The 212,744-nt window shown below is 48.7% G+C and overlaps 79 protein-coding genes across 79 annotated transcripts; 38 read left to right on the forward strand and 41 right to left on the reverse strand.

Moving 5' to 3' along the window:
- Positions 1–3,347: 3,347 nt before the first annotated feature.
- NECHADRAFT_86156 (uncharacterized protein) lies at positions 3,348–5,070 on the forward strand (the record flags this gene model as incomplete). Its single annotated transcript, XM_003041072.1, has 2 exons — positions 3,348–4,836; positions 4,901–5,070. 2 exons carry the CDS (start codon positions 3,348–3,350, stop codon positions 5,068–5,070), a joined length of 1,659 nt encoding a protein of 552 aa, XP_003041118.1.
- Positions 5,071–6,192: 1,122 nt separating this feature from the next.
- Positions 6,193–7,008, reverse strand: NECHADRAFT_16940 (uncharacterized protein; the record flags this gene model as incomplete). Its single annotated transcript, XM_003041110.1, has 1 exon — positions 6,193–7,008. A coding segment is annotated over one exon (816 nt), but the record flags the coding sequence as incomplete, so codon positions are not given.
- A 2,890-nt stretch (positions 7,009–9,898) lies between these two features.
- On the forward strand, positions 9,899–11,763 carry NECHADRAFT_64360 (uncharacterized protein). Its single transcript, XM_003041073.1, has 3 exons — positions 9,899–10,191; positions 10,248–10,348; positions 10,455–11,763. The coding sequence occupies exons 1-3, from the start codon at positions 9,987–9,989 to the stop codon at positions 11,667–11,669; spliced, it is 1,521 nt and encodes a 506-aa protein (XP_003041119.1). The 5' UTR covers positions 9,899–9,986; the 3' UTR covers positions 11,670–11,763.
- A 1,067-nt stretch (positions 11,764–12,830) lies between these two features.
- Positions 12,831–13,725, reverse strand: NECHADRAFT_86159 (uncharacterized protein; the record flags this gene model as incomplete). Its single annotated transcript, XM_003041111.1, has 4 exons — positions 12,831–12,856; positions 13,117–13,380; positions 13,448–13,612; positions 13,662–13,725. The coding sequence occupies 4 exons, from the start codon at positions 13,723–13,725 to the stop codon at positions 12,831–12,833; spliced, it is 519 nt and encodes a 172-aa protein (XP_003041157.1).
- An 848-nt stretch (positions 13,726–14,573) lies between these two features.
- On the forward strand, positions 14,574–15,271 carry NECHADRAFT_51182 (uncharacterized protein; the record flags this gene model as incomplete). The annotated part of the gene is made up of 2 exons (XM_003041074.1): positions 14,574–14,952; positions 15,009–15,271. The coding sequence occupies 2 exons, from the start codon at positions 14,574–14,576 to the stop codon at positions 15,269–15,271; spliced, it is 642 nt and encodes a 213-aa protein (XP_003041120.1).
- Positions 15,272–15,504: 233 nt separating this feature from the next.
- On the reverse strand, positions 15,505–16,137 carry NECHADRAFT_51141 (uncharacterized protein; the record flags this gene model as incomplete). Its single annotated transcript, XM_003041112.1, has 1 exon — positions 15,505–16,137. One exon carries the CDS (start codon positions 16,135–16,137, stop codon positions 15,505–15,507), a length of 633 nt encoding a protein of 210 aa, XP_003041158.1.
- Positions 16,138–16,600: 463 nt separating this feature from the next.
- NECHADRAFT_97028 (uncharacterized protein) lies at positions 16,601–18,643 on the reverse strand (the record flags this gene model as incomplete). Its single annotated transcript, XM_003041113.1, has 1 exon — positions 16,601–18,643. One exon carries the CDS (start codon positions 18,641–18,643, stop codon positions 16,601–16,603), a length of 2,043 nt encoding a protein of 680 aa, XP_003041159.1.
- Positions 18,644–20,416: 1,773 nt separating this feature from the next.
- On the forward strand, positions 20,417–20,991 carry NECHADRAFT_86163 (uncharacterized protein; the record flags this gene model as incomplete). The annotated part of the gene is made up of 3 exons (XM_003041075.1): positions 20,417–20,555; positions 20,612–20,703; positions 20,758–20,991. The coding sequence occupies 3 exons, from the start codon at positions 20,417–20,419 to the stop codon at positions 20,989–20,991; spliced, it is 465 nt and encodes a 154-aa protein (XP_003041121.1).
- Positions 20,992–22,496: 1,505 nt separating this feature from the next.
- On the forward strand, positions 22,497–23,369 carry NECHADRAFT_86164 (uncharacterized protein; the record flags this gene model as incomplete). The annotated part of the gene is made up of 2 exons (XM_003041076.1): positions 22,497–23,181; positions 23,272–23,369. The coding sequence occupies 2 exons, from the start codon at positions 22,497–22,499 to the stop codon at positions 23,367–23,369; spliced, it is 783 nt and encodes a 260-aa protein (XP_003041122.1).
- A 796-nt stretch (positions 23,370–24,165) lies between these two features.
- NECHADRAFT_86165 (uncharacterized protein) lies at positions 24,166–26,581 on the forward strand (the record flags this gene model as incomplete). The annotated part of the gene is made up of 3 exons (XM_003041077.1): positions 24,166–24,340; positions 24,386–26,271; positions 26,507–26,581. The coding sequence occupies 3 exons, from the start codon at positions 24,166–24,168 to the stop codon at positions 26,579–26,581; spliced, it is 2,136 nt and encodes a 711-aa protein (XP_003041123.1).
- A 1,533-nt stretch (positions 26,582–28,114) lies between these two features.
- Positions 28,115–29,995, forward strand: NECHADRAFT_51205 (uncharacterized protein; the record flags this gene model as incomplete). Its single annotated transcript, XM_003041078.1, has 1 exon — positions 28,115–29,995. A coding segment is annotated over one exon (1,881 nt), but the record flags the coding sequence as incomplete, so codon positions are not given.
- A 349-nt stretch (positions 29,996–30,344) lies between these two features.
- Positions 30,345–31,580, forward strand: NECHADRAFT_72635 (uncharacterized protein). The gene is made up of 4 exons (XM_003041079.1): positions 30,345–30,526; positions 30,599–30,704; positions 30,870–31,159; positions 31,205–31,580. The coding sequence occupies exons 1-4, from the start codon at positions 30,401–30,403 to the stop codon at positions 31,442–31,444; spliced, it is 762 nt and encodes a 253-aa protein (XP_003041125.1). The 5' UTR covers positions 30,345–30,400; the 3' UTR covers positions 31,445–31,580.
- A 1,219-nt stretch (positions 31,581–32,799) lies between these two features.
- NECHADRAFT_86168 (uncharacterized protein) lies at positions 32,800–33,800 on the forward strand (the record flags this gene model as incomplete). The annotated part of the gene is made up of 2 exons (XM_003041080.1): positions 32,800–32,887; positions 33,109–33,800. The coding sequence occupies 2 exons, from the start codon at positions 32,800–32,802 to the stop codon at positions 33,798–33,800; spliced, it is 780 nt and encodes a 259-aa protein (XP_003041126.1).
- Positions 33,801–33,957: 157 nt separating this feature from the next.
- Positions 33,958–36,283, forward strand: NECHADRAFT_86169 (uncharacterized protein; the record flags this gene model as incomplete). Its single annotated transcript, XM_003041081.1, has 2 exons — positions 33,958–34,456; positions 34,509–36,283. 2 exons carry the CDS (start codon positions 33,958–33,960, stop codon positions 36,281–36,283), a joined length of 2,274 nt encoding a protein of 757 aa, XP_003041127.1.
- A 397-nt stretch (positions 36,284–36,680) lies between these two features.
- NECHADRAFT_86170 (uncharacterized protein) lies at positions 36,681–38,599 on the reverse strand (the record flags this gene model as incomplete). Its single annotated transcript, XM_003041114.1, has 6 exons — positions 36,681–36,698; positions 36,745–36,870; positions 36,936–37,290; positions 37,341–37,515; positions 37,565–38,139; positions 38,190–38,599. 6 exons carry the CDS (start codon positions 38,597–38,599, stop codon positions 36,681–36,683), a joined length of 1,659 nt encoding a protein of 552 aa, XP_003041160.1.
- Positions 38,600–40,529: 1,930 nt separating this feature from the next.
- NECHADRAFT_51230 (uncharacterized protein) lies at positions 40,530–42,527 on the forward strand (the record flags this gene model as incomplete). The annotated part of the gene is made up of 5 exons (XM_003041082.1): positions 40,530–40,578; positions 40,648–40,716; positions 40,814–40,920; positions 40,986–41,578; positions 41,675–42,527. 5 exons carry the CDS (start codon positions 40,530–40,532, stop codon positions 42,525–42,527), a joined length of 1,671 nt encoding a protein of 556 aa, XP_003041128.1.
- Positions 42,528–43,012: 485 nt separating this feature from the next.
- NECHADRAFT_86172 (uncharacterized protein) lies at positions 43,013–45,327 on the reverse strand (the record flags this gene model as incomplete). The annotated part of the gene is made up of 2 exons (XM_003041115.1): positions 43,013–43,730; positions 43,784–45,327. The coding sequence occupies 2 exons, from the start codon at positions 45,325–45,327 to the stop codon at positions 43,013–43,015; spliced, it is 2,262 nt and encodes a 753-aa protein (XP_003041161.1).
- Positions 45,328–45,941: 614 nt separating this feature from the next.
- NECHADRAFT_51180 (uncharacterized protein) lies at positions 45,942–46,733 on the reverse strand (the record flags this gene model as incomplete). Its single annotated transcript, XM_003041116.1, has 1 exon — positions 45,942–46,733. One exon carries the CDS (start codon positions 46,731–46,733, stop codon positions 45,942–45,944), a length of 792 nt encoding a protein of 263 aa, XP_003041162.1.
- Positions 46,734–48,186: 1,453 nt separating this feature from the next.
- Positions 48,187–49,732, reverse strand: NECHADRAFT_51188 (uncharacterized protein; the record flags this gene model as incomplete). The annotated part of the gene is made up of 3 exons (XM_003041117.1): positions 48,187–49,350; positions 49,413–49,563; positions 49,617–49,732. The coding sequence occupies 3 exons, from the start codon at positions 49,730–49,732 to the stop codon at positions 48,187–48,189; spliced, it is 1,431 nt and encodes a 476-aa protein (XP_003041163.1).
- Positions 49,733–50,375: 643 nt separating this feature from the next.
- On the forward strand, positions 50,376–53,759 carry NECHADRAFT_97034 (uncharacterized protein; the record flags this gene model as incomplete). The annotated part of the gene is made up of 2 exons (XM_003041083.1): positions 50,376–50,870; positions 51,042–53,759. The coding sequence occupies 2 exons, from the start codon at positions 50,376–50,378 to the stop codon at positions 53,757–53,759; spliced, it is 3,213 nt and encodes a 1,070-aa protein (XP_003041129.1).
- A 274-nt stretch (positions 53,760–54,033) lies between these two features.
- Positions 54,034–55,208, reverse strand: NECHADRAFT_51213 (uncharacterized protein; the record flags this gene model as incomplete). The annotated part of the gene is made up of 3 exons (XM_003041118.1): positions 54,034–54,723; positions 54,783–54,876; positions 54,943–55,208. The coding sequence occupies 3 exons, from the start codon at positions 55,206–55,208 to the stop codon at positions 54,034–54,036; spliced, it is 1,050 nt and encodes a 349-aa protein (XP_003041164.1).
- A 1,949-nt stretch (positions 55,209–57,157) lies between these two features.
- On the forward strand, positions 57,158–58,634 carry NECHADRAFT_97036 (uncharacterized protein; the record flags this gene model as incomplete). The annotated part of the gene is made up of 7 exons (XM_003041084.1): positions 57,158–57,474; positions 57,527–57,656; positions 57,710–57,784; positions 57,835–57,977; positions 58,028–58,052; positions 58,115–58,543; positions 58,602–58,634. The coding sequence occupies 7 exons, from the start codon at positions 57,158–57,160 to the stop codon at positions 58,632–58,634; spliced, it is 1,152 nt and encodes a 383-aa protein (XP_003041130.1).
- A 2,061-nt stretch (positions 58,635–60,695) lies between these two features.
- NECHADRAFT_86178 (uncharacterized protein) lies at positions 60,696–61,435 on the reverse strand (the record flags this gene model as incomplete). Its single annotated transcript, XM_003041119.1, has 3 exons — positions 60,696–60,858; positions 60,917–61,188; positions 61,283–61,435. 3 exons carry the CDS (start codon positions 61,433–61,435, stop codon positions 60,696–60,698), a joined length of 588 nt encoding a protein of 195 aa, XP_003041165.1.
- A 1,672-nt stretch (positions 61,436–63,107) lies between these two features.
- On the forward strand, positions 63,108–67,008 carry NECHADRAFT_97037 (uncharacterized protein; the record flags this gene model as incomplete). The annotated part of the gene is made up of 6 exons (XM_003041085.1): positions 63,108–63,197; positions 63,240–63,448; positions 63,503–63,542; positions 63,594–63,918; positions 63,969–64,596; positions 66,870–67,008. 6 exons carry the CDS (start codon positions 63,108–63,110, stop codon positions 67,006–67,008), a joined length of 1,431 nt encoding a protein of 476 aa, XP_003041131.1.
- Positions 67,009–67,758: 750 nt separating this feature from the next.
- NECHADRAFT_51204 (uncharacterized protein) lies at positions 67,759–68,367 on the forward strand (the record flags this gene model as incomplete). The annotated part of the gene is made up of 1 exon (XM_003041086.1): positions 67,759–68,367. The coding sequence occupies one exon, from the start codon at positions 67,759–67,761 to the stop codon at positions 68,365–68,367; it is 609 nt and encodes a 202-aa protein (XP_003041132.1).
- A 591-nt stretch (positions 68,368–68,958) lies between these two features.
- Positions 68,959–70,420, reverse strand: NECHADRAFT_51284 (uncharacterized protein; the record flags this gene model as incomplete). Its single annotated transcript, XM_003041120.1, has 5 exons — positions 68,959–69,221; positions 69,278–69,478; positions 69,535–69,670; positions 69,723–70,061; positions 70,112–70,420. 5 exons carry the CDS (start codon positions 70,418–70,420, stop codon positions 68,959–68,961), a joined length of 1,248 nt encoding a protein of 415 aa, XP_003041166.1.
- A 2,289-nt stretch (positions 70,421–72,709) lies between these two features.
- On the reverse strand, positions 72,710–73,867 carry NECHADRAFT_97040 (uncharacterized protein; the record flags this gene model as incomplete). The annotated part of the gene is made up of 3 exons (XM_003041121.1): positions 72,710–72,993; positions 73,054–73,320; positions 73,372–73,867. The coding sequence occupies 3 exons, from the start codon at positions 73,865–73,867 to the stop codon at positions 72,710–72,712; spliced, it is 1,047 nt and encodes a 348-aa protein (XP_003041167.1).
- A 507-nt stretch (positions 73,868–74,374) lies between these two features.
- On the forward strand, positions 74,375–76,085 carry NECHADRAFT_97041 (uncharacterized protein; the record flags this gene model as incomplete). Its single annotated transcript, XM_003041087.1, has 5 exons — positions 74,375–74,497; positions 74,549–74,781; positions 74,845–75,113; positions 75,167–75,809; positions 75,890–76,085. 5 exons carry the CDS (start codon positions 74,375–74,377, stop codon positions 76,083–76,085), a joined length of 1,464 nt encoding a protein of 487 aa, XP_003041133.1.
- A 1,227-nt stretch (positions 76,086–77,312) lies between these two features.
- NECHADRAFT_51186 (uncharacterized protein) lies at positions 77,313–79,325 on the forward strand (the record flags this gene model as incomplete). Its single annotated transcript, XM_003041088.1, is given in 3 exon segments — positions 77,313–77,605; positions 77,623–78,566; positions 78,619–79,325. Coding segments are annotated over 3 exon segments (1,944 nt in total), but the record flags the coding sequence as incomplete, so codon positions are not given.
- Positions 79,326–80,265: 940 nt separating this feature from the next.
- NECHADRAFT_97043 (uncharacterized protein) lies at positions 80,266–81,765 on the forward strand (the record flags this gene model as incomplete). Its single annotated transcript, XM_003041089.1, has 5 exons — positions 80,266–80,584; positions 80,639–80,910; positions 80,966–81,077; positions 81,125–81,698; positions 81,747–81,765. 5 exons carry the CDS (start codon positions 80,266–80,268, stop codon positions 81,763–81,765), a joined length of 1,296 nt encoding a protein of 431 aa, XP_003041135.1.
- Positions 81,766–82,548: 783 nt separating this feature from the next.
- NECHADRAFT_51256 (uncharacterized protein) lies at positions 82,549–84,166 on the forward strand (the record flags this gene model as incomplete). The annotated part of the gene is made up of 2 exons (XM_003041090.1): positions 82,549–83,697; positions 83,750–84,166. The coding sequence occupies 2 exons, from the start codon at positions 82,549–82,551 to the stop codon at positions 84,164–84,166; spliced, it is 1,566 nt and encodes a 521-aa protein (XP_003041136.1).
- A 36-nt stretch (positions 84,167–84,202) lies between these two features.
- On the forward strand, positions 84,203–87,628 carry NECHADRAFT_101973 (uncharacterized protein; the record flags this gene model as incomplete). Its single annotated transcript, XM_003041091.1, has 1 exon — positions 84,203–87,628. The coding sequence occupies exon 1, from the start codon at positions 84,749–84,751 to the stop codon at positions 87,626–87,628; it is 2,880 nt and encodes a 959-aa protein (XP_003041137.1). The 5' UTR covers positions 84,203–84,748.
- Positions 87,629–88,516: 888 nt separating this feature from the next.
- NECHADRAFT_86188 (uncharacterized protein) lies at positions 88,517–89,776 on the forward strand (the record flags this gene model as incomplete). The annotated part of the gene is made up of 3 exons (XM_003041092.1): positions 88,517–88,524; positions 88,847–88,916; positions 88,970–89,776. The coding sequence occupies 3 exons, from the start codon at positions 88,517–88,519 to the stop codon at positions 89,774–89,776; spliced, it is 885 nt and encodes a 294-aa protein (XP_003041138.1).
- A 121-nt stretch (positions 89,777–89,897) lies between these two features.
- NECHADRAFT_51294 (uncharacterized protein) lies at positions 89,898–91,433 on the reverse strand (the record flags this gene model as incomplete). Its single annotated transcript, XM_003041122.1, has 2 exons — positions 89,898–90,166; positions 90,212–91,433. 2 exons carry the CDS (start codon positions 91,431–91,433, stop codon positions 89,898–89,900), a joined length of 1,491 nt encoding a protein of 496 aa, XP_003041168.1.
- Positions 91,434–92,740: 1,307 nt separating this feature from the next.
- NECHADRAFT_51181 (uncharacterized protein) lies at positions 92,741–93,787 on the reverse strand (the record flags this gene model as incomplete). The annotated part of the gene is made up of 2 exons (XM_003041123.1): positions 92,741–93,020; positions 93,069–93,787. The coding sequence occupies 2 exons, from the start codon at positions 93,785–93,787 to the stop codon at positions 92,741–92,743; spliced, it is 999 nt and encodes a 332-aa protein (XP_003041169.1).
- A 457-nt stretch (positions 93,788–94,244) lies between these two features.
- NECHADRAFT_51238 (uncharacterized protein) lies at positions 94,245–95,315 on the forward strand (the record flags this gene model as incomplete). Its single annotated transcript, XM_003041093.1, has 1 exon — positions 94,245–95,315. The coding sequence occupies one exon, from the start codon at positions 94,245–94,247 to the stop codon at positions 95,313–95,315; it is 1,071 nt and encodes a 356-aa protein (XP_003041139.1).
- Positions 95,316–95,660: 345 nt separating this feature from the next.
- Positions 95,661–96,569, forward strand: NECHADRAFT_51161 (uncharacterized protein; the record flags this gene model as incomplete). Its single annotated transcript, XM_003041094.1, has 1 exon — positions 95,661–96,569. The coding sequence occupies one exon, from the start codon at positions 95,661–95,663 to the stop codon at positions 96,567–96,569; it is 909 nt and encodes a 302-aa protein (XP_003041140.1).
- Positions 96,570–96,687: 118 nt separating this feature from the next.
- On the reverse strand, positions 96,688–97,710 carry NECHADRAFT_51252 (uncharacterized protein; the record flags this gene model as incomplete). Its single annotated transcript, XM_003041124.1, has 1 exon — positions 96,688–97,710. One exon carries the CDS (start codon positions 97,708–97,710, stop codon positions 96,688–96,690), a length of 1,023 nt encoding a protein of 340 aa, XP_003041170.1.
- Positions 97,711–98,117: 407 nt separating this feature from the next.
- NECHADRAFT_86194 (uncharacterized protein) lies at positions 98,118–100,547 on the reverse strand (the record flags this gene model as incomplete). Its single annotated transcript, XM_003041125.1, has 2 exons — positions 98,118–98,208; positions 98,257–100,547. 2 exons carry the CDS (start codon positions 100,545–100,547, stop codon positions 98,118–98,120), a joined length of 2,382 nt encoding a protein of 793 aa, XP_003041171.1.
- A 318-nt stretch (positions 100,548–100,865) lies between these two features.
- Positions 100,866–103,489, forward strand: NECHADRAFT_51162 (uncharacterized protein; the record flags this gene model as incomplete). Its single annotated transcript, XM_003041095.1, has 2 exons — positions 100,866–103,211; positions 103,268–103,489. The coding sequence occupies 2 exons, from the start codon at positions 100,866–100,868 to the stop codon at positions 103,487–103,489; spliced, it is 2,568 nt and encodes an 855-aa protein (XP_003041141.1).
- Positions 103,490–103,917: 428 nt separating this feature from the next.
- Positions 103,918–104,742, forward strand: NECHADRAFT_18557 (uncharacterized protein; the record flags this gene model as incomplete). The annotated part of the gene is made up of 1 exon (XM_003041096.1): positions 103,918–104,742. A coding segment is annotated over one exon (825 nt), but the record flags the coding sequence as incomplete, so codon positions are not given.
- A 278-nt stretch (positions 104,743–105,020) lies between these two features.
- Positions 105,021–105,774, reverse strand: NECHADRAFT_97050 (uncharacterized protein; the record flags this gene model as incomplete). The annotated part of the gene is made up of 2 exons (XM_003041126.1): positions 105,021–105,506; positions 105,607–105,774. 2 exons carry the CDS (start codon positions 105,772–105,774, stop codon positions 105,021–105,023), a joined length of 654 nt encoding a protein of 217 aa, XP_003041172.1.
- A 467-nt stretch (positions 105,775–106,241) lies between these two features.
- On the forward strand, positions 106,242–106,676 carry NECHADRAFT_51144 (uncharacterized protein; the record flags this gene model as incomplete). Its single annotated transcript, XM_003041097.1, has 1 exon — positions 106,242–106,676. One exon carries the CDS (start codon positions 106,242–106,244, stop codon positions 106,674–106,676), a length of 435 nt encoding a protein of 144 aa, XP_003041143.1.
- Positions 106,677–107,182: 506 nt separating this feature from the next.
- Positions 107,183–108,790, reverse strand: NECHADRAFT_86198 (uncharacterized protein; the record flags this gene model as incomplete). Its single annotated transcript, XM_003041127.1, has 1 exon — positions 107,183–108,790. One exon carries the CDS (start codon positions 108,788–108,790, stop codon positions 107,183–107,185), a length of 1,608 nt encoding a protein of 535 aa, XP_003041173.1.
- Positions 108,791–109,353: 563 nt separating this feature from the next.
- Positions 109,354–111,579, reverse strand: NECHADRAFT_51169 (uncharacterized protein; the record flags this gene model as incomplete). Its single annotated transcript, XM_003041128.1, has 4 exons — positions 109,354–109,432; positions 109,487–110,396; positions 110,444–110,799; positions 111,185–111,579. Coding segments are annotated over 4 exons (1,740 nt in total), but the record flags the coding sequence as incomplete, so codon positions are not given.
- A 2,249-nt stretch (positions 111,580–113,828) lies between these two features.
- NECHADRAFT_86200 (uncharacterized protein) lies at positions 113,829–114,641 on the reverse strand (the record flags this gene model as incomplete). Its single annotated transcript, XM_003041129.1, has 1 exon — positions 113,829–114,641. The coding sequence occupies one exon, from the start codon at positions 114,639–114,641 to the stop codon at positions 113,829–113,831; it is 813 nt and encodes a 270-aa protein (XP_003041175.1).
- A 739-nt stretch (positions 114,642–115,380) lies between these two features.
- Positions 115,381–117,057, reverse strand: NECHADRAFT_51160 (uncharacterized protein; the record flags this gene model as incomplete). The annotated part of the gene is made up of 2 exons (XM_003041130.1): positions 115,381–116,835; positions 116,920–117,057. 2 exons carry the CDS (start codon positions 117,055–117,057, stop codon positions 115,381–115,383), a joined length of 1,593 nt encoding a protein of 530 aa, XP_003041176.1.
- A 967-nt stretch (positions 117,058–118,024) lies between these two features.
- On the forward strand, positions 118,025–120,296 carry NECHADRAFT_51266 (uncharacterized protein; the record flags this gene model as incomplete). The annotated part of the gene is made up of 3 exons (XM_003041098.1): positions 118,025–118,087; positions 118,137–118,875; positions 118,945–120,296. The coding sequence occupies 3 exons, from the start codon at positions 118,025–118,027 to the stop codon at positions 120,294–120,296; spliced, it is 2,154 nt and encodes a 717-aa protein (XP_003041144.1).
- Positions 120,297–120,652: 356 nt separating this feature from the next.
- NECHADRAFT_97054 (uncharacterized protein) lies at positions 120,653–121,538 on the forward strand (the record flags this gene model as incomplete). Its single annotated transcript, XM_003041099.1, has 4 exons — positions 120,653–120,676; positions 120,734–121,114; positions 121,163–121,301; positions 121,351–121,538. 4 exons carry the CDS (start codon positions 120,653–120,655, stop codon positions 121,536–121,538), a joined length of 732 nt encoding a protein of 243 aa, XP_003041145.1.
- A 2,215-nt stretch (positions 121,539–123,753) lies between these two features.
- Positions 123,754–124,085, forward strand: NECHADRAFT_9913 (uncharacterized protein; the record flags this gene model as incomplete). The annotated part of the gene is made up of 2 exons (XM_003041100.1): positions 123,754–123,991; positions 124,039–124,085. Coding segments are annotated over 2 exons (285 nt in total), but the record flags the coding sequence as incomplete, so codon positions are not given.
- A 1,519-nt stretch (positions 124,086–125,604) lies between these two features.
- NECHADRAFT_64367 (uncharacterized protein) lies at positions 125,605–126,787 on the forward strand. The gene has a single exon (XM_003041101.1). The coding sequence runs from the start codon at positions 125,730–125,732 to the stop codon at positions 126,672–126,674; it is 945 nt and encodes a 314-aa protein (XP_003041147.1). The 5' UTR covers positions 125,605–125,729; the 3' UTR covers positions 126,675–126,787.
- A 122-nt stretch (positions 126,788–126,909) lies between these two features.
- Positions 126,910–127,785, reverse strand: NECHADRAFT_51142 (uncharacterized protein; the record flags this gene model as incomplete). The annotated part of the gene is made up of 3 exons (XM_003041131.1): positions 126,910–127,007; positions 127,072–127,509; positions 127,560–127,785. 3 exons carry the CDS (start codon positions 127,783–127,785, stop codon positions 126,910–126,912), a joined length of 762 nt encoding a protein of 253 aa, XP_003041177.1.
- A 465-nt stretch (positions 127,786–128,250) lies between these two features.
- Positions 128,251–129,425, reverse strand: NECHADRAFT_86206 (uncharacterized protein; the record flags this gene model as incomplete). Its single annotated transcript, XM_003041132.1, has 2 exons — positions 128,251–129,314; positions 129,380–129,425. 2 exons carry the CDS (start codon positions 129,423–129,425, stop codon positions 128,251–128,253), a joined length of 1,110 nt encoding a protein of 369 aa, XP_003041178.1.
- A 3,026-nt stretch (positions 129,426–132,451) lies between these two features.
- Positions 132,452–133,703, forward strand: NECHADRAFT_97055 (uncharacterized protein; the record flags this gene model as incomplete). Its single annotated transcript, XM_003041102.1, has 3 exons — positions 132,452–132,466; positions 132,512–133,283; positions 133,330–133,703. 3 exons carry the CDS (start codon positions 132,452–132,454, stop codon positions 133,701–133,703), a joined length of 1,161 nt encoding a protein of 386 aa, XP_003041148.1.
- Positions 133,704–133,827: 124 nt separating this feature from the next.
- NECHADRAFT_101975 (uncharacterized protein) lies at positions 133,828–135,016 on the reverse strand. The gene has a single exon (XM_003041133.1). The coding sequence runs from the start codon at positions 134,987–134,989 to the stop codon at positions 134,012–134,014; it is 978 nt and encodes a 325-aa protein (XP_003041179.1). The 5' UTR covers positions 134,990–135,016; the 3' UTR covers positions 133,828–134,011.
- Positions 135,017–137,274: 2,258 nt separating this feature from the next.
- On the forward strand, positions 137,275–138,000 carry NECHADRAFT_51151 (uncharacterized protein; the record flags this gene model as incomplete). The annotated part of the gene is made up of 1 exon (XM_003041103.1): positions 137,275–138,000. The coding sequence occupies one exon, from the start codon at positions 137,275–137,277 to the stop codon at positions 137,998–138,000; it is 726 nt and encodes a 241-aa protein (XP_003041149.1).
- Positions 138,001–138,080: 80 nt separating this feature from the next.
- Positions 138,081–139,940, reverse strand: NECHADRAFT_51202 (uncharacterized protein; the record flags this gene model as incomplete). The annotated part of the gene is made up of 5 exons (XM_003041134.1): positions 138,081–138,302; positions 138,346–138,436; positions 138,482–139,518; positions 139,565–139,656; positions 139,703–139,940. The coding sequence occupies 5 exons, from the start codon at positions 139,938–139,940 to the stop codon at positions 138,081–138,083; spliced, it is 1,680 nt and encodes a 559-aa protein (XP_003041180.1).
- Positions 139,941–140,908: 968 nt separating this feature from the next.
- NECHADRAFT_97057 (uncharacterized protein) lies at positions 140,909–142,458 on the reverse strand (the record flags this gene model as incomplete). The annotated part of the gene is made up of 5 exons (XM_003041135.1): positions 140,909–140,947; positions 140,989–141,331; positions 141,374–141,477; positions 141,522–142,046; positions 142,090–142,458. The coding sequence occupies 5 exons, from the start codon at positions 142,456–142,458 to the stop codon at positions 140,909–140,911; spliced, it is 1,380 nt and encodes a 459-aa protein (XP_003041181.1).
- Positions 142,459–143,654: 1,196 nt separating this feature from the next.
- On the reverse strand, positions 143,655–144,034 carry NECHADRAFT_51212 (uncharacterized protein; the record flags this gene model as incomplete). Its single annotated transcript, XM_003041136.1, has 3 exons — positions 143,655–143,702; positions 143,737–143,834; positions 143,878–144,034. 3 exons carry the CDS (start codon positions 144,032–144,034, stop codon positions 143,655–143,657), a joined length of 303 nt encoding a protein of 100 aa, XP_003041182.1.
- An 897-nt stretch (positions 144,035–144,931) lies between these two features.
- Positions 144,932–147,206, reverse strand: NECHADRAFT_86213 (uncharacterized protein; the record flags this gene model as incomplete). Its single annotated transcript, XM_003041137.1, has 3 exons — positions 144,932–146,623; positions 146,680–146,998; positions 147,058–147,206. The coding sequence occupies 3 exons, from the start codon at positions 147,204–147,206 to the stop codon at positions 144,932–144,934; spliced, it is 2,160 nt and encodes a 719-aa protein (XP_003041183.1).
- Positions 147,207–147,939: 733 nt separating this feature from the next.
- NECHADRAFT_51190 (uncharacterized protein) lies at positions 147,940–149,042 on the reverse strand (the record flags this gene model as incomplete). The annotated part of the gene is made up of 2 exons (XM_003041138.1): positions 147,940–148,872; positions 148,929–149,042. The coding sequence occupies 2 exons, from the start codon at positions 149,040–149,042 to the stop codon at positions 147,940–147,942; spliced, it is 1,047 nt and encodes a 348-aa protein (XP_003041184.1).
- Positions 149,043–151,783: 2,741 nt separating this feature from the next.
- On the reverse strand, positions 151,784–153,871 carry NECHADRAFT_86215 (uncharacterized protein; the record flags this gene model as incomplete). The annotated part of the gene is made up of 5 exons (XM_003041139.1): positions 151,784–151,789; positions 152,042–152,168; positions 152,273–152,294; positions 152,431–153,575; positions 153,726–153,871. The coding sequence occupies 5 exons, from the start codon at positions 153,869–153,871 to the stop codon at positions 151,784–151,786; spliced, it is 1,446 nt and encodes a 481-aa protein (XP_003041185.1).
- An 805-nt stretch (positions 153,872–154,676) lies between these two features.
- Positions 154,677–155,540, reverse strand: NECHADRAFT_86216 (uncharacterized protein; the record flags this gene model as incomplete). The annotated part of the gene is made up of 2 exons (XM_003041140.1): positions 154,677–155,456; positions 155,496–155,540. 2 exons carry the CDS (start codon positions 155,538–155,540, stop codon positions 154,677–154,679), a joined length of 825 nt encoding a protein of 274 aa, XP_003041186.1.
- A 485-nt stretch (positions 155,541–156,025) lies between these two features.
- NECHADRAFT_86217 (uncharacterized protein) lies at positions 156,026–157,956 on the reverse strand (the record flags this gene model as incomplete). Its single annotated transcript, XM_003041141.1, has 2 exons — positions 156,026–156,457; positions 156,526–157,956. 2 exons carry the CDS (start codon positions 157,954–157,956, stop codon positions 156,026–156,028), a joined length of 1,863 nt encoding a protein of 620 aa, XP_003041187.1.
- A 648-nt stretch (positions 157,957–158,604) lies between these two features.
- NECHADRAFT_86218 (uncharacterized protein) lies at positions 158,605–159,270 on the reverse strand (the record flags this gene model as incomplete). The annotated part of the gene is made up of 1 exon (XM_003041142.1): positions 158,605–159,270. The coding sequence occupies one exon, from the start codon at positions 159,268–159,270 to the stop codon at positions 158,605–158,607; it is 666 nt and encodes a 221-aa protein (XP_003041188.1).
- Positions 159,271–159,767: 497 nt separating this feature from the next.
- On the reverse strand, positions 159,768–161,832 carry NECHADRAFT_86219 (uncharacterized protein; the record flags this gene model as incomplete). Its single annotated transcript, XM_003041143.1, has 2 exons — positions 159,768–161,143; positions 161,211–161,832. The coding sequence occupies 2 exons, from the start codon at positions 161,830–161,832 to the stop codon at positions 159,768–159,770; spliced, it is 1,998 nt and encodes a 665-aa protein (XP_003041189.1).
- Positions 161,833–162,948: 1,116 nt separating this feature from the next.
- On the reverse strand, positions 162,949–164,433 carry NECHADRAFT_86220 (uncharacterized protein; the record flags this gene model as incomplete). The annotated part of the gene is made up of 1 exon (XM_003041144.1): positions 162,949–164,433. One exon carries the CDS (start codon positions 164,431–164,433, stop codon positions 162,949–162,951), a length of 1,485 nt encoding a protein of 494 aa, XP_003041190.1.
- Positions 164,434–165,579: 1,146 nt separating this feature from the next.
- NECHADRAFT_86221 (uncharacterized protein) lies at positions 165,580–167,202 on the reverse strand (the record flags this gene model as incomplete). Its single annotated transcript, XM_003041145.1, has 5 exons — positions 165,580–165,775; positions 165,909–165,987; positions 166,087–166,165; positions 166,330–166,843; positions 167,159–167,202. The coding sequence occupies 5 exons, from the start codon at positions 167,200–167,202 to the stop codon at positions 165,580–165,582; spliced, it is 912 nt and encodes a 303-aa protein (XP_003041191.1).
- A 1,001-nt stretch (positions 167,203–168,203) lies between these two features.
- Positions 168,204–169,463, forward strand: NECHADRAFT_51179 (uncharacterized protein; the record flags this gene model as incomplete). Its single annotated transcript, XM_003041104.1, has 1 exon — positions 168,204–169,463. One exon carries the CDS (start codon positions 168,204–168,206, stop codon positions 169,461–169,463), a length of 1,260 nt encoding a protein of 419 aa, XP_003041150.1.
- A 187-nt stretch (positions 169,464–169,650) lies between these two features.
- Positions 169,651–171,279, reverse strand: NECHADRAFT_97061 (uncharacterized protein; the record flags this gene model as incomplete). Its single annotated transcript, XM_003041146.1, has 3 exons — positions 169,651–170,790; positions 170,833–171,204; positions 171,235–171,279. 3 exons carry the CDS (start codon positions 171,277–171,279, stop codon positions 169,651–169,653), a joined length of 1,557 nt encoding a protein of 518 aa, XP_003041192.1.
- Positions 171,280–172,052: 773 nt separating this feature from the next.
- On the forward strand, positions 172,053–173,163 carry NECHADRAFT_51276 (uncharacterized protein; the record flags this gene model as incomplete). The annotated part of the gene is made up of 2 exons (XM_003041105.1): positions 172,053–172,379; positions 172,423–173,163. The coding sequence occupies 2 exons, from the start codon at positions 172,053–172,055 to the stop codon at positions 173,161–173,163; spliced, it is 1,068 nt and encodes a 355-aa protein (XP_003041151.1).
- A 30-nt stretch (positions 173,164–173,193) lies between these two features.
- On the reverse strand, positions 173,194–174,064 carry NECHADRAFT_72641 (uncharacterized protein; the record flags this gene model as incomplete). Its single annotated transcript, XM_003041147.1, has 4 exons — positions 173,194–173,348; positions 173,395–173,494; positions 173,540–173,646; positions 173,689–174,064. The coding sequence occupies 4 exons, from the start codon at positions 174,062–174,064 to the stop codon at positions 173,209–173,211; spliced, it is 723 nt and encodes a 240-aa protein (XP_003041193.1). The 3' UTR covers positions 173,194–173,208.
- A 1,777-nt stretch (positions 174,065–175,841) lies between these two features.
- NECHADRAFT_51245 (uncharacterized protein) lies at positions 175,842–177,339 on the reverse strand (the record flags this gene model as incomplete). The annotated part of the gene is made up of 4 exons (XM_003041148.1): positions 175,842–176,063; positions 176,135–176,207; positions 176,250–177,035; positions 177,080–177,339. The coding sequence occupies 4 exons, from the start codon at positions 177,337–177,339 to the stop codon at positions 175,842–175,844; spliced, it is 1,341 nt and encodes a 446-aa protein (XP_003041194.1).
- A 1,851-nt stretch (positions 177,340–179,190) lies between these two features.
- On the forward strand, positions 179,191–180,953 carry NECHADRAFT_51164 (uncharacterized protein; the record flags this gene model as incomplete). The annotated part of the gene is made up of 4 exons (XM_003041106.1): positions 179,191–179,409; positions 179,462–179,934; positions 179,985–180,714; positions 180,765–180,953. The coding sequence occupies 4 exons, from the start codon at positions 179,191–179,193 to the stop codon at positions 180,951–180,953; spliced, it is 1,611 nt and encodes a 536-aa protein (XP_003041152.1).
- A 724-nt stretch (positions 180,954–181,677) lies between these two features.
- Positions 181,678–182,218, reverse strand: NECHADRAFT_51206 (uncharacterized protein; the record flags this gene model as incomplete). The annotated part of the gene is made up of 3 exons (XM_003041149.1): positions 181,678–181,764; positions 181,843–181,995; positions 182,066–182,218. 3 exons carry the CDS (start codon positions 182,216–182,218, stop codon positions 181,678–181,680), a joined length of 393 nt encoding a protein of 130 aa, XP_003041195.1.
- A 681-nt stretch (positions 182,219–182,899) lies between these two features.
- NECHADRAFT_51178 (uncharacterized protein) lies at positions 182,900–183,820 on the forward strand (the record flags this gene model as incomplete). The annotated part of the gene is made up of 1 exon (XM_003041107.1): positions 182,900–183,820. One exon carries the CDS (start codon positions 182,900–182,902, stop codon positions 183,818–183,820), a length of 921 nt encoding a protein of 306 aa, XP_003041153.1.
- Positions 183,821–184,156: 336 nt separating this feature from the next.
- Positions 184,157–185,151, forward strand: NECHADRAFT_51224 (uncharacterized protein; the record flags this gene model as incomplete). Its single annotated transcript, XM_003041108.1, has 2 exons — positions 184,157–184,188; positions 184,260–185,151. Coding segments are annotated over 2 exons (924 nt in total), but the record flags the coding sequence as incomplete, so codon positions are not given.
- A 431-nt stretch (positions 185,152–185,582) lies between these two features.
- On the forward strand, positions 185,583–186,589 carry NECHADRAFT_86231 (uncharacterized protein; the record flags this gene model as incomplete). The annotated part of the gene is made up of 4 exons (XM_003041109.1): positions 185,583–185,619; positions 185,681–185,694; positions 185,747–185,771; positions 185,817–186,589. 4 exons carry the CDS (start codon positions 185,583–185,585, stop codon positions 186,587–186,589), a joined length of 849 nt encoding a protein of 282 aa, XP_003041155.1.
- Positions 186,590–188,522: 1,933 nt separating this feature from the next.
- Positions 188,523–189,698, reverse strand: NECHADRAFT_51153 (uncharacterized protein; the record flags this gene model as incomplete). The annotated part of the gene is made up of 3 exons (XM_003041150.1): positions 188,523–189,197; positions 189,245–189,562; positions 189,612–189,698. The coding sequence occupies 3 exons, from the start codon at positions 189,696–189,698 to the stop codon at positions 188,523–188,525; spliced, it is 1,080 nt and encodes a 359-aa protein (XP_003041196.1).
- Between the last annotated feature and the right edge of the window lie 23,046 nt (positions 189,699–212,744).

The raw sequence follows: 212,744 nt of genomic DNA on the forward strand, positions 1-212,744 counted from the left end.
ATTTAATACCTTAAGTATATTACTAGATATAACTTATATTACCCTTTAAGGCTATATAATATTCTCCTCTATTAATATAAACCTAATATAACTAGTTTATCTCTTAGGAACCCTACGATTATTATATATATTAATTATATTAAATAACCCTTATTAAAGCTCTTATATATATATTATACTAGTAATATATATTTTATACCTAGCTTATAAATCTATTAGCTTATTATTTAAATTATTATTCTTATTATTATATAATATAGCCTCTTTAAATATTTTAATTAAAAATTACTAATCTATAATAATAATAATCTAATATTATAAGTTAATAATATATAAGCTAAGTATTAATAATAAGGGTTATTTACTAGATAAATATTTAAGTTATAAAAATATTTTTAAATATATTATACTTAGTTTTATTAAAGGTTTTAAAACTAATATTATCTTATATACTTATATATATAATCTTTTTTTTCTTAAGCTAAGAATATATAAGGAGCTATTATTTATAATACTATAAGAAGAATAAGTTCCTTAGCTTATTATAAACCTTATTATTATTATTAGTCTTTATTTTTTTTTATTAATTTATCTATTTATTTATTTATTTTAATATAAATTATAATTATTTACTTCTTATTAATTAATATAGAGAGCTAGCCTTAGGGGACTTATAGGCTTTATATATAAAATCTTACTAAATAATAAATTATATTTATAGGCTAAGTATTTCTAAAAGAAAGAGATATTTAATTAAAGATTTATCTTTTTTTATTCTAAGAAAATAAAAGTCCTTTATAAGGACTATACTAAGGAATGTAAAAGGGAATCCCTAGGCCTTTCCCTAGGATTATTTTTTTCCCTAATCCTTGCCCTCTAGTGGAATTTTAATAGATTTCCCCTAGAAGCCTCTAGGGAAAATCCCTAGGAAATCCTCGGGAAATCCCTATCTTATCTAATAAGGGAAATCCCAGGGAGGTCACATAACCTTAGCCTTATAGCTTTCCGTAATACTAACCTTTTTACCTTTTATTTTTTTTTAATATAATTAATTTATATAATAATTAATAATAATTAGGGTTTATTTCCTTAGTAAGAGAAAGAATAAGTAATAATAATTATAGAATTAAAAATATAAATAAATATTAAATTAATTATTTTTAAAAATTTTAATATAATTCTCTTAGAATAGCTTTAATTAATAAAGGCCTAGAAAAAGATAAATATAAAATAATAAGATAATATTATAATTATTTAAGTAATAATAATATTATTATACTACTTTATAGCTATAAAAGATTTACTTAGAAATATTATATATAATTAAAAATATTATTTTTTATTATAACTTAGATATTAATAAATTAATTTATAAGTAAGATATTAAAATAAATATAAGGATAATAAATTATTATATCTTTTTATTTAAGATTTAACTTAATAATAATATTAGGAGATATATAATAATATACCTTAATAGAGATATTATAATACCTAAGACTTTATTATATTAATTTATAAAAATTAATAAGGATATTATAATACCTAAGATATAATTTTATTAAATAGTCTCTTTTTTAGGAATAAATACTCTCTAGGACGCTTAGGCTAACCTATTATTATTATTAACCTTAGATTTTATATCTTTAATTAATAATTAAAATATATTTTAATACTAAGTAAATAAAGGAGATACTATAATATAAAAGTCTAAGTATATTTATTAAATAATTAAATAAAAGAGTTAATTTTTATAGTAGTATATTTAACCCTAATTATTTAGAAATAACTTTATTCTTAACCCTAGACTTTATAATTATACTTATTTTATCTTTAGGGTTAATTATTAAGAGTAAAGTATTATTTATATTTAGATATAATTATATTAGTTATTATTAAAAGCTATTAATAAGGGTATAATAATATTTTATAAGTAATATTTAATTAGGTTTAGCCTTTAATTAGAATTAATTATTAAATATATAATAAAAATAATAAAAAGAGGCCTAAATAGAGATAATTATATTCTTTTTATTAATAATCTAACTAATATTATTTTCTTTTATTCTTTAATTTAATTTTTACTTATTTATTAATAGTAATAAAACTTTTAAGAGTTTTAATTATATTCTTTAGCTAATACTTAAATTTTTACTAAGACTTTTATAATAGTCTTAGCCCTAGCTTTATAACTAATATTAATATTTTAATAATTAAGGAATTTTAATATAATATTAATTATTTTTATTACCTTATTAAAGTTTTTTTTTAGTTTTTTTTTAAAATTTAATTATTAATTTTTAAAAAAAAATAATATAAAAAGAAAGGTATAAATTTTAAAATTCTTATAGCTTAAAGCTATATATATCTCTTTTATAAAGTCTTAGCCTTAATAAAATCTTATATTTTAAAAACTATTAATTAATTAAAAAAAAAACTATTAATTACTTTATAGTTTATTAATATAAAAAAATTCTTTTATAAAAAAAAAACTATTAATAGCTTAATTAATAGTTTTTATAAGTAATAAAGAATTTATAAAAAATAAGAAAATATATAATAAAAGATATATTAGGCTATAATAAGTAAAGTCTCTTATAATTAATACTTTTAAAAAGAAATTTATAAGAAATAAAATAATATATAATAAGAAATATATTAAGCTATAATCTAAAGGGAGTTTATATAACTTATTTATTTATATTTAGTATTTAATAAGCTTGCTATTATACTTTCTAAAATAAACAAAACCTTAAGATTAAAGTATACTAGCTATAAATAACTATAGGTATATTATTCTTAGTATATAATTAATAAAGGTAGTCTATAGCTTAATCGCTGCTATGTTTCTAAGAGATTCTTTTATACTAGGCTTATATTAGAATACGCAGATAACTTTAAGATCATAAGGGCAAATCAGCATGTTATTTCAAGACAGCAACATTGGGACACTTTTGGGGTTAGCCTCTGTCGTCACCCTCGTACTATAAATGGGGCTGCCATCATGCCATCAGCGAACGCCACATCGACCCTCAACTCCTACATCGTCGTACGAGACAACGCCATATTACGCAGCTTGGCAACATGTGATAAAGGGTACCTCTGCCACAGAGAGCTTAACTGTTAGTCGGTAGGTAGTCTCTTCTGCACTGAGCCACTAGCGTACTTGCGGTACTTATCAGGCTTCTATATGATCCGTTGCCCTTCTTACCATTCCAGACGATGCTGTCTCGTCTTCTTTTGATGATCGGAATATCATGCTGAATAATAATACACCTTTGATCTTTCCTTATCTACTATCGCACCTAAGCTAAACCTGCCTCCACTAGGCTATCATCATCTCACAAATGGCCAATCACCCTTCCACCAACGATCATCTCGATAGCCAGACGTCTAACCCAGTTGCCAAAACACATTCAGGCTACATCCAGGGTAAGACTGCTAACGGCATCCACATCTTCAAAGGCGTGCCATTCGCAGCGCCGCCTTTTGCGTCTAATCACCTTCGTCCTCCACAGCCACCACACCCATGGCAAGGTGTACGTGATGCGCTAGTCTTCGGGCCAAAATCACCTCAGACTGCCTATCCTCCCGGTATCGCTGAAGCTCTAGCAGAGTTGGTCGATTCAGGCAAGGACTGTCTGACGCTCAACGTCTGGACGCCTAATCTGGAGGCGGCTAGGCTACCAGTCATGGTTTGGATCCCAGGTGGCATGTTCGAGTTCCATGCCACAGGCGGTGCAGCGCCTTACGATGGTAGTAGGTTCGCTCGAGATGGTGTTGTGTGCGTCACTATCAGTTACCGAGTTGGCGTCGAAGGTTTCCTCTACCTGCCTAGTGATGGGGTCTCCAACCTCGGTCTCCTCGACCAGATTGCCGCTCTCGACTGGGTACAGAAAAACATAGCCAGCTTTGGCGGCGACCCAGACAAAGTCACCATCTTTGGGCAGTCGGCAGGCGGAATGAGCGTCGCTACTCTGTTGGCAGTCCCGCGGGCAAAAGGCCTTTTCCGCCGTGCCATAATCCAAAGTGGCAACAGTCCAAAGGTCAACTCAGCCGCCGTAGCAGAGCGCATCGGGCGTCGATTTGCGGAGATCCTGGGAATCGAGGCCACAAGGGAGGCTATCGCTGCAACATCGTCTGATAATATTCTGGAGGCGCAGGCGAAGCTGCGAGAGGAACTCCAGGCACAGCCCAATCCTGCCTTTTGGGGCGAGGTTGCCCTCAGCTATCTTCCGTGGGCGCCTGTGGTGGATGGGGATATTCTTCCGAAGCACCCGCTAGATGCTGTGACTGCGGGAGTTGCGGCTGGCGTTGATCTCATGGTTGGGTCTAATACCGATGAGACTCGGATTTTCTTTGTGTCTGACGGTTCTATCGACCGCATCACTGAAGAAGTATTGCCGATGATGACTGGCGTGTATGGTGTGTCACCTGAAGGTCTCAACACATATCGTTCATGGTATCCAGGAGCCAGTGCTGGCGAGTTGTTCTCAGCAGTCCAGACAGACTGGTACTGGAGGATTCCAGCCGTTCGTTTCGCTGATGCTCATTCAAAAGTCTCCCAGGCCTCTACTTATATGTACGAGTTCGCATGGCCTTCGCCACAGATGGAAGGTCGTCTTGGCGCTGCGCATGCTGTTGAGATGGCTTTTGTCTTCGACACGCTCGGGCTGGGAACAGAGGTTCTTCTTGGACCGAGTCCGCCTCAAGCACTCGCCAATGAGATGCATAGAGCTTGGGTAGCGTTTGCGTCGACGGGAGACCCCAACTGGCCTAAATATGACGCCACGCGGAGGGCCACGATGCATTTCGACTCCGAGTCGCGAGTGATTGGTGACCCTCTCAAGAGGGAACTTGAGCTTTGGGAGGGTGTGATCTAGCCACCATATGTATACAGAACCGAAACATCTCTCTACTCTGATAGACGCCCTAAAACCCTTTATCCACAGGTTAAAGGACGGCATTTCAAATGCTATTCGGGAGGCTCAGAATGGGGCTAAGAGAACAAAGGGGATAAAGCCGGCTTTTGGTAGGGCTGTATATGTTAATAAGGATGGTTGGGATTAGGTCCCAGACCCGGGAGCGATGGGTGTCGTCGCGATTGTAGAAGGTCTAGGCAAGGTATTAATAAGTAAGGGTATTAGCTAAAGGAATATAAATTTACTATATATATTTCAAATAAGTTACTCTTAGCTCGCCAAAAAGCTTAATATGCCCTTTATATGACGACTTTCCCTATTATAGTAGTGTTAACTAAACAAGAGATAAGCCCATATCCACTAATCGACGAAGAACGAGCCCTCTAAGGGCTATATTAGTCTTAGATACCTTGATCCTTGACAAAATGTACCACTGATATCAAGAACTAACCCGAACTGTGATCTGAAATGACGCTCCTCGGAGCCAGGTTTGAGCCAAGTGAGTTGATACCACATAGTTAAGCCGCTGATCTTTGTGTTTAATAATTGCGCTGCTCTTTTCCTGATTACCAGGACTCATTAATGAGAGGGTAAAGGAATCCCCTAGACGACCATAGCGCCTGATATCCTTGAGCGGGTCAATGAATTCCTCTTCCTTCGCGATGCCGCTGATGTTTAGCAGGCCGGTCTCTGTGTAGAGGCTCATGCGCAGCCGAGTCTCTCCGGCTAAGTTGCAGACTAGAATGAGCTTCGTACTCGCCCCATTGGCGGTGCTATATCCTGCAGTTCGGAGCGCTGCTTCCGGAGTGATACAGAAACGCAACGAGCAGGAGAATCGATTAAGGCCTAAGACGGAGAAATACTGTTCGTCGGCTTGCCAATACCTTTCGGGAATGGCTCTAAAGTCGCTGACCCGATATCTTTGCAAGCCCTTGGAGATATCGATATAAATTCGGTAACCCGAGTTTTCAGCGTCAATGGCAGCCATCAGCTGTTGGTCTGTGGTCAGAGCCAAATATATGGGCCTGGGAAAGCGCCCAGGCACGACGGGAGCCGATGCTCTTATATGCGGCAGACATCGGGAGTAAGTATCGAGTGCTCGTTGCAGGTAAATTCCCACTCCCACCAACGGCCCGTCTACCTCCTCATAGCAGTGCAAATCGAACACATAAAGTCCGCCGAGCACGTGCTGAAGCGCCGCATTGATCTTGATACCTTTGTTAGTTGGGACAATTTTATCCCTGAAGCGGAATTGGTCATCGCTCAACGTGATGTTTCCACATTCAGGAAACTCGCAAGGGGATTCGGCTAGAATGCCTCGGTATTCCGTGGTAGGTGTGTTGGTTGTCACCCAGGCGAAGAGCGAGAGGTCCGTGGTCTTTCTGAGAATTTCCTCCTGCAGTCGAACAAAAGCTTTGGAACCTTCACCGTAGATCATGGATATGTTGACGTCAAAGATTCCAAGCAGACAGTATGCCAAGTCTTCGGCGCGAGTCGTCTGTCGTCCAGCCGCCCAGGACATGCGCCTGGCAAGAGGGATTGTCGAAAGCGGAACTTGGTTGCCCAAAACCGTTTCGCTAATTCCGGTAATCTTAGAAACCTCCGAGCAGAGTGTCTTCTTTGTCCCCCTAGGAGACCATGCTTGATCGAAGAACCGGACGTCCGCAGGGGCGATGAGTTCCTGTAAGGTCCAGCCTCTCGTGAACCACCGACACTTTCCAAAACTATCAGACCCCCGAATTTCGCCGCTCACCGGTAGGTCGGAGAGAAAAGCGTAGCATACGGCAGCCTGCCTATACCACTGAATCATGGAGTTCATGGCCTCTGAGAGCTCAGCGCTAGAAGACTTATCGATGCAGCAGGTGTCAACCCAGGCATATCTTAGGCCATGGCTGATTGCCATCCTACAAGGCTCCTCAGTTTTTGAAAAGCCTTTCTTTGATCTCGCTACCGCTAGGTCCCGCATGTCATTGAAGTCGACTTCGTCAGCCCTCCATGTATGCGATAGAATGGCGTACGGAATCCTCGAGAGTGCCAGATCGGGGAACAGCTCCAGCTCGAGAGTGTAGACGTTAATTAGCCTCATATTCCTGACATAGAATGAGAGGACACATAGATGTGTATTGGCGCTGGTCGCAGATTGAGCAAAAGCTCCAAGTCTTAGGATGTGGTAGGTTTTGAGGCCTCTGCTGACCAAGGGTCGGTACAGCCACAGGTGGCGGCCATGACATGTGTTTTGGATGCCTAAATGAAACCGCCCACTGTCTAACGCTAGGTGCCCAATCGTGTCGTGGTTTCTCGCCCTGATTGGCTTGACCGAGGTGCCAGACCAACACTGGACCGAGACGACCTGCGCTCGACATGGCAAAGCCACTAGAACTGGCAGCATCGGGGAGGCTGCTTTTTCCATCACGCCCCGCCCTCTTAGCTAATATTGTTATGAAATGGCTTGGGTCCTTGACAGACGGGATTTGAACAGTCGAGATGGGCAAGCAAACCTCGTCCTAGTGGGGAAGAAACGCCTCGAATTTAGCAAGGCCGCGTCACCGCGCACAGATTGTTCAGGGCCCAACAGCGCGCAGTAGCGTGCTCTCATTGCCCTTGATCGTCCTCTTGTACATCAACATAGAGACCTCTTTCCTATCTCCTCTGTTCCCTGACCTCAGTTCCACCACGCCAATGTCTAAAAGCTTGCATAAATTCTTCTGTACACACACGCGCCTGGCATCAGCTAACTTAGGGCTTGCGTCTGCTCTTCCAGCGCGAGCAAAATGTGCAGTTATCACAGCAATTATTGGCCATAGCGGAGTTATGCCTTTCCATTCTCCAAACATGCAGCAAGAACGAGCCAGCATTTGAATCCCCGGAGCTTGAACCCCACGACACGATTGACCAGAGCTACGTCACATCGGCGAGATTGGGGCTGTGGTTCAGGCATGAATAGCACGAGCTGTGCCGGAAGAAATGGTTGTCGGGGCTCGTGTTTCAATTACTCGATAACATCAGACATATTTGCACAATATGCCTGCACGGTACCTCCGATACTGGGTGTCAGTCCGCGTGATTCTGAACATGAAAAACCCTCCGAGGTTGGTCCAACGATTGCACCGTCGCCGGCTGCCTACGACTTTCACAGCGACAAAGTCATTGCTACCGTTGGATGTGAGCTGTTCATTCCATTGACAGAAGCCTGGCAGAAAACAGATGCGGCCCTCGACTTCGATGACAGCGGGTATGTCAATCCAACTACCATTGAAATCTTTTCGTGGGGTTAAGTTAGAAAGATGGGCGACCTGTCCGACACACTAGATCTTTTTGGCCATTGCTTCCGCAACAGGGGGCGACGCACGCGAACTTAAATCGCTCAGACAGGACCTTAGTAGACCCTTTGCCACATTTTTACTCCCCATTCCCCCCAAACGCAACAGCATGGTTCGACCGCGTCAGCAATCAAGGTCGTTTTGATTGACGGTGGGGGTAAGGTCAGCTCCACGTGGCGCAACAGCTCATTTGCAATGCTGGCATGTATGCTTAATTCAACGTCGCTCCCCAACCCTAAGAATAGACCTCACTTTCGCAAGGAAGCTCTCGTAATATCATTTGCTTAAAACCGACATCACACTGAAACACGCACGCAAAGGACCTCACCATGGGAAAAGTTGCCCCCTATCCCAATCCCAAGTGAAAGATATCTAAGGAGCATATCCCTTCCAAGCGCCGTTACAACTTCAAGAGACATCGAGAGATCCGTCGATTCCACAAGAGGAGCGGGGATCTACACCATCAACCTCAACGTCGGCGTTGGCGTCACTTGGCGAAGTACATTGTCCGGCAGCACTTGCAGTGGAGGCGGCCGAACGGAAGAAGAGATTGTAAAAACCGAGGTTAGCAGTTGATGACAGCAAGCCAAGTAATGAGGCGCTTGTGAGGGGTATGATAAAGATGTATAAGAGGATTCCTAAAGGGGTTAAGGATCAAGGGAGGCGAATGTCTACACACAATCTTTAGTTCGATAAGAGAGAGCTGCTAGCAGTGACAACCCAGGTGCTGCAAAACAAAAAGAAAAGCCACCCATGGTTGACTATCAAGATCGAATAATTCATGTTTATTGATCCGTTGTTGAATATCTGTAGTCTCGGGCAACGTGGCAGCGATACCGTCGCCCTGACAGGGCGCGTTGACAGCAAGGCAACAACGAGCGTGAGGGGAAGTGAAAGTGCCACGTGGTGCATACTGTGCAATCTCTCCTCTCCAACAGTTTAAGGTTGCAACCCTTACTAGTTTTCTCCACGATAAGAGGCACAGTTGTGAGACAATTAACTAGGGGGGGAACATATATTGTACTTCGCCGCAGAGCAAATGGACTGTCTAACCCATACAGGAAAACATTCCATTTGTCCGGGTTGTGATCCAAGGAAAATGTCATCATTCGGCTCTCAACTACCAGTGATATCTCTTGTGTGTTAGTTGCCAAGATTGCGATCGCTGATTACGAGTTTCGCATGTAAGCTGCCAAGTGTTGCCAAGCCGGGGATCTTGCTCTCCTAGGCCTTTGATGGAAGCCAAGAAATAGGACAATGAACATGTTGACAACTCATTGGGGGTAATCCCCACCCACCGGGTGAGGGAGATTGGCTTGGCGAATTCTTGGTGTTCCCGTTGAGACGCACGCACATGGCTTTTCTCCGCAAAGCACAAACCCCAAACCCCAGAGATTTCTCGTCAAGGGGCCTGACCTTGTTTCCCCAGCTCTCCCCCAAAGCACGCTCCCTCTTGGCGTCTGGGGCATGACTCTTTCCCACTCGCCACCCAATGGGACTTCGTGACACCTTGACGATAATGTCTGGGCATTAGTACCCCGCGCGTCCTTAATTGTAACCCTGACGAAAACGAGTGAGGGATCGGCTTCGAGTATAAAGAAGGAGGTTTCTGACCCCCGACCTTGTCTCACCCAGGCTCTGCTCTCTTCCATTCAACACCCTTCTTTTCTATCTCTCTCCATTTTGGGCCACTCTTTGTGCCTACACCTGTCGATTTGTCTTACAAGTCATCCATATCTTCACCATGGCTCTCGGCTCTGAGATCAGAGACGACCAGGCTTCAGTCAGCAAGGAGGAGGAAGCCATTGCTACTAGCGATGGCCCCACCGCCACCACCGAGTCTGCCCCCTTCGTCGATGACGCGACTGAGAAGAGGATCTTGACGAAGCTCGATCGTCGCATTATTCCTTGTGTCTGTTGGATTTACCTGATGAACTTCATGGACCGAGGTAAGTCTGCCCGCGCGAAAGCCAACATGAGAACGATATTGACCTTTTGGTGATAGTTGGCATTGGCAATGCGCGTCTTTACGGACTTGAGAAGGAGCTTGGCCTGACTGGCGACCAATATCAACTCGCCGTGTCCATTCTCTTTGTCACCTATTGTGTAAGTAGGAGATTACTCTTCCCTGGACTTGAAGCCTCACCCAGCACATGATCTCTGCAACGTATACAACGACGTATAGATACAGGACTAACTCCAATCGTCCTAGTTGTTCGAAACACCCTCCAACCTGATCATCAAGAAGATGCAACCTGCCAGATACATTGCTGGCCTCCTCTTCTTTTGGGGTATCGTCGCCTGCTTCACTGGCTTCGTCAACAACTTTGCTGCCCTCGTCGCTTGCCGTCTCCTCTTGGGCTTCTTTGAAGCTGGACTGTTTCCTGGTATTATGTTGTATCTCACAATGTTCTACTCGAAGCGTCACATCTCTCTGCGCAACGCCTACTTTTACTCCATCTCGGCCATCTCAGGAGCCATCGGCGGTCTTGTCGCCCTTGGTATTGGTGAGCTGGATAACTGGGACGGACCGGAGCAGGGTGCTGGTGGATGGCGGGCTTGGCGATGGATCATCACCATCAATGGAATCCCCACGGTGTTGACTGCCTTCGTCGTTCCTTTCATCCTGCCCAACTCTCCCGAGACGGCAAAGTTCTTGTCCGACGACGAGCGCAATGCTCTTACGGCCCTCCGAGCAGCTGAGATTGGGCAAACGAAGTCCGGTCAAGAGCTACACAAGGAAGATGTCATGGCTGGAGTCAAGGATTGGACTATCTGGGCCCTGTCCATCGCCCAGTACTGCAGTCACTCGGTCCTCTACAGCTTCAGCGTCTTCTTGCCAACCATCATCAAGCAGATGGGTACCTGGAGCGCCAAGCAAGTACAAGGTCTCACGGTGCCCGTGTACGTTCTTGGTTTCGCCGTCTACCTGATCTGCGCAAATATCAGTGATCGCACGCAGCAAAGAGGCCTTTTCTGCATGGGAGGTGGAGTTGTAATGATCATAGGCTACTGCCTCTTGATTGCAAATTACAGCGTCGCCATGAGTTTTGCAGGTTGCTTTTTTGTTGCCATGGGATTATGGACGGGCTCGGGTTCTGGAATGGCCTGGATCACTGTCAACCAGCCGCGCTATGGTAAGCGTGCGTTTGCTAGTGGTATCTTTATTACCATTGGCAACTCGGCTGGTGTTGCGGCGCCATTCCTCTTCAGTAACGATTATGAGCCTCACTACCGCCCTGGCTATGCCGCGACAATTGGTATGCTCGTCCTCGCCATTGTCATTCACGGCTGTGTCTACCTGCACTTTAGGCGTCTTAACAACAGAAAGCTGTCTGGAAAGGAAGATTGGAGAATGGAGGGCAAGACGGAAGAGGAGATCAATGAGTTGGGAGAGCACAACCCCCGATACCTGTACACCCTGTAGAGCTCTACAGCTCTGCGCACTTTGGACAACGTCAGCAGTTGCATGTCATTATTAGCTAGTAGTTTGATATTCCAAATGGCATGTGATTTGTTTTATCTTCATGTACTTTCTACGAAAGGAGTCGTGGCATGTCCTAGCGCATTAGACCTCGCACCTCGGACAACTACAGGCTGCGAAACTTGGCTCAAAAAACAGGGATGGATGTGCGTAATAAAGCTTAATTATCGGGTCTTGCATGTCACAGACATGGATTCGTGGACTCGGCAGGTTTGCAGGTTGTGGGGAGAGGGTTCGCGCTTGGGCTTTCCGGGTCGGAGTCCGTGATCTCCGGGACCCGGAGCTTCAGGGTGGGTTCCTCAGCTCAACAGCCGTTCCTATGTCACGATCACCAACAGTTTCTATCCGGAATGTTGAGCGAAATATGGTGATATGAAGAAGCTAGGAGCATAGGAATTCAGACTAGAATAAGCTCAAAACGCACCGCCAATGAATGACAAAACAGCCTGATCTAGACCAAGGTGCTTGTATCTGTGTGGCTGGTACGGAGTAGTGCTGACACATGTCCCGATTAACTAGTTTTTAAGGTTTGTACCCCTGACGCCCTAGACCAGGCATGAAAACAGGACGCGAGAGCTTAAACTATCCGAGACAGCTTTGGCACAGGGCGTCAAAGATTCTGGGCGACGAGCACTTGACATCCTCACTCCCCAACAAGGGTGCCGTTTGCTAGCCCCCCGATCATCAACACGGATGTACAATTCTTCATGGCCAGGGTGTATGGATCTAAATTGCGATAGCTGGGCCTGCCACCACTGAACTTTGCAGCGCCCACAAAATGCCGGGCTTCGTAAGGAATGGATGTTTGCCGAGTCTAGAACCAGCCCCTATTCCAAAACTCCGAGCCGAGACGATCTCCGGGGAACTTGCGACGCCGCTTTTTAATATCGTCGAGGGATTGTGATTCGACCTCATCAATTTGCCATCACTCGACTTGTTGGGAGCCGTACAAGTTATAGCTCAAGAGCTACTTAGAGACTTATTAATGGCCGTTAGGTTATCAGTTAGGTCACTCAGTATTGTTACTCTGGTTATCTCGGCGATGAAGAATTTAGTGGTGAAGAACTTGGCGCAGGAAGACTCCAGCGCGTTCAAAATCCTCACTTATGCAACGTAGAAAGATGGCGAGCCTGTGTTCAGGCAGTACAGCGGTTGTTGTTATGAACGGGTTCATTCTTGCTTGACTACGTAGGTAGTTGGGAAGGATGGTAAATTGTCTCAGTCACTTCATCCCACCCGGACACTATGACTTGATAATATTTCTCTAAATGATAAAGGTCCGACTCCGAGCAAGGAAATCTTGTGGTTGCCACTCAGGATGTCCTACAACTCCAGCTCCTCATCCCACAATCACCAATCCATTTTCAGCTTCTGACATTTCACTGCTTACACGCAGCAATCAGACCTGCCAAGGCCGCCAATGTCGATAGAAAAGTTCGTTTGAGGTCAGCAACCTTCCATGCAGCGGCTAGTCTCCGAATTTCGTCCGTAGTCTGATGATCATCATCGGATCTTTTAGAGCTGATCAACTTTGCATGGGCATCTAGCAATTTGTCGTTGATAGGGAACACAACCAAAACGGTGTAAACGACAACGAAACCCATAGAGAGTGAAGCGACAATGTTAGGGCCGAAAGTAGGGCTGTTCATGCCGTCTGGGAAATATTATTATTGTTTTCAATGAAGCCGGAAGATTCTTGATGCACAAGTTACGTTACCTACCTAGTAAAGCAGCCCCGAGGAAGCCCATGCCGGAGCCGGTCACCACAAAAGGCCCGTACTTCCGCCCAAAATCCCAGGCGCGGAACCACTGCCGAGTTATTGTGTCGTGGTCTAACAAGAGCAAGGCATTGTGTACAGCCACTCTATCGGAGCAAAGTCCGTACCCTATGAGTTCTAAGTTTTGATGAAACCAAGCAGTCAAGGAAACCCCTACCAGAAGAGTGTGTAGCTGCAACCAAGCTTGCGAGCTGGACAACCTGAGCCCAGTTAATGGCCATTGGGGAAATGTGGACCAAGGTGCGATGGATGACTCGAAGGCTTTGCGTTGGAAGGATGACCCCCGCCAGGTTTTATGATGTTCATCACTTGGATGAAACGCGCGGGCTGCGGGGCATAGGATTGTTTATCAAGCCATCGCAAAGCTCGGAATTCTAAGATGTCCGAGTTGTGTGTTAAAGCTGGTAAAGCTGGAATAGGTTTCGGCCTTCGCACCGGCTCGGAGTCCGGAGGTGGGCGGAGTTGTCTCCTAGCCAGGTAACTACGCCTTCAGCCAATGGCCTGGTAAAGGCAAAGAAAATATTTGACAAGGTATATATACCGAGTATTTTGCGGTCTGTGGTACTCATATTCAATCACCTCCTGGCCATTCAATCTTCATCCAACCTCATCAGATATAATGGTCAACGCTGCCGTCTTGGGTGGCTCAGGCCATGTGGGCAAAACCATCGTAGACGCTCTCAAAGAGCATCCCAACCACACGGTGATTATTCTAGGTCGACAGGTTCGAGACCCCCACCACTTCATCCTTGGATCTTCATCTGCTGACGAGACGCATGTTTCAGGCGCCATCCACGGTTGACCCAGACGCACCCACCGTTCTAGTCCAGTATGACGATGATGAATCATTGAAATCAGCCTTGGAGACGCACGAGATCGATACCGTTATTTCTTGCCTCGGTGTTCACAATGACAAGTTGGCTGAAGTGGAAGCCGCCGTAGTTCGTGCGTCAGATCGATCCAAGCACACCAAGCGTTTCATTCCTAGTAACCGGAGCCTTCCCAATGCCGACTCGTAAGTTCGCTTCTTATCGAAATCCACATAAATACCCTTTGCTTGTTCTGTTCAATGACACTAATTTACAATCAATTTATTAGGTCCAAGGAACCTCTCAATCCATGGGCTGTGTTTCAACGAAAGACGTTGGACCTTCTCCGAACCACTGACTTGCAATGGACTGAGATTGCGCCGGGTTATTTCCTCGACTACTGGGGAATGCCTTACATGAAAACACACCTGACTACAACGGTCCCGGTCATCGACATTGGCAACGCTGTTGCTGCCATTCCGGGTACTGGCGATGAGCCTGTTGCTTTCTCTTATTCGCTGGACGTCGCAAAGGTCGTTGCGAGGTTACTCGAAATTCCCGAGTGGCAAGAAACAACGTATATTATGGGCGACAAACTTTCTTGGAACCAACTTCTGGAACTCGCCCAAGAGGCGCGAGGTCAGTGTGAAAGCCCGGTAGTCAAAGTCGTAAACTAACCGAGTTCGATAAACTAGGCACTGAGTTCAAAGTCTATCATGATGATCTGGAAAAGCTCAAAAACGGGCAGATCACCGAACTGCCCTGCCACGTTCCTGCATACCCCTTCTTTCCTAAGGAGCACCTCCAGGGACTGTATGCAATCTTGGAGATGCTGATGGTCTTGGGAGAGTTCAATTTGCCATCTGATAAGGCCATCAACAGTCAGCTATCGGATATTAAAATGCTGACTGCTAAAGAGATGCTGGATCAGACCTGGAAAGCGCACAATGGACAGTAGAATCCAATCTTTAACTGACAGCTTCTTGTTTGATATATATTAGATTAAATACCTATTGTATCAGACATGGGCTGAATAACCAGCATTCATGCCCCATGCTCACTATGCTTGGTATCACCGAGTTTACTATTCCATAGGAATTATTGGTAGTCAAGGGTATGTGCTATCTCCTCTCGGCTCATTCAACTTTCTCTATCCCACACACAGTACAGCACTATAGCTCATCCCCCCCTTTACGCCCAGTGACCCGCTAGCCATGATGCACTGACAGCTGCTTGAACGCCGGACCTCTTAGCACCCCTCAACATTTTCTTATAATCCTCGATCTGAGAAATCCCAACGACCACAAGCTCCTCCACCGTCTCCGGATCAAGGCCATCCTTCCAGAGGCCAATAATCCCATTTACCTGGTGGTCGTCGATCGTTACCGACATCACCAATTCCGACTCGTCCCTCAGTTCCCATGAAGCCCTGCCGTAGGCAACCATGCCTGTTCCTTTCCAATGCAAACGACCGAGCCCGCCACTAGACTCGTAGAACCCCTCGGTTGCCTTAATGATGACTTCATGGTTTCGGGGCGGAAATTGGATTTCGGTCTTTGGCGGAAATGCGTGGAAGTCGATCATGGCCACCTCCCTGTCTCCATCGGCTGGTGAGGTGACGTAGCACTTGTCCCCCCAGGCAGCGAGGATAGCTTTTCGCTTTACTTCGTAGCGTGGTATCGTATCGCCTTCGACGCCCAAGATCCGGCGATGGCCCATAAGGGCGGTGTAGTGTATTTCCAAAGCCGGCTGTTCCTTGGCGCGTCGCGGATCCGGGGTCGGGTCTGCACGCACAATGTATTTTTCAAGCCAAGCAGGGGCCATGTTGATGTTTGTAGAATGGGCGAAATGTTGATGAGTGTGGAAGCTATTCGCATTCTTCGGAGAGAAGAATCAAGAAACGCCGTGGAGTTCTCAATAATAGAGGAGAGGATGGGAGCGAGGATATAGTTGTCACAGTTGTCATTTACAATACACCTTTGACAGAAATCTATCTCTTTATATCGAACTATGCCAAGAACAAGAGTGGGCGCAAAAGGGGGATCAGAGCTATCACGGGCAGAGTTAATTGCCAGGGGTAGCATCTATGCTGCAGGCTGCCTCGCCTATAGGGGGCGGGGGAGCGGGTTAGGAACAAGCGAACAAATACCATAATATCGGGCTCCACTAGCACCGTCGGGCTTCATTAAAACTCTCGGGCTTCATTAAAATCGGGTTTCATCAGAATCGGGCTTCATTATATCGGGCTCCACCCGCACTGTCTAACTGCTATTTATAGATGCCTATTCTAAACAGTGATCCAGCGAGCCATCCATGTATCAACAACCTGCTTGGCCTCGTCGACAAGGCCAAGGTCCAGTAGGAGCTGTGTGGTTCCACGCACGGCAGACTCAAGGGCAGAGAAAATCCAGGCGTGGGTGATGCTTGTGTGCTCACCAACAAAGATGGTGTTGAGCTCTGTCTTGTGGTACGCGGGGATGAAGACCTCTTGCTGGCCAACAGTGGGAGATGCCCAAGCACCGGCCTGATGCTCATCAACCTCCCAGCATTGACGGTCATAGTTTCCAGTCCACTGCTCGTTGGCAATCTCACCGTGGACCTCCACCATGGCCCGCTGGATGAGAGCGACGTGGTCTTCCTCGCTCAACGCGGCGACGGATCTTGCCGGAACTCCGGAAGTGTAGGATCCCAGGATGACACCAGGACCCGTCGAGTTGATCTTGTAAGCGGGATAGCAAACAGAGCCGACACCGGGGATGTCAACTGATCCGCAACCTCCGAAGATGGGGTTCTCCTGATGCTCCCAGAAACGGGTCTTGTAGTGGAGAGCAACCTTGCAGGACTGAGCGTAGTTCAGTGTGGAGATAGCCCTTGATAGGAGGCTAGAATAGGCGGGAGTCCTCCAAAGCCTGACCTTGGAGAAGGGGACGGCTACAACAGCATAGTCATACTCTTCAGACTTCGCAGTCATGTCCAAGGGGTCATCCCTCCAGATCAGAGACACCTTCGAGGTTTCATTGTTGTGCTCAAGACCAGTAATCTTTCTACCGTAAGTAATCTTGTCCTTGATGTGAGGCGCAAAGGCACGAGGCAGAGAGTCGAGGCCCTTGTCGATAGTACGCCAGTTCATGGCCGAGAAGTAGACGTTGTCATACCATTCACCCCACAGGGGAGAGCTACCGGAGCCGGCGAGAAAGTCCACAGTGTCTGCATCCAGGCCTAGCTGGTACTTGAGGTAGCCGGCTTCGGACCAGTGGAACAGGCCGCGGTCGATGGCCTCGCGGTGAGCCGCGAAGATGTTGGTGGAGATGTTGCGCATGCGCTCAGGTGTCAGGTCAACGAGGCGGTCCACGAAACCCTCACCGAGCTCGGCGCCCTCGGGGTCAGAGGCGTTTGCAGAGGGTGGCAGCATGCTGGAATCGGCGGCGATCTGAGAACTGCTGGGAATTCGCCCGTTGGGCAGACGATAACCTCGCGAGTTGGCCGGAGTGTTGGGGCTGCTCTGAATCCAAGGGATGAAGTTGACCGCCAGCTCAGAGGTGTTGCCACCATTCATCTCGTTGAGAACGTCTGCAAGTTGGAAGACCATCTTATGATCCTGGATGTCCAAAGTCTCGTTCGTGTCTGGGTATTTGACCGAAACGGGGAATCGCATGGGACCCATCTCTTGATACTGGTATTCGTCTGGGCTAGTGCCGTTGAGGTACTTGGTGCGAACGCGGCCACCGACGCGTTGGGTCGACTCGACAATGTGCCAGTTGGTCATTCCGACAGATGTCAACAGCAAGCTGGTCATAAGTCCAGACATTCCGCCGCCGATAATGGCGATCTTCTTGCTCTTGGCCTCTTTGACCGAGACAGTAGATGTCTTGTTCTTCGCCTGCAGGTACTTCACACCATTGAACCAGAGACCATTCGAGTCGCTAATCTCGTAGAGAGACTGGCGCTTGCGAAGGGGCTTCGAGAAGCTAACGGGCTCAGATCGACCGACAAGAATCCCATCTGAGTATGCGTGGAGACAGCCACGTTGGATGACATCCTCTGGCACAATCCAAACCAGGCGGTCTGGAGTAGACTCAGGCTCCGTGAATAGGTAGGCGACTTCATGGTGATGCTGGCCAGGGCTCTTGAGGGCACAGTCCCCAAAGACAACGCGGACGCTGCCATGAGGGAAGCCATCACCGTAGGTAAGGTGAACATTGTGGGCCGATTCGGAAGAAACGCTGTCCAGGCCATGAAAGAAGATGGAGTCTTGAGCGGGAGTCGGGCTGGACAGAGTGCCGCGGCCGAGAACGAGGAGAGAAAACCAAGCTGCCTTGGAAGTGAACATCTTGAGAATTGTATGAAGGTTCACTGACGTCCAAAGTTGAGGATCTTGTCGATCTGCTTGGATATCCTTGAAAGAGCAGCTGCATGATTGTCTTATAAGCTTGCTCTTGGCTCCAGTGTCTCGATGTAACTCTGCGCCTTTTCGTCAAAAGATAGGACATCCCGCGCATTCTCTTCCGATTCTTTACGCTTGTATCTAGAAGATCGATGCTACGTAACAGAAAAGATGATAACGGTCAGCGCAGGAAAGCGACGTCGGAAGGGCAGCCCGGCCGCGTGTCGGTAACGCTTAACATACCTGTATGCACTACCCAAAACGGGTCGTAAGTGATACTCTGACATCACCAGATCTGCGTTGCAATGTCTTTACAAATGACGTTTACCACGAGGTTGGTTACTGTTGTTTCCGTACTTTGTTAGCTTCGGTTGAGCTTATCGCTGCACAAACCCTTGACCTTGATCGGCGAACTCGAAGGATTTTCTTCCCACGATAACAACACGGGGTAGTTCCGCCGATAAAGATTTACCAACATCCACCGCTCTGGATCTGTCACTAGACTCTTGGCACGCGGGGTAACAGATTTCCAACGAACTTGTCGTAGAATTTTCCCAGATTAGGAAAAAGACGAGAAGAGTTGAGAACTTAGCTTTCCATCTGTTTGGGATGTGAAGCTTCGGCTTCTCACTTGTCTGCATCTACTCCCAGCGGCTGCTACTGGGCCAATGCTTGAATATTATGTGCTATGTGTAGCTGCTTTGGTAATTGTCAATTAACCTTATTTGTAAGCGCCATTGACATACGGCAACTTAAACCTTAACCATTATGGTCATGGTCCGGCAACACCGGACTTGAGTCACCCACAGCAGAAGCATCAACCAACAGTTCGGAGAACCCGTGGAACGCGTGGCACTATTTATCAAGAGTATCTTTTAGTCATTGATATTCAGGAACATTATCCTCGTAAAACAGATAAACAGAAACAGGAACGATAGTGACAGAGCTGGGGAAGCTCGAAACGAGGCGGGGATAGCACGCTAAACTTATTACCGGTTTAATTTCTAACTCCGATTCCCGCGTGGAGTCATAACCAGGGCCTGTCATTAGGGAAAAGTCTCCGGAAGTCGGGCTTCAATTCAATTGACCGAAGAGATAAGGGACCTGAGGTGTCTGTCCGACATAACGTTTCTCACCGACGGAACAAGGTCGGTTGCAAAAGTCCCCAGGCTTGCAAGTTAAGTTAGCCGAGAAAAGATACTGAAGGCGATAAGGGCCAACCGTTATGTCATGAAGAGGCACCAACATGTTCAGTCCCTTGCAGTGCCTCGTAATCAACCATATCGGGTCCATTGAGCCATTAATGCACAGAAGTGGGAACCTTGGCCTTGGCCTTGACCACAGGGCGTGGTGACATTCCGCTGATGCGGTCAAGTGTGGAGTGCACCCTAGGCTACAGCGAGGGCCCGAAGTGGTAGGGCGAAGAACGACAAGCATAGTCTTGGCAGCACTGATAAGGGTGAACCACCAACACAGCCTAACCTAATTTACCACTGCAACTACTCCAGCCAACCGGGCCGCTGAATAACGTTTCCGACCGGAGGGTTGGGACATTGAGAGTCGTCTTGGCAGAACGTGCTTGAGATGGTATTTAAGTCATCATCTGGCGGATTGTATGAATAGATTCAGCCCATTCTTGAAGTCTCAGCTCCTCACCAATTAGCCAATTGCACTCTACGTCCTTCGATCTCTCAATTTTTCTCCTTCAATTGAATCAAAATGATTGGAATGACTCTCCTCAAGACCACCACTCTGGTGCTTGCTGCCGTTGGAGCCGTGTTTGCTGCTCCCTCTCCTGCCCTTCAAGCACGGTCCAAGTCGCCAATCACCCATCTCGGCAACAAAGGCCCGATTCTATGTAAGTCTTAAGAACATGTCTCTTATATAGAAGACTCCAATGCTAATACTACCCAGCCGGTGGCGTGGCTACCAAGGATCTGGTTTATACAAGCGGCACTGTTCCTTCCGTCAACGGAACCATCCCTGAAGGAATCGAGGCTCAGGTGGTGAGTTATGATTGAAATCTGACCCTGTAATAACCTCGCTAAACAAAGCCGCAGGCCGCTGTTATTGATAACATTTCTCTTATCCTTGAAGAGGCTGGTACATCGTGGGAGTATGCAATCAAGACCACGGTGTTCCTCGCCAACATGGATGACTTTGCTGCCATGAATGCCGTGTACGGTCGTATGCTGCCCGACCCTAAGCCGGCCCGGACCACGATTCAGGCTGGGAAGCTGCCTGGTGATTTCTTGGTCGAGATTGAAGCTATCGTTGCTCAGCCACACTGCTGAGGTGGAGTTTAAACATCAACGGGTGAAGCTGGGTATGAATGCGTAAGATAAGATTCTTTTGGTAGCATCCAAGGCTCTGCGGAGACTAGAGATATTTCCTGAAATGTCCCGTAAGAGACTGGGAGAACGTATGGTACTATCAGACATTAGTCAAGGTTAGAATACGGACGTTTGCTTCAATCAATTGACATCATAAAATGCGTGCACGCAGGGCAAGCCATGTGTCGTATATGATGTTATATGAATGTACCTATATGCTTATGATGACAATATATTCAGCAGTATAAATGGCCCAACTGCCTCTATGCCTGTTAGAAGGTTTCTCACTTTTGCCTTTAGCAATGGTGGTAAATTGTGTTCCACACAATAGCTCCTCAAGACAATGAACCCCATCGCTCATACTTTCCCTAAAGATCTTTGATATGCAAGAACACTTACTACATCTAAGGTAACATGTAGTCAGGGTCACGACGGAAAAGCATGCCCGTAAGGTTTCTATTTAAGAGCTCACAGAACCCTACAATGCATGTATTTTCGCCAAAGGAAAAAAGTATCTACTTGCCATAGAACAATAATTCACTTTATAGACGCCTGGGCAAGGTTCTTGCAAGTATTTGCAACTCAATCACTCCCAATCTTCTTTCTATAGGAACTCGCTGGCAATACCTCCCAGGTTCTCAACCCTCGAGGCAATGGCAAGACAGGTAACGACAGAGTTCCAAAATATCTCGGTTTTGAGTCTCCACACCCATTTGACAACGCCCGGAGCGCGCGGGTAGGGTAATAAGACTCGGTCTTGGGAGAGATCTGCATGCGGTGCTGGTATCTCCCACAGTCTTGATGGAGCTGGGCGCCCTGCTGTGGTCAGCTTTAAGCACTTTAAAGATAAAGAATATTTTACTCAAAAAATGCCAAGCTTAAAGGGAGCGAATAATTTACTTTAATGCTAGGTAATAGCCCTACTTTTAGGCTGCTTTCCCCACTCAGAGTCAAGCCACTATAAGGGGAGGGAAACAATATTGGATGGTATCGCGGGCAAACCTGCAATATCGTCCAATGGTGACGTGTGACAACCTCCGAGTGGTGGCAGACAGTCCCTGGATTTTACTTTATCTCCTTAGCTGCAGCTTTAAAAGGAAATTTGCTTACAGGATGTCTCTCTGTCTGTCGTTCTAGATTCACCTTTCTCGCAAATTGGTTACTAAATTAGCTGCATGCTAACCATCAATTTCCAGCTAAACCCGCATAGAGGCCCTAGCTTCACGCCGCTCGCAACTCGACTACCACATTAAGACCATGCTGAACTTACTGGCTAGTTTCAGCACCACCTGCCAGTAAAGAGTTGAGAAATGCATAAGGTCTATCAATGTGATATCAATAAACTCTAATATACAAGCATAGTAACTCCCGCGGAGACTCTGAAACTTTAGATCTCAATATCACCACTCGCTCAATCCTTTTACCCCTCCCACCAACATCCAGTCACCCTTGTCCTATCATTAAGGATGCGCGTTACCTTTTTTGCCCTCTCCATAGTGGCTCTCACTCTCGGAGCCCCATCCCCCGAAATTTATGGCGAAGCGGAGTTTGAGTCAGGCTTCGTGATCCCAGCAAACAATGCGCTCGAGGATTATGACAAATCTACTCAGTTCATGACCCCTGTCGGTGAGCTTGACTGGGACAACAACTACGATCTTGAGACCATCCGCGCCGATGGACAGTCTGCAGACCATTATGGGAATTCAGCAGTTGTTTCTCGGGCGGCCAAGAAGCAGACCAAGGTCTTTCTGGGAAAGACCCAAGTCGACTACGGTTGCGAGGCCTCTATTCGCAAGACTCTGGGGGAGGCCATCCACTCTCTTTGCAGAGGAGGCTTTTGCGATGGAGGTTCCAAGTACACGCGCAAGGTTGACCACATGGACAACAGCAGACGCAGGAAGGCTTGGGTTCAGGTCGAGATCACCGGAACTTACAGAGGAAAACACACCAGAGGACACATCGCCGAGAGCGTCAAGCTCACCGTCACTCCCGAGACGGCCAAGCCAGCTGTCAGAACCTATTACGGCCAATCTTTCAATCCCATTCTCCAGAAATGCAAGATGTCCAAGTTTACCAACTACATCCATGTATACAAGAACTTCGGCGACGACGTGAATGTTCAAATCCGAGTCTCGCTCAAAACGACAAATTGTAAGCACTATTGCTGTCCCCCTCACGTGTTTTGTGCACTTTTTATTGTCCTGAACACTATACATACAGTGCTAACTTATATGCGTTTAGCGTTTTGCCCTGCCATCAAGGTCTTGGAGAGCGTATCTGGAGCAATCAATGGTGCTCCTGGAGGCTTCTGGGGTTTGGTTCCCCTCTCGTGTACTTAGTGACTCGTGAAAGAGTACAGATGCATCGCTGTTGCAGCTAGCTACCTGGTCTCTTCATCACCACAACACATCACCTTCTTGTCCTTGAGTATCTTTCCCGCACTATGCGACTAAGCAGTTGGGATATGCTTGGATTTCTTTCTTCATGGCCTCCAGAGTTGGTGCACCCTTGGTTATGGTATCAAGTCAAGGAGTCACTACCACTGTTAACTAGAGTACATCGATCTTTCCACGTAGTCATTCTCATATACTCTACGCTTCTTTCGCTTAGGTAGTTGAGCTTGCTTAGGGTTCTCTTATACAATAGTGCCGACCATCATCTGCGCCCTCTAGATCTCGGCTTCTCCATAAAGTCAAGCTTTCTTTTGAAATCACAAAATGGTCCCCATGTCATGGCACATGGCTCTTGGTCTTCAAAAAGAAATGAGTCAAGCATTTCAGCTGTGCAACCCTCCCCCGCCCCCAATGGGGTTACATTTCGAAAGAGTCGCACCCCTCCCATTGGGGCGCAGTCCATCGGTGCAGGCTCCAGTTCCGAGACGACTCCCAAGGTGCCAAGAAAGCCCTCTGAAAAGTGCAAAAGACATGTAGACCAGGCTGTGAGTCCTGGAATCAAGATTGGACAATATTGCACCGCAACCGCCGTGGCGTTTACTCCGTCAGCACCACGGCATAACATTAGAGCTACCCAACACCAGCCCAACCTTTCCTTCCGCCTCCCTTTCGTCAAGTATTTATATAGAAGCTGCAAGGCTCTGTATTCTTTTCTGACTTGCCCAGACAAAATTTCCACAGAATGGACGGCTTCCCACTTCGCAGTATGACTGGCAGGGATCATGGTGGCTATCATCATTTTGAGCGTCACGCCAACGCCAGCCAAGTCCCCGAGGACGCTAATGAGCGCTTGATCAATGCCCAAGACAATGCAACTCTATCTTCTGAACAGCCTTGTGGCTTATCAGCAGACTGTGGTAAGCCCTAACTGCCAAATCTTTGAATGAGGACTAACAATCCAGGTACCTCGACACCTTTCATCCCCATCACCGAGGAAGAGGCCCGACGAACCACCAGCCTCCCCGAGCTAAACTTCCGTCCTACAGTGCTGAATACATGGTACTTATCTACACTCATGCTGTGGCAATTTCTGTGCATGGGCGGCGTTATAGCTCTCATGGTCTTGGGCGAAATACAACCTCCTTGGTTCCGCTTTGGGACCCGCTCCAGCTTTTGGATGTGGCTCTACATGCCTGGATTGGTCGGCTTTCTCACTACTGTATCCTGGAGAGGTACAGCGCAGTGGTATAACCGTATCATTCCTTACGTGCGCTTGGCAAATATTCCTATATCCTCCTCGTGGCAAGATGGTGACCACCCGCCGAAGAATTTGCTGAATATGTCACTAAACGGAGTGCCTAGCGGAAATTTGAATCCTGAGCAGATCATCTCACTCTTCAAAAGTGGTGACTATCTGAGCGCAGTGGTTAACCTTACCATCCTGGGCACATGGCTTCTGACACCTCTGAAGTCCAGTTTGTTTCAGCTTGTTGAGGACGGTCGAGGCTGGCAGATCCATGTCTCTAAATTATTTGGGTTCGTGGGCCTGACCATCAACCTCTGGCTTCTTTCAACCACTTTCTGGATTTTCTTTCATCTACGCAGCCGACAGACCGGTCTGAAGTGGAATCCTGCTCCCCTTGCCTCGCAGCTTTGCCTTCTTCAGGGCCCCAACGTATTCGATAGCTTTGAGGGGATAGACTACTCCGATCTCAGACCACTCAAGAATGCTGTGAGAACATGGTCAAGAAATGGCCTTGTTCTTCGTCTTGGGTACTGGAAGCAAGAAGATACCAACATTATCACTCACGGCGTGAGATTCCTCCCCAGAAACGGCCCATTCAGATCTGAGGAGCAACTCACTCGACGGGAAGCTCACTATTCCTCTGATTTCGAACTGGAGTCTTACGGAACGGATATTGATCGAATCTGGAATTTGTACTTATTCGACTGGTATCTCATCTTCACCACAGCCATGGGCCTTATTCTTCTAGCTGTCGCGGCCTATGCTTGGGCCAAGGGCCTGATATTCCGACCATTCAGTCTCACCTCAATACTCTCGGGCACTTTACAGCGCGCCATTGTCTTTTCACTTCTTCCCGCGTTGGCGTACGGATTGTTCCATCAGACATTTCTATCTTCAGACGTTTACATGCGCACGGTGATGCCAATCCAGAACATGGCAAGTCCTCTACCTAATGAGGATCTTCATCGGATATTCGGGCCAGGACACGAGATTTTGAAGGGTGCCACCGCGGCGAATAGCATGCTCCTGGATTACCTCTCTCCCAGCGTTTTTGGGTGCATAGCTCAGGCCATCGAACTTGGCCACTACAAGATCATTCTTGGTGTTGTCTTGGCCACACTTAGCAACTCTGTTTACCTTGTAGTGGCCCGGATCTTCGACTTTAGCGAGGCCAAAAATGGCAATTACAACGTTCACATTCACGCCAGAAGCTTTTACGCATCATTCGGCATCATGATTATATACTGCCTCAGCAATTGGATATTGAGACCTCGTGGGCCTGTCAGGACTTGCAGACCTGTATATGGCCTTGTGGACTTTGCGTCTCTTGTTTATCGGAGCGATGTCTTGCTATGCCCTGAATTTTGGCTGCAAGATTCTGCAGATACAGAAGAGCATATGAAGGCGCAGGTGACGCTGGCTAATAGGCTCTATCAGTATGGCATCTACCACGGAATAGATGGACATGGGCACGTCGGTATCGGCGTCGAATATGCACCACCAACGCGGTTGCTAGACGATGACAATATCGTGTGTCTTGAGCGATCTGTGAATTTAGCGAGAGCGGCGATCGCGTCCGGTATATATAGCGAGGCTTCCCTTGTGAGTGCTGAGAGTTTCATCACCAATGAACCTCAAAGGCGATCCTCCCTTCGGAGGGTTCGGACGAATCAATACCGGAGCTGGCGCAGGAGAGCAAAGAAAATAGCGAGTCTTAGATCTTAAGGTAGTAAAGAGATCAGCCTATTTGGGAGTCGACTTCATTTCAACTCTTAATCTCGAAGAGAGAGCAGCGATGCATGTTAGCATAACAATTCAGTTGTTAATATGCTGGCAGTGTGTTGGCGTCTCGGAGCAACATCGCCGTACCCGATCCAATCAACTTAGATCTATGTCCGACGAGCAGGAGTAAGGATGAGATTGCCTGCAAGCCAAGTGAATCTGCAGGCTCTCTTCCCCGCTCTCGAAATTACAGCCACCAGCCACTCGCAAGAAATCTACCTGATGAGGGGGCCTGCAGGGGGGGCGACCAACACAAATCCCGAAGCTGTGTCTCAGCGGGCCTCCGAGAACTACGATTACAATTCTTATGTCAGATACAACAGTCTGGACAACAAATATGGAATAATGGTTGCGAAAGACGGATATACGATTTGTATCACGACCCAACGTATCTCTTTAGACCAAGAAAAAGGGCAACCGTCAGGTCTAGCTTTAAGGTGTTATCCAGATCAGGCTGTGCTAGCACACACCGCTACTACCAGGGTTATCTGCAGTCTGACAGCCAAGCCTCCGCCCCCTTTCATCCCGTTGTCTCGACTGCGCGAATGAGGCTCTGTTGCTATCCACCAAAAGCTGTGTACTGGTTGCTTTCCGTCTCTTTCTCGCCAGCCGCAGTTTCACCAACACCATCATTTCCCGTCTTGCATGGGCCCAGAGCCAGTTTTCTCGCCTCCCATAGCCTTGTTTTGCTTGGCAACTGACAATGCACAGGGTCTCGACCAAGCCATGGCCCAGCCATCACATCTCGTATCCGCGACCAAGTCATCCCGATCTCGAGAAGCAAGTCTTATGGGTAGAATCTGGTGGACTTGGTCAGTGACACTTCTATTACTAGGATGCACCATTATCTAGCCTCGAGGCCAAAGGCAGGCTGTCTCTTAGCTGCATAAGCTGAATATTGGAGGCGTTTTTGATGCCACATGCGAGCAGGTAGAACTGTCACTTTCTGCTCCATATCATCACCTAGGTTCGTTTCAAGTCAGTCAGCTTGGGGGCTCTTTTGAAGTTTTCGTTGGATCTTCCACTTGCCTCAAACAACATCGATCGGGACATCATACTGGCCGCGTCTCGATATCGACTCAAGATGGGACCCGAGAATCACCAACAGTTGGCGGGCGGACCGCCAGGCGACCGGCAGGAGCAGGCCTTCTCACACCAGGCCTACCCCCTTCAGGCTTTCCCTCAACAAACCTACACGACCCAAGACTACCCTCCGCAAAGCTTCTCACAGCAAGACCACTCACAGCAAGACTTCTCGCACCATCCGGCTTCTCAGCAAGCCTACCAACCTCAACTTTATCCCACACAGTCATTCTCTCATCAATCCATCTCCCCGCCACCTGGGCAAGCCGTCTCCCCGCAAACTTACCCAGCTCAACCGTACCCGGGCCAGGCCCATCCGCCGCATCCCGTCTCGCCGCATGCCGTTTCACCGCAGTCGCCGACTAGTCCTCCCCAACCTTTCGAAGCAATCTCGCAACAACATGGTCCTTGGGTTGACCCATTAAGCCCCGATCTGCGAGACTCTCCTGACTTCGATCGCAATAATGACAATCAAAGGGGCCTCATTGGCAACACTCCCGTCCATGTCGTCGATCCCAAGTCCCCCAACGTGGGTGTATTCCGTCGCTCAACCACCACTGCCCTCCCCGAGTCAACATCATGGTGGCTCAGAGTTCTCAAGAGCAAATGGTCCATGATTGCCTGCCTCATAATCGGAGTTGTGGGTGCCCTTGGTCATCATTTCCTATACTATCATCTCCACGGCCGTTTGGCCACCAATCAACAGTGGTGGCTCCGTCTAGGTCAACTCATCTCGTTCATTGCCAAGGCCAACTTCGTCGTTGCTGCCATCATGGCCCACCAACAGATCGCTTGGAGAGCAGTCGGGCAAAAAGGCTTTTCAGTTGAGGCTGTGGACTCTCTGTTTGGATCCGCTCACAATGTCATGGAACTCTTCAACAGAGAGGCATGGATCAAGTCCTGGTTCGTCATGTTTCTTGCTCTTTATATGTGGGCCAGTCCTTTCGTCGTCATCTTCACGTCAGCAACCCTCGACGTTGTGCTGAAACAAAAAGAAGAGTCTCTCCTTTGCCCCTCAGTCCGGACTCTGAACTTTGAGGGGGAAGTTAAAACGAGCTATCAGGAACCAAAAAAAGCCGCCGGCGAGATCCTGAATGGTCGTTCCCTTTCTTCCTACAATTGGACTTATGAAAAGGGGAACTGGGCAACACAGGACAAGGAGGAGTTCGACATCTTCGAGTATTTCATTGGCCCCGCGCCTTCCTTTGAGCGTATCGTGTCTGGCGTCTTCTCCAGCGGGCAACCAATTCAGAGAAAGAGTGTGGCACAGGAAATTTGCGGCAAAGGCTGGGATTGTTCAACCCAGATCCAATTCATCGGGCCGGGATACAGATGCGAGGAGCTGGCCAAGGGAGTCGAATCCGAACCGAAGAAATTCGGCAACTCTATCCGTCCTGAGAACTTCACCACGGATCTTTTTGTTCCTCGAGGGAACTATACCTACTTCGCAGACGTATTCCGCGGAGAGTACGTTAACCCCCAAATGGAAAATTTGACGGACAAAGGTGTCCCTTCGGCTGAGCCTCCATTCCCTCAGAATCTCGGCGCCATCAGAACTGAACCAATCATCTGGATTGGATACTCTGCTGTGAAGGACTTGAGCGTTCCGCATGCTCGTAACAAGAGTGCAAAGGGGTGGACTAGCGAATATGAGCCGACCATATTTGCTTGCGAGCATTGGGAGGTCAACTACACAGTCAAGTTAGACTATACGGACGGGGTTCAGACATACAAGGTGCTCAACCGAGATTACAAGAACAAGATTATCGACACGGTTTTCGAAAAGGAGGAGAAAGAGCCTACCGACGGAACCTTGGATAAAAACGTCATCACACCGAATGCCAGCTATGTCAGACCGCGAAGAGACTATCCCAGGTATCGTGAGATTGCCGCATATCACAGCATCGGGAATATGTTTCGCAAGCAGCTAGAAGGCAACGTCATGTTGCCGGACACAGGGCCCACCGCAAACGGCGGCATCACAAAGACAACGCTCCTCGGCAAATTTGAAAGCCTCCTCCTCCCAAACTTCCACGACGAGGTACGTCGAGCCTATGAGGATCTTCTCATATCTCTTCTTTCAGATGGTCAACTCCTTGCGGTGGCGTGGGCAGCCGACCCCTCCAAGCTTTCAGGCACCAACGTCGGCGGCGAGGACACAGGATACGAGTGTGTACGTCGTCATGTAGCAAACTACTTTGACTACGAATGGAGGATTCTCGTAGCTGTCTACGCCGTCTCATTCGTTATCGCTAGCATCGGAGTGTACCATGGCATTTCGGCGATGCAGAGCGACGGCACCAGTACACAGCGCGAGATGACTTTCTCCTCTATTGCAGGGGCGACCAAGAGAGTCAGCGTGGATGAGAATGAGAAGAGAGAGACCAAAATCAGATGCTTCCCAGTCGACGAGCGCTCGGGAGGTCGGCTTTACGAGTTCAGGGCAGAGTTGCAGGGTTGACAGAATGGGCTCAATTGAGGGGCAGCGTTGCGGGAGGGCTTGTCTGAGGTTGCAATGAGAGTCATGGATTTTCAGGCTAGTATTTGTTTTCTAATTCCCTTCTCAGTACATAATGACATACAGCTTTTGCCCATAATTCATCTTCATCTATGTTTGAGTTATGCTATCGGTATAGCACTCTTTTGCGCTGTGACTGGCGCCACAATTGGTAGCGCGACTGGTGCATCGATGAGGCTATCACGTGCGCCTTCGGGTACTACTATAATCCGCTCCGGCCAGTCAGATCAATCGTCACTCAGGAGCGCGACTAAGCAACATAGCTCAACATCCAAGCTCTTTCTAGATGGTCTAAGTCGTTAATCATCCTACTATAAGCCAAGGCCCTGACGGCCATCATTGACCAACATGCCGCGAATGAATCTTGGCCTTCCCTTCCAGACCTGCAATGTCTACCCAAACCCTTGCAAGTCCACTGTGCAGGGGGCCAAGCTCTTCCGTTGCAGCGCTTGCCACGTCGTGAACTACTGTGGCGTTGAACATCAAAGAGCTGATCGACCCAGGCATAAGGTCCAATGCGTTCCGATCAAGCAGACCAAGACCAAGCTCGAAAGGGAAGAGGCCGCTCTACGGGCCAACCCTGGCGATGCCAACACCCCACCAGACGCATTCGAAAACGCCATGGGCAATTTCTGGACTTTTCAAGGAACTCGTCCATATATGAGAGCTCGGCACGAATATGTAACAGCTCTTCTCAACGTCCGCACGGGCGAGGCCGTCCAAGCAGCACTCGACCATTCTCTTGCTCTGCTTCAACTCTCTCGGGGCGACAACATGGGCGTCCGATCCTCGATTCCAGGGCTGTTTCTCCGTCTAGGAAGGGATCAAGACGCGTACGACTTCATCAAATGGTATGCTGTCAAGGCGACCTCGACTTACGAATGGGGAAACATGGAACTGCCTTTTCTCGATTTGAAGGGGGAGAACGCGCTCGAGCCTGTGGATGAGAAGCCCCTGCACATTGATCTCTCCTTCTTTGTAGCCTTGACACTTATCAAGGTTCGCTTGATGAAGGACTTGATGGGACTGCAGGCATTCGTGAAGAAGAAGCCCAACGCGACAATCGCCGCTCGGATGGAATATTTGAAGGAGGAAGCTATGAGTGATGTGCTTCTGTCGCGCGAGGACATCGTTGGAGGTGACCTTGGGGAGGCAGTTGCCGAAATGCGGCGTCAGGCGATGCAACTGTACGAGAAGGTCAAGACGATGAACCCACACTTCTGGCCAGGTGTGCTTAACCCAGAGATTTACGCCTATAGTGTGCCGGGGATGTACACTATGGGCTCGCCAGAGGAGGCGGTACTCGTTTTTAGGCAGTCCTGGTACTCGTGGTCGGAAACTGAAGCAGCAATCCAGTGGATCAGAGGAATCATAAGGAACGACACGTCATAGGAACTGCAATGCCAAGGGTCGAGGGAAGCGGTGTTGGGAGATGAGCGTCAGTGACAGAAATCGGATCGGAGTTGGCACCTGTATTTACGAAGAATGCAAGATTCTTGCGACACGTTGTATTAAAATTCGTTTTCTGAAATCTGCCATTGAAGCCCAAATATAGCGATGTGTTATTCCTAGAATACACAGCATCACCTCTTTCTACCCCAAGGCAGAGGGCGTAATGATTGGCTCCTTCGCCCGAACCGCCCACGCAGTACGCAGTCTTTCCCCGATGTAGGTGTCGGTCGTTTAGTTTGTCTCGCTACATGAAACTCAACTCGCGTTATGTAAGACGTAGAACTCGACCTATAACACTCTGTCAGAAGCTACGAGAAATGGAAAGATACGACTAGAGTTTATCTGTGTATCTTTCCTCTCTTGGCATCGCAGCAGCCGGATATACGTTGACTACTGATACTTCTTGACCTCTTCAACAAACCTCCGAGTAGGCACACGGTTCCTAAAGAGGTGATCCAGAGTCTCGGGAGTCATTCCCTTTGTCTCAGGAAGTCGGAAGAACGCCTATATCCACATGCATGCCGTCAGTGCTCCCGGCAGGAACGCAGCATTACCCTTCAAATTGGCATTGGCCGGGTTGAGCATGTACGGAGCTACAACAGTGTTGACGATGTTGAGCAGATAGTCAGTGTTCCAGCCAAGGGCGATTGTCCTTGTGCGTAGGCGAGATGCCCCGACTTCGGTGCCAATGGCGAACGATACAGGGCCGATGGAGGCTGTAGACAAAGAACCAGATGAGCAGCATTGACGCCTGTGCCCATCGAACGCGAGATGCATCCGGCGCGAGATCGAGGAACCCGATGGTGAACATGATGGGGAGGATAGCTGTGAGACCGGCGATGTAGATAGTTCGGCGGCCGTATCGTGATATCATCAGCCATGAGAGGACGGTGCCGACGAATGCAATAGAGTAGTTGCCTGTTGAACAAATGGATGTAAGCGGCTGGAGGTTGGTTTGAAGGAAAGAAAACATCAACTTACCAACAGACATCTTGAAGGCGTTCCCAGCAGGCAACCCAGCAAGAGTAAAGAAATACGTGCTGTAGTTCTGAATGACGAAGCCAGGAAGAATTTGGCACCCCCAACTAACCATGGCGATTTCCGTCCTGCGGAGGTTAGTTCCCTTGAAGCAATCAAGGTAACCCCCTGGATTCTCAAAGTCTCCTTCTCCAGTCTCAGCGTCGCATTGATCATGGCTAGCATCTGACGCGGGTCAATAACATCCTCGGGCGCGGAACAAAGTCTTCACAGTGACGCCTCAGCCTCAACCGGTCGGTCCTTTCGAGCCAGCCACCATGGAGACTCTGGGGCAAATATGCACGCCACTGCGAGGGGGAGCGGCCATATCCACTGGATGGCGAACGGGATGCGATAGGACCATTGGTTGTTCATGTTGACCATGCCTGCAAGGACACCGGCGGCGACCAAGTGACCGATGACCCAGCAGAGGTTGATGTAGGTTGTGAAGTAAGGCTTCAGGGCTGTGGGGGAGACTTCAGAGACGTAGCTTGAGGCTGAGGTGATGAAGAAGCTACAGGGGATGGAGCTGAGCAAAAATTAGCAACCTGATGGCAGACTTTAGTGAAATAACGAACAAGTTACAGCAGTAGAATTCCCACTAGCAGCACCTCGACACTGGTTGCGAATGCACAGCATTGATGAAAACGTTGGCCGTATGCCAGACTGGCTAGACGAGCAGGGCCTCGCAGAAAACACCATCGTGGTCTACACTTCGGACCAAGGATTCTTCCTCGGTGAACACGGCTGGTGCGACAAGAGGTTCATGTACGAGGAGAGCTTTCAAATGCCTTTCTTAATCCGCCACCCAAAGGAGATCCAGCCTGGGTTTATGTGCGATGATATTATCTGCAATGTCGATTTTGCCCCAACCTTTTGCGATCTCGCTGGCTTGCAGGTCCCGAGCTACATGCAGGGTGTTTCATTCCGAGAGCTTTTGAACGGTCGGCGGCCGGGGGATTGGCAGCAGGTTGCCTTTCATAGGTACTGGATGCATAATGATGCGGTGCACCATGCCTGTGCGCATTATGGCGTGCGTGATCATTGGTACAAGCTTATTTATTGGTATAATGAGGACCTTGGCATTGAGGGGTCGAGACCAGGCAGAAAGTCAGAGAAAGAGTGGGAGTTATTTGATTGTGAGGAGGACCCGCTCGAACTACTCAATGTCTATAATGATTTGCGGTATAAGGAGACGGTGAAGCAGATGACGCTCCTGCTAGAGAAGAAGATGGAGCAGATTGGGGATATTCCCCTACATCCAAGGCTCGGCGCTTAAGCTCCCATTGACGGATCGAAGGTGGTCGTTCCAGGGGCCACTGCGTCAAATGCCCGTAGCTCTTCCAATCACACACATACAAGCTTACACCCAACAAGGCTGAAGCATTTCAACAATTTAAACCCCGCATTTTCATCAACACATCTTCCATGGCAAAATGAAACTCATACCTATTACACTTGACGAGGTCGCAGCTCTCACGCCTGTTACTCAGGATGAGGCAGAGCATATCTACATCTTTGATCAATTCGGTACACAAGACTGTCTTCTCGATTGTGAAGCATGGAAAACCAGACAAGATGTGACTGGGCGGCGTACGACAACCCCAGCCGAGAAACGACAGAAGAGAAAAGACATCAAAAAACTCGGCAAGTCATCGATATTGAAGCAGCGCCAGACTATAAAGAACGACACGAGAATTGCCAATAGCTCCCTCAAGTTCAAACGAGAAGCTTTCACGTTGAAAGACGTAGAGAATTCTGGCGAGAACGGCTGTGGCTGTTGTCAATTCTTCCACGCCTTGCTGAAGACTCTCCTGCCAAGTCGTGAAAACACGGATGTCGATCATCTAGTATTCGAATGGATTCGTTATGGCTTTCTCCTTAAAGTTCAGGACAAACAAAAAACATTCTCTTTTCAGCTCTTCTCGCCGTCAGGTATGTAAAATGCTCGACGTGATGATCAAGGGCTCACCCAGTGATGATCTAGGAGCCAAATCTGTCATCCATGGTTTGAAGTCGGCAAGAGTTCTCACAGGAGATACATCCACCCCCACTTCATTGAATCTCGCACAAAGCTGGATACAAGATTGTGAGACAACACATGGACAGTGTGGTTCCGGTCGAGACGTTTCCCTTCCGAAGCGATGCCTGGACCTCAAGCCGACGAGCATCTCCGATGATTCTGCCATCCAACTTGTTGAAACACGCGGTAGCACTGGTACCTATGCATGCCTTTCTCATTGCTGGGGCAAGGATAAACTCATAACAACCACATCGCAAACAATCGCCAGTCATCTCAACAGCATCCCCTTTGCGGTCCTTCCTAAGACGTTCGGAGACGCTGTGACATTGACAAGGAGTCTTGGAATTCGATATCTCTGGATTGATTCCCTATGCATCATCCAAGACTCACCCGAAGACTGGCAAATCGAGTCTAGCAAGATGGCAGACATTTATCACAACAGTTTCCTCACCATAGCTGCAATATCATCGCCCGACTCCCGCGGTGGTTGCTTCTGTCCAGAAAAGCTAAGCGACACGTGCTTTCGTGTCCAATCAGATGGACTGGATACCCTAATTGCTGCACGTTATTGTAATGGCGAGGGTGCAGTGGCGGATACCCAAACGTTCATGGAAGCCTTTCCCGCCCTGACTCGAGCCTGGATTTACCAAGAGCGGATGTTGTCTCGGAGAATTCTCTACTGTACATATCGAGAGTTCCAATTTGAATGTCGTCAGAACGAGACTTGCGAGTGCGGCAGCCGCTTTATGCCTCCACACCCAGAACCAGGGACTCCCGCAAGCAAGGCGATGATGCAAGGAAAGAACCAATATGGTGAACTTGAGAAGCTCTACAGTATCAAAGGACAGTACTCGGCAAAGCAGTTGTGTCAGCATTGGCAGAAGACGGTCATGCAGTATACCAAGCTTCGGATCACCCATTTGAGTGACAAATTACCCGCTCTATCGGGATGTGCCAAGGACATTGGCCGCATCACAGGAGATGACTTTCTTGCTGGGCTTTGGAGAGCAAATTTCGCGGAGGGGCTACTCTGGGTCGTCAATGTACCTGTGGATCAGCCTCGGGCGTCTGTTTGGAGAGCACCCAGCTGGTCGTGGGCAAGTATCGACAGTACCATGGGGATAGATTACATCTACACAATGAGGACACGCCACAGACAAGACTTTGAAGACAAGATACAGGAGGTTGAGTGCGAGCCCGCCGGGGTTGATAGAACCGGAGCTGTCAAGTCCGCACACGTATGGATACGAGCATCTCTCTGCCCAGTATACCTCCGCCGGATCTGTCGACGCTGTACGACCTCGAGAAGTCGAATCCCGTACAGTATCGAAAATGACCAGTGGATGAGTACACGAAGCCCGAAGATAACACCCTGCCCTGTGACACCGGGCAGCGACATCAAAGGCCTTGTGCTCAAGGGCGCCGAACCGAGCTTCTTTCCTGATTACAAGTATGATGACCGAGTCGACTTTGAATTTCTTGACAGGAATGACGGATTTGCTTGTCGACATGCACGCGTATTTCTTCTTCATCTCTACGATAACCAATCTTTCGCAACGGATGTGATTACTGACTATTTCCTTGTTCTGAGAAAGGTGACTGAGGCAAGTAGTGGCAGTTCGTTCGAGAGAGTTGCTCTTATTACTCTTGCCTTTAAGGACTGGGCAGCGAGAGATGATTGGTTCCGGACTGAGTTTGACTTGGTAGTTGAACAGGAGACTGCACTGAAGATAGTCTAGGTAATGGGAAGGGCGCGAGGATAGACAGAAGGCCGAGTGTTTAGCTGCCAAGATGAGTTTCAAGGGGAAGCAAGCCTTGTTTATATCGGAGATGTTTGGAAAACGTTTCACACCGTGATCATCCATTAGGTACTCAAACAGTAACTAAATGAGACATCTCTGAACTAATACAGTCTCCCAACCTCGGGCGGCTCTACGGGCCAGCTCGTCACGCAAAGCTTGTTCGTTCCTCCCACTGCCCCCCATCGTACCAACTTCAGAGCAGCATCCTCGTCCCCTTCAGGTGCATGGCATGCAGCGCTAATGACGGCAGAGCATGGTCCACCTACAGGTATGGCCGTCGTCATCGGTCTGAGGCTCATCCCGACAGTAATTAGCAGAATCAGCGCGCCGAGAATTATCGTAAACACGATGGCTATAGGGGAGTATCCGCAGGTGGTCTCCCTAAAGTCATAACTGACCAGTGCTTGCCCCTGGACATCCGTTTTTGTTCCGTCCTCGTAGATGACCAGTCTCACAAAGAAGATAGATTGAGAGATGAGCCAGTGCAATGCTGCAGACCCGGCAAGAAGAGGCAGTCCGTATCTCTATTGGCCCAAGCCATGCAGTGATCAGCCCTCAGTACAAACTCTGGCAAAAAGGAAGGACTTACCAAAGGAAGCGACAGCCAGTAAGTCCTACGCTGATTTCCGGCCGGGGAGCTCGTACGAAGACCTTTGTGTTCTTGACCATAGGTATTCCATTCTACTCCAACGAGCATGGCAGTCCACATTCCATTCAGTGCAGTGTAAAGCAGGGAAAGAATCAGCTGCGGAAGATTGGCAACGAGCACCATCACCACAGGTCCCTCCAAAGTCATGATTTCTGTAAAATCGATGAGAGTGTCAACGCTGACCTGCCCAAAGCCTCGGTTCCACAGGGCGGCCAAACTGGGCGTTTCGTATACAGACACGTGCTCAACCCCCAGATATAAGAGGTAAGAGGTCAAAGAGAGAGCGCCAGCACAACTGTTGTTTGTTAGCTTGCCATCAGGACATGGGCCGAAACGGGTCTCTACAGGACTACAGTTACCCCATATCGAAGGACTGAGACGGATGCAGCCCAACGGTGTTTCCCCGGGAGCCATTCCCGTAACTCGGGCCCCCAGTACAGTCGGTGACCAGAAGACTTTGACATGAGGCTGCGGCTTTTAGTGCCTGGGTCTGGGTCTTGGAGAAACGAGGCCATGACATCTGCTGAAAAGTAAGCACATGGTGAACAAATTGGGCTGTTTGAACGAACCTCCAAGAGTCAGGAGCGGCTGCTGCTTCAAGCACAACCAAGTCAAGCCCAGCCCGATAAGCTTGACCACGTTGCATCCCACAACAATAGCAAGAAGGTATATGTTGAGGGCCAGTTTGCAGTACTCAGGAGTTTGTTTGCTGAGGCAATATTCCACCCGTGGGGAGGTCTTATTCACCCATTTGTCGTCGGAATAAAGCGGCCAGTTGTCTACGTCTAGAGAAGACACATCGCACTGCTCATCCGCCCAGGCTTTTCTGCCGCACATCCAGTCATACGGCTCTGACCCACGTCTGTTAGGGTCTCCGGACCACCGTACCGTGTACCTGAACTTAGTGTCGACTGTTGAGGGATCGAGGATGAGGATGACATCAGATCGACCGGATACGAGCTTTTGGCCATATGCAGCCATGCACTCGCTATTAGTGAGCCTTTCAAACTCGTTTAGTGACGTCTTGAGGGCATCAAATTCTTCGTTTCTATACGGGTAACTTGAGTTGACGAGATTTCTGTGCGTGGTAGGGTATACCCAGTACTTGTTGGCGCTGGTTTCGAAATACACAACCGAGTTGTAGCTATCAAACGTCAGCATCCGTTTACTCATATTTCACTAGAATTATCCTACAGCAAGTGGATAGGAAGCGAGCTAATGGCTAATACCGTCCATGCCGCCACTCTTTTGAAAGAGATTTTGCCAAGGTTCCGGATTGAGGAAACACCGACGTCTAGCCACGTCTGTTTGGCATGAGCTCTGTCAAGCTCGGGTCTCGTAGGTCCAGTCAAAACCTGTTGAGTGTAGTTTCCAGCGCCGAGCAGCAGGGTGGCCAAGATGTTGATGGCAAGATGAATCCATATGCTGAATTGCTTGGCAGTTTTGCAGTTCCCTGTGTAAAGATAGCCCTCGCCGTTGCTGGACATGTCAACAATCGGAAGGGCGACGAGGAGACAAACCAGGTTGGTGAGTGTAACCAGGCCTGCCACTGAAGTGGCGAAGGCAAGGCCAGACCGCCACCCACCGATATTTTGCTTGGGCATGGCTATAAAATGCCTAAATGCCTTCCGCGTTGGTCTGTAAACTTGAACACGAAACGCTCTCTTAATCAAGAAGACTTGTTAGGTCGACGAGACGCCTCTTCTTGTATTCAGCCTGCTGCTGCCAACACTGAGCATCCGCCATCTCCAGCTGGCGCCAAGACAGCCACAGAGCTCTAGAACGCCTCGTCACGCTCGCCATTGTGACAAGGCACAGAACCAGTTTTGCCCGACACACGAGTGGGAATCTGTAAAATCCATGCTGTTATCGGTTGGATATGGGTGGTTACTGCAAGAGACCGGCTGATGCGGTGTTCATAATGCCCCTAGTTTTTAAAGAAATGGCGATGCTGCTCTATCGCTGCAAATGGCATCATCCCTTCCTCACGATGCGTGCGCGTGGAAGCGACCGTGGTGGCCTACCGAGACGTCTTGGCTAGGCGTTTTTCATCAGCCACACCTCACCCTAATGCGGGATAACTCGAAGTTTTCAGCCTCCACGGCACAACGGGGATGTAGCGGAAAGGGAAGAAATTGGGGGAGAAGAAGTCCCGACAAAGGCAATCAATCTTATTAATGCCATACGCTCTGTCTTCGTACTTCTTCCAGGCTAGTAACAGTAGCAAGAAGCACAACCTTATCCCCATAAAGGTGAGATCTGGTTTTGACTAACGTCTAAGCATAACCGGAGGGGTGTCGATCCGCTGATTGATGAAACAGGCAGACAGGCTAACAGGCTGAGAGCCCTGGCGGTGCTGGGCTGAAAAAAAGGGGCAGTGGCTGCTAACCCTTGCGAGACACATGAGCAGGCGTACCACTAGCTTATAGAATGTCTCGCACTAATCAACAGCCACCTCACCCTTCGGCGCATTTTTCAGAAGTAAGGGGTTAGCTTCTGCGCCCTTATCGTCCACCACGAATGGCGGACACATTCCATACTGTTCAAACCTTTCAGCCCGGAGCCGTTATCGCCATATTGCCCCCATAGCCACCGAGTATTTCTGTCAGCAACTCTCTTTCTGCAGCAGCAGTTTTCTTTTCTTTCTAAAGCAGACTTGCCGGCTTGGACCTTGGACCTGTCGAAACTTGTACACCCGGCCAAGCGGATACTTCTGGAGGCGTATACGCCATCTTACCCTATGTTTTGCGTCCACATATCAATGGACAAGGGCGATGTCGTGTGTGTGTGGCTATGATATCACCATTCATTGTTCAGTAAAGGTTGCGACGACTTATTAAAAGATTGATGTAATTCCTCCCTTTCGGGTTCTATTATTGGGATCGCCAACCCAATTTCATCTTAGATCTGGCGGGAGATAAGCAACATGGGGGCGAAGGTAACCTTAACCGCACGTCCCTCGGTGGTTATGTTGATCCATGTCTCGCGTGAACGCTCATTCGTCACGACTCTGACCAACCTGACGACGGACTCTTGGCAGTCTCGTTAGGAAAGCTCACCTGTTTCTCCTAGTTAACTATCTGCTTCGTATTGCTTTGAACCCATGTCCAAAGGACCATGATTTCCAGGGGAAACGTACTAAACTAGGTAGTAAAAGACACTGGGAACCGGGTGCGTCCCCTGTTTTCTGGGCGAAAGAGTATATCTCTCTCGAGAATTGTCGAGTCAGGACGCGATTCAGCAGGAGAAAATCTTCGTCTTGTTAAGGAAAGCTGCTGCGGGTCACATCCGACGTCCCGACATGGCTCATGTCTATCCCTCATGTCAATCATCCTGAAGCGCCCTTAAGACACGCGGCCAGTCTTACCTGGGTGTTTATTAAGCAACGCCAATACCTCTCTTCCTTGTCCCCCATACTCCTACCCCAGCTACTCTCTTCATAGTCTTATTCTTATTATCCATTCCACCTTCTTATTACCATAGACCACGTCTTGACTTGTTGACGCATGGTATCCTTTTGTTAATTAATTCAGGATGCCTGTTCTTAATGTTAGCGAACTCAACATCGTCCTTGGCGTCCTTGGTCCGTACTTGACTTCCTCTCTAGTTCCTCTTGGCTCTCATCGTTGATCGTTTGCTCACGTCTTCCTAGGCGCCTTCACTGTTCTCTATGGCATCATATCCGTTAAGATAAAGCAAGCTTGGTACTTGGGCGAAGCTCGTCAGTTCCCACCACCCGTTTCTTGGCCTCTTTGCCCCTTCAGCACCACATGATCGCACATGGCCATAGTGCTCCAGCTCACCTTCTTAATTTCTAGTACCTGCTGTCATCTTCGGAATCGCTCTTGGACCCTTATCTGCAAAATTCATCGAGAGTGAGAAATGGGGGTTTGCCACCCCAGGTCAGACAAATGCTATCACACTGGTTTGTCCCTACAGTCCCATCTTGACGTCGACGGCGCTCCTGCAGTGCTAACATGTGAAATTCAGGGCACCATGCGTGTCATGATCGGTGTTCAACTGGTCATCGCAGGATACCAGCTTCCGGCCAAATACAATTACACGCGATGGAAAGAAATGGCCCTGTGCCTTCTACCGGTCATGACTATAATGTGGCTATGCACAACGGCTTGCATCATGGTCACTATACCCAAAGTCACCTTCTTGGCGGCTCTCGTTATCGGTTCTTGCGTAACATGCACCGACCCTATCCTCTCGCAAGCCATCGCCAAGGGGCCATTTGCCGATAAATACGTCCCACGACCGCTACGTGACCTCATTTCCTCCGAGGCTGGCGCCAACGACGGCTTTGGCTTTCCCTTTTTGATGCTCGCCACTTATCTGATCCGACATGCAGACATCCAAGGAGCCAATAAACATGGTAGAGACAGCCTGGAGACTGGTGAGTTTACAAATGCCATGATGGTACGATCTGAGGATGTCGGTCGTCTGGGAGGGGGTGTTGGGGAGGCCATGAAAAACTGGGTCGTCGAGACATGGCTCTATATGATCCTCCTGTCGGTTGCGTATGGGGCTCTGATAGGGTATGGATCATGCAAAGGAATACGCTTTGCACTCAGGAGGTGAGTTATTGTGCAACTATCGCATCCTGCAGCTCCTCACTTGGCTACTCTGTACTTTGCTATCAAGTGTTCTCTCAAGTCTAACTGATCTTTTAGGAAAAGGGTTGACAACGAATCTTATCTGCTGTTTCCGACTGCCCTGGCGTTATTCATCATTGGCACTTGCGGTGCTATAGGCACTGATGACCTGTTGGCCTGCTTCGTTGCGGGTAGTGCGCTGAACTGGGATGGCCATTACCTGCGGGAGACTGAGGTCCGCCACGATGAAGTCAACTCCTGCGTTGATGTCTTACTCAACTTTGGCGGTTTCATGTACATTGGGACTATCTTGCCATGGTCTGACTTTAACGACCCTACCGGTACCGGCATCACCTGGAGCCGCCTATTCGCGTTGGGCTTTCTCGTTCTCATCTTCCGACGGCTGCCTGCGATCTTTGCCTTCTACAAACTGATGCCGGCAGCTTGTTCCAACTGGAAAGACGCACTTTTCATGGGTTATTTCGGTCCCATTGGTGCCGGAGCTGTCTTTTATGTTGAGCATGCCCGCCATCTCTTTCCCAGCGATGGAGATGGTGATGAAGAAGAAACGGACCTTGTTAGAGCGATGGCACCGACCGTCTACTGGCTTGTCTTCTTCTCCATTGTCGCCCACGGACTGTCAATCCCTGCCCTCAATATCTTCTATCACTATATCCGAAAGGCGCCTGTAAAGAGAGACGATGTCGAGCTTCGGTGCATATCTCTTGATGCACTACCAACTAGCTCCGTGGTAGTCAACCAGGATGCCTTATCGACGGACTGTCTTCATCAGCCAGTCAGCCTTGGCACCAGCCGGCCGGTTTCGGGAGGCCCATCCTCTCTCGTTTCTATGGAATTCTCTGACGACAACGACAGCCTTAACAAGTGTCGACAAATCAAGACAAATAATGGAAATTCGGCGTGGGTATGAGACCTGCCTTTCAAGTTTCAAATAACTATTTTAATCTTGTTCCCATTCAAATCTCTGCCATGCACGTAGTGAACCCCACAAAGCCCATATTTCATGTTCATTTGGTCTATGCCGTTGCGTCATAGAACCGAATCTCCGGTCTGAGAGTCCTGCTCTGCTGTTTCACCAGTGACATAATTTTGTAAAGTTAGGAGATCACCACTGTTGCCCCAGACTGCATGCGATTTTCCAAGACAATTCACATCGTGATAGGTAGAATCTCCAGGAACACACACCACATGATCAGCATTTCCTGCTTCCTTTGCTCATTCCTCAGTGTTAACGGACTCGCTGACGCGATCCAATTCGTTCTCGCTATACCAAGCCCTTTTTCTTTCAACACATTTGCCCCCTTTCCTTCCATGAGTCCGATTTCATCGCGGCCCTATTTTTGTGACGCTCATTCCTAGTGAGTTGGTTGTCCATGGAAGAAATTCCTCAGGCCATTATCCTAAAGACCCATAAGCATTCCAGCCTTGATCAGACGGTGGTAAAACATTCAGGGTTTGTGGCAACACATTTGCCATTCCCCATGAGAAGGAGTCGGGGTGAAATCCAGCACCAGTGTCGAGCCCTGTGTATCCTGTTTGGTCCCACCATGAACAGTCTTGACCTATGACGAAACTCGAAATGTCCTCCGAGGTGTTGGAAGTATCGCCAGCAGAGGGTTGGGGGGCGTCTGGTCCCGAATGTGCTCTTGTTCGGGAGAGTCCATCAGACTCGCCATCCGCTGCAGTATGTAGCTGTCTGTGAACAGCACTGCTAGATCTACTGGCCCTATCGCCACTGCAGAGAGGTTGCGCTAAACCAGCATTGAGCATTCGTCGAATTGTATCCAGACTCCTGCCACTGCCTGGTGTATGGGCTGCTTCATTTTGAAGTACTCGGATGGCACACGCCAGCCTCTCTGCTGCATCCCCCCGCTCTGCCTGGCTTGTTGCCGTTTTTAGTATCTGTGCTTCGACTGTAGCAGCCGAGAAGATGCAATAGCTTATTTGATAGGTCATGAGCCGATGAGGAAAGGTACGGGCATATAGACTGTACATGGCATGTATCTTTTTCGAATGTGAAACGCATACGGCTGTGCTCGAAGCTCTGAGCGAAGAGTCACGAGAGCTCAAGAACGGCCGGCGCAGAAGGATATGTAATGCGTGATACAGGAGACTATGATTGTCAGGTGGATAGAACATGAACAAGAGGTGCATCAAAAACCTTACTTGAGTGATATGATGTGGGGCGGAGGGCTTTGCTGAAGATTCTCGACATCGCTGATCTTAAGAGATGGTGGCATCTCATCGTGCCAAGCCCGAAATCTGGCGTCAAGATCGTTGATGTTTGTTGCAAAGTCTTCAGTGCTTGGGGTATTCGAGAACAGCAACATCATTTCTGTTGTGAGTCCGTGAAGTTGACAAAAGGTGCAAAATGTTGTACTATTCCATGATGGTGTTGGCGTGTACATATTGCTAACCTCTACAGCGTGGATAGGTTCCCAATCCCGAGTGTCGTCGAATTTGTCCAGAATGTCGGTGCTGGGGTATGGGCGTCGGATCAACGAGGGAGGGCGCCCAAGAGCAAGGCTCAAGGTCTTATCCCATATGTATGCCGAGTTGTACAACCGCTTCCGGGTCTCTGTTTCTGCAGGCGTCCAGCGCTGCAGCTCGGCGAGTTTAGGGGTATCGAGATGAAGCCCAATGTCGATCATCATCCGAATTGCCATGCCCGTGTAGAGCCAACCTTCGGAACTCTTTCCTACGGCGCATTGACGTCCTCCGAGGATAAGGAGGCCTTGGATTGTCGGTATGGTAGGCTTTTCTGCTGCCATTTCCTGTAAAAGAAGTTCCTTGGCTCGTTTAACAAAGTCTTCTCCCTTCCCGATATCCGGACAGGACAAGTCCTGTTCGGGGAGATGTCTCGCTGCCAGCGCAAAGATGCACATGAGAAGAAAGTTGGAACAGTATTGCCCACCTAGAGCAAGATCCATGACGAGACACGGGCGGTAAACACAGTTGTGGAGGGGATGTAGCCACGTCCAGTATATGTCTAGGAGGGCCATGCCAACCTTGGTCTCGACGCCTGTCCCATTCATCAAGGGCTTTGCTTGAATTAAAGGAACCCAGGCAGAGTCCATCAAAGACCACTGAGATCGCAAAGTCTCAACTTGTGCGGCTCTCTTTGGTTCCGAAACGGAGAGGGTTGAGACATTACTAGTTTCAGAGGTAGGCACAATGCTGCTCTCCTCCAATGCACCAGCATGGAACCGGCTAGTTGGGCCGTTATAGACAACGCCTCCATCTTCTCCAATACCAACTTGGAACCAAATCTCGGTCGCGGAAGATGGATACGCGACGTCAGCTGCTGTGGAGGACGTAGTGGTGCTCACCGCTGGACTCGTGTCTGTATTGGCCACCGTGCAAGTCGATTGCCGGGGAGATGCTCTGGTAGGCTGAGCATCGCCCGGCAAGTCAATCTGGGGGGAGCGTGACCTCCTGAGGAGAGAAGCTTCCAGCCATCGGATACGAGCATTGGCGTGTCTAAGTCGTAACTCGTTCGAGTCTTGAGATGGCCAAACGCAATCCTCGCCATTCTTCTGACAGGCCTTGCACACCGGCTGGTCCCCACTGCACTTGATTTTGCGGGACTTGCACCTTGCACAGGCAAAGCCGTACCTCCTGGCTCCACGACTGGTTTGTCTCGGGCCAGAAGCCGAAGAAGCGGACATCTCGACATCGGGGGTGGGACCTGAGCTCGGACTTGACGGCATTGCGGTTTGCCAAGCCGGATATAGGGGTAGGAGTTCGGCTTCCAAGATTGAGAGGATATCGAAGAGCAGCCGGGGAAATATTTGATCATTTGCGAAGGAGGAAGTCAGTTCGAGCCCTCGGCATCTTTCCGTCGGTGTTGAAGGATGGGTACGGCACGTGATGCCCCAACCAAAGTGCGGGGGAATTTGCGGGGAACCACCGATTGGAAAGTAGACTTGGGGAAACGGTTCTCATGATGGAGACATCGTCTGCGAAATCCTGCCGTATTCCTACAGCAACCCACTGAGATTTATCAAGTGTGAGTTCTGAAAAACCAAGTGGCTTAATACATGGTGGTAAATAGCTTAGTTCCTTAGCCTTTTATAAAAGCAATACGAAGTACATCTAACGATTTACATCCTAGAACTTTGCAGTGTATGGATGGATATGAGAACCAAGTCCAATTAAACAAGCTGAAGGATTAAGACGAAATTCTTTTCGTGATTAGGCTCAAATCAGTGCACTACCTAGTCAGCTATGACTTCAGACCTGCACATCTGCGCTGCTTACAAGTCGAAGAGATGGCACCCCCCCGATGATCGTTGCCGTGCCAAATGGCTTTCTGGCACGTAGTTTAATACATCTGAGAGCCTGTAGTGTTGAGGTTCACTCTGTACAGGTGCCCTCTTCCCACGATATAAAGTGTATCCTCCACCCATTGCATATTGACAGCAACGTCTCCCGTCTTTACCCGGATGATACCCAGGAAAGTGCCATCCGCATCAAATACATGGACGCCACCTGTGACTGCTCCGTAGATCCTTCCTTCACTGTCGGCCTTGATGCCATCGGGAAAGCCAGCATCCACGTAGGTAAAAACACGATCGTCCGAAAGTCCCGTATCCGTAGGAGAAATGCTATACTGGTAGATGGTCCGCCCTCCGGCTGGGTTGTCTGAAGTGTTGCCACGATTAGTGATGAAGAGCTTGTCTTCATCCAGGTTCAGAGCCACCCCGTTGGGGTTCGTGAATGGTCCACCACCTGCCCCGAGCACCACCCGGAGGCTACCAGTATGCATGTCCCACCGCCATACGCCGTTTGCTAGCTCTGGTTTGAGCGTATCGTTGAAGTTATCATAGCCATAGTATCCATCGGTGAAGAATGCAACACCATTGCGCTTGATGATGATATCATTTGGGCTGTTGAAACGGTGACCAAAGAAGTTGTTCAGAACTACCTCAGTCTCGAGGGTTAGGGGATTCATGCGGACGATGCCTCCGGGCACAGTCCAGTTCCCTTCCTGTGCCCAATAGACGCTACCATTATGGTAATACGCCCCGTTGGCCATCGTCAAGGGTGGGGAAGGGTAGACCTTTTCTGTGACCGGGGGCGTGTGATTCAGATTCGTCCGCCACACCCAAGGCATTGCATCTGCCGAGTAGCCCTCCTTGGGAGGATGTAGCTCTGCAAAAAAGATGCAGTTGCACTCGGGTGAGTAGACTGTTCCATCATGCACGATTCGCTTGGCGAAAAATGGTCCCTCTGGGAAGTTGAAGATGACCTCAACGTTTTTCTGCGACTGATAGTCTTTTACACCGAGCAACTGATAAAAACGTCAGCATTAATGTTGAAACTAGTCACTTGTTTTTGTTTCGTGTAAGCTTTACCTTGTAAAATCTCTCATCAAGCGTAATGAAGTTCGCCTGTTCGAGACTGCTCAAGAGTTTTAATGCCGAGGAATTTGGTGGGCCATCAACAACATCGGTGTCCCACCAGCTTGTAGTGACATTGCGATTAAAATTCTCGGCCGGAAATATGTTCTGGAGAGCTGGGTCGATTTGGACGATAGAGGGTCCGACCAGCAAACCAGAGATGTGGGATGGCAACACCGCAGCGCTGCATGGTCCACCAAAGGCAGAAACCAAGGTCAAGATGTTTGTAATTCTGGCTGACATGATGGATAAGGTAAGAAGAAATAGTGTATCAAACGAGATGGTGATGACACAAGTGGTGTCTCATTCATGATGTTTTTCTTGGGCATTTATGAGAAATCCGACAAGAGTTTGCTCTCCAGCTGCTTGACAAGAATGGAGGAATTTCCCCGGAAACACCTCCGCCCTACGCGAGTCGTAACCCCAGATGGATGACCCCAGATTTTCCTCAAGATGGAGAAAGAGCACTCGGAATCTGATGCCGAAAAACCGAAGCGTTCGCCAACAAGCCCTCGTCAAGTTCGGCCCCGAATGCGCCAAGCAAAGGTATTGGCGATGCGAATAGAATGCAACACAACTTGTGTTCATCAAATCACTGCTATTCTAACTTGGAGTGGGGAAAGCGACAGGCTTTAGGGATTGCTGATATTCTAGAGTGTTTTGCTACTACTCTTCCTACCTCCATGAGTCAGGGAGGATAATATGTCAAGCAAAATTCTGTCCTGAGGCGACTGATTGTGCTCATTCACGATGGCGGGCTTCTGAGATAAGCATGGTAAACGAGCTACCCTCCTCAATATCCTATACATCGAATTCGGCCACTGTTAGGCCTTCATATAGCCAATTCTTCGTACCGTATCTCCTTGCTGCGCCATAGAACTTTGAAATCCAAAATTACTTTACATGGATTTGTCTGCAGTCACAGGTCTTTCAACATCAGCGGTGCTAGATTCCTTCTGACATCATAGGTAACAGCAGAATCAGGGAGAATGAGCCAAGAGGAAAAGATTCGATGAATGAAAGTACCTTGATATTTGTTTTCTAGCTTAGCTATCATAGGGATACAAGACATCCAACCATTCCACGTCTAGGTGGTTACTGGCACAACGCAGACGCTCCACTACAGCTCAGTCACACTATGTGAAGCTGCCGCGTTACTCCGTTCCCTTAAAGAACGTAGCGATACATAGGATGGGCATCACCAATATCCGCAATGTCCTCGGGGATGTGGTCAATATCGCTCTTGCCATGCTTTTCGTCTCGCTGGCGATTCTGCCAGCGCAGGCTCAGGCTCAGAGTGATGGCAACGAAAGAGGCAAAAAGCAAAACACCACAGCAGATCCACATGCCCTTCTCATAATATGGACCCTGTGACTTGGGAAAGATCCTTGCTCCAAGGATAGGTCCGCACTGGCCGACCATTCCAAAGATGGTCAAGCCAGCTCCTCGCTTGGATGAAGATCCTTGGTTGTCAGTAACCCAGGTGAAGGTCAGGGCGACAGCTGGAAATACACCAGCGCAAACAAGGAACGTTGCAAAGTAGCGAATCCCAGTAGTGTGAATCGTGGCGAGAAGGATGTAACCAACGGCGCCAATCGTAGAGAAAATGATGACAAAGATACCGCGTGTTCGCACACGGTCAGAGAAGAAGCTAGCCAAGACGCAGACAAAGTAGGCAGAGAGATATGGGCAAGCCGAGAGTCCCTGGGCGCGAAGGGAGGTGTACCCCATGGACGTCAGGATGGTGGGTAGGTAGGCCGGTAGCGAGCCAAAGGCTGTGTTTAGGCAGAAGATTATGGCGGCTTGCAAGTAGTTCTTGTAGTCGTAAAATGCTGCAAAGACTTGTCGGAGGTTGAGTTTTCCCTGTTGGTCCTGACCACGACCTTTGATAGCTCGAGCACCGATGATCTGGTTCTGTCGAGCATCGAGGAATCTGCAGGTGCTTGGAGAAGCCGGAAGATAAAAGTAGGCTAGGATAGCGAGAAAGAGAGTAGGGATGCCTTCGACGATAAAGAGCAACTGCCAATTCTCAATGGCGCTTCTAGCGTGAACAATACCGTATGCCAGGGCTGAGGCGAAGCAGTTCGCTAGGGGCGAGAATGAAATGAACAAGCCATATCGGAGGCCCATTTCGGATCGGTGGTAGAAAAAGGTCATGTAAAGCGCCACGGCGGGTACAAATCCAGCCTCGAATGCTCCAATGAGGAAACGAAGAGCCATCATGCCGGCAAAGGTGCTGGTGCCGGCCTGGATCATGCTCATGCTTCCCCATCCAAAGGCCATCATGGCAGTCCACAGACGGAGAGGGACAAACTTCCAGAGAAGGATGAGCTGCGGCGATGAATCAGCAACTGAATCGCTTGAAGCCCAAGGTGATGAGAATGGATACATACCCAGTGAAAGAGAATGTAGCCGATATAGTAACTTGTCACGATCCACGAGTATTCGCCGGAAGTGATTCCCCAAGCCTCTCCCATTCCGGCCGTATACGCATTACCGATGTTGCCGCGATCGATGTAGGAGACGAGGTAGAGGAATCCGAGCCTGTCGTATTGTCAATGAGTGAGCCGCGGTGATGGGAGGTATGAGATACTCACAGTGGGATCAAGCACCAGTCCAACTTGCGGACAGCTGTACGCTCCTCCTCTCGGGTCCATGATAGCTCCTCATTCTCACCCTTCTCAAGCCCGTCTTCAAGATGGTTGGCTCCCATGTCAGACTTGGTGGGATCAACTTCTGCGTGCGGAGCTGGGTTTGGCTGATGCATACTGAGTCTGGATGAGTATATAGAGGATGTTGGTTTCAAGCTAGAGCCGAGAAAAACTCTGAGGATCCGTGAAGATGTTTGAACTCTTGAAGTTGCTTGATGGGCCTTTTAACATGAACCACCCCGCGCCCCAGACTTCCCAGAGATGAGTTGATATTGAACGAACATGGGGAACATGGGGAAATGTGGAAAGGAGCAGATTGGTCGAGGCAGGTACTGACCAACAGCCGAAAAAACTAAACTACCGGCTCCTTCGTTGGCGGAGAAGGCCGATCAGCAGGGCTCGGCATGATGCCGTACGCGATCCTTGGCAATGTCACTTGACTCTGGTTGGTCGGTCGGGGTTCGCGCCACCCGGAGCAGATACCGAGATGCCGCACATCCTACGGCATGAATTGCGAAGAGTGATGACGGAATTTGCCAAGTCCTCCGCTTTCTATTTGTACCAAGGTAATTCACGCGTCCAGTCCGCTGTCAACATACATAGCGTCTTTGCCCACCACTTTGGGCTATCTTATGCTGCTACACGCTTGCCCTTTGTCATTAGTTGTTCGCAGGCCACTCCGTTAGTTGGCACTCACCATCCACCATGTGCCCGTCAAGACTAGAGCCAGATGGCCTTCCAGCCAATGAGTTCTCCATCTTGACGCCCAATGCTATGCTTGGCTACGGGTACAACTCAGATCATTTTTGGTATGGTATCAAAAAGTATAGGCCCGCAGCTATCATCGTGGATAGTGGCTCTACCGACGGCGGACCATACAAGCTTGGAATGGGCAAGATGACTTGTGGTCGAGGATCGTACATCCGCGACCTGGAGCCCATTCTGGCCGCATGTTTCCACCACAAGATCAAGGTGCTCATAGGCTCTGTGGGCGGCGATGGCAGCAACAAGCATGTCGCTGAAATGCTTGCCATCGTTTCCGAGATCGCCGATCGAGAGGGTTACTCATTTAAGATTGCAACTATCGAGGCGGGGATAGACCGAGAACTCATCAAAGGACGTCTAGCCGATGGTCGTGTTGGCCCGTGTGGTCCTGTAGATCCCTTGACTCAAGAAGATGTGGAATCGGCCGTCGACGTCGTCGCCCAGATGGGGGCGGAGCCGTGAGTTCAACGACAAACCCTTTGTTACACGAGCACTATACTGACTATAAGTGACAGGTTTATCGAGGCTCTTCGCAGTGATCCAGACATTATTCTTGGAGGCCGATGTTACGATCCAGCTCCATTTGCCGCCTTCTCCATCTCCAAGCGCGTTCTGCCCGATATTGCATGGCATATGGGCAAGATCATGGAGTGCGGCGGCATCTGTGCCGTTCCCAAAGGGCGGTCTATGATTGCCACCATGCGCAAGGACTCGTTTGATCTCACGCCTCTGTCGCCAGCAGAACGATGTACTCCCCTGTCAGTTGCTGCACATACGCTATACGAAAAGACAAGACCCGACCGCCTCCCTGGTCCTGGGGGTGTGCTTGATCTCGACAATGCATCGTACGAACAGGTCACAGAAAAGACCTGTCGAGTTTCTGGGGCAAAGTTCATCACGACTCCGTACCAGGTGAAGCTCGAGGGCGTTACTCACTTGGGTTACCGGACCATCTTCATTGGCGGCATCAGAGACCCAATTCTGATCGGCCAGATCAACGACTTTTTGGAGAGGGTCCGTCAGTACTCACAGAATCTCTTCCCTGAACTCGACCAGTCTGAGAAGTGCCGGCTCATCTACCATGTTTACGGACAGAACGGCGTCATGGGTCCACTAGAGTCTGAGAAGTCCACACCTCATGAGATAGCCGTCATGGGTGAGGTCGTTGCGCCAACATCGGAGCTGTCCCACACCATTGCGAACAACGTCAGGGCATCCATCTTGCACTTCCCATATCCAGGTCAAGTGGCTACCACAGGCAACTTCGCGAGCCCTCTTTCACCGCACGAGCAGGATGCTGGCGGTGTCTTCAAGTTCAGCCTATACCATCTGGTAGACCTCAACGAGGGAGAGGAGACGTCGTTGTTTCCTATCACAAGCCATCAAGTCGGTTCTACGCAAGCTTCCCCTACACCTCTACCGATCTTGGCAGATAAGACATTCAAAGAACTTGACAATGGCGAACTCGCACCCCTCACTACCAAAGATGTCCCCAACCACAACACCGAGCTCAAGAATCTGGCACGCATCATCCGTTCAAAGAACTCTGGGCCGTTTGAGATGACTTTCGACGTCATGTTTGACCAGAAGCACGTTTACGATCGTGTCAAAGCCTCCAATGTCTTGACTAACAAAACCATCAAGAAGCTCTACCAAGTCAAGGACGATGATATCCTTACCAACATGTACTTTGAGCCTGCACTGGCCTGGAAGTGTACCATCAAGCGACCATGGGCCCAGGGAAGTGTAGGCGAGTTGGATACTCTTGGCACGCAGCAGCATGGTCCACTTCTGAACATTATGGTGCCTGCCTTCAAGCCCGAGAGCAATGGTGCGGTGGACGGCATTACCAGGACCAACGGCATCTCCAAGGCCAACGGATACGGGCGAAGCTCATTCACAGCCAAGCACGTAGTCGAGGAAATTTGGCAGGGTCTGGGCCTCCCTACCGAAGCGCTCAGCTCACTCGATCTCCCCGGGGACGATGGAAAGCCTCAACTTCCTTCCTCGTACAAGATCGGTATCCTGGCCCAGAGCTCAATTGCTTTGTCTGCGCTGGCAGCGGCTCAGATTGAAGCCTTACGCGCCGACTCATCGGTTCCTCATGTTCAAGTGCCTGCTGAGCATGCAACCGTCGAGTTCAAGTCCGAGAGGCTTTACATCCTCGATGGAAAGTCTACTCCTTCTCCCTGGGGCCCGATTGGCGGACTTCACAAGACCTCGGATGGTCACGTTCGCGTCCACGACTCATTTCCCAACCACCGACATGGCATACTCGAACTGATGGGGTTGCCATTGAATGCAACTCGTGATCAGCTTTCTCAGAAGATTTCCTCTTGGGCTGCCGTTGATCTTGAGAATGTTGCCATCGACAGCAAGCTTGCTACATACGCACTGAGATCCTATCAGCAGTGGGACTCGTTACCACAGTCTAAAGCCCTCATCGATTTCCCCATCTCCCTCAAACAGCTCACCAAGGGAGACAACACGGGTCTCCCGAATCGACTGTTGACCGCTCAAGGCTCAGGATGCCTTCGTGGTCTCCGGGTATTGGACATGAGTCGTGTCATTGCTGCTCCTCTGTGTGGCAAGACGCTCGCTGCTCATGGCGCAGATGTTATCTGGGTTACATCACCCAACCTGCCTGACCTTCCCACCATGGACAGAGACCTTGGCCGGGGCAAGCGCACTGTTCAATTGGACATTAAAAGGCCCGAGGACAAGGAACATCTTCTGCAACTGATCAAAGATTGCGATGTATTCCTGCAGGGTTTCCGACCCGGCAGTCTGGCCTCCTATGGACTATCCCCAGAGCAGCTCCTCAAGGTCAACCCAAATCTGATCTTTGCCAACATGTCTGCATTTGGACCCGAGGGCCCATGGTCTGGCAGGCGTGGATATGACTCACTTGTTCAGACTTGCTCAGGTATGAATATTTCAGAGGCTGAACACGCGGGCGAGGGCGAAGCAGCGCGCCCAACTCCGTGCCAGGCTCTCGATCACGCTGGCGGCTACTTTCTTGCCACAGGCGTTATTGCAGCTCTTTATCGACAGGCCATAGAAGGAGGCTCTTGGAAGGTAGACGCCTCTCTCGCTGGAACGATGAAGTATCTACGCAGCTTGGGGCAATACCCTGGGGCCACTGGATTCGAGGCCAAGGATTTTCAGAAGCCCGATGATGTACCACAACACTACTACGAGACCAAGGATACTGGTTTTGGGGCCATGCAGGCCATTAGGCACAGTGCTACCGTCAAGGGTCATCAAGTTGGATGGGATGTAATGCCAAAGCCATTGGGCTCGGACAAGGCAGAGTGGCTGTAGATTAGATTAGATGCGTCATGTATTTGATAGAACGTTTTCTCTGATAGTTTTTATGCAAGAGGATATCGTGCAATGACGCCTCTGCCGTTTTCGATCCGTCTATTGCTGAAATTCCAATGACGGCCGTGTGCTTAGCGCCAGCTATGGGAGGTTTTCTATTTCCCTGACATAAGTCACTACCGCGAATAGGTCAAAATATGGAAGATAGTTGGAAAGATGGTGTGCATTGTTCAAAAAAAGCTCATGTTCACTCCCAAGTCCATTCAAGCCACATCTAGAAAATAGCCACCGCGGAAGGGGGTGATGCTACTCCTCCAGGAATGTCCAATGGCACACTAACAAACATAAAAGTCCATCTCTTCTCCTTGTTGCACTTTTCTGCCAGCGCTTCTAAATCGAAACTCTCGCCGATAGGCATCCCCCATCCACTCAAAAACACCTCATGCATTGCCACGCCACATGGTCGAGGGCTAGGCCAAGCCTCGTAGGCCACAGTGTCACTTGCAACAGCTGCAAACGCATTCTCCCAATGCCATCGAATAGCTTCTTCACTCGCCTCGAGGCCACAAGAAGCTCGTACTTGACGATGAGGTAGACGCTCTTGCTCGTTGACAGGAAGGGTTCGGTAAGCGGAGAGCCAGCCTGTGCGGATGAGAAGAATGTCGCCAGGGACAAATGTGACGCTTTGAGACTGCGCTACAGCCTGAAGCTGAGAAAGGGGGATTTCCTCGGCAGCAAATGGGTTGATGCGGATGTCATGTTGCTGAGACCAGCCAAACCAGTCGAGTAATACACCTCGCCCTGTGATAGTAGACCGGGCCAGGTTATGCACTCCTATCTTCAGGTTTGTCGCTTCTCCAGATATGTCTGCTTGCGTGACACCATTATAGTACTCCAAAGTTGACTGATAAGGGAAGTGCCGTAGCCCATCCCAATGACTTGAACCTTGGGTGTTGATGTCCAGCTTAGGGAGTGAGGATGTCAGTGATACCTTATGACATAGAAGACAAGATAAACACAAACCTCGTCGTCGTTGGCGTGGCCTTTGGCGATGATTCTGTGGGAACAAGGATTGCGCACTGGGTTCATGGGCTGCACAAAGGCATCTAATGGGAGGCTGTTATGTGTCAGGCAATTCTGATGCAAGAAATCTCATGGAAGTTAGGAGGCAAGATGTACGAACCTGAGGGGGATTGTGTCGCCCGTTTGGATCTCCTGCGCGGCGTTCTTTCTCACTTCAGGCGTCAGCAAATTCAATGTGCCGAGCTCATCGTCTTTGCCCCAGAGGCCCCAAGCAGAAAACTGAGGGTGGCCCTGTTGTAGAGGGAGGTCTTCAAAGGCCGGACGAGGCATGGCGGATCTAGCAAATTCGATGTTATCGGTGCTTGGTTTCAGAGCCAGAAGCCGGTTCCTCCAATAAACACCAGATAAATGCTCTTTTGAGCTCATATTTGCAACAAGACTTGACCGTGAGGTGGAGTGGAGCTCGGTATCTTGCCGGCGAAGGCGGTATCATGCCGAAGTCAAAAGTGGGCATGACGGGGATAGAAATCTGCTCCGTGCGGAGTCCTTCGATGATCATCTAAGATATCGAGGCCGGTCCTACTTCAATTGAGATTGGTGTTTACTCTAATAGCGTTACTTTGACAATCCCTGGAACATTTGGCGCGTGACAAGTTAGAGGTCATTCCATCCTTCTCGCACACATGGAGGGAGTTTAGAGAGCCGGCGTAAGATTTGACTTACTTTGCCAAAACCCTGAGTAAGAAACGGGATGCACAATCGCAGATAGAGACACTACTCCATTGTTGACGAGGTACAATAAGCCCCTGCACAGCGTCCTTGGCGGATTATTTGGTGCTGACCTTGCCCTAGATCATTCTTGCGCGGCTTGGGTTGTTGCAACGTATCCTAAGATACCTTGTCCACTAAGAAAACTCACGGGCATTCCTTCTAAGGGAAGCGGGTGCGGAGTTCCTCATTTTTGGTCTGAATGACGTCTCTGGAAGTGGCAATCAACCACAACAACAACAACAACAACAGACACAAAACCCAACACTGGGAGGCATAACAACCTGATAGAAATGTCTTATTAACGCCAAATACGACTATTCGGCTACTGTGATAAGGTTCTCATCGAAATGAGTTATGGCATTGCTGGGAAGGAGAGAAAAATGCTTTGGCCTCGATATAAGTCAGGTCGACTACACTAGAGACGCACGATCATCACAGGGATAAGGTCTGGCGTTTCATTACTTCTGGAGATCCGGAACCCTCGGGTACCATCACCACGTGTGGCCCGCACTCTCTTTACCGAGCTCCGAGTTTCCTGCGAGAAGCTCCTCCTCTCCACTTGGAAGGGCGAGCGTACCATCAATGCCACCTCTCGTCGCCACCGTCAGCTCCATAGCTTTGGCTAACAACAACACGGGGTAGCCATTGCTGAGGTCTGTCGACACAAGGAGGACCCCCAAGCTCTTCGTGACACAATAGATTGTGGTCAACAAAGTTTGAGCATAAAACGCATGTTAAAACTGCTGATTCTCTGGTGAGGAAGGCAATTTGTAATGTGGACAATGTACACAAGGCAATGGGAGGTAAAGATCGAGATGGCGACATGGACCAAGACTTACCTGACGAATTGCGCGATTAAGGGGCCGTATATGGGATGAAAGCAGCTAGTATTATGAGGTTTAAGGGCCCTTTGTTCCCCAGGTTGCTAAACGAGGTAACACTCTACCCTTTGTTTAATGGTGGAAACAGTAGGCTCCGCCTCGTGATGGAAGACTGCAACCATAAGTGGTAGCATATAAGCCCAGGGCAGCAAGAAAGGATACAAGTAGTAAAAACCTGCAGCAAAGATTATCTCTGTAGATCAGATAAATGCCTCCACTTCTGCAGTGGCCTCGTGCCCCCCTTGTCCCTGCACAGTTACAAAGCTACCATGGATTATTTGTCATGGCTTGGCATCGTCTGATTGATAAGGCGCAGCTCCATCGGGCATAACGGTTGCATGAGAAAGCATACAGATGAAGCTTAAATAGTGGATTCCTTCATCCGTTCTAATGAACGGGTTCATCTACTCGACACCCCAGTCACATCCCTCGTAGCAAACAGAGTGGGCGGAGCGCGGGTAAGACGTCATGTAACGTAAAGGATCCAGATGATCAATAATGATTAGGGTTCGGTTCCGCGGCCAAGTCAGATTAATTACTCAGTCATGCTGGTTCGGAACCGCATCGGCCTTGGGGAGCGCATCGTCACAAGATCCCGAAACCACGGATCGATATATTAAGGTACCCGAACACCCAAACCAACAAGATCTTTCTGCAGCCAACACACCATTTCCGGTACCGGCCTCTGCAACTGTCACTCCTTTCTCGAATCACGGCTTCAATATGCGTTCCTTCTTGATCACTTCCACTCTCGCCGCGGGTGCTCTGGCAGCCCGTCCATTCCTCAATGAGCCCGATACCGGCCTCGAAGAGGTCATTGGAGACACTGCTCAGGGCACCCTACCCAAGTTGACCTCTATGGTCGGCCTGCCTGATTTTGACTGGGCGGCGAGGAACTATCTTCCGCTGCAGAACTACACCTACTACCGGAATGGTGCTGCCGGTGAATGGTCCTACCGAAACAACATGGAAGTGTTTAATCGGTACACCTTCAACCCTAGTGTCATGAATGATGTGACCAACATCGAGGAGTCCCTTCCGTAAGCCTCCCATTAGCTCGTCAAGGCCACGTAAGCTCATACTCTTGTCCAGTACCACAATCCTCGGCCACAACTTCTCGGCTCCCTTCTACATTAGCCCCTGTGCTAGTGGTATCTACGGCCACCCCAACGCAGAGCTTAACTTTGTCAAGGGAGCTGCTGAGGGAAACATTCTTTACATTGTAACGGAAAGGACACTCCAGCAAACTTCGAATTATGTGCTCACATGAAACAGCCCTCCGGTTATGCCACCCTTTCGATCGAACAGATCCACGCCGCCAAGGCCAAGGGCCAGGTTGTCTTCCAGCAGGTAAGCATTCCCGATGGCTGACCTTGGTGGCTCATTCGCTTATCCTACAGCTTTACCTGACTTCAAACGACACCGAGACCCAAGATCTCTTTGACCGAAGCAAGAAGGCTGGAGCTGATGCTCTCGTTTTCACTGTCGATGCTCCTACCTTCGGAACTCGACAGCGTGCTGCTCGCCTTGACGTGAGCTTGTCGTGAGTAGACCTCTCCTCATTGATAAACCCTGCTAACTTGGTATCCCTAGGTCCTCTACCTACCGTTACATCACCGTGAGTTCGCTCCCAATCAAGAAGCTTTGCCATTCTAGTTTCCGCTACTGACTTCCTTCTAGTGGGACTACTACAAGAAGCTCCAGACCATGACTGATCTTCCCATCATTGTCAAGGGCATTATGAGTGTTAGGGATGCCAAGCTCGCCGTGAAGCACAAGGTGCCTGCTATCGTCCTCTCCAACCACGGCGGCCGTCAGCTCGACGGTGCTCCCTCTGCCCTTGAGGTCGCCCTGGACATCTATAAGAAGGCACCCGAGGTCTTTGAAAAGACCGAGGTTTTCGCTGATGGCGGTGTCCGCTATGGCACTCACGTGCTTAAGCTGCTGGCGCTCGGAGTGAAGGCTGTCGGTGTTGGCCGCCCCTTCATGTACTCGAACATTTTCGGCCAAGAGGGTGTCGAGCGAACTATTGAGCTTTTGAAGAGGGAAATCGCTGTTGACGGAGCCAATCTCGGATTGGGCAGCCTGAAGGAGATTGATGCCGACTATGTGAGCGCCCTCCTCGATTGTGACTGTTATTATTCCTGTCAGCTAACTTGGTAAATAGGTTCACTGGTCGGTTAACAACTGGTCTGGATAAGGCCAAGTTGGCTTCTTAGGATAGGACTTCGTCTCTTGTATGTTAAGCGTCACATAAGATGAAACTCCGCAGAGGGATGCAATGATCATCACCTTCGACCAAAATTAATTTGCTCTATCTTGTCTTGTGTTTAGTTTTTACACGTGATGGCTGTCTTGACAAGTAATTGGCTTCCGTTTGGCAACCTTGACTTTGGTTTCTATGACTACTACCACGAGTCATTGAACTTTCAGGCCTAAGTATTCTTCTTCTCGATGACAGAATCTCAGCACCTCTAACTTGACTTTTCAAGAAGCGCTTCAGCAATGCTTGGACTTGACGTGGCGATACGCAGGAATTTCATCGTCATCATCGACGGATCTATCGTCGATACCAACAAAGCCAAGATATCTAACACTGCTTGCTTAGAGGAATACGACAGGCGTGGCTTCCGAAGGTTCTATTTCTGTCCCAACGTTGAGAATTACTTTTTTGCCACCATACCCAGTTGTTCTTCTCTCCTCCGTCAGAGCATTAAACAAGGCAGCTATCACTAACCATCACGGCAAATGATAGGGAACAACTATCCCAAGCCCCAGCAGTAATATTACTGCCTACATGTATAAAAGACTATGAAACAAACATTGAGTAGGGGCAAATCACTTCAAGTTCGAGCCCAGATGGATTACAAAAAATAGCGAGAGTTGGGTATCTTTCATTAACTAGCAAGCCTATAGTTTCGGGTCCAACCGTTTAACAGCACCTTGCAGTAGGCCGGATGGTCCTATGAACATATCAGTTAGACTAAGCTCTCATGATGGGAAAAAGGCCTTACCAGAGCGCCCCTTCATTTGCAAGGAAGACACGCCATCCTGGACGGAACATACGCAGCCTTCCAGTCCCAAACGTTATGCCCCATTGTTCCAGGAAGCGATGAGCAGACTCAATAGCCTATAAGACGAGTACTAAACAGGGAAAGAAAGGCAAGGGCATTCGTGAGATAGCGATAGGAAGTATGCTCGTCATGCTCTCGAGTCCACTCAAGAATGTTGGAGATAAAGAAGAGGAGTGGGATAAAGTATCCACTTGCCGCCATGATCCTTTGCGCCCAATTCTTTTCGACTGGGCGCTGTCGAGTCTTCTCCATGTCGAATTCTTGCATTGTGGGCTTGTGAATCAGTTGTTGGTGTCAAGTAAAGGGTCTCTGGTGCGAATGATAGCTGAAAGACAGAAGCAGTGCCGAGAGAAGAAGCATGCCTCTATTTGTACATTGAATGGTATCGAGCAGTGGCTGTGTCGAGCCGTGTTACCCGGGGCCGAGTATCCGGAATGGCGCAACACTTTCTCATCTGGGTTAGAAGGAGACGCTTGACCACTCATATCGCGCAACCTTGCGGGGATAGGCAGGTCTAGATCCTGAGGGCAGACTGCATTCACAACCAACAACCAATTTTTGACTGCCAAAGTATGCCTGCTGCGCCTTGTTGGTTGCTGCCTACGACTTCGAGGAATGTTTGGCCCATCAAATTGCCATGAGCAACGATGCACGTTGCGTCATCCCAATGCAGGTTTTATTGATCAGGTTGGACTTTCTGCATGACACTCCTGGTAGCCTAGCAGGCTGTACTTGACACAAGGAAGACGGTTTCTTTTTTTCTTGGGACAGTTTTCAACATCAATTGGAAATCCTCTCGATGTAGCATTGGCGTTTCAAGACCAGTGCAGCCCAAGCTTTGAGGATCAGGAAGAATGCCCAACATAATTGGCCAACCGCACCTGCGAGTTGATATCGACTTCCATAAGAATAATACTATTCAACTGCCTAACTAATGAACTTGAAGTACAGTCATGGGCCAAGAGTTTGCACGTGCCATGAGTTGAATCAGGGATCAGATCATACACAAAAGAAGTGCGATGTCGATAGCATTACTAACACGGCACCACTTGAGATGACGGGCAAAAAGAATGTAATATTCATAATTCGTTAGATAATTTATAATCCTAAGTCCCCTCTATTCAAGGCTCCTATATGATAAATAACGCCTCCTTACTGATCAAGTCTGGTAATCGCCATGCCCACAATTATGTTCTCTCTGGTACCAAATGATGGTATTCAGTTGGCTCCTGGGGGTGCTTAGGATAAGTCTCAACGGGCCCGGACTCAATGTTAATGCCAATACGATTATATCGGCGCTGGCGGAAAGTCATAATACCATGGAAGATGAGGAAAACGCAGGAAAATATGCTGCAGTCGGTTAGTATCAGTGCAATCCATGACGACCCAAGTTGTCAGAAAGACTCACAATTCGATGCCTCCCAGTCCAACAGTGGCAGCAAAAATATATCCAGAGAATTGTGTAGCGTCTTTGAATGCGTCCGGGCAGTCTTGTTCCCGACAGATGTCATTGCTTGCCCCCCACAGAAAGGCCGTCTGGCTTGCAAGTACCGCCACTGAGATGATCCAAAACACCAGAAGGAAAATGTCGAGCGACAGGCCAGCCCAGTAGTTGTATAGATGGGCTAATGAAATATGGGCCATGATCATCCAGAGGGAGATGGCCAGGGTGGCAGAACTCTATGTCACAAATTAGCATGTCTCGCGCTCAATATTGTGGAAGTCCAAATTCTTGTTGGAGTTCTCCTGGTAGGACGTTGCAGCGAATACGTACGGTAAAAAGCATGAGGCCATTTCCTGCAAAGATACCAGCGCTAACAGTGAAGGATACAACAATGATGATGATGACACTCAAGATGGCCTGGAAGATGCGGAGCACTGTTGTCCCAGTGGGGTATTCAAGGACATCGGGACGACGATTGGCCATTTTGAACGGTGTCAGCCCTATAAATATGCTCGGCCTGGTTGTAGTGGATGTTTCGTCTTTAAGGACGCGTCCTTCCGAGCTCAGGAGCTGCTTTGAAGACGTGAAATGAACTGAGCCAACGCGAGGAAGATGGGCATCAAGATACAGGAAAGAAAACGGAGCACATGAGTGCTTAAATCCTACGAAATCCTACAGTTGTCGCTTACAATAATTAATTCAAGATGACAATAAGCGCAGAGCATGCCTCGTTCGGGTAGCGAAGGACCACATTTGTCTCACGCGATGCTACCAGGGGGCTATGCTGTTCGGCTGCGCAGTGATGGCTGCGGATGAGGCTGGGCAGCTATGGTGGGCCTTTTGTTCGCCAGCCGCATCCAGCAAGATAAGAGTGATGTGAAGCTATGAAGGGCGAGTACAAATATTTAGAGCTCTGACAGAAACATCACAGCAACTATGTAAGGTTTCTCTACAACAAACAGTATGGATTGATCGTTTTTGCAGCCTCGTCCAACTGTCGCGACCAACTTGAGAACACTAAAGGCATGGGACCCTTGTCCAAGGTCAGCTCTCGACGGTGCGGCGGAGTCCAACGGCGCAGAATCTTTGCCTAGGCAAATATAGCTGGCGAATCAGACGCGAAATCATTGTCGCCGGATCATTGCACCAATGGCGTGAGGGTGAGCTGGCAAGGGTCTTGCTGATTGGATTTGCCCTGAAACGCATGGCTGGCACTTCATCTCAACCGATCCCCAGCTCAGCCCTACTAGAACCTCCAGCTCCACCTTGGCAAGGTAAAGATGTTGCCTAAGACGGCATCTTTGTGTTTTCGTGTCCAGGATTGTTCATTGTGGTAGTCCCTAATCAGTTAAGCGATTTACGACCTACATACCGAAGAATGAGGCGGTAAGCAATGAGTGTGGCATATGATCTGGGGTTGGATTGCGGTGTGTTCCTCTCAGAAACACCCCAACACGGGTTGAACTTGGATCAATACGATTAGATAACTGTTTAGTAAGATCTATAGTCCATAGAGGTCATATCCAACAACATCAGGCTGTCGGGTTGAGTATTTGTTGACAAATTTACGCGTCACTCTACTACCCTGCACCTAAACCGCGACTATTCTTGTGACACCATATTCAACGCGTTTCGACTGCTTATGGCGTTAAAAGCTGCAGTTACATATCTTTTTAATCTGACTGACTGTTAAAGATGCATGTGGAAACTCTTTTTTTGGTTCTACGTGAGAGTTATGCCCCTTCTCCCCCAGTCTGCTAATCCAGCATGATGGATGTGATGGATGAGCAACCCACGCACAGTCATCGCTTGATATTATGAATTGTTCATGCTAGCATAAGAGCAGAAACGAGAAATGCATAAGATAGCCGACTTTTAACCAAGGTGAGCCACGAATCACGTTCGACACGGTTGAATCCTCCTTCACTCTGTCCCCGGAGGATTTACCCGCGGCGTTGCTTTCGCACTGGGGCGGTATTTTCTCGTACAATTTTTGACCAAGTGCTCCCATTCGCCATCTTAGATCGGCATTGCGTGCTGCATTAGCCCAGGGGCGAGGACATGAGTGAAAAGCAACAAGACTGCACAAATCTGCCAAGAATGACTGCCATTCTTCAAATAGCCTTTGCCAAGCTGTCAGGGCAAGCCACAAAACATGGCCACCATGCCGATTGAGAAAGCGCCGCACCATGCACTCACAACTGGCGAATCGGAGAAAACAGCAGCTCATACCGCTGCGCAGCCTGTGCCCCTCCAAGAACTTGCGCCCACCGTCACGCCACGGCAGAAGTGGTACCAATGGTTTGCCCCAAGCGACACTCCTGAGGAGCGGCGACTGATCATGAAACTCGATGGCCTCATCATGGTATTCGTTTTTCTTGCGTATTGGGCCAAGGTTCTTGATTCCTCTGCGACGAGTGCGGCATATGTGAGTGGGATGAAGGAGGATCTGAAGCTTTATGGCAACGAGTTGAACTACTTGAACACCACCTACATGTAAGATAGTGGCCAACGTTCCTTGGCTCCAGCGTGCTTACCGATATCTTCCAGGGTTGGCTTTATCACGCTTCAAATTCCCCTCACAGTTTTGGTATGGCTGGCCACACATATGTCTAAATGATCATTCTAACACACTCTGTAGATGACGCGCTTTTCAGCTACCTACTTTATCCCTGGCGCAGATCTCATCTGGGGTGTTCTCACACTCGTGCAATACAAAGTCACCAACGTGCAACAACTCTACGTGATCAGATTCTTTGTGGGCGCTGCTGGCAGTCTCTTTTTCCCTGCCGTTCAGTGGTACCTAGGATGCTGGTACAAGAGATCAGAGCTGAGCCGTCGAGGTGCTCTATTCTTTATTGCTAGCCAAGTGGGAAGCATGAGCTCGGGGTACATTCAGAGCGGCGCTTATTCAAGCTTGAATGGACGGCACGGCATCGAAGGCTGGCGATGGCTCTACATCATCTGTGAGTTGGCCGTTGAGGGTTGGTTTGCGCCTGAAGCTAATGTCCAGTAGGTTTCGCGTGCACAGTCCCTGTCGCCGTCCTTGGCTTTGTCGCACTTCCCAGCCATCCGAACAAGTGTAAGCCAGGACTCTTGACAGAACGTGAAATTCAGTTGGCTCGTGAGCGCATGGCCTCGGAGCACAGAGAACCCCCGAAACCTCTCACTATCCCTGTTATCCGTAATGTCTTGTCTGGGTGGCACTTTTGGGTGCTTGTGTCCTTTGCATTCTTCTTCTCCCAAGCTGACGGCGTCTCAAGCCAGAGTGGACTGGCACTATGGCTCAAAGCCGAAGGCTACGGCGTCGAGTCAATCAACACTATCACGACGGTTTCGCCGGCCGTTACCATCATCTCATCCATTATCTGTGGCATTCTTTCTGATGCCTATGATGCAAAAGTTTCACTTATTGCTGGTACTGCGTTTCTCAATATCTTTGCGAGCATCGTCCTTGCGATTTGGCATGTGCCCACAGGGCTGAAGTTCTTTGCCTTCTTCCTTGCAGGGTCCGCAGACGGCATTGCTGCTGTGATATATGCATGGGCGAATGAAATTTGCGCTGGAAATGCCGAGGAACGTGCCATCGTCATTAGCAGCATGAATACTATTGGAAACACGTTTGGAGCCTGGCTGCCACTATTGTAAGTCGCCATCCCCATCTCTGTTCGTCTCTAGGATGCTACTACCATGCACAACCACTCTTTCGCCAACCCCACTCTTTCGCCACGCAAAAAAAAAAAAGCACCACCAAAAATCAACAACTTTACTTACACAGAACTTGACCAAAATGATAGATATGCGCAAAAATTTTCGTTTTATAAATAATAAATGCACATATCTATTGAATCCTGGGTCTTTTGATAACCCGCCCTGATCGCGTGGTTGGTTGATGGGGTATGGTTTCCTCTCTGACTTCAATGACCGAGCCAGCCTCCGATTCTGACTCCGGCTCGCTTGAGCTGCCACATTCCACCACAACAGGCATAATTTAAGTCTCCTCTTCGGCTATGGCCTCTCCAGCAGCTAGAGTCTCGCCAAGAGTCATAAAACGCTTGTTAGGATTCGGCACCGCCTTCCTCTTCTTCCCTCTCTTTAGGCGAGCCAATTCCTCCTCTAGGCTAGCAATCCTCGCAGTATGCGCCGCTACTGTCTGCTGTTGAGCCTCAAACCCCTTGGCTATTACGTTGTACCGTCTTTGTGTCTTTGGCGTTTTATTTAGCCCAAGATCGCGAATTTGGCGGCTCGTCTGTGGTGTATCGTCCGAGTCAAAATACGGCCTGGGTTCGGGAGTCGCTCTTGGGCTGCCATTTGGCCTATCCTGTTGGATTTCTGGATGCCGCAGCGCTTTGGCACGTGAGATCGGCCAATTCCCAGTAACCCTCCAGCCGGAGAGTATATTCTTCTTAGTCATTCCAACTCGACGCGCCTTGGCGTAGGCCCTGATGAAATTAACCTTATCCATTGGAGTGGAATCAGTCAATGAAGCGAACTTTTCCAACTCTCGTCGATATGCGGCTTTAGAGGCATTGAATACTCCATTGTCCAACGGCTAGAGCCCATGAGAGCAGTGTGCTGGCAGATAGCAATAGTAAACGTTGTTTAGAAAGCACGTGGCCATCCATTCATCCTTCCGTCGCTTAGTAGTGATCTTGGGCTGAAGAGAATAAAGAATATACCGTTATATGACTCCCATGACCATCTAAAATGATCAGTCTCGCGTCGGAGTCGTCGGCAGGCGTGGTCTGGGGCAGATAGACTCTTTCAAGCCATTCAACGCCAATATAATCGTCAGTCCACCCGTTAGGCGAAGTTATATAATACTAGTCTGCTATCGTCTTGAATTCCTCAAGAAACCACTATTTCTAGAGTTCCTTCCCCTTGAAGATTATGCCAGGGATTAAAGCGCGGCCGTCAGCAGTAATAGCCTCGATAAATGAAGTCCAATTCCGAGTCTATGGTCCCTTGAGAAATGCCTTCCGCTTTGGGTCCGCGCTTCTAACAACCAGGCCATCTAAGCCTAAATAAAAAGGATTAGTCGGTCAGATTTCAAGCACTAACAAGGTATATAGATAGATACTTGCCGAAACCAGTTATAATACCCCCTTCATCAACGTTGACGGTGTTTTCAGGCTTAATCCAGCCATACTAGCCCTCCCTGATATCAAAGTACCAGTGAACTGCCTTGGGCGTGAAAGCGTCGAACCTTTTAGCTTCCTGGCGTCTACCCATCTTGGTCTTGAGGTCTGTGCGGCGATTGATAAATCTGGCCACCCAATTGCGTCCTAACTCGGGATGTTCGCCCTGCCGTCTCAACAAGCCCATGACGCAAGCGCGGATCTGATCGTGGGACGGAGCATAGCCCAAGGATTCCTGACGGAGTATCCAGAAAGCCAATCTGTCCTCTTGATCCTTGGATAAACGTCGGCGAGGGTGAATCTGCTCTTTCATGGCTCCCCGGCCGTTAAGTCTATCGATTAGAGTCCTTCGGGGCACTCCCCGTCTCTCAGCCGCTTGAGAGGGTAAAAAGCCATTATCAGTAATATCCAATATAGCCTCAGCCATATCGTCCTCTGTATATTCCCATCGAAGTCGCGAGATAGGCATTTTTTTGTCGCTGTCAAAGATAAAGACTAAAAAACACGAGAAGGAGCGGTGAGCGGCTTGGTGATCGGACTAACAATATTTCAATAGCACGGCCTGCATATATCGCGTACCCCACACAATATTACGGAGTCAAAACAATCACCTCCAATCATTTCTATAATTAATAGAGGTAACTTCTTTTACGTAGCTATTTATTTTGGCCAACTTTCGTGTAAGTGAAGTTGACGAGTTTTGGTGGTGCTTTTTTTTTTTTGCCTGGCGAAAGAGTGGGGTTGGCGAAAGAGTGGTTGTGCATGGTAATCTTCACTAGTGTTTGGAAGACAGTCGATGCACCGCGATATCTCATCGGATATAATTGGACTATTGCCCTCGACGTGTGTATGGTGGCCATGTTGTTTGTTTTGAGGTCCTTCTGGAACCGCGAGCGCAAGGCTCTGCCCACAGCCTAAGTCAAACAGGAAATGCCAAAGTACCAGGCAGAAGCATGGAATCAACGATTGGGGGACTTACAGAAACACTTCAGCTGCCTGAAAGGGCCGGGTTGATCCGGAACCGTTGTCTGTTATATGTGTTTGAGGAGCGAATTTGAGTTTGTTGAGATTATGAGAGAGTCTGAATGAGTTCGTTTATCGCCATTTGAGTAGATTGCTCCATGTTTGACATGAACTAGTCTGTCCTACTTCATCTCGAGATGACAGAATACTATGAAATGATCTTCTTTATGTAGAGCGGAAATACCTCCTCGTGACGACTAAGATAGTGGCTAACAAGTCGCTCAACAATACAAGCAGTTCTGGAGTAGTTGACGTCGAATCAGGCCACACAACTTTGATTACTCATTTAACTTATGATCGTTAATAAGAAAATACCTCATATGAGCGTTTGAGGCTTGTCGTCATCACAATCCCACTATAGTATAGTCACTCGACCTTATTTCCTTTCCTAGCCTCACCTAGGGCCACTCTCTGTCTGTATGGGAGAAGAGATCTTATCCCACTGTTTTGAAGAAAGGCGTGATTCAGTCCCACATTCCTCGGCTTATTTTGTTCTTATCGCTTGCAGCGACTGACAGGTTTGAGTCACTCTGTCACGTGCTATGCGTAAGACGAGAGGGGAAGACATTACTCACGCATTACCCTCACTTCTGGAACAACCATACCTCTTTCACGTTCCGCCTGAAGCTCACAACTTGCGAAACCATGGAAGCCAGTCTGTTACCAATCAATGAACAGATTTCGCGATTCCGCGAAGCCTTGGAACGCAACAAGACACTCATGACTGTCCTTGAACGCGCTGCTTCGATGAAACTTCCTGGATGGTACCTCGCCGCTGGTGCCCTCACACAGACCGTGTGGAATGTCATGACGAATCGTGACCCTGAAAACGGCATTGACGACTATGACTTGATCTATTTTGACGCATCTGATCTGTCATGGGAGGCCGAGAACACCATCATCAAGGCCGGCGAGAAACTTTTTGCCGACATTCCGGTCGAGGTTGAAATCCGCAATCAAGCTCGAGTGCATCTCTGGTACGAAAAGAAGTTTGGTGCCCCATGTCCACAGCACAAATCCTCAGAGGCCTCAATCAGCACATGGGGCACCAACTCAGCCCTCATTGCCGTTCGGTTGAGGGATGACGGAGAGTGGGACATTTTCGCGCCGTGGGGATTCTCAGACATGTTCAACCTCACTGTCCGACCGAACCAGCAGATAATGACGGGGGCAGTATACGAAAAGAAGGTGGCACGCTGGAAAGGGTTCTGGCCTGAGTTGACCGTCGTTCCATGGAATGATCGCAAGACTTGACTTGAAAAACGATCTTAATATCCCGTGAAGTATAGAAAGGGAGTTGTTATCAGTGCACGTACATGAGAGTAGTTCAATATTTGGAATACTTGGGGGATTATGTTTGGTTTTGCAATGTGATTGACCTAGCCCTCCACTCTCGCGGGATTGAGAAACACATCCTGTATAGGATCTTTGGGCGCAAAAGATAGATTGGCTGGATGGTAGAGAACATAAGCGAACTAGGAGGGCATGATCTGGACTATAAAAAGAGCGAACAGAACCAAGGCTTTATTAACCCTCTTTACTCCCTCGCGACTGTTATCCGAACACGGACGGGGGCAATGAGTTTTAGATTTCCTCCTAGGTCTAGTAACCAATAAAAATGGCTCATTACGCCGAGGAAAACTTGCACAGACTTATAAGAGATAGATATAAGGAGAGCGGATCTATTTTCTGGCTAACTATGTACTAATTGTGTCAAGCCAGTTGCCTTTGTCTGACCCAATATTCATCATCTGGAGACTGGCAATTTTCCCAAGATAGAGCAAGCTATCAGAACCCAGCTTGCATCTCGAAACACACCAAGCATCCAACGGCTCTGTCTCAAATTTAAGCACCGTTGCCGTTGTAGGCAACAAGGTTGGGGCTGCCATTGAGAGTGCCGGTGATACGGCCGGAAGTGCCGAGAGCCTTGATTCGGTTGGTAACGGCCGCAGGAGTGCTGAGGCCCTCGAGAACCTGGAGGTAAAGAGCGAGACCCGCAACGTGGGGGCAAGCCATGGAAGTACCACTCAGGCTGCGGGTGGCAGTGTTGGAGCCAATGTAGGAGGACAGGACACTGACACCAGGGGCATGGATATCCACACCGGCACCTGTTGACACAAGTAAGCACATAGTCAAGTGATGAAGGCTGAAAAGGAGGACAAACCGTAGTTGGTGAAGGAGGCGGGGCGCCAGCTGGAGTCAATAGCACCAACAGTCAGGGCGTTAGGGGCGTTGGCGGGAGACTGGCTGGAAACTGGGAGAGGGTTGCCGTTTATATCACCATTACCAGCAGCAACAACGGAGAGAACACCGGAGTTGTAGGCAGCGTTGATGGCAGAGATCCAGGTCTGAGAGGACTCGCCTCCTATTTGGGTATTAGCGTTGATGCCAATTGCTGTCAAGGGAGAGATAGACACGTACCGAGAGACAGGTTAATGACGGAGCGACCCTGGCGGCCCTTAGAGGTGATGTCGTTCACAGCCCAGTTGAAGCCAGATAGAATAGTGGAGGTAGATCCCTGGTTGCCCTGGAAGACCTTGACAGAGATAATGTTGGCCTAAGGAGAGTGTCAGTTATGCAACTGTATATGGGATGTAGGATTAACTGACCTGCTTGGCAACACCATAGGTGGAACCGGCGATAGTACCAGCGACGTGGGTGCCGTGGCCAAGGGTATCGGTGTGGGCACCGGAGAAGGCGTTGAAACCAAGAGAGGCGCGGGTGCCGAACTGGGAGTGTCCAACCTGGACACCACTGTCGACAACATAGGCATAAGAGCCAGAACCAGCAGAAGTGTCATAGATGTAGCTGGTAGAGCCGGAGGTGCGGTGAGAGATCGTACCAAGACCCCAGGTGGCACCAGTCTGAGTGGTAAGAGCACGGTCAGACAGCTCACTGGACTCTTCGACCCAGAGATAGGCTTCAAAGTCGGGTTCAACAAAGGCAACCTGATTTTGTTAGCTTGAGATGATGATGTCATGGGTAGTTATGAGATTACCTCAGGGCTGCTCTTGATCTCTTCAATGGTGGCTTCGTCAAACTCGCCAGCATAGGCGTTCCAGTTGCTGATGTTGTAGGTCTCCTCAACACCAGCAGTGTCACGCTTGGACAGGCTGCGGCGGTGGACATCTCCAACCCAGTCAAGATGAGCAGAGATCTTGCTGTCGGAAGCCTCAGGCTTGAGAGTAATGATGTACTTGTTGGGGATGGCGGTTTCCTGGCGTCTAACTGGACCGTCAACAGGTGCAGCTAGGGCAGCGGGGAGCAGAGCTCCGAGGAAAAGCGCGAGACGACGAATGCTAGCCATGATGAAGATTGAAGAGCAGAGAGGATGATGATGCGATGGACTGAGAGCCTGGAGAGGATTGAATCAAAGAAACTGGGTGTTTACCACCATATTTATACTTGATAAATCCAACCTTCTTGGCAGCTTGAGAACGTCGTAAGACTAAATTCATCCGTATCTTGAGCAATATCTTGCGTGATGCTGCAATAGCATTGCAGCTTGTTATCCTGCTTCACTCAGCTTCCTAAACGGTGTATGGCCGGCATATCCAAGTAGGGAAGGTAATAGTGCAGCATAGAATCATCACAGTAGTAAATGCCAAGAGATGATGAAATCGTGCCCGGCGTTCCATCCTGTTACATAGGTCTAATCCATGAAGAATGCCGGGGCCTTTTCCGAGTCACATTTTCTCGGCTGAATGTCCCTTTCCACCAGTCACGGCTTATCAAATCGCAGGTCACGGGGAACGTATAATAAATCAAGAAACGAAAGTCAAAGGAAAAGGTTCCTTTGTCGGCGGACTCCTCCGCCACTACAGGGGAAATGCCCTTAATGCCTATGCTAATACTAAAGCCCCGCGAGTGAAAGTCAAAAGCCAAGCGATATGGTTCCTTTCCCTCCATACTAAGCTCCTTCTCGTTTTGACTAGCGAACACGGGAAGCCCCGCCCCTGGGCCCTTTTGTTCACGCCTAGAACGGAGGATTACTCGCAAGGGGAAAAGCCGCCGATCACCTCAACGGGAGGGTCCCATTCTGGGAAAAGCCATTGTCGATCTGGCAAGTGGGTGATCAGTCGCATGATTGCCGAAAGATTTCACCTACCGTACCTACCGATTAGTTGATCTAATAAAGAACACCTCTCTCGAGCGTTATCGCGTGCTTCGGGCGCATTGTCCATATCGGGGCTACACACTATTCTTGAGTATCCTTGCTGGAGCAAATTCACATGCAAGGCGCTTTAAACTTCCACTGGGTTTCGGTTTCTAGTGGGCATACGAATTGGCCTGCCGTCTTGGGTCACGTCGACGTCGGTTATTGCAAGCAGCTATCCCTTGACCCGTACATCCTGGTGCCGAGCCGGATACTGCCAAGGGATGCCATGACGCCGGCGCTTAAGCTATTGGGTAGCTCTGGCGCTAAGCTTACAAATGCTACATAGAACCTTGATGTCTGCCACCTTGTCTTGGTTGATGAGACCCCCGCGCCATTGCTTGGGAGAAAGGGGGCTGCGGAGGTCCCCTCACTCGCCACCTGTTGTTCGTCTTCCAAACACGCCTGCTAATACCGGTCTAGTAAAGAAAGAAAAACAGCCATTGATCAAATGTGGATTGCAATTGGGTTGGTTGAAATGGCGAGCAAGAATTAAGAGGGTATGGGTTAGAGAAAAGACTAATAACCGTGGGTATGGTGCTCGAAGTGCATCCTGGCATTATTTATTCTGCCAACTCTGTTTAACCCTGTTGCTGAGTTATTGCTTCTGTAAATTCTCTTATAGGTTGGTTTAACGTTGGTAGTGAAGTTCTTCGGAAGATTAAACGTACTGCCACAACGGCACAGTCGTGCCTTCCGGATTCGCAGACTGCATGACGTGCTCTTACCCTACCCAGAACCTACATACTAACCTTAAATTTAAAGTGAAAACGGCGGGCGTCATCAGCCCGTGCGTAGTCCAGAACAGGAAAAGACTCTAAAAAGGTAAAACTATAACTTAACCTAGATGAAAGAATACACGTCTTGTTGATGCGCAGCTCCCTAACGGTCGGTCCAATTCTATATCATGTTTCAATTTGATAATTGAGATTGTAGATTGGGCTGACTCTGCAGTAGATGAAATTGATCTTTTCGGCTGATATAACTCTATTTCTTGGTGTTGCATCCCGTAATTCCCATCACCCGAAAAACGTGAATGTTTCTCTTATTCCAAGTCCACCACCATTTTTGAAGCTTGAGTTTGCGTGATCGTTTTCTCTTAGCAATTAAACGTATACTATTTATTACCTGCCAGTCAATAACATCAGTTGCATGCTCGCCTGGTCCCAAGACGCAAAGGCGAGCTTCATATTTGTCGCTATGCATTATGCAGCCAAGTGTTCATCTGACCTTGATGATCCGCTCAATCTTCAAGCCAGGAATATGTTTCGAAAAAGAGTAGCAAGCTGTCGAGTGACACTAATGGTAACCGTAAAGAGCATATCTCAACCTGTCAGTTTAGCAGTTGAAGTGATTTGTGTATTTCTTTACTTTATCGCCTCCGCCCGAAAGATCATATGTCTTCTAAGTGTCCAACTAGATATCTAGAATTCTGCGCAATCAAACACTGCCGTTCGTAGGGTCGTTGACCAAGCCATCTTCCTTGAACTTGTATCTGTCCTCCAAATCCCAGTACTTGTTGAAACCGACACCCTCACAAACCTCGCTGTAGGATAGAATCATTGGCGGCTTTCCGACAGTCATACTCTTCTTCAGGTCCTCCAGTGTTTCGCGAATACTCTTGAGCTTGGCAGCAACGAGCGTCCAGGGGTAAGCGACAGCGCAGAAACCCAGCTCGGCAAGATCCTTTGCTGACAGATTCTCGGTCTTGCCACCCTCAATGACTGGAGGTTTGAAGTCAGCTATCAGAGATTACTTTGGAAGTTATGTAGATAGCTACTCACTGTTCGCAAAGGTTGGGATGCCAACTTCCTCGACACAACGACGCATGGATTCGCGGTCGGGGAGGGCTTCGACGAACACAGCATCAACGCCGATCCGCTTGAACTCCTTGGCACGGCTGAGAGCTTCCTCCCATCCATGAATCAAGGCATCTGTTCGCGCAAGAACAAAGATATCCCTGCCTTGGTCACGGGCGTCGCAAGCTGCTTGGATGCGAGCATATGCCTCGCCTCGGGACACAACAGACTTTCCCTTGGTGTGGCCACAGCCTGTGCAAATTAGCTTCGGGAGGTTAAATTGGAGTCAAGAATTGTACTCACGCTTTGGCCACGTCTGGTCCTCAATCATGACTCCGGCGGCGCCGGCAAGGGCGTAGCTCTCCACAGTCCTCTTGACGTTGAGAGGGCTGCCGTAACCGGTGTCTCCATCAGCCATGACAGGAACGGAAACCTGTCGGACAGCCTCCTGGATCTTGTCGCACATCTCTGCCATTGCAATGTAGCCAGTGTCAGGAAGACCGTAGGCGCTCGACACGGGATATCCGGCGAGGAACACCATTGGGAAACCTGCCTCTTCGACTAGGCGCGAAGAGAGGCCATCATAGCTGCAGCAGTGGGCGAGAATCTTGGTCGGATCTCGGTGGGCTTCAAGCATCATGGTGCGAAGGGCCGAAGCTTGAATGGATGGAATCTTGCCTCGGACATTCTTCAATGTACCAGACACATCCTCAATTTGGCCAGGCTTGCCAGGCTTCTCCAGAGCCGGAGCGGAGAACTGGAAGGGGTAAGGGGTAGTGTTGACGATGGACTTGGACATTGTGACTTTGAGTGATGAATGAGGTCAATTGATGATGTGATGTTGAGCTGGTTGATGATAAGAAACCTGGAAATGATGCCTAAGAACAGGTTATATACCTGACGTTCGATAGAACCTGTAAAGGTGCCTCCTCCGCGATGTTTCGGATAACGATGGAGCTCTCGGATAGTACTGGAAAGTGCCGGATACCGACGCGCTCGGGAATGGCGTCGCCGCTCGGAGATGCGGAGCCATCCCCCCTAAGAAAATCCTGGGGTATGCGGGGTCCCCGCGTTCAGCAAGGATGGACCGAGATGAGATCAAGGGGGTTGGGCCACGAACCATTCTCGGAGAGTGACGGCTTCTATCAGCAGTCAAATCGAAACACCTAAACATATCACTCGACCTGATATCTACTAAAACCCCCCTTGGTCCTCCTCACTATCCATCTTGTAATCTCATCATCACCAAGTCCGAAAGTTTCCTCTTCATTTCACCTTGCTGCTGCCCAAGCAGTCCACTACTACAATGGACCAGTCATCTGTTGATCGAAAGATGTCCCTGAACGCGGAGGAGCTCGAACATGGAGCACGCGAAGAGCTGCCCCATGTTGAAGTTCCCGAGGAAGCGAACGCGAGAATTCGGCGGACGGTATGTTACAAAAAATGCCCTAGGACAACATTCTGCTAACTATCTGCATAGTTCGATCGCCGCCTCCTTCCCATCGTTTGTTGCCTTTACGTTCTGTCCTATCTCGATCGAGGAAATATCGGAAACGCCAAAGCTGCTGGAGCCAAGGAGGATCTTGGACTCAGTGACTCGGATTGGTCCTGGGTTCTCAACGCGTTTTACATCTGCTATGTCGCGTTTGAGTGGACGAACTTGTTCTGGAAGATCCTGCCTGCCAGCAAATACGTCGCTGTACTCTGTGTTCTGTGAGTAAAGCCCCTTCAGTCTGGCCATAGTAAGAATCTGGGCACTGACCATTCGCCATCTAGTTGGGGAACTGCTGCCATGTGCTCTGGTGCTTCTCAGAACCTTGGTGGCCTCATTGCTACTCGTGCCCTCCTTGGCGTCTTTGAGGCGGCGTTTGGTGCTGGTGCCCCTTATTTCCTGTCACTGTTCTACAAGCGCAAGGAACTTGGCTTTCGCGTTTCCCTGCTTCTGGGCATGTCACCTTTGGCCAACTGCTTTGCATCTGCTTTGGCCTACGGAATTACCCACATTAACGGTTCTTTGGAACCTTGGAGGTACCTCTTCATCATTGGTATGTTTGCAATCACCTCACTGCAGACTGCATAGCTAACTTGCACATTGCAGAGGGTGCTCCTACTGTCCTCTTCTCCGTAGTCACCTGGTTCTTCCTGGCAGACTCTCCCGCCAAGGCCAAATACCTGTCCGAACAGGATGCCACATATGCCGTTGAGCGTCTCCAAGTCCGAGATCGAACGAAGAAGACTCAAGTTCGCTGGGACCAGATTTTCGCTGGCCTGACTGACTATCAGAACTATGTCCACACTATTATCCATTTCTGCTGCAACTACTCTTTTGCGGGTCTCTCCAATTTTCTTCCCACCATCGTTCGCGACATGGGGTACTCTTCCGTTACGGCGCAGGGTCTTACGGCACCCCCTTACTTCTTGGCCTTCCTTTGCTGCGTTGCCGCTGCCTTTGTTAGCGACAAATTTGGAAAGAGAGGATTCATCGTGAGCGGGAGCTCCATCATTGGCTTCGCTGGTTATCTCATCCTGGTCCTTGTTCAGGACGAGTCGAAGAAAGCTGCCCGCTATGCTGGCGTCTTTCTTGCTTCCTGTGGCGTGTTCCCTGCGCTTTGTATCAACATCACCTGGCTGCTGAATAACCAAGGAGGCGACTCAAAGAAGGGAGCAGGACTTGCAATCCTGGCCACGTTTGGCCAATGCTCTTCTTTCGTCAGCAGTGTTGTTTTCCCCAGCACCGATGGGTAAGTTCCCCCCCGTCTCCGAATCGCATAGTGTTGGTCTCGCATAGAATACCTTACTAACGATGCTTTGTCATTTCTAGGCCTCTCTACACTCGTGGCACGGCGATCGGCTGCGGTCTTACCGGTCTCATTAGTATCTTGTCCCTTGGTCTGCACTTTGCTTTGGAGCGCGAGAACAACAGACGTGACCGCGAATATGGACTCGTCGATGCGACTGCTTCTGTTGATGTGACGGAACTTGGTGACAAGAACAAGAACTTCCGCTACCTGACTTAGGTGCGGGTAGAGGCGTCTGAGTAGTCCGGAAGATGGAATCTGGCACGTTCGGGCATTCAACTTCTTAGGTAGTTTGGAACTAGTTTCTCACTCTACATACGTGATTTTACGTATTCTACAAGCTAGTCTCTTATATCAGGAGGATAATTCGCTGTACTTCTTAAGCAAAGTGTGTGCCGCGTTCTGTGATGTCCGTCCTCTACATCGCTAAGTGTCATATTGCCGTAATATGGGGACCATGCCTCGACTCCGTCTACTTTTTTGGCCTCTGATATTGTATTCCTGTACTGTCCCATGCTTGTAGACCATCTGATCCCCGGGCCTGTCCTGTACAGCCTCCCCGTGCTAGAGCCAAGCCTAACCCCAGAGCATCTCCACACACACACCTGCTCTACCCCGCGCGAACAGACGCTAATCTGAAGAGACGGCAGCGATCCAACCACTCAGGTTTGCGGTATTAAATCAGTTTTGATCATCGTTGCGCTAGCTCAAAGCGTGCTCGACAGAGTTTCGTTTGGAGGTGATACACGTCACGGTGAGAAGCATTTAAGTCCGTCACCATCCGCCACTTTCCGATTCCTGACCGGCCGAGGGCCTCATCCAAGCGACTCCCTTGCAACACCCTGCTCAGATCAGGACATGCCCATTCCCTCCGCTTTGGATGGATAACGATACCCAAACCCAGCCCACTCTGCCTCGAGCCGATGGGCCCACCCGCGGACGACGCGTGCGGGACTTCCGACGGGGCTATCAGGCATGCGAGCTATGCCGAAGGAAGAAGATCCGCTGTGTCGTTGATACGCCTGGCGCCTCCTGCTTGAGGTGTCAACGAGAACTGAAAGAATGCATCTTTAGCCACGAACGTTCACATAGAAAACGGGACGCGGCTGGTGGGAGAGGTTCATCAAAAGAGGGTATGCCAAACATGCCCATGAATCGCTATCGGACAAGGAGATGGAGGTTACTGACACTTAGACAGAAGGCAGCTCTACACGCGAGAGCACATCACCTGATCGAGCGTCAACATTTCCTCGCGAGGTGCCTGGTACATACACCGAAGAGCCCTCGCAGCTCCTAAGCGATGCCAACGGTGCTGTCCTTCCCGCACAAGATTACCAAGATCTTCCATTAGCAGTGGGCAACATCTTGGCCCAAGACCTCCCCCAATCACGTCAAGAGGGCGCCGACACCTCTCCCTCTCTTGGCTCGACGGGGCCAACCGGAGACCTCACTGACAGTGTTATGAGAACATTGGTCTCCAATGGCAAAGACGCCCTCCGGCTATTATTCCAAGCTGCCATCGAACATGTCAAACAAGACGGAACGACGCCCAGCAATCCCCCTTCAGTTTCACGACACCCGCTCCACCCAGGCGCCGAGATAGTGACCCCACAGACAACTGCATCTATGAGAACTTCAAGACCGATCTATCTATCGCCAGCATCACCCGATGCATTAACAGTTTGGCGAGCTTTCCGGTTCGTCAAGATGGGATGGTTCACAGCTGAAGAGGCAGTTACGTACATGGAATTGTAAGTTGTGCCTACATGTCGACAGATCCGTGGCTAACCATGGTGGACCATGTCCCTCTTAACAGGTTCCAACACAACCTGGCACCTCTTTCCTTGGTATCCAAAGGACTTGACTTGAACCAAGACAATCACTACAAGATCATCACTCAAGAGCCTCTTCTCTGTTGTGTGATTCTTATGATTTCCTCCAGATATCACATCCTGCAGGGTGCTAGTGGCATTACTCGGAGTACTCTCGTGCACCACCGGCTATGGGAGCACTGTCAGTACCTTGTGATGAGGATCATCTTTGGGCAAGAAAAGCGATCCAAAGCCAAGACAAGGACGAGAGGATCAATCGAGGCTCTGCTACTCATTATTGAATGGCACCCGCAAGCAATTCACTTGCCACCTGCCGCAGATGGCTGGGACTCTTCCCTTCTCCTCTCATTTCCGGATCCTCGAGATGATCAGTTCGGGAATCAAGCAGATGCCACTGACGACAACGATGCTTTATGGCTTCGTGACGTTATTCTCCCTGCAAAGACCTCGGACCGTATGTCTTGGATGCTTCTAGGATGCGCACAATCCTTGGCCCTCGAGTTGGGGGTTTGCGATACAAGCGACTCAGGATCCATCCAGCCTCCAGGCCTTCAAGCCCAACAGACACGCCTGCGCGACCTTCTTTACATCTTTTTGGAACAGCAGTCTAGTAGACTGGGATGTCCTTCCATGATGCCTACGTCTATCTCCCGCTTCATGTCGGAGCGCTCACAGGGGGGGCAAGATGACTCGGCTAGCGTCAATGCCTGGCTCAACCTTACCAGCCTCTCAAGAACTATCATCGACGTGCTCTGTCCGTCAGCAACGGCCATTCGGGAGATCTTGAGCAGTGGCAGATACGTAAACATCATCAAGCACTTCCAGCAACAGTTGGCGGCGTGGAAAGCCACTCACCTTCGTCGAGAAAGTATGTATTCCCCTCTCTGTCTCGTCAAACCTGCTGACTTCTGCTCGTCTAGACCTATCAGCACATGCATACGAAGACCTCTCAATCGAGTTCAACTACCACCGCGCTTTCATGAACTCACTGGGGATACAAGCCGTCGTTGATCGCGTCCTCGGCGGGAGACCTCCCAGTTCCATCAATACCGACATTTTCCAATCTTCCATCACAGCGACCGACTATTCTTTCATCAGAGAGGTGATTGACGGCTCTTGCCAGGCTCTTGAGTCGATCAATCGGCTTTCAGAGGCTGGCACACTCCGATACTGCCCTGTCAGGGTTTTTCTACGCATCATTATGGCTTCCATCTTTTTATTGAAGGCTCTTGGTCTGGGAAGCCGCACGGCGGACCTGGAGGCTTCCCTGAACGTTTTGGAGAGAAGTATTGAGGCACTAAAAGCGAGTAATCTGGACGAGATGCACCTCGCCTCCCGTTACGGAGAGTTACTTGAGATGCATCTGGAGAGATTTAGGCAGGGAATGGTCCCAACATCTATCCCAAGAGGCATCCCTCTGGTTGATGAAAGCACTCAGTGGACTTTCGACAACGGTGTCCCGCAAGGAGACAGCTTGGGAGACGTGCCAATGCCTGCCGTCGATGACTGGTTGGCGCTCCCTTTTGATCCAAGCATTGCGCCGTTTGGGTTTTCTAATGATACACCTGAGCTTGCCGAACAAGAGGACAGGTCTTGGGATTTTCTATGGAGTTTGCCAAACGTGTGAGGCTCAGTCGAATTGCTCTGCATCAGACATTCACTGCCTCTGTGTTCTATTATACTCACATCATGAAAAGTTTGGACCACCTTGTGTAAATAGTCATACAACTATTACGCCAAATGAATGAGAGACGTGAAGAGTCCAGTGACTGACATATTGTTTGCTTCTTTCAGCTGATGGCATCGCCTGTTCCACAGCAGGCACAATGGGTCACATCGATGTACGACAGGATGAAGATTTTGCCAGAGTACCATGAGCTGTGACGAAAGTCAATGTCAGTGATGTTTGTGAACAGTAACGATAAACATGCGGATGATAAAGGTGACTGATACCCTGCTTGATCGAGCAGAGAATCATCATCAACAAGTTCGAAAGGAATTCGTCGGTAAGTTATGAGCCATCGGTCCAATACATAACTACAAAGAATTAAACTGCATTATTTCATCAATATCTCTCCAGAGTCTTGAAAGTAAGCCAACCAGAACCCTGATGCGTTTGGAGAGTACCGCTTTTCCACGTCAGCAGGACCTATCCATAGCCTAGCACCTATAGGGGAACACTAAACTATAGCTTACATCAGACCTTCATCCAAAGTCAAACATGAGTCAAGGTATAAATATTGGAATGCCTATTGTGCTAATCACGGTCTGTATAAATCAGGGGTTGAGTCATGTTTGATCTGGATGAGTCGCTCATCGAACAAACCTGCCAGATGGCCTCATGGTGGGGAATAAGAGACCCTCATGGCGCATGCACTGTCCCGTGGATTAGCTTGGCAGTGATTAGGTATCTCATTCATTAGATATATAATATCCCCGAACGGGGGGGTCAGAACTCAAGTCACCAAGTCGATAAGACACACCTGTCCCAAGCACCGACAAGTTACTAATATCGACTGACACCCATCTGGACCTCGTGCTCCGAGACCCTCCGAGTTCACATCAAAATGGAGGCTGGCTTGCGCCTTCTTCTCCTTTCCTGGCTCTTGGCCTTCGTTTTAGCCGAGCGGGTTTCCTACGATGGGTACAAGGCCTTTCGGGTCGCAGCTGGTGAGAACATCGAGCAAATCAGGGATCAGCTATCAATATCATCCTTTGACTCTGTCTCTCTCGGGTGCGACGAAGGTCATTCCGATCACCTGAATATTGCTATCCCTCCTCAAAGAATCTCGGATTTTGAGGCCCTGGGTCTCCAAGCGACAGTAATCAGTGACGATCTGGGCGCTGACTTTGACGTTGAAGGCGCCTTTGAGCCTTATATCAGCAGTACGCTAGTTCGAACGGTTAAAATGACTGAATACTAATTCTTGACAATCATAGAGCATAGCGCGTTACTCAAGCCGGGAGAATTTACGACTCCACTGCCTGACCTCTCATGGTTCAACACTTACCATAACTACACGGATCACCGCGGATTCTTCGAGGACCTCCACGCCGCACTCCCTACCAACTCGGAAATCTTCGTCACCGGCAAGTCATACCAAGGCCGAGATATCTACGGTATTCACTTCTGGGGCAAAGGCGGCAAGGGGAAGAAGCCCGCCATCTACTTTCACGCCACAGTCCATGCGCGTGAGTGGATTGCAGCTCCTGTGAGTGAAGTCACTTGGCTACGATTCTTGGGCTGGATGACTAACAATAACACAGGTCCAAGAATACCTTGCATGGCAGCTCATCAGTGGTTATTTGAGTGACTATGACATTAGGGAAATTGTCGACGAATACGACTTCTATATGATCCCTTTTGTCAACCCCGACGGTGAGTTTATAACCAACTAGGCGTCGCATGTGCTAACCCAAACTCAGGGTTTGTCTACACCCAGTCCAAAGATCGTCTATGGTGGAAGAACCGTCAGCCTCGCAAGGGAACCTCTTGTGTGGGAACGGATGGAAACCGGAACTGGCCTTACAAGTGGGAACTTGAGGGCGGCGCATCCACCGAGCCATGCTCAGAGATCTATAAGGGCAAAGCACCAGGGGATACGCCTGAGATCAGCGCCATTGTCGATTTCACCAACAACCTAACCCAGTCCAGCAACATCAAGCTATTCATCGACTTCCACAGCTATGGTCAGTATATTCTCCTACCGTATGGCTACGATTGTGATATTGTTGCCGAGAACAACAAGACCCAGATGAAGCTGGCTGGCGAGATGGCACACCAGATTTACAAGGTCAACGGCACGCAATACACTTACGGCCCAAGCTGTTCCACTCTATATCCGACCACCGGCACCTCGCCCGATTACATGACGGGAAAGGTCGGGGCAGAGTTTGCATGGACGATCGAGCTACGACCAGGTTGGAACGGGGCCAGTGGGTTTGTTCTGCCTCCGCAGGAAATCCTGTCTACCGCCCAAGAAGTGTGGGAAGGGATCAGGTACGTCTTGGAAACGATGTGAGTCGGCTTGGCGTCGTTACGGACGAGCACCGCCTTGTTGCGGTGAGGTATAGATTAAACTCGCCAGTCGAGTTTAGGGAGCCAGTAGCATAGCCTAGAGACCAATTGAATCATTACTTAAAGACTCTGTAAATTTTGCAGAAACCGCCAAAACCTGGGGCTCCATCCACCGCTCGTGGCAGGAGTCGCTGCGAAGGGGAGGCAATGAATGAGTCTACGTTGGGGAATGAGATTAAATCGTCAGAAACCTAACTTCGCTAACCTATCAATCATAGTCAATTCATATGAGATATGAAGATCAAAGTGCTTGCTGATAGGAGTAGTCAATCTTTTGCAGTGAACAGGACCGCAAGGATGCATTTTAAAATGTTGAGAAGTGAGCCAAGTCGCTGCAGATGTCCCTCCCCTAGCTGTCTCATTCGTTTTGGTAGCGACTTCGGCGCTTGGGGTTTGCCACTGGGAAAGGCATGCCATGATTCGTCATGAAAGACCAAGCCTAGATATCATGAAATCTTCCTGCCTAAACAGAACATAGGGCCTCTTATCTTGACGCGTTGAACCCACTGTTCACTATCTCGCCTCCGATAATCTCATCCCCAAAGTCCCTCGCCGGCGGCCGGATATCGGCCCCGCTCCATACACTTGTCACACGGACAGTCACTTTGAGCAAGGATGCGGGGTAGTGAGACAGTCGGAGTCCACCGCTCGGAGTCCACCGCCTCTTTGTCACATCAGGAAGGTTTCCGCTACTCCGTGCAGCGCGGCTCTTGATTGAACTCTGCTCTTGACACCTCTCATTTTACAACTTATTACCTTTTCTGCTGAAACTATGGCTGAGTCCAACTCTATTTTCAAGTCCTTTGCGTATCCTGGCAATCATGAGAAGCTTGCCAGCTTGCCGCCAACGCAAAACTTCATTGACAATGAGCTCGTGACATCCAACGCGACACAATGGATCGACGTGCACGATCCTGCAACAAACGAACTCTTGACACGGGTCCCTGAGAGCACCAACGATGAGTTGAAGGAGGCAGTTCGGTCTGCCAAGGCCGCATTTCCTGGTTGGAAGAAGACCAGCATCATCAAGAGACAGCAGATTATGTTTCGACTCACCCACCTGGTCCGGAAGCACATGGATGACCTTGCCACCAGTATTGTGACGGAGCAAGGAAAGACGTTTGCCGATGCGAAAGGCGATGTTCTGCGTGGTCTCCAGGTGTGCGAAACAGCCTGTGGAATCACCACGCAGCTGACGGGCGAAGTGCTCGAGGTGGCAAAGGACATGGAGACTCGCTCTTATCGCCAGCCATTGGGAGTTGTTGCAGCCATCTGCCCATTCAACTTTCCTGCCATGATTCCTCTGTGGAGTCTGCCAGTTGCCACTGTCACCGGAAACTGCATTATTGTCAAGCCCTCTGAGCGTGACCCAGGGGCTGCCATGATGATTGCAGAGCTTTGCAGAGAAGCCGGCTTCCCGCCTGGTGTGGTCAATGTTATCCACGGTGCCAAGGATGCAGTCAATTTCCTTCTTGATGAGCCCGAGATCCAGGCCATTTCCTTTGTCGGCTCCAACAAAGCCGGTGAATACATCTATGAGAGGGGAAGCGCCAACGGCAAGCGTGTGCAAGCCAACTTGGGCGCCAAAAACCATGCGCTTCTAAGCCCTGACGCCAACAAGAATCATGCTTTAGACGCCATCGCAGGAGCTGCTTTTGGAGCTGCTGGGCAGCGATGCATGGCCTTGAGCGTGTTGGTCATGCTTGGAGATGCCAAGGAATGGTTGCCAGATCTTGTCAACAAAGCCAAGACCTACGTCGCCGGAAGTGGCTTCGACCCCAAGTCTGACTTTGGTCCTGTTATCACTCCCCAAAGCCGAGAGCGATGCGAGGCTCTTATCACAAGTGCCGAGAAGGAGGGGGCAAGAATCGTCCTGGATGGACGTGGATACAAGCCCGAGGGCTTCCCCAACGGCAACTGGGTAAGTCTTGATGATACAAGAGTATGACAGCACACTAACTTGCTCAATTCAGGTCGGACCAACCATCATTGCTGGCGTTCGTCCAGACATGGAGTGCTATAAGGAAGAGATCTTTGGCCCTGTCCTACTGTGCATGGAAGAGGAAAGTCTCAAAGACGGCATTTCCTTGGTCAATTCCAACGCCTGGGGCAACGGAGCCGTCATCTTCACCAACTCTGGTGCAAAGGCCTCCTTGTTCCAGCAAGAGATTGATGCTGGTCAAGTCGGAATCAACGTACCGATCCCTGTGCCGCTGCCTATGTTTTCCTTCACTGGAAACAAGCGAAGTGTGGCTGGAACTGGTCTTGCCAACTTTTATGGCAAGGATGGGTTGAGATTTTACACCCAGTGGAAGACTGTCACTTCATTGTGGCGATCCGAGGAAGCGAGTACCGGAGAGAAGTTCACTACCATCACCGCAGCGGAATGAGGGCTGGAATTTCGCTAGTATGTAACAATGAAGATTAAAGGTAGTAATTGATGGTTTTAAAGATAACAATAACCCCCAAGTTGTTTAGGAGTCGACAAACAGCACACGCTTTTTTCTCAACCACCCGTTTTCCTCCTTGTTTACAACAATGACTCTTCGTATTCAACAAAGGGCACTAATAATAGTATCAGAAACACGTTTATCAATGAAGAACAATACTAATGGCGAACACAATGAGACACGAACAAATGTGTGTCTGGCTGTGAGACGACAAAGTATGCGTTCGTCCCAAGGCTACATAAGAGAGCCGTCAGTGATTACTTTCACATACTCAGACATGACAACCACTCAGCAGTCTTCTCCAAAGCAAGCATCGGAATCGTCGACTCAAAATGTGCTGACCAACTTCCAAGATACCCCTCTCCTAGGAGTCTTGCAAGCTGTCAACATCAGAATCTGATGGAGGTACCCTGGAGTTGAGTTTGGAGGGGCGCACGTGACAGCACGTGATGCCCACCCAGGTGCATTCTCCACCTCTCAAAACACCCTTGCAACGCGTCTCAACCTTGTTCTTCAATCGAAATGGAGCGACACAACATCTACCTCGAATATAAGAGAGATACAAAGTATCTTCTCTACTGGTTGATTAATGTATCCAATCGGATTATCAAATCATCCAAAGATGAAGCTGTCACCGAGCTCAATACGACAGGCCAAACAACCGTGGCCGGCCTCATAACGATGGCCAAACTCGTCGCACAACATGGCGAACCCGTCCCCGGCGCTATTTATCGACTGTTTGGATCAATCATTGCAGCGAGAACCACAATAAACAGCGCCTTTCACCAGCTCGTTGGCTCGAATGAGGACGAGGATTTGAAGCGCAGTAATGCAACCCACAAGCATTTTATCGACACGCTCCAGCAAGCGTTTATTATTCTTGGAGGCGACTCATGGAAACAGAGCCAGAGCCAGAGCCAGAGCCAGAGCAAGCAGGACTCTGAAGAAGACGAGGATGTTGAACATGCCATTTTCACCAACACGTTCAGAAACTTGACTGTCGAGGCTGAGGACGAAGCCTCGAGCGAAGAAGATGAAGAGGCTCAAACCCCATCGGTCCCGCGGAAGATGTCAAGAAAACCCGGAAAGGCCAAGAAAAGCAAAAAGGGCAAGAAATCGAAGAAGCAGAAGAAGACCAAGAAGACACCCACCACTGGGGACGCTGACAAGGACGAAATTCCGATGGAAAGCGTCCGGATAATTGAGGACGCCGACGGGATCATGACGGACTATCTGATGGCTGTGTACACGGCCGTGAACGAGTGGGCTGATCTAAGGGCGTACAACCAAGCTCTCTGGAGGGAGGTTGCGTACCAAGGCATCAACGGTGCCGTGGCTGGGGCAGTCGCCAACATGGCCGTCTCCATGATCAAACAGACAAGTTCGGCAATCTTTGTCGATTTCCCAGGTCATGACTCGTACGAAACGATCATGAAAACGATCACTCGAGGCGACCCGGACAAGGCACAAGGCAAATTTACCATCGCAAAGTACGCCATTGACTCTCATGGCAGACTACACAGCAAGCCCGAAGAGACTGCTGTTGACGTCAAGGAGCAGTTCCTCATCTACGCCTACCATGATCTTGTGGACTTTGTGATCGACTTCCAGCTCAACCGAAGCGGAAAGCCCACCAAAGCGATGCAGGCGAAAATTGGGAACTGGAACCCAAACTTGGACTTGCGCAAAGCGACAAAGCAGCAGCGACTTGAGTGGCGTCGCCAATATACAATCAAGTGGCTGTACGACCTCGTCAACGTGTACTCGGCGATTGTTGTGCAACGCAATACGATGAAGGGGGAGAAGCATGTCTATGAGAGAGTCGACTGGTCCGCTACTGGCCCTTGGGCAGTTCACCGCAGATTATACGGATTGAACGAATTTGCCGCCGAGATCACCACTATGGCCATGAAAAGGCCTGGGGCGGACCCCCGAAAGATGATTCAGCCTCACCATGTCTTTCACTTACAGTGCATCGTGGATGCCATGACAGTCTCCCGTGGCTGGCAGCTCGATACTTTGCGAGGCCACGTCTTGGAAGCACCAGCTCCTGGATTTCGACCCAGACGCGATGTCGACCTCTTTCTAGACCGCGAAAGCAAAAGATTTGCAAGAGGCTATTGCGCATCGGTGGGCATGGTGAAGTCGGCCCTTACAAAGGACGGCGACCACCCCGAATTGAAGAACATCTTTACACTTCTCCAGATGGAACTGGAGGATTTCGTCAACTGGCTTGGAGAGAGCAAGTACATGTCCGGACTTACTACTATACCCCCATCACGCTTCTCTGGCCACAACTCCAACGGACTTTGGGAGTACTCCCCTTTCCTTTGCGGTGTTGGTCTCATGGAAGGTCTTGAACTCGCATACATCATGGGTATATCGCTTTGGGACAAGATTCCAGAGCCGATGTTGCTCATTCACCTGCACAACATGCTCGTCCAGAAAGGTTACTTGACACGCCCTGTCGGATTATTCCAGACACTCCACGACTTAATGACAGAGTCGTTCTTTGCGAATGGGCGTGCTCCAACCTCGGATTTCAGCCAAGCGCTTCTCAGAAAGGTCGGAGAAAAGGGCTCTGGGCTTTCGAGAGGCAAGCGACAAACCACGAAAGATCATGGCCTTACCAACGACATGCATAAACACCTCGGTCCAAGTGTGAACCGGTTCTTCCAGCAAAAGCCGACCTTGTTGCTCTGTCGAAAGGCGGATTGGAATCCAGACGCGATCCCTGACGAGGAGCTTCACTTTGGCAGTGTCATGTTTCTTCGTCGACTCGCTTCTTTGAAAAAGTCTCAGCTCAAAGATTCACCAATCTTTCTCCGAGCAAAGGCAGCTGGCATTGATGAAAATGTGATCCTGGAGATGGCCGATAAGCTGGCGAATATCAAGAAGACCGAGGCAAGCCTGCCACAATCCCTCATTGATTCAATCACCGAACAAGGGTACCAGAGCGTGGCGCCTGGCAGCCTGGACATGGCTACTGGAGCAGCACGCAAGACGGCATCTCAAGTCACCGGCCGTGATCTCTTGGAATTCGCCAGAGCCGACATTCTGAGCGATGTTGCAGGCATGCGGCCACTCCTCAGCTTCAACTATCTGTCTTCGATTGTCGTCTTTTTGTGGGTGTTTTCCCAGATCGAGGATCGCCTCAGCAAAGCAAGAAATCGATCGTACATCGATGCGTACGAGAGGTCTGCACCAGCTGACAAGCGAATCACGCTCGTTCTGCTGGCGTTGGCGGAGCAGGACCAGCAATGCTTGAAGATCATGGGCGAAGCATTCGAGGCCTGCCGTACGGGTTTCATGGACTACATTTACTGGGACGATTTGGATACGGAGCCAGCATTGAGGGAGAGACCTGGTAATTCGAGTCCAGAAGCATGTGTTGTTATGTAGGGGAATAGAGTCGACTGGGGGTCTCACAAGACCACATCAGATTGCTGTATCAGCTTGGAGTGTACGAGTACGCGTATAGTAACGTTAGTGAATGGTGGGTTGCGGCAGGGTAAAATAGTTATAGTTGCGCCACGAAGCCGTCTGTTAGAGCTGTCATCTGCATTCCCGCCCTGTGAAGCTGACGTGGAATGGACCAACATGAGGCCCTGGCAATCCCGGTTTCGCTCTCGGGCTTTCGGGGCCTAGCAGCAACCCGGCGAGCTTAGCGATGGAGGGAGTTTTGTTCCCGTCGCGGCACGGCCCTCTAGTACAGCCAAGTAACTGAGGCACGGTACTAACAGGCGCATGGAGATTTGAGCCTAGTAAGGGCGCTTACTGTTAGTGTCTGACCAATAGTACATGTCTTTACCCGTCCAATAACCTTGACCTGCCCACCGGAAGTACCGGGGCTTTCGCTTGTCATCCTGCTTCTGACCCTCTGTCGAGAAGAATTACCAGTGAGAATCATGGGCAACTCTAAAATGGATGCTCACTGCAGGCAATCTGATCTTAAAAAACCATCTGAGGGAATCTCGGTAACAAGACGTGGACTCATACGACGAGTGACGGAGTGGACCACGCGCCAAGGGCCCTGGTCAGGGTAAAGAGGCCTACTTAAGATTCGTCCCCCCCGAACCCGGTCGTATTAACCTACGGAATGCGAAAGCGATTTCCGAGCCTAAAGCTGACACTCACTCACCATACGAAGCCAAGAGGATCTCGCGCCATTCTTGCCCTCACCGTTCAAGGGAGACGACATCTCTCACATCGCTTGGAGAATGCGACCCCCATCAAAGCGGCTCGGCCACAAAAAGTCCCGGACGGGTTGCCTCCGATGCAAGGCACGGCATGTCAAGGTGAATCTCCCCACCGCTGGTCGCTGAATCTCACTGAGAGAGGCTAGTGCGACGAGCAGCGCCCTTGTCGCAACTGCGTCCGGTTCGACGTTGTTTGCAGCTTAACCCAAGGTCCCCAGCAGAGTTCTGCGACCGCGACGTCTCCAATAGACCAGGTAAGGTCGCCGCCTACATCGCTTGACTCTCCTTCTCTGCTTTCAACCCAGCCCGGCCTGTCGACTGCATCCCCCGGGACGTCTTCCGAAAATGAATCATGCCACCCTTCCCCAACATGGATGCAAAGCTTGAGATTACTCCATCATTACGACACTGTCGTTTGTAGCATCCTCACACAGGAGCCAGCCACTGAGGATGTCTGGAGGAAGGTCGTACCAGAGATAGCATTCTCTCATGTATGATGCCCTTTCTGGTATGCAACGTCAGTCATGCTAACAAATAGTATTAGGACTTTCTCATGCATGGTATGCTTGGGCTGTCGGCAATGCACTATGCTCAAAGTCATCCAGATCAACGCAGGGAATACACATTAATCTCGTCGCATTACCAGAGCCTTGCAGTGCAAAATTTTGCGACCAAGCTTCAAGACATCAACGAGGATAACTTTGAACCCTACTTCTTCCTTGCTACATTCGTCTTCATTCTCAGCATGTGCTCCATCGCCGACCGTCAGGATTCTGGACTACCAGCTCCGAGAGACATTGCGCAGTCATTCATCCTACTCCAAGGAATCAAGAGCATTTGCGAGTTTAAGCCCATGGAGACATGGAGCCGCGACGGGCCACTGGCTCCGCTTCTCGAACAACATGAACCATTGCCAGTCAAGCGTACTGGGGCCTTTCAGAACCGCATGGAGAAGCTCTATGGCCTTGCCAGGGAACTGAGTCCCACATTCAGCGTCATCAATGTTCAGTCTTCCTGTCTCTTAGCTATTGAATCGTTAAGGACCACTCACACGGCCTGCACCACGGATACCATGTCAGCTCGTGCCCGCCGTATCTGGTTGTGGCCCATGTCCTTGACCCAGGTATTCATCGAGCTCATCAGCAACAACCACCACGTTGCTCTCATTATCCTGGCTCATTATGCAGCACTGACAAGACCATTTGAGCATCCCCATTGGATGAATCGAGAATGGAGTGGTAATGTCATGGCTGCTGTCGAATGTGCATTAGATGAAAGATGGCATGAATGGATCGCGTGGCCTAAAAAGGCTCTACTGGAACAGATTGATGTGGATGAGATGGACCCATAGATGAATGAATAGAAGCAATATATACTTATTAATTCTTGAAAGAAATATGTCCAACGCCTTCTAAAAGCCCAATTTTTTCGGGAGGGGAGTAATTCTATAGGATGCGAGGAGATGGTGATGTTTAGAGGTTGCTGATCTCGTACTTCTTCCTCAGCATCTCTCCGTATCTCAGGATAAGGAATGGAATAGGGATAAGAGCGACAGCAATGAACCCAAGCATGCTGTTTCCCCAGCCAAGTCCAATCGCATTGTACATCTTCATGCCGCACAGGGGGAGCGTAGCGCCGGCAATTGATCTCATGATGGTGTTGGCTGCGAGTGCCGAGGCGGCGTACATTTCGTATGCGTCGACGAGATAGACGCAGATGGCCATGAAGCAGACAAGGTTGCCTAACCGGTTAGCTGTGGTCCTAAAATGAGGAAGAGGGAACTTACCAATGCCGATGATGGCCAGTCCAATGATGGGAGCCATCCAGTGAGTCTTAAAGTCCACAGTCCAGCCGTAGATAAAAAAGCCGATGGGGAAGATGATGGCAGCGGCGGGAAGCAGCTTCAGTCGAGACTCGGGCTTGAAATTGTCGACAGCCATTTGCTTCTTAACTTCCTTGTTGCTGTCAAACGCGAACCAACCCATACCCACGAAGCTACCAATACCAAGACCAAGATAAACCAGGCCAACCGTCTTGGTTGAGAAGCCGTACGCCTCCTCAAACACATAAGGAACTGAGGTAAAGAGAAGATAGAGGTATCCGTAAATGATTGCCAGGTACACGGCAAAGATGGTACAGATGGGGGAAAAGACCAGTAGCTTGGCGGGTCTCACGATGCATCGTTTGAGTAGCTCGTTCTTGGTGAGTCCAGTGTCCAACTTTGAGCGTAAATGGTCATTGCCAGTTTCCTTGCGAAGCCGAATCGTCTTTCGTTCCAAGATGATAGGGGCATAACTCTCTTTCATAGTGACAAACATGCCGAGCATGATGGCACCGCTGACCATAGCGATCACCCAAAAGTCCCATCGCCAACCTTTGGCATCTGTCAAGAAGCCGCCAATGACTGGGCCGATAATGGGACCGATCAGGGGGCCAACACTGAAGACTGCCATGACTCCTGCTCTTTCTTCAGCTGGGAACATGTCGGCGATACTGCCGCCTCCGTTGGTCATGGGAGCAGCTCCAAATGTTCCAGCAAGGAAGCGGAAGACAATAAGGGTATCCAAAGAGGGTGCAACAGCACAAGCAATAGTAAAGGCCAGGAAGAAGACGTTGCAAATGTGGTACACAGGCACACGTCCCCACATCTCAGACAACGGAGCTAGAATCATCGGACCAAAGGCGAAGCCCAGCACGTATACCGACATGACAAAGGCTCCCAACTCTGAGTTGTCGCTTTTAAAGTCTCTCATCAGCTCTGGGATGCCGGGTGCGAAGATGGACGACGCCAGAGGCTCGATGAGGGTGAGCAAACTGATGAGACCGCAGTTGGTTAACTTTCTCCATTTTGGCCAGTGATATGGGTTCTCGGGGTCTGTATCGCTGTCCCACCACACGATGTTGGGGTCATTCGGTGATGAGTCGTCTCGGCTGTCGGATTGCCTGCTCTCCTTCTCCTGGTTGTCGTTGTCTGAAGGAGAATCTGACTGACAGGCAGCCCCGCCCATCTCCAAATCTTGTTCTCGTCCATTAAGTTGCTTTGAGTCGGTTGAAGTCCGTGAAGCCTTTGTCTCTAGGTTAAGAGTTGCTTCATCGTCGGAGGTTGGTGTAGCTATAGATCTAGTTAGTGATGCCCCTGCAAAGATCGACCGAAGATCTTTCCGTAGCCTTGTGGTGCATCCACTACACCATCACAATGCATAAGCTCAAACAACCAACAAGAAACAAGACATCAACTTACAGTGGCGTGACAGGTTGCCATCAACCTTGCTCGAGGAACTTGGAGACGCCATTTGGAAAGTGAAATGATTGTCAAAGAGGCACAGAGCGCTTGGAGTGCAAGTCAGGAGACAGCAGCCACATCCGTTAAGAATGTATTTAAACCCCAAATTGCCCCTTAACGGCCTTTTGGCAGTCCCCCGAGACTCACTGGGATCATGACAGCGAACCCGACTCCGCGGTCAGTAGGCGAGCTGTGTTAGCCCAACATGAGGCCACCAGGGCAGGGTTGCCACATCGCACGTCGGATTCGCACGTCGTATTTAGTCGACCCCAGCTTGAGCCCCTGCTCGGGTAGAATTAAGCATATAAAAATAACCCCAGTACCCGCTCTGGATTTCTGCACATCGAACGATCTTCGGGCTCAGTGAACCCATCAAGGGCCAGGCTTCAACTATAATGAAGAGCACATTGATGCATACCGACCATAGAACTCTCTACGTACACCATGTCGTGTTGGCCAAATGCCAAACCTTCTAGATGGGGCATTGACCAGAACACCTGCTAGAGACAGGACGGGACAAGGCAAAGGCATATGAAGGGTGTCTTTTTGAACTCGGCTGTGGCTATCTGTTTCTGTTCTTCGTCCCTGCCCATCTGGCGGCTACATAGAAGAAGAATATATGAACAGCGGAAGTAGGGCTGCCTCTGAATTTGGGGGGGGCGGGGGGGTTTCTCGGTTGTCCGATCGTTGTCTATGCTCATGTTTAATATCCACATGCCGCTCCGAGCAGTGCCCGAAGCATCAAGGCTACGAGATGTTTCTAGTTGTTTATGCGTACCCTGCTCAAATGTGGCCACGGTATATGCGGTATATCACGTTAATAGACATCCTACATCCTAGCGAATGGTGTTATTTGAAGTAAGCTGTCCTTGCTAGTGATTTTCGTCGAAATATTAACATGGTATAGCTTGCTAGAGAAAACCCTCTAAAAAACTGGCACTGAGAATTGAGAACATATTTCGGATGTTGCAGGACAGAGGCTTGCACTAGAAAGTAGACCATAGATGATGAGCAGCATGCATTGAATTTTCATTAATCAACATCAGGAACCAACACCCCGTTAATGATTACCATCCCAGTAGCCCCTTGCTTCTCCATCGCCTCCATCGCCTTCTGATCCCGAAGGTCGCTCGCTTCCTTGTCTGTGACAAGTACAAAGTCGTACTTCATCAGCTTAGTAGAGGGATCCACGCCATGCTTCTCTACTAGCCCTTCCACGTCCGACACATTCTTCAGCGCTATAATGAGCGACTCCTTGACTCCAAACACGGCGTCAGACCTCTCGTATGGATCTCCTCGGAGATACAGTGCTCTATGAATTGTCAGGAAAGGCCAGAAAGATGAGCTGAAGAAAACCTACGTGATGAGACGATCGTATCCCGGCTTATCAAAGAGAAAATGGAAATGACTGGGCCGGTATGGATGCCGATGCAGCTTCTTCAGCAGCTTCCCAACGGGCCCATCGCTAGGAATAGGATACGGCACCGGCACAATAGCCTTGAAGAAGAACGCGCCGTCCTCATCGCTACGCACCACTGCCCGACCATCTGGACCATCGTGGTCCGGATACTGAACGTCATAGAAACCCTTCGAGTCCGTCTCCCACACATCAACCTTCACGTTGGGGATCGGATTTCCGTTGGTATCCTTGACCGTGCATGCCACGAGCATCGGCTCGCCGTCTGGGTCGTGCGAGATCGCCGACCCGTTCTGTAAGTCCTCGGCCTCGTGGGTGTGAAACGGCCCAAGGACGGTGCCTTCAGTGGACGATTCGGGTTTCGGGTGGTCAATCGAGTCTACTAGTAGGGAGAGCCCGATGATGTCGGATAGGAGGATGAACTCCTGCCGGACGTCGGTGCAGATCTGGCCGACCTGAGTGAGGAACTTAATAGCTGCCTCCCACTCGGAGGTGGTGAGGCGCGTCTCGCGGGCAAAGTCGTGGACGTGGGAGACGAGCTTCTCGAAAAGGAACCTCATGCGGGGGTCATCGCATCTTGAGTTAATGGCGTGGACGTTTTCTGTGATGTTATCGATTGTGAGGTCCTTGAGCGGAGGGAGGTCTACGGATGAGGGGTCCATAGTGGTGTTGCTGGCTGTGGTTGACTGAGCTAGGCTGTGTTTCCTTGAAGGTCAATATATTGGTATGGACCACTAGAAGTATTCAGATTGTCATCAATGGTGCTTTCGAAATTGTGTAATTCCCGATGCCTTCGGATCCGTCAGACTCAGATCGGAAAGTGGCTTGCATCCGAAGTGACTTGAATCCGAAGCGGCTAAGACATCTGCCGTTCAACGTGGGGTTGATGTCATGGGGGGTGATCCGATGGGGGAATGGAGGAGAGTTCTGCCCCGGCAAATGTCCCGGGAGTTAGCAGACCATCGGAGATATAGCAGCCGATGGAGTGCTTTTAGAGGAACAGCTGAAAGCCATGCTGTGAAAACCCATAAGATTTGATCATGGCTGCTGGTGGTCTTCGCTAGTGATCTTCGCTGGTGATCTAACAAGACACTGCATCTCTCTAACTCAGCGACTGAAATGGACTTCGAGTACAACGCCAATCCTGCCCGTGTCATCTTTGGCTCAGGCACCATCCAGAAGCTCCCATCGGAGCTCTCCAAGCTCGGCGCATCCCGCCCCCTCCTCCTCTCAACCCCACATCAGACCGCCCAAGCCCAAGATGTCTCGAATATCCTCCAAGGGAAAATCGCCGCGGTCTTCAGCGAAGCTCGCATGCACACCCCCACCGACGTGACACAGCGCGCCTGCGACCTCGCGACCTCGTCCAAAGCCGACGCTCTGATCAGCATTGGCGGCGGGAGCACTATCGGGCTGGGTAAAGCCATCAGCATCCGAACGGGGCTGCCTCACATCGCTATTCCCACGACCTACGCTGGCAGCGAGGTTACTCCCATTCTGGGAGAGACAGCGGACGGTCGGAAGGAGACTAGATCAGACCCCAAGATTCTTCCTAGGGTTGTCATTTACGATGTCGACTTGACGCTGACTCTGCCTGTTGGGCTTACAGCCACGAGCGGCGTCAACGCCATAGCCCACGCAGTCGAAGCACTCTACGCCCGCAATAGCAACCCCATCATCAGTCTCTTGGCAGTAGAGGGTGTGAAAGCGCTGGCAACTTCCTTACCAGAGCTGATCCGTGACCCGACATCCAAGTCTGCTCGTTCCTCCGCCCTCTATGGTGCCTGGCTGTGCGGCACATGCCTCGGAAGCGTGGGCATGTCGCTACACCACAAGCTATGCCACACTCTAGGCGGGAGCTTCGACTTGCCCCATGCAGAGACTCACACCATCGTGCTGCCTCATGCACTTTCCTACAATGCGCCCAAGGTGCCGGAGGCGATGAAGCTTCTCGCCGAGGCGCTGCCGGAGAGCAACGGGGATGCTATCAAAGGATTGAACGTGCTGCTTGGGAAGATCAAGGTTGAGAGGAGTTTGAAGGCATTAGGGATGAAAGCGAGTGACGTGGAAAAGGCTGCGGATATCGCTATCTCGAAGCCGTATTGGAATCCGAGGGAGGTTGAGCGGATGGCTATCAGGGAGGTGATCCGGAGGGCGTGGGCAGGGGAGGATGCAAGGGCTGATTTGTAGGCCTTGTCATTATTGGTTCAATGAAGAACACCGAAATTTCTGGGGTCTTGGCTGGAATGCCTGTCTGAAGTTCCCTCCCATGCGTGATGCGCCGATTCATTGTTAACCGCTAACGAAGGTAGTGATGCGTTTGGTGAAATATGGTCTTTTGAAGTTGGGAGATTCGGGCTCCTACATGTCTCAGTGGATCGGCGGTCATCTCTCCGGGTCTGTCCAACGCATCTTGTGGCGGCAAAGGAATAGTCCGCCTGCTGCAAGCTACGGCTCATCTCATATAACCATGCCTTTCAGATGACATCCTTGGCCACACAACACCTATTGCCATCCACCCTCAACAATCTCACCATGGCTCCTGAACAACGCACACTGCACCTCGTCGGCATCGGGGTGGGCCATTCCATCGCCCCTCCCATGCACAACCACATCGCACACTCCCTCGGCCTCCCCTGGACCTTTTACGCTACAGAGTGCATCACCCTCGACGCCCTCATCAAGCTCGCCCGGTCAGACACCACAGCCGGCCTCGTCGTCACAATGCCATACAAGAACACCGTCATCCCTCGCCTCGATGTCCTTGACGAGCTGGCTGCCACCATCGGCGCCTGCAATAACGTCTATCGCGACTGGGAGGAACCGCGGAAGCTGCGTGGCACAAACACCGACTGGTTGGGCATAAAGGGCTGCCTGCTCGAGAAGGGGGATGAGCCGGGGACGCCGGTCGTGAATAAACCGGCGTTAATAGTGGGAGCTGGCGGCGCGAGCCGGGCAGCTGTGTATGCGCTTAGCTCATATTTCAAGTCGTCTGTGATTTACGTACTGAACCGAGACGATCAAGAGGTCGTGGATCTGGTGAGGGATTCGAAGAGGATATCGCCTGCTCCCAAGATCATTCACGTGAAGGCGGGAGAGGCGAAGAACCTCGAGACGCCGTACTATGTTGTTGGTACGGTGCCGGATCTAGAGCCAAGGACACCAGACGAGTTGGATGTGAAGGCGTCGTTGGTGGAATTTCTGTCGCGGCCCGAAAAGGGCATATTGTTGGACATGTGCTTTAAGCCGAGGCGGACGAGGATGATCAAGCTCGCCGAAGAAAAGGGATGGCCGGCTGTGGAGGGGACGCATGTCATCGGGTATCAGATTGAAGAGCAGTGGAGGCTGTGGGCTGGGAATGAGAGGGTTGAGAAGCTGGATAAGGATGGGGCGTGGAAGGCGCTTTTGGAAGCGGCCGAGAAGAGTGCGGCGATCAACTTCTAGCCCTCATTAGGGACTGATATTAAACCAAGATTGACGGTTGATGTGCTTGACACTGTGTTCTCTATTATAGTTGGAGCCCGGCCCTTACAATTCAATTGAGACATGTCAGCTTCAATCCCTAGTTCAGGTTCAGACGTTCAGTAAACTTCTTCCACGCCGCAATCCCCCTCTGAGCATGCTGCCTCGGCACGTCCTCTCCCTCCTCAGCCATGGTCCTCGAGAAGAGCTCCATCGAGACAAATCCCTTGTATCCTAGCCCCTCAATGAGCACCCGCGCGATATTTTCAACAGGTAAATATGCCCCCCGATCAGTCTCGTAGATGTACGCTCTGGCGTTCCTCGACCAGTTCATCCTCGGCGGGTTACCATCCACATGGTACGGGTGTCCCTTCACAAGCGGGGAGTCCATCTTTTCCGCGTCGACAACCTGGATATAAAACACCTTTTCGATATCAACGTCTCGGAGAAGCCTATCCATAGACTCCTTCAAGTCCGCGTCTGCATTGGGCGTCTTGCCCGTCGGAGACGCCGGATCTGCCCACACCCGACCGGCGATGTTGAACGTGTCGAGGCAAAGACCAAAGTTTGGCCTATCGACTTGTTTGACCACCTCCCACGACTTCTCCCACGTGTCGATATGCGTGCTCCAGCAAAGACTTTCGTAGGCAAAGCGAATGGGTGGATCCTCCTTCAGCCCCATGTCTGCGAGCTCCAGCATGTCTCCTACAATGACGTCCATGTCCCCCGTCAACTTGTCGGCGGGTAGGAAATTGGCCGGGATCTGGATGGTGTTTGTCCCGAGTGGCGCGGCGATCTTAAACCACAGCTTGGCTTTCTCGATGAGCCGGGCGTGCTGTTCGCGATCGAGCAGACCCTCGTAGAAGAGAAAGGGCTGGAGGCCGATGACTTCAAGGTTGAGGCCGTCTATGACCTTGCGCATATGCAAAGCTGCAGCAAGGAGATGGTCAATGGTTGGGGCTTCAATGTTGCTAAGCTGCTTAGCTTGATACTCGAGGTCCTCGTAGAAGATCTCGATTCCTTCAAAGCCAGCCTCGGCTGCTTGCTGGGCTTTTTTTGTGAAGTCGTGGAGCCATGCTCGGCCGAGAGAGGCGGAGAGAAGAGCGGGACGGAAGACAGTCATAGTTGGGTTGGATTCTGGGGAATCGTATGTACAAGCAAATAGAACTTTCAAATCAATAATTAGAACGCCGTCGAGGACGGTATTGTAAAAGCCATGGTACATGTGTTGACTTGCCCGCCATTAATGGCTGGCGGCAAAATCCTGTTCCGGGAAAATTGGGCCTCTGTCAGCCACCATGCTGTCCCATATCAGAGTATTTCTAGCGGGTAGACAGTAGCTGTAGCCTTGATCATGTGTTGAACGGTCGTTTTATGGCGTTCCGTGGACCGCATTTTCACCATGGGATTCTCCATCGCCGTTGCACCAACGACGACTGATCTATATACATTTCTCTGGTGCTAAGAGATCGGGACAGACAGCCGCTTCTTAACGCACAAATCGCTCCATCCTAAACTCCAATTCTATGATCATGGTTCCGTATCAAAGATACTCCCTAAATCTGACGGTGGATCCCCTAGAATCCCAAGATGCTGCATGAACTCGGGAGGGTTGGCGAGCCTAAGAAGTTAGTTGGCCATCGGGGAGGGCATCGAAAGAGAAACTCACCAATCAGCCGAGTCTAATGTGGCAAGACTATCAAACAGGCCGTCGCCATCCAGGTCTTCTAAATAGTCTGCCAGCGGTTCGAGGTTTACGCCTGGATTGAAGGTGGCAGGTTTTTCTGCTCCTTGTAATTGGTTTGCCTGGCGTGACGGTAGTTCAACGGGTGGCTGGGGATTTGGGTCATCCAAGAGCATGTCAGTAGCCTGCTCAATTAAGGTTGTTTCAGGAGGTATGGCTTCCGCTATTACAATGTTCCTATGTAAAGCTGAAGCCTGGGATGCATCGAAGGAATGGCTTTCTCGTCCATTGATGGAGCTGTGAGGGTCTGAATCGCTGCTGGGGCCGAGACTCGTGTTAGATTTGGCGTCACTCCATGTAGCTAGCCATTTGGATATTGAATCTGCTAGGCACTGGACTTCATGGTCAGCTCCATTGTTGATGCGTCGCTTGAGTGACTCCCCGAGTAATGCGACGAAGACCTCTACTATCGGGGGAATAGAGCACCGCCCCATTACTTGGGTGCGCTCTTCCAAGACGTTGACGAGACATCTCATGTTATTCCAGTAACTTCTAAGATGGTCTGGAACTGTCCCTAAGACGAACACCCGCTCGACCGCTGAAGCTTCAAAAACAGCAACATTGGCAACCAGGAGACTTAAGGCTTGCGGTGGCATGCTAACTCCTGTAGGCAAGTCTTGCAGGCTCTCTAGTTCCCGCCGCAACTTTTCAAGCGTTTCGTGCCGTCTCTCGTCTGAAGTACCCCCTTTGCGGTCGTGGATGGTTCCGGTGAGAAGGGCCATGACTTCGAGAAGAGAATTAAATGTGCTGATGACATGTCCAGGGGTATGCGGGAGGGGTCCAGTCTTGACGGACGACATACTGCCCACGAGTTGAACTTTGGGTTGCCAGGGTTCCCACTCTTCGAGGCCGTCGATTTGCAGCATACCGATGGAACTGACGTCCGAGGGCTGGAAGTGTGGTTTGGTGTTTAGGCGCGCACTGACGAGGGCTTCTAAGGTGAAACAACCTAGCATCGTGCGCTTGACTCCGTCCTCGTAGAGAGAGGGCGTCGTTGAGCTGTGCGGAATAAGGCCAATCGAGACAGCAGTATACACAGCACGGCCGATGTCATCCCATGCTCCAGCCCATAGCCCAATGTCAATCTTGAGGAGACATCGCAGCAACAAGGCTCGTAGATGACCAAGGTCGTAACCACTTGGATTATCGAACAATTTGCCTTGGGCCAAAATTTCAAACTGAGCAACGGGATCTTGGTATTCTAATGACTTTGGAGAGGTCGGGATCATGGTGGCCTGGTGTGAAGTGTAGAATAGAACAGAGTATAGAAACGCCGAGTCTCCTTGGGAGACGGAGTCCAGGCCGGCAGTGGCGTTGGAGAGAGTGTAAGCCGTACGTAAAAGTTCGTGCTTCTGGGAGATGGGAAACCAGCAGTGCGTGGTTGCGAAGTATAGATCAAGGAGATACAGCCAGTGGTTCGGCAACTGAGGTACAGGAGGCGGATCGGAGGGAACTGAAAGATCTGGGTCCAGGGGCAAACTAATCGACACCCTTGGTGATGAGTCTCCGGGCTCTGTGATGAAAGCTGGATGGGCTACGCCCCTTGGAGTGTCTGAGCTGAGAGCGACTGTGGCCATTGGAGTTGTATCGGTGTTCATCGGGCTCAGGAGAACTCCCTGGTTGGATTCAGCGAAAGACTTGTCACGTCCTCCTCTCTGGGACAAGGCCAGAGCCTCAGCCAGTTTGACGTCAAAGTGTTTCGTCGAGTCTGTGCCATCGTCGTCGCCATCGGGTGCTTCCAGAAACTGCTCAACTAGCTTCACAGCTGGGCCCTTCCGCCAAGCTTCCAGTAATGTTTCGGGGGCTCTCTCACTGGAGACGTGGGCCTCCAGAGCTTTGAGCCGGAACGTGGCATTCTTGTCATTGCCCTGCAAGAGGCCACATATCCAGCTCTCGCTCTCTTCAACCGTACTGAAGATCAGCCCTAGCAGAATCTCAAGCGCTCTGACATATCCCGTCCGCAGTCCTCGTTTCTTGGACGGTCCTCCGTAGCTGCAAGCCCTGGACCCAGCAACGCACGGCGTGCATGCTGGACGCTGGCCGTCGCAGCGGTCCTTTCGTCTCCTACACTCATTGCAGGCCCTACTGACGCGGTGACGAACTTTACCGTAGGATCCTTCGTCCGAGTCCTCGGCCTCAGTCCTGCTTCTTTTTGAGCGTCGCTGTGCGGAACGGTCGGCTGGTGTGTCCGGGCGGTTTTCTGCGCGGCGGTCCATCACTATGCTGGAGGTAGGTGACCCATTGGCAACCTGATAGATATTTCTCATGCAACAATTGCAGACAAACTTGAAGTTTGGCTGGAATTGGCATCCCAGACCGGCCTCATGCCTCGGACGAGGTTTCTCTGCCCGCGAGTCAGTCCGGGAAAGATCTTTGCCGCCTCATGCTGATTGGCCGAGACGACTGACAGTATTGTTGACCGTCTCAAAGCAAGCTGCTGAAAAAGTGAGAAAACGCCAAAGAAGAGTGTCTTGAGAGTGAAACGACTGTCAAGCGTCGGCAGGAAGCGTCTGCCCAGCTGCTCTCACGAAGAAATGTCAACCACACCCAGCAGAGCCTCGCGATTGCATGACAACTCACCGTCGGCCCCATGCCAAACCCACGTCATCGGCGAGCCGGGACCCTCAAGCGCGCCGGCTTCCAGAGCGCCAACTCGTCCTCAATCCCCGACATGTAGCGCCCCTAGATACAATGCTGGCGCATCTATCGCTCTCGTCGGCATGAGAGGAACCGGCATGTCAACGCTGGCAGTCATGGCCTCGAACGCGTTAGGGTTCCGACTCCTCGATGGCGACCAGTATTTCTACAAAGTCACGGGTCTGTCCCGAGCTGCGTATAAATCCGCTCACGGCATCTCCCAATACCGCCAGGAGGAGCTACGACTGATGCGGTCCATGCTCTTTGATAATCCGACGGGCGCGGTCATTGTCTGCGGTCCTGGTGTTGTTGAGGGGACGGGCAAAGAGTGGCTCGGAGAATACTCAAAGACACATCCTGTCATATACATCGTGCGAGACGCGGAAGAAATTCAACGGCACTTGAGAGTATGGGACGTGGAGACTATCAAGAACCTCATCCGTCGGACAGGGCCGGCTTACCGGGGCTTGTCGAGCTTCGAGTTCTACAATCTCTCGGACATGTCGCTCTCCGAATCCGAGCCGACCTCTCTCTCTGGGAACCAGTCCCCGAAGTCTCTTGCGCTAAAGAGCGTTGAGGAGGACTTCCTCCACCTTATCAACGGGGTCATGAGACGGGACTGCCAGAGTTGCAAGTACAGGGCCCACCACAGCCTTTCTTCGTTGCTACCAGAAGCAAGGGGTTTCACGTACGCCCTGACGATGCCACTATCAACGCTCGAGGCCCTGGGGCCCAAATTCCGCGGTGTAGATATGGAGGCGGATGCACTGGAACTCACAATCTCTCTGTCTGAGCTCCGCAATCAGGGGACAATCTTTGACGATGCGGTGGCAGACCGGATAAGCCGGCTGATGTGCGTTGCTCGGAGGAACATCCGGCTGCCGATGCTATACCATATACTCACTGACGCTTCCTGCTCTTGGCGAGCTGACTTCGTAGAAGCCATAGACCAGGACGCGTACTTTAGTCTCCTCCACCACGGCCTGCGACTGGCACCGGAATATCTCTGCGTCGACCTCGAGTGCGACGAAGACAAGATTCGCCACTTGGTCGCCTGCAAAGGGCGGACAAAGATACTAGCACATTATACAGAGCCCAATCCCGCTGCTCAGGGTTGGAACTCCCCAGAACGATGGAATCTGGTCCATCGCGCACAGGAGCTGGGATGCGACATGGTCCGAATCTGCCAGGAGGCCATGTCCACAGCCGACAACTTCACAGTACAATATTTCCTCCATCAAGTCAAGACCTCTCAAGAGCGCATAATCCCCGTGATAGCATACAACACAGGCCGCCTGGGGCGCATGTCCTGCTCCTTCAACTCGATCCTCAGCCCCGTCACACACCCCGTCGTCCGGAGCCTAGCTCCAGACTGTTCATCAAGCTCCCTCCTCACAGTCCAAGAGTCCCAAAAAGCGCTCTTCTCGTCGTTCCTTCTCGACCCGCAGTACTTTGGCATCTATGGAAACAACGTCTCCCAGAGTCTTTCGCCAGCCATGCACAACGCCGCATTCAAGCTGCTTGGCATGCCGCACCGCTACAAGGTCTTTTCCCACGACTCTCTAAATGAGCTTAGGGGATTGATCAGCGACCCTGACTTTGGAGGGGCGAGTATCACGGCGCCGTTCAAGAGGGAAGTGATTCCACTGGTGGCCTTTATGAGCCGTGAGGCGAGGGCCATTGGCGCCGTCAACACACTGCTGTCGATGAAGAGACCGACCATGGACTCCCTGCTGGATAGGAACAGGGCTGGGCCGACGGCGGCACTCTTTGGAGAAAATACAGATTGGATCGGTATTCACACTTGCGTTCGCCGGAATCTGTCTCCCATCAACGCTGTCAAGCGACGGACGACTGCTCTTATCGTAGGTGCAGGAGGAATGGCTCGTGCAGCGGCATACGCGCTAATTCGGCTTGGAGTCGGGACCATCTTTGTCCACAACCGCACCGTTCAGAGGGCAGAGGAACTTGCGAAGCAGTTTGATGGCAGGCCTTACCGAAGTGACGGCCAGGATGAGATGGATCACTGTGGGAGAGGCAGAAGCAGCGAGAGCCCGGAATACGGCGCAAACCCCACGTTCAAGGTTATCAGCTCAAAAGACGAGGTCTGGCCGGAAGATTCGAACCCTCCGACGATTATTGTATCATGCGTCGCTACCCGGGATCTTGACGGGTCATGCTCTGTCAACACGAGCATCCCGCCTGACTGGCTTGGAAGCCCAACTGGCGGAGTTGTGATTGAGGTAATATCTAGGGCCTCTAATTATACATGTTTGTTTAACTAACAGTGTCCTGGCAGCTTTCCTACACGCCACTGGAGACCCCGTTGCTCAGGCAAGTCCGGGGTATGAGCGATCGGGGATGGATAGCTGTAGATGGCCTTCAGGTTCTACCAGAGCAGGGCATGATGCAGTTTGAGATGTTTACAATGAGGCGGGCTCCTGAGAAGCTAATGAGGGATACAGTGTTCCGGGCGTACGATGAGAGGAGAAGTAGAGAGCTGTCCTCTAAAGCGTCATAAGACATGGATACCATAAAGCATAGCTATGAGTGTATAGGAGCATTCATATAGGCAGTATAGATCTTCAAAAGCGATGTTAAAGCAAGCTATTTTTCTACAATAGTGAAATAGTCTACGCTGCGTGAGGAGATGGGGGGCGTGGGATCGTAAAAGCATGGGTTGGACCAATTCCGGAGCGGCAAAGGTCTTTCCCACCCGATCTTGGTCCAGATTGACGCCGCGACTGACCAAATTTAACTGGAAATGGACCAATTTAACCTCCACGTCTTGGGATCTTACCTGCTTGCTTATTCTCAATCCTTTGGCTACTATCACCCTGCAACATGGGTCTCGATACTACCACGCAATCGAGCAACCTCGGTCTTTATGATGGGTCTGTGACGAACTCTGAGGCCACACCATTAGGAGTCCGGGCTGTCGAATTAGCAAAGCAGTTCTACATCTTTGGCTACAACATCTCCCACTCTTTATCCCCCGCCCTCCACAACGCCGGATTCCAAGTCCTTAGCCTTCCACATCACTACCAGATCCACGAAAGCGAACAAGTCGACGAGACTGTAAGGCAGATCATCAGCCGCCCAGACTTTGGCGGCGCCTCGGTGACTTTCCCGCACAAGCTTCAGATCGGCAGCCTTCTAGATTCAGTCTCCCGTCTAGGAGACAAGATCGGGGCCATCAACACTGTGGTTGTCAAAGAGTCGGAGGGGAAGAGGGTACTGCACGGAGATAATACAGATTGGATCGGCATCAAGAGATGTGTTGAGAAAGTAGGCGTCCAAGATCTGCAGTCGTCTGCAGCGGTGGTGCTCGGTGCAGGAGGAGCTGCCAGGGCAGCATGCTATGCTGTCCAGACCCTAGGCATACAGGAGCTCATCATCGTCAACAGGACGCTCTCAAAGGCGGAGGACCTAGCCTCTCAGTTCTCCGAGCTACGGACTCGAACGTTCTCGTCTCTAGATGAGGCCGCCGTGGTGGAGGATGCAGCTATAAGAATTATTGTAGGGTGCGTACCCGCGGATGATCTCGGAGAGGACAAGATACCTAGCGGGCTGTTCGAGGCCGAGGAGGGAGTGCTGGTAGAGATGGCGTATAGGCCGCAGGTGACGGGGTTGATGACGGTGGCGAGGGGACACCCAGGGTGGAAGATCTACAAGGGGGTCGATGTGTTGGAGGAGCAGGGGTATGCGCAGTTTGAGCTATGGACGGGGAAGCCGGCTCCAGTGGAGGTGATGAGGGCGGCGATGCAGGCTAAGCTGAGGGCGAATATTTAGAATAGTGGTTTCAGTTTGACGTTGTAGGGTTTTATTTGCAAATACGAGAATTACTTAGAGAAAGATCATGAGAACATACGAATTGTCGCTTCACACGCTGACGCAAGTCTAGGGGTAGACATTCTCAACCTCATGGCCCCTCCATCCCAGCCACTATATCGTTGCATCCCTGACAGTACGAAGTCAATTGCCGATATTCACAGGAAAGATTTAAACCAGATTACTGCAGATTAGGAACCTTATCAGGTTTCTTGACCATTCTAAATCTCAATTTGCTCCCCTTCCAGCCACTGCTTCGCCTGCCTGTATAGCAAATCATGCTTCTCCAGATTCGGCGTCCCAACATGACGTCTATGCCCCGGCATGTCCAACAACACCTTGACCCCCATCGTAGCCTCCTGCCAGTATGCAAGATACCTGTACCCAGGCGGGTACCCCTTTAACCTCTCCTCGTCTACCGCCGGGAATCTCGCCGGGTTCGCCGGAATCATCTTATCCTTCTCGTACCAGTGCCGCACGAGCTGGGCGCCCCAACGGGAGCCTACTTTCTCAAAGAAGAAACAGAAGCGGCAGTCGGCCTCAACGTCAAACTCTGCGCCGTCGACCTCGAAGCGCTGGGTAATTATCGCCTTGAGCTTGGTTACCGCTCGGGTCCCCTCGGCATTGATATCGGTGCTCGTGCCGTGGCATCGGTGCATTATAAAGGCACCCTTGTCCATACCTGCCTTGGAAGCGGTGATAAAATCCTGATAGGGGACGCGACCGGACCAGGTGGTGTAGACGTGGGCGCCGGGGTGGAAGATCGATTCAAAGTTTTCCCACTCGCAGGAGTCTCTATTGGAGCACGTCATCATTTGTGATTCTATTAGTGATGCTGTCGCCTTGCCTGTATGATGGCCAGCCCTCAGCGAGCTCTCTGAGCTTTAGCCGCTCCAGGACAAGGCGGTCTGGCCCATTATTGCGGATAGCGGCGGAGGGTCTTGAGCCGATGGGGAGGCTGTGTAAATCAACCATGATGAACAATTGAGACGCAATTAAGATGCCAAGGTGTCTTGGAAATGGGCATATGGAAAGAATAAATATGTCTTGCCTATACAGCAACAAGAAGTTATGGTTTAGAGTCCCTCGAGGATGCAAACCTCGCCTGCAGCCTCGCCTTCAGCGGAAAAGATCCCGAGGAGGTATGCAAAAAGTAATATTTAGATTCCAACCGTCCAATGATGGCATGGCGGAAGATGGAATATCCCTGTGCCTGTGATCCCGATCCCGCGGCAAACTACTGCCGTGGACCTGGTGAGGCGGAAACGGCAGAGATCTTAGCCGCTCAAGTGAGATCTCGGAGAGGGGGTACAAGGGGCAAAGCAGCCATAGGTGAAATTATGCTGTCACATTCTAGGTTCTACAAATCAGCTTAGCTTCCTCATCTCATTAATATCTAATTTGCTATCACCTGCTGTTATCTGCCCAAGCATTTGGCCACCATGGGCCACTCCGTCCTCCTAATTAACGGGCCCAACCTCAACCTCCTGGGCACCCGCGAACCCCATATCTACGGCCACACCACCCTAAAAGACCTGGAGGAAAGCTGCAAGGAGCACGCCCAGTCCCTAGGAGCTGAGTTGCAGTCCTTCCAGTCCAACGCAGAGGGCACCATCATCGACCGCATTCATGAAGCGAGGGGCAAGATCGACGTTATAATCATCAACCCTGCTGGATACACGCACACCAGCGTCGCCATCCGGGACGCTCTGGCCGGGGTAGATATTCCGTTCATTGAGTTGCACATCAGCAATACACACACAAGGGAGAAGTTTCGGCATCATAGCTACCTTAGCGACAAAGCGGCAGCGGTGATTATGGGGTTTGGGGTGGATGGATATAAATATGCCGTTGATTATGCTGTGAGAAATTTGTAACAGTTTCTAAATCACGAGGCATGGCGGTGGATAACCCTAGTTAGATACAGTCTTGGTAACGGGTGCGGCAGAGTGTCGGTAATGTTTTGGGTGGTTCATCGGGGTTATGAAGAGTCCAGGAACTCGGGTATCTCACATGGATCGTGAGTCCCATCGTACGAGCTACAGTATTGGCATTATTGATAAAATTTGCTTCCGAGCGACACACCCAATCTCCTTTCATGCACATGACTTGGAAATCATGTCTCAGTTTAACAGCTATTGAGGAAAGCAAGAGTTGGCGCCGTATGTTTAGTTGCAAGTCACAGCATGAAAATGATTTTACACTTCAAATTGGGTTGCAAAAGCTCTGATGCTCACCGATAATCTCAATGCTTATGACAAGTCTTGCGTGGTGTCTTTGCTCCACGGTATCCATCCATTCCTTTACCAACTTCCAGTCCAGCCTGTTCACTACCGTCTGCCGACACGGCCGTCAACAGAATACTTCTTATCCTTCCATTGCACTACACAGACTCCTCCAAGTCAATGGGTGCCTGCTTCTGATCATAGCCAACAAGGGCCAGCAAGGCGTTGCCCCCAACCGACATGGCAATCTTCTTGAAGCGGGAAAAAGTCATGGAAACGTTGGGGGAGTCCTTCATCCCGCGGATGCCTTCACCTAACTGAATCCAATCTCTGATGTCGTCATCAGTCATGTTGAAGTCCTCCTTGAGCTCCACCATAAGCTCAGCAGAATTCTCTGGAGGGACAACTCCCGAGACATCGACGGCATCCCATTTCTCGTTGATCTCCATCTCCAGTTTCTCAATCACCTCTTGTCGGTGCCTTTCGACTCGCTGGATCATCGAATTCATGACGGAGGCTTCCAAAATGGGGAGCTTGCTTGCTGCTTCAACCATGGCGCGTGACGCCTGCTGAACCTCGTTCTTCCATCGCTGGCTGTCAGAATTCTCAGCCTCCCGGTAGGCGAAAAGTCGATTGATCTGCTCTTTGATCGCAAGGGTATCATGAATACAGCTATCCGGAAGTTCCTTCAGAAGTTGTTCGATCCGGCGGAGAGCAGTCACGGTCGGATCGTCTGACTGGATCAAGCTTTCGACCTCGGTCTTGATCTGAACTGATGACTGAAAATCCACTTCAATCAGCTTTCGACCTTCCTTGTTGAACTCACCAAACCAAGCCCACAGTTTATCCCGGTACATCTCTGGGATTAGAGGAGCTGTTTGTGCCGTGACCTGCTGCTCGACCCTGTCTTTGAAGCTGGCACCATCCACGCGACGGTCCCCCAGTTTGTCAAGCCATTCTCGATTGATGGAGACCCAATCTTCACTGGTGAGATCCTTGCGAACAGAGATAAAGCTTGTCGAAGAAGGATAGGGAGCCAACGCGATGAGATCGGGCGTGTTGATGAGGCCTGGGCCTGGGATAACCGATCCGGGCATGGCAACATCGGCAGGGTTGAAAGGTTCGTCATCAGGTCGTCGTCCGATGAGCATGACCTGGTATTCTTTCATCGATTCCCACTTGTCAATAGAGCGTCCAAGGTAGCGAAACGTGTTGTGGCGTGCAAGAAGCTTGGCGTTGTCTCCCCTCATCTCGGTGTAGCTCTTCATGATGTAGAGCATGATGAAAGGAGGGATAGTGAACTGTGCGGCTGGCACAAAGATGTAGTTTCTCCAAGCCTTGCACATTGCACTCGCCGTCTTGATAAGCTCGAATGTCTTTCTCTGCCCAGTCCAGCGGGCGAAGGACGTTTCGAGAAAATGGGTGTTCTTCATCCGCTCGATGATCTTGTTAACCAGCTCAACATGATTGTCTGGATCTCTCCCAATCAGTTGAAACGCGATTCTGACAAGTGCATTGCACGTCTTGTTGGGCAATTCGTCCTTGGTTTTGAGGACACTCGCCACCTCCAACGCAACACTGGCAGTGTCAACCTCATCTTCGCGTCTGACGACCGTGTTGTCGCTGGAGATGCCGATTCCTTTTGCTATGAGACTTCGGGCGATCTCTTGGCGGTTAGTGTTGTTCGCAGTAGCGGTGTCTTCGGTGGTCTTGGCGACCTTGCGCGAACCCTCTGAACTCTCCGTCGAGGCTCTCTTGGGTGACATGATGAAGCTACGATGCGAGACTGTGAGAAGAAAGACGGGCGAAATGACCTTTGCTGCTAACTTTCGGGTGAGGATTAAGTGGCGTGCTTTGTGTTGGAGCTGTGAAAGCAGGGGGTGTAACTTGTGAGGATGAAAGACGGGTGAAGGAGTGCAGGCTGCAGGAGGAGATGATTTTGGTGTGTATGAGTGAAGAGACGGTGGATCACATCTTGGAAACGGAATGAAAATGGAGATATTGATTGGAGCTGTGAATCACAGACCTGAAGGCCATTCTTGGTGGAGCTGGAAAGAGGTTCTATTGCTATCATACCGCATGAAGCCGTTGTCCATGCGATGAGACTTTACTGTTGAATCTTAGGTGTAAAATTTGGCCGTCTTACTATCCTCATCATATATCAATGCCAGATACAGGTATCAAGGTGTACAGGGTATTGGTAAACATAAAATCTTGTATGCTTGGCTTTTATGGCATTGCATCTGTTGATGGGATATGGGCCTTGTGCTCTACCCTACCGTTCTAAACGACAGCCTCCCGCTTGCCTATCCGATCACTAAACCAAGTGTTAGGGGATCCCGACGCTCTGCTTGAATCTTTCTAACCATTCGGGGTTATCTGCATGCGTTTGGTTCCATGGGTCATCCCTGTGTTTAGTCAGTACAGACCACCACATGCGACATGACACCACTAGTACTTACTCCCCATATGCTATCCAGCGTGCTTGATGCCGCAATTCTTCGTCCGTTGGGATATGACATTGAGGGTTTCGTGGAGACATGGTAGAAGATACCCAGCGACGTAATTCCCTTCCCAAACGCTCGTGAAAATTGGAGTCATTGAGCATGTAGGGGCTTGTTTCAGTCCAGAATGGTTGGCCGGTCCCAGATTCGGACATGAAGGTAGATGCAATACCTTCGTTGTCAACTGTCAAAATGCATTGGTTCGACTCGCGAAGAAGGCCATCAGCAGAGAGCATCAGCGGCTGGTTCGATGATTCTGATGATTCCGCCGGTGGAAGATGCACACGTTGCCTAAAGCCATCTAACCAGTGACTGGATTCAAGTATCATCTTGACCAACCAATTAGCCACTATATCATATGACTGCTTCGAGGCCACAATCTCTGTCGTCTTGACCACTCGACAAGCCTCATGTTGCAGCTCATCATTCTTAATGGTCGTTTGGCCTAACAACTGCTTGGCTTCAACGAACTTGCGTAATTCAGCCTCGAGCGGACATCCCTCAAAGAGGTTCTTCTTTCCCTTGATTTCCAGAGATGAAAGCTTATTCTCTCGTCGTGATCGGATAGGCCCGAATAGCGCCTGCTGAGACAAGCTAGGGTTTGATGTGATGATGTCTCGTAGCCAAGATGCGGGTGGGTTCGTTTCAGGTTCTTCCATTGATGACAAGACCTCGGATGCAAATATGATGCGACAAGCCTCGAGCTGTACGTCATCATTTCCTGGCAGTGCCCCAGTTTCTTCGTAATGATTCTCCATATAGTGCATCAACTCTAAGCTCAAGAGCTCATATGCCGTCCGAGGAGAGTTGGCTGCCGTGCCACTACCCCTAAAAGGGAAGGGAGAGCTTCTTTCCGTGCTAATAAGATCTGCCGATCGGTTAATGATACGCGGCTTCGCCTTCCGGGCCACTCACAGGGTGGGATCGCGTTTTCGACCATCTCGAGAATTGAAGCATCGAAGCCCCAGTCCCCTTTCCAACTTGCCATTGTATGCCCCATTTTGAAGTGATCTGCTAGATGATTTACACGGTCTTGCCAAGTGTTAATCGAGCTGTTACATAGTCCACACCGAGATCGTATTTGCGATATCGAGACTCTCCAGGGGTTCATAGACCACGCAACAAACCCAGCGCCATGAACCAGTCTGAGATGTTGCTTCAGATGATCCTTTCGGTTAAAGGCGCGTTCTTGGCAAGCAGAGGGGTTATGGCTCTTGATATGCTCATCGTCCGGATCATCTTGGTTGCAAAATACACAGCAAAGCTTGCCACTGTCAGGATGTATGGCTCTTGGTTCTTCTGGTGAGCATATCCACCTCTCGAGCCCAAGATGGACAGAATTTTCATGACGTTGCCAGTCGTGCTTCTTATGAAATCGCTCCGTGCAAAAAGTACACTCGAATGGCGTCGGCTTGAGCGGTCCCTTTTTCCTTGGAACTCTTTTTCTCCGTCTTAGACGGCTTCTACCAAATCTCTCGTGTCTTTCGGAGTTGGCAGAGTAGGCGGATGAGCTTGAACCACCACTGGATGTACCTGCACTACTCATGGAAGATGGATAGAGCACCGGAATGTATGCATTGTCCCGCTGTTTGGATCGCTTGTCCTCGGAAAGATCTGAGGTCGGTTAGGCAAACGAGGAAACATAGTACAGAAAACCAACCTGAAGGGCTCGTTGATATTGCACGCACGATGGCCGATATAGGAGCTGGCTCTTCTTCAGGGGGCGAGTCTACCCATCTCTGCATTGGATTTAGTCCACCTTCGGAGTCTGACCGAGGTATGGGAGTTCCCGCTCTTGGAATGTCGAGTGGTTGATTGGGGACATGATCAAACGATGGCGGTGTATATTGAGCTGCGGCTGACCCCTTGTGCCGCCGGCGTGCGTTAGCCAGCCAGTTGGCGAGTTGAGTTTTGTTCAGACCTGTCAAATGCTGAAGTGCTTCCTTTGTCTGATCATCTGGATATGGATCATGGCTATGGGCATCAAACCATTGCTTCAGAATTTTCAGTGCTTCACGAGAGAACCGTGCGCCGACCTTGGGCCCGAGGGATGGGATAGTCTTCCTGCCTGAAGCCAAGGCATCCTTAATTGGGGACTGGGATCCGTTGGTCGCTGCCGCATTTCCTCTACTTTCAGCCGAATCAAGGTCTTGAGAGGCTGCCAGTTGCGAATCCTGATTGTCTGCACCGGAAAAGTTGCTGTCGTCGAGTTCGCCGCTGAAATGCTACGTAAGCCCTCCATCACACATCATAGAGCAGACGTTACAGACCTGGGGAGATTATCCGCATAAATAAAAGGATTCAAACCATCTGAATCACTAAGATGACCGAGTTGGTTTGTGAATAGCTCCAGGGACGAGATATCAGTCGTAATGTCACTGGCGCTGCCGTGACCCGGCGAATCCGATCTCAAACCTTGGAAAGCGTCTTGGGCGTGCACTCTTTGATGGGTCAAGTCTCGCTCAGTCCGGAGCTTACCGCTCCTAGTGCTTTCAGCCATCTCAGCAGCTTCCACGGCAATGCCATATAGGTTGCACGTTCCGCCTGTTTCGATTTGAAGTTGGCATTGAGTGGGTGGTTGGTGTAGCTGAGTCACGGGTGACGATGATTTGTCTCATGCAATTCAGGGATTAATCCCGGCCCGGTCAACTCTAATCCTCAATCGACCAGAATGGCACCAGTGTCTCCTGACCAGCAATCCAAGATGCTCGGCTTGGAAAGGAGATTCAATGAATATCCTAAGGCAATGTCTCGATAGTTAGATTCCGAATGTCAACTGTGCAGTGTTACTACGGTGTTCAGCATGATGGCGCTATCCTAACTTTCGGATCTTCATTCTCTGTCTGTGGCACACCCACTGCCAGCCACGACCAGCTGGAATGACCGTATGGAGACCAAGCAACTTGGATGGATGCTTTGAATGCGGGAGCGGCGCATTTTGAGGAATACATTTAACTCGTTCAAGATGATTAATGGTGAAGATTTCTCTCCAATGGCATTTTCTTGGGGGGCCGTTTTATAAAGATCACAGGAGGCCTGCGACTCTAAATGCTACGCCTTATCGTCAAACAGGGCGCTTTGAATGAGCGCGACTGTGCGGGTACCAGGGCAACGTACTCTGAGTAAGCATAGGCAGTGCCCTTCTATCAGCTAGAGCTCCATCCCCAAGCTTGTTGCAAGGCAAATCCAGCCATGCTGCTGGCTACATCGCTCCGGTTAAGACTAAGCGCTGGATTCTAGGGGAGCCATTCCAAGTACATGCTTCCCCAAAAGGCCACCATCTCACTTCTTTTATGTGTCTGTGTGAGAGCCGGCCCTGTTTTCTTTCACCCCTGTGCTGCTTTCCGCTTGGCCCAAATGGCGGGTGGGTCAGTTGCGCCCTATTGTCAATGTTGACCTGTCGACATGTTCAGGGCGCCCTATTGACATCTTTCTGACCGTCATTATTGATCACGTTTTGATTGGTCTTTTCTCTCTGTGATCCAGAGTTCTTAAGACTTGATCCGTGACAGGCCCTTGAAGAATGAGATTAGATTGTGGGACAGTTGTCCAGAATCGGATGCGACTTAATAAACCAAGCAGCCGATTTTTCCTATATCGAAGTTCACCTTGAACTTTTTTCCTTGCGGCTAAGTAGCCAATCTCACCCCAGTCTCGTAGCCTGGTCCTGGTAGCCTAAGGGGAAGAGGTGACGAGGTCCCTGACCCTCGCCTTGTCTCCGTCCATGGCAATTACGTGCAGGTTGCATCCCCCTTAGCCCCAGAACCCCATTCAACCTTAAGAATAGGTTGAGCTATGAAGATTTTTGCATCGCCCGTCTAAGCCTCAAAAATATCCCCTAAAAGTGAGTATTCAGCCACATTGCTGCGAATCCGAGGCTCGACGCACATTGTTGCATCACAACAATGCCACGCAGGCATTAATACACCTTTGAAGCATTTCATTTCACCAATTGGAGCTTCTTCTTCTAATTTCGCTAAAGCGACCTCGTGATCCATACCTTCTGATCTCAAGCACCCAGAACACACCGTCCCATCACCCTCACACGCCGTGTCACAAACAACGATGGTAACCGTCATATCAATTTATCATATCAATTTATTATTTCTCTTCTTGGTCTTCTTATTCTTCCTCTCGTCTAGCTCTCGAAAGCTGGTAGGCCTATACTTCGTTTGGAACCTCAACCTGGCAGCCCATTAGCCTGGTCGCGGATACATCTAAAGCCAACCTTGTAAAGGAACGTAGCATGCCAGCAATCTCTTTCGCGCTCACCGAGACAAGTACTAACCCAGAAAGTCCTTTACCTTTGGGTGTAACCGCCGTCAACCACCAACGCCGATCCAGTAACGAAAGAGCTTCTTCCTCCAGCCAAATAGAGAACACCATCAGCGATCTCTTCGGGAGCCCCCATGCGCTGCATTGGGACTGCAGTCGATATCCGCTCCTCCATCGCCTTCAATACCTCTGGGTTCTTTGTCGTCATCGGTGTCTCTGTATATCCTGGACAGATGGCATTGATTCGCAGTCCTTCCTTGGCGTAATCCTCAGAAGCTGATCGAGTAAGGCCGATGATAGCATGCTTGGCGGCAGTGTAAGATGTGGAAAGAGGAATACCAACAACACCCTGGATTGATGAAAAGTTGATGATGGATCCACGCTGAAGGGCTCGGCCATTGATCGAAGATCGGATGGGCTCTTGCTTCAACATGATCTTCGCGGCAGCTCTTAGCACAAAGAATGTGCCAGTAAGGTTGATGCTGACAACTCGATTCCAATCGGCCGTATGAGCGAAAGCCACTCCGCCCTGATGCTTCATGGCAATTCCCGCAGCGTTGACCACATAGTCAATTCTGCCAAACTTCTTTGCCACATCCTCAACAACTTGGTTGATCCGATCCTCATTTGTAACGTCTGAAGGGTAAATCTCAACGGGACAGGTCTTGCCCTTTGACTTGAGCTCTTCTTCAATCTCGGCCTTGACAGCCTCCAAGGCTTCCTGGTTGAGATCGATGAGGCAGAGTCCTGCTGAACCCTCCCTTGCAAAGGCCTTGGCACATGCTCGTCCAATACCAGATGCGCCTCCAGTGATCAATGCGAAGCCAGGAACGTCCATTGTGTGTTGTACTGAGAATGTCGAGATGGTGAGGAAGAGTGATAGGTGATGTAGATGAGGGAAAATGGCTATTGTTTTGCAGAATTAGAGGTGAAGTAGAGTGACTGAGATGTTGACTGATACCTGAAAAGCAACACAGCAATAGGCATATATAATAACCCCGGATTTCATGTTTAGTAGCCGATATCATCCCCCATGTCAGTATCGCGGCCGAGATCCGGGTGATCTGGAGAAGCTTGCCTACTTCGTTAGTGGCTATCGCCCCCACACACCAGATCTCTGTCAAGACTTTCCCCATCAGTCAGGAGGGGTCATGCGGCAGCATGTGGCGTCCTTTCCATAGATTGAAGAGATACGCTTAGAATCGGAGATGGAGCGGCAAGGCCGTGAGCATGGCGGGATGTCGCTGCGATTCGAGATCAAGGAGGGGTTATCGTGTATCTCCGTGTCGAGATACGCAAGTCAACGACAGTGTTTCCGCGCAGTTGCCGACTCCGATGCAACTGCACCGATTTATCGAGTTTTTAGTCCGATTTGGCATGCCTGGGTAGGTCTATCGGTAACGTAGACATCCGCGTGCCGTCGTTGGCGTCATACCGTTGTTGATGGTGATGATGCTTCTCTTCTTCGCCAGAGTATGGATCACAATTGTAGGCAAGACAATTAATTCGAACTAAAAGATACCGTGCAAAATATTTGAATCAACGCTACAATTTTTCCCTTGACTACAGCTCTAATTCTAGGCAAACACAAACCCCTTGTAGCCCAACTTTCTGACCTCGTCACACCGACGACGGAACTCGATTGCACTCCCACTGTACCTCGCGACGTTTCTGACCGTCTTGCCTTTGACGTTTTTGTTGACACCAGTCATCCAGCTGTCAATCTCATTCATGAGCGTCTGGCTCTTGCTACACTCGACAACGTGGTCCGTCCACTGATCAACAGACTCTTGCGTGGGTTCGACGTAGTTGTAGTTGTTGTCCTTGCAGTGCTGCAGCAATTTGGAGATGACCCTGACAGCAAACTCAATGCTGCGCGTGGCATTGCCAAAGGGTTGATGAGGACCAAGAACCATGAACATGTTGGGCATGTTGTGGACTGTCATTCCGAGGAAAGTGCTCGGCCTGTGATCAACCCAAATAGCCTGGTCGCCCTTGGGGCTATCGCTGGTAGCGATAAGAGGGCGATTGTCCTTGCCATGCCATTCAATAGCACTGAAAGCACCTGTGATGGCATTGAAGCCCGTCGCGCAGATCAAAATGTCCAGCTTGTGCTCTTGACCATCATTTGTCAAGATGCCAGTTGGTGTGACTCGGTCAATTGGTGTCTTTTGCAGATCGACAAGGTGCACGTTGGGCTTGTTGAAGGCCTCAAAATAGCCACTCTCCATTGGAACACGTCGGGTGCCGAAGCCATGGTTCTTGGGAATCAGACTCTCTGCCACAACGGGATCATTGACTCGCTGTCGGATCTTGTCCGCCATGAACTTGGAGTACAAGCCATTGGCGTGACGGTCTGTGTAGGTATCCGAAAAGACACCCAGCCACTTTCCAAATCCGGGTGCATTGTAGAGCTTCTCCCAGTGAGCAAGGCGCTCCTCGTCCGTCACCTCAGACGACTTTCGAGGGTCAGCTTGATGCATGAAGCCAGACGAACTCTCAGCACAGATTTTAAAAATTGCATCGTACTCTTTCTTGAGCTTGTTCATCTCCTCGAGCGAGATTGGCGAATTGCGCAGTGGAGCGGACCAGTTCGCCGTGCGCTGAAAGACGTTGACAGACGCAACGCTGGGCTGCTTGGAGAGTTCTGTAATGATCTGAATGCCGGTTGCGCCCGTGCCAATGACGCCGACGCGCTTTCCAGCAAAGTCGCGGCTGATGTCGAGATCTTTTGGCCAGCGCGAGGTATGGAAGAGCTTTCCTTGGAAGTCCTCAATACCTTCAATCGCAGGGAGCGTTGGGGCGGAGAGAAAGCCCATGCAGCTGATGAAGAAGGTCGTCACATATCGGTTGCCAGCTTCATCGATAAATGTCCATGTCTTGTCTTGGTCGCTCCACGAAGCCTCCTTGATGGTGGTGTTGGATTGGACGTCCTTGTACAGGTTGTGTTTTTCAGCAAAGTGCGCAATGTATTTGTGGGTGTCTGGCTGTGCGGAAAATGTTTCCTTCCAGTGCCACTCATCGAGAAGCTCCTTGTCGAAGGAATAACAGTAAGAGAGCGACTCGGAATCGAACCGACATCCAGGGTAAGAGTTCCAGTACCAGGTTCCTCCAACATCAGGGGCTGCGTCAAGAACCTTGACCCTCCAGTCGGGGAACTGCTTCCGGATGTGATAGAGGGAGCAGAGACCAGAAAGACCAGCACCAATGATGAGAACATCAAAGGTCTGTGTGGTTTGCGGCAGGGAACCCATGTCTTCAAGTGAACGTGATAGGAAGAACGATAAACTTTTGATTCAACTTTGAAGATTTGTTGATACAGGGACGGATGACATGAATACTAAATACAATGCGCCATCAACAGCCCTTTGCCTCATCACTTGCCATGAATATCCCATTGACCCTTTCATGGACCTTTCCGAGCTCGGCTTTCCTATCACGACAGTGTCTTGCTGGCTGCGGGGTGGGTTTGCCACAAGATATAACTTTCCTCTTTGGCCGAGACCCACAGGAAACGCCAAGGAGGGAAGCCGAGTCATGATCAGCCGACCTCCTTATCGCTCCGGCGGGTTGACCTTCCCAATGCCAGACAATGAAATGGCAGAGATATCAGTGCTATCGTGTTGATCAAGCATTTACTGGAGAATGCAGCATATGACTGCCTCGATAATGCCAAACATCTGGGGATTCGGAGTGATAGCAAACGAGTTATAGGTGGTGTACTGTAAGAAATAGGGCGTAATTAGTGCGAACCTAGACTAGCTGGGATCTCACAGATGAGAGGAAGAAAGGGCAATCGATATGCTCTTCACCTCGCAGAGCAGTCGATGTTGGAACTGGAAAAGACAGGCGAACCAAGAGAATCTCCTTATCGTCCCTTGCCAAACGGTCCCCATCACTCTCTTCTCTTACCTCCAACCGATAACCTTATCCAAGTCCGCCTCGTCATCCACAGTCAACGAGCCGCGTCCAGGGGCAGGCAAGGATCTCAGAAAGGAAGGTTTTCCCAATCACTGTTTAGCCTCCTCAAATTGCGGGGGTGGATCCGTTCCCCGGGTCTAAACCGAGACGGGCTCTTATCTCTGCGCGCTCTGACGAAAGCCCACCTGATGCACATTCCCACATGAACCCGCCGACTGCGGCATATTCATCATCTTCAACAGCAAGTTTTATCATGGAACAGATCCCATTTCGAAAATGGCAAATCGCACAAGAAAGACCATGGGACAAAGCAAAAAACGAGCATGCACGCGGAGGAGCCGATCCTTTGGCGGATGCGTAACGGTTCGTGGGCCCAGCCACCCGTTATCTTCCTCAGCTAATTCATCCATAGTGTAGAAGTCGTCGCATGAAGTGCGATGAAGGACGTCCAACTTGCTCAATGTGTCAAGTCTCTGGCCTTACATGTGGAGGCTACACAAAAGACATCTTCTTCGACTTTGAGGATGATCCCATGACTGGGGTTGGTCGATTTCGTCGCCCCTTGCTTACTGAAAGGGAGCGTGAATGCATGAGCCAGCAGATTCTCGCAGATATTCCTCCAGCATTGGCAACTTGGCATCTTTCTCAGATTGATGATGAATGCGATGGGACATATCCGACTCGAGATGTCCAAATATCGCGCGGTCCGTTTGGGGCTTTCAGAGTCACCGGCGATCCAACACGGCCGGCTTCATCAGATTTGCCATCTCTTCCAGAGGAGGTTTCAACAGTACAGCAAGACCGAGATGCGTTTCCTGGCGAGGAGGAATCCCTCCCCCAAGATGATGATAGCCATGTAGACTTTATATCACCATCGGTAGAACTCGCCACGCTATCACCAAAAATATCAGGGCGCAGAGGTCGACTCTCCGGATATCAAACCCCTCCTGGTTCCAGAGGGGACTGGCTCAAAGTGCTCGATGGAATTCCTATGGTCGACTTGCTGGATATGGCCGGACATCTGGAGATCCCCGAGTGGTGGGACACTATGGGGGTTGAAACAATAGATCCATGGGCCGGGGTCTCACAGACGACTGATAGACGGACTACTTCGACTTCTCACCATCCGCCAACACCAGCGCCTCCTTCGAGTGGACTCCAGATGTCGCGAGTGGCACCTAACGACTCTCCAAGTTGTTCTTCCTCTACGCCAAGCTCAGGGCCGGTTTCCCTTAGTCTCGAGAACAATGTTCCTCAAGATGCCGTTTTCTTGTTGAAACACTATGCTACTACTGTTCTCCGCGGTTTAACGCCTTATCGTCATAGCAAGACACCATGGCATGTCCTATTCTTACCTCATGTGAAGAGCTGCTTAGCAGCTCTGACTCTTGGGGAAGATATGGACAATGCAAGTCTATGCGCGTTCTTCGGGACATTAGCCATCAGTGCGTTTAGTCTCGGTGGTATCTATAGCTCGACCAGATGGCTGGATCAGGGCAAGACATACCACCAGCGTGCCCGTCTACATGTCCGTCTAATGCTAGAAACTGCATACAACATCCCCAAGACAGCCAAGTACAAGTCCATCCTTATGGCTCTCCTCACCATGGTTCAGATCTCTATTCTTTCTGGGAACCGAGACGATGCGGAGTACTACTTTCTGGAAACAGAGCAGTTTATCCGTCTCAGGGGTCTCAACCGAAGAAAGTCGAGAAAGGTTCGGCTACTACATCATTGTTATGTCTTTGAACGACTTTCCCATGAAAGCACTTTTACGGAGAGCAGATCCCACTTGGCTCATCGCAGCCGTGTTCGCCAGACTATTGAGTCAAGCGGTGCGGTTGCATATAGCCAGGATAGTCTCTCTTTCCGTCTCAGTGAATGGAGTAACCTTGATGCTGAGATGCTCAAAGTCAAAGGGCAGGAAGAGGGCGAAAATGACTTGCATCTAGAGTGCCCAGGCATCTGGTCTGCCACTCTTTACCCCGAAATCTTTGGTGTGCCGGAACTGCATTTGTTCATGCTGTCTCTCATCATCCGTCTTGGACGAGAGAAGAACGGTGATGACGAGCAGGCGGTAGCACCTGGAGTTGCATTGAAGCAATTCCTCGGTCGTGCAAAGGCTGTTGAGCGCTGGGTCAACCAATTGCATTTGCTCCAAAGATCCACATGGATTGTAGAAGCACCAGCAGACCCAGAGCATGAACAATCCGTCAATCTCCTCAACACATTATCCGACACGATGCAGCATGCTCTCTCAGTCTATTTTTATCGCACAGTATATGACCTAGACGCGAGCTTGCTGCAAAAACATGTGGTTGGAGTGCGTGATTGCTTGCTGCGGTTTGACGCCTCCGACGCCGGGATGGGATATGGCTCTCTGAGGTTGATATGGCCTGCTTTTATCGCAGCTTGTGAAGCAGACGATTCTGGGATTCGAAGTTCGTTCTCTCGATGGTTTGAGGATTCTGCGCGGCGAAGTGGTCTACGTATCTTTACAGACACCAAGGAGCGTATCGAGAAGGTCTGGGAGGAGAGAGGTTTCTCGAATAGCAACATTGTACTCGGGTAGAAGAATATTAGATACCGTGGTGACGAAAAAGGCATTTCCATGCATTACCTTCCTCTTTTTCATCTGGCCATATTTCTCTCCCTTTCGCAGGTGATCGTATAAGTTTTCAACTCGTGCTACACAACCGTAACGCCTCATTTCCTCTTGGAGATGCTTGCCTTTTCCAGAAGAGGATATTGGAAAGAATTCGGGCAAGTCATTTTGTGGCAGACTCGCTGACGACATGTCTCTGATGATGCAGCCACGTGAAAGAAGGTAGAAATGAGGCTCAACAAGTTTTCCTTCGGATCCCTTTCGCCAACCTCCTTTAACCTCGCTTTCTCACTTCACAAGTCCGATCAAATCTCGCAAGTGCAATGGCTTCTTTCCAGGGAAAAGTGGTGAGACTCTTGAACAAGAAGTACTTTTCTGCTGGTGCCGTGTTAACTTTGCTCTAGATTGGCATCACAGGTGCTGCCTCTGGCATGGGTTTGGCTACCGCCCAGCTACTGGCCTCTCGCGGTGCTATCATCTCACTGGCCGACATCAATGAAGATGCTGTCAAAGCGGCCAAAGCCACATTGGAAGGCAGTCACCAGCACATGTATCATGTCGTCGATGTCAGCAAGAGTGCATCCGTAAACACATGGATCGAAAAGACGGTTGAAAAGTTCGGAAAATTTGATGGTGCTGTGAACATGGCCGGCATTATCGCCCACGCAACTCCCGTTGCCGAACATAGTGATGAGGATTGGGATCGAACTTTTGCGGTCAACACGCGAGGCGCTTTCAACTGTATCAGAGCTGAGCTCAAGGCCATGACTGCCGGTGCTAGCATTGTGAGTCTCGGCGCACTCGACACAAGAGTAAGCTGATAGCCCTTTCAGGTCACCGCTGCGAGCGTCTTCGGGCAGTTTGGCGCACCAGGAAATGCTGCATACTGTGCCAGCAAAGCAGCCGTTATCGGACTCTCGAGAACGGCAGCCAAAGAGAACCAACATATCAGAGTCAACTGTGTTTCTCCAGGTAAGTCTGCATGATCCTTCAACTGCATAGCGACTAACCAACGTGCCAGGTTCTGTCAATACTCCCATGTCCAGGGGCGAGAATCCAGAGGATGTGAAACGCGGACTTCAAGTCACTGCCCAGAAGAGGAGAGCAGAACCGATCGAGATTGCACATGTCATCGCCTTCCTGCTCAACGATGAAGCATCATTCGTCACGGGGGCCGTGTATAACGCCGACGGAGGATGGGTATGCTAAGGGTAAACGTAATAGCGTACTGCTTCTCCAAATCGATGTTTTGCAAAGATGTTCGCCTTGCATTTCGTCGTTACAAGTTTTGCTCGTCGTAATCGCGGATTCGAGATCAACAGTCCGTCCGTATGTGATCCGCATATGATGCAACAAGATGAGGATTTTCCAAAAAGTCCGTCCTTGCGGAACGAGCAACATTTATCACCTGATATCAAGTTTGTCACAACAAACTCAGACCATCGAATAAGCATGTCCCTTGATGGGCACGGACGTTACCAACAAGCTTAAAGTAGCCGTGCTTTAGTTACGAGAATCCCCAAAGGCCAAGTCAGGCCATGCGCTAGACGAATGGTCGCTTCCAGAAGTGGCCGGGGTGGTCGCCTGAAAACAACTGGACCTAAGGGAGCATCCGTGCACCGGAGTCCTTACCGAAGCACCTATCGGACGGGACAGGGCTGTCCTGCGATGATCCGACACTGCCTGTAAAGATGGGGGTCCCGCTGCAAGTTTAACCAATGTTGGGTAGGCGTTTAGAATGGGTATCCATAGGGTTGGGACAGGTAAAATGCCCCTCACGACAGTTCTTCTGGGCAGTCTGGCAGTCATGAAGTTTTGGTAAGAACCAGCTGCCGGTAGATGAACCATGAGATTCAGAGTACCATGAAGATTGCAGATTATCTTGAACATCTATCTTTCCTCTCAGAGTACTTTGATCCTTCTTTTCAAGACGAAGTTTGGGCATTCAGCTTCAGCGTAATCTCTGCATTTGCTCTGCAGGTGTGTCGCTTACCCTGAACCTACGCGACAATCATCGCCGGGGGTTTCCCGTCCAGGGACTATTAGCGAGAAAATGGGCCTCACATCGCTCTCCTGTCAATCTTTACACATTGATCACTTTACCCGAGCCCTCCTTGGTCTTCTTTGCCAAGGATACCTCGGCACTTCCTCCCTTCAAGCCGGTGCATTCAGCCATCCTCGCATCAGCCACTCCCCGCGATCAGTCTCGGCATACAAGTCGGTGTTACGACAGTAGTAGAATACGGTCATGGAGTATGCTTATAGAGTACACTCATGCTAAGTAAAATGCACCAATACCAAGCTCGCCTGCTTCTGCCAGACATACAAAGGCACTCATCTACAGTAGCATCGTGACTTTCTTCTTCAGGCAGCTCAGTGTACACCAAAAACGGATGATCTGATTATCGAGAATCGCAGTCGGAACAATGGGAATGCACAAACATGTGGGCCTCCACAGAAGAGGAAATTCCTGACCCGAGTGACAGCCCAGCCAATACTGCACGGACATGTCGTGGGGTGGCCTGTCTCCAGGCTGATCATCTCAAAAGTCACTTTCCGAGAGTCTTCCGCATTCTTCGACGTCAAAACGTGGGGGTTTAGCTACCGAGAATGACTCCAGGGATACTGATCGACTAAAAGAGAAGTCAATCACGTCTCAGTTAGGTCTCAGATTCAAGGTTCAGTTTTCAGAAAGGACATGGAGGTTTGCAAAACTGTGCTTGGCGCGGATAGCCCGGCAAAAGATAACTTCTTTGTGGAAACTCCCACTCGACTGTGAACAAACGGCTCTCGTCGCGCCATGATTTTTCGTAGGTGGGATCGATGGCATGACAGCTTCCCATAAGGACAAGGTGCGTCTAAGAAAGGTTGGGGTAATGCAAATTCACTAGTGGAGACCCGTTCAGCTGCTTGATCCGTGGGGTGATGATGGACCCTTAGGGTGCACGTTCACGTTAGCATCATCCCACTGAGAGCTTTTCCAGAATCTGTATGGGACAAGGTTAAGCTTGCATCGGCTATGATTGAGTTGGTGTGCTAGTGAGGGTTGGGTGGGACGAGCTAATTAGCTGATCTTATCTGATCATAATTATCTGATCATTAGATCAAACGCTGGCAGCGCACTGGTCACATCGTCAGACGAACTGCTGTGGCTTGAACACTGGGCCCTGGTTTCTTGGCCCGAAACGGCAATTCGCCAATATGTGGCGTTTCAACATGGTCGAGATAGCAAGATGTTGCTGTAAAGATGTGGTGTTGGGTAGACAAAGGAGGAAGTTAAAATCTATATAAACCACTCGACTACTACCCCCATTTCTGTTCTTCACCTCGATCACAGAGTCCATCAATCAACACACCTTCAGCCTCTTCAGCCTTCAAAGCTTTCAGCTTTCAGCTCCAACTTTCAACCCCACCAACCATCAACATGAAGACCGTCGCCGTTGCCATCGCTGCCCTGGCCCTCCAGGTTGTCGCTGAGTCTCTCGACAAGGCCGACTACTTCCCCGAGTGCTCTCTCGACTGTCTCACTGAGGCCATTGAGAAGAGCGTCGAGTGTAAGGAGACCGACTCCATCTGCCTCTGCGATCATGAGAACTACGAGGCCATCTACGAGTACACCATGGACTGTGTCATTGATGCCTGCGGTGAAGACGTCGCCATCGGTAAGTTTTACTTGAGCCATTCACTACTTGATACTAACCAACTCCAGATGAGGTCCTCCCCGCCGCCGAGCCCTACTGCTCCGACGCCACCTCTCTGTACTCTGCCACTGCCACTTCTCCCCTTCCTTCCCACACTCACTCTCACGATGAGGAGGAAGAGGAGGAGGAAGAGGACCACACCCACGAGCACTCCCACGATACCACCGCTGCCGAGACCGCCGCCGAGACTACTGCTGCCGCTGCCACCACCAAGGAGACTGCCGAGTCCGAGGCTGCCGAGACCACCGAGGCTCCTTCCACCGCTGCCGAGACTGCTGCCGCCACCACCTCTTCTGTCGAGGCCGTCTCCACTGGTGCTGCTGGCCACCTCGCCCCCATGGGCGCTGCTGCCGTGCTCGCCATGGGTGCCCTTGCCGCCTTCTAAGTGGCTCTCGAGTATTCCATACAGGTCTGACGGGGGAATGTGTGGTAGCTGTTGCATAGGACTTCATTTCATAGACTAGGTGGTACATAGCAGCTACTACATTGGACTTCACTTCAATAGCTTATAGTTAGAAAGAAGTGGGAGGGGCGAGGGACTTTCTTTTGACTATAATTGTTAATACATTATCTTTGGTTGTTAATTTAGCTCTTCTGTGATCACCGCTATGCCTAGCATTGAGTGCATAAGTCGCTCTAATAATCCACACGAATGCCTTTATAATGACAGAGGATATCTTTTTCAATCGTAATGCGTAGCATGAGACTTCCCTTCTTCCCAGTATGTTGATTTGATCCTCTTGATCGTAGAGTTGACTCATGTGAGGTGAAAATAGACTTTGTCATCGTACTCCTCCGAAGGCACGCATGCAGGAGCCACGTGCTGCCCGCTTGAATGGGAGATTCCCCAAAACGACAAGTTTCTATTATGGCAATCATTTACGACAAGTGGAAGTGTACGAACAAATAAACGTGACATTATTTCATCAAAGCGCCCCCGACTTTGTTGAGTTGGCGGGATTGATGGTAGACAAGACCACGGGTACTAGGACGCCCAACCCCAAGAATGATTGGCACGCTATTGAGTCGATGACTTTGCAGTCTTTCGCGAGTATGAACCGGCCGAATCTACGTCACCTCATTCTTATGGGAGCGAATGATGACTCAATCGCCATGAGACAGGGCGAAGAGGTGTCTGAGTGGGCTGCCAGTCACAGTCTGCTACCAGCTGGGTAAGGCATAACGTTAACAGCCCTAACTCTCTTCAGCAACTTCTCCGTGACTTTTTAGGGCTGGCCGACTAACGGCTTATCCAGTGTCAGGGCTTCTGTCGAGGGCCTGCCAGGGCTAGGCGATAAGCTTGGATGGACTGGTGACCACTGACCAATGCCTTGATAAAGAATGACGGTGTTTTCCGCCGCCAAGTTCCATCCCTGTCGCCTCGTGATATGCCGATCCTTTATCAACTAAACACAGTCAAATCTGGTTGTTGCGGCGAAGTCGATGACCAAGGAAAGCGCATGACGTCACATCCCAACCAAAGCAAATCAGACATCGCCACTTCACCTCGTAAGGGTTTATGCTCGCTTTAACCAAGGCAACCCCTGACTTTTTGAAACAGAGCGTTGGCAGGATGACATGTTTCAACCTTGTTTTCTGGGCAGAGGTCTGAATTGACAGTACTTGAAATAGGGCTGTCGCATCGCGATACTTTGAGTTGTGTCCGTCAGACATTATTACCTTTAAGACTTTCACCAAGATGCGCCGACTCTCTACCTTCTATTTATTCCATTTCCTCAGTCTCGCCGATTGCATTGACCTAACCTCTAAACGTGGATTGGCGTTCCATGGCGACAAACATGAGTCCGATAATGAGCTACTACTGTCCAACAACTCGGAGATAGCCTGGTACTACACCTGGTCCCTCTGGCCGTCGGATGAAATTGGCCAATCTCTTCCTTTTGTACCATTGATTCACGGTCTCGACGATGCATCGGACTCCGAACTTAAATCCCGTCTCAACAAACTTCCAGACTCTTCAACCCACCTCCTCAGCTTCAACGAGCCTGATGGAGAGACGGATACGGGTGGCAGCTCAATATCAGCCAAGGATGCTGCCCGTTCCTACATGTCCAACATCGCTCCGTTGAGAAATTCGACGAATTCCCGACAGTGGAATATAAGCCACCCAAGTGTTACTGGCTCTCCACGAGGCCTTGAATGGCTCAGAGACTTTAACGAGTCTTGTTACGACATTGATGACGATGGCTGCCCGACAGATTTTGTGGCAGTACACTGGTATGGTGATACTCCGGGGCTCGAAAACTGGCTGCAAACCTTGCAAGAGTTTTACAACGAGACCGCCCCGGAAGCACAGTTCTGGATTACCGAATTGGCTTTACCGAAAGAAGACGAGGAAGCGACTTTATCCATGATGAACGAGAGCTTGCGAAAGCTCGACAGTCTTGACTCCGTGCAAGCGTATGCCTGGTTTGGAGCATTCCGTTCAGATGAAGCAAACGAGTGGACTGGCGACAGTGTTTCCCTCTTTGATGATGACGGAGGCCTAACAAAACTCGGCGTAGAGTATCTAGGTGGCGAGAGCAAGGGATTTGAGGAGGGAATGTCGGGAGGCCTCCGGCTAGCGCCCACGAGCAGTCTTGTTCTGGGTGTGTTGATGATAGCGTCGTTCCTTATCTGGTGATTCCCCTAGAATTAGATGATGTTACGGGCTGTGCCTGTATAGACAGAACTACGATATGAAACAATGACGATGTATCTCAAGTCCCTAACTCTTATTCACGTCTATACGTTTTCAAGCCGAGTCGAGGTTGATGCGCGTTCAGGTGTCAAAGAAGCCCCGACCTTCGTGTAATCGAAGGCCCAGGTCCTCCCAGAAAAATAAGTGCATCCCGTTCTCGTGACACGTCCAGAACATATCACTCCTCGATCTTCCCTCCATTGAGAGCGGCGGCAATGAAGTCGTAGCCAATGTCAAAGTTAATTCCATCTGGGTTCGTGAAGTTTTCCGCCGAGTCTAATCATACGGTCAGTATAACTAACAGAGATGTCGAAGAACCCTAGGAATGGACAATACTCACACCACTCGTCGTTGGCTTCAGGATGAGGGCCTACAAGTGCAACCCAACCTTTCCCATAGCGAGTCACGGATGCGGCTACATCGCCGTTTTGCGAATATCTTGCCAAAACTCTTCCTGAGCCGTCGGCACGCAACTTGTTCTCATCTAATCCGGTAATAACCGCACCTTCTTGAAAGTACATCCACCTCTTCTTTTCCGTTTTGCCAGAGACAAAAGTCCAGTCAATCTCAATGACTGTATCCTTGCTGGAAGTCACTTGTGCATTATCCTGAGATGTCTCGGCATCAGTATTGGAACCCCGAGGCAAGAGACCAAAGCCAGGAGAGTCACCGGCCAGGTAAGCACCGAAGCAGAAACCGAGATAATATCCCCCAGATGAGACAAAATCTCGGAGAGGTTTCTTGTACTTTTTCAGGCTTGGCCATGACTCTTCAAGATCTGCGTATTTTTGTGTTAGCTGAGAACAAACAATTTAGGAGGAGACCAACCATCACCCCCGCCAGGATGAGCATAAACCTGGACACCTTTCAAGGTATGCTCGTTAATGTCAATGTCCTCTGCAGGGCCAGCAAATGAGATTTGAAACTTTAATGGGGAAGACTCCAGTAGCTCGGCGACAGCCTCAGGGCAGCCTTCACACGAGGCCGGCCCACGGTAAACCAGGGCTTTTGGGGGAGTTGTGCATGCTTTCACTCCAGCAACAGTTGAAGCCATAGCTATCGTCGTGGTTCGCATTGTTGATCAGATTGATGAGAATGTTGAGACGAGGAGAAATCGGCCGAATGGAGATGGAGAAATTGAAGGGGAAAGAAGAGGGCAAAAAGAGTACTTAAATAAATAATCTATTATCAAGCATGATAATAATTATCGTTTTATGAGACAGTGCATGTTGTCTTGATTAAACTACGATACAACCAATCAATGCCCTCTCTTTCCAGACTACGACTGAGCCAACCAGCTACGCTTACAGTGTCTCTTCAACCTCATAGCGGCTGACACTCTACATTTTCTCCACTGTTAGTGCGCTATCGGAAAGTGCAGATAGTTGAGCGGCGCTCTGTTTGAGTCCTCTGCCGAGAGGAGCACTCACAACGATCTACGATCTTATTCAGTGGTGGAATTCATGCAAGAAATTACTCTATTTCTACGAGAAACCCAATCAATCTCTCTCCATCTAGTCTACTCTACAACCAAGTCAACAAATTCCAATCTCGATTCCTTCGCGGCGGTGCCGAAAGCGCCGATTACGGGCCCAACAAAGACATGCTCAGTCATGTCTGGACTGTCGATCTGGGCAAGCTCCTCTTTGACCCCATCCAACAAGACCCGAGTGAATCGCAGCTCATCCTTGTAATAGCAGAGACCAGCCTCCAGGGTGTCCTCGAGTGCTGACGTATCCAAGACGTTGAGAATCACTGAGGCAGTACCATCCAAAAGCCTCTGACGTTTTCCAACAAACGACACCGGTTCGCTAGACTGGTTCAAAGGGGCGTTGCTATCGATTAGCGTAGTCTTTGAGCCGTCGTATTTGTAATTCTCCTCGACGGGGTTCCGGATGTGCATGAGTTCCACGTCAAGGGTCAGAGACGAGCCGCTGGACTTCAACAGCCAAGCAGGTGCAGGCTGCTTGCCGCCCTTGACGGGCACGTCCATTTTAGCAAAGTCGATGGTAGGGAATTCTCCTTCGGGCCACTGTGTCGTAGTGATGACGGTTTCGCGACCCATGATGAAGCGACCCTCCTTTGTCTTTCTGACACCCAAGCATATAAAGTACCACTGGCCAGAAGGGTCTTGGAAAAGATCTCCATGTCCAGTGTACTGGATGTATTCATTAGGGTCAGTCTTTCTCATAACTAGGTTTTCTAGTTTGACCTCAACGGGACCCCAAATGCTCTTGGATCTTGCCATTATAGTATGGTGATCAGCGAAGCATCCTCCCTCTGCTATCAGAAGATAGTACCATCCATCCTTCTTATACATATGAGGCCCTTCTGGAAAGACTTTGGTGATGCCCTCCCAAAGGAGCTTCTCCTCCGACAGCTTCTTGCCCGTCTTGAGATCAATCTCAAACGGTCGGATCTTGGTCTCTGGAGCAGTAGCTGCAGAACCGATCAAGTATACTCGGTCGTCGTCGTCCCAGAAGAGACTCGTGTCACTATGGGCAAGGAGGAGAAGGTTTGAAGGGTAGAGTCTAAGATACACGGTGTATGCTGCATACTGGGAGGATTTGTGCGATGCCGACACTAAATTACCGGGGAGGAGAGTAGCTAGTACCGAATGAAGGCTTTGAACGACGCGACTTGGTTACCATTCTTTCCCTGCAACGTGGACGGCCGTTGGATTGATTCCCCCATGTTGTTAAACAAGAAACTTCTAAGCGCGCCAAGGGCGTTTTCATCAAAGGGTGCCACAGCATTCACGTCCTGAAAGGGTAAAGCATGTATCGGTTGGGTTGTGAGTGAGCAATGGGATAATGAACCACGCAAGTGACAGGAAATAACGGGTTGCAAAGAGTTTAGCATATTTTTCGCCAAGGTTAGCCACGGTACCAGTCTCCATTCCACTGCTAGGTCACTATCTAAGACACTCGCTAGCTTGGTGGCCATTCATTAGTCCTATATCTCGTTTCAAGTAAGGGTAGGGAGATATTGATCGTAGTTTGCTAAGATCCCTGCAATATACCTAATGGGAGCCTTCGCGCAGTCAAAGAGAAAGAGGATGTAAAATATTAATCACGATACTGTCTCCTCACATTTATTAATTGCCCGCTCAATTGGCCAGATCTGTTGACGTCATTCGTGGCGCACCCAGCTTAGCCACGTCTTTACACCGCCACAGCAACCTCGGGAGGCGCGAGCTTGGACAATTCGACTTGGAGAAATCAAGCCTCATCCTAAGCACACCAAACCCGTCCATCCGTCAAATCTCGACAACTTCAACGTTTTACGATCAAGGGAGCCCAATCCCTATCTTGAATACCTTTTGAAAGCTTTGGGCTCATCTCGCTCTTTTTAAAATTAGTTAGCTTCTGATATCGAGCCTCAACTTCATGTTAAAGTGACTCTCATAGCAAAAAGTTGGACGAGTACAGAGGTCTATCTCAAAAGTTTTGTCCTGCCAAGACACTAATCAGCGCCACCAAAAGCCACACAAAAGCAAAGAGAAGGCGGTCAAGGCCCGTACTGGCTATTTTCTATGTTGATCTTCTTCATCAGCTTCATCTTCGATTTCTGACGGTTTTCTAGGTCCCTAGCTATGGCCCCAAATACCGATATCGCGACCCGTGCTTTCGTCGTCGCCCTTAAGGCACCTTGCGGCGGCAAGACCACTGAAGAAGTCGCTGCTATAGCCGGCCTTTCACCCCGTCAGGTTAATCGAATTTATTCTCGTGCGATCGATCGAGGGTTTGACCCTAATTTGCGCCCACTGGTTATCCGCGATGAGTATCTTCGTGATGCTCCACGATCTGGCCGACCGCCGAAGCAGACGGAAGAGGCGAAGAAGGAGGTTATTGCGAAGGTTCGCCGCGATCGTTACGGAAGGGAAAAATCGTGTGCTGATATCGCTGGTGAGCTTAGCTCGCAGGGTTACGATCTCTCTGCTATGACAATTTGGAGGATACTGCGAAAAGCTGGGTTCCGCAAGACCAAGCCGACGAGGAAGCCTGGGTTGACGAAGAAGATGAGGAGAGAACGCCTTGCTTGGTGTATCGCTCATAAAGATTGGACTCTCGATGATTGGAAGAATGTTATTTGGTCTGATGAGACCTCTGTTATTTTGCTCCATCGTCGAGGAGGCTATCGTGTGTGGCGGAGAGTCGAGGAACGCTTTTCTCGCAGCTGTATTCGCGAGAGATGGAAAGGAGCCAGCGAGTTCATGTTCTGGGGCGCCTTTTCCTATGAGAAGAAGGGTCCTTATCATTGCTGGGGTCCAGAGACCGCCAAAGAGAGGAAGGAAGCGCAGTTATTGATTGAGGATCTTAACGAGGAGTTGGAGCCGATTATGAAGGAGGAGTGGGAGCTGAGTAATGGTATGAGGAGGTTAGGGCTCCGTAACCTCCGGGGCAAGAAGCCGGCGTGGAAGTGGAAGAAGGAGACCGGCAAGCTGACGAGAGGCTCGGGCAAAGGCATCGACTGGTGGCGATATCAACAGACGATCTTGCTGCCGAAGATGCTTCCTTTTGCTAAGGAATGTCTTCGTGAGAGGCCAAATACGGTTGTTCAAGAAGATAAGGCACCATCACACGCACACCACGCTCAACAACGGATATATGATCTTCATCAAGTCCGCCGGCTTCTTTGGTGTGGCAACTCGCCGGATTTGAACGCTATTGAACCCGCCTGGTCACATTTAAAGAGAGTAACTACGAAGAAAGGCGCCCCCAAGAGTCGGGCTGAAGCTATTCGCGCCTGGGAGGCGGCTTGGGAAGAGCTGCCGCAAGAGAAGATCCAGGCCTGGATAGAGAGAATACCGGTCCATGTAAAAAAAATCATCGAGCTTGAAGGAGGGAATGAGTATAAAGAGGGCCGGGAATAGCCTCATAGTAATTGGCTGTGGTTTTGCTTTTTTCAATTTGTGGCGCCCTTAGCGTCAGGACAAAACTTTTGAGATAGACCTCCGTAGGGTAGCTCTGGACCCGCTCTCGCTTCTGGTAAACCCCAGAAACAATCACGTCATGTTTATTCATATTTAATGCATGCATAATAACATACAGTGGATGCACACAATTATTCGTCTCTTATTCTCATTCCCCTTGTGCTGTCCTTGCTCTGGTATCCTCTCACTATACCCGAAGCGTTCAAGGGCAATAGCCAGGCTCTTCTGAGCTGCCGTAACAGTCGGGCTTTGCTTACCATGGCTACATGGCTGGGCCTCCCATGACTATAATTCCCTTCCCTAAGTTGAATTTGTTAATGGCTCATGGCCATCAAGCTCGGTCAATCTCTCGGCGACATTGCATGAAGCTGGGGTACCCCGCACGACGATCCCAATATCCTTGCTCGCGGAGCAACCTCAACCTCCCCAGACCTGACATTGATATCATTCTAACCAAGCGCACCAATGATCTCCACCGTGAAACCTGGGGAACGTTTGCTAGATGGGCCCTGAGGTCCCTGCAAGTTCATCGCTGCAACTCTCGGCATCGTGACCGAAAGTCAACGTGCGACAGGCGCACCACTCACCGATTATCATGATTCAAGCGGTCCAATCTGCATGAACCAGAATCCTACAATGTGGACCGCCATGTGGTTGGCGGAAGTCGAACCAGTTCTTCCGTAGTACTGGGACAGGGAGTCCGACTACAACAGTATAAAGTCCAAGATGTTCACACTTCAACTCTGTGCAACTCGGTCAGTTTCAAGCATCGATTCTCGTGACCATGCGGTTCAACAAGGTCTTCTTTCTTGCTGCAGCCCTCCCAGGGGTCCTCGCGGACAAGGGAGAAAAGGGCCCTGACAAGGATGGCAAATACTGGATCTCTGGTGACGGGATCGAGGCCGCCTTCATCCCCTACGGTGCCTCCATCACCAACCTCCTGGTCAATGATCAATACGGAGTCTCCAGAGATGTCGTTGCCGGCTTCGACAATGCAACCCACTACAGCATTGATGAAGCCCACCCTCACTTTGGTGGTGTACCAGGCAGATATGCCAACCGAATTCGGAACAGCACGTTCGAGATCGATGGCAAGAAGTACAAGGTCAAGCCAAACGATAACCCGACACCAGAGGCTCCTGAGGGTGCAGACACACTCCATGGAGGACCTGACGGTTGGGACTATCGCAACTTCACTGTCGTCTCCCACACTAAGTCTAGCATCACCTTTTCCATTGTAGACCCAGACGGAAAGGAGGGTTTCCCAGGAGAGGTGGTTTCATACGTCACCTACACACTTACTGGACGCGACTGGGATATCAAGATTGTGGCACTGGCAACAACTAAAAAGACACCGATCATGCTCACCAGCCACACTTACTGGAACCTGGACGGCTTCTCCAACAACGAGACAAGCACGGTATCCAACCACACTCTACACATGCCCTACAGTGGTCAGCGTGTGGCTGTCGACAACATCCTCATCCCTAATGGTGACATTATCCCAAACAAAAAGGGATCCGCCAACGACTTTTGGAGTGAGCCCAAGCATATTGGTGATCAAGAGAACAACTCTGAGCTGAAGGGCAACTGCGGCTTTAACTGCACTGGATATGGTATGTGATCTTGTTTAGTCTTAGGACGACCGTTAACATCGCATAGATAACTGCTACATTGTCAGCCGAGAGCAGCTTGGCAAATATGATTGGCGAACTGAGGGCCCTGTGGCAACTCTGTCTTCATCCTGGTCCGGAATTCAGCTTGACATTTACACCGACCAAGACGCCTTTCAGTTTTACAGCTGCACACAGCAAAACGGTGCCATTCCTCTCAAGAAGACCCAGGGACTTCATGACTCGTCCGACTTTCCCCGTACGATTCCCAAGTATGGGTGCGTCGTGATGGAAGTGCAGGATTGGATCGATGGTATCAACCATCCAGAGTGGATGAGAGACCGCAAGCAACTGTTTGAGCCTGGTGGTGATCCATATGTTCTGCAGGCTCGATACTCTTTCAGCCTCAAGGGCAAGGCTTGATTGGCTCTGGACTACTAGAGACAACCTTTTAGAACTCTGAATGGAAGATGAAAGTAAATGGTTCTTGAATGTTCCTGACAACGTATTCTGCAAGTCACTTGATGTAATCAATTCACACTGCTGGTGCAGAGAAGTATCTTAAGTGTTCAATTCGTTCATTAGTTGCCATGTACAATGTACAACGACCGTTATCTACATCTATTTACATGCATGCCATTAATGAGTGGCTGGTATCTATTACCCGTCTAATATCCGATCCAATCCGTTCCTGTACCTGTCCCATCGTATAGTCATCCAGTAGTCGTCGTTTAATAAGTGTAAACGGGCTCAGGGCCAAGGTTGCCGTACTGTCCCGAGCCAAAGGGGTTGGAGGGGGTAACCTTCTGGCCGTTGACATCAGAGACACCGAACCAAGCCAGCTCCTTGCCCTTGACAACGGTGATGACAGCAAAGGCGGGAGCGGGCTCAGTGACATAGCCCCAAGAGATCTTGTACTCGGAGCCATCGGTGCAGGGCTGTTCAGACCAGCTCTCGGTGGCAGCATCAGCACCAGGCATGCGGATGACTGTGCATCGCTGAGTCTTGCCGTCGGCCTCAATGGCAAAGTTGTAGTCGCATCCAGAGTTGTCCTCGCCACAGTATCGGGTCAGGTCCTTAATGGACCAAGACTCGCCGTCGACGGGCTTGGGGCTGGGGTAGGTGACATCGCCAGAGCCACCAGTGGGAGCGGGAGCGGGAGGGGCCGGAGCCGCAGTTGAGGAGGCGACAGGGTAGGTAAAGTAGGAAGAAGGGCAAGATCCGGGGTGAGCAGGGTTGCAGCCTCCGGGAATGCCGGGGATAGGAGTAAAGGTTTCCTTGACTGTGGAAGTCTCCTCAACAGTTACTGTAGCCTTGGAGTAGGTAAAGTAAGAGGAGGGGCAGGATCCAGGGTGGGCAGGGTTGCAACCACCAGGGATACCAGGGATAGAGGTGAAGGTCTCAACTGGAGCAGTCTGAGTGTAGGTGAAGTAGGATGAGGGGCATGAGCCAGGATGCGCAGGGTTGCAGCCACCTGGGATCTCAGTCTTGGAAGGCTGAGCCAGAGATGCAGTGGCACTGGCGCAGTACTCGCGGTTGCGAGCGTTGTCCTCGCCTACACAAGCGGTAAGGGTGCAGCTGCAAGCAACCTCGGGGGTTCCAGCGGCGATGCAAGCCTTGTAAGCATCCTGGCACTCATCGCGGCGAGCGAGAGGAGCAGCAGAGGCAGCAGAGGCCAAAGCCAAAGCGACAACGATGTTGTTGATCATGTTGATGAGTAGAGTTGAGTGTTGAGTGTGTGAGTTGATGATGAGATGGAATTGCAACTGAAGGAAACAGCTGCATTATATATACCTTTACTTGCCACAAGAAGCGGAACAGTACCGTAGCTTGAAGCCAAACCTCGTATCAGAGATAGTGTCAAGTCTCCATCGAGTGATTAGCTTACCAGCCATCCATCAAGCACGCGAACAGGGCTGCATGTTTGACAGGTTGATGGGTCTCATGATATCATGGCCTGGACTGTGGGGAACCCTTCAGCTCAATTTACCGAGGGCAAAGGGAGCTACAAGATGTTGGTCGTGAGAAAGTGTAAAGACCCTCAACGGGACGGCCCATTTGACGTCAGGATCATGCTGAAATAGCCTCAACTTGGGCACCGCCCCATGGCCCTAATCAGGATTCTTCAACCTTAACCGTTGCTGGGTTAGCCACGCTGCCGAGGTCCCGATCATTCCGGACCCGCCGCCCTGCCAACCTCTTTGATCGGCGGCGATGCTCCACTAATACGAGGTCGGGATGTCTAACTTTTGCAGGACTTGACGAGAAGAGGTGACTGAGAAGCTGTTGGGCTCCAACCACCGGGATTGAGATCATGTTTCTTTGATTCTGGATATACTGATCGAATCAACGTGTCACTACTCGGTGATAAATCGGTTCCAATTGAGAACAAGCACACAGCATCGTGGAGAGGTCTCTGGGGCAATTGGGTCGGTTGACGAGAGGCTAGCGTCTAGATTTCAAGGGACCCGTCTTGATCGCTATCCCTTACATGAAGTAGCTGCATCAAAAGTCTTGACTGAAGGCTCGTATCAACATTCACCGCATGATGTTTTGGCACTAAGACCAATGCTACCGCCACCAAGCTATACGAGCATCACATACCAAAGACAATAATGAAAAGTAGTCGGTAGAATGTCGATACGAAAATTAGTGATCTCGCACTGATCTTCCCCGAGAGCCCGGCATGTTCCGAGGTAGGCAAGCGGATACATATCGCTTAAGAGGTTGGGCAATAGGGACCAGTGTGTGTCATTGAGGCATCTGAATACAAACTCAGCAGTCATGGCGTTTGGCCGTATTTGTGTCAGGGACGCCATATCATAACTGTCTCGAAAGAACACAAGACACACAGGTGTCGCTGTAGCTGAACCCCTTAAATACCAATCCCGTGGCACATTATCCTTGAAGACACAGCGATCTTGCACCTTGGTTTGAACCAACATCAAGGTTCTTTGTTCGTACAGGATGGGGTTGCAGAATGATGCATGCAATTAGGCACTGTCGTTTCTGTGTGTTTCTTGAACCCTTGTAGATAGCAACAGCAAGGGACTCTAGCGCGAATCGGATTTGACTTGCCCCTGTCAGTTGACGCAATGGTACGAGTAGAAAGCAGCCCATGTCTGTAGACGATGTATTATATACCAAGTTGAGGGATTATTGTTATTGAACGTCACTTATCTTATCGCCCTACAGAGTAGCCCAGGGGATTAAGCGAAGAACTGCGGAGGATTTGATTCAAAGCCAAGTGCGAAGCTTCACGCTCTGTAGGTATATACTAGGTAGTTTAGCAAGAATTAGATTTTACTTGTCCAAAGATATGCGCAGCGATGGCAAGGATGCTGGAGAAGAATTACAGACAGCGACAACAAGACTCGCCGCCTCGTTCATTGGTGCGTAAGCCGTTAACCTTTTGCAGCAGCGGCAGAAGGTTACTATAGGTTATGGCCTTTTCGGTTGGATTTTCATGCTGGCATGTGTCAATTACTGCGTTCTTTGCTATTGTGGCCGATGGCTTCTTTTGGAAACATCAACAAGTCTGCCAAAGTGTGTAAACCGTTACTGAGTGGAAATGAAAACTTGGATTGACTATCGGCCAGTCACTTCTCGTTAACTTTGTTTCCATCTGGGTAGACCGTGTCTTTTGCTCCCAGTTTCCAACAGGGAAAAATAGCAAGAGATCTTGGTTGCGTACTCTAATACCTAGTACACGTAGGAAATCCCTGAGCGTTTTGGAATTCTTTTTCATCTGATTCTTTTGTTCAACCCTTGTATCAACTCGAGTCTCATCTCGGCTCGGGATCCTTATCTAGGTCGGATCTTGTTTTCTCAGTTTATTGGTCGGCTAGCCATTGATTGATGCTATCGGAACCTCTTTTGATGTGCGGGGTACGGATAGTTATGCCGACTCGGATCTGTTACCGATTCTCTATATGAAGCCACACCTCACTTTATCATCACTCGCCTTTCATCTTTCTGCATCTAAACGGAAATTATGGCTCAAGTCCACAAGTACCATCTCTTCCCGACGGACCTCGTCCCAAACTCACCACGGCCTCTCCTGCAATACAAGAATGTTCTGACCAAGCGACCTGATACTTCCCACTGCGACCCGACAGAGGTCTGGGACATGTTTACTAAGAACGAATGGAAGGTCTCGTGGATATTCCGCTACGGAGCAACTCAGCTGTCGCACTTTCACTCTCAGGCACACGAGTGCATGGCAGTTCTTTCCGGTACTGCCACAATTCGATTCGGAGTTGCCGATACGTCAGAGGATATGAAGGAGAATACGTACGGATCTGCGTGGGAAGAGGGTGGTATTGAGTTGCAGGCAGAAGCTGGTGATGTGTTTGTTATACCTGCCGGCGTGGCCCACAAGACATACAATGTCAAGCCTGACGACGGATTCAAGCTGTTGAGTCCTGGTGGTGCACACGGCATCGAAGCCGACGACGACGACCCTAGAAAGGCCTTGTCAGAGATTAAGCTGTCTGGCTATACTATGATGGGAGCATACACCGGTGGCGATTGGGACTTTGTTCAGCGTGGAGGAGATTTTGAAAAGGCTTGGTCGGTTCCGAAGCCGAAGTATGACCCCGTGTTTGGACAATCGGACCAGGGACTATTTAAAACATGGAAGGGAACTGGAAAGACTCCCGAAGGTCTCAAAATCGCCTTTAAAGATGGTATCGCTATTGAGAGTCCACTAATTGCGTAATAAGAGTTACCATTTGCAATCTCACAATTGATCATTAACCATTGCTCATGTCACGATCTACACACTGATCAATTTATCGCTCAAGCTTTCTCATCCGCCCTCTCAATCCTCTCCTCAGCCTTCTCGTACTGGTCCATGACCTTCTCTTCCACGACCTCGTGGAACACATCAACCTCGGTTGAGGCAAACTTTCTGGCGCTGATACGCTTCTCAAACAGCACATCCAGCTCGGCGAATGACCGGCCATTGGGCTCAGGCAGACGGAAGAAGGTGTAAACAATGCAGAGGAAGCAAATTCCGGCCTGATCTGTTAGTAAAGAAATGTAGCAGAGGGCATAAACTTACCCAGAAGAAACCAGCAAAGTTACCCCAGTCCCAAGCAGTGGGATTGAGCATATAGGGAACCAGGACGGCGTTGATGATGCTGACGATATTGCTGAACCGGTTAGCACGGGTTTTAGGAGAAGAACAGGCAACTTACTAAAGGATTCGACCGAGCGCAACAGTCTTCATCTGAAGTCGTCGCGATGACAACTCGCCGACCAAAGAATAACAAACGGTACCAACAGACAGCTGGTAACAAAGAGCCCACACAATCATGATGCTTCCAGTCGCCAATGAAGCCTTATCTCTGTTAGATTCGGGCACAACACCCAAGAAGCCAAGGATGAGGAGCATCGAGAACAGGCCACAAAGACCATACAGGTAAAGAGTTCTCCGGCCGACTCCGGCAGTCATCAACGCCCAGGCACCAAAAACACCAACCATATTGATGGCATATTGACCAAGGGCAAAGGAGTAAGCATGTCTAGTCGACAGGCCAGCCTGTTCCAAGAAGTAGGTCGAGTAGTTGGAGAACGAGTTACCGCTAAGGTTTTGCATCGCCCAGCACATACAGACAATCTCGGTGCGGCGAAGGTCAACACCCTTGAAGCAGTCGACATAGGATGAACCGGCCGTGACCTTTTCCTCCAGAGCCGTGGTGTGAACCATCATGGCAACGGTTTCATCTGCATCGAAATCCGTCTCTCGATCAAGACTTGTGAGTCTCAACAAGGACTTTTTGGCATCTTGCACACGGCCTCTGCGTACAAGCCACCAAGGAGACTCAGGAGCAAACCAAATACCGATAAAGAGAGGCAGGGGCCACATCCATTGGAGGCCATAGGGAATTCTGTAAGCCCATTGATCATCTCGGTCAATCATGGAATGAATGACTCCGATACCGATCTCTTGACCAAGTCCCCAGCAAAAGTTGACATATGTCGTGAGATATCCTCGAAGGGCAACAGGACACACTTCGGAGGCATATGTAATGCAGATGGTTTGGAAAATGCCCCATGGAATACCACAGAGGATTTCGGCAGCCAACAGGGTTTGCACGTTCTGCGCCATGAAGAACAGGGTGATGAATCCTGACAGCCAGACGAGACACGCCATAATGGTGAAGCGGTAGCCAAACCTTTCAGACGCCCAACCGTTGATGAGCAGACCGATGATTGAACCACAGTTGGCACCCTGAACATGTTAGCTACAGCCATTGACGGCAGTTTAAGATACATACGTTGCTAAGACCGGCCTGCCATGCGGCAGACACTTGGTAATCGCCATTCTCGGTGAGATGACCGTACTTTCTGTTGAACTGAGGGAAGGCATCTACAATTGTGAGCAACAGAACATCAACCAGTCGACATCTACTTACAAAAGTTGTTCACGAGACTAACATCGTAGCCTTCCATAACAATGCAGGTAGAAATAAACAAACTCCAAAAAACAGCCTTGGGATACAGCTTGATGCCCTGCATGAGGGTCATCTTCTGTTCCTTTTGAGCAGCAGAACGCGCATGGTCAATTACAGAAGCATGCGTCTTGCTTGGATCAGAGTCAAGGCCAACCACAGGGTCAGGCGTCGACGAGACCGTCTCTTTGTTGTCTGCCATGGTGGACATGTGCGTACAGGAACACTACGGAGTATGCAACCTGGGGAGGAGGGGAAACACGGGGCCCCAGGTTTATTAACATGTTGGGGAAAGCTGGAGAAGATGTGCGTCGGGCTCAGGGATCAAAAGGACCAACTTCCTTTGTAGGACAAACCTCCTTTGCGAGGTGGGGATGCCGACGGTGGGCCAATATGCCGGTTTCTGGCCGAGAAGGGGGAGAGATGTAACATGGGAAGGGCTCTTGAGTGGATGGAGCGAGCAGGCATCATGAGTCTTGTGTGTCTTGACGAGAGTCGAGTTCATGCCGTGTCACTGTCCTACCCATTTGTGAGCCGATGATGACCTCGTCACCATCCTTCCTTGGGTCCTTGTCTGAACTCGTCGGTCTTCTCTGCGAAAAACACAAGGATTCTCCGCTGGAGATGGTACGAGTCAAGGGGTGGGTTCTAGAGGATTCTGGAGAAATGAGGAGGTTAGGAGAAGCTTGGCGGATCTTGTCCGCTCTACCGAGCCCAGCGATGAGCAATTCGTCTGCGAGCGGGGTCGGTTCCCCTCACTTGACTCGGTGATGCCTGATAAAAGTGTGCCAGCCATCCTGTTATCTTTGGTCAAAATGTGAGCATCTCGCCATATCTGCTCGGCTAGTTTCGTCTCTCGCCGCCAAGATCTAACGCCAAGTCTCCTAGCAATCAAATTTTAGAAAAACCCATTCGCTCATTTGATCATGAGGGGGCTTCTCCACCTCGACTGAGTCGTCACATGGCTCTCTGACGAACCATGTCCCCCGTCGAGCACGGATAATGCTCCGCTGCGATAACACACTCATTTCGTCGGTCAGGACCAGCGGACAAAGTTTAAGCGTAAATTTCATCTGCCGATCGTGTTTCCGACTGCCTTAGTACACGTACTTGAAGTACTTGTTCTCCAAATCTGTTTCATCGAGCAAGCCCCTTCGCCATGCCTGCTCTTCATTCCCTGGCGCGTGCTCCGCCTTTCTGGACCTGTTCCTCGTCCAGAGCAATGTCCAGATACCCACAAGAGAAATGACTTGGGCCGCGATGCAGAAAAACATCATGCCAACCCCAAGCGGATACCATGGCTCTTGCTCAGTCCTGAAAAAAAACGGACCAACAAAGTTGCCAAGACAGTAGCCAATCAGAAGCATGGCAATTGTTGTAATCTTTTTCGTATGACCTGCTGTGTTGGCTGTAGCGACCGACATGTTGAGAGTTCCGCTTGCAGTGTAGAAAAAGGTGACCCAGAGACAAGCCAGTCGGCCGTAGGAGTTATCTTGAGAGAGGAGGCGAAGACCCAAGACGCCTGCAAGGAAGGGCATGAGGAAAAGGATCATGATCAAAATGCGGCAGTTTTGGAATCGTGTAGCACAGTAACTGCGACAGTTAGAATGACCAGACAGGGAGCTGCGCACTTACCAGGCAACTAGACACGCGACCAGTTGAACAGCACCAGACGGCATCTGGTATAGAGTGGTGTGGAGGGTACTAAAGCCCGCTCCTTTGATGATGAGACCTTGGAACTGCAGGGGTCAGTAAATATCCGCGACTTGAAGATTCTACTTACAGCGCTTAAACCTCCATTTGGCGAGTTACTCGTCAGTGCAAAGGTGAACAACAACCACGTCTTCAAGTCGAGCATCGCCTCTCGAAATTGCTTCATCTTGAATCGCTTATTCTCGATGCCTGTCGCGTTATCCTTGACTCGCGCGACTGCATATCCCTTTTGTTCTTCAGTGAGAAACTTGGCACGCATTGGGGGCCCAGGGAGCATGAACCAGAGGAGAATGCCCCAAGCAAAAGTGATTGCTCCCCAGAAGATGAACAGCAGCCTCCAAGACGAGAGAGAAGACTCGATGTGCCCTATACCAAAGCTAGTGATTCCAGCGATAATGTAGCCCACACCAGATGAGCCGATCCAGATACCCATGCGCAGGGGCTGCTCCTCTCGGGTATAGTACATGCTAAAGAGGAGCATGGTTCCTAGTTGGATAGCAGCCTCGAAAGCGCCGAGTAGAGTTCGAACAACAGCCAAGCTTGCAAAGCTATGAACTGCTCCGTGACACATCAGGATGGTACCCCATGTGACGACCTATCATGTTAGATGTTGTGATGGAAGAAGAGAGGGTACGTACTGTGGCCGACATGAAATGGTTGATCGGTAAGCGCTGCAGCAGCATGCTGGTAGGAAACTCCCAAAACATGTATCCTAGGTAGAAAATCGCACTGGCCCATGAGAATTCAGTGCCCTTGAGACCAATCTCTTGTCGGAGACCGAAGACAGCCGCATAGCTGATGGTGTTCTTGTCAATCGCCTGAAGGGTATAGGTCAAACACAGCAGCGGCATCAACCGCATATCAATCTTCCATCGTATTGCCTTTGCAATTTCAGGATCGACTTGACCCTCGACCTCTTGACAGAGGTTCAAGGCTTCTGCCGTTGAAGCATCAGTGATGCTTTCCGGCTTGGTGAACGCGCTGGCGCCAGTCTTTTCTTGCGACATGTTGGATTGGGGTGCATCTGACAGGATCAAGCAGCCGACTGAGTTCATATACGTCGAGATTGCGGGAATTATGTCGTCGGGTTTCAGTGACTAATGCCATGGGGTTCATCCCGCGTTGAAGATCGACAGACTCCCCGGTCTCGTTCCAACTTCTTACTGGGTGAGATGCAGGATTCACTGAAATAGGCCTTTATCAATCACCCGTCCATCGTTTATCAATCAGCTAAGTGTGACTAGACTCCACCATCGCCGATTACGGACTATAAAGTGGTAGGGCCTGCTATCTCTCTATGGTAGCATCCACATACACCCTTGCTGCAAACGCGGGATACTTGCAGATTTGGCTTGAATGCCCGTAGGAATCGTCCCACGATCAACGTGGAAACACCCGTGGAGTAGTATTGAGCATGAAGAGCCAATGAGATTGATAACGAGATGATAATGTAGCCGACATGACTCCGTAAGATAGGTCGAGGGCATTAATGCAAGGTATGCCTGCATGTGGGTAGCAGTAACATATCGCCATGCAACCGGCTTGGTAGAGGTGTACTAGTAGGGAAGGACTGTGTAGTAGGGAGGCGGATAAATTCTACACTTCTGTAAGGCTGACGGGTCTGCAACCTCCTTTCGCGTGGCTTTAAAGATGTGCCTGTCGCATATGATGACGACTGTAAAAAACGCCGCATGTACATGAGATGGCGGCATAAGGAGACACCGTTGCCTCCTCCCTTCTCACTATTTTTAACAGAGCAAGTGAAACCGCACTGGAGGACAAGAACTCTGTAACAAAAAGCTAACTTTTAAACCCAGAAAATGAGCCGGGTGACAAATTGACGACTGGCAGTGACAACGCAGGGGATCGTTGTCATCTCGTCAATTGCCTGGATTCTGTGTCTGACTGGTGTGACCCGAGTCAAGATGATGAGCCCAAGAGGTACAGGAGCCGTTAATGCATCAGCAAATGAAGACATCCGAAGTTGAGAAGAATGTTTAGGTGAACTGGATAAAACACAATCAATGATCTAATGATACAATCCGTGTTCCCTATGTATCCGATCCTCATGCGCTATCAAGACTGCATGAAAGAAATAGAGCCGTTTAAGAAATTTGATCCGTCTTTGTTTCTATAAGTACAATGCCTCCAACATCGTATTCGCCGTTATAAGAAATACACTGATGGCATGCGACTGGCCAACTCAGTCCTGGACACCAGAGGGTGTGTTGCAGAGAACGCCTTGATCCAGCTGAAACGTATTAGCACATGGTCCAGGGACACACGAGAGTACTTGCAATGGGCAAAACGCAGCAACGAGCTCGTTGGCCGATCTCGGCGCAGATGGCACTGAAGTTGTCGGCATCAGAGGGAGTTGAGGGAGCTAAAGGTCAGCTGAAATTCTTAAAGGAGAAGAGGTGTCTTACGATTGCCGCAGTCAAGATTGGCAAGTCCGAGAATATCAGTAGCGCAGCACTGAGAAGTACCGTACAAGCCAGTGCATGGAACATAAGTTTGACGCTTCTCAGAAGCTGGAAGGGCACAGACGATGCTGGCCAGAGCGAGAACGACGGGGAACTTCATGTTGATGGTGTAAGTGTGAGAAGTGATGAACTCTTGTTTGAATATGGTGGTTTACTGAGTCCAACACTCGATATTTATAACCTTTCAATCTCGCCACGCAGGCCAGCAACATCAATGTCGTCGGCGCTTGGCTTGAATCTAAACGTCATTATCTCTTGACCTATATCCGATTCACCCATTAACAATTAAGAAGACGTAGATAATAACTGGTTGTTATACCTACCACAAAAGAACCATGTCAATAGCAGCAATAAAGTTGAACCGAAACCTGTTGTAGCGTTGCAGCGGCGAGGTACAGAGGGGCGGCCACAGCTGGACAGGGGTTGTGCACCACGCTTGCATTGATGATCGCCGCTGAAATCCAAGTTTTAAGGCACATAATTACTGATGGAACACCCAGAGAATCAACTGTCATTGGCGGGTCCTCGGGGCGATCAGAGGGAGCGAGTTCCAGCATCGGGACGATCAACGGTTTTGCAACGCCCAGCCACAAGCGAGATGCAGCCGGGGCATCAGTCACTTATAGCACTTGGTCTTAATCCTACACCAAATGGAGGAAACAGCTCGGATGACGTCTATGAAATTTGTATGTAGATATTGACAAGTTCAAGGCTTGCCAGGAATGACGTCTATATACGCAGGCACTGTCTGTAGCGAAATGAACTCATGCCCGCAATAAACATTCCCAAGCTGGAAGTTTTCATCCGTACCAGAAGGTGACAACACCTCGGTCCCTACGACGGGAACTTTTGTTAGAAACTTGAGAAAAGGAAAGAATATCATTGTCTCCTATGCGTCCCTGCTAGCACATTAGGTCGCCTCAAGCATATAGAAGAATCCACAGCAACTTACTCTACAGCCTCCATCCTCAGCACGGCCAAACTCCCTCGGACATAGTTATGCAATTTGCAGTAGCTTCACGATCGCCTCATTGCCGTTCTTTACCATCAATGATAGCAGCGTCCGTCCATACCTATCTTTGGCGTTTAGGTTGACTTTGCCGGTGTCAAGTAATAGTTTGACGATCCCCTTGTGCCCCGACGCTACAGCCTGCCGTAATAGAGTCTCTCCGTGGGTACTTAGGTCGACTCTGCCGGTGTCGAGCAACAGCTTTACGATCGCCTCGCGCCCACCCCTCACCGCCCAAAGTATCGGCGTCTCTCCAAAGAGACTATCCGCTGCGCCGGGGTTGACTCTGCCGGTGCCGAGCAGCAACTTGACGATTGCCTCGTGTCCGTTCTCTGATGCTAATGATAATGGGGTTCGTACATGCCCATTTTTGGCGTTCGGGTCGACTTGGTTGGTGCCGAGCAACAGCTTGACGATTGCTTCGTGTCCGTTCTCTGATGCTAATGATAACGGCGTTCGTTCATGCCCATCTTTGGCGTTCGGGTCGACCTGGTTGGTGCCGAGTAGTAGCTTGACGATCGCCTCGCGCCCGTTCTTTGCTCCTAACCACAGCGGCATCCATCCGCCCTTGTTCTTGATAAGCAGACCTACCATTCCTTCTAGCCTCTTTACATCTTCTTTTCTCCAACGGCCGTGACCTGAGCAAGCTGTTTCTAGACGGCCCATGCTTGTCAATGCACTCTCCAAAATCTCTGTTGCTTTGCGGAAAGCTTTCTCTGCCGCATCAAATCTCCTCATGTATTCCAATACCACTCCGGTGTCCCGCAGCCTAATCGCTGTGTCCAGGCGATCCTCTAACTCCGTCCTTGGATACTTTGACACAGATGTGCCCATGAAATGTTCGTAGTCTTTTCTATCCAGCGACTCGTCTGGATACACATTCCAGTCCCAGACAAGTAGGAGGTCATGTGGGAATGCTGTTGTCACTCGTAAAAGTTCTGACTTGGTGTCTCTGCTCGCAGATTGCGGATGGTCTGGGAGAGGAACTGCAATCATTACAACGGCCCAATAATGGTTGCATGGCCTGATGATTGTAGCCGTTGAGGCTCCTTGCAAAAGGCAGATAGCATCCCCTTTCTGAACTGATTTTGCTGAGGCCTGGAGGGTCCAGCGAGAATCTGGCGCTCCATAGATAGACTCCTTTTCCCAAGTAATGGCCACATGCTGTTGGTCTTCTCGGTCAACATCTCTTTCGACTGAAGACACTTGGCCCAGAGCGCAGCCCTTGCCCCTGATCACTGCTATCTCCTTACCGCCCCAAGTCTCCACAGACACCCTTTCAGGGAAGAAGAAGTTGACGAGTTGCTTGAAGACTTCTCCCCATGATATCTCATAATTGACCGATAACCCTGCGATGCTAGGATCATCAGAGCTCATGCCGAGCAAGGCATAAACCTTGTCGCGGGGCTCAGTAGCTTTCCGAGTGTGGTACATGTCCACCAGTTCGCCCAGAGAGCATATATCTAGGGAAAACCTGCCTGACCGATTGGTTGCACATCTAGGCCGGAAGGCCGCACCCCTGATGAGGTAGGCGACCGAGCGAATCAGAGGCTGTAGACTTGGGTGGGCTTCATAGGACAGGTTCAATACACTTAGGCCCGAACAGAACGCATATCCGTCAATCTCGATGGGACCACATTTGATCAGCACATGTCGGGCTGCAGCAACCTCCTGAAGTACCTAAATCGACCTTGTTAGTAATTCTTGTCTATATTGGTGGACGCCTATCTCTTTACCCAGATGCGTTGAAACCAAGGCCTCTCGAGCAGTCTAAAGATTGCGCTTTCGTTGATTGAGAGCTTCGTACGCTGCGCTGCTGCGATGCGTATGTCTTCGAGTGCTTGACCGCCGTCGGGTGTCGCTTCTCCAAGCCAAACAATTACGCCACTTGCTTTGGCATAGATCTTCGCCATAGATTGGACCTGCTTTCCCTTTTCCTTGGGTCTCGTTGGTTGATGCAAACAGCATCTGCCCATATGGTTCGTTCGATGGAGGAATCCCGAAGATGTAACAGCGCGGTGTAAAGGTTTTCCCCGACGGGCAAGTCGCAGTTGTCTATAGAGAGAGATTGAGGCTTGATCTCAGAACCCCACACGTAGGATAGAGCCTCGTACGGACGGGTGCTTCCGGAGTCTAGTAGGGCGCAGTCGAAGAGCTGGCATTGTATGGGGGCATGCTCGTCTTGATGCGGCAATAGCCGAAGCAAGCGAATACTGTCCTCCGGCAAAGAAGAGTAACGGTACAAGGACGGTGGAAGAGACATGGCGTACCGGAGTTGAACCTCGAACTGTGGGTGTTGAGATTTCCGAAGGTGTGATTGTTGATGGGGACAGCAACGTTTGCGGGATTTATATGTGGGAGGCCTCAGCACATGTAGCAAGGCGCATCTTGTGAGGCCAATAGGACGTGCAACGGAGCCAGGCCAATCCCAGGGCTCAGCCGGGTTGGAAGTGCAAAGTGTAAAGCAAAGTGGGCGACGGTGGGAAGAGCAGGCTGGCACAATTTGACTTTGTTATGCACAGCCGGTGGGTAGCTTATAATTCTCGAGCTGCTTTTGATGAAATAGACTTCTGTCCACAACGAAGATGCTGAAATTCGTAAGAAAAGCGCGTGTATTCCCTAGTGTGCAATATCGCAGATGCAATCAAGAGCCTCCTAGGGGCCAATCCATGCTGTTGGTAACCCTGGGACAAAGGTCAATTGTAGAGAGAAATCATTCTGCAAATATTCGAGCACATACGTGACTCAACGTTAATCAAAGTGAAGACTTATCAACAAGTTCAAGACGTACAACTTATATATCAAGGTGCCTAAAAGCATAACAAAAGGAAACACTAGAGGTCTAGCTGGAGAAGTATAGTATCTACTTAGGTAGTAAAGTAGGTAGGGAATAACACTTGGCGGAACGGCCATAAGGATCAGCTCATCGGCGGGCCGTTTTACCTTGCAGGTGAGTACCTATCGCTTGGTAGAGCTCCGAGTGAGGCAGACAAGCCTTAAACATCCCAGGTACTGTAGACAATCTCAACAAGCCCATACCCTTGCACCGGCTTGGAATGAACATTGCCACTGAAAGTGATGAATCCCTCATATGCAGTCTGAAGAGCGTCCTCGCCGACAAGTTCCTGATCCTCAGTATAGCTACTCAGCTTGAAGTCACCGAAACCACTGATCTTGAGCTTCCAGTCCAGAGGATACGTGACGCGACCAGTAGCAGACTCGTATGTCCTCTTGTAAATGGGCGTAAACTCGAGTGGCAGTACCAGAGTTTCGTCATTCGCGCCTCGGATGGTTGCAAACCGCGTCTCCGTGTTTCTGAAGGGATCCGAGAAGATCCATGCACTGATCTTGTACTCTGTCGAGGGGATATGAAGCTGGAACCAGGTCCAGTTGGACGGAATGGCTGCGGTATTTCCCCATTGACGGTCATACCATGTATGCGACTTGGCAGGATCAATGGCAAGCTTCTCGCCGTGGACAGTCAGGGATCCTTCTGTCTTGGCGCTTGGGAGGCCGAATTCCCATGTGAGACCCTCACCGAACTGGAAAGTCCCAGCACCTCCATTGGCGACGGCACCAGTGGTGGCATCATAGGTGATGTCGAATGTGACATTATCGTGGTTGCTGTATGAGCGCAGCTTGGACAGGTTGTCTTCACTCTCACTCTTGATCCCGTTGTTGCCCACGCTGACGTCGAGGGTGGTGATATTTGGAGTGCTGCTGCCCACCGTGACGTATTGGTGGTATTCATTGGTTTCAAGGTTCAAAGTCGAGGCACGGAAGTAGGTGTACACCGGATTGTCGAGATAGTGGGCGAGGACAACGTACTGCTCGTTGTTGGTGGTGGTGATATACGAGCTTGACCACCAGGATCCGCCAACAGAGTTCGGCTGGGATTCACTCAGCCCATAAACTATTGGGATAGCATTCTATTATAAGTCGCCAGTTAGACTTGATCAATATTAGGAGATTGGCGCCAACAAACAGTCCCTGTCGTCTTGGAATTCTCGGGCTTGAACGGAAACTTCTTTGGCACGCTCTTGGCTCGACCAACTGCTGCCGTGGCGAGGCCAGCAGTAAGAAGAAAGGAGGCTCGCATGATGAAGTTGGTAGTATGGAAAGAAAGTTGAATTGAGATGAGTGGTTGATGAGATGAGCTAAAAGAACGAACGCCGAGTATCCTTCTTATACTCCACCGATGAGCCAACATGACGGCATTTCCCCTTCATCACTTCGCTCAGATTGGATACTCAGCCCCAATGGTATGTTAGCTATTCATGAAAAAGCCGTGATTCCGTTCGTTCAACAATCCCGTATTCCGCTTATCTAACCCTCCTCCGCAAGTTTATGATCTTCCGAGCATTGAGTAATTTGAGTGTATAACGCCTAAAGTCTAAGTCTCGGCACTTTATTATTTGAAAGCCCGTAATTGTCTACTCGGCTTTCTCTCGACGGGGAGACGGGTCGTGTTTCTTTTAGCCCCTGCCCATCTGTGGGCCCCCTTGACTTCTTTCACAAGTGACCGCTCAGTCAGCACTGCCGGACATGAACTCGACGACCATGGTCAGGCCACTGATTGTTCACTGAGCAATGCAAAGCAGGATTTTAATATAACATGCCGCAACTAACTTTCTGCTGTCATCGTTAGTGGAATTGCGCAATCAGTGGTCCCTCAGAAGGTTGCATTGAGTATCAACGGAGAAATGTCAAGTTATGTCTCTCGAACCTCGGCCACGGGCGTTGTCCAAGAGAATTGTCACGCCATCTCTGGGAAACCTTATTTACACTCCATACTGCACAAGCTGCCAAAAGTTCAACCCGGCCTCCGAATGCCGAAGCTCGGAATCGATTTCCCATTCCCCACCTTTGTTGCAGGCCCCGATGGCCAATAAACCGTAGATGATGGCTTGTTTTCCAATCTACAGGAGTGAACAGAACCGTTCGCTTATACCTGTGCTTCGACTACCGTTCTCAGAGGCAGTTGGCTATTTCATGAGGCTGGTTGTGGTGCAACACTCACACTGACCTTGACGATAGCCACAAAGGTTGCCCTCGATAGCGTTGAATCAAGGGTCTCTTGAAACGCCAAGTTGGGGAGAATTTAAGCTGCCCTACATGCAGACAGTCGCCAGTGATATTCTCTATAAAATCAGTAGTCCATGCACTATGTCCTCCAGGGATGAAGTCTACTGCCACCCATCCATTGCCCGGTCTTTTCACTCTCAACTCACAGCATCACCCATATGTCTCTTCCGACCGAAATCCAGAATTTATCAGTATTAAGCACTGCCCAAGCCCTAGCTACCCTCTTCTATATCCGCCGCAGCGACACGCAGATGATAAAAGGCCAAGGCACCTCACAATGGCAATTCGTATGTGAGCTTCTCCTAAGGATAGTAAATAAAACGTAAGGGAAGTAACAAACAATGAAGAAAGGCCTATAAAGTATTGTCTTTTATTAGCATAGGTCTTGTACAATGTTTATCATAAGAGTCAGTGGTGGCTTACTTCAAGGTCATTCTATCGATCTTCGGGCTCAGTTAACCCATCAAGGGCCGGGCTGCAACTATAATAAAGAACAGATCTTCAACATATTATAACATCATGACCCGATGTTAACACAGTGGGTCATTCTATCAATCGAATATATTGAGCGTCAAAGGACCTCTCAGCTGCGGCCCCCGTGGCCTCACCTGCCTCAGCCAGCCGGAGATAGTTGATTCCGTTGACAGGGGCAGGTGTCGGATAGCGGCCTTGGGGCGGGCTCTGGATGAATGGCGACGGGCCCTGTCAATAAAGCAAGCCCAGTTTAGGGGGTAGACGGCCCAATAAATAGCAGCTTGGAACTACGAAGGCAACTGGATAGAGGCCAACATTTAGGAGGCCGCTGAGACTAGGGTCCCGCTCCTGAGGACACAGGATCCGTCGAAGCAGAACCTTCAACAAGCCCCGACCTTGCCCAGTGGAATTGCAGATGGATCCAACCGATCGCCCAAGGAGAGTGTAGCTAAGGTTCCCGGCCAGCCACATGGCTCGGCTTGACGGCGAGCAGATCGCTCAAAGCGCTAATGGCCTGGTTTAGGGCATTGTGAGCTTCGACGCACATCCCAGAACCTCGACATCCACGTGGATCCGAGGGGGTTTCTAAAGCAATTAAACCATAGCTGAGTGATAAACGGCGTTCTGGGCAGTTCCCTCCATTGGAAGCCCAACTCGAGCTGTCAAAAAAGACAACATCGCACAAAATACCCAAATCAAGTCCCAGACGAGGGAGAACCAGCAGTTAAGCAAGGAAGTTAAGGCAGAACGAGAGCGATTTAGCACTCCTAATACTAATATTAATAGAGATAAAAGGTATAGTTTATTCATCTTTATTATAGCTAGTAATCTAATATAGGCTTAATATTAAATATAATTAAATATATTAAAATATATTAAAATATATTAAAATAATATATAGATATATTTAAAAAAGTATATAATAAACTATTTAAATATATATTTAGAAAACTATATAATAAATTATTTAAAAATATATTAATATAAAACATAAATATTAAAAAATATATAAATATAAAAAAGTATATATTTAAATACATAATCTTTAAAATAATAAGTATTTAAATAAATAATAATATAAGTAATAAATATTTAAATATATAAAATAATAATAAAATAAAAAATAAAGGTTTAAATATATAAAATAATAAGTAATAAAAACTATATATATAAGTATATTATATAATAATAACTTAGGCATTATTAAAAAATAATATCTTTCCTTACCTCTAATATAAAAACAAGGCTTTATAAAGCACTTAAGTACTTTAATATAAGTATTTAGAGCTAGAAGGAATAAGAAATAAATAGCTAGATAAGCTATTAATATAATATTCTAAGTATACGCGCCGGTATCTATAAGTACATAAGAGAGATCATAGAACTAACTCCCCAGAGGATCTTATTCCCACAGTGTCATATACCCGTCCATCTAAACTGCACTTAACACTCCAACACCTCGGACGCTTAGCGATCCTCACCCTCATGTCCGGCAGATCATGTTTCGAACTTGCTTCTGAGGCGCATTTCGCTTCTTACTGACACAATCTTTCTCATGTAGCAATGGGGGCTTGATACATAGTCCTTTATGCACATCTTCAAGGCGATGATGTTCCGATTCTCATGCCTCTCACGCGCAACGCCTGACCTTGGAGTTACATGACCACTTCAACCATCCCAACTTGTACTATCAGATACTCATTATACCGCAGGTACAATGTATGAGTCAATCATCGATGTGCCCGACGAAACTGGTTCCACAGGACTCACTAGTCTCCAAAGTAAGCTGGTACTAATAATCCAACTCATTCACTGTCACCGAGCACAATCAATCTTCAGTCTCAATGTTTAACCTTCGGTATTGAAGATTGACCTGAATTGCCTCGTCTACCGGCACTACTCTCCCTCGCCTTCCTCTCCTCTCTCACCTTCCTCTCCTCCTTCGCCTTCCTCCTCCAGCAGCCCGTTCACCAATGGCACCTTTCGTCCGGCCCGGATCGCAAGGATGTTGTTGAGGAGTTCCATCTGTTGGTTCTCCCGTCTCACCTGGTCAATCCGATCTCTGAGCTTCTGCTTCTTCTCGGCCATGATCTGTTTGACCTCCTCGTAGGTCCGCCCGCCAAAGAATTCTTCTTTAGGGGTTGCCTCCCTCACTGCCTTATTCAAGGTCTTGAGCCTATCAGTGATGCGGTCGACGTCGTCCAGGAACTTGCGTCGTTGCGCAATGTTAGCCAGCGTTGCTCGGAGATTCTGCTCCATGGTGTTTGAATGCGCCATGAGGAGCTCGGCGCTCTGCCTCAGACCTGCCGACGTAGGGTCCACTGTAAATGATCTGGTGCCTCCACATTCGGTAGTATTGAAGCCAGACTGGTGTACGAAGGAGAATGCGATGGTTGTAATCAGTTGCTCGGCAAGATTCAACTGGTCCGCCTCCCAGATTCGTATGGCGACCTGCACACTCAAGTCAACGGGAAGGTTCAGGGCCTCAAGAATGCTGACGACCAGGCACAAGGGTTCGTTGACATCTGCCAGGTCCTTTCGTGCCGAGCGCTCGTAGGCACCTGTCCAAGTTCGCAGATCTTTCGAGCAACCCACGTAAAGCGGGCTCTGGATCTGTCGGACCTTGCCGCTGGGATCAAGGGCCCTGTTGCATCGCCGCTTGAACATCTCAGTGACGCGTTCCATGCCGAGAAACTCGTTGTCGCGTTGGATGAATCGAGGTGTGGGCAAGGCGTCGGGCGCGACGACTGATCCGACCAAGGAATCGACGGTACGGACCCATTCCACCAAGACTTCGTCTTCAGCGGTCATGGAAGTGCTGCCGGTAACTCTGCGATGCTCGATGCAGATGCGCGCACCCTTGGCGTACCTCTCCAGGCCATCAACCAGCTTCTCGGTCTCATCGATGTCCAAGAACTGTCCTTGCTGCCCTTGACGGCTCATGCCGACCACGTACACTCCGGGAATCTTGCCCTCCGTCTCGGTGGGTATGGCAAGCCAAGTGGCCTCGCCCTTGAGCGTGTCATATGCCACAGTGCCAGCGACTACGGCTCGTATGGCCGTCTTGTCCATGCTATGCAGGAGGTGCACCATCCTCTAGCCGGTGCTCCCGTCCCGATCGATAGCCTCCGCGATCCGATTAACAGAAGAGTCGAGATGCTCAAGCACAAAATCCTTTCTGAGAGCTTCCGCAAGCCGGGGCAACCCCAGGCAGAACTCGTACAGAGAAGCGTGTCCGTCAAGAGCATCAAGCAGCTCCGTCTGCAGGGCACCACCTGGCATCGGCATCGCAGCTGTCGGCACAGCTGGGGCAACGGGGGCGGTAGAGTTCATCGTGTCAGGAACGGCGGCACCCGGCGACTGAGACATGGCTGGGCTTTTGCAGGATCTCTGAATATGGATGAAGCTGATGATGGAGAAACGCTGATGAGATGCAAGCCTTCAAGCTTCTGCATATCGCTGTATCGCGATTCCGAATTTTCGCCAGCCAATGAAATTTAAGATAGGTTTGATTGGCCCGATAAGCCCGGACCCATAAATAATGCAATCCGCCATCACAGCCCTCCACGCAACCGTAAAAAACCATGAGACACGGAGTAAAAATTTCTGCTTTTTAACATAAGAAAAGGCCCCTAAGTATAATAAATAAAATATTAAGGATTATAATATTATTTCTTCTTACTATCTCTTATTTAGGTTATAATTAAGCTATAGAGTAAAGACTCTTTATTAACTTAACTAAGCGCAGCTATTATATCTCTAGTTTTTATATATCCGTATGCCCTCTTAATTTGCAAGCTTAAGTTAATATTAGCAGGATGAATAACTACTAGCGGTGTAGCTGTGTTTCTAGCTGCATAGAAGTTTAGAGACCCTAAATCCTAAAGCTACCAGCTGCACATAATCACCAAATGGGCAAACATTCATTCCTATCACTATATGACTCATTCTTTATCGATCAAACATCTACCTTTACCCTATGAATGATTTTATTATTTTTTTTGTCAATCCCACATCTTAACAGCGGCCACGTCGAGCCGAGAATGATCTAATCACTAAGCCCACGACATGTAGAGATGGGGATCTAAAAAGGCAGTCTCAATTGACACAAATACAGATTGCAAATGCCTATCGCCAGATCAACCGTTCCTCATTGACCACCCATCTGCATACCCTACGGCTCAAAGACGAGTTTCCCAGTGCCATCTCCAGGGTTTCTCACAACAGAGACCTTGTAGCAGGTCGAGCGATGATGTATAGGGCACCTCCCATCCACCAGATGCCTCATAATATTGCCATTGTCGCACACATCCTGGAGGCATCGGGGTGTCGAGTCCGTAGGGCTTTGCGCCAAGGCCTTGAGGTTCCGGACCGATACCGGGTCCGCAAGCAAAGAGGCGAGATAACACAAGCCTCCATATCCCTCAATGGGCGCGACAGGTTGCGTGATAAGGCCATCACAGTCCTGAGCCAACTTAGCATAAAACGCGGAGAGCTCATTGGACCCTCCCGGCCACACTGGCGTCTCCTGGAGACGCTCCAGCTCCGCGACTCTTGCGAGGGCAAGATCACGCGCCTGCTCCGTTTCCACAAGCTTGTCACGAACTGCGACGTGCGCCTCAGCGTCCGTTTCCAGGTCCTGGATCTGTTCCCTGGCAAATTCGGCGGCAACAACGGCTTCGCGCCTCAGCTTGCACTGCTTCTGGACCTCGGCCTGTAGAGCGCTGAGCCTCTCGTCTTGCAATTGCTGAGTGGCTTGACGCTTCAACGAGCGAGCACCAAGCTCCCGGCGTGGACCATGCGCCTCATTCCTGCGTCTCTGAATGGACTGAATTGTCTGCGACTGGGTCCGTACCAAAGAGAGGAGATCTCTGTTATCCTGCCCCAGGCGATCCCGTGCTTCCGTCAACTCCCGGACCTTGTCGTTCAGCCATCGAATCTCTTCATCTTTGGCCTCCAGGGCATCCCGCTGGGCTTCGGGCGTCTCCTAGACGCTTCGCTCGGGGCCGTGCGCTTGACTGGTGGCGGACTGGCTCATGGTGCCGGAGATTCTCCAAAGTTTTTGACGGACTGGTACCGGCGGTCTTGATCTAAAAGTCAGTAACTGCTGAGACCCAACATAAACGCGCTGATACTAACGTTATCTTGAGGAGCCTCATTGTCAATCAGAACAGGTCATTTCGGAACCTCAGTTCAATTTTTGTAACGGTGCCTTTTGCGCTCTGCCCAAGAGCATATTAATATATCTTCCCCAACCTGGAGGCTGTACTTATCGAGTCTTCAGCCCAATACCGCTCGTTGCCTCAAAATGCCCCCTTCCACACTTGATGCCCAGCTTACCCACACAGTCTCCTTCAGAATCCCATCAACACCTCAAACGGTCCTCGAATCTCGATCAAAAAGCTAGAAGCTGCCCTCAATATCTTCTTCATCGTCGTACTCCTCCAAAATGGCAGGAGGGATCCAAGTGCAGTCTCTCGCGCCGACTTGCTGTTCTTCGCGAAAAAGCCCAGTGTAGATGCCCTAGACAAAATCTGTGCTTTGACGATTGACACCGCGGAATTCGTTAGGATCTAAAAACGAGTGAGCCCATCTTTCGAACCCATGAACGACTCCTTTCCCCGACACATCCTGCCAGCGAAGTATGCCTTGTGTAGGGACACCGGCAACGAGTTGACCGTGAAAGGCGTAGAACAAATGCCTTTGCAATTCAAGGCGCTCGACTTCGCTCAGCTCTCCGACTTCATTCTCGAGAATAGTAGGGGCTAGACCGAAGCCCAGTCTGCACAAGACATGATCGAGCTTGTTTGAGGTCTCCATGATGTAGCACGACTTGGATCGATCGACGGAAATCGTAGTGCCAGGCACTACTATGTCTAGGTGATTAGTGAGTGAATACTCAGGTATCAGAATAGCCCGCTTCCACAACCCAAGCGCCATCCACATAATACCTTGCTGGGAGAGTGGTCGACTATATCCCCAGCAATTTGCAGCGAGGGCGTCTCGGTCCTCATCCAACTGACTTGTCGGGTTCGGATTAAATGAAATAGATTAGTAATTCCGATAGCAAGTAAAGAGGCGAGTTGTTTCTTTGTCTGAAGAACCATTTGACTATCGGTGCGCTGGGCTAGAAAGTAGGCAAGCCGGTGGTCATAGCCCAGAATCGGCAGGGCATCCTTGAAGACGCCAACCTCTTTGTCGCGTAGCCGCAATCCTAGGCGGCCTGTTTCATGAGTCTTTAAGAGCGATTGGTTGGTGAGACGTTCCACCGTGGTCATCAACACGTCTCGCTCTGCGGCTGGCACAAAGCACCGTGCCGCTCGAGGCGGGTCGATTCCCCAGTCGTCGAGCGAGGCCAGGGCCGAGACAAAGCCGGACAGTTGCTCATTGTTGACACGCAGGGGCCGATGGGGATGCACAGCATCCAGGAACTCGTGGAGGGTCGGATGGTCGATGTACACCGAGACTGTTGAGGGGGTTCCCTGCCAGCGATAGGCCCATGCTAACTGCTCTTGCTTCTCCTGCTTGCTCAAAGACAACATGGCCTGGGTTATCTGACGAGTATTCGAGTCAAAAACTTTCTTTGAGCTGGCGGAGCTCAAGACAACATGTATGTGGTCAAAGCCAACAAGGTGAAACGGCGAACGGAACTCCTCCACCTCACGCAAGGCACGACTGGGCAGGGTACCGGCTGTCATTACTCGAGAGATTTGATCGGGGAGCGCCAAAGGATCAACTGTGGCAGCGAGCCAGCCTTTTTCCTTCAAATCGCGTAATAATTCGAGCAGGGCTCCCGTTGGGTGAAAGTAGATGATGATTTGCTGGCCGTTGTTGCGCATAATCTTCGAATTGACCCTCTCGGCAAGGTCAGACTCGTTACCAGACACGACCTGCACCATTTCCTTTCCTTGGGCCTGCGGTAGACCTGGGACGAGGAACCGTTGGGGCTCGGGTATGGCTCGGGACTCCAGGAGCGCAACCACCTCGGGGTAGTATTCCTCAGTCGAGACCGTGAGGATACGCGTTCCAAGGGTGGAAGGCCTAGTATTTGCCCAGTGCGTCACCATGGTCAACGCAAGGGCGCAATCGACTGGCATATGGGGCTCAACAGCCACTATCACAGTCAAGTGATCTGACTGCCAGGCCTCGAACCACGTCTGCGAATCCCATCCAACGCCATCACGACGCCCCTCCTCGAGGAAATCCAGGAATTGTTGGTAGGTGAAAGCCATGAGACGTTCTTGCGAATCCAGATCTTCGGCGGCGGAATTTATGGCTATGAGCTCGCATGATGAGGCAACGACGACGGCCGGTTTCGTGTAGGCGACGCTTGACAGGAGATATTTCCACACGGCGGCATTCTCGAGAGTATGAGGATGGTATTGCGCATGACCGAATCGGACATCCGGGCGCGTGCCGCTTCGGGCCAACCAGGTAGAGATGTCGTTGGCCATGTCGGAATCGGGAGTGGGAGAGCGGGATAGTGAGAAAGCGAGAGGGAGCAGTTTGGCGATCTTGGCTCGAGTAGTCCGCGTTTTGAACTGCCGAAGGCCTGGGAGGAAGTCTTAGAACTTGCTTGATAGCACCTGCCCGTTTCATGAGCGAAACACGGACACTATCAGGGCACTCCAGCTGTCGAGCGTTTGCTTGGGGACCTGATTTTGGATGGGCAAACGAAATACCTCTAAGCAGTCTTTACGGTTCGGATACAATTGATTGAGAGGCGCTGGATTCCATCATGATCCGGCGATCTAATAAACTCTCCGTACCCCTCATGTGGTTCCACGTTCCCCATGTACAGATAGAATAGCATGAACTCTTCAGGTTTGCCCGTCTCCAGGGTCCACTCCTTACTATCGAGAACCGGGTTGGAGGGCATGGGAATCAGATGATGGGCCATGGGACTGTAGGTTCGTACAAAGTCGTGCGGAGCATAGCCTTGGCAGTCTCGCAAGGCTACGATAGCAACAAGGGTGTAGTAGGGGCGGCCCGCAACCTCAGTGTAGGTATGTTGCACCATCGAAGTCTGAAACTGGAACGCGTATGTTCTTGATGGCCGAAAATAGGAAGATGGGACCTCGAGGCTCCCTCATGTACTTGACTCAAATGATGGCCGGTTCATTGCACATGTGCCGGATCGTGGAGCCGCCTTCCAACTCGAAGCTCCCAAAGTGTTCATCCACGTGCTCTTGGAATGTCGGCTCGGGAAAATCTCGAATGGTGGCTATATCGATCTCCATAGGCTCCAGATTGAGGGGCGGCGTATCTGATAGGTACTTCATGACCCAGCCGGATCCATCCTTGAGAAGAGGTTGCTGGTAGAGCCGGTACTCGGGTCGGCACCAAAAAGTCTCCTCCATCAGCTTGGACCCAGCGAGTCTCTCAGAGCTGGTATCGAAGGAGTGGGGTTCACTGGCGTCAAACATGTCGGGCTCATAGGAGATGAAGGCGTCGAGAACCTTCTTCTTAGCCATCGCCCACTGGATCCGGCTCGCTCCAGATGCGTAGGTGTAATGCTGCCAGGCCAGTCGAAGAGCAGGGTTCCGTGCCTCGGCGGCTTCAAGCCGGTTATCAGTCGACGTGTAGATGGAGAGTTTGACACTATAAAGCATCCGAATGACGATTAGAAGGCAGTCCAAGCCAGAAGTGTCGTACCCAACGTCCTCCTCTGAGGAGCTGGGCGGTGGTCGGTTCTGTAGGAGCCAAGTGACGGCCGCTGGGGCCTTCGCCACGTCGTGTAACTTGCAAATATCGTTCTTTGGATCCATACTGGGAGGGTGCGAGAGTAGTAGAGGGATTTGAGATGATGGGCTGGTCTCGTATTGTTTTGACACTTCGTGAGGGGATGATTTATGACCAAGTTGCATCGGTGGACAGAGTCCCTCCGGATCGCGCTGCAACACTGGCAAATAGTGACAGTGAATCACGCACAACATAAGTAATTATATTAACAAAGAAATCAATGGAACCCGGAATTTATTTTTCCATTTGCGGATCACGTCGAAGGAAATATTCCCTTCGAAAGAACTAGGCAAGTTGACGCTGTCCTCTGGATCACCCATGCTTCTGTCTAATGTTGTAAGCCCAACGTGCCATGCCAGCTCTGTAGTTCCCTCCAAAGTCGCTTCCACGCCCGGACCAAATAAACTCACTCAAAAACCTCATCAGCATTCTAGAGAGGCCTCGCCTGACTGATAAGGTGAGTGAAGAGGCTCACTTCCGTCCCCCGCCGGTCCCAGTACTCTGCCACGGTCGAACTAGGGATCTAGGTCCAGTCGCCGACCGAGATTCGACGGCCCTGGCGCGAAAGTTTGTTGAAAACACCCCAGACAACAGTTTCACCATTTGCCTCGTACACCTCGTCAATCTTCACGAACCAGTGAACCCAGTCCTTGAAGTCGACAACACCTATGCCGCTCGCAACAACTTGCCAACCCCATTCGCCATCCATGGGGGAACCCACAATCAATTGGCCGAGAAAGGCCGTGAACAAATGGGTCTGCAGCTCTACACAGCCAGCCCTGTCGAGTTCACCGGTCTCATCCGCGGTGGGAACGTCGATCAACCCAATGTGTAGTTTTGCCAAGGCCCTGGTGAGTCTCTTGATGGTGTTGGCGACCTTGGTGGACTCCATCAATGAGACATGAACTGAGGTCCCAAACACTGGCACATGTGTCAGGTTAGTAATCATTCCCTCGTGGAAGTCATTGAGATGCTTCGCGGCCAGCTTCCATAGCCCCAGTACCATCCACATGGTACCTTGCTTTGCGAGCGGTCGTGTGTATCCCCAGCATTTCGCAGCCAAGGCGTCAAAGTCGTCACCCATATCCGCAGGCAATTTCATCAACTCTAAAGCTTCGACGGTGAGGATTGATGCGAGTTGGAGCTTTGACTGTCGAAGAATCACGTTGTCGGTATGCTGAGCGACGAAGTAGGCAAGCCGGTGGTCGTAGTCTAGAATGGGGAGGACGGCCTTGAAAACCTCAGCCTCTTTGTCGTGTATTTGCAAGCCCAGGCAACCTGTCCCTTGGACCCGTCTTAGGAGGCCTTGATCGATGAGACGCTTCACCGTGGTCATCAGTGCGTATTCCTCCATGTGCGGTACAAAGCACCCTGCAACCTCGAGCGCGTCGATTCCCCAAGCCTCAACCCCGGCTAGGGCTGCGATGAAGCCTCCCAAATGCTCATTGCTGATCTGTAGACGCCGTAGACGAGTTCCTGCCTCCAGAAACCTGGTAACTGGGCGGTCGATATATGGGCGGTCGATATAGACCGTGACGCTCGAGGCTCCCTGCGAGCGATGCGCATACGCCAACTGTTCCTTTCTCTCCTGCTTGCTCCTCTGGGCCAGGGTCGAGGTCAGCTGGCCAGTCACTGCGTCAAAAACTACCTTTGTAGAGGTAGAGTTCGCAACGACATGGACATGATTGAATCCTGTCAGGGGAAATAGGGAGCGGATCGGGTCTTCCACGTGCAAGACACGACACATAGCTTCCTCAAAAGCCGTTGATACCAGCTCCATGGAATTAGTGTGTGTCCGGCGATGAATGGCCGTAACGGGCCACCCCTGTACCTTCAAAGAAATTGCAAGGTCCTTCAAAGAGCCATCCGAGGCGAACAAGACGACAATCTGACTGCCGTCTTGACCCGCAACATTTGACTTGACCCTCTCCACAACGTCTGAATGCTCTCCGGTGTCTGTTTTCACCCTTGGGGCACCCCGTTGCCGCGCAATGTCGAGGGTGAATCATCTGTTCTTTATTATAGTTGCAGCCCGGCCCTTGATGGGTTAACTGAGCCCGAAGATCGTCGAGGGTGAATCGTTCCGGCTCAGGCATGGACTTCGACCTGACGAGCGCAGCCATCTCGGGATGGTCGTGGGAAGTAGAGACAGTGAGGACACGCATCGAGAAGCCAGAAGGTCTACCAGAGGCCCAGTTAACAACCATGGTTAACGAAAGAGCGCAATCCGCCGGCATGTGAGGCTCCACAGCCACCATCACGATCAAGCGATCCCTTTCGGAGATCTTTGGCCAGACTTCGGGACCTCTTCCAGCACCACGGCGCTCCCTCTTCACGAAATCCAGGAACTCTTCGTAGCTCAAAGCCATCATCTCCTCAAGACTCAAAGACTTGCCACTGGCTCGAATAACCGGAATCTCGTAGGGTGGGGCGACGATAAGGATGGGTTCTGTCGGGTCGATTGTGTCGAGGAGATGGTTCCAGACGGTAGCATTCGAGGGAACGTTGGCCAAGTACTGAGCATGACCGAATGCGTTATCAGGCCCTGTGTCGCTCTGGGTGAGCCAGTTGGACATATCTTCAGCCATCTTGGGGGCGATCTTGTGGGGGGGTGATGCGCGCGGTGAGGATGGTGAAGATGGTGAAGATGGTGAAGCTGAGTTACAAGTCACTCAAGGTAAACAAACAAAAGTGCTACTCGGAATCTCAAGTGGAACAAGTAAATTCCGGACACGGCCGTTCTTTGTGGTTCCACGTTGTTCGTTATTCACCCTTAGCTGTTTGCCAGTGATGAGCGGCTGTCAATAAAGACCAGCCTTAGGCAATCGAAAACACAAACAAAAGCGCTCACCTTCTAAATTTCCTTCCTTTATTTGAATCCTCAATCTTGCCTTGCTACATCGCGATTGAGAGCCTGCCTGCTACCCTCACCTCGTATGCTCCCCTTTCTACTTGAATAGCTTCTCACTAACCCCGGAGACAGGCGCCTTCTATACGCCATACGACCATGGCCGACCGCCATGAGAAGCCGTCCGCCCAGGAACCAACGAACGAGACCCCCCAAGCCTCCCCCAGCCTCCGCCATCGACCGAGAAACCCGCTGAGAAGGCTACCGCGCCTGGCGAGGGCACCCACCCAGAGCAGAAAGACTGAAGGATATGGACAAGGGTGCTTGGAGGAATGATACCGAGGACAGTTGTGTTGAGGTTAGATGAGGGGTCCAGAGGAACGCGTCAACTTGCCTAGCTCTTTCGAATGGAATCTTTCCTTTGACATGATCCGCAAGTAACCATCATAAACCACTCTACCTGTTTTTCGCGCTCTGTTTGCTTCACCCAGGCTCTCACGACGTTGCTTATACAGCGACAAGGCCAGAGTCATCATCGTTACTAGTCTAGTCTTGAGACTTCTTTAACTCCAGTCAAGCCCTCAGGTTGGTTGCGGTGTCTTGTGGCTATTGGGGTTTGATGGTATCATGTGTTAGTAACCATGTGTTCTTTGATGTTGTACTAGATGCATCCCTTTGAGGAGGTTAATGATGCCTACCAACCACTAACCTTTACGACATGTCACGACAGATTAACTCAGGTATCACGGTCAAGACCAGACAGCATGAGTCTCACACACTTCCATTCCATTCATTGTCCTACACAAATTGCCAATTCTTGATGCCATGACTTCCCCACGCACTTGCCACCCAAATATCATTCCAAGCTCCAGTCAACCTTATCATCACCCAGGTTGCTCCCTGCATCCGACTCCTCCAGCCCATCCTCTTCACCCCCAGACTTTTCATCCCCAGACCCATCCTCAGTGTCGGTGGTCTCACCACTCTTGGTCTCCTCAGGCTTGGTCCCCTCAGCCGCGGGCGCGTCTTCCATCTGGACATCCTTGGTCCCTCCCTGGGTGGAGCCTGCCTCCACAGCTGGACTGTCCTCGTCCTCGTCGAAGATTTCGTCAAGGAGGTCGTCGATCTCGACCTCAGTAGACGGCCCCTTGTTGACTGCGGCGGCGGCAGCAGCACCTGGTACCCGGGCTGCAGGATTGTCTTTGATAATATCCTGGGCCAGGGCGCGAACGGCTTGGATCTGCTGGGCCTGGACCTGCTGGGCCTGGACTGGTTGGGCCTGGGATCTTGGGAGGCGGGTGGGGTAGGTCTTGCTGGCAGAATCCCAGTCCCTGGTGGCTGGGTCCGCAGGCAGACGAGCACCCGTGAAGCCATCCTCATCCAGCTTTCGCTGGTACTCCTGGATCTTGGCCTCGCCTTGTTGCAGAGTAAACTCCGGTGTCCAGGGAAGTCTGGGGTCTCTCCTGCGTCGCCGGCCCAAAGAGTCTTGCTTGGCCCTCCACTCACAGAAAACAGCAGCCCAGTGGAACTCCATCTTCTTCGTCGCAAAAGCTGGCATGTGGCCACGACCCGTAACCAGGAACCGGAATCTGTTGTTGATGTCCGTCAGCTTGGGGCAACCATCAATGTCGTGCTCGATGGTGTTGCACTTTGGGCAACCTTTCATCAAGCCATTGGGTGCCGTCTTGAGACAATTGAAGAGCTCGTGAGTCTTGGAGCCACAGCCACCACACTTGACCTCGGGCTTTGGGGGCTTGACGCGCTCATCCGCAGCCTCCTCCTGCTCTCTGGCCAGGGCCTCCGAAGTCTCTCTCATCTCAATGTATTTCCCCTCTCGAGGAACCCTCACCCCGGATCCGCCGCTGACAACCGTGAGGCCAGACTTCTCGGGCTGCCTCGGGTTCCGAGAGATGAAATCTGTCCTGGCCTTGAAAATAAAGCCAGCTATCTGGTCAGTCTCATTCTCGCCAATGCTCGCCTGTACGAGAAGCCCAGCGGAGTAGAGCGTCTCCATGGTGCCCTGGAACGAGAGGGAGTCGGGGACCAGCTCATCGGTGGCCGAGATGACGTTTCTGACTGGGCCACCTCTCTTGTTGTGAAACCCAGAGCCCAGCGTCTGACCCACATTGTTCGTCAAGGAGCGAAGCTCCAAGCTGTTCGGCGGAAGAATGGTAGGGCCAAGAGCATCACCACCTGGCCTGGCTTGGACCTGGGAGTGGGAGCTACTAGAGCCTCCCAGCGTAGATGAGTTTCGGCCGGCCTCGCCCGAACCGCTCACTACATCTCGCATGTCCTCCTTGTCCTTGCCAGCCTGGGATTTGTTCTCTCCTTTACCAGGCATCGTGCGCGCGCGTGTGTGTGTGCGTGTGTGTCGTTCGTGTGTGTGTGCGCGCGCGGGCGGACGGGTTTGTATTTGAGAGAGAGAGAAAGAGAGAGAGAGAGACTGCGTGCGAAAAAGGACAGGTTCGCGTTGTTGATGCCTTGAAGAAGCCCGAGCTTGACAGTGCTTCGCAGTGTTCGCAGTGCTTCGCAGTGTCAGCTAAGCTTGGGTCCGCCCTGGCCCGTAAAAGACACAACACACCCGACCCTGAGCGCAAACTTAGGCTCCTAAACCTTATATTCAATTTATCTTGCTTGCATTTAGTCTCTCAGAGCCGTGGGCGCGTCAGCGCGCACAAAATTGCCTTGTTCCATTGGAGGCTGTATGCCATGGATCGATCAAAGGATGGTTTTAAGTATCCTTAAAGCATACTCACAGAACGTCATAGCCTCAACAAAACACAATCACGCATATTCAGAACCAAGTCCAAGTATAACAAATTCTTAGTTTAGTTATAGGGCTTCTCATAATCTAGCTGCTATCACTGGTGGTTAAACATGTTTATTTCTCCACGGACCTTTCTCAAAGTGCCCTCCCTAATATTAGCATCCCATCCCCTCTGGTGCTCTCATAGTCGCACAAGATCTAGCATGCCCATTTCTATTCTGTTGATGGGTCTTTAGCATTTAATAGCAATTGTGTACCTATAAACCAGCTTTGGAGCGGGTCCGCAGGTGTCAACTTGTGTTGTCGTCCCCCCACGATTCCCTCCACATGTCACTCACCTTGGTACCTACTTACGGAGATGGAACCTGTGGTCTTACAACATTGTGAGTTTCTAATATTGACAAAATCATTACTCGCTCTATTGCTCCTCGTCGCCCTCCTCCAATGGCCCCCCTTTGTTAGCCTCCGCTGCCATTCCATTAACGATCTTGCACAACACCTTCGGACAAGACCCGCCATGAACGAGTCGATCCTCCTCATGATGTAAGAATACTGAGATGACAGTGTTGGAGAGAACATATTCTTCACTTGATCCCAGGCGCTGGGCGGAGAGGGTAACAGTCGCAATGCTGAGTCCTCTGCCCAGCGGTGCTAGAGGAAGACGAGGGAGTAAAGGGAGATGTATTTGGCAATATCGCGAATCTGAAATGACGCTTCCAGCTAATTCGGGTCTCTTAATTGGCTTCCATCGGTGTCCGCTCCTTTGTCTGCTCGCTCAGAAGTTATCATTCTCATCCTTTGGTGGTTGGGCCTAAGTGCCTCAAGTTGCAACAGCCCCATCATCGCCTCTGGACCCATGCTGAAAGCTGAATCCATATTCAACCAGCAAATAACGATGGCGACAAATGAGAGGACTCTAAGATGATTAAAAGGTGCGTTTGTCTTAGTTAGTTATGGATCATCTGAGATACCATCAGCGGCCAGCCTGCCGCCCCCTGGTGCACATCGGGAAACACCTCGCAGAGTCTAGCCTCACCAGACCATCATACCGATCCATAGCGACACGAAAGACAACCTCCGCCACCACTCTTCCACCAAACCAGTCGCCCCTATTGACTTGCGGAGACCCTTTTAATGGTTCCCCGTCTTAGTTGTATGCCAGGCCACGATCCACGATCAGGCGGCGCTCCGTTTCGCTCCGTTTCGCTCCTTCGTGCCCTTACATACACAGGTACCATCTCGCCTGTCCTCTTTCTGTCACTTCCACTCCCTTGCCCTCCATGACGGGTCCATCCCATCTGGCCTGCTAAGACAGGTTGGTCAGTTGGGATATGTCGTGGTATCGACGACGTCCTCCTCCGAGGCCGGGGATCCCTTGGAGCTCTGGTCATCCGAATCGTAGGGGTCGTCGGTGATCATTTGAGTGTTTTGGTTCAATGCCGCACTCCAACGTTCCTAGGCTTCCCATACAGAGTCATCCTGCATTCCTTCCCAAGTCCAGGCCAGTTCTTCTCGGTCAAAGACGAAGCCCTCCACCTGTCCTCGCTGAATCCGCTCAATCATCATGCTCAGCCGTGCCTCATTCAGCCTCGCAATGGACTCCCGGGCACGCAGGCTGAGAAAAAAGGCGAGCGGCTGCGGTAGCATGTGTTGGGGCAACAAGGGTTCCCGAGAAGGCACATTGTGTCCTGAGATTGACTCCCCTAGAGTCGCCGAGGCATCCTCTCCGTCACGCTGATGAAATGGAAGGTGAGGGCGGATGGCTTCTGGGTTTCCGTTGGAGTAAGTCGAGCAAGATGGCTGGTCCAAAGGGTTCAGATTTCGGGGTTGGACGATGTTGTCCAAGTCGTGGAGGTTTTCTTGGGAACCAGAGAGTGTTGCTGCTTCGTCGCGGAGGGCGGTCCGGGGTCTCTTGGGGTCTGGTTCGGGCGGAGAGGGCGTTTCCGGTCGCTTTCCGTTCGGGCGACGATCGAGGACTCGCCTCCTGAGTCAGCCATGAGTACCAGTCGGTCGGGTAAATGGTTTGATGCTGGGTGTGGTTGATCAGAAGATGCGAAAAGAAGGGCGAGGTCAGGGTAAGGGTGGTAAAGCAAGGTTCGGCGGATCGAGGGAGAGAGACAGGAACGGTCGTGAAGCTTCACGGAGTGAGAAATGAGAGAGGGCGGGCGGTGCAAGGGAGAGATGTTTTATTTATTCCTTCGTCAACAGGCTCAAAAGCCGAGCGAGGCAACAAAGCCAGTGCAGTGTCAAACAACACCAAGGTGCAAACTAATGCTCGCCCCTCCAAAAAACCCTCCACCAGTAGTGTTTTCTTGTGGCAGGCAAGATCCCACCGGGAATCATAGTGTCTCAGGGACGAGAAAAAGGAGTATGCCTCCTCAGGAACCTCGAAGGGTCAATTAATCGTCTTCTATAGCTCTCAGGTACCCGGTCTATAGTAAAAATACTTTCAAGTAATCGATATGGATCATCAAGTTCCGAGACTCGGCCTCGAAGTCATAAAGCGCAGGTTGTGACGGGAGCACGCGTTTGGAAACCCAACAGACCACGTGTGGATGAGAACGAGCTCAGCAGCTGGACCCAGGCGGCGAGCTACAGTCTCTCGTTCAAGTGGACGACTACTCATCGTAGGTAACTTGCTCAAGACGGAGCCGGAGAGGATCCAAACACGCCCATCGGAGGCCTCCGATCGATGTGCTAAGCTCGACAAACGGAGATGTGGTAATCGGGCTCATCTACCTACCAGCTGCCAAGCGATGGATCCCATGCAGCGGAGCAAGGGGTCAGCTCACGATGGAACAATGGATTCATCCGATTATCAAACAAGGCGCTCAAAGAGCCGCACCAGCATGTTCTGGACCCGTGCTAAACCATCAATGTATCCAATCAGTGATTGCTAATACTGGGGGCACTGTCATGGATCCAAGTGAAGCTGTTGGTCCCAGAAGCCACTGCCGACCTGGTCACACTTTAAGACCGGTCCGTACGGTCGGCATTTTGACACCCTTCGGCCGAAACCTCATCCCGGGCATTTTCTATTGTTCCGATTGGTGAAAATACTCATTTCATGCCGACTGAGGCAATCCTTTGAACACAAGATGTACAGCCAGGATCTCCATGGTCTGAGAACCAACAGTCAACAGCACATGCATCATCATCTAAAGCCTTGGTGATGATGCAGAATTCACCGACATGAAATCACCGATACGCAGGTAGAATTCGCAATTGACCGGCTATGGCCCTGCTTTTAAAGAATAATTACCTTCCACTGAATTGACCTGTTCGAGGATGCATTCCAACATTCACCTCACTCCCAGCAGTCATCACCAATCACCAATCCCATCATGGCGCAACCAAGAGTCCTCATCTGCGGCGCTGGCATCGCCGGCCAAGCCCTTGCATTCTGGCTCTCAAAATCACATTTCAACGTCACAGTCATCGAGTGCTTCTCCGGCCTACGCTCCACAGGCCTTCAGCTTGACCTACGCGGACTTGGCATCGAAGTCATGAGGCGCATGGGTCTAGAGGAGGCATTCCGGGCAAAATCCGTCAGAGAACAAGGCTTGGAAATTGTTGACACTTACGACAAACGATGGGCATATTTCCCAGCGAACAAGAGTGGCAAAGGCCTTCAGGGATTTACCACCGACTTCGAGATTATGCGAAAAGACCTCTGCGAGATCTTGCATGAATCGACTAAGCCCCGGGTCAAGTACGCATTTGGCACTACTATCGAAAGCTTCACGCAACATGACAATGTTGTTGATGTCATCTTTTCAGACGGAAACAAGGATCAATTCGATCTCATCGTCGGCGCTGACGGCCAGGCATCGCGCACTCGAAAGGCCATGCTCGGGGCTGATGCTGAGGATCCTACTCACTACCTGGGTGCCTATATCGCCTACTTTACCATTCCTCAGCCAGTCGAAAAGGGAAAAGACTACAATGCTCGGTTCTATCTTGCCACCGGAAAGCGCTTCATCTTCACCAGGCGCAACGAAGATTTCAGGGTCCAGATTTACATGGCTTACAAGACCGACACAGAGTGGATGAAGGATATCCGCAAGGGTGATACTGGGAGGGAGAAACATGCGTTTTTGGACATGTTCAAGGGGGCAGGATGGAAAACAGATACCATACTGAAGGAGATGATGGCCACAGATGACTTCTACTGCGAGCGCCTCGGCGTTGTTGAGCTCGATGCCTGGTCTGACGGTCGTGTAGCTCTTGTCGGCGACGCTGCTTTTTGCCCTTCAGCATCTACAGGCATGGGAACAACATCAAGCATGGTGGGAGCCTATGTCCTGGCTGGAGAACTCGACAAGCACTGCCGCGAATCTGGAAAGCGTGGTATTCCAACGGCACTCAAGGCTTACGATGAAACGTTCCGACCCTTCATGAATCAGGTCCAGCGAGGCTTGACCCAAGGCGATTCTTTCTGGGGGAGACTGCCGACCTCCTCGTTTGGTGTCACTGTTGCCAACGTCTTCATGTGGTTGGCCATGTTGTTGAGGTTGGATGTCATTGGCAAAAGAGTTCTCCGAGAGGATGTCGGGACATGGAAACTTCCAGACTATGAGACGATGGTAAAGGGGACTGAGTAGATGTGATTCAAACTTTAGACACAGGCACAACCTAATGGGAGATAGTCATATAGCATACACCGTTCAATTCCACCAATATGGGAAATATCTACATAAACCGTCACTCTTCTTCCCATTCTCCGCAAGAATACAAGGACCAGATCCTAATATATCCAAACGGGAGTCCAAGTACTCGACAGAGCGTGAATCAGACAGTCTCCTTGGTAGGCTGCTCAACACCGTGGGTGATGACACCAAGCTTCTTCTGCTTTCGCCACTCCTCAGCGTAGCGAACACCAAACCCGTGCTCAAAGACAACCCGAATCTCCTCGAGAGTCATTCCTGCGGCTTCGGGGTAGCAGAGATAAACAAAGATGAATCCAACGGTCGAGAGAGCCGCGTAAAATCCAAAGGTTCCAGAAGGCGAGATTCCACGCATCATGGATAGGAAAGTCGAGGAGACGATGATGTTAGGACCCCAGTTGCAGATGTTGATCATCATGGTTCCTATAGCACGCACTTCCATGGGCAAGAATTCGTTGGCCTGCCATGGCACACATCCGAGACCAGCCGCGTAACAGGCCACGAAGAGAATCATAGAGACCAATACGACAATAGCAGGCCATCCAATGGTATCATCTGTGAGTTCGAGCGTGTCTCGGTCGATCGGAATTTTAACGAAAACGCCGGCGGCGAGAACGAGGAAGACGGGCATTCCCCACATGGTCCAGAGCAAGAGTCTGCGTCGTCCAACCCTGTCGATGAGGAAGATGGAAAGGAACGTAAAGATCCAGTTGGTGGCTGTGACGATGGTTCCAACGGCGATTGGGTTATTGAAGCCGACGATCTGGAAGAGGGTGCTCGAGTAATACATCAGCGTGTTGAAGCCGCAGAGCTGCTGAGTAGCCATGAGACCGCATGCCACGATGGCCGCTCGTCGATTCGCCGGAACCTTGACAAGACTCTTGAGAGACTGTCGGACTGAAACCTCTTCGTTAAGAGCCTTTGCTTGTGTAACGCCCTGCTGAATATGGGCCACCATCTGTGAAACCTGGGTTTCATCGGCCGCAGGATACATGCGTCGCAGAACGCTGACACATTCTTCGGTCTGGTTGTGGAAGAGCAGCTGACGAGGCGATTCGGGGCACCAGAAGAGGAGGGTACCGAGCAGAATCGATGGGATTCCTCCGAGACCGACCATGTATCGCCATCCATGAGGCACCTTGTAAAAGGCTGCGTCGAAGCCATATGCGAGGAGGGAACCGGTTCCAAGAAAGACCATGTCGATGGAAATCATTCGACCTCGATATTTGGCGGGAGAGATTTCTGCAATGTACAACGGAATGATCTATTCTGTTAGGGACGAAGAGACAATGGGTAAAAGACATACCATGGAGGCTGAACCAACACCAAGGCCAACGAGGATTCGACCAACGCACATCTGAGCAAGAGAGTACGAAGTTGCTTGGACAAGGGCTCCTACGGTGAAGAGCACCGAAGAGAACCAAATGGCAGGCTTTCGTCCATACTTGTCAGCTGTGACACCAGCGATAATGGCACCGAACAAAGCCCCAGCAGCGCAAAGCGCCGTGATGAGCTCCTTTTCCCAATGGTCAAGCAACCGTCCATTGAGGTCTGTTCCAAGGACAACGAGAACACCAGAGATGACTCCAGTGTCGTATCCAAAGAGCATACCACCTATGGCGGTTGCGACGACGCAGAGGTTTAAAAAGAGTCCAGGGGTGGAGTCTTCAATAAAGTCCTCCCCTCCCTTCGGGTCGTTGTCTTCGACATGGGAGTGAGCGGCAGCAGCCACAACTTCGTCTTTTCCTGCCATATTGAACGAATAAGGAAGTATTGTGCGGGATGTGTTTGCGGGGATGGTGAGCAAATCTCCAACGTGATACCGTCGTCGGGGTTTTATACCCAAAGCGGTGCTCTTCACTGTGAGGCGATAAACGGCTGCATCAGCTCACATTACATGAACTCCAAGGACTACCTAGCCAGAAATTCTAATAGTTCGGATATTGTCCCGGCCAATGGACAGAGACGTGATTCAAGACGGCCCACCCGTAGAGTCTGGGGTTGAGCGGAGAACTGGAGCACTTCGTCTCCCCATGGGGTTCCGTGTTAGCGTGACTAGCACTTGAGAGTGTGGAGGTGAGCGATTATGGCTGGGTTTGGGAAGTGTATCCGAAGATGAAGCAAGTGTATCCAGGGGTTTGAGACTTCATGACTCGTTGGGCTGAGATTGAGTCAGGCAAGTCTGTCCTTAACAATAGCAAGTCTTTCCGATCCCCCATGACCCACTCACGGCCGCAGGGACCATGTCAAACCCCGCACGAGGCGTCTTAGCAGAGTAATTCTATCCCCCCTCTCAGCAAGTCTTTCCGGACTTGGGGCAAGTCCTCCACCATCGTCGCGAACTGTCAACTCGCAAACTCCAGTGGCGCTCAAGATTCACGATCACTTCGGTAAAGATGGAGACCAATTCTGCAGAACTGCCGCTCAAGATGCAGATCCGACCCGAGGAATTGACATAAAGGCACCAGGCCTTCGCATCGTTTGACACACTACAATCAACAACAAACTCATCGACAATCATCAACAATGGCTCCTCAGAAACTCAAGATTGCTGCTGCTGGCCTCGGCCGCATGGGCAAGCGACATGCCATCAACTTTCTCAACCGCACTCCCCGCGCTGAGCTCGTCGCTGCCTTTACTCCTGACCCTGAGGAGATGGCTTGGGCCAAGGTCAACCTTGAGCCCCATGGAGTCACTTTGTACGATGACTACCAGAAGATGATTGAGCAGCCTGGTCTTCAGGCTGTCGTCATTGGTACTGCTACGTCTGTGCACGCAGAGGAGGCTATCCAGGCCATGCAGAAGGACCTCCACGTCCTGTGCGAGAAGCCTCTCTCGACCAGCATTGAGATTGTAAGTACCATCTACCTCTACCTTAACTAAGCTAACCTGTCAGTGTCGCGATGTTGTGAACGAGGCCAAGAAGCGCCCTCACCTCAAGGTCATGTGTGGCTTTTCCCGACGATTCGATCAGTCCTACCGCGATGCCCACGAGAAGATGGAGCAGGGTGCCATCGGCCGGCCTACAATCATCCGAAGCCAGACTTGTGATAAGCACGACCCTTCAGGCTTCTTTGTCGCCTATGCTGCCTGGTCTGGTGGTGTCTTTGTCGACATGTCTGTTCACGATATCGACCTGACGCTCTGGTTCTTTGGCGACGATGTCATTCCCAAGAGTGTCTCCGCCCATGGTGTCCGTGCTGTTCAGCCCGACCTCGGAAAGTACAACGATTACGATAACGCCGTCGGCATCGTCGAGTTCTGGGGTGGCAAGATCGCCTATTACTATTGCTCCCGAATGATGGCCCACGGACAAGAAGATACCACCGAAATCATCGGCACTGAGGGCAAGCTGACGGTCAACGGAAACCCCCAGTCCAACCTGGTCAACTACTACCACTCGGGCGGCATCACCCGCGAGGTGCCTGCCCACTACTATGGCCGTTTCGAGATGGCCTTTGTGCAAGAGTCCAACGAATTTGCCGAGGCTTGCCTCGACAACAAGACTCTTCCCCTGAAGCTCACCAACGCTGTGCGGGCTGTTGAGATCGGTGCTGCTCTGCAGGAGGCCCTGGTCAGCGGAAAGCAGATTCGGTTCGATGAGGTTGGCCGTCGCATTGAGGAGACCAAGCTGTGATAGACATGAGACACTTAATAGCAAAAGCGTGAATGAGAAAACATTTTATTCTCTAGTATCTTGTATCCATTGTTCTTGCAGTGATGAACGTAATGGGGATGTGTTCCAACCTGTCCTTTGTTGTACGTGGTCCAGAAAGCTGAGCACCATATCTTGATCGTCTTTTTCGGCAAAGACGCCGCCCCCTGTGACTGTTAAGTATGATTTAATCAACAAGCGATATCAACTTACAAACTGAAAGCGAGTGTCGTGCCGTAAAGAGGGCGTTTTCTGCTCTTGCGTGGGAGTTGGCCAACGCTATTACCTGAAGCAGGTGGTTTCGTACGATTTGCTACCACCGTCAGATTCTATCATTTTTATGCCCATTTGAACTAACCTCAACCCGTTTTCCTTGCCGAATATGCTCAAGCACGGAAGATGCTACAATCGGCGTAGACATGGCGAGGATGATATTTGCAATATGGTAATATTGCAACCCGACAGCTTAATGGTCAGCCAAAGTAACAATATTTGAAGGGTACCAACCGTGGAAGGGTGAAAGAACCCATATTTCTGGCAGCAGCCGCCCTTCCTCTCTGTTCCTCTTTGCTTCGTGGATGGGGTTGAACGCTGGTGACTTCAATTCGAACCAGCTATCCACCTCCCGGCGAATCTCTTCCAGGCTATCCGCCGAGCAAGGCTTGTCTGATGAAAAGGCGCAAGCAAGTGCTTTTGCTAGCAGAAAGACCATCTTGTTGGAGTAAGCCGCGTCGTCCATGCGTTTGAACACGTCTGACTGTAGATACGTGTCCAAGTCTGATCGTAGCGGCCTTTGCTTCGTCAATGAGATGTAAATATCTTGTCGAAGACATAACCAGGCGGCGGCTTCACCGAGGCCTCCATTAAAGTCAAACACAGACATGGAGTTGACGATTCTTGAGGTGCCATTGAGGTGTAGCTCCTTGTCATCCGCTGCAAGAGTCAGTCTTGTTCTGGTCTTGATCTAAAGCACTAACCGTCCATCTCCTCGTACTGCCGCAGAATTGCAATAGCGGCGAGCGTCTCTTCATCAACAGGTCCATTCTGCTCAGCCACTGCCTCGATCAGGAGGCTCAAGCATCTATCATAATACTCCAGTGCCTCTGTGGTAGTGTCCGACATGTTTCGGTTCAGGTGTCTTGAGGAGAAGGCAAAGACCGCGTATCGTAGCACAGGAAAGTACATGGATCGCCGAGGAACCTCGATTTCAAAGTGTCGACGCAAGTCAGTTGCATCGGCCCACAGAGCCATGTTCTCGGTGAAATTCCGAATAAGAATAGCTTCTCTAGGAGTAAAGGGCATAGCAGGACGTGATGACGGTGAACATGGAGAAAGGTCGAGTGAGGAGCTGTCTCGGAGATGTCGGGTTCTGTATCTTGATTCTGAAATATCCGAGCCATTCGTTTCAGGCGACACCATCATGTGTGGGGATGTGTGAAAGGCAGGTGACCTCTCAACCGGTGCGTCCATGATTGGAAGATCGAAGCTGTACTGAGCAGAATCTGCTGCTGGGGGCTCGACTCTGGGAGATCTTAATACCTGAGCCATGGCATCGGGAGACTTACATACGGTTCACGGTCCTCGGTTTCGTAGATCTGGGACAACTGAGCGGTCTCATCACAGTATTCCACTTGAAAAGTCAGCTCGTCCACCAAGAGAAATTCTCACGTACAATTGCTCTCTGGTTGAACCCAGACCTGGTTGTCCGAGAAGGCAAATTCATCGGTAGAATCAAGGCCGCTCCGGAACCGAACCTGCAAAGTACGAATACACTGAATCCCTGCTTTCACACATGAAGTGCATGCAGGCATGTTCTTGTCGCCTAATATGGTCACCCCTGGTCTTGGTCGAGTGATCGGAGAACTCACACCTAACATGACGAGCTGGGAGAGTCAGTCGCGTCTCGAGAAGGGAGGGGCATCCATACCTCGACAAGCAGTGCTAGTCACGTCAGCATAGCACACAATTCTTGAACCGATGCTTACCATCCTACCGCGACTCGACTCGTCCTCCTGGGCGCGCGATCCCCAGGCTCCATTGTTGTTGAGCTCAAGCCTATGACAAGAGTAGTGGCAAGAAACTGCGGGGAGTTTGATGAAGCATCACGTGCGGAGTTGAACAAATTACCCCGCACTTTGCGGGGAACGGGAAGCCCGAATTACTTGCTTTTTAAGTCAAGGCATGGAAGAACCCTGACAAAAGGACAGAGGCATCATTGGATCCTCTTCTAAGAATAGCAATTAAGATATGACAAGAACAATAAAAGAATAAGTAAATACTATGTATATATGGTCTCTTACTAGGATGTATTTTAGTAGATTTTATGTAAATATCTTTATACTATTCCAGAGGAGCTAGCACGTGCCCGTCTGCTCATCGCTCACTCCCTACTTGCCTACCTACCTTATCTGACTGTCCTGATCCGAACGTACAAGCTCAAGGTTGCTCATAATAAAAATCATATCATATTCAACTCTCTGATAAGTTCTTGAACTAAATTTGAAAAGTCTCCTCCTGAAAACGCGCATTCGATCGTAGAAATGTCAATGACGTAGGCCTCAAGGACCATTTTCAATTCGACTTTCTGGTCCAAGCCAATATCAAGAAATTTCAAAGTTTGGCTACCGGTTCTTCAGTTAAGTGAGGCCATATGAGACAGACTACTCTTGGTGCAAGGCTGGGTTATCGCCCTCCTTTGGCATTGGAACGAACAACCAGGTGACAGCCGTGGCGGTCAGCAGCCCGCACAAAACGGGCTGCAAGACGGCAACACCAGCGCTGGCTGCAAAGAGACCCGTGATGATGGGAAATAGGCAACCTCCGAGTTGTGCAAAGACAAAGACAAATGACAGAGCCGTTGACCGGATCCGAGGAGCAAAGAGCTTTGAACCAACCGAGATGCCCTGGTGCTATCAGCAACAGTAATCGCGTAAGGTGTATTGAAACAACTCACCGTAGCGAAGTAGGGGCCCATGAAGAAGCCCAGCAAACTGATAGCAATTGAAGCCGCGATGATGTTGGGGACACTGCATGGTTAGCCGCAGTCATACGTCAGACGAGAAACTTACAGCCAAAACAAAATCTGAAGACCAATGCTGATGATAGTGAAGCCGAAAATCATCCTCCGGACCCCAAAGCGGTGCGTTGGTTCAGCCAGAAACAATCTTCCAAGTAGAGATCCTCCACTGAAACCCGCAGGAACAAAACCCATCTGGTTGATGTTTCCATCGCGAACGGCAACGAGATACTCAACAATCCATCCGCTAGCCGTGAGAGTAGCGCCAAGGAAGAAGAAGAAGAAGAGGCTAATCAGCCAGACACTCTTAGTCCTCAGCGCCTCCTTCATCAGGAGGAAGGCATCCTCACTTCTTGAAGCAGGGGTCTCGTCATCAGCTTCCAGTGTCCTTTCTGTGACGGGCTGCTTTCTCTTGATTCCCATCGTGTCCCAGAAAGCCACTGCAACAAGGGCCATGTTGAGAACTCCAATTCCTAGAGGGAAAATGTAGAAGAGATACCATCGCGATACACTTCCGGCTGAAGCAACACCGGTCGCCACGAATGGTCCGACAAGGCAACCAGCCATGTACATTGCATGGATGAACGCGAGCCATCGATGCGATCCTTTTACGCCCGCAACAAAGGTGTTTCCATGTGTATCCTGGTAAGCCTGGCCAAGACTAGCCAGCATAAAAGTGATAGTGAACAGGGCAAAGGGTGGTCGCCAGGCCCGTAGAGCATGAGCCAGCACCTGCAATCCAGCACCCAGAGCGAGCATAGCACCTAGATCAAGGATTTGGCACAGATGCGTATTTGAAAAGGCGGCGAGAAACCAACCCATAAAGTTAGCTCCGTAGCTGCAACAGTTAGCTTTGTCATGGCACACAATCGCTCAACTCACACAGATGATACAATGGCCGTGGTAACATTGTAATCTCGGATCACATGGGGGACAAGGGCTCCAACGCTGCCATCATTCACTCCGGCGACAAAGAAGGAGAATGCAACGCTCATGATCCTAAGCAGATCCGCTTTGCTAGGTTTGTCCGACACATGCTCGGGTTCAGGGTCGTGGAGCGAGTTCCTGGGGCTCTCGTGTTGGCTCTGCAGCTCAAAGGTCGCAGGGACGCTGCTGGTCTCTGTCTGCGTCACGGTCGCCATTTTGACAGAACCTAAGGTGCAGCAAAAGAGTTCGGAAGTCAGACAAGTCCATGATCATGTTATATTTATTACTTTAAACGGGAAATACTCGGTTACACGTCGGTTACGTCTCCATTTAGTGCAGATCGAGCGTTCACGCGGCATCACGAAATCCACAACACCATGACCAAATTGGGGAACGTCGGGCCGCAATGGCTGAACCACGGTTAACAGCGTGTCCTGGATGTAAAGACAAGAGGACAAAATAAGGTAATGGAAAACGGGCCGTTCCCCGGTTCAAGTATCCGCCTGACCTCGTTCCATCTGGCATGACGGTAGGGATGATAAGATCAGAACCCCTATTGTGGGGTGATTCCATCTCCATTTGCGGGCCATGTCAGGGCAAGGCCTTATTTCCTAACCTGGTAGTAAGGGAATCCCAATTTTTGTGGCTACCCTATACTGACGCGTTTTTCGTATTCAACGTGATTAACGCGCTTTAAACTCAATCGATCTTGGAGTAAATGCATGCAATACCGTTTCTATAGATCCGGGGAAATAAGGCTACTTCATTTGCAGTTCAAATATATTTTATTGTCTGTGCAATAACGAGAATGGTTCTGTATTCGTATTCGACTCGGTTTCAATGCCGATGAACTATGGTATGCTTAACCTCTGCCGTGCCGCCATTCTCAATTCTCCCTAGTGGCACAGTAAAATCTCCATTCTAGTGACGGCCTTTTCTTGATCTACTCTCCACTTTTGACCAAGTCTCGATCCAATGAATGGGTGCCTCCAAGACTCGATCGCGCCATCAATCAGAGGGTCGTGATTTGAGTCCGACACTCAGGCGTTCACGTGTCATATGCGCGTAAACCGCCCGCAGCAACGCTTTGCTTGGCTTTATGATCGTAAAGTATCGAATCAGTGAGACGCTTGAGACAGCTTGTAAGGATTGAGGCGAGAATCAAGTGCCCAGTTACCTCCCTAATCTCAAAACTTGCCGAGTGCTGAGAGCAAAGCTGTTAAACTTGGACTGCCTTTGAGGACGAACCAGATCCTTGAGTTGATGCTCGATCAGACGTTGGGGATCCTCGTCATCCACGTTTGCGTTCGCCCGAGATTGCAGCCACGAAAGCAAGACGCGTGATTTGATCGGCAATGTCCAACGCACTAGAAGCCTAGAAGGACACAAGACTTGATCCCGGCGCGAGATACGACGAAGGATCTACAACAACACATGGAACACTAGACGAAAGAATGCGGGGTCAAGCCGCTCCTGAGGCTAGTAACCCCATCTCACTGGAGGCCAGCCGTGTGGTGCGGATGGTTCCTTGGAGGAGGACTAGAGCACGTTCCCCTCCTTCGGCGCATCAATAAAGCGAATGCGGCACAGCCAACGAGGCGATATTGGAGAAGCCAAGGAACAGGCCGGGCTCCGGGGTAATTGGCGCCGGTTGGGATGTAACGTTTGCATGGAGGCCGGGGAATTGGCCGGAGTGACGCCGTCCATACCTGCTATTCCGGGGTAGCTCCCATGCGGGGTGCCCACGGGGTGGCCAGGATCCCCCCAAGCATCTGATAGGCGGGCGTATAAACTGTGAACCCTCTTGGAGGGCTTGGCCTGTAATAGGCGCGTCTAAAGGAAAACGAGACGAACCCCAGATGGCTAAATGACATGGTGCTGATAATAGTTCCACGACTAACAGGACGGGCCATCCATGCATTAGCCCGACACTTCACCCGCCAGGCATCATGGGAAGCTTATAAGTTGGCTGTAACCTGCACTGTTGCACTGACTCGTCTCTTGGTAACCCGTCCATCCTTACACATTGTCATTGTCATTGTTCACTCAGCAAGACACCATCCAACATGGGCAACCCCGTCGAGACAAAGGCCGAGGGCGGCCAAGAGGTCGAGCACGCCTACGATGTTGAAGACAAGACGTTCGCTGCCGAGGACAAGGCTGCGAATGCCCAGAAGCAGGATGCTATCGAGGCAGAGAATGCGGAGCACAACATGGGTGTGCTCGAGGCCGTTCGAGCTTACCCCATGGCTTCGCTCTGGGCCTTTATCATGTCTTGCACCATTGTAAGCTATACACTCCCCCACTCACCATGACTTGCGCTAACATCACCTACAGATCATGGAGTCCTACTGCGTCTTCCTCATCGGCAGTTTCATCGCCCTCCCTCGATTCGCCAAGGACTACGGTATCCAAAATAACGGCAAATGGGTCATCGAGACCGAGTGGCAGTCTGCTCTCCAGGCTATTGGTCCCATTGGTGCCTTGCTAGGCGTCTTCCTCGCTGGTCCCCTCACCAGCAAGATCGGATACCGCTGGGCCACCATCAGCGGTCTTATGGCCCTGAACGCCTTCATCTTTGTCTTCTACTTTGCCAACTCGCTCCCTGTGATGCTGGTGTCCCAGATCCTCGAGGGTATTCCTTGGGGCATCTTCATCGCCAACTCCCCCGCATACTGTTCCGAGATTGTGCCCATGAAGCTGCGAGCTCCTGCTACTCAGATGCTTCAGATGTTCTGGGCCATTGGAGCTATCATCGTTGGTGGCATCACCTACCATTATAACACTTTGGACCACCCCAACGCTTATCGGTACGTGCCCTTTCGCATCACAAGTGATTCCTCTGCTAACGAGAGAATAGCATCCCCATTGCCCTTCAATGGATGTTCCCCACCCCTCTTGCCATCCTCATCTTCTTGGCGCCCGAGTCACCTTGGTGGTTGGTTCGAAAGGGCAAAATGGAGGAGGCAGCACACGCTGTGGAGCGCCTCGGACGCAAGTCGTTGATTAACAAGTCGAACGAGACCGTCGCTATGATGAAGCGTACCATCGACCTCGAGAAGAGCGAGAAGGAGCCCAGCTTGATCGAACTGTGGAAGGGTACCGACCGCTACCGTACCCTCATCGTATGCGGTGTCTACGCCGCCCAGAACCTTACTGGTAACCTGATTGCCAACCAGGCCGTCTACTTCTTTGAGCAGGCTGGCATGAAGACTGACACTGCTTTCGCCATGGGTCTCATCACCTCTGCCCTCCAGACCGTCATGGTCATGCTGTCTTGGATTCTTACAACCTACCTTGGCCGACGTACCATCTACCTCTGGGGTTCCGCCATGAACATGGTCGTCCTCGTCGCTATCGGTATCGCAGCCTCTTTCGGACAGTCAACCTCGGCATCCCTCGCGCAGGCGTCCCTGGGTCTCATCGTCTCCGTCCTTTTCACCCTCGGCCCTGCTCCCGCTTCTTGGGTCATTATCGGAGAGACGTCTGCTATTCGCCTTAGGCCTCTTACCACTGGTGTCGGACGTGGTTGCTACTACCTCGTCAACATTCCTTGCATCTTCCTGTCCAGTTACATGCTCAACCCCACGGTAAGATATCCTCACCCGCATTTCAAGGCACAATTGCTAACATTCCGTAGGGCGGAAACCTTGGCGGCAAGTGTGGTTACGTCTGGGCTGGTACTGCCCTCGTCTGCTTGGTCATGTCATACATCTGGGTGCCTGAGATGAAGGGTCGATCCTACCGTGAGATTGACATTCTGTTCCGACGTCGTGTTCCTGCTCGCAAGTGGACCAAGACGATCGTCGACATTCAAGATGATGAGTAGATTCAGATTCAGTTAGGGATCTCACCGCTACCCCAAAAGGGAAGCTATTCCGGTCTCCCCTTGTTACTGTACAAGCGACGGCCTGGCGGGACGCACCCGTTGCATGTTGCCATTACGTCAACTGCTGGGCATAGGGAAGCCAACACGCTCCGTCATTGGCTGCTTAGGTTACAATGAGATATAAATAAATGTGGTTCTCGTTCCTCGTTCAAGTATTTGCCTGACTTCTCCACTCGTGTGATTGACAAGGGTCAACTATCCCCATGGGGACATAATCTCCGGTTGGCAATATCACGGGGTAATATGGGAGCGCTCTGTTACTACGTAGTATGGAATGGGTGTCCTCTTGATAATTGGTTGATCCTTGTTGCATTTTCAGGCATGTAGGGCATGTTTTTGATGTTTCGTAAGCTGGTAGTCAGCAACCACTCCTACGCTTTCGGCCCTATAAGAACTTTCGTATATCTAGGGTTTCAAAACCAGTAGTATAAGCTTAGCAAGCTATGAAAAAAAATTGACTAAGGGCTAGTGGCTCTTCTACGGATTGTGATACACAGCTACTTCCTTGATATCGGAGTTATGGCTCAACACTGTAAGTTTACGCACTAGTCGCCTACTTGTATGTCCACGCCTATCTGATAAGCACCCCTGGCGCCTACGCTGCATCCTTCCATTTAAATAGTACCTTTAGTACTGTTCAAAATTTCAACAGCCTATGGTTTCATCATTGTCCTTCATTCAGAAACGCTGTGCACTCCATTTCTACATCCGTGCCCAGTGGTAGTTGATGTACCGCAACACAAGTGCGAGCCTATGATGCCATTAGATCTGTGCTCGTAGAAGAGAGTACAATACTGGTAGCATTGACAGAGAGAGAGATGAGACATACGGGCTTAGGACTCCATGTAAAGAACTCATCGTAGGCCTCGTTGATGAGGTCAAAGTTCTGCATGTCGGTGATGTAAATGTTCACCTTGACAACGTTGTGTAGACTGCTTCCAGCTGCAGTAAGAATTGCTTCAAGATTCTTCAAGGTTTGCATCTTTGCAGTCTGTTAGCAAGGTCTTGTTCATCCAGCTGCGGGCTCTTGTTGCCGATGCGAAGATACCTACCGCGCGATCCTTGACGGTGCCCTCAACGAGCTGCAGATCAGTGCCTGGAATAAGCCCCACGTTTCCAGAGCAAAAGACAAGTCCATTGTATTTAATGGCTTGGGAGAACTGGGGAAATGGGCTGGGAGCCTCTTCTGTTGAGACAGCTTGCATCTTTGTCGTCATTGCTGGCGTAGTAAGGGCGGTGAGGTTGATGTCAAAGAGGCTGATTCGAATCTTGGTTTTATCTCAAATAGTATTGAACAATGCCATATCATACTTTACTTATAATAGGCAAACATGGTCTAGGCCTATCTTATTATTAAATAATCATAAGAAACATGCTTGAAGAGCTTGTAAAAAACGCCCTAGAGTGGGTTTCTACTCGGTTATCCAGTCAGTGGCACCCTTATCGAGTCATGCCTGGTACCCCAAGAATTCTCGAGTTTGTAAGCATCCATCTTGCGCCCTTGCTTTGACCAATGGGTCTTTGAGCTATCATGGATTAATAACTTGTTATTTGCGCCTTTGGCTTTATCTGCCTTTTGCCGTCCCCAGCCGCTATACCGGCGCTGAACGGGGGTGCATTCTGAGATAAACCATTGAAGGAGCATTCTCACTGCCCATCATTATTGCTGGATCAACCATGTTGCCGATAAGAGTATTATCTTCTAAATTCCAATGTCGCGTTCAATCTGACTGTCGCCGTATGTTGTGTTCCTACACTAAGCTTTCGAATCGCGCGTCTACACTGGCGTCGCAATCTTCCACGAGAAGATCGCTACGCCGATATTCCTCCCATCTCGGTTCTCAAACAATGGGCAGCTCACAGCACCATGTGGTTGCTCTTGAATAATGCCACTTTTCAATCCCCAACTTGCCCTTTCCCATCGCCATACAGGCTATTCGTCAACGACTCCCGACGAAATCGCCCAGAGATTACGAGATGCCACCATGGCCATCATCACCATGATGCCCATCTCGGTACAAGACTTGGACCAATGCCCCAGCCTTAAGTGCATCTTGGCCACATCTACCGGTGTCGACTGGATCGATAGAGACGCTTTCCTGAAGCGAGGCATCAGAGTCCTCAATACTCCCCATACCAACATCGCTGCCTTTGCGGAACACGCAATCGCATTGTACTTTGCGGTGAGAAGAAGGATTATCGAGTTACACGGTGTTATGACGACGACAAAAGAATATTACGAGCGACGAACACTCAAACATCGTTTCCCTGAGCTGCCCCTTAGCTGCTCTCAAGAAACCCTGGGTGTATTTGGTTATGGGCATTTGGGGAAGTGCATCGAGTCGATAGCTACGGCCCTGGGAATGCGAGTGCTGATAGCTGAAAGAAAAGGCCAGCCCCCTCGGGACGGCCGCGTCGCATTCGAAGACGTTCTCCGTGAGGCAACGGTCCTTGTCATTGCAGCACCCAAGAATCGTGATACAGTAGACATGATCAGCGAAGGCGAGCTGAAGACAATGAGACGTGATGCAATATTGATCAACGTGGCTCGTGGTGGGATCGCCAACGAAGAGGCTCTCGTCAAATGCCTTCGTAGTGGATGGATCGGGGCGGCCGCGGTGGACGTATATGACGGCGAACCCCCACAGCGAGGTGTTTCTCCCTTGTTAGAAGACAACATACCGAATCTGATTCTGTCGCCGCATCTGGCTTGGCTTTCGGCGCAGATAATCTCGAATCGGCAAGACGGAATTGTCAAGGAGCTCGTCGCGTATGTTGCTGGCGAGTCGGCCAATGTCATTCTCTAGGCGCATTCCCGACCATTTTGTAGGCCAATTAAGACCGATTTGCAGTAAATATGTGCTTGAAGTAAAGAAACTACTTTGCATCGCCATACTGTCGACGATGGCGCCCTTTGTCTTCCCTCTGAAGAATCTGGACACCAGTCACTTTCACACTGTCTCCCCGCCGCTTAAGCCGAGCTGTTCTATATAAAGCAATACCTGTCCCTGCCAAATAATCACAATTTTGGAACTTTTATCCAACCTCATCTCCAAAAGCTACCCAAAATGTCGATCCGAAAAGCTTCTTATGGTAAACACACGTTGTATGCATACACACAAAGCCTCTCTCTCTAACAATTCCTAGTTACAGTTGATGTTTTCACCGCTACTCGGTACGGTAGCAACACGATTTCATGTTTCAATAACTTTTTGTTGACCCCGAGCACTAATTCTGTGTTCCCAGGTTCAAGGGAAATCCCCTGGCAGTTGTCAAAGTCGACGGCGAAGCTCTCTCCCATGAGCATATGCTGACGATTACACGAGAGTTCAAGTACTCTGAGACGGTGTTTCTTCGTCAGGCCCAAAATGACCAGCTCAGTATGAACATCTTTACGCCGGCAGGTGACCTGGACTTTGCTGGACATCCCGTAATCGGTACGGGCTACGTGCTATTCCACCAGCTGCTGCCAGGCATCTCTCTTCCAGATCCTCTGCCTGAGGCTATCTCTGTCTCGATCAAAGCCGGAACGGTTGTACTTCGGTATGTTCCCGAGAGCGATACTGTTCTCGCTGAGGTGCCTCACAATGTGCATATTCATTCCTGTGGCACGCCCAAGCAAAATATCCTCGATACGCAGCCCAACTTGGTTGATCGGGCATTTAGGCTAAGCCAAGATTACCCCGCTGTTTCGATCGTCAAGGGAGTAACATATACCCTCGTCGACATGTCGGATCAGGAGGACCTCTTTGCTCGTGTTGCCGCGGGTAGGAGTCAAGACACACCCCTGGATGATGAATGGGCTCCTTCACACACTGGCACCATGTACTACCGACGCCAAGAGGTGTCCGATGACAACGGAACCACTGTTGAGCATCTGCATGTGCGCATGATTGCTATCGACTTGGGGGATCCAGCCACCGGGAGTGCATGCTGTTCGCTGGCGGCGTATCTGGCTCTCATGCGGGGAGGAGCGGGCAACTCTCACCGCTTTTACATGAATCAAGGGCGTGAGATTGGTCGTGAGAGTGACATAATTGTCGACGTGGTCTTGGATGAGTCTGGAAAAGGCGTGTTATCCATGTTTCTGTCGGGGTTGGCAGCGTTGGTGGCTGAGGCAACCATTCGATTGCCTTGAAATGAGTCATTCTGCTAGTGGAATAGCGAGGAATCTAGTCGGCCTGATGCTTCAAACCAGTGGAAGAACTGTGTCTAGGTAGAGTGAGTAAACATGGTTACAAGTGGCTTTCTTCGGCTTATCATAATGTCATGGTGTGACTGTAACTCTTGTGGCCTTATCATTCATGTATGCTCGAGTCAAGTGTGGGTATGAGGAGTGCAGTCTTGGGCTTGTCAATTTCACCCTTCCTATTTTGAGGGGCCAATTGTGTCCTCGACAACGTGCAATGCGTTCCACAGATATCACATGGGCTTCTTGAATTTGGATATAGCCGTTTTGAGGGCGTGAATTGCCACTCCGATTCCGGGAGTGTTTCAAGAGAGATCGATGGGTTGAAATAGCAAGTCTTGAGCGTGAGTGTTGGTTTATCCTGACACCAATTCAACAAAATGAAGAACGTACAAGGATTCAAGATTGATGACTGGGGTATGTGCTTCCTGTCGCCATCCTTCACTGAGGATCTAAAAAGCTGACACTGGTTTTATAGTTCGGGTTCATGGTGTGAGTCTGGCACAGAGGTCTTTGAGATGAGAGATTGCCAACTTTCCTCGAGGCCAACAGTCGCTTTGGACTTGAAGGTAAGAATATTTCCCTCATCGTTGAAGAATACTGACAATTGCAAGGGTCCTATGTATCGGCACTATCAATGAATGACCTTCAGCAACTGTCTACGGATCCCACCCTCGAGGTCGTGAACCGAGACATGGAGGTCAGCTATGGCTCTTTCGAGGGTTCTCTTGAGCTCCGCGAGGGCATAGCCGCATTGAACTCATCAGAAGGGTCAAAGCTGACTGCCGAGAATGTCATCATCACACCTTTATCCATCATGGCCAACTACCTGGTCCTGGATACCATCTGCCAGAGCCGAGCTTGCAAGAAGAGCGTCGCCGGACCTAACCCGTCTAATGGGCCGGGGCTTTCCATGAGGCCGCGGGCAAACACGATCAGCCATGTTGACAGCAGCACGATGAAGATGATTGCTGCTGCGAATGCCTCTGTCCAAGGAGGCATCCCCCCTACCTATACCCATAGCAGACGCCTGAGTCTAGCCGGTTTGCCTATCCCTAGCTTGGACCGTGGCATACTAGCAACCATGGGACAGCGAGGGTTGCAGCACGGGTTGCCTAAGCTGGAGACGAGCACCTTGGGAAGCCTCGACTTTAGCAACGGCCTGAGGACAGCGCCGCCGGTCGCCGCCGCCTTCAACACCGAATTCGACTTTGAGGGCCTCTTCGGGTCGGGCTCGACGATAAACCCCGATGCCCTCCATTACAATCGTTCGCCGCAATTAACGGCCTTGGAACAGGCCTCGCCGTTCGCGCCGCCCATGAATGAGACGCCCTCGAGGCAAACCCTCGACGATAGTTTTGACGGGCTGACTGGTTTCGAGCATTAGATGCCTTTTCGCACGAACGAAAATGTGGTGGACGGGATATAGTCCGTCCGCCATCTGCAAGACGAGCCAGAGCGGGATAAGCGATGTTATGCTGGATAGTTCCAACTACCTGGCGCTGGCCGGGACAAGTACCATATGGTGTTGAATATGTGGTAAAAAAAGAAGCTATTGGAAGGTGCTGGAAAGGAAAGGATTTGTCCTAGGCTGACGACGCAGCTATTCTAGTTGATTCTACCAAAAGGCATATATAACCTGCCTTGTACCCTCCAGGGAGGGGGGAGGCACAAGAACAACGAGAACACATAATTCACCTCCATATTTGACATATGGCAACTCTCCGTAATGAGCCTTCCATAGATGCCGAAGCCGTTTGCGATTGTTCTAAATGGCTCCGTCTTCCCGGATCTCTTGAATGGGACCCCTCTGTCACCTCAGTCTTCTCAATAGGTCAATGACCCTTACTTCTCTACGCCTCCACCTGAGCCGAGCCCGTTGGGGCCGTCCGTCGTAACGAGACCCTACTCAGTCAACTTGATTTGCGCATCGACCCGGATGCAAAAGTCTTAATTTGCTGCCGGCCAGCGTGCCGATAAGGTAACCGCCCCGCTAACATTAATCGGACACCCAGGGAAGTCGGCCAGTTTTTTTCCCAACTCCAACACCATAACCTAACACATCACGACCGGGTTTTTCTCGTGCTATTTACTTCTAACACAAAAAATAATACATGCATCTTATTTCCCATACCTGATTATACTGAAAACGACCTCCAGAATGCCGTCAAAGACGTTGAATCCGGCTCGTCTTTGCGGAAAGCTTCCATTCAGTATGGTGGGCCTCGTTCGGCCATAGGGTGACCGGATGCAAGGCCGCACAACGCGAAAAGAGAGCCATGAGAGTCAGCAGAGGCTCTCTAATAAGCAGGAAAAGCGTCTTCGTAAATGGATCCTCATTCAGCAAGAGCTAGGCGTGCCTGCAACCCACCATCAACTTCGCGATTTCGCGTGTCGGATCCTTGCCAATGCCCGCGACACTCAACCACTCGGGAAGCGCTTGGTTGAGGGCTTCTTCAACCACAATGCTGAGGTCCAGACCGTCAAAGGCAAGATGATTGAACGTACGTTTCAACGGAGCCTTGGCTGAGATTCTGGAAGGAATTCTTCAGACTTCTTGCCCTCCTCGCGATGAAGGAGATCCTCCAAGAGAACCGGCGCAAGGGGCCCAATAGGCGCACGGGTACCCGTGCGCCTATTGGGCCCCTAATAATGCGATGGTCTGACTAACAGCTATTTTACACCAACCGAGCATACGAAAGAGGATAATAAAGAGCCTTGTTCTTCTACAAAGGAAAGTGGCTGAAGAGCCGGTTTTATCAGCCACCGAGCACCCCACAATAGGGGCTCTGCTTGACCAATCAGAGGGCGAGGCGTCACGCAACAATAACTCTTTCAGGATCAGGACAGCGACCGCTACCAAGGCCGAAATAGCTAAAGATAGTAGCCATGGTGTAGCTAGTGAGTGGGCTGTTTAGACACGTCTGCCAGAGCAGAAGGACTGCTGAAGTTACGAGCGACGTGATTGCTTCCATGGTTTTACTAGCGGACATATGCGAGTTGGATGTTAACGATGGCGTAGTTATGTCGGAGTCTGCGACGGGAGCCTTGTCACGACCACCAAATTAGGGTTAGCTCTTGCCTTATCAGGTTAGACCATTGGGGCTCCAGGAGCTGGTTGCCAATCAATCCAATCCAGTCCAAATCTTCGAGAAACCCAAATCCAGTCGAGTCATTTTCCGACAAATCCAGTCCAATCCAATAACATCACTGAACGTAACCCCAATGCACCCACACGAGGCGAGATCCACTGAAGACCTCTTGCAAGATTGAGATTCAACAAAGGGATCAAGTATTAAGAAAGTATCTGCGCATCCACGCTATCTCGCCGTGGACTTGGCGATTGTGTGATGATACAACTCATCAGTGCTCCTATCATCTCTCGGATCCACATTCAGACTCTCATCATCAACTCTAGTAACGACGCGGATCTCGTCCCCTGAACCATCGCCAAGAGGTGATCCCTTAGACGCTACAATCACCGTGTTGGACTCCAAGTCGTCTCGGGTAGGGTCTGTCATGGTCGCAGTCTTCTTATCCTTTCCTGGCTTATGCGCAGAAAGTTCGACAAATGCACCCGTATTGCGGTAATCTCGATTCGATCCCGACTGAGTTCCTCCACGGTGCCGGATGAAGTCGATGAGTTCGCCGAGTACCGCAAATTCGAGCTTAAGCTTAATGGAGTATATCACCACCTTGATTCCCTGCTGCCAGACAAAGTAATTTTTATACTCGATGGCGAGGAGGGCAATGTCCATGATGACGATGACGATATTGATGGCAAAGAGCTGCCAAAGGACACGTCGTGTGTTGCCAAAGGCCGTCTTGAGGATACCGATCGTCTTCCAGATATAGAGGCCGGAGATTATAAATTCCTGGATGCAGAAACAGGTCATCTGCACCTTTTCGAGGACGTTAAAGACGGCGTTGAAGCCTCGCTTGCTTTTGTTTGGAGAGTATGTCGATCCAAATAAGAGGACGGTGATACTAGTATGCTGCACTGCTGTCAGTGCTGATGCATCCAGAGCAAGGATCGACATACCCAGACAACACCGTTGATAACGATCATACATAGAACACCCCGTAGGATCCTAGCGTCTGTCACGACAAGATGGAGCCGCGAGTACAACACCACAGACTGGCCAGAGACCAACAGAACCCAGCCAACGCTGTCAATGATCATGCCCACATAGTCGTGGGTGAAGTCAAAGTAGACAATCAACCATCCGACACAATAGGGAATGACACCAAACGACGCAAGCAGGATACTCCAAAAGTAGAGACCCGAGCGACGCTTGAAGGTCATGAAGATGAGACACAACAGCTCAAAGGCATTGCACATCGCCAACGTAGCACAGACCTAAGCACATCAGCATACTGAAACATACCGCAATAATCACAAGCCGTACAATGACGAGAACCGCCTCTGGGGTGTAGACAGCGCCCTCGAGAGCCCGTTTGGCCGTGTAGGGATGATCGCTCAATCGCAACGACATGGTGTTGCTGCCGACCGCGGAAGGATCAGCACTACGGAGGTCTATCTCAAAAGTTTTGTCCAGGAGCTAGTAGCGCCAAGGCCGCTTATCCCTGTCGGTACCTGAGGTACTTTGGAGCAAATCTTTTCAGTTACTTACTCCCTAAAGCTATAGGGAGGGCTATTGGAGCCCAGGGGGAAATCTAGTGAAGCTTAGAGAGCTATATCCTTAGAAGATAGGGGCTTCAAAAGTAAAGAAAGAGGACCATAAGTACCGATGTAACTGTGCTTGGAAAATGGCCTCTGATTGGCTCGTGTATTTGTGTGGCTTGAGGGCCAGGACAAAACTTTTGAGATAGACCTCCGTACTAGATCGGAGAAAGTGACGAGCGTCATGAAGGGTCGCATTTCCAACGACGCGGATGTCTAGCGACATAAATGGACTCCTGATCTGCAGTCCTGGTCCCTGGCAAGTGGAACATCCCGGCTGGAGCGGATCCGGGGAGACCTGGGGAAGCGGGGGAATGACTCGACCCAGGCGCGTTATTCGTGACGGCATCTCGTTGGGCTACGCCATGGCGCGCTATGGCCTCGTTAGGATCGAGTCAACATCCCGGTCAAGCCTCGTGGGTCCACCATTCAACTGCCAGAGGCGTCATTTAGAATGTTCCAGCTAGCAAGGTTTTGGGGGCGGGGAGACGGAACGCTGTGTCCAGCTGAGGGGCGCCCTTGAACATTCCTTGGTTAGCTCGCCTTGGATCTTTGGCTGGAAACTCACTGGAGCCAGTCCCTATTTGCTACCACGGCATGGCAACGAACGCGTGACTTTGAGTTGGCGACGAGAAGGTCTTGGAACCCGCGCAGAAGCCTGCGGTAGTCTGGCCAGCCCTATCACTGGTTATGCAACGATTTTCTCTGTTGTTACAAGTTTAAACCCCCACATCCAGAATCTCAAGTACTTGAACCAAATTCGGTACCTCGTGTATCTCCAGGACTTGGCAATTCTCCCTTTGCCGACTTTCCGCGCGCACTTGTCGATAGGGCGCAACATGCCAAGACCGTCAAATCGGTAGTCCCTCTCGTTGGCGCCTTTGGGACAAAGGCATCGACTACTCCTGGACAAGGCATCATTATGTAACCTTTCTTGCCCCTGGTTTCACAACTAAACCTTCAGCTGATGATTCATCTCCAGCCCTCGCTTAGCCTTGTCGACGATTAATTTGCGGCTTGCAGTAGACTCTACGACCAATGGCTATGCCGTTGACGGAGTACGGATTGTCGTTTAAGGTTTTTCCTGTTGCATCTAATCTGTCACTTGCTGGTTCATGTCGCCAACCCTTTCCAGCAACAATGGCGTTCAGTAAAATGAAGCCCCTGTTCCATCATTGGCCGGTAACAGCTCTAACAATGCTCCAGCCCGATTTCCCCCGGGGTATTATCTAGATGCTTTCCGTGTTGAATTCCGGCACCGAACTGCTGGGCATAAGAGATTGCCTCTGCTCATACACCCAAGAGTGCCCACAGTGGCCCTGCACTTATCATCGTCCCGAGCGATGGGGTGCCCACATCTGCACAAAACTCCGCGGAACTTGGGCCGGGGGAGTAGGTGCACCAAACCAGGAGCCGTTCATAACCCCTGAAATGATCGGGTCCGATCTGTCTGAACTCATTTCAGTTGATGGTGTTGTCTTGAATCGCAAATTTGGGTGTGATAACCGAGCGCATAAACAGAATCTTACCACTTTTCGGGGCATGATACCTCATGTTTTTCTAACCTCTCTGCTGTACGATGGAATTCCGAAATTCCGACTCGCTGAAGCGGATGTTGCCAAGGGTCGCCATTAGTTCTGGGAGACCCAAACGGGCCTGGGTAGTGAATGAGAAAATTTATATGGTGATTTTGAAGTCATGGACGTCAGTAGGAAGCTTCTTTGTCTTGAAGAATGCCACGCTTGGCTCCAGGCCAGCAGTGAAAAGTCACCCGACAGAGCCCCCAAGAGGAAACTCCGAGTACTCAGCTATCTAATAATCAGGGTTAAAAGCCACTCCACTTAATCCACTAGCTACTTAAGTAAAGTAAGTAGATCATAATCTACTAAATATCTTAGTATAATAGATCTACTAAAAGCTATTATAGATTAAGTAGATTAGGTAGATTAGTAAATACCTCTATTTTTAATGCTATAATAATAAAGCTATTCCCGAAGCCCTTATTTATATATATCCCTTATTCTAACTTCTAAGTTAGACTTATTTCTAATTAGCTTTTATCTTATCTTAAATACCTATTATTTAAGTAAGCTATTTTATTACTTATTCTTTAAGCTATTAATCTAATATCTAAGCTAATTTAAGGTTAACTTTTTCTTTATCTACCGAGATAAAAAAGAGATCTAATTTATAAATAATACCTGCCCTTAGCTATAAACATAATACCTAGTATATCCTAATAATCTAGGCTTTAAGCTAATAGCGCAAAGGGTTTACTATCTAACCTATTGCTAAGAAAAGATACTTATACTTAGCAGATATTAGTTATATTATAAGAAAATTAAGTGCTATTCGCGATAAATTTAGATACTTAAATCGCTTCTTATACTAATAAGTAAGAGGATTATTAATAGAGCTATTATTACTTTCGTAATATATAATCTAATAGAGGTATTTATCTTCGCCTAGTATAAGGCTATTATAACTTACTTTTAGCGCTATATAGCGGTTTTATTTAAGGTATTCTTAGAATAAATTATCTAAAGTCTTCTATTACTTAGGAACTAGCTTAATGGCTAATAGCTCTTCTCTAGGTAATATAGCCTTTTAATACTTAAAATACTAAATATTATAAACTATATTTTTTACCTTATTAATCCACTTAGGGCAATTAATCTAGTTATATTTAAACTATTTCTATTAATATATTAGATAGAGCGCTAGGCTAATATAATAGATAGGCATCTTACTTAATATCTTATAATACTTATTTAACTTTTACTAGCCTAAATTAATATTAATCCTAAAGTATTTAGGATTAGGGAAATCCTTTAAAATATCCTTAAAGTATTTAAGCTACTTAAGAAGGAATTTAAAGCCTTAAATAACGTCCTAAATATTATTATATAACCTAGTCTACCTATGCTTTCGCTTATAGATCTAGCTATTACCTTTAAGTATTTTAATTATAGCTTTATAGTAATTAAGAATTTATATAAATAATTTAGCTACCTCCTAGTCCTTATCGGATAGCTAGTTCTCTAGCTAATAAATAAAGGGCAATATAAGTAATTTCTTAGGGCTGCCCCTCTTAGTCTTATTCTATTATTTAAAGTCGATTTAATAGTAGGCAATAAGTCGCTCGATATAGTCGCGGAGTAGTAGAGCTCATCGTATTATATATAACTATAATAACTATTTAGTATTATTATCTAAAATAATATCTAATAGCTTTCTAGCTTTAAGTTTAGGGTTAGTTGACTTATTAAAGGCAGCGCTTATTATAAATTAATTAAATTAACTTTAAGGTAAAAGTTAATTTATTTAATAGGCCTTTAGTCTAAAGTTAATTTATTTAATTTAATTAGCTCGTCTTAATTAATTATATAGGAGGCCTATATATTAGGTATATAAAGGTATTACGCTAGATCTAAAGCCTTAATTACTAACCTAACTACCTAGCTTTACCCCGCCGTATTAGACCTAGTTCCTTAGATAATAAACTCGCTCTAGTATATCTATGCCTATTACGAGCCTTTGCGATATTAGTATTAGCTTAGCTAGGCTAAATTGCCTCTTATAGTTAATTATTATAGCTAGAATAGCAAATATATCTAAGGTAAAGCTACTTAGTACCGGGAATAAAGGCTTATAGTCCCTCTACTATTAGATTAGCTCTTATATATCTTATAGCTTAAGATAGAGGTATTTATCTATCTCGCTAATACTACTACTTATTATAAATGCCTTTTTTATTTTGCTATTAATTTATTATATATAGTAATTGTCCTCTTTACCTCTATTTATTAATAATAAAGTAGACTTTGACTATAAGTTATCTATCTACTAGTTTAATTAATACTACTACGCGAAGTAGTCTTTTATACTTACCTTTGTATTGCGAACCTAGGCTAATTACTCCTTAGTGGCCTAAGTAGCCTCTAATTAGCTAATACTAAATCTTAGATAAAGGATAATTACTACCGCAAATAAGAGAAATTCTCTAAGCTTACTATAATACTTATCTAGCTTCTTCTAGCTATTATTAATTAATGCCTAAATATATGCTTAGTAGTCTATTAGTAATAAGCCCTTCTAGGAAATCTTAGATACTAGTAGCTTATTAAATGCTATATACTTAGCCTAAGAATACTCTAGTAAGGTAGCTACTATGAAAGTTAGCGCTTAACTTTGCTATTAGGATATATAGACCTTTTCCCTATTAAAGCGAGTAAAGCGACGGTAAGAATAGGCCGACTAGATATTAGTCCCCCTTAGAGGTATAAATACTCTCCTAATTAGTTTGGGATTATTTAGATTTATCGCCCTAATTATTTTAATTATAAACTTATTATAAAAGCCTTTCTAGTCTTTAAAATACTTAAGTAGGTATTTTATTCCTATTAGAACTTCCTATAGGCACCTATAGCTATTGCCTTTACCCTAGCCTTAGGTTTATACTGTTTAATAATATAGAGGCATAAGTATCTTATTAACCTTACTAAGTATATATTAATCCTTATTAAATAAGATATTATTAATAGGGATATATTTTTCTTTATCTTACTTTGTTAGAGAAACAGAATACACCAACCATAGCTAAAACTTCTTATGTGACTTTCTTCTGATGACTTTCGAAAAAAGAGATTTCATATACTTTCTCGTGAATTAAATACCATATGAAATAATAAGGGCAAATAATTAATTGATAGTAATGAAGATCTTCTTAAGAAAAGAGCCCTTAAGCTCCCCGTTCTTGATCCGATCCTTAAAGGAGATGATGATGTTGGTGGTCAGGGCCGCAGCCTTGGTCCTTTTCTACGTATAGGAAATTGCCCAATGGCCCAAAAACGGCCTAGCACGCCTTTCCCCCAACTCACAGCTCCCCACGAGGCTTTAATACCTGTCCTCACGGTTCCCAAAAAGCCTCGTTAATCCTAGATACCCCTTTTCGCCTATTTTGGCCCGTGACCTCCCTAACTTAATTTCTTACCCACTAGAGTGCTTATGAACCATTTGATCATTCGCCTCGGCTTCTCTATCGCTTCTTTATTCTCTCGTCCCTGCTCTCCTTCGAAGCCGTGGCAGGGCCCTATGGCTGTGCAGCTGCTCGTATAATATTATCCCACTGGGATAGTCTCATAAGACCCGCTGGCACGTAAGTTACGTAGTTCCTAGTCAGTAGTCGCTGCGTAGGCCGGCTCCCTACCTCCCTAAGCTAGCCTTTTAACCCCGGAAATATCGATATGATCTTCGAGGCTAGGCCTATTACTCTCTTTGCCGGAGAGTATTTATTATCGCTCTTATAAGCTAAATAAGTAAACTATTCGGCGCCCCGAATATTAGGTATAATATTAGTAACATAGGGCTACCTATCCTTATACTCGCCTTAACTATAACCTATTATCGTTTAATTAATTGGTTCGTTGCCTCCTTAAGCCCCTAGCTTAGATTCCTTTCCTCTAGAGCTTAACGACGAGCTCGACTATATATACTTAGAGCTACTCTTTGAGGAGGGGCATAGGCGCTTCGGGGTGCCTAGCGAGAGGGACTTTAGAGGCCCGCTCGGAGTCTAGGGGTCCTTTATCTTCTCGGGAGGTACCGGGGTAATAGGCTTACTTATCGCTATTAATGCTATTAATGGGGGGAATCGTGGGAGTTTGATTAATTTCTTCTTACGGTTTAGTACTAAGTTTATTGGCTTCTTTACCGCTGCCTTCGACCTCGGGTCGGGTACTTTAGAACTCGACGAGGAATCCGATGAGATAAGTTCCCTGCCTTTAAAAATTAGTATATTATCCTTGATTTTGAAGTCCTAGCGCTTATACTATCTAATTAGATTATTAGGCATATCTATAAGGACCGGAGCTATATTAATAGCTGATAATAGCCTAGTTCCTTAAGGAAGAAGTGCCTTATCGCTAGGGTTTATCTTTGGGGCTAGGATTAAGCGATTAATCGTCTAGTTGCTAATAATACTAATGGATTCTAGCTCTGCGGGTATGTAACCCCCTATATTAGTATAGAGCTATTCTATAGCTCTTAATTTATCGGGGAAGCTTGGTTTATACTTAACTTCGTCTGCGTAGGTCGATTAGTACTTCGCAAAGGGTCTTCTTTTAGTTCTATATAAATAGTAGCTATCTTAGATCCCGATCTCGTTAATAATTATAGTCTAAAAAATTCCCTTGATTACCTCTATATTATTATCGTATGCGATATCCTTAGACTTTCCTACGCGGGTCTAGGAGTCTAATATCTAGTCACGGACTAATAGATTAAATAATCCTACTGGTTTATTCTCCTCTCTATTAATCTCTAGGGTCATAGGGGGGCAAAGTTAGGTAAATATATCTATACTTAATCCTATTAACCCTCTAAGGGTCTAAAAGAGATAAAATAAAGATAAAAGGCTATACTCCTAGGCTCCTTATTGCGGAGTTAATAGGATTATATGAAAGTTAAAGTTATAAGGTTATCCGGCTACTATAAGGTGCTCTCTCTAGGCAAGGGAGATATTCTTCGCTCGAATTATCTAATTATTTAGTAGGGTATTAAAGTAGTAGAGGTCTATTTTCTTTTTATCCTAAATGAAGGTTATAAAGTAGTTATTATATCGGTATTAGATAAAGCTAGCGAAGAATCTCTTCCCGATAAGGGACTTATGCTATCTCCTAGGCCTATAGAACCCTATATTAAAATAGGCTTTAATCCGGTCGTAATGATCTGGTAGGTATAGCGTAGGGGTATTCTAATGGGAATTATATTTTGACTCTTTCCCGGGGATCTCGATCTTACACCTAGTAATTATAATAACCTTCTTAAGCCTATTCGCGAGTATCTGTAATACTCCTCTAATTGAGATATTAAATAATATCTTATTATTATAAGCTAGATCTTAGTATAGATACTAAAGGCTTTTAATATAGTCCGCCTAGGAGATATCGAAGGTTAGGTTCTCGAAGTAGCTTCGCTAGAGCTTAGTCTTACCTAGCTTTTAATTAATTAATTCCCGATCGTCTATTATGTAAGGGTACTCGAAGGTTACTAGGTCCTAGTAATCTTATTCCTCATGAGGCTAGAAGAATAGTAGTTATTTATTATCGTATAATTCGGGAATTATATTAGCAATAGTCTTATCTTTCTTAAGGAAGCTTCTTTACCTACTAATGCCTTTGACCTAGGTAATTAGGTAAGCTTGCTTCGGCTATATGCTTATATACCTGCGAGGGCCCGTGGGGGCAAAGAATGCGGTCTTTAATGGCATCTTAATAATTCGTGGGGTATAGATTAGGGTATCGCGGTTCTTTTTTATCTTCATAGTAGGTATATAATATAGTTATGGTATTATCTTATCTAATTAAATATAGAAGGACTCGATACTCTTTATAGTAGTAATCTTCAAAGAGGTATAGGGGTTATAATAAAAATAGTTACTAGATTTATCTTGCTCTAAGGGTTATTAGATAAAGGATTCTCGTCTATTTAAGCGTCGATTATAGTTATGCGAAATAAATAAAAGGGTATTTATAGTTTAATTAGTTAGTTTATAAAGAGGCGGGAGGGAATAAAGTAAGTTTAGGCTTTATCTATATAAAGAGAAGAGGTAGAGTGCTACCTATGCGATGGGTATAAAAAGAGAAAGTTAGCTATTTAATTACTTCGGTATTAAATAGTTCTTTTATTGCCCGCGAAGGTTAATTATAATTTATAGTTTTACGCATAGAGGTCACCCGAATAGGCTACTCCTTTCCGATGCATCTTTCTTCTTTCTTATATACTTAACCTTCTATGCTCCTTATTCTTCCCTCCTCTTCCTCTTTAATTTTATACCCCTCTGCGCTTTCTAATTAATTAATTTATTATATCTATGCTGCTTCCTTATAAGGTTCTTGCCACTAAGCGGCGGAATCTTCTTCCTAATATTTAGGCTATCGCCGAGACTTAGATTTCGTATTTTAATTTCTAGAAGGGTACCTCTTCGTAATAGAGCAATCACAGAGGTTTTAAGATTACCCCTTAGGAGGTAAAGAATACCTATCTTCCCTAGGCTTATTCTTAAATCCTTTTTGCCCTTAATACTCTTTTTGACTAAATAATTAAATAGATCTATGAGTATCTAAAGGTCTGGATTTATTCTCGCTTCGCTCTTAACCGGGATAGTTATCTTTTATATATAGAGCTCGCTTTTAATAATAGCCCGGGTAAGAACCTAAAGGCATATATAAAAATATTCTTTAAATACTATAGTACTCCTAATAAGGTTATAGGGGAGCTTATCTCCTTAATCTCTAAGCGTCCTCTTTAGCCTATCTATATTCCCGCTGATTTTATTTATCCTCGTAGTTAGTTCTTTAAGTAATTAATCTTATGCCCTAAGCACTAAAAGGCTCTTAGAATTACCCTTCTTAGTCACTATAACCCTATTCTTTATCGCTATTATTATTAATTATACTTAATAAATATTAGCTAGAATAAAGAGTATATCTTATATCCCTTCTCGAATTATGTCTCTATTAAGGGCTTTATAAATAGGAAGTATATTAATTATATTTAGTACTAAAAGCCCTGCGAGTGGGAGTTTATAACTAGATATTAACCGAAGTCCGCTACGGAGGGTCCTCTGGAATAGCCGCTTCTAGGAAAAGAGACTTTAGTGAATCTACTAGATAAGGTTTTAATTAATTAATTAAATCTAATATCTTATCTTTATATTTCCTATGAGTACCCTTTAATTAATAGGTCTACCGAAATAGACTATTAATTTCTTAATGAGTTATGAGGACCTGCCCTTAAGGAGAGGGCTAATAAGACTGGTTTTTAGGAGGCGATACGTTTCGAGTGATTATAGATTCTAAGTGGGCATAGTATAGCGTTTTTGTTATTTTGGCCTACCTTATAGCGAGGCCTGGTTTTATATCTGTAGTTACTTTTTAATTAATTAATTATTTCTAGCTACTTCTAATGTTCTTATTAGGACCTTTGTCTATTCCTAGCTACTTTTTATTGCCCTTATATTAAGCCTATTTTCTAAGAAATAGCAAATTTAAGTATTATATCTAAAATATTATGGATAGTATTATAGCTATCTCTTATTATATCTATCCTATCCTAGATAGCGTCCCCTATGTCTTAGGCGGTATCCTTAGTATCTAATTAAATATTCTATGTATCCCTCGTAAAATAAAATATCTAGTTTTATTAAAAATTTCCGGTAGTTATATTATAATATAAAATTTCTCTTTTCTCTCTTCCTCCCCTACTAGAAACCTAAGGGTCCTTATAGGTTTCTAGTGCTAGCCGCCTATCTCATCGTTTCTCCTTAGAGACTCTTATATTAAGTAGCTTACTTAGTAATAAGGCTAGGGAGTTAAACTTCTATGCGTACTAGAGTCTATCTCTTTAGGTATTATATCTCACTCTTTTTACTAAGATCTTCCTCCTTATTATCTATGCTATCGCTTTCGCTATTATTTTCTTAATTAATTATTTAATTAGTTAAATTCTTTATACTCCTTATTACTTATATATTCTCCTTCCTTTTATATCCCTTAGAATTCTCTTTTTCCTCTTAGAGCTTCTTAAGGGCTTTCTCTTCGTCTAATTCTCTTTCCTACTAATTATTCTCGTCCTTTATGAACTTCTTTAGGTAATCTCTATGGATAGATTTAGTGACCTTATAGCTATTAAGTATCTCTAGCTTATAGTAATTCACTCTATCGTGATATTTAAAGATACGAAATAGACCGTATTATTTATGCGCTATCTTTATCTTTATCGATATATTAATTAATCGGGGGATATTAAATCTTAATATTAAGTCCCTAATCTTTAGAGGGATCTTCCTTAGCCTATAGATATTTTTCTTATTTTATTTTTTCGCGACCTTCGCCCGGAATGCCCTGATCTTCTATTATGCTACCTCTATATCTTTGCCTTTTCTTTTAAGGACCTTAATCCTCGCTAGGATAAGGTCTTCTATTATAGCTATATTATCCTAATTAATTAATCGCTAAGTAGGAACATTAACCTCTAGAGGGTATGCTAGCTCTTAGCCGTGGATAAGGTAGAAAGGGGAGTATCTATATAGTGCCTTCGTAGCTATTTTATCGGCAAATAGTGCTTTCTCTAGGTTATTATATTAGTTTGCTTTCCCCTTTTTCTTTAATTTCCTTAAAGCTATCGAAAGAGAGTAATATCCTCGTTTATTAATGCTATTAGCCTTAGCGTTATATAGAGATATTTAGATCTTTTATACTCTTAATTCTTTAAGTAAGGGTAAGAATTCTTTCTTAAATTCGGGATTATTATTTATAATAGCCGCAGAAATTATACTAAATCGGTAAATAAGGTTAGTTATAAAGTGTTTTAGCGCTATAGCTGAGATCTTCTTTAAGGGAATTACTTTTACCTATCTTATTATATTATACCTTATTTCTGCTAGGTACTTAAATCTTTAGTTAAGGGGTATATATTAGTAGTCGAAATAAACCTTAATTATAGGATTAAATAGTTAGGTAAACTAGATGGCTTCTAATGGCCTCTAAGGGGTATATACCTAATAAGTTAGATAATATCACACCGCTTCTGAGATCTAGCTCTATATGCTATTCTAGAAGTATCTCCTCTTCGTGAGGTTATAGGTTACCTCTCTCCCTTTATAGCCGCTATTAATATAATATAATTTAATTAATTTCCTCTATATTAGTAGATTATTAATTACTAGTAGGGGTAAGTTATAGTCCCTTTTAGCTCGCTTCTAAAGTCGTTGCCCTTAGATAAAGAATATAAGGGCTTTTCTCTTAAACTATTATAATTATAAGTATATTAGCCCCTTAGGTTTCTCGAATATATAGAGGTATTTAGCTATATCCTTATGCTCCTATGAGTAAGTGCTATCTAAGACGCTAGGCTCATTATTAACGTAGACTAAGTTAAGATAGAGGTTAATAAAGTCCTTAATATCCCCTTTAACCTAGGTATCTATTTAATTAGATAGTCCCGCGTGTTTTCATAATAACCTATCTACTACGCGGTTTTTCTTTCCGGGTATATATCTAACCATGAAATCAAATAAAAGGAGGTAGCTAATCTATCTTAGAACTAGGGATCTAGGGATATCATCTGCCTTACTATTAATTTAGTGGACTAGTACTTATAAATCGGTCTCGAGGACGAAGGGGATATTATATATTATGCCTCTAAGGCGGCGAAATATATAAAAGACTACCTTATACTCTCTCTTTATTACGTCGTACTTAATCTCGGCTAGGTTCTATAATCTAGATTCGAATCGAATCGGCTTTTATTTTCTATCGATTACCTATATTAGAATATATCCCTAGCCTAGGAGGCTTATATCGACTATAAGGATTACCTCCCTAGCTTCTTCGGAGTAGTTAAGAGTAATAAGAATCGGCGGTATTATAATCTTCTTCTTTAATATCTCTATAGCCTCTTTTTAGTCTACTCCCTAGATAAACTTAGTATCCTTCTTTAGTAGATCTATTAAGGCTTTCATAATCTACATAAACTATTTAATCTATTAATAATAATACCCTATAATACCTAGGAAGGATCTTACTTCCCTTATATTAAGGTAAACCTTTTACTTTAAAATCTTTATAACTTTCTTTTCCTTCGGTTTCCTCCTATAAGTTCTATAGAGGTATCTAGTTATTACCGCTATCGTCCTATAAAATTAAGACTTCTAGCCTATAATTATATAGCTAGATAGCTTAATATTTATTAGTACCTTATCGAGGTTAATTAAATGCTCTAGAATAAAATAGCGTATTCTTAGCGCTGCTTTCTCCCCGTTGTAATTTATCGTGGGTCCCCTAATATAAATATCATCTAGGAAAGATTAATATATATTAGGAATAAGGTCTCTTAGGATTTAAAGAATATTCCGGGTGAACTAGGCGACTAAATTCATAGCTCCCTGCGGCAATATATATATCCTTAGTAGCCTAATTAGTATTATAAAGCTAGTTAGGTCTCTGCTAACCTCTACTAGCTCTATCTAATTATATCCTAAGAAGAAGTCTAAAAGTAATAGTATCTTATATATAGTAAAATCCGCAGAGAACTCATTATAGCCCGGGGGAATAAGGCTATCCCTAATTATATGCTTATTTATTAATATAGCTAAATTGATTAATTGAAACTAATTATCCTTTTTCTAAATAAGAAAGAATAGGTTCTTATAGGGGCTATAGCCTTCTTTAAGGATTCCTCTCTCTATCTAGGTTCTTAGAAGCTTAATAACTTCCTTCTCGTATCCCTTAGGAATAGGTATACCTTTTGCTTACTAGGCCTTATATTCGATTACCCTAATGACCTATGGCGGTGCGATGAGTAGGTCGAGTTTCCCGTATTCTAAAAATTCCTATATAAGTACCGCCTCTCTATTATATATAATCTCGAGGAATATATCTAATTCTTCGCGCGTAAGGGTATTATCTACTTAATTAATTAGTCCCTAGAGTTACTCTTTATAAATCCGGGTTCCTCGCTTAATATCTAAGAACTTTAGTATAATCTAATCTTAGTACTTTGAATCTTCTTAAAGCTTCTCTTTTATTCTCTCTTACTTCTTAGCTTTCTACTTAGGGTCGCCCTCTAGGGTAGAGCTATCTAATAGGATATTATCCCTTGGGTAGATCTTAATACCCTTCTTTTTATAAAGAGTATTAATTAAAATCTCCTTTAACTTACTCCGGTCGGGTAGGTCTTTTCCTTTCTATATCTTATATTTCTTTATCGCCTATCTTTTGATTAAATAGTTCGCCTCTTAAAGGGCTATATAGTATTGCCTAATTATATCTATTTTAATGATATTAATTACCTCCTCCCCCGACTCCTAACTTAATTACCGCAATAATATCGGGATATTATTAGGTCCTAAACCACTCTTTTAATTAACCTTAGGTTTAGATAGAAGGTTAATATTTATTTTAATGATATATTATTATCTATACCGTAGTTTAGCGCTTCCTATTTAATAGAGCTAGTAATAGGGGTAATTACTCATATACTACCTAGTTAGTAATAAAGAAGCATAGAATTATCCCTAGTTAAGTAATTAAATAATACCCTTGCCGAGTAGATGAATAGTATGCCGAGAATAAAGGGAATTAAGATCCCCTTAGAGGGCGCTATATATATCCTTTGCTAGATCTATATGTTTCTAAGGTATAGCCGGACGGTTACTTAGCCGAGTATGGTGACCTTATCTTAGGAAAAGGAGGTCATAGAAGCCCTCGTAGTCGTAACCTTGAGGCTATAAGCCCTCGCGAGCTCTTCTGAGATAATATTCCCTTTAGAACCGGTATCCACTATGGCCTTAATAACCTTACCCTCCGCATTATCGAGTCGAATTAGAATTCGGGGTAGCTCTTATGACTATATAACCGCCTTGCCTTAACCTTCTAGCGATAATTTAATAGTATTAATTATCTAATTAGTTAATTCGTCGTGCTTAGTAGTAGTCTCGCTCCCTCCTATGGCCTCTGCCTTATCCTAATATACTTCTATAGTCCCGGTTTCTTTATCCCTTATGCCCATATTAGTGGTAATAATATAGTCGCCGAGTTAAAAATCCTTCGTAACTTTATCGGTTCGCTCGATTCGGGGCTCGTCGTTAATGAGGATTATATTTACTCCGGCTCTCTCGCTAATCTCTGCCTAGTATAACTCCCCCTAGTCTTATTCGCCGATCTAGATCGCGTTTATGCCCTAAGGCTTCTAATTAGATAATCCTTATATCTCTTTAGTAGCATATAGGGTAGGTTCGATATAGGTAATCTATTCGACGCTATTAATAATATCTTAATAATCTTCTGCTACCTCTCTTCCGAGTTATAGTAATAATATAAAAAGCTTATTAGCTATAATTAAAATCTTCTTAGTTTAATATTTATCTCTTAGCTCTTATAGGATAGAGGCCTATTTCTCTTTAAGTATCTAAAATCTCTTATTTTTTTCCTTATTAGTCATAGGTGTTTTCTCTATCGATATAGACCTCTGGATAGGCTACGCCGCTTCTTAGGCTTTAGCGATATCCTTAATATAGACCCTCTTCCTTGCGTTAGCATTAATAGCCATAGTAGTTATAGTAATCGTCTAGAGCTCTCCGGCGCGATTAAAAGGCGTGGTTTCCTTATTAACTAAAATGATATTAGTGGAGGCTCTTATCGGTGGGTTCTAGCTATCTAGGATATCCTAGTTTCCCTTTATGACGTCTATAGGCAATTAATTAAATCCTACTAGGGACTTATACGCCGGTTAGTAGAGATTTATGGCCTTAGGGTTCTTCTTAATCTAATCGTCGATTATAATATTCTCTTATTAGGTTAGTTAGAAGTTAATTCCCGCGCGGTTATATTATTCTATCTTCTTAACTAAGGGAAATATATCTAACTTTAGGAAGCGGCTTAGCTAGTTATAAACTAGCTTGCGGATCCTAAACCTCCTAAAGGCATAGACTAGGTTCGGCGGCAATATCTTATTAGACTTTCCTAGGAGAGCTGCGCTACCTTATGGGTTATAACTTGCGATCTTATTATTCTTATCGTAGGTAAGGTCTATATAGTTACTTAGGAAGTGGTTTCTCCCGCTATAATACTAATATACTATATCGTTCTAATAGCTGCCTCGCCTAGATCTATATGCTATAGTTATATAGAAGTTCTAGCTATTGTATATCTAATTAAGTGATACCGCGTTTATCCTAAAAGCCTAGGGTACTCCTAAGGCTACCTGCCTATTATGTTCTCTCTTGAGGATCTAAGCTAGTTATAGTTAGGATTCTTGCCTCTTTGCTATATTAATTATAAGTTGGCTAAGCTATATAGTTAATTAGTTAATCTTCGAGGTTATTGCTTCGTTAGATTCCTTCTTAAGGATCTTTGGGGTCTTAGTTATCTTTATGGAAGGGCTCGGGCTCCTAGGAGGAATTAGGGCCTAGGTAACCCAGTAGGTATCCTCTTTACTCCGGGGGCGATAAGTCTTCTAAATCTCGATCTTATTTTCGTAATATTATTTAATTATTTAGGTAAGCGCATAGTACTCTATAGCTATGAGCTCGCGGATATTCTTATCATATCTTTTATAAATACCCTTAATAATCTCCTTAGGGAGTGCTTTATAAACCGCTCTAGACTAGCTCTTAGATATCTTCTAGTTACCATCGATCTACCTAAAGAGGTATTAGTGCTTATTTAGCTATTTAATAATAGCATAGAAGTCTGCCTTTAGATAGGTTTTATTAAGTATTTCTAATTTCTTCTTAATAGTCTCTAATTAATTAGAATCTTTATTCGCGAAGGCTTCTTTTAGGCTCTCTTAGGTAGCTTCCTAATTAAGTCTATCTATAGCTTATCGGGCCTCCCTCTTAATCTCCGGATTAATATATAACTCAAAGAGAGCTACTTTCTTATCCTTAGAGATATTTATAAGTTCCGCTAGCTAATTAAAGTTTCGGAGGTACTTAATTATATCCTTTCCCTTAAAGAGGGGGAGAGGGTTAAGAGGGATAGCAAAAGAGGGACTATTTGATCCCTTGGTAAGGATCTTAAGAAGGAGTTTATTGACCTCGTTATTGCCTTTAGCGGCCTTATTGCCTCTTATCTCTAGGTTCTAGCCTTAGATATTACTAGACCTCTTTCCGAGGTTAGCGCTTTTATCGTTCTGGGCCATCTTTGCGGTTAGGGTAATAGCGGTCATGGTAGTAGGTATTTGATCAGTTGATTCTTCGTAAAGCTAGTTTCTTGCCTTGGGGTCCTTAGTCGCAGTGGTATAGATTAGGCTAGCGATCGAGGTTTCCTCAAATATCGTGAGGATAAGGATAAAGGCAATAAGAATTTCGCTCCTCGTGACCATCCAAATAAGAATTCTAATAACTAAGACCTTCTATTGCCGCTTAGTTAGGAGTCCTCTAGGCATCTTAAGTAAGGCTAAACTACTAGTCTTATTAGGAAATATGGTTTTCCGTTTTAACTATACGCTACTGCTATCGTTCCTCTCCTCGTCCGTAGTGGGCGGATACCTCTATCTCCCTATATTTGCCTTTTATGGGGTATTCTAGGGGTCTATCTTAGCCTCGACTCTTTAGGGGAATTTGATTAAATGATATCTCGCAATCCGGGGTTAAGGGAGGGCAGGATATATTCGTGATCGGTCTCCCTTCTAAGCTAAACGATTTCTCAGGGTCTTTCCGATTCCCACTTTCTTATTCGTAATAGTTCTTGACGCTCTTCTCTTTTTTTGGCCTAATAGTAGTGGTTGCGTTTATAGTTTATTAATTAGTAGCATAGAAGTGGGGGTCTCATACACGCACAGCCGGCTGTGCGTTTAATATCACGTGACTTTTGCGCACAGCCGGCTGTGCAAATAAGATTCGTTATGTAAGCCCGATACATGTGTGTGTGAGTAAGAGGGTCACCCCTTGATCAATTGAAATAGCATTGATTCACGCCATTGAGAGATGAGATGATCACATGTAGCTACAGTCATTTCAATACATTACATATGATCTATTCTCATCTGCCTAGGACCGGTGAAGAAGACACAATGCCTCTCATGACACCATAGGCGCTACGGTACGAGTGAATCACTTCACATATTATAGTATATAAAGCAGAGGCTTCTCCCTCGTAGGAAGCTGTTCATTTTTATATCAATGCAGTGCAAGATACCGTTAAGATGTCTTACTTTAACCAAAACAACGCTTAGAATGTGCCCATCTACATCTGCCCCTAAATATTAATGCAACCTGGGCTAACTTACGCCTCTAATCAGAACCAACAGTTTGTTCTTCAGCTTATTGCCAACAATCAATAGTAACCGCCGCGTGGTATGGGTTATCTAATGCAGAACCCAATGACATATCAGCATTGGTGGAATCAGCATACCTTGCTAAGTGACCCAAGGTCCCCTAATTCCCTGTACAGGCAGAACCCTTAAGCCCTGGTAGCAGCACGGAATACCGTATACGGTCCTTAAGGTGATGCCCTTCGCGAGGTACCACGGCCGGGGGGGTATCACCTTAAAGGAGAGTGGCATATTGGGTACCTCGGTCATCAGATAACCCAACGGCAATAGCGCACTGACCCTGATGTAAATCTAGTGTGGCTAATAAACCGACCGACCTAGACCGGCCCCTTTGGTCTGTCGGTCTAGGTTCACCAAGACTCTCGGTCTATCGGTCTAGGTCTATCTGGGCCAGCAGCCTGGTCGGTCTTGGTCTAATTAGCTGATTCTCTCATTGGCTACCTTTGCCCTGCCCTACTTATTTTGGCACTGCGAAACTCGAATGGCCGAACAAGTGGGGATGGCACGGGTACCTAAAGGCTAAGTCGACCAATGGGACGCCTAGAAACCACTAACCCAGACCGACTTAGACCACCTAATCCGACCGGCAGCTCTGGTCTGTCGGTCTGACGAGAATGGCCGGTCGGTCGGACTGCGGTCTGAAGGTGGTCTGTTAGACGGTCTGTCAGACGGTCGGTTTGTTAGCCACACTATGTAAATCCGATATGGACTCGAGGCCATCTGCAGCAGATGGATTAATTCTATCGCTAATAGGTAATTGGCGTCCCGGGCGTGAATTGGCCCTCTCTAGCTGTAGGTATGACCAATTATCAACCAGCCCTTTACGCCGCAGAGATGTCGGGGATTCATGTGTGCAATATTGATCGAAATAGCTATATTCAGTGGATTTGGCAAGGGAGGCAGTGAGGTCATAGAATAGCTCAATGAATATATTGCTTTAGTACTTACTATATCTCTAACTACATAGCCTACTTGACCCTACATGTGAACTCGGCCATAACCCTATTAAATCGAGCCATTGGGTCACGGTATATATACTCGGAGTTTTGCCTTTCTTTTCTGATTCGAATGATATATACTACTTACCTTTCCCGTTAATACTGCAAATATTCTTAAGGGGGTTCCCGCCACTAGAGCCCCCCCCCTTGTAATCTAACATCTCTCTTAGTAGCCTCCCAGACATACTTGACTCCTCTGTGCCGTGAGAAAGGCTACTCATCTATTTCTTTCTATATCCTCTCCTCAACCCGCTTGGTCTTAGCTTTATCCCAATCAATATAACTCATTATCTCCTCCTGCCTCCAGTCCCTTGATTCCTCCTGGCAACGGGGCCCCATTTGCTTATAATCAAGGCACCATTCATATTCACGTTTTGCATATTTCTGAGGCAGCTTCATAGCCTTCCGGTATAGTTAATCGGTCTTCTAAGCTCTCCTGGTCAATGTAGCATACCAGGCCTCTCGTGCCTCTTTGTATCGTTGGAAGATAATAAGGGCATAATCACCTCGCAATAGGGACTTCTCTCTTGCACCGCCTGCAGCAACAGTTGCTGATCTAGTTACCGGAGGAGATAGTACCTGAGTTATTATGTGTGTTGTTGTATGTGTTGTTGTATAGGCTATAGTCTTAGATACCATAGAGGACCCTAATGGGGATAGCGAGCGGGTCACAGAGCGAGTAATTGAATGTGTTGTGATATATGTTGTTATAGAGGTTTAAGTAGGAGCCGGCAATAGATCGTCATAACGCAAAAGGCATGCTTTAGAGTTCATCTTATGGCCTCGTATACCACACTTCGAACACTTTGGCGGTGCCTTTCGCTGTAGTGCTTTCTCAACACATTCAGATGCACACGGCTCACGCTGTGTGCTTGTTGGTGGAAGCTTTGAACTAGCTGCTAGGCGATCAAATTGCTTGTGAGGCTCAATGATAAGCCGGGGGGTTCCTGGGCGATGGAGAAGCCAATGTGTGTAGAAATAATGTAGCAGAAGGGGTTGATCTTGCTGTAGCAAGGGCTGAATCATATGAGCATAGGGCAGACTAAGAGTCCTCATAGTGACTCCTATATATGCAGGATATTCTCTCAATAGTCGTTGCCGTTGAGCATCAACCAGCCGCAGGGCTTCATGTGATAGCCAACCACGGATATTACTATACAGTGGCCCAGATATATCAATAGGTATACTGGCCTGCTGCTGAGCTTAGTTTCCCTCGAGCTGGTTGAGCTGGTTTGATAGGATGAGCTTGATGATATTCTAGGCCCTAAAAAGGTCAATTGCTGAGGTCTTCATGTGAGATTTGATGAGCTGATGAATGCCCTCGGCCCGTGACGTGACGAATTGATCGAAGTGAAGGTATTAATAAACCCAGGCCTTAACAAACTTCCCCTTATGGAGGTCCAGCCAAGTCTCTATGATATAGCCCACCTCGTTGAGGTGGTCAGGGGTGTAGCGTTACTTGAACTTCTCAAGCCTCTCGTTATAGATATCCTTAGTCGTTGAGGCCACAATCTGATGCCAAGACTTAAAGAACGCATCCCACTCTTCTTGCCCTTAAGTATCGTCTTTATCTCGAGTAAATCCAGGCCTGCAATGGCTCAGGACCGCTCTATTGATATGCCATAGGCATAGCAATAAGGCTGACTCAGGGAAACAAGAAGGAGAAGAAACAGCATTCATACAAGCTAGGCAGCGATCTATGAGTATCACAGATGGAAGGGCTACTCCATAATGCTCATATATATACCGCAACCATTCAAGGACCCAGATGAAGTCCCCTTCTTCCTCGCCACTAAGAAAGGCGAATGCAATACAGAAGGATCGTTAACAAGCATCAATACCAACTATATCGAGAAGAGGCATGCTATACTTATTGATCTTGTATGTACAGTCCAAGATAAGTACTTCAGGGTATAGCTTAAGGTATCTCAATGAGCTTAGGTGTGCAAATAACACTGATGTGACTCTGCCACTCTCGTCAAGGCGTATCTGACTCCAGAAGCCCTCATTCTCAAGTTCATTAGCAAAGGCATGCATGTTGCTTTGACCCTTAGCAAGCTCTCGCTTGCCTTGTGCAATGCAGTTGTAGATATCCTACTGTGTAGCAAGTGTATCTGTGTTCATGCGTAGATAGGATTAGATCTTCTTTGGCTCAATGCCGGCATTGCTGAGTTGATAGACCGTCAACCTATCTGGGGATGATAGCTGACGATGTACTGGATGTGCTAGTTCACTGAAGCTTAGTTCGTGATTGTGTTGATCAAAGCCGGCCCCGGGGCGATGCGTGAGATTCCACATAGTCCCACATAGGCTCTCCTTTGCTGTGATAGAGAAGGTGCATCCTATACGGCGTGTTGTGGTCTTCCGTTTCCGTTTCTTCGTCGGATTGACCTTAGGGGGTCTCCCTGCTCCGCGGTCACAGTTATAGATAACCCCAGTTCTTCCATTGGGGGTCTTCCAAGAGGTCTTGACTGAAAAGGCATAGCCTCGAGGCGCTGCCCAAGCATTGATTGCGGCGAATAGTTCCTCCCGTGAGCTATACTGGCCTTCAGGAGGCATAGCATCATCAGGGAAGGCAGTGGGAACGCCAATTGGGTTCATCATAGCTGAAAGAAGGCGCGGCAAGTTAAATTGATGTCACAGAAGCTGTTGATCGTTGAATTGGGGCCCCAAATTGCACCAATTTGCAGTATGTTACCCCTTTTTGGGCTTACATAACGAATCTTATTTGCACAGCCGGCTGTGCGCAAAAGTCACGTGATATTAAACGCACAGCCGGCTGTGCGTGTATGAGACCCCATAGAAGTGCACTCTCTTATCTAATTAATTAGATCGCCTTCGAGTAATATATCCTAGTAATTATAGAAGCAAGAGTATTAAAAGATCCTATATAGGGGCACTAGATTTATTAGAGAAATAAAATATATTAATTATAGCTAAAACTTCTTATATAACTTTCTTCTAATAACTTTCAAAAAAAGAGATTTTACATACTTTCTCGTGAATTAAATACTATATGAAATAATAAGGGCAAATAATTAATTAATAGTAATAAAGATCTTCTTAAGAAAAGAGCCCTTAAGCTCCCTGTTCTTAATCCGATCCTTGAAGGAGATGATAATATTGGTGGTCAGGGCCGCAGCCTTAGTCCTTTTCTACGTACAGGAAATTACCCAATAGCCCAAAAACGGCCTAGCACGCCTTTCCCCCAACTCATTACTTACCTTTAAGTATAAAAATATAAGCCCTAATATTAGTCTATTTCCGTAAAGCCCTTTTTATTATTATATAAGTAAAATTCCACTTATTATAGCTATGATATGCGCTAGGCGGGGAAGCCTAGTAGGATTACCTAACTAAGCTAGGGACCAAAGGGACTAAACTTTATTCCTATTAGTCTATAGATTAATAATTAGAAATATTAGTCTTACCTTAGATTAAATACTTTAGATATTAGTCTAAGGATTAAACCCTAAGTATATAAAATATACCTATTAATACTTTTTTATATATTAATTACTTTAGCTATTAATATAACTTAGTTATATTTAATACCTTTAAGTATATTATTAAATACAATTTATATTACTTATTTAAGATTATATAATATAATCTAATATTAATATAAACCTATATAATTAGTTTATCCCTTAGAAACCTTATAATTATTATATATTAATAGCTCTTATTTATTAAATTACTTATATTACCTTAAATAATATTAAATATAATAATTACTTAGGCTACTCTTAGTAATAACTATTAATAGATTTTACTTATTAATTACTTATTCTTTTTTATTATATTAGCTTTAATTAATCCTAATAATAATAAAAAGATAAATAATAATAAAAAAAAATTAAATAGCTTTAAGCCTAAGTTATTATAATAATTACTAAGATAAATAAGCTTAAAGGACTTATTAATTATATAGCTATAAATTAATAAGTCTAAAATTAATAATACTAAGATAATATCTAGCTTATTAATAATATAGCTATTATAGCTATAAAGGGTAAGGATATTAAAGAAATCCTAAAGTTAGAATTATTAGAGAAATTTAATAATATTATATATAAATTACTTACCTTTTTTATATAATTATATACTTTTATAGTATATTATTTAACTTAATTAAAACTAGAATCTAATTATATCTAATATATTATAAGATAATTTATTAAATATATCGCTATATAGTTTAAACTTAATATAAGAGAATACTTTAATACTTCTTTTATTTAATTCTTATTTTATACTTATAAACTTTATATTAATTATATTAGGTTTAAAGCTACCTTATAATAGGCTTTTAGAACTATAAATAAAAAGGCATAAATAAAATAAGAAATAAAAATACTTAATTAAACCTAATTAGCTTTAAAATATAATATTAAGTATCTTTAATTTATCTTAAAGCTAAGATAAAATTAATAATTCTTTATATTACTTTTCTTTAATAATCTTAAGAAAGATATATAAGCTAAATTATATAAAGAAAATTAATTAAATAACCTTATTAATTATATTAAATAAATAATTAAAATACATAATTAATAATTCTCTTAGAAAAAACTCTAAAACCCTTATAATAATAAGAGAAGCTATTAAAGACCTGAATTTAATATTAACTAAAAATAGCCTTAATAAATTAATATATCCTATAGAACCTATATAAGACCTATAAAACTTAGAATAATTTAATAAAAAAAGTATAACTACTATAGACTTAAATATTAATATTACTATAAGATAAATTATATTAAGAAGGTTTATTATAAGAAATAATATAATATTAAGGAGAGATATTATTAGCTATATTAATAATAACTCCCTAAAAGTAAAAAGTAAGTAAGATTTATATAAGTTAATAATAAATTATAAATTATAATTTAAATTATAAAAACTCTTAATATAATATAAATAAGATATAATAATATTAATTTAGAACTAAGAGAAGTTATTATACCTTATAACTAAGTATACCTTACTAAGGAATAATTTAAATATAATAATTATTCCTA

The sequence above is a fragment of the Fusarium vanettenii genome (genome assembly GCF_000151355.1).
Source record: "Fusarium vanettenii 77-13-4 chromosome 10 genomic scaffold NECHAsca_52_chr10_4_0, whole genome shotgun sequence".
Lineage (NCBI taxonomy): Eukaryota > Fungi > Ascomycota > Sordariomycetes > Hypocreales > Nectriaceae > Fusarium > Fusarium vanettenii.

What these genes read in the sequence shown, in the direction of transcription:
- NECHADRAFT_64360 (XM_003041073.1), top strand. Translation starts at nt 9,987, where the DNA reads ATGGCTCTCGGCTCTGAGATCAGAGACGACCAGGCTTCAGTCAGCAAG. An exon ending in GATGAACTTCATGGACCGAG is followed by an intron (nt 10,192 to 10,247) that starts GTAAGTCTGCCC and finishes TTTTGGTGATAG; the next exon opens with TTGGCATTGGCAATGCGCGT. An exon ending in TTCTCTTTGTCACCTATTGT is followed by an intron (nt 10,349 to 10,454) that starts GTAAGTAGGAGA and finishes CAATCGTCCTAG; the next exon opens with TTGTTCGAAACACCCTCCAA.
- NECHADRAFT_72635 (XM_003041079.1), top strand. Translation starts at nt 30,401, where the DNA reads ATGCCGCGAATGAATCTTGGCCTTCCCTTCCAGACCTGCAATGTCTAC. An exon ending in ACGTCGTGAACTACTGTGGC is followed by an intron (nt 30,527 to 30,598) that starts GTTGAACATCAA and finishes ACCAAGACCAAG; the next exon opens with CTCGAAAGGGAAGAGGCCGC. An exon ending in CTGGACTTTTCAAGGAACTC is followed by an intron (nt 30,705 to 30,869) that starts GTCCATATATGA and finishes TTCTCCGTCTAG; the next exon opens with GAAGGGATCAAGACGCGTAC.
- NECHADRAFT_64367 (XM_003041101.1), top strand. Translation starts at nt 125,730, where the DNA reads ATGCGCCGACTCTCTACCTTCTATTTATTCCATTTCCTCAGTCTCGCC.
- NECHADRAFT_101975 (XM_003041133.1), bottom strand. Translation starts at nt 134,989, where the DNA reads ATGATCAACAACATCGTTGTCGCTTTGGCTTTGGCCTCTGCTGCCTCT.